General features: G+C 41.8%; 5 protein-coding genes across 23 annotated transcripts; 3 read left to right on the forward strand and 2 right to left on the reverse strand.

Annotated features, from left to right (window-relative positions):
* Positions 1–13,594: 13,594 nt before the first annotated feature.
* Positions 13,595–32,958, forward strand: LOC308548738 (dimethylaniline monooxygenase [N-oxide-forming] 2). The gene is made up of 9 exons (XM_081120775.1): positions 13,595–13,618; positions 13,949–14,115; positions 18,692–18,880; positions 23,363–23,525; positions 24,110–24,252; positions 25,770–25,969; positions 27,216–27,571; positions 29,857–29,929; positions 31,042–32,958. The coding sequence occupies exons 1-9, from the start codon at positions 13,597–13,599 to the stop codon at positions 31,391–31,393; spliced, it is 1,665 nt and encodes a 554-aa protein (XP_080976901.1). The 5' UTR covers positions 13,595–13,596; the 3' UTR covers positions 31,394–32,958.
* Positions 32,959–70,475: 37,517 nt separating this feature from the next.
* PRRC2C (proline rich coiled-coil 2C) lies at positions 70,476–139,589 on the forward strand. Of its 15 annotated transcripts, XM_081120774.1 has the most exons (36): positions 70,482–70,688; positions 89,306–89,471; positions 90,239–90,416; positions 91,992–92,101; positions 93,151–93,276; positions 95,253–95,476; positions 98,719–98,801; positions 99,408–99,541; positions 99,622–99,709; positions 100,880–101,024; positions 101,704–101,757; positions 104,218–104,839; positions 106,156–106,325; positions 106,747–106,999; positions 107,993–108,203; positions 109,408–111,645; positions 113,663–113,871; positions 115,147–115,301; positions 116,326–117,133; positions 117,507–117,592; positions 118,423–118,611; positions 118,747–118,998; positions 120,140–120,232; positions 123,356–123,457; positions 126,347–126,548; positions 128,247–128,450; positions 130,351–130,463; positions 130,841–130,977; positions 131,727–131,958; positions 132,189–132,311; positions 133,395–133,613; positions 133,993–134,096; positions 134,480–134,606; positions 135,484–135,720; positions 137,196–137,248; positions 137,682–137,847. In XM_081120774.1, the coding sequence occupies exons 2-36, from the start codon at positions 89,360–89,362 to the stop codon at positions 137,752–137,754; spliced, it is 8,466 nt and encodes a 2,821-aa protein (XP_080976900.1). In that variant the 5' UTR covers positions 70,482–70,688; positions 89,306–89,359; the 3' UTR covers positions 137,755–137,847. The 15 variants fall into 15 exon arrangements, with proteins under 15 accessions (XP_080976894.1, XP_080976897.1, XP_080976888.1 ...); XM_081120768.1 differs by lacking the exon at positions 137,196–137,248 and having other exon boundaries at positions 70,476–70,688; positions 90,245–90,416; positions 137,682–139,589; XM_081120771.1 differs by lacking the exon at positions 137,196–137,248 and having other exon boundaries at positions 70,476–70,688; positions 90,245–90,416; positions 132,189–132,296; positions 137,682–139,589.
* A 6,949-nt stretch (positions 139,590–146,538) lies between these two features.
* MYOC (myocilin) lies at positions 146,539–156,321 on the reverse strand. The gene is made up of 4 exons (XM_081121248.1): positions 156,005–156,321; positions 154,106–154,905; positions 148,863–148,988; positions 146,539–147,670 (listed from the first exon to the last, which is right to left on the reverse strand). Exons 2-4 carry the CDS (start codon positions 154,665–154,667, stop codon positions 146,886–146,888), a joined length of 1,473 nt encoding a protein of 490 aa, XP_080977374.1. The 5' UTR covers positions 154,668–154,905; positions 156,005–156,321; the 3' UTR covers positions 146,539–146,885.
* A 17,308-nt stretch (positions 156,322–173,629) lies between these two features.
* Positions 173,630–191,991, reverse strand: VAMP4 (vesicle associated membrane protein 4). 3 transcript variants are annotated; one of them, XM_081121344.1, is made up of 8 exons: positions 191,819–191,991; positions 188,901–189,023; positions 186,424–186,470; positions 183,515–183,565; positions 181,453–181,553; positions 180,465–180,600; positions 177,531–177,582; positions 173,630–174,301 (listed from the first exon to the last, which is right to left on the reverse strand). In XM_081121344.1, exons 2-7 carry the CDS (start codon positions 188,964–188,966, stop codon positions 177,537–177,539), a joined length of 447 nt encoding a protein of 148 aa, XP_080977470.1. In that variant the 5' UTR covers positions 188,967–189,023; positions 191,819–191,991; the 3' UTR covers positions 173,630–174,301; positions 177,531–177,536. The 3 variants fall into 3 exon arrangements, with proteins under 3 accessions (XP_080977470.1, XP_080977471.1, XP_080977472.1); XM_081121345.1 differs by having other exon boundaries at positions 180,465–180,544; positions 191,819–191,981; XM_081121346.1 differs by having other exon boundaries at positions 180,465–180,544; positions 181,499–181,553; positions 191,819–191,957.
* A 1,543-nt stretch (positions 191,992–193,534) lies between these two features.
* On the forward strand, positions 193,535–206,363 carry METTL13 (methyltransferase 13, eEF1A N-terminus and K55). Of its 3 annotated transcripts, none has more exons than XM_081121543.1 (8): positions 193,535–193,985; positions 195,219–195,518; positions 197,278–197,469; positions 198,848–199,043; positions 199,913–200,080; positions 201,947–202,162; positions 204,273–204,404; positions 205,900–206,363. In XM_081121543.1, the coding sequence occupies exons 1-8, from the start codon at positions 193,833–193,835 to the stop codon at positions 206,172–206,174; spliced, it is 1,632 nt and encodes a 543-aa protein (XP_080977669.1). In that variant the 5' UTR covers positions 193,535–193,832; the 3' UTR covers positions 206,175–206,363. The 3 variants fall into 3 exon arrangements, with proteins under 3 accessions (XP_080977669.1, XP_080977668.1, XP_080977670.1); XM_081121542.1 differs by having other exon boundaries at positions 193,541–193,985; positions 195,219–195,978; positions 197,270–197,469; XM_081121544.1 differs by having other exon boundaries at positions 193,566–193,985; positions 197,270–197,469.
* The last annotated feature ends 13,834 nt before the right edge of the window (positions 206,364–220,197 follow it).

Raw genomic sequence — 220,197 nt, forward strand, 5'->3', positions numbered from 1 at the left:
ATTGCACCAGGATCCAGTGTAACATGCTGTTCTGGTTTGTAAGAAAGCTGATATATAAATGTTCATCAGTGACCTTGCTTGCCTGAAGCACCCAGACTCATTTTACCCTCCTGCACTCCTATATTCCCACCCAGCATAAACCACTTCAGCCACAGGAAACTACTCTGTGAGATGAAAGCCCCCTTTCCTCTGTCAGTTTTGGTGTTGTGGCTTTGTAATGTGGCAACTTAGAGTTCATGCACGTTCTCATTTCTCTGTGGGATCCCTCACTGGTGTGGGGCAGCTATGCCCCACCCTCCCTTGGATCCTCCATCAGCTTCTCTGACTTTGGGGCCAGGTGGGTTAGCTCTGCTGACAAGGGACACAGGTGTCTCCTGCTTAACGCCCACATCATCAACGTCATAGATGCTGGAGGCAGTGAGAGACTGACACAGTACCAAGCTTGTGGGTTCCACCTTGCCTTTGTTCTCCCACTTGATACCACCCTCCTTTCCCATCCCATCCCAACTACCTGCCCTGTGGACTTCAAGCTCCAGCACCAGGTGTGAAGACAGCAGCTTTGCAGAGACCACTTAACTCACTCCCACAATTGCTTATGATAAAAATCCCTGGTTCTACTCTAATTGAACCCCGACAGGGAGGTCGAAGATGCATTTTCCAGGCCCCTTTGGTCAAGTAGGTGGGTGTGGCTCCTGTGGTTTTTTTCCCCTTTAACACTTGTAACTGTGTTCCAAACTAATTGTATGCTTTACAGTTTGCTCCCTGAATAAGCCAATCTCCATGTCTATATTTATTGTTATCTTCCTGCTTGGAATCCAAGCACCTTTGAAATCCACCTTAAATCTTAAACTCTTTCCTCCTTTGTCAGATTTTGTACTTGTTTCCCTGGAGCAGGCTGAGATCTGTCTGGTTATGAGTCTAATGGCCACAAAGGGTAGGTTGGGATAGATCTTGAGAAGAACAGCCATCCTTTTGCAAAGCAAGAGCCCCCAGGTGAGGTCATTACAGAATCTTAGCACCCTCAGACATGGAAGGTGGGCTGCCTTCACTGTAAGAGGGCCTCAGAGTGGCTCAGGGATTCAAGATTTTCAGCTTCATTGAAAGGCTTGATGAGGCTGGGGGTGCAGCTTCTGTTATAATTCTAAAACCTGCAAAAGTAAAATTTGTTCTGATTTTTAGCAAGGTTAGCTCTGAAGCTACAGGAAATAAGAGGTTCTTTTAGTTCCACTGCAGGAGCTCTCTGGCTCTCTGACCATGAATTGTGCTGAGAGTCTAAAGACCTGAGCTGGTCCTTTTCATTCTTAAGGGCTTCAGAGTGCTCAGAAGCTGCCATCCCTCCCATTGTCATGCATTGCAGTCATTATTGTTGTCACACAGGTAAGTGCCCCAGCACTGGGTCCCCTAAGGCCCTTGCTTCAGTAGGTACCTCCTCACAATAAAACATAGGTTATAATGTGGTTAATATGTCATGGTTTGCATCCTGATTCACTACTGTCACTATGTTCAGCACTATGTTCAAGTCCAAGGACATGACCAAGCCTCAAATCTCATTTTTTAGTGTCATTTCCGTGGACTGTTTCTGGAGCCAACTTCTATATCAGTCAGTGTCCACTCAGGAACTAGAAACCTCCCTAGTTATTTTAACATAGAAAATATAACATTAAAAATTGTTGGCGAGATATCAAAGACTCTAAAAGGCAAGAAGAGAACGCAGAATATCAGAACTAGTAACTGCAGAAGGAGCTACCACCTTGAGAGCTGAAGAGGCAAAGGAAAGAAACTGGGGTTATTGAACCTGAGAAGCTTAGAGAGACTGAGCAGAGCTGGGACCTCACCTAGGATGTTGGAACCACTGTAAACTAGAACCAGCTATGGCACCAGCATGGCTGCAGGGGTGAAGACATTTGTTACAGCAATGCTGGCAGGAACAGGAAGTAAACAGGAAGGAGTAGCACCTTCTTTTCTGGGCAAAGGAGAAGACGGTCTGCAGACTCCCAGTCCCAGCATCAGAAAGTAGAGCATAAAAGAACAGGTTTGAGGTGGAGAAGAAGTAATAATCAGCAGGCATTCTTAAAACTCATCTAAATGCCACTCCCTCCATAAAGGCTTTCTTAATTTTACCCCAGGATAAACATGTGCGCTGTTTCCTTTGACTCAGTATAGGAACTTGGTTTCCTTTTGGTGTCACTTATATTTTGCCCTGTACTAGAGTTATGTCTGTACCTTCCTTAATCTCTCCCCTGCCCACTGTCACCCTCCTCCATACATGGTCACATACCTTATTTATTTCCACATCTCCTGCCACTTCTCAATACCCCGCTGTTGAATTTACTCACTGCTGAAACCCCAGTGTCTACAACTGTACCTGGCATGTAGTAGGTATATATATTTTTTAATAAATTGCTAAATGAGCTAGTGAAGGAATTTAACTGAATTGATTATCAGTCTTGGGACATCAGGCTTGGGTAACAACAGGGGTTTTTGAATATGGGAATGCCTCGGTTAAAGGGCATGCCATTTGAGGAAACAGAAGAAAATGTCTTCTTTATGGAGTGACTGACCTAATTTCAAACTCCCGAAGCTTCTCACTATCTTCCCCCCTCCTCCTCCTGACCATGCCAGAAGCAAGATGTGTGGCAAAATCCCAGACTTAATTGGATCTGAACTCTGAAACTAGTTTTGCATAACACAAACAACACAGAGAATGTGTTTCGCAACCTGTACTAATGCCATGCCAAAAAAAATGTATTTGGCCTAGACTTGCCTGAAGAGATCAACAAAGTATGTTATATTCAAAACAAAGGAAGAATGATCTCAAGCATTTCTGTAGAAAGAGATGAAGTCCCAAATCCCCAGGTATAGAAGAGCCTACAATCCCCTGGCAGATGAATTAATCACTGTTCTGTGATTATAAGAAGACACTTAGAAAGGGGACATCGAGTTCCGTCAACATTTACTCTCGGAGCTCCTGCTGAACACCCAACTCTCCACTGAGTATTGCAGAAAATTAAAAGTATGCATGATGGTCTCTGATAGGAAATGTGAAATCTAACCATGGAGAGAATGAACATTCCTGAGACAATGAACTAACCACCCCTGCAAGTCTACAATGTACTTGATATGTTGGGACTAAGCAGCAATATGTGCAGGTGTGAGGAAGCCTTCTTGAGAAGAGTGATGTGTGTTAAGGGTCTCAAAGCATGCACAGGACTTGTACAGAAATAACAGAAGTGGAAGAGTCCCCCACCCGATTTCAGAGGCCTGTGCCAGAAGGGAGCATGATCCCAGGCAAAGATGAGAAGAAATATGGTATGTGCGGTGGGCATTAAGGTACCAGACATCCTGCAGACAGGGCACATGCAGAGAAATGGTGAGATAAGTAAAATGAGGCAGAGTTGAAGGCCAGTGGGAAGCCAGGTCAGCCCCTTAAGGAGGAGCACAACTTAGTGGGTGGTTTAAGAAGAATTTCTGGAAACATCTGAAGCCCCAGCTCCAGAAACAAGGCCCCCGAGAAAGAGAAAAGGAAGAAAGTTACTGCTACAAGCAGAAGAGCTCCTTAAAACGAATCTAGTTGAGCCTAAGTTCACTGGACAGGGCGGGGGTAAAGAGGGGCAGTACCAAGATGAGGTGGTCACTAGAGAAAGGAAGGTAACCCATTCTGACCCTTCTGCCTTCTGAAATGAACAGCTTGCCCTCCTCTTGCCTACTGGGATAAGTCATTACAAGGTGATGTGCTATAATATCTTAGGGCAGGAAAGGGAAGGCTAAGTCTTCTTTGTCTCCCTTCCCCTCTCCCTGGGATACGACAGAACCAGGTAGGCAGGGGCTCAGGCAAGGGAGTGATGAAACATCTCTGATGAAAGCAGGCCTGGAGAGTAATGGAATGAAGCCTGGGGGTCTAGAAATCACAATAAATCTATAGACGTTTAAAACAAATTGTGTGACCATCTCATGTTGTTATCTGGAAAAAGGGAACAAGGCACTGCTATTGGCACTTACTGGAATTGTGGAAGAAATCCATTTTAAGATAGTTGGGTTCAAGAAACAGAGACCAAATAAAAGACGGTCAACTCGTTGCCCTTACACTTTTTATTTTTTGTTTTACAAAATTAAATGATACATGCTTGGGGGGAAAAAAACCTAATTCTTACTATATAGGTGCTTTAACATAAACTTCAGAAGCCCCCAAACAATGGTAGCCTCTCCCCAATAGTTCCCTTGACCCAGAAGAATGGGCCCTATTCTGACAGACACTTCCTCAGCAGCTGCTCCTCACATTGGGGAACTCTCATGCCTCCAGGCAGCCCTATTGGACAGGAGCTAATATGAACCCATGTTAGCTCTCTTGGGTGGTTCACATCTGGCCTTCAGGAAACCCTTACACAGGCTTGGGCTCAACAGACTGGGAGTGCAGGCCAAAGCCAACACAGAGCAGCTCTCCTTCACAGCTAGCCAGCCAAATCTCGTCAGGTTTCCCAGGCAGCCATCAGGTAGATGAAGGTCCCCCAAACCACTAACTTCTCTTCAAGTGGTCTAATTGAACCCCTCTTTCTATACTATCAGCCATAAGCAGGTCTTCTGATCCCATTTCTTTGATGGGAAAGGGACACACAGCACACCAGCAGCTCTTTCGAAAAAGATCCCCGTCACTCTCCAGCTACACATTCTTGACTCTCTCATACTCTCAGATGCATCAGCTCAAATGTCCAATTTAACAAGAGGCTCTCAGCAGCCACATTAAATCAACTTTTTGATGGCAGGGGCACACAGGACAAGGAAGGTCCTCCTAAGCAGTTTAAATATATGTGTGCTGCCTTTGGCTTACATTTCCTATCTTTGAAAAGGTTTACTCAGTAAAGTCAGAGATCCACAGAATGTTGAAAAGACTTTAGTAATTATCTACTTCTCTTTGTTCATTTTACAGAGCAGAGCTCACGTCCGGCAAGAGTTATCACAAAATATACAACCTAGGGAATACATCAACCCTGAGTGTTTACTGCATTACAGTTGGAGAAAAATATGAGTGTGTTTAGGTATTCTGAGGATGCAGGACTGGCTTCCACTTAATGCCACATGACCCTGAATACTGGGCACTGTCTCGTGACATGCCTCCCATGGACGCCCTCCTGCATCGCAAGGACTGGAAGGCTAAAAACTACATTCCTAAGACCCACTTGCAGTTAGGGCCTGGCTGCAATTTAAGCACTTCCAGTAAGAGAGACATCTGGTCTTGGAAAGCAAAGGAAAGCAGATGCCAAATTTCTGTGGCTATTGGTTGGCAAACACATTTGAACAGATATGTTGACATCAGCCAAACTCCATGGCCCCATCCTTTGGAAGTGTCTCTGGTAATGTGACCCTACAAGGCCGGTGGCAGTGCCCTGGTTTCTGCTCTCCAGCCCTTCTATTATGTAGGCAACTAATTCCCTGTACCATATCACTTTCTTTGTGAAATAGGATGGTTTCTGCCTCCTACACTAAATCATGAGTGGTATGCATATCAATAATAACAGAGACTCTTAAAGATAGAAGGATCTTCTTTGAGGCATCAAGTCCATAATCAGTCAGCAAGTCCCCAAACATCTACCTCTTAAATATTTCTTATGTCCAGTCTCCATCCTCTGTCCCCTGGACTACTCATCTTAAATCCTTGGTATCTCTGGCCTAAGCTATTGAGATAAGCTCCTGGGTTTGGGGATCCCCGATTCTGGTAACTGTTCACTCTAGCTTTCATCTGAATCTGATCTTTTCTGAACTTGTCACTTTCTTGTTCAAAATTCTTGACGGGATCACCACAACCTAGAGGACAGTGTCCGTGCCCTTGAGGGTGGCACTTCAGTATCCTTTGTCATCTGGGTTTTGCATGTTTAATTCTGCTGCTCCCATCTGTGGAAGAGAGACTGCCCCATGACATCACCATTGCTGGACCCTTGAACTAGACCTAGACCAGAACAGAGGTTGCTCCCCATAAACCCCCTCTGAGACTATCTGATCATAGTCAATACTTTCCTTCTGACATGCACTATGTCCTCTCCCCTGTATCTCACGGTGTGCTGGTTCCTAGAATGGTCATTGTCATGACCAGGACAAGCATGTAGGCATTTCCCATACCTGGGACTGGTCATGTCCTCCCTACCCACCTGCTCTGTTCTACATAATTCCTTGGTCCCTACCCAACAGCATGGAGGATATACACCTCATATGGCAGCTGCTCAGGATGTGCCTCCTATGGAAATGTCCCTTAATAAGCTCTATTCATTGCCAGGGTGGGGTGGACTGCTACCATCTTCGGTCTTTTTCTGCCCACTGCTCACAGAGGTAGATTCTCAGTCTCGGGGCTTTTCCCTGGGTCTAAGTGCACAAACACCTTATGGTTCAGCAACACTGAACTAATTGCAGCTCGCTCTATCATGTTCTTACTTCTCTGTACACTGGCACATATTTTTCTTTTTGGCTGTTCTGTTTTCCTTGCCCATTGTCTACCTGGCAAGTGTCTATTCTTCCTTCAAGACTCAGCTCTTTTATCACTTCTTCTGGAAGCCTCTTTTATTCCCAGATATTTCTTCCTGACTGCCGGTCCTGCACTGATTCATACTTCCACTGTGACACGAAGCATCTCTCCCTCCATTAGGCTATATGTTTCTAGATGAAAAACACTGTCTGTTCATCACTGAATCTCTAAGATACTACTATAGTGCATGGTAGGCCCTTAGGGAAGTGGAAGGGAGGGAAGCAAGTCACTTTTCTTTCTGGACCTCAAATATTCATTTGTCAAATGCAGAGGTTGGAAATTAAATTACCTCCAGTGTGTCTTCCAATTCTAACAGCCCTGTGGGGCTGTAAACACATACAAATATTGTAAACTTTAGCCCCTTCAGCACACCGCAATCCTTCCCTTTTTTTGAAGAAAAGTGGCTTGGTACAATGTATGTATGATCAGAGAGGGATTTTTGGAAAATGTATTACATAAATTTTCATCTTGCAAATCCTGTTAGGCAGAGGTGTTCTGGAAGAGAGAAACCTGATCATTCTGAACTTTTCACTGTGTAGTTTTCCTGTAAAATGAAAACCAAATCGGGTTTACACACTAGCAGGTTGAGTATGGGCATGTTTTAAGTTTCATATACTCTAACAGGGCCTCCTGGCCTCAAACAATTTTAACCTGCTGTAATAAAAGCTTCCTCAACAACCTGTGAACAATAGGTCAGGATATTTTGGCTGCAAAGGGGGAAAACAGATCTATCTGGGCTTTTGTTCTACTTATTCATTCATTTATTCATTCAACAAATACATATTTGTATACATTATGTATAGGGCACTGAGTTAAGCATAGCTGCACATAAGAGGTACAGCAGGCAGCCAGTAATTTAAAAGCAGAGAGAAAACGAGTATTAGGATAGCTATAATACAGGTGAACATGTGATGAGGGCCAACAGAGTGTGGCAGAGGGAGATGATTTCCAGTTGGTGAGGGAGAAGGCAAGGAAAGGCACAAGGAAGGAGGCAACTTCTGAGTTGGACCTCGAGGGTATATGAGACTGATAAGCAGAGAGATGGGAAATGAAAGGAGATGAAGGCAGACTACTAAAATGGATGCACAGCATTCTTGAGTTTGCCTCTGACCTTGCCCTCAAGTTGCTTATGTTCTAGCCACAAAGATGAGACATGGATGCAATGATAACCCTAGACAGACTATGAGAAATTGCCTGCAGCTGCTTGGATCTCTGGGTCCAGGGCAAGCTCTCTCAGCCAGAGGCAGAATTTGAGCTCAGTTTCCTCCTTACTGGCTCAAACCACCTGACATGTTGAAATAACAATAATTTGAGAGCTCTCAGGAGCAACTGTCTGTTGTTATACAATGCATCTATTTTCTTTTGTTTGGAGAACAGCCTCTTAGGGGAAAAAATACAAGGAGCTGTGGGACACATACTCTTCTCCCCACATGTTCTGATTGGCTGGGGTCCAGGGACCAACAGGCAGAGATTCATTAACATGGAAATAATTCAAGAGCAGGATCTTACGTGTTTTTTTAAATATGTTTTTATTTATTTCAGAAAGAGGACAGGAGAGGGAGAAAGAGAGATAAAAACATCAATGATGAGAGAGAGTCATTGATTGGTTGCCTCCTGCACACCCCCTACTGGGGACAAGCCCAAAACCCCGGGCATGTGTCCTGACCGGGGATTGAACTGTGACCTTCACAGGTTATACTCAACCAGTGAGCCATGCCAGCTGGGCAGAATCTTACATTTTTTTAACCAGCCCCAGTCTGCAGCCCAGCCCTCCCTGCCTTCAATGGGCAGCTGAGAAATGTCCTTCACCCTTTCTTCTCTCAATCGTCAATGAAAGGCACCATCTGCCAAGAACAGGGAAGACAGACCTGAGAACCTCCCAGGCATGAGCCTTCGCCTTCTTTCTGACCTTAGCAGAAACTTCCAGCCGAGGTTTAAAAAGTTAAAAGTTGAGCTGAGCTATTCTGAGAAATACAGCAACCATAAGGAAGTATTATTTCCAACGTCAAGCAAAACACTGAGGCCTTAGGCAGGCCCAAGAGACACAATCCTCCCAATTCTTTTCAGTAGTTTTTGTCTCAATCTTCCAGAGGTCAGATGGGGCTGGCAGGAAACAGACATCTTGAGTCCAGCAGCAACATGACATTCCCTCCTTTTCCACCATTCCATGGGAGTTCCCTCAATGTGGGGAAGCAGAGGCTGCCAGCTTTTAAAGGTACTTCTAAGGCAGCACATTGTGTGAACTTTGTCCTATCCTTGCAACAGGGAGGAAATGCTGATTTTCAGTTAAGCCTTCCACCACTTCTCAAAGGAAGCTGCTTTTCAATCACACAGTGACTTTAAAATGAAGTGCCAATGGAACACAAGTTCTACAGCTTCTGGTTCCATGTTTCCCGATGAAATCATATGGTATTTCTCTTTCTCTGAGTTATTGTACTTAGCATAATACACTCTAGGTCCAGCCACGTCACAAATACCAACACCTTATTTATCCGTTCGTCTATTCATGGGCACTTGGGTTACTTTCATATCTCGGCTATTGTAAATCATGCTGCAATAAGCATAGGAAATCATGTATATTTTTGAATTAGTGTTTTCATTTTCTTCAGATAGAAATTGTTCATATGGTAGTTCCTTTTTACAGTTTTTTCAGGAACCTCTCTAGTGTCTTCTATAGTGGCTGCACCAATCTGCAATCTCACCTACAATGCAAAAGTGTTCGCTTTTCACGACATCCTTTCCAATGCTTATTAGTTTTTGCTGTTTTGATCACCTCACACCAATATGACAGGTGTGAGGTGTAATCTCACTGTGGTTTTGATTTGAATTTCCATGATGACCGTGATGTCTTTTCATGTGTCTACTGGCCACCCTTATGTCTTCTTTAGAAAAAGGTCTATTCAGGTCCTCTGCTCATTTTTTAATCAAATTGTTTGGGGTTTTTATATTGAATTGTATGAGTTATTTATATATTTTGGATATTAGCCCCTTATCAGATATATCATTTGCAATTATATTTTTCTAATTCAGTGGGTTGCCTTTTTGTTTTGTTGATGGTTTCATTCACTATCAAAGCTTTTTAGCTAGGCGTGGCTCAGCGGTTGAGCATTGACCTGGGATCCAGGAGATTGAGATTCGATTCCTGGTCAGGGCACATGCCCAGGTTACGGGCAGGTTGCAGGCACGTTGCAGGCTCGATCCCCAGTTGGGGGCATGCAGGAGGCAGCTAATCAATGACAACTGTCTCATCACTGGTGTTTCTATCTCTCTCTCTCTCCTTTCTCCCTTCCTCTCTCTGAAATTAATAAAGATATATTTTTTAAAAAAAGCTTTTCAGTTTTATGTAATCCAATTTGTTTATTTTTGCTTTTGTTGCCCTTGCCTGGGGAATCTAGTCCAAAAATATATTTCTAAGACCAATGTCAAGAGTTTACTGCCTGATAAAGATGCTACACAGAAAGAAAATTACAGGCCAATATCCCTGATGAACATAGATGCTAAAATCCTCACTAAAATACTAGCAAACCGGATCCAGCAATACATTAAAAAGATCATACATCATGACCAAGTGGGATTTATTCCGGGGATGCAAGGCTGGTACAACATCCACAAATCAATAAATGTGATACATCACATAAACAAAATGAAGGACAAAAATCATATGATCATATCAATAGACGCAGAAAAAGCATTCGACAAAATCCAGCACCCATTTCTGATAAAAACTCTCAGCAAAGTGGGAATAGAGGGATCATACCTCAACATAATAAAGGCCATATACGACAGACCTACAGCCAACATAATACTCAATGGTCAAAAACTAAAACCATTTCCATTAAAAACCAGAACAAGACAGGGATGTCCACTTTCACCACTCTTATTCAACATAGTACTGGAAGTCCTCGCCATAGCCATCAGACAGGAGGAAAACATAAAAGGTATCCAAACTGGAAAGGAGGAAGTAAAACTGTCATTATTTGCAGATGACATGATACTGTACATAGATAACCCTAAAGACTCCATCAAAGTACTACTAGATTTGATAAACGAATTTGGCAAGGTAGCTGAATACAAAATCAACATCCAGAAATCAATGGCATTCTTATACACCAACAATGAACTTTGAGAGAGAAACTAAAAAAGCAATACCATTTACCATTGCAACTAAAAAAATAAGATACCTAGGAATAAACTTAACCAAGGATGTAAAAGACCTGTACTCAGAAAACTACGTGACACTGAAAAAAGAAATAGAGGAAGATTTAAACAAGTGGAAGAAGATACCATGCTCATGGATTGGAAGAATTAATATCATTAAAATGTCTATACTACCCAAAGCAATTTATAAATTTAATGCAATTCCTATGAAAATACCAACAGCATATTTCACAGACCTAGAACAAACATTTCGAAAATTTATATGGAACCAAAAAAGACCCTGAATAGCTGCAGCCATCTTGAGAAAAAAAAAACGGAGTGGGAGGGATCACATTACCAGACTTCAAACTATATTACAAAGCCACTGTAATCAAAACAGCCTAGTATTGGTATAACAACAGGCATATAGATCAATGGAACAGAACAGAGACCCCAGAAATAGACTCACACCATTATGGTCAGTTAATATATGACAAAGGAAGCAAGAGTATCCAATGGAGTAAGGACAGTCTCTTCAATAAGTGGTGCTGGGAAAATTGGACAGATACATGCAAAAGAATGAAACTAGACCACCAACTTTCACCATACACAAAAATAAACTCAAAATGGATAAAAGACTTAAATGTAAGTCACGAAACCATAAAAATCCTGGAAGAAGAAAACATAGGCAGTAAAGTCACAGACATCCCACGTAGTGGACTTTTCACTGATACATCTCCTAGGGCAAGAGAAACAAAGGAAAAAATAAACATATGGGACTACATCAAACTAAAAAGCTTCTGCACAGCAAAAGAAAACAGCCTCAAAATACAAAGGAACCCCACAGTCTGGGAAAACATATTTGCCAAGGATGAATCTGATAAGGGGTTAATTTCCAAAGTGTACAAAGAACTCATAGCACTCAGCAAGAGGAAGACAAACAACCCAATTAAGAAATGGGCAAAGGACTTAAATAGACACTTCTCCAAAGAGGACATACGGATGGCCAAGAGACACATGAGGAAATGCTCGACATTGCTAAGCATCAGAGAGATGCAAATTAAAACCACAATGGGGTATCACTTCACACCTGTCAGAATGGCTGCCATCAACAAATCAACAAACAACATGTGCTGGCGAGGGTGTGGAAGTACACTGCTGGTGGGAATGCAGACTGGTGCAGCCACTATGGAAAACAGTATGGAGGTTCCTCAAAAAATTAAAAGTGGAGCTGCCTTTTGACCCAGTGATTCCACTTCTTGGAATGTATCCTAAGAATCCTGAAACATTCATCGGAAAGGATATATGTACCCCAATGTTCATAGCAGCACAGTTTACAATAGCTAAGATCTGGAAACAGCCCAAGTGCCCATCAGTAGATGAGTGGATAAAAAAGCTGTGGGACATTTACACCATGGAATACTACGCAGCTGTAAAGAAGAAGGATCTCGTACCCTTTGGGATAGTATGGATGGATGGACCTGGAGAATATTATGCTAAGTGAAATAAGCCAGGCAGCGAAAGACAAATACCACATGATCTCGCTTATACATGGAATCTAAAGAACGTAATAAACTGATGAACAGAATACATTCAATGACATGGAAGCATAGATGAGACTGATGAATGTCAGAGGGATGGAGGAGGGTGGGTGAGTGGAGGGGGAGAGAGCAACCAAAGAATTTATGTGCATATATACACAACCCAAGGACATGGACAATGGTGGGGAGAGGGACTGGGGAGGGGGGAGGAACGGGGTGGAACGGGTCATTGGGGAGAAAAAGGGACATCTGTAATATTTTAAACAATAATAAAATTAAAAAATAAAAATAAAAAATTTTAAAAAATTTTTAAAAGTTTACTGCCTACGTTTTCTTCTAGGAATTTTAGGGTTTCTGATTTTACTTTTAAGTCTTTAATCCTTTTTGAGGTAGGTTTTTTTTAATATGGTCTAAGAAAGTAGTCCAGTTTCACTTTTTTGCATGTAGCTATGTAGTTTTCCAACACCATGTATTGAAAGACTGTCTTTTCCCCATCTTATATTCTTGCATCATTTGTTGTGGATTAGTTGATTGTCTTCTTAATTAATGATAATGCTAATAACAGATTGTAAACAAAGGTAAATTATCCAGTTCTATATAAATCCAAAAGGAGGGCAATGGACAGGAAGATCTCAGGAGGACCACTAGGTTCATCTAAACCAGTGTACCTACAAGCAAGCAGATCAAGATGAGATATGGGTCTGGTCAGGGTAAGCAATCTAGGAAGAGATTAAGCACATTATGCTAAGATCCAGAAGTTGTCACGTATCAGAAAGCCAGGCCAGAAAAAGTATGTCACTTCCATGAGATCCAGGGACACAATCTGTTTTATTCACTCAGGCACAGTGATATGCAGAAAGAGTGCCTAACACAGAGAAATGAATATTTGTTAGATGGATAACTAATCCATCAACTAAATGGAATTCATGCAGCCATTAAAAATGCCCCTATGGATATAAAGGTACTGAGACACTGGAAAGTGAAAAGTCAAGTTGGAAATTACACTTAGTGTGTGATTTCATGTTTGCTTGTGTGTACATACATGTATGTATATAAATATCTGGAAAGATATACCAAATTGTCAGCAGTGGTTCTATTTATCTCTGTATGATGGTGTTAAGGGCAATTTCAACTTCTTTTCATTTATCCATATTTGCTAATTTGCAAATGAACACTGGCTACATCCACTACAAAAATGGTTTTTAAACTATCTGTATGATATTTAAGGATATATATAATGTTGTTACTGTAAAGATATTTTACCACTACCCTGGACCTCAGAATATGGCCTCCTTGCTTGATTTCATAACTAACCAAGTCCTTAAGTTTCACTTGGCAGAATGCTGGCATAAGAAGCTCCTCCCATTTCTTATCACCTCCTCCAACCCTCCCAGCCCGCAGCCAACAATGCCAAAAGGCAACAACAAAGGTAAGGATAACAGCTGGGGGAAGACTATGGCAAGGAAAAGCTCAGCTCTCAACCCTAACGCTCTTAATTGTACTGAACGTAACTGGGGATCTGGCTCATCTCCCCAGTACTTAGTCACTGAAACCTTGGCTTTGTTAAATGGGTTGCCTGTAAATGTTGAACCAAGACCTTGTAATCAAGGCTTGGAGTAAAGCCCATGAGACTTTGGAATTTGACTACTGAAGCCCTTTATTCCATTCCAGCTGATTATTAAATTACAACCACTCTAGCGTTTAAAGCCCATTGTCCGACCATACCGTAAGGACTCTCTCATCTTTTGCCCCACTGAAGCAACCACTGGCAGATCAACTCCGCGACAGGAGACCATGGCAAAGAAGGTGGCAGTGATTGGAGCTGGCGTCAGTGGACTGATCTCTCTGAAGTGCTGTGTGGATGAGGGACTCACACCGACCTGCTTTGAGAGGACCGAAGATATCGGAGGACTGTGGAGGTTCAAAGTACGTGAGGTTTTCTTGTTTCTTGCACAGGCTGTACTGCTATTGCAGGGTGAATCACAGCTACTGATGAGCCTTATTGAGGAATTCCCTAAGCAATTTTGATCAGATATACTTCATACAGATATATAGGGGGCTGAAGAACTAGGCTGGAACCTCTCCCAGGTGATTACTATTCTAACTCAGGTGGCAAAGGCAGACATGTGAAGGATCTCTTCTTATGCTTCTGTCTTGCAGCCCAAAGCAATATGCTAATATTAGAGAACATTTTACAAAATAGAAGTGACAGGGATTCTTTTCAAGACACCACTTTCTATTCCAATCACTGAGTGAATGCTTTTTTAGAGAGTGTGCTCTTATTACTACTGACTTTCACTTTTCTCTGACAAACAAATTTTGTTTACTTAGCTTTACTGATGACACTCTAGTGTAACCACTGGGAAACTCTTTAACTATATTATTGAAAATATTCTGTTCACTAAATTCATGCTATGAGCCAAACACAAATACTGGTAATGTTAGCTGTCCTTCAGAATTTGTATAAAAATTAAAAAGATACATAGAGAACTGTAAGGATTTATAACGATTCCTCCCATAATCTTTTGAGTGAGTACTGGCTTATCACCTTCTAGGTGTGAGATCTTGGGCAAGTTATTTATATCCCTGTGTCTTAGTTTTCTTAGCTGTGTAATGAAGATATTAACAGGAAAAAAAAATGTAATAATCTCAGTGCTATTTTGAAGATTAAGGGAGATAATTCATATCAAAAACTTATAATAGAGTACAATAAATGTTAGCTACCATAACTATATTTACATTTTATAGACTAGCAAACAGAAACAAGAGGTTAAGTCACAGTCACATAGCTGGGAGAACTGGCATTCAAACCTGGGTCTTTATGAGTCCTAAGCAACTAAATCCCTATTCATAAACATGTCCTAATTTGCATTCTTGTTTAATAAGATTAAATAAAACCTTAGCTCAGAACTGGAGTGACAAGTTCAGAATTATCTATCAGGTACATCAAAGTGAGGGATTCAACAGGTTAGAACACCCCCAGGCAGGAGCAAAAGGGTTGAGAGCGTGAAAAGCAGACTCTCACATCAGCAGAGACCGTCCAAAGTGCTCTTCCTACAAGCGGACCGATTAGAGGGATGACAAGGACATCCAGCACATCTACTCTGCCAGCTCAAACTCCATTTCATGCCAAAGGGGATTTTTTTCACATTGGGTTTCTCAAATTTATCGGACTATAAGACACACCTGGTGGTTTCTTAAAATACTGGATTTTGAACACCAGCCCAGACTTCCTGAATCAAAACCTTCTGAAAAGGGGAATCTATTCTTAACAAGAGTCCCCAATGAATCCCATGATGAGACAAGTTTAGCAAAAATTGCACAAATACTAAATTTTAAAAATCTATTCAATTCAGTGATCCAAGCACAGTCAGAGCTAACAATGGAGAGCTTGATGCTTATTACGGAACAGGTAACTTTGCAGAAAGAGGAAACTGCAAAAACTGCTGAATTGCATTCATTTCTTATGAACAACTCGACTGCTCATGAAAACCACTGTAGCTTTCCTTGAGCAGGTAGTCATTCCGGTATTAACCAAAGATGTGCTATTTTTGTCCACTCTCAGTTCACATAGAGATTCCATTGGAGACTCTATCTCCTAGGTGGATGTTTTACCCTAAGAAATAATGTGAAATTATAACAAATTTCTATTAAATAATAAATTTGTCATTGTTTTGTTTTATTACCTTATTTGGGATTTAATATCAAAGAGCCAATGTCCCTTACTTAATTATCATTAATTTGGAAGCAGAAGAATGAGAGTTTTGGGGGGTTTTTTTAGTGATCTGTCAAAAATATTTCTTGGTGAATTCCAGGAAGATACTTTCTGCCGCAAAATATTTCTCCTGCTATCCTATTCTGATATCTAAAATTTTTAAATTAAAGATAGCTTCCTATTGACTAAAAAAGTTAGATTAAAATTTAAACTAATAAGCCTTATTAGGTATAATATATTTAAGTATATAAATCCATGGAAGCTGTAACAATATCACATTTCTAACCTGACTTACAGCTATATAAAATACAGAAATGCAAACTATTTTTTCTACCCAAAGAAGACAATGAATCTCCCTGCAGAGTGAAACATACAATCCTCAAAATTTCAGAGGCCAGTGAGACCAGTGTGGGTCTTGATTACCAGGAGACTGGACTGCCAAAGGGAGGAGGTGCTGAAAAGGAGGCTGGATCCTTCACACCCACTCCCCAGGGCATCTTTGCCTTTTCACCACTCCTCTATTCAGAATCAATTTGGAAACTAGGTTATTCTTTCTTTCCATTTTTACACACAATCCTTCTACGACTATATAACACATTTAGTGGTGACAAGTTAAAACAAAATTTAAGAATCCTTGTCCCACTCCCTGCTCAGAGGGTACTAATTCTCCCCAAAGGTTCTCCAGCACCCCTAGTGGCAGCTTTGGAACATGGGGAGGGTGGGTAATTAACATATTTCTGGCACATTTTCCAGCCACGGGAAGCACTCATCCCATGCATGAATCATCTCATTTATCTTCACAGTACTTGTAGGAAGTAGGTATTATGATTAATCTCACTTACATATGAAGAGGAAACTGAGGTTTAGGATAAACAACTTGCCCGGTGGAACATTGGTGGTTGGAAAACAACAAAAATGAAAGTCTGTAAGATTCCCGAGCCCTTACACTTAGTAACCTTACTGAGGTATTGAAAGATGAAAGCATAATCTTCCGTCAGCCACTAACCTGCTCTGCCTCCTTTATTGTTCCTGATACCTGTGCTCACAGGGAAGTTAGCAATATACATTGCTTTTGTGTTTTTAAACATTTGGATACAAATATATCTATTCCCAGCTATATATACAGCATGAAGATTAGGGGTGCCCATCCCCATGTAGTCAAATATCTATATATAACTTTTTACTCCCCCAAAACTTACTACTAATAGCCTACTGTTGACCAGAAGCCTTACCAATAACACAATCGATTACCACATATTTTCTATGTTTTATACATTACATACTGTATTCTTACAATAATAATACAATAAAGTAAGCTAGAGAAAAGAAAATATTGAGAAAATCATAACGAAGAGAAAATACATTTACAGTCCTGTATGTCTTTATTGGAAAACATCGGCTTGTAAATGGACCCACACAGTTCAAACCCATGTATTCAGTTATTTTAATTAATCTTCATAAGATAGTCTTTATCTTGTCATCTTGGTTTCCTTTGACTAGATGCAGGCTGAAGCAGAAAATTCAGGTATGATAGTGAGTGTGCCTATGTCAGAACTTAGGTGTCAAAACAGCTACCCTAGGTGTCTTTCATATTCTGCAGTGAGCAGTGAGCTGTAACCAATAGCTTTGCTGAGTTACAGCTGCCTCAATAACAACAGACACAGTCACTGAGCAGCTAGTACCCTCTTTTCTGCAGCTGAGGGAGCTGATCTGGTCCAGGCTCACACAGTCTGAAAGAAGTGGATTTAAACCTGTGTCTAACTCCGAAGACCAGGCTCCTTCTGCTAGTCCAGGCTGCTTCTTTCAGTGCTGCCTGATCTAAAGATTGGCAGGAAAGTAATGACTTCCTATGAATAAGGATGAGAAAGGAATGTGCACAATTGGTTTATAGTAATCATGAAATTACAGTTATTTCCTTTTCTTTATTTACTAAGATTAGATAGTTTATTTAAATGAACTAATAAGTTTACATTTCTTTATACCCCACCCTAAAGCTGAGCCATAATAGCAACTATTTGCCTGGATTATGCCTTACTTTCTACATAGGCAGAAGCATCTATTAAGGAGTTCTTAGGAGGCATAATTTAAATTTTCTTATAAAAGCCTCTTTAATAACATGCTGATTTCAGGGACATTGAATCATTCATCCTTGGCTCTTGTCATGATTTGATGTAAAAGACATTATCATTAAGCAGAGCAGTTCTTGTAGAGGAAATAAATTCAGCCATAGCATGTGCAGCCTCTGGTTTTACTAAAGCATACTCACTACCATCTAAAATCACGTTTAAGGTTCAGTTGGTATCAATGTTGTTCGCCTTTATGGCTTAAGAAAGGTTGATTTGCATAAACCAAAAAGTGAAGGCATTGAATTCAAGTTGTGAAAACTCCCTGGCTCCCCAAAGTAGTCATTTTAATTGGAATTCTCTATTATGTTCTCTGGCCAATGTCCCAGAGTTTGTTGGTTCTTAAAGAGGTGGGTATAGCTTCCCGAGGGGGAATTTCAGAAGGGGCTGGTTGTCACAATGACTGACATTAAAAAGGTAGAGACATGGGGTGCTAAATATGGACAAAGTAGAATAGTTGCTACTCCCAAACCCACCAAAGGCAATAGCCCCTCTAGTGAGCCACACTGAAAGGCCCCACCTAGACCCTACTGCACAGGATGACGGAACATGTATGTTACACCCAAGAGGATCACATCACCCAGGGGATAGATTTAAAAGAAGAGTAGGAAACCAACGGATTTGTTTTTTAATGCATGATTATCACTTTTGTTTGGTCCTTTAGGAAAATGTTGAAGATAGCCAAGCGAGTATCTATCAATCTGTCATCACCAACACCAGCAAAGAAATGTCCTGTTTCAGTGACTTCCCAATGCCTAATGATTTCCCAAACTTTCTGCACAATTCTAAGCTCCTGGAATACTTCAGGATCTTTGCCAAGAAGTTTGATCTTCTAAAATATATTCAGTTCCAGGTATTGTATTTTAGGGGGACCTGTTTTCTCTACATTAATTCAGATCACATTTAAATAGAGATGTTACTTTGATAATGAAGGAAATTGTGGATAAAACAAAGTATTGCAATCCAATTCTTTGCTGAAAGACAAGAGCATGATAAAAAACCCAAAAAGAATGTCATTACCCTGGTATTATAAATTGTACACATTAACAGAAGAGAGAAATCATCTGTTAAAAGTAAAGGTTTGAATGATGATTATGATGATGGTGAAACTGCATTTAAACTAATATTTATAACCACTGAGGAATTCTATACTCATTTCACTTAAAATATACATATATGAAAAATATCAAACTTCTATTTCATTTTTTTAAAATAAAGATGTGTCAACAATTTTATTTAACTCATTATTAACGAAGGACCAGTTTCTCACCTTCTCTACAGAAACAGAACTTCTTAGAAAAATGTGCTAAATAAACTCACAGTTTCCATTCGTCTGAGAAGCCTAAAGAAATTATTTTTGCTAATTATTTTTTCTGGATGCAATCTCTTGCAAGATAGGGATGGCCAGATCATTTTGAAATATAATTAGAACTATCTTTCCTGTGTTTCTTCAAAAACAAATAATCAACAACAAAAAAACAATATCTCACTTAACATGCTGAATTTTTATCAATAACCTACACTCCAAGAACTAGTAACTGTGCTTAGGAAATAAAATTTAAATTCCATCTCTGAATAAATAACTCTTAATGGAGCTTAGTTTTCTTTGTTAACATATCTCAGTTTCTCAGTAATTTTAGTTTTGTCCCAGGTTTGTATTAGATTAATTTATAATAGTTGATTTTGGTGAAAATCTGTATTTGTAAGTACCACTGAAATGTCCAGTTCCACCTAATGTAGTTTTTCCCCAATTCCTGGTAGATCCATCCTATAAATGACAGATTCTTTTTTTTTAATTTATCTTTATTGTTGAAAGTATTACAAATGTCCCCTTTTTTCCCCCACTGATGCCCTTCACCTTGTATCCCTCCCCCAGGCCTTCACCACACCATAGTCTGTGTCCATGGGTTATGCATATATGCATATAAATTCTTAGGTTAATCTCTCCCCCATCCACCCACCTCCACCGTCCCTCTGAGATTCATTACTCTGTTCCATGCTTCTATGTATTGGATCTATTTTGTTCATTGGTTTATTTTGTTCATTAGATTCCACATATGAGTAAGATCATGTGACATGTGTCCTTCTCTGACTGGTTTATTTCGCTTAGCCTAATGGTCTCCAGGTCCCACCATGCTGTCTCATAGGGTAAGGGATCCTTCTTTTTTACAGCTGCATAGTATTCAAAGGCGTAAATGTCTGAGAAGATGCTTGACATGATTTCAATCTTCTCGAACTTGTAGAAACTTGTTTTGTATCCTAACGTGGTCTATCTTTGAGAATGTCCCATGTGCCCTTCAGGAGAATGTATATTCTGCAGCTTTGAGGTGAAATGTTCTGTAAATGTCAATTACATCCATCTGATCATTTAGAGTCATTTAGAGTCACTGGTGTCATTTAGAGTCACTGTTTCCTTGTTGATTTTTTGTTTGGAAGATCTATCCAGTAAAGTCAGTGGGGTGTTAAAGTCCCCTACTATGACTGTATTGCTGTTGATCTCTCCTTTTAAGTCCTCCAGAAGCTTTGTTTTGTTTTTGCAGCCTGTGTGAGTCTTTTGTTCTGAGGTGAGTCTCTTGTAGACAGCATATATTTGGGTCTTGCTTTCTTATCCATTCAGCTACCCTATGGCTTTTGATTGGAACATTTAACCCATTTATATTTAAGGTTATTATTGATAGATACTTATCTATTGCCATTTTCTTTCTTTATGCCTATATTTCTCATTCTATTTCCATTTCTTATTATAACAGTCCCTTTAACATTTCTTGCAATGCTGTTTTGGTGGTGATAAACTCCTTTAGACATTTTTTGTCTGGAAATCTCTTTTGAATGACAGCCTTGCTAGGTAGAATATTTTTGATTTCAGATTCTTGTTTCAATGATATGAATACTTCATGCCATTCCCTTCTGGCCTGTAGAGTTTCTGATGAGAAATCAGCTGACAGCCTTATGGGAGCTCCTTTGTAGGTAACAGATCGCTTTTCTCTTGCTGCCTTTAAAATTCTCACTTTGTCTTCAATTTTTGGCATTTTAATTATGATGTGTCTGTCTGGGCATAGGCCTCTTTGGGTTCTTCTTACTTAGGACTCTCTATGTCTCCTGAACTTCTGTGACTTTTCCCTTGACCAAGTTAGGGAAGTTGTCTGCCATTATTTCTTCAAACAGTTACTCTAACCCATGTTTACTTCCTACATATTCTGGCACTCCTATGATGCGAATATTGTTATGTTTCACGTTGTCCCACAGCTCCTTTAAACTGTCCTGTTTTTTAATTTTTTTTTTTTGGTTCTCTGATTGAGCGATTTTTTTCTACCCTGTCTTCTCATTCACTGATCTGATCCTCAGCTTCCCCTAATCTGCTGATTATTCCTTCCAATGTTTTTTGTTGTGTGTTTTTTTAAAATATATCTTTATTGATTTCAGAGAGAGGAAGGCAGGGGGAGAGAGAGAGATAGAAGCATCAATGATGAAAGAATCGTCATCAATCAGCTGTCTCCTGCACGCCCATGACTGGGGATAGAGCCCGCAACCGGGCATGTGCCCTGACTGGGAATCAAACCGCAATCTCCTGGATCCTAGGTCAATGCTCAACCGCTGAGCCATGCCTGGCTGGACCCAATGGGTTTTTTTTACTTCTACTATGTCATTCTTCATTTCATTCATAGTTTCCATTTCTTTTCTTGTGCTGTTGAGTATCCTTATGATCAGTATTCTGAACTCTATATCTGACAGATTGCTTATCTCCATTTCATTTAGCTCTTCTTCTGGAAAATTCCTTTGCTTTTTTTCATTTGGGGCTTGTTTTTCTGTCTACCCATTCTGACTGCCTGTTTGGATTTGTTTCTATATATTATGTAGATCTACTAGGACTCCCAGTCTTTTGGATGGTCTTTGGTGCAGGCCAATGTCAGATACTGTTTGATACCAGCCGTTAGTACCCTGTTTGAAGTTTTCCACACTACACAGCTTGTGGTTCCCTCTGCTGGGGCTGGATGTGTTTAGACAGGACCAAGATGTGCACCAATGTCTGTTTTTCCAAGCCCTGGGTCCAGAAGCAAATCAGGCAAAAACTCAAAGCACCCAGATGCTGATTATTCAATAGATTCTTTATACCAGAAGCTTTTATAGGTCTTTGTCCACTTAGCTATCAATCTATTTAACAGATATAATAACCTCTTATGATATGTAATTTTATCCTCTATCCTTTTAAAAATCATGTTAGAGTTGCAAGGAAACTAGTTCTCTTGTTTACTATGTCACTTTTGTAATTGTTTTCTGGAGGCTGGAGAGGGGTTAGGAAAACCCATTTCTGTTTATTGGTCTCTGAGTTGGTATAAGCCCTAAGATGTTAGGGCTCAATTCAATATGTAAATGGCTCCGTTGCATTTCTAATCACCCACCGAGTGATCCTGACGGTGTTGGTTCTCAAACCACACTTTGAATAGCAAGAATCCATAATATTACCCTGGGCTACAAATCTGAAATCTTTACTCTCACTGAAAATACCAGATGTTTTATAGTACTTTCATAGCTTTATACAAATGTTCCATATACATTTTTAAATTTGAACAGCCTCAAAAATTACCAATGCTGCTGCATTCTGAAAAATATCTGAAAATATGAAAAGCATGCATAAGAGGCTCAAATACTTGCAAACAAGACAAGTTTGCCATTCCTCTAAAAGTGAGAAAAGATTTACTTCCATTGTTCTTTAGTTACAACATACATACAATCTTTATGTACACTTTTTAAAACTCAGAGACCTCCAGAGAGTGAGCTACATTTTAATAAATCAACGAACCAGTAAATTATTTTATCCAAATGAGATCATGAACAATTCTGCTATCATGATGTGCCCTGTTTTACAAATATGAAATATGAACAAATACCATTCACAGAGTACTGACAATATGGCAGACACTATGCAAATTGCTTCCCATGAAACATCTTCTCTAATACAGTGTCTGCACAGAGGTAGACACATGAAAGGTTCTTGATAAATACTGACTGTGTAAACACTTAAATGATAAACATGGAGTTTGCATCTTGCCCAGAGCTCACCTGCCACCCCTGCATCTTGCTCCGGTTCTCATTCAGTCTGCTGAGTGAGGCCTCTTGCACAAAGCGGCATATCCTCAGTAGGTAGCTCCCTGCCAAAGAAGAATGAGAAGGCTTTGCTTAGCAGTCTTTGCCTTAACTGGCTTGAAATGGATTCAGATGGAACCTAGATGGAATCATGCATTGCACTCTATGCACCCCCACTCCCAGGGCACTGGACAAGGCCTCTGTCGTTCCAGATTAATTCTCAATGATGCCTTCTCTGTGTTCCTTTAAGACCACTGTCCTCAGTGTGAAAAAACGCCCGGATTTCTCATCCTCTGGCCAATGGGAGGTTGTCACCAAGAACAAAGGCAAAGAGCAAAGTGCCGTCTTTGATGCAGTTATGGTCTGCAGTGGCCATCACATCCTTCCTCACATCCCACTGGAGTCATTTCCAGGTGAGGCCTAGGGGATTCCCAGCTTTTCACAGCAGGTGTCTAGGTACTTTATATACAGTTTGGATTGACAGGCAGAATTAGCTGCTGCAATTGGGCACAATGTTAAGGCAGGGAAAGAGTTAGAAAGACTCCGTACACCATCTTTGTTTCTCTTGACCTCTTTGGTCTTTGTTATACAGGAGTCCAGCTAACCTTCTCCAAAGTCAAGATTTCAGAGAATTCGTACCTACATCGCTTCTCTATTGGAGAGGCCTGTTTAACGAGGTGCCTACCTTGGCCTTTTCTATCTGCCAAATACCTGTAACTTTGTTCTGTCCCTGGAGCCTTTTCCACAGACCCATGCCCATGGACAGAATTAGTGAGGAAAGTTCCTAGAAACTCTTTCAGCCCTGGAACATATGCTTAACCTAACATTTCTTATATGCTTTATACTTTGAGTTTATAAATTGGCCTTGCTATTGTAACTCCCCTAAGAAACAAAGAAGCAAATAAATGATTGACCCCAGGAAGAAAAAGCTGACAATGCAGTTTTGTTGAAATCAATTTGACATGGTTGATAGGCTTCTCTCTTTTTCCTCTTGAAGGTATAGAGAGGTTCAAGGGCCAGTATTTTCATAGCCGCCAATACAAGAACCCAGAGGAATTTGAAGGGAAGCGCATCCTGGTGATTGGAATAGGAAATTCAGCATCAGATATTGCCGTTGAACTGAGCAAAAAGGCTGTTCAGGTGCTTACCCTGTACCGGGGAGGGGAGGGGAGGGGAGGGGAGGGGAGGGGAGGGGAGGGGAGGGGAGGGGAGGGGAGGGGAGGGGAGGGGAGGGGAGGGGAGGGGAGGGGAGGGGAGGGGAGGGGAGGGGAGGGGAGGGGAGGGGAGGGGAGGGGCACACTAGAAAATCTGAGCCATGTAACCAAGGTTCCATTACTCATTAATTGGTTGGGTGGGTGGGTGGGTGTGAGGGTGGGTGGTTGCTCAGTTGCTCTGTGTGCTATCATAGAAAATCTGGGTGTCAAGAAGCCAGAGTTTACCTCCCAGCTCTACCACTATCAGCTGTGTCATTTCACTTCTCCAGGGTATGCTTCTTTCACTTTGTAAATGGGAAGCTTGGATCAGATGATTTTCAGACTAAGAGGCCTTGTTTCCACCCAGGGGCCTTAGTGAGAAGTTGACCTGTTCATATATGGGGGTTTCCACTTAGAAATTTAGTGCATATTTGAAATATAAATAATCCTCAGGACTCATAGAATGATAGGTAAAAATTTGAGAGAAATTCAAATATGCATTTGGGCAATGGAGGAGTAACAGTAAGCAAGGTAAACTACATATCTAAAATATATATATACACACATATATATATTTCAAAATAGATTTTGAAAATGAGAGAAATCTGAGTAAGCAAGGCAAAGACCATACCAGAAAGGAATAAGATATGCTTTTGAAGAGAATGGGAATCACAGTGTAAGTTCAGAGTTTGAACACTTAAAATGCATGACAAAGTTCTTTTAAGTGTGGGAGGAAGCTGATTCCCCTTGGTATTCCCACTCTTAAGGGAAATACAGATTCATGGATGTAGTCTATATGGTCACTGGGTTGTCATCGTACATTTTTCTAGGATTATAATTATCTACTTTCACTATAAAAGAAACATGGGCAGGTGGGAAGGTGAGAAGAGGGAAGGAGCACCAAACCACAACTGTAAACGTGGTAAAGACTTGTGGATTTTATGATTGGTATTAGCCCAAAGATTTTCTAATGTAAAGTCTTGGGTAAAGTTCCCAAGACTGTTGTAGTCTTCCTCTATCAGTGTGAATACCACTGGATACTTCTTTTTTTTTTTAAATATATATATATTTATTGATTTCGGAGAGAAGAAGGGAGAGGGAGAGAGAGAGAGAGAGAAACATCAATGATAAGAGAGTCATCATTGATTGGCTGCCTCCTGCACGCTCCCGACCAGGGATCAAGCCCACAGCCCGGGCATGTGCCCTGACCTGGAATCAAATCGTGATTTCCTGGATTCTAGGTTGATGCTCAACCACTGAGCCATGCCCAGCTGGGCTGGATACTTCCTTTATGATAAAGTTGCCACAGAGCATTGAGAACTTGAGGGTACTTCACTTGAAGGTCAATCACCTTTAAGACAAAACACTACAAGAAATTCTGGAATACATGTGATACATCACCTACACAGTAGATCCTCTCAAAAGGGATGATGCCCTAATGTAAACTTTCTTTTTGCTTATCAGGTGTTTATTAGCACCAGGCAAGGTTCCTGGGTCCTCAGCCGTATCTCTGAACATGGCTATCCCTGGGACATTGTGTTCCACACCCGGTTTTGCTCCATGCTCAGAAATGTCCTGCCACGAACAGTTCTAAAATGGATGATGGAACGACAGATGAATCAGTGGTTCGACCATGAAAATTATGGCCTTGAGCCTCAAAACAAGTACAGTTATTTTGCTTTTTTTATGGTATACTCATTGGTAAACAAGGTTGTCAGAGGTGCCTGTCTTCACAAAGGGCCAAATTGTAAACGTGGTAGCTCAAGCTACAACCTAACAGTATAGGTATCATATAGGTCCTGAAGTCTGAATTCCAGGTTTGTTCTGTATGCCTTTAGAAAACTAAATACTTAAGAAGATCAAGTAGAAATAGTATGAGCTGCTCCAAAAAGCAGAACTAGGTCATGGAAAGAACTTTCTAATACCCAGAGCTGTCCAACATTAGAAAGGTTGCTTAACAAGATCGTGACCTTCCTTTCAAAGAGTTGTAGTAGGAAACGTGTGTCAGATTCTCCACCTGATGACTCATGCTTTGCTAATTCTGTGTATCACAAGGGTTCTTCACACAGGCAGCTTTGAAAACATAATCACTGTCTCTTTGCCAAAAAGAAAAATCTTTGTTCGTCTCAAAGTTATACATCACCGACCTTATAAACTCAAGCAAATATTATAGATGTTTACTTTTCTTTAGTTGATAACAGGCTCCTTCCCTTAAAAAAAAAGAAGAGCTTTAGAATCTTTCAACAAATGTCATGTGATTGCTGTATGCTAAGATCTGATATATGTAGCATGTGTTGCCTTATATTTAAAAAAAAAAAAAAATGGTTCTTAAACCTATAAGAAAAAGAATTTAAGAAATATAAGCAGACTTTACTTCACTGCCCATGCCATCACATAGAGAGACTTCACGGGTATTTGGGATTAACAACTATCCCCAAACATACTTCTGTACTTCATTTTCACACAGATTCCTTACTAGTTTTTAAAACTAATGGGAATTTAATATATTTTCCCTTTCTCACTTATGATCAGATAGCGATTAAATGAAACAGCAAGATGATTAAAGGTAGGTAACATAAAAGGGAAACATCTATGGGCTAATAACCACTGGAATACTCAGGGACTGACCATAGGCATCCGAATTTTGTCTAAGCCCTCGGGGATGCTTCCTTTTTTGAAATATCTTTTACCCCCATCACCCATATGTTTTCCCTTTGTTGAGGGTAGAGATTTGTGATGTGAAAATAAAGTCAGATAGTAAATTGAGGGCAAGCCAACTAATCAAGTTAGAAAGTTTTATGGATATTTGAGAAACTTCTTTATTTTCAGAACCAAACCCATAAAATATCAAGACAGTTCAAGACTCCTCATTAAATGCTCCTTCTGAGTGTTTTCTTCTGTGTGTTTCAGATACCTTATGAAAGAACCTGTAGTGAATGACGATCTTCCAAGTCGTATACTCTATGGAGCCATCAAGATTAAATCAAGAGTGACAGAGCTCACAGAAACTTCTGCCATCTTTGAGGATGGGACGGTGGAAGACGACATCGATGTCATTGTCTTTGCAACAGGATATACATTCTCTTTTCCCTTCCTTGAAGACTCGCTTGTAAAAGTAGAGAATAATATGGTCTTGCTGTACAAATACATGTTCCCTCCTCACCTGGAGAAGTCAACCCTTGCCTGCATTGGTCTCATCCAGCCCCTAGGTTCCATTTTCCCAACTGTTGAACTTCAAGCTCGTTGGGTGACGAGAGTTTTCAAAGGTAAGTGAGTAGGCAAGTGAGTGGCGGAGGGCTTAACACCTGGTGGAGTTTGCTCAATAATGACTTTAGACAAGAAGGCTGCCAACTCTGGCTGCTCTCTTAAGACTTACATCCTAAAAAGTTAGTGGAAAAGTCAAAAAAATAACAAAAACAAAGATAGAATAATAATAAACATCTGCAATCATTCCTTTAAAATATCAGAAAGTTCTGTGAATTTTGATTGGCATTAAGTGCATGGTATCCTTTATTTGAATCATGATAGGACCAATAAGCAGGCAAACATCTATGACACCTGTTTTTACTTTTGTGATGTTTATAAATTCCTCAGGATATGTGCAAATCAAGAGACCTAGGGCCTACACCACACTTCACTCCAAATTAACTCTCAATACCTAAGTAGTTGAACCTCACAGATCCCTACAAAGTTCCAAAATTATCGAAAGGTTGCTATCTGAGCATCTGTGTAGCACTTTCTACTCCTCAGAAGGCTATTATCTCCCTGACTCCAGGGTCAATTCAGCTCAACAAAAACACTGAATACCTAGACCTGGGCTGGAACCTGGTGGGATAGAGAGAAATTTAAACAGATCATTTCAACATAGCGAGATACATGCTTTGATGGAGGGATGCATGGAGTGGGTAGAAAGAAGAGAAATGGAGGTTAGCAACAGCAGGATGGGATAAGGGGAGGTCATGTGGTCAAGGAAAACGTCCTAGAGGACTGAGGTTCTCAAGTGCATAAAAGGTAGTCTCTTGAGCCTGAACACAGAGGAATGCTGCATGTGGAGAATTACAAGCTGACATTACTAGAACACGACATGTGAGGCAGCAAGGGGTAAGAGATTATCTTAGAGAAGAGGCCAGGACACAGGAACCATGTAAGGCACGCTACGGAGCTTGACTATAAAACATAGATTGGCTGTTCCCCAATCTGGCTACACATAAAAATCATCTGGTGGATGCTTAGGGACCCTGCTGAAGTCTGGCCTGAGGTCCTAGAATCTCCCTTTTAGAAAGCTCTTCAGCCCGGTTGGTGTAGCTGAGCAGTTGAGCATCAATCTAGGATCCAAGAGACCCCTGTTCGATTCCCAGTCAGGGCACATGCCTGGGTTGTGGGCTCAATCCTCTGCTGGGGACGTGCAGGAGGCAGCCAATCAATGACTCTCTCATCATTGATGTTTCTAACTCTCTTTCTCTCCCACTCTCTTCCTCTCTCTGAAATCAATAAAAATATATTTTTTAAAAAGAAAAAAGAAAAAAGCTCTTCAGCCAGAGGACCCAAATGAAAGGTTATAAGGAACTGACATTATCAGATCGACATTTTTGATCCATTATTTCAGTGTTCATGGGGAAGATAGATGGGAAAAGAGAAAAGAATGGCATCTCAGAGGCCAGTGAGAAGGCAACTGCAATACACATGATGCAATCTGAGCGAGGCAGACAGACTAAGTGGAGAAGAGGATATGAATGTGAGAGATAGTTAAGGATAAAATCAGCAAGACATAATGATTGGCTCAGTGTGGGGAGATTGGAGAGGAATCAAGGATGACGACTTGCTGATCTCCGGCAACAGAAACTGGGTGCACAGCAGTGCCATGAATTGAGAGGGTATGTGTGGGGGAGGAGAATGGAAGTCTGAGCAGAAGGGCTTCTGTGAGGGTTGGACTCGTTGAATCTGAGATGTCAGATGACTAGCCACATCCAAGGGAAATGACCATTTTTCAATACATCTGAAGCTCAGGGGACACTCTGGCTGGGATGGAATCATAGCACACACTGATAACTCTAGTGTCCACCTACTTTCTCCATCCCCACTGCCCTACCTTAGTTTGCGCCCTTCTATTTCTCACCAGGTTTACTTCAGCAGCCTCTTAACTGGTCTTGCTGCCTTTAAACTCATCTCCCTGAAGTCCATTTTCCAATATTCAGCAGCAAAAAGGATCTTTTCAAAGGCAAATCTGATCTTGTCATTTCCTTCTGAAAACCCCCCATGGCTTCCCATCACCTTCAGAACAGAGCTCAAGCCACTGGCATAGTTCCAACTCCTGGGGCTCACCTTCTTTCTCCAGCCCCTTCCCCAGCTCAGAGTTCATGCTGTAGCTTGTGCCCCAAGGGCAGCTCCACAAAGAACCCAACAGGTATGGCATACCCTGGAGTTCAACAGCATCAGCCCTGGCTAGTATAACATAGGTGAACAGCCAGAGTTTAAATGTAGGAATCACCCACTAGAGAAAGTGGTGATACTGAATTAAACCCATGACTCACACCTGCCTTTTATATTCTAGGCTTATGTACCCTGTCCTCAGAGAGGACTATGATGGAAGACATCATCACGAGGAACAAAAAACGAATTAACCTGTAAGAATGTGTGTGCTTTTAATCTTTACCTAGAGCAGTGTTTCTCGAAGTACAGTGCTCTACCAACCTTTAAGAACTACCTAGCTGCTCATTAAAAATGCAAATTCCAAGGCCACAGCCCAGACCAACTGAATCGGAATCTCTGTATGAGACTGAGCATTTGTATTTTCTATGTTCTTTCTAGGTGATTTTTTTTTAATTTTATTTTTGTTTCAAATATTACAGATGTCCCTTTTTCTCCCCAATGACCCACTCCACCCCATCCCTTCCCCCTCCCCAGTCCCTCTTCCCACCATTGTCTAGGTGATTCTTAAACACAGTAGTTCAACAACCAACTACTTAAAGATAGGAATTTTACCAAATCAGAACATTTTCCCTTGACTGAATTTCATTTCAGTTTTGTATGATGCCCATGTTAAACTCCATGTCTTCTCAGGCCACCAACACTCCGTGGTCAGAGAGGGACAGAAGCAATGGTGGAAAATGGACAGTAGCCTGAATATCTCTGGAAAGTTAGGTGGGGGATCTCCTATCCAGCTAAATTAGAAAGGGGGGGTGTGTCACATGAAGGTTCAAGGATTTCTACTTTGTGATTGAAATGGAATTAGGTTCAATTGTGATCAAGTCCCCTTGGAAAGTTGACTTGGAGCCTTACAACACATGAAGGGGTTATCTTGTGCTCAAATTCTCATCCATCTAGCATTTATTGAGCACTATATGTCAGCCAGAGTGACAGGTACTCTAATAATTTAACAAGCAAATATTAAATGTCTCCTCTGTGCAAGACAACAGGCTAGGCTTTCATCTGTTACCGCATGAATCTTGGCAGCAATCCTGACTAGATAGTACTTTGCTTAGTAAATACCAAATAATGGTCATGGTTATAAATATTGTCACATTCCTTGAACTCTCATGTATTCATGGCTATTTATTTTACAGTCATCTGAAATACAGGCCTCCTGATGGGATAAGCCAACACTTTCCATAGGAGATTCACTAAAAACTTGTTTCTTCGTTCATTCCTTCATTCTTTCAATAGCTGTTGAATACCTACTGTTCTTATATAGCTTAGAACATCTTGTGAATCTGTCCTTCTTACTTTCTTCATTAAGGTTTGGAGAGAGCCAGAGCCAGATTTTGCAGAACAATTACATAGACTACTTGGACGAGCTCGCTGCGGAGATAGGTGCGAAACCAGACCTTCTGTCCCTCCTCTTTAAAGATCCTAACCTGGCTGTGAAACTCTACTTCGGACCCTGCAACTCCTATCAGTATCGCCTGGTGGGGCCTGGGCGATGGGAAGGAGCTAGGAGTGCCATCCTCTCCCAGAAACAGAGGCTGCTGAAGCCTCTAAAGACACGTGCTCTACAGCCAGTATCCAACTTCCCAGTTTCCCTCCTGTTGAAAACCCTGGGGCTTCTTGCTGTTGCTTTGGCCTTTTTTTTCCAACTTCAGTGGTACTAATCCAGCAGCTTTTGGCTTTATTATCAGTCAGTACCTCTTAAAGAAAAAAGAAAGACAGAAAGAAAAAAAAATACCAAATCTATATTCTAATGTTTAGAGTTGAGAGGGAAAGAGTAAGAGAGGTAAGTGCAGAGAATTAGCAGAATTAGGTCTATGTATGAAACCAAAATAGTGTCATGAAGTGTCTTTGCCATTTTACTCTTCCCTCAAGTTCACTAGACTCTCCAAAAAGGACTATCAAACACGGGCTAAACAGTGCCACCAGCCCTGATACAGGTAAGCTATGTGGAAAACAACAGAATTACATGGAAGGAAGAGAAGGCCCCACAGTTTAAATCACTGGAAAATTTAAATTCCAGGTAAATATTTAAACTTCTGCTCGATGTTCTCGATAGTCTTCCTATCTGGATTCTATCTGGTGACAAAGTTCTCAGACATTAGGTCATGCTCCATTTGCTTAGTGGTTAATCACTCAAAAATATTGGAGAGAGAAAAAAATAGAATTTAAAACCATGGCAATAGTCAGACATTTAGGGCCTCATATCGAAAGCCGAGCATTTCTTATATTTCTTATATTTTTCTTATATGTTGACAGAAACACTGCTATAAAAATAAACAGTCCATGATAGCTATATACTATATATTTAGTACTTATCATAGGCCACACATTGTGTTCTCTGCACACTATATGTATTATTTCATTTAATTCTCACAATTCCAGGAGATGAGTGCAGCTATTTTACCCATTTAGCAAAAATGAAACTGAGACTCAGAGCAATAGAGTTACATGCACGAGAGCATACAGCTGGTCTTACGTTGGAGCTGAAACTGGAACCCAGATTTGCTTGACTCTAGAACTAAAGATCATAACCCTGCCCTATAATATACTTCATTACAAAAATTCCTAGTATTGATAAAGTACTGAACAGTTTATTTTATTTACAATCATATATATGTTACTTTTGTAGGACAACACTCTTTGCGAATATGATCTGATTAATTGTATTTATAATATTTGGTTTACAATTCAGCTAAGATGCATCTGAAGGAATTTTACAGTGAAAGACACCTATATGACAACATTTAAGATCATCGTTGACATTTTGGAAAAACAAGCATCAAGGAGGAAAAGACTATTTCCCAAGTAAATGAAAAGCATTATGAAGGCAGAGCCTTGTATTTAGTTCTAACCTTAGAGATAACCAAGGCAAAAAGCTAAACCCTATGTAACATTTGTCATCTGATCAAAGGAAGCATACAAGTTTGTTAGGAGAACAAACATTTTCTTGAAATTGAAGCCTAAAAAAGACCTAAGCAATTCAACATCAATAGACGTTGAGCAACATAATAAACATCTGGTTATGAAACACACACTACAGAGCCACTGAGCTTTGGGAGATAACTCTGCCATACACCCAGACCAAGCTCTTCAACGAGGAAAAAGGTCAGAGGTTAAAAGATTTGGATAACTTCTGTCCTGACTCCCTCAAAGCCTCTGCTGACAGTGCTCTTCATTTTGCCTGCATTTCTCCCTCACAAGCCTAGAACAATTCCTTTAAAAAAAACTGCAGATAGTGTATATATATATATATATATATATATATATATACTTAGTTCTTGATTAAAAATGGATTACTGTACTAATTCTTAAAGATTTACAAGCCATTATGTTAATAATAATAATAATTTATCAAACCTTTATAACAAGAGTAGTAAATCCAGCCTACTCACTATTTCTGTAAATAAAGTTTTATTGGAGCACAGCCACAGCTATTCATTTATTGTCTGTGGCTGCTTTCAAGCTACCATGGCAGCGCTGAGTAGCTACAACAGAAAAAGTATGTCACATAAAGCCTAAAATATTTATTATCTGGCCCTTTGCAGAAAAAGTTTGCCAATCTCTGTTTTGTGATGTGCCAAGCGTCCTAATTGTCATAGCCTCATTCATCATTACCACTACCCAGTAACTATGGATACCATCCTGCTTCTAGTGGAAGAGATTGAGAAACAATTGTCAGACTAATGTTGAATCAGTGGGAGAAAACAGCTCCATTAGGGCAAAATTATTATTAAATTTATATCCCTGAAAATTTTAGAAAGAGGATGATCTCTCAAAATCTTTCCAAATATTCTGGTACCTTTTTAAAACCATAAATAGTTCATTTCCAGGGTCTGAGATTGACTAAGGAAGATTCATTCAAATCTATTTTTCTGCCTCCATACATCCTGAAATGTGAAACTATCCCAGATAAGCTGTCTGGGATAGTTTGTTCCGAACTATGATCCACAAACTACCTGCATCAGAACAGCTCAGAGAGCTGTCCAGGCGATCTCAGTCCATGCCAAGAACAATCAGAAGTCAAGAGTATGGATGTGGAGCCTTTTTTGTTCCCTGAGCAAAAGAAAGTAATATTCTCAAATCTCAGCAGGGCTGCAGTCTGGATTGGAGACGGGATTGAGGTGAGGAAGGAGGAAAGGGGACTATAAAGCTCACTGGTGACTGGCATGAGGTCCAGGGGGTCATAGAGGCCCTGCTGGAGGCCCCTGAAACCCTGTGAGCTCCACAGCTCAGCCTGGGAAATATTAGCATTAGATCCCCCCAAACCTCCAATTTTCCCTCCATTTCCCGAGCCTTAAATATGTTCTCAGAAATAGTGAGAAAGAGCAAGGTGTCAGGTATCCTGGCCTCAGAGCCCCTGAGGAGCTAGAGAAAGAGAACATCACTCTATTACAGAGGGTGGCGTTTGTAGCTGAAATAAAGTAATTGTTTTCTAACTCAGTGAGCAAAGCTCTAGACAGGCCAAGGCTGCATCGGCCAGCTTGGCTCACACAGAGAACTGTGTATTTTGAAATGTGTCCAACCACTGAATGTGACCATCAGTGCGTAGAGAACTCCCAAAGGGGACAGGTAAAATAGTACAGCTGTTCCCAAGATTAGAACTGCCCACGTTCCAATAGGATAGCAGAAACCCAACACCCATGCCATTGTAACTTTCCCTCCCATGTCCATTGAAGACATTGCTAATCAACCGTGATACCTCCCCCCGCCGATGAACTTCAGAATCCTTCCTAACACAGTTCTCCAGAGAAGCACTACTAATCCATCAGAGTGGGAACTGAAACTGCTCAATTAGAGGGGTAATTAGGTTAAAGCAATTTGGTTCTTTGGTTAAAGTAATCTCAGTCAAAGCAAAAAGTGAGCCCAGGGACCTTGGGATATCAGACAGAAATGGTCCTTATATAGGTCACAGGCTTATATAATTATAAATACACAGAATATCATAGTTGTCAGAATTAAGAGAGACGAGTTCTAGATCCAGCTGTGCCAAACTAGCTGTGTGACTTGGGAAGGTCAAATATCCATGCATGAAGCACTGTGGGGACACAAAATTGAGAAGGATTCACCTGCCCTCCAGGAGCTGTCAGCTAATAGTAAAAGAACAGGAACCTACAAGTCAGAAACAGTGCTATGGGTATTAAAATGAAGACAGGATTACATCCACTTGAGGGAAACCAGGGTAGGCTTCATGGAAGACATGGTACATGATGGACTTTGAAGAAGTTCAACAGGCAGATGAGACTGTGTGGGAGACGCCAGGGAGGGAACCAGTAAAGAAAAAGTCCTGGACATGCTTGGAAAATAAAAATAGCTTATTAGTGTGTGCAGCTCAGAATGTTTGTTCAAGAGATTCACAATTTAGAAAGCAGAGGAAAATGAGAAACAGAAATAAGGAGACTTGTTGTGTTTGTTTTGTGTGCATGATATGAAGACCCAAATATGTTTACAGGTAAAGAGAAGACATCTGGGTGGCAGGACATGATTGGAAATGACTGAATACATAAACTCAAGCTAGGACAAGATCCTGGCAGAGAAAGGAAGGGGTGGAGTCACAGGCCCAAGTGGAAAGGTTCGCCTTGCAGAGATGGACAGACAACCTCCTCAGAAACTGGAGGGAAGAGGAAAGGAAAACGTGAACACAGAGGAGAAACAGTCGAGTAAGGGAAAGAAGATCCAGGACGCCCCACCTCTTTCAGGAAAACCTGGCATCTGGGGAGTGTGAAGGAAAGGAGGTGGGGAGTGGGGTGGAGGGTGAAGAAAATGAGGGAAGGTCGTGGAAAAATGTTGCAAGGCACGTGACCGAACACCAGAAGGATGGGAAAGAGGGTGATCCAGCAGCAGCCAGGTTAACGAGTCACTCCAGTTTTATAAAACGAGAACAAGGAGCCAGTTTAAAAAATGGATAAAAGCTGAAATTACTAGGGGGCTGGAAAGCAGGGGGAACAACCCCTACCTTCAATCAGCAGCCCTCTCTTCACACAACAGCCTCTGTACCACCTTGAGATGCCTCTAGAGCCTGACTGAAAATCCCTAAACCAGGTGGCCTTGAAGGGGCATTCCAGCTCTAACATGCCAAGAGTCTCCTAGGTCTTTCTAGAGACACCCTATCCCTCTTCCTACCCCACCATCCACACTCCACAAAAGGTTGGTTATCAGTGTCCCTCAAAACCTGTTCTAACAAAGCCTGTGCTTACTAGAAAGTGTACAAGGGGGATCCTTCGTGCCTGTTCTGGGCAGAGGGCGCCTAATGCAAAATTAGACGGGCAAACTGCAGAAATCCAGTAAGACACATGTGGACACAGTTCCCATTTCCCCAAAGATTATAGAGATTATAAACTACTGTGCTTCACTCAACACTCAGAGGGGCATGAATCTGGTCTCTCCCAGCCACCATAGCCTTAAGTCGTTTGTTAAACTAGAAATTGACAGCATTAACAGAATATTATTCATTATGCAATGCCCTCATAATCTAAGCACCACTTCTCTGTAATCCTTTCAACAACAACCCATGAAACCAAAGAAAACGGAATTGCCTATCATCCAGATACGACCTCCTGGCTCTCATCCACTTCTATATCCTCCCATATTTTGCTGTGACACTGTGTGAATCTGGACAGGTGAGTTCATCCCGTTAGCATGTAATGAATGAAATTGTAATTCTGATCAGGAAATTCATAGTGGGGCCCAATGTTCATCTCTCAAGGGCAGGATACCAAATCTCGCTAGTGATAGGTGGTATGTATTGTCTGGATCACCTTAATACTGGTCAGTGTGTGATTGTCTAAGAATTAGCATCCATTTCATGGGTGTGTCTTCACTTGCACAAACACATCCACGCTCATGTGCATGCACTGTTTGTACAGGAACATGTTGAAGAAGGCAGAGCCAGCCTCTACAAGTCTGTGGTTTCCAACAGCTGCAAGGAAATGTCTTGCTACTCAGATTTTCCATTCCCAGAAGATTATCCAAACTATGTGCCCAATTCTCAATTCTTGGAATATCTCGAAATGTATGCAAACCAGTTCAATCTTCTGAAATGCATTCAATTCAAAGTAAGACACAACACCAATTAGTCCTTAGGAAGTACCTTTTAACATATTTCCTGTGCTCTCTCTGTAGCCTAGTCTTGGGCTTTGTAGATGAGAAAATGAACTGGCAAGACTGATGACATCTGGATGGATTCCTTTTCCCCTTGTACTTAACCTCGCCACAAGTGAATCTGAAGTTGGAGGTAGATACTTTGTGTAAAGACTCACATGCATTAATTTTTTTTTAATTTTTAATCTGTAATACTTATATCCAAGTATCCTAAGGGGTCTTAAATATATCAAACCATATTTTCACCTTGGGCCAATTGCCTGCACATAAGGAAATTGAGAACTATCAGCACCTAGGTACTCTTTTCTTGACTATCCTTTGATCAGACTGGGCATGTGCAATGACCCATACACAAAAGAACCTCACCATTTGAGGCAAAACTTTTCTCAATACCCTTGGGAATAGAAAAATCTTTTAATATTATCCTTCTCACTGTCTCAGCCACCTCCCTTCCCATTTCGGAGAACAGAGAGGAAGGAAGGTAAGATGTGAGTAAATGAATATATTCTCTTCCTCTTCTTTTCTCCTTTTCATTCCTCTCCAAAAGACAAATGAAAATCCATGTGTTTCCTTTCTCCTGTTTCCCTCCCTGTTGGAGATGGGTATGTTGAGGAATTTAAAAGAAAATACACAGAGAAAGCAACAGGAATGGAAAGATTGATGAAAACAAGTAGCAAATAAGTTTACATTCACAACCTTAAATGTACTCCTGATCAAAACAAACTCGAAGAGGTATCTCTGCCTCCATGTTCACTGCAGCATTATTTACAACCACCAAGACATGGAAACAACCTAAGAGTCCACTGATGGATAAATGGACAAAGAGAATGTGATACACACACACACACACACACACACACACACACACACGATGGAATGTTGTTCATCCATAAAAAAGAGAAAGAAGGAAATCCTGCCATTTGCAACAACATAGATACACCTTAAGGGTATTATGCTAAGTGAAATAAATCAGAGAAAAACAAATAATATATGATCTTACTTAAATATGGAATCTAAAATTCTGAACTCATAGAAAGAGAGAATGGATTGGTAGTTTCCAGAGGTAGCCCAATTCAATTTACAGGGTTATGTTTATTAATTATGTTTAGTCTGTGCTCTAGAAAGTTTGAAATATCAACTGGCACATCAGCCTTTACTGGAACTGTGACAACTATTCATCACGACATCTGATTCTTTTTTCAGACTTAAGTGTGCAGGGTAACTAAACGCCCAGATTTAACTGTCACTGGCCAGTGGGTCACCCTGCATGAAGGGAAGCAAGAATCCGCCGTCTTTGATGCTGTCATGGTCTGCACCAGTTTCCTCACTAACCCACATTTGCCACTGGACTGCTTTCCAGGTGCATTTTCTGCAGCTGACCTTAATTTGTCTCATGGAGCGATCTTGATACTTGATTGGCCTGGGAATGAATGCCTATAGTTCCTCCATTAAGTAGCTAAAGTTGCAAGTAACAGGCTTTTTGCTAAACTGCACTTCCTGGCCAGTTTTTGGCTTTCATATGTCCCAAACAACCTATGAACACCAAAAAGTCAAATGAACCACTAACAAGCAGTTTTATGCTCCACTGAGGTTCAGTGTCCCTCCATAAGACATGGGCTGCCTAGACAAGTTGGTAGCCTAAGCACACTGCCAGAGTTGAGCTTAGAGGCCACCAAAGTCAGCAAATAAAGGAAAAAGCAATCTGATATTTTTTTTTATTCTATGAGTCATAGCAATTAACTAGATCAGAGGTTTATGGCACTGGGTCACTCATCAATAGGGAGATGAGTCTTGGAGGCAAGTGAAGACAGTATTGGGTTGCAATTTCTTTTTCTGTCTTTTGCAACCAAGATTCATGTTCATCTCCATCAAATATCAATGGGGTAATAACTCAGAGGGCACAGAAAATGCCACGGTTTGGTTTATTTCATCTGCAGTAAAGTATTCAAAAAGTTAAAACTTTAGGAAAATTTTCTCTAAATATGACCTGTAGTGATCCCAAGGCTCATCTTCCAGTAAGTTCACATATTTCCACTGGTTCCCGGTCTGCCCCAAGAGGTTAGTCAAATCAGGTCAAGTTAAGATAAAGCATATCCTGAAAACTGCCTAGAGCAGAATCACGAAAGGAAAGCACCAAGTTAAGCCTCCCCAATGCAGGAAACCCCTCCATTATCCCTGAGGGAGGCTCACTAGCCTCTGCTTGAACACATTCAACAGTGAACTCTCACCACCCCACACGACAACTTAATTCTTCATCAGTTGTTGCCTGAAGAAAAAATTCCTGAGCACTCCAAGAACAGAGAAAGTTCCATCGCATTGAGAGTACACTGCACTTATTTAGCACCTACAGTATACTGCACAAGATGCTAAGAATATATATATGAATAAGACATAATGTAGCCTGTATGGAAGGAGTATATTTTTTTAGGAGTCCGGCAGAGAAATGACAATCTACGTATAACCTGGAGTGATACCAATACTCATTTTACAACAAACTCATATACCTCCAATGATCCTAGATCTGCCCCCCACATGTCACTCAAGTCAGATGAGATTAAGAGAAAGCATACTCTGAAAGCAACTGAGTCAATATACTCAGTTTGACCAGGATGAGCTTGGGGCCCAGGAGATATAGATTCTAGGCTATACAATTAACAAGCTAAATGATCTTGGGCCTTGGACTTAAGCTTTCTAACCTTTTGTCTTCTCCCCCATAAGTTGAAGGTTCTTGCTCCTTGTTTGTGAAAGCTCCACATAAATCAAATATCAGTATATAGGATGTTAGTCTCCCACTGATTTCTGTTGACCTTTAAATGGTTATGATGCCTTATACTTTTCTTAATAAATCTTTATGCATGATATTTCAATTTAGCAGTTAACCATCCAGTAAATAAAACTAGAGACCTATCTAGTGGAGTTAGTGCCTCCATTGAATAAATACTCACTAATTTCTGTAGTTTGTAAAGTCATGTATTCATATTTCAGCTTTTCTTAAAATTGAGTGTGTTGTTATAAACAACCTAAATCATGTGTCTAAAGGATGTCATTGATTGAACAATACTTATGTTTCACTCACTGACCCTGTAAAATCTCTATCTGATGTCTTATTTTTTTCTATAGGTATAAACGTATTTAAAGGCCAATACTTTCATAGCCGACAGTATAAACATCCAGATATATTTAAGGACAAGAGAGTTCTTGTGATTGGAGTGGGAAATTCTGGCATAGACATTGCTGTGGAGGCCAGCCACGTGGCAAAAAAGGTACCATTCTTTGTTTTGTTTTTAGTTTTAAATGGTTTTTTATTTCAATTATGGTTGCTTTTGAACCCATGAATAATTTTTTTATTTCTTTATTTTTCAATTAGAGTTGACATTCAATATTATATTACTTTCAGGTATACAGCACAGTTATTAGATTTTATATAACTTATGAAGTGCTCCTTCCAATAAGTCTAATGCCCATCTGACATCATACATAGTTGTTACAATATTATTGACTATATTCCCTATGCTGTACTTTACATTCCTGTGACTATTTTTATAACTGCCAGGAAGGTACCATTCTCAATGTTATTTAATGAAGAGCTTTATCTTAAGACATAGGCCTCAGGCAAACAGTGCTGGACATCATAATAAATGATTAAAGGAATAAAAATGCTTAAAACACACATACAACATGAATTTTTTAAAGTATTTTTTCTTAAATGTTTATAAATTTTACTGCAAATTCCAGGTGGCATCTTTCCTTCAAAACCCACTCCTCAGACTTCCTATTTTTGTTGTTTTCCCAGTCATCTCATGAGAGTTCCCAGAGGCATCTGTTTCTTACCGAAGTCCATAGGTCAGACAATCCTGGCATTCTCCTTGCAAAGATCTCCCATTTGCTTCCTCTTTTTTCTAGTAATTGTCATCAACACCATCAGACCCATACCACCTCACACAACAGCTGCTGTATTGTCCTCCTAATAATAATGGTAGAAATAGTTAATATTTATTGGGGCTTACTCTGTGCCAAGCACTTCACTAAGTGCTTCACCAACCAATCACTAAAGCCAGCCACTGAAGTAGATACTGTCAGTACCCTGACTACAGATGAAGAAACTGAGGCTTAGAGAGGTTAAAAAACCTGCCTAAGATCATACCCCTAGCAGGTGGTAGAACCAGTCTTCAAATCCAAGTCTCTTTAATTCAAAGCCCCTGTCCCTAATTCTACCCTGCACCCCACCTGTCTACCCTCCCACATGACAACATCCAGATGCTCAACCACCAACAAACAAATCCTCTGAAAAGCCTGCTCTTGTTATGACACTATGTTTAAAAAACAAAACAAAACAACTTCTAATAACTCCTCTATCTAGAATAATAGTAAAAAATTGTAGATGTATTAGCTCTGCATTATAGGGATCTCCATAATCTGGTCCAAATCTGCCATTTTAATTTTATACATACCACCCTCACACTACTTTCCTGCATAATCATCAACTATAGCCTGACAAGTATATTCTGAGCCCTTTCCAACCCCGTGCCTCTGTTTCCCCCTTTGCTCACACCACAAACCCCTTTTGCAGTACCCTTTTCTCTTTCATTACCATTTACATGGACTATTTCATTACCATTTACATGCTATCTCAACCCAACACAAAGGGATCTCTCCCTAGTAAGAACTGATGTAATATTTGTAATGTACACTCCTCAGCTGATATGTTTTAACTCTTACTGTTGCTAATTATGTTTACAGTATACATTTTCTTTCCAACTATGCTATAAATGGCTCCAAAGAGCCATTTGGCCAACAAATACATATTAGTTGTTGGTTTCTGATGTAACTGGGGATACACTGAAGAACGCAACAAAAAAAAGTTCCCATTATCATGGAGCACATAGTTGTGGGGAGAACAGATGCCAGTAAATAAGGATAAATATAACTAGATCAGTGATTGCGAGAGTGAAAATAGCCATAAAGAAAAAGAATTGGGAGTGTTTAACTTTGATATTCCCTTCTGGAACTTTCAAAAAAAAGGACTTGATGACTGATTTGTTGATTGACTGACTGATTTGGAAAGACTTAGCAATCTGGTGAAGTCATTCTGAAGAAAGAGAAAGGAGGCCCTAAAACGAAAATTAGTGTAATATCATCCACTATGACCACCACATGTGGGAAACAGATTATTATGTCTATACTTCTAATCATTTGGAAATTTCTTCAGTCAGAAAACATGCGTTGGCACACATCTTATCACTTCTGTATCAACCAAGAAACTCCTCTCTGTTTAGAACAAAATTCATATCTACCAACATGTCCTATCTGATTCTGCATCATGACAAAGAGGCAGGTTCAGTGCAACTATGTCCCATGTCAGAATCACTGATTTGCTCACAATTCTTGCCCCACGTTTTCTGTATTGCATATACTGCTCCATTATAAAGCCAAACAGCATATATAACAAAAACACTGACACTGTAGCTCTGGTCGCCACACCCCAGTTTGTTGGGGAGTGGGGGTGAGCCATCTGTTAAATAAGTTGTTTTGTATCTGCAAAGTAACAGATTGGTAGACTAAATTTTCTGAGTTTTAAACAGTTATATAGACAACTTCCTATTGTATAGGTACAAAAAAAAGGCCTGTTAGCTTAGTGAACTCAGTCAGCTGGTAAACCCAGTCAATCTATAAATAAAAATAAAAAGTCCACCAAAACTAACTGTATTACTGAATTTTACTGTCAGTTCAAACAATGGTTTCTGTTGAAATCTTTTCTAGACACCTTTCAATTGCTGCCACCCCGTTCTTATTTCTATGATTATTATGTCTTAAGGCATTTTAATACTCTAGATACTCAAACCATTATCTCAAAACAATTACTTTAAAATAGAAGCTGGGTGGGTGGGGTGGATGTGGGGTGGAGGGGATCAATGGGGGGAAAGGAGGGACATCTGTAATACTTTCAACAATAAAGGTAAATTTTAAAATAATAATAAAATGACAGTAGAGAAGGTAAAAAAACAAAACAAAAAAACACACCACCAAATCCAAAAATAAATAAAATAGGAGCTGGGGGAGACAAACTATCTTGTCTGGGATGTATTTTTAGGGTAGCAGACTTTTTGATGTCATTCAATTTGTAAAACTTGTTGAATCTCTGGCACAGCAGCCCTGTTCACTGTGTCAGACTGAGTGACCTCTCTGATTGCTTCCAAGTGTTCCTTAGCACCACTGGAGGGGCATGGGTGATCAGCTGAGTCTGTGACTCAGGGCTCCCATGGGACATGGTGTTCATGACTCGACTACAGAACATGCTCAGAAATTCTCTCCCAACTCCAATTGTGACTTGGTTGATGGCAAAAAAGATAAATAGCTGGTTCAATCGTGCAAATTATGGCTTAGCACCAGAAGGCAGGTAAATATGATGTATCTGCAGAGGGCTATTAGGAAGAAGGAGCCTCCATCCTTCTCATGGCATATCCAAACCAGGCAATAACATGACAACATGACTGAATATGAAGGAAAATTCCATACAAACTTCCTGGATCATAGTAGCTAACCGTTTCTGGGTTCTCAGTAAGTAAAATTATGAATTTCACCTTGTCGTCAACCTTTAAAGTGAGTATTATAATCTCCCTCTTCAACTTCCTACCTCCAAGCCTCCCAGGGGTTTTGACTTGTTTCATCAGAGATTTTTCTACCATAAGCTTTATCTAGCCTGGGTGGCAGCCCATGGGACTATAAAGCATCTCATTTAATCCTGTAAACTCCAGAAAATGTGAGAGGAGACTGAGGAATTATCATTCTTTAATTTCCAATGTTCTTAATATGTACTATCTCCTATGCTCTCCATCCCACCCAACGAACTAAGTAAGGCTGGCAACTGTTCAAATCCCTGTTTGACAGATAAGTAAAAGAAAGCACAGAGGGACCAGATGACATTCCCAAGCTCTGTCAAGTATAAACAATGCCCTTTGCATTTTTTTAAATAGCCATATAATCTCTGGGAACATTTTATTTTAATTTCAAAATCACCATAATCAGCTGTTGGATCTCTTTCTTTCTTTTTAATTTATTTTATTTTATTTTTTGCATCACCATTTATCCCCTCTATGCCCTCTTCCACCTCCCCCCATTCCTCTCACCCAAATCATCACACTGCTGTCCCTGCCCATGAGTTCTTTTTTGCTCAGTCGCTCCACCAGCCACCACCACACCACGGCTACCACCACCAGAGCTGCCTGCCTGATTTCCCTCAGTCTGTCTCTATTTTGCTTGGTGGTTCGGTTTGTTCATTATTATGATGCTGTCTCTTGCTGCGGATTCACCATAAGCCAAAAATGGCTCAGCCCACTGAAAACCACAGTGTCTGTTTAGTGATTCCAGAGGCATAGCCAGAAAAGGAGACTTCTACCCTTGTTCCTCGGACGCGCACGCACGGTCTCCTTGTACAGCTGCTCCTCGGACACAGCCTCCGGCCGCGGCCACGGTGGAGTCACCGATCCTCCCGCCGCCCCGCAGCCCCGCGGCCTTCAGCTGTCTCCCAAATGACAGCGACAGCCGAATGCTGAAATTCAGCAAGCTCTGCCCTCTTTCCCCTCAGGCTTCCCAACCCTAGTAAATGTAAGTCATTCTCCTGTCCTTCTGGGTCACTTGCGAACCCCCACGTGGTCACTTGTCCCACGACTGGCTCCTCTCAAGATGGTGGCGGGTGGGAGGACCTCGCCCTGGCCCTCGCCCCCTCCAGAGCCACGTCAAATACATGCGTGGGGCGGGGGCAGTGGCTCCTGAGAGACACCCGAGCGCTGAGTGAGCAGCTCTGACAACAAACAAAAGGAAGAGACCGAACAGAGCAGGCTGGGCAGCGGGAGCCCTTCGGAGGCTGCAGGCCTCGCCACCTGGAGGGGCAGGCGGCGCCATTGCGCCCCCTTCAGCAGGACAGGGCCGGCGGGAGCTCCACTGGGGACTTCACCTACCTGCGGAACCTCACAGCACGGCCCGGCTACGTCACCTGGAGCCTTTGGCCTTCGAACAAAGGCAACGGCGCGAAGAGCAGGGCACCGCGGCAGCCACCAGGCGCCACGCCGCCCCGCAGGCTGTTCCGGCCCGCAGTGCGCATGCTCGGCGCCCGGAGGCGCCGCCGGCGCTGCGCCCGGAGCTGCGTCGAGGGCGGCTCCCCACCCGCCAGCCTCAGAGCCGCAAACCTGAGGTAACCTCCGAGCCGGGGGCACCGTTCTTACTTCCTCCCCGCCGCCGAAGGGCGGGCAGGGGCTCATTTGGGCCTTTGACCTACCTCCAAGAGCACCTGAGCATGTTCCCAGCTACATCTCCCGGATTTGCCTCCAGCAATAGGGCGTCGCCGTGTGACCCGGAGGCTGGTGCTCCAGGTGCAACAGGAGCCTGCCCAGCTTCAACCTGCTTCCCAAAACTACCCGGCGCATCAAGCCCACACAGAGGTCTCTTCTTTTACGTGGGACCACTTTGTGAACAACAAACCAGCTGTATACGAAGGCCGGGGCGCTTTGGGAGATCTCTGCTGGAATTCTGCAGGTTGGATGGGCTGGTGAGGGCCATGGTTTAAGTCCCCCTCCACCTCCATAGGGTGGCCAGGGCTCTGTCCAGGTGCTCTGGCCTGGCTGCAAAGTCTCTGTAAGGTGTTCCTGGACACATCATCCAAGCCCATTTTGAATGGAACAAAGGGAGCTAACAGGATCAACAGAGCAACCAAATGCACCTGGCCTCCCCATCTGGAGCTGCTCTGGCATAATGGGCCAGCATCTCCTTGGCACCCACTCTGGCTCCTACCAGCCTGCCAAAAACACACCTCACACACAGCCTGCACAGAGGCTGCTTCCATATAAAACCACTTTTCCAAGATTGGAAGAGACAGATATTTTGTTTAATTCATATAAACAAGCATAGAAAGTCAAACAAAATGAAAAGATACAAGAATATCTTTCAAATAAAGGAACAAGAAAAGTCCCCAAATAAAAACCATAAGGAAGTGAAGATAAATAACTTGCCTGATTAAAAAAATTCAAAGAAACTGTCATAAGGATGCTCACCAAACTTAAGAGTAAAATAGAGGAATTTAGGGAGAATTTCAACAAAGAATTAGAATGTATAACAAAGAATCAAGCCAACTTGAAGTATACAATAACTAAAATGAAAAACACATTAGAAAGAATCAACAGCACATTAGCTAACACAAAATTACAGATAGCAACCTGGAACACAGACTAGTGGAAATCAACCAATCAGAACAGCAGAAAGGAGAATGAATTTTTTAAAACAAGGGTAGTTTAGGGACCTCTGGGATAATATCAAGTGCTCAGAAGAGTTCAACCAATGGCAAAGTTCAAGCAAACCAGATGTGAGGTTCTGTCATATCAAGTAAGTAGTGAAATGACCAGAGACTGATCTTTTCAGCTGGGGGCAGGATCACCAGGAACATACCACCAGGCCCCTTAGGCTGCGAGCATATTTGCCACAAGAGCCAACGAGTAGCTGGGTACTAGGAATAAAAGCTGAGCAGTGGGAAAGCATCTTTACCCACTAAGCAAGCGCATAAACCTAAAGTGAAGTTGCATTTTTATTTTACAGGTGCAAATAACTTACCACCTCGAAGTGTCATGATGGAAGAAGTTAATGTGAGGAAAGAGAACAGACCCAGCGGGTAAGTTAACAACTTATGCATCCTTTTGGAATTGTAACTGAAATTGGCAAAAACCAAAGCAAAGGGAGGTGAGGGTCACACTAGAGAGAGAAAAAACACCTGAGACTTAGAGGAAAAAACTAGGATAGTCTGTTCAAGGAGAGGGGAAGAAAGGGGAAATTGAGATGTTTTAATGTCCCAAAATCATCACTTCAGACCATGGTCATTCTGCACCACATGGAGTTTGGATTCTAAACTGAATATCATTAACCCTCCTCTACCAGATACATTATTCCATATCTTCTCCATAACCACAGGCAAACAGTTGTTTATCCACTCTGACACTAGAAGGGTCTGCTCATATATTCATTCAACAAATCTGTATTCAGCTGTCTTATTTTATTCAGATCCAATCCAGAGCAAGAGTTGGCAAACTATGTGGCCTGATAGCCAAATCTACCAACCACCTATAATTTTCTTTTACATTTTTAAATGGCTGGGGGGAAATGGAAAAGGCAAATATTTTGTGATATGTGAAAATTATATGAAATCCACTGGCCATAAAGTTTTATTAGAACATAGCCTCACTCATTAATTTACTTACTGCTTATGACTGCTTTTGAGTTATAACAGCAGAGTTGAGTTGAAATACAGACCACAATATGGCCCACGAAGCCTCAAGTACTGACCCTCCAGCTTTTTGCAGAATGAGTTTGTTGAAGCCTTCCCTAGAGGAGAGGTTTCTACTTTTCTACTCTTTGTCTATCATTCAAGGGCAAGGATAATGGAGGGGAAGTGGAGGTAAAGAAGGGAGTCTTGCCCCCCCCCCCCCCCCCCCCCGCTCCTAATCCAACCCAAACATCTCTGATTTTATCTCTTTTACTGTTTAGGGCTTTGATGTAAATTTTCACTTAAAAAGGAGGAGGGGGGTCACTAAGGACAAAAAAAGTTCTAAAATCAGTGCGCTTAAGAAACTTACCACTTCTCTCATTCATATGTACTTCCAAAATTCAAGTGTTGATCTATCTTTATGGTACATCCTGAACCTGGAATATGATTTGATCTCCATTACATAATTCTAGTATGACATAAACCATTAATTAAATCTACACAGTGTAAAAGCTTCTTTTCACATAGGTCAGTGAATGATTTTAGGGACTGATACCAGCATTACAAGGAATTCCATCCTGTTGATTGTTGTTGCTTTTTATATTATACAAATTTAGCAATAATTGAGTTTTAGAAAGATTTAGGAATAGTAAAATTATGTACAATGTTTTTCTAGCAACTGCTAATCATTTATCAAAAGAACTAAAGTAGTATTAGAGGCATTGTAAGCGCTTGGAGCACCACATGTTTATAGTATCTTTCCAAGGAAACCCTCATGAGACCATTAGACAGCTATGGACATGGAGGAAAGAATCCAGAAACCATTCCAGATTTTGCAGCTTCATTGTTAACTTTTGGCACTTCTACTTGTTTACTTATTTTATCTAGCAAAAGAGGAAACATATTAAACACTCTCTCTTTTTCATACATCCTTTAAATCAGGGCTTCTGAGACATTTCATCTCTAAGAGTAATTTGACATTTTCAGAAATTCTTTTTAGTGTACACAACTAGTACCCTTTGCTGGGCCAGTTTTACGTAAAGATGTCCATCTTTTTACATTTCGATGCTCTGGATCTTTCAACGTTTCCCACTGGGGGGGTTGTGGGGGACACTTAGAGAACTGAGCCCAGTGACAAAGGTCTGATACCTAATAGCTGTATGAGCCTGAGCAAGTCATTTACTTTTCCTAAGCTTCAGTTTTCCTTGCTATAGCCTAGGAGCTACAATACATCCTACGTGATAAGGGTGTTATAAGGATTAAATGGTGTGATCTACAAAAAATGCTTTACCTAAGTCCTGGTAAGTGTTACTGATAGCTATCATTTTTGTGTCAACCTAAGCGGGATGCATGTTTTATTGCTTGCTTTATTTTTTCTGAGCCATAGACCTAGCTCCTCATTGGACATTTCCAACAGTATATGTCATGGGCTTCTCAAATGCTTTATGTACAAAATTAATCTCATTATTGTCCCCAACAGTCCCCCTATTCACCCCCAACATCATCCTCTTTACCCTATGTAGGAAAAAATGTCTCTCTCAATAAATAATTATACAGAATTGCACAATTTAAAAATAACTGGCACTCTGATCACTTTTAAGTCACCAAAAAAATTTCAATTTTATAACTAAAATGTCCCATCTTCCTCAATAGTCAAACTTGCAACTACATATAATGGTGTCACTTCTCCCTCCCCCAGCTGGCACCTGCTCGGGGCAGCACCAGTTAGGTCAGAAAAGACAAATACTGAATGATCTTACTTCTCTGTGCAATCTAAAAAACAAAAATGAATAAATGAAACAAACACAGACCCTAGATACAGAGATGCCTGCCAAAGGCGAGGGAAGGGGGTATTGGGACCAACAGTGATGATCACAAAGTAAATGTGGGCAATTTAGGGAAGAGAGTACAACATTTGCATTAATTTTTGAGATAAATCAGAATTAGAAGAAACTGGGCCAGGTGGAGGCTTTGCTTCCATGTGCTACTTCTCTCTCAGCCCTCACTAAAGCGCTCAGTTCAGTGCTCAGGGCTGTCCAGACTTGACTAATACTAATGCATTACTAGTTCTGCATGCAGGAAGTTTGAGAGAGCCCATTGGGAACACAGAAACATTAACAAATGGCTCCCCCTGCTGGCCCAGTTTTTAAGAAGCTTTAAAAAATACCCTTAGTGACTTTGTATACAACATTGACTGGTCCAGCTCACAGAGGGTGTTAGTTAATCCTATGTAAATAGGCGGAAATTCCCCACCCCCACCATCACCCGCACACACACACAAACCCCATAGCTTTCTGAGGAGTCATTTACAAAATCTCCACTTCATTAAATGAGTTGTGTGGTTCTGTTTTTCAGTGAGGGGTACAAGGGTTCCAAATGGATGGATTGGACTAGATTAGTGACTTTTAACTCCCCTGCTACCTACTTCAGGGGACCAAAGATACATGAATGAGAGGGGGAAAAATTAAAGCATGTCTTCCCTGCAAACCCGCCCACACTCCAGCTTTTTTCTTTTTATTTTCCTTTTTCTCTTTCTTTCTTTTTTTTTTTTTTTTAATTTTAGAGAGAGAGGGAGAGAAAGAGAAAAAAAAATCAATTTGTTGTTCCACTTATTTATGATTCACTGGTTGATTCTTGTATGTGCCCTGACCTTGGACCGAACCTGCAACCTTGGCATATCAGGACAACGCTCTGACTAACTGAGCTACCTGGCCAGGGCCAGCTTTTTTTACCTGTTTTACATATTAGAGTATCCAGTTAATTTTATTAGGGAAAATGACACCCTGCTAAAAATTTGGAAGCCACTCATTCCTTCTCTTGATAGAAAAGGACTCTATGTATAAATGTTCAACTCCCTTATCTCACTAACTCTCGTCCCTGGTTCTGCCTACAAACGGAGATGCCCAATGGATATAGCTAGATATTCAAGTCTGAGCTTCTGAGAGACAGTGGGTTCTCATAGAGAACACTGAATTTCTGCAATAAATTCAGCAGGAGTACATTATTTCTCATAATGTTGTTCTATGTATTAACTGATGGCAGAAGTCACTAAAAGCAATTCTGGGAGGGATCAAAATAGGCCAGTACAAGCAAGCAGGTACCTGATGTTCTAAAAGGATCACATACCCTTTAGAAATCTTCCCTGAATGTTATTCCTTTCAAATGAGCTTTGAGCAAGAGTGCAGCTCCCTACAGATATGTGATCAATTAAGGGAGTGTCTGCACTTTGACAATCAATTCTGCCAATGTATATAGAAGCACTTGGACAACTGTGAGAGCCCAGACTTCTATACCATAGAGCTTGACTGCAATAACTTTAGCCTGAGAAATTCTTTGAGCTCATTGATAAATCATCCAACTGGTAAAACGAAGAAAAGAGAACCTCAATGAAGTGTCTCCATTTCATTTTAGCATGTACTTTGTGGTGAACCCCTCAAGATATTCTAACTGCAATATGTAATCCTGGGTGATTGAATGAACTGACCTGTTGAGATGAAATGTTGGAGGATACCTCCTGAAAATGAGTGTATAAGATAGGTGTGTTCCCTGCCCTCTTGGAGCTTACATTCCAGTGGAAAGGTGGAAATTGAACAAATCATCACAAAATAAATATGTAATTACAGATTGTTACAAATGCTTTGAAAGAACAGCCCCAGGAGAGAGAATGACAGAATGATCTGGTTTAAACTGAAGGGGTATGTTAAGGAAGCTCGCTCTCAGGAAGTAACATTTAAACTGCAATGTAAAGGATTGGTAATAACTCTCCCGCTAAAGAGAGAAGGATTAAGGGTATTTCAGACAGAAAAGACACCAGGTAGGAAGTTCCTGAGGCAAAAGAGAGTACAATGCATCGCTGGGCACAGGTCCTGTGTGCTGGCAATTGGTGAGCAAGGAGATTGGTAGGGGAGAATTCGGAAGAATCAAAGCCAAACAAGACAACTAGATCAAGACCCTATAGGCCATGGGAAAGATGTGTGCTTTTACCTACGGTGAGTGCTATAAACAAAAAGTACTGCAAAGGAATTTTTTAATAGCCTTATTGAGGTATAATTGGCCTACCACAGAATTTATTGTAAGCCTACAGTTTAATGAGTTTTAATAAATTTACACACACAGCCTGGCCTGTGTGGCTCAGTGGTTGAGCATCGACCCATGAACCAAGAGGTCACCGGATGGATTCCAGGTCAGGGCACATGTCTGTGTTGCAGACTCGATCCCCAGTAGGGGGTGTGCAGGAGGCAGGCAATCAATGACTCTCTCATCATTGATGTTTCTATCTCTCTTTCTCCCTCTTCCTTCCTCTCTCTGAAATCAATAAAGGTATATTTTAAAATTAAAATAAAAACATTTTAAAAAATTTGCACAGTCATTGGAATTAGCCCTACACGTTAAAATTGGGTGCAGAATTTTTATCAACTTTTTAAGTAAATGGGCTGTTTCTATTTCTTCCTTTGTGGTTTCACAATTCCTATTGTTTGGCTTTTTTATTATTAATGATTACAGGGGCTCTTTTTGTTTTAAGGATGTTAACCCTTTGTTATATCTTTTATTTTGTTTATGGTAACTTTCATCATGAAAACACTTTTAATTTTACATAAGCTCTCTGTATATCTGGGAGGGGAAAGGGCACTTCTAGGTTTGGTGTCTTGCTCGTGTCTCCCTCTCCCAAAAATTACTAAGATAATCTTTGTGTTATTTTAACACATCATGGTATAGTTTATTAGCTTAATCCTCTAAGCAATTTGAAATTTAGTTTATAGCCTGCTGAGAGATGAGAATGAACTCTTTTCTTTTTCTCAACAGTAACCAATTTTCTCAGTAGTATCTATTAAATACTGCATCATCCCCTTTGATTTGAAATGCCAGCTTTAATATACTAAATTTCCATAAGTACCTAGGCAAGTATTAATGGGCTCTCTAGAACCGACCTAATACATTCATTTTACAGTAAGAGATTACAGGAATTCCTGATAATAAAATCATGGTACCAGCGTATTGGTGTGCTTACCTCCTTAGCAAGGGGTCATGCACCCACCTCAGAGAGATACGCTGTCAAGCCATATGGAAAAGCTGCTTTGAAAAGAGGGTGTAGGCTACATCACATTAGATTTTACTTCCAACTGAATTAAATATCTATTGACCCAGATATTCATGAGGCCACTGAAGTACAGCTTCTACTTTAGTTTCAGTAGCTCTGGGGACCATATAAAGCGAAACAGCTACATTCAGAGTAGATTCCTGACCACAGAGGCAAAGACCAAGGAAATATCAGTAAAAGCTGCAAATAATTTTATGCTTAGACATGCGATGTCGTCACTAGGCAATGAGTAAGACGACGGTGAATAATGGAGGGGCAGTGCCTCACTCTCTCTTGCTCGTCCTGTCAACGAGTTCCCTGTGAGGCCCGGCCCGGAATTTGTTCAGGGGGACACTTACTGGCAAGCATTTCAGATTTAGCCACTAGTGAATTAAAGGTCTGTAATCTATGGGGAATAGAGAATTGACCTTTACAAAAAGGAATAGACCATACATTAAGTCCTGCCAGAGGGGACCATCCTAATGGGGTTGAAATGTGAGCAAATGCTACAAATTAGAAACCATCTTCCACAAGCCTTGAATATCCTAGAGGCAGGAGGTTTCCACCAGACACTCTTTTTGGGGTCATGCTATGTGAGAATGTTCTCAGCCGGAAAAAAGCTTAGGGTTGATTTCCTTATTTGGTTTTCCTCTATTGTTATATTCCTAAGAAAGTAAGAGCAAGGATTTTGAATCGAGTCAGTTCTTCTGATATTCTTATTAAAACCAAAGCAGTTTACTAAACACCTTCTTCTCAAAATCTATAATATCAAAATAGCTACTATAAGTATCACACACGCCCTTTTTACAGATGAGAAAACTGAGGCTCAAAGAATTTAAGTAACATCAAACTAGTGTATGGCATGGCCATGATTTAAATCTAGATCCTGCAGCCTCATAAACATCTGGGTCAATAGATATTTAATTCCAGAGCTCATGTACTTACCCAGTATACCATACCAGCTCAAAGTCAAGAACAGATGGAAGGGCTGGGGTGATGGGTGTGAGATAAGGAGGTTATTTTCCTTGTCTAGCAAAGAAACTATGAGAAAAGAGATTTTATCTGAATTTCTCTAGATAGAAATGAGAGGAAGCAAGGTTTATTTTCCTAAACCCAGGAACCCAAATGATCCTACAGCTGTGGGGCTTAATTTAAGAAGTTGATGCTTAGTAATTTAGATGCCCTGTGGAATTTGTTGTTGCTGTTTGTCTTGTTGAACAAAGGGCAGACTCACTAAACCATCCTAAATTGACAATGTTTGGTCAAAATGCTCATCCTCCCACAATCAAATGTCTCAATTTAATTTCTAACTATAACTTTAAAATGTCATTTTTTAATGTTTATCATTACACAGACTACATTAAGCTCATTTTAAGCATGTTTTCTTAATGTTATTAAAGATAGGTGACATCTATAGTGTGGTGTGTCTGTTGGTTTTGTGATTAGATAAGCAGCATCTGTGAGCAGTAGGCCTCAACCAAATCTGATGAACAGACCAGGTCAGATTATATGGGTCAGAATAGGGGACAGAAGAAATACTCAGTGTATCTGATAAAAACAAACTAGAAGTCACATTAGGTGGAAAAATGAAGACTTTACTGAGCAGAACAATTTTTAAAAGATAGCATGAAATCCAGGACTGTTAACTTTCAGATAAAAATGCTGAGAGAGTGGAGGAAATAAAGCAAAATGCCAAGGCATGTGAGCTCCCATAAAGTGGCTGGACCAGCTGCCCTGATTCCAGGTCAGATACCTGAGCTATCAAGGCTGTAGGTAAATCCCACTGTGCCGAGGTAAATTCCTCCACCACCAGGACAAAATAGCCCAAGCTTGTCCAAGAGGAAGAGGTTTGGATTCACACCCAGAAACTGAAACTACTTGCAAGTGTGTTCATTAGTACTTTGTTTTTCTAAACCAGCCAAGTATTTGATCCAGAATATCAAATCATACTCATCATTTGTTCTAACTGGAACTGTTTCTCATCTACAAAATGCTTTAGATGAAATGAGAGCTTGAACCCATCTTGCTCAAAAAGTATAGGATCCCACAAGAATAGAATTCGAGGAAGAATTTGGCACAATAGCAGTTTCTGAGGGGAGAAAAAAAGTCCCCAAATTATTCACCATTAACTGAGAAGCACAAACAGGTAGATGAATGTAAGAACAGCATTTAAATCACAGGAGGTGACGAACTAAGGGCACTCTGTTCTTCCCAGCCCACATTCAGAAAGTCATATTCTGTTCTAAGAAACATTCTAACTGACGCTGATACAATAGAATGTAACCAGCCGAGAGTGATCAGGCTGGTGAGGCTTCAGGACATTGTGTGTCATAAAGAACATCAGGAAGGTGGGTGGGAGGGTTAGGAAATATTGGTTTAGAGCTCTGTAAGATTGCTCTTCCCACACGCTTACCATCAGAAATGGCCTAGGGCCCAGTGGGGCCTATGAACCAGGAGGTCGCAGTTCAATTCTTGGTCAGGGCACGTGCCCTGTTTCGGGCTTGATCCTCAGCGGGGGCATGCGGGAGGCAGCCAATCAATGACCCTCTCTCATCATTGATGTTTCTATCTCTCCCTCTCCCTCTTTCTGAAATCAATAAAAAACATATTTAAAAAAAGAATTTGAATGAGAAATGGCCTACGAGTCCAAGCAAGAGAAAGAGGCTATAAATGAACAGATTACCCATCTTCTCCTAAGGGACCACCAGAACTAATGTCAGCATGTCACACTTCCCTGTTTACCTTAGTCACCCACCGAAGTCCAGGCTTCCAGGTCACCCATTATCAGTGGACTCTTCTCCATGTAGGACACTGTACACACCTGACTGGCCCAACCTTCTATCGTTCCTGAACCATCCAAACTTTTCTACCATGTCCTGTTGAACTCACAGATGTTGTCAGCAGAACCCCTCTACCCTCAAACTCTTCTGAGTGTTCCCGACTCTGCTTCTCCCAGCCACACCTGGGTCCTCAAGTGAATGATATTTTGTCTACACCCAACAGGTCACAATGCCCGGAGATGATACAAGTATCCTTGTTCCTCATTCTCACGTGAAAATCAATTCCCCTCCCTGATCCCACAAAGATTCAACTCTTTAAAGAACATGCCCTTGAACTCTAGTGTCCACTACCTCTTCATTTTACATCATCCATCACCCTCCCATCACTCGCCCTTATTCTTTGGGGATCTGAGGCTCCTGGTTTCCTGTGTTCCTCTTTAGCACAGCTGCTGTCATCAATCTTGGTGAATCTACAACCAAATATAACAGCCAACCAATGCCTTGGCCTCTCAGATCCTTGACCGCCCCATCGCCAAGGACCACTTCCTGTCTCTGAAATACTTGCTTCAGTCATTCCCTTCTCAGGTCACCACTTTCTAGCTCTTTCCCCTCATTCATTTTTCAGCTTCACCAGAAGTCCAACCCACTGACACCACGGCTTCACTGCCCAGCAGCAACCGTGTTTCTCTGCTTACCCAGTTTACACTCCATGGCCCAGTGTGACCATCACTCCTTGCAAACACCCACACCTGTCTTGGGCCCTTTTTTATTTTTCTTAATAGGAGCTAAAACTTGGATCTGATGAAAAACAAATCTCCATCCACCTAACACCTCCCCCCAGGCAGCTGAAATGGTTAGACTAACACACAATAGTGCTGACTGGGTTCAACTTTAAAATTATGGCCACAGGTCTCAACCACTTTCTTAGCACTTAGCACTGCTTAGCTCCTGGCTGGAGCCATTTGGCAGTTAAGGAAAATTTCTGAGTTATCTGAGTGACTCAGCTCAGGTGAGTGAGAGCGAAAGAGAAACAGAAAATAATTAAGAAAATAGGGGCCAGAGACACACCCTAGGTGATAAGACTGTGTCTGGAAATAAGCCAGTGTCTTTCCAGAACATTAATTTCTCCTAAAACTTCTACAGAGCTCCCAGGTTCATCCAGTATTGTAACACAACATGCAACTTCGGCATGGTTCATTCTTATTCTCTGACTAAAGACCCTCTGAGTCCTCTGTTTTGCATGTGCTGTTTTTCATAAAAGGAAATGGGGTGAGAAATTCTGAAATAACTCCACCCAGATGGTTAAAGCAATACAGACTTGTACAGAATTAAACACACCTTAAAATAACCTGCTGGAACAAATAGCCAGAAGTAGGATTGCCGGGTCATATGGTATTTCTATTCTTAATTTTTTGAGGAACCTCCATATTGCTTTCCACAGTGGCTGCACCATTTTGCATTCCTACCAATAATGCACAAGGGTTCCAGTTTCTCCATAGCCTCTCCAACACTTGTCTTTTGGATTTTTATTTTTTTTTAGTGGATCACTTTATTTATTTATATTGGTTTCAAAGAGAGGAGATGAGAGGGAGAGAGAGACAGAAACATCAATGATGAGAGAAAGTCATTGATCAGCTGCCTCCTGCATGCCCCCTACTGGGGATAGAGCCTGAAACCCAGGCATGCGCCCTGATCAGGAATCGAACAGGGACCTACTGGTTCATAGGTCAACACTCAACCACTGAGCAACACTGGCCAGGCTCTGTTGGATTTTTTTGTTTCTGTTTTTGTTTGATGATAGCCACCCTGAGAGGTGTGAGGTAATATTTCACTGTGGTTTTGATTTCCATTTCTGTGATGATTAGTGATGTTGAGCATCTTTTCATATGTCTGTTGGCCAAATCAGGATCTTGCAGAGATATTAGCACTCTTATGTTTACTGCAGCACCATTTACAATAACCACCCCTGGAAACAAATGTCCATCAACAGATGAATGAATTAAAATGTGATACATACATGCAATGGAATGTTATTCAGCCTTAAAAAGGAAGGAAATCCTGCAATATGCAACAACATGGGTTAGCCCTGATGCCATTATGCTAATATCACAGGAGTACAAATCCTACATGAATCCACTATATGAGGCAGCTAAAATAGTCAAACTCCTGGACGCAGAAAATAGAATTGTGGTTGCCAGGGGCTGAAGAAGGTGGGGGGAAATGGGGAGTTGCTAGTCAATGGGTATAAAATTTCAGTTATGCAAGATGAATAAATTCTAAAGATCTGCTGTACAACATTGTCCCTTAAGATAACAATATGTACTGTGCAGTAAAAATCTGTTAAGAGATCACGTGTTAACTATTCTTACCATCACCAATATATTTCCATATATTTTTAAACTTGCTTGACATTGACATATTCTTTGTATGACATAGTGGTCAAGGTTATAATCTGTGGACCTTGGGCAAGTTATTTAACCTCTCTGGGCCTCCATTTCTTTCTCTGTAAAATGGGGCAATAATAGCACCTACTTCAGAAGGAGACAATGGGAATTAAATTACTCAAGTGCTTGAAATGGTGAAGGGCCTGAGGAAAGGAATACATGTGTGCATTAACTTTGTTACTGCCGTGTTTATGCTGAGGAGTCATAAAGAAAAACTTCTCTGAACAACAGCCTATGGGTAAACCACCCACCCTTGTTTCCACTGAGGAGCTATGCACCACAAGGCTTCGGGTGCACAAAGGCCCTTATTAGAACGGATACAGGATATTCCCCAGTGACACATCACCACAAATGCATGGCTTACCTTTGTACTGATCCCTCTGTCAAGGTCCTAAGGGGACTTAATGGGGGCAGAGTAAAGGAAAAGTTGGCTGGGATTCCAGAATGAGTCAGATCAGCTGCTGATGCGAGCAGGGAGAGCAGCATTCTGGGAAACCTGGGCACCCTGACAAAGGGTCGGTGGACGGGAGGGGGTGTGGAACTCTTTCTTTCTCTCTCTCCCCTCACCCCTGAGTCACAGAGGATGGGAAAGGAGTTGGTTATCAGAAATCCTGGGCTGCCTTCCTCCCAGCCTGCCGGAGGGATCGTGTTGAAATGGAAACATTTTAACTCTGCTGCGTGAAACCCTCCCTCTCCCTCGCATCCCACACGATGCTCTGGGTCAGTATTTTGGCTTGAGCCTGTCGGGGGAGGGAGCCCAACCGGGAAGACAGGGAGTCCCTAGAGATGGGTGGGTTTGCGGGAACCCCACTCCCAGGGAGAGCCAACCCCTTCTCACAAGTTAAAACCTGGGATTTTCTCATTATTTCCTCGTAAAGCCCTCACGTTTTCTCCTCCCTGCCCATTTCTCGTCCCCAGAGGAAGTTGATCCCCTCAGGACCAAGCCAGAGCCTCTCTTCAGCCAGGCGGGGCCCCTCCAGCCCCACCCCAAGGAGCCTGGCTCTAGTCAGAGTTCAGGAGTCACAACTGCCCGGGCGCAGCAGGGGGCAGCAGTGATCCCTTCCTCGCCAGCACTGGGGACGCAATACTGCTCCGTGGTTAGGAGCAAGGTCTTCTGAGACCCATGGGCAGGGTTGGAGTCTTTTTTTTTTTTTAAATCTTTGTTGAAAGAATTACAGATGTCCCCTTTTTTACCCATTGATCCCTTCTACCCCGCCCTAGCCCCCCCCCTTCACCACACTATTGTCTGTTGTGTCCATGGGTTATGCATTTATGCATGTTAATTCTTTGGTTAATCTCTCCCCCCACCAACCCACCCACCCCACCTTCCCTTTCAAGCTGTCAATGAATGTATCTGAACCTCGGTATCTTGTCTATAGAAGGATGACAGGAGTACCTGCTTGAGAGATGTTGCAATAATTAAATGTGATGTCTGGCACATAGCAGCTGCTCAATAAATGTTGGTTGTTATTAGCCTTAAAACCTTAATTCTAGAAGCTAGAAGTGTAACCTCCTTTCTCCCTCTCCCATACAGGAGAGTGAGCACAAACCTCACATAATTCTATTAGCTATGATAAAAGCAAAAAATGTCTAAGGTGACTGGAGCATAGAAGAATTGAGACTTGGCACAGAGGGTGGGCCTGAAAATCAGGCAAATCCTTGATCTGTATATGCCATGCTGAGTCCTTGCAGGGCTGAGGCTATTTGGCTCATCCCTTTATCTTTAATGGCTCTAATAGCGTGCTTTGCATAGTGACAGATTAAATATTAAATATTTGTGACATGAAAAATCGAACATGTGAAAGTACATTTACTCATGCTTAGCTGACTCAGGTGGCCTAAAAATTGTCAGGAGTCCCAGCAGATGGAACAGGCAGCATCTAGCTAGGAAATTTACATCTGAATTATTGTTTCTTGCTTGATGAGCTCATCTGCTGAGTCAGAAACTGGTTTCCCAATGTTCCTGTACACTCAGATGGAAATGCTTAACTTATTTGCTTCCAACAAATTCTTAAAAGAAAAAAAGACAGTTATAAAAATAAAACATGTTCATTTTAGATAATTTGGAACATACCCAGTTTAATCCCTGTAATCTCCCAGCTAATTATGTAATAGTATAACAAGATTTTCTGTCATTGTAGGTTCTCAAAAAGTATAATTTTTATTGATATAAATTTCTATTAATGCATACATCAAACTATTTTCAATTTATTTAATCATTCCTGGTATTGGACATGTGGATGGTTTCCAAATATTCACTATACTCTTGTAAATGTATCTTTAAATACATCTCTAATGATTTTCATACTTGAGAGTCCTAAAAGTAGCCTTACAAATCCTGAAGACATAAAGGCAGGCCAGAAAAGACAATAGCATGTTGACGTGGAATAACTTACCAGTAGAAATCTGTAGATTCTTCTAAAAATAGCATAGCCCTGGCCAGGGTGGCTCAGTTGGTTGGAGTGTTGTCCTGTGCACCAAAAGGTAGAGGGTTCAATTCCTGGTCAGGGCACATACCCAGGTTGCGGGTTTGATCCCTAGTCTGGGGACAAGCAGGAGGCAACCAATCAATGTTTCTCTCTTATATCAGTGTTTCTCGCTCTCTCTTTCCCTTTCCCTTCCTCTCTCTCTAAAATCAATTTTTAAAAATATTCTTGGATGAGAATGATAAATAAATAAATAAATAAATAAATAAATAAATAAATAAATAAAATAACATATATGTCACACATTTTCTGTCAAAATTCCAGCACAACTTGGAGAGAAATGTGACTAATTAATTCTAAAAAGTATAAAAAATAGCTGAGACACAAGTAAGATGGAGGATTTTTCTTACCAGATATGAAGACATACCACAAAGCCAAGCAAAGAAAATAATCTAATACCTGCACAGGAACTGAAAAATAGATCAAAGGAATAAAACAAGGATCCAGAAGCAGACCCGCGTGCATATAAAAACTTCTGTACGATAGCAGTGGTATCTCTAACCAATGAAGAAAAGATAGATTATTGAGAAAGTGACCTGGGAGAGTTGGTCACAACATGGAGAAAAACACGCTTGGATCCCTACCTCACGCTACTTATAAATGTTAACTAATAGATTAGATACTTTAATCTGAAATGGAAACCAGAAAAGAAAAGTATAGAATATCTTTGTTACCTAAAAAATGAGAGTTAGGAAGGAAAGCCTGAAAACCACAAAAGATCTGGGGGAAATTCTGTGGGTTTTGGTATATCAAAATAGGATTTCTTTTCAAGAAGGATATCATAGGCAAAGTGAACAGGCAAGGAATAGTCTAGAAGAATATATTTGCCACCTCTAAAACTCAAGGAATTAGTATGTTGTAAATACAGAGGACTTCTGTATATCAACAAGAGGCAGGAAATCCAACAGAAAATTGGACAAAAAATTACAACAGGCAAGTCACAGGAGGAACCTGAATATCTAACAAATTTATGAAAAGATGTTCACACTCTCCAGTAATCAAAAAATGCAAGTTAAAAATACCAATGAGATACTAAACTTTTAAATTTTTATTCAAAGGATTTCTAGGACATCTACATTAATTAAGAATACTATTAATATTATGATACTTTCAGACCCATTATACTCTTGCTAGTATACCACACATATTTTCTCATGTATTTCTCAATGATATAGACTTACTCCCAATAATAACAACTCATTTTAAGATAATCCCCATTCTTAAAAGCCTTTTCAACTCTTTCAGAAGAAGAATCTCCTAAATAATATATGAGAGACCTCAGAGATCTGTTTTATAGATTTATCAACTTTTAGTAAGCCTCATGGCAATATATCTCTTAGGTAAATATAATTTACTCTTTACCTCAATACATCTCTAATTTGGTTAAGAGTCTCTTGGTTTTATAAGACAAGAAGTGTAAAACGAAAAATGGTCACATATGCCAGCAATGTGCTGAGGAAAGAAGAGAAGGTGTGAATACATTATCCTTAAAATTTTAATTGTATCAACTGAAAAAGCTAGTCATTTTGATTGGTTCAGTGTCCATCAACACTTATAAGGAAAATGGTGTGAACCATTTTGTTTTAAGAGCAAAGTTGAAAGTAAAACAAGTTTAAGTTTGATTTTTGACTATCAACATAATACTTAGATTTTAACCTCATATATAAAGAAGAGATTTTCGCTTTCAAATTTTTTTTAAGTTTTACTGACTTAAATCAGCTCTACTGTTAATAGCATTTTCCCAGCTCCCTACAATTAAAAAAACAAAACCAAAAACCCTATGAACCAGTCTGTGAGGTGGCAACTGTTTGAAAGCCAAGCCTTAAAAAAAAAAAAAAAAAAAAACTTTCCAAGCTAATTGCTTTGGTCCAGTAGGAATAGAACACTTTTGCATGTGCGCTTGGGAGTTTATTATATAAACAGATAATGACACACTCACCAGACCATACTTGACTGAATGGTATGTTTTTCTTATTTGTAAATTCTTTCATAAAGAAAATGCAACTCTTTTTGTCTGACATCAATTTGAACACCACAGAAATCAGTTTGCTAATTGTGTAAAATTTGTATGTAGGTTTCTATTTTCTAAATGTTTCTTCATGCCTTTTCAAATAAATTAACATTTGACTGGTAAGCTTTTGCAGGTGACACACATGCAAACACAATTAAAAATTTCAAAAATGTATGGTGTGGACTTGATTAACAGAGGACTATCATCTGTATATGAACAGTTTACACTCAATGCTGGTGACATCTCACCAAAAGGAATGATTTTACTTCCATCAAGTCCTCTTTGATAAACATAAGTTAATCTCCTATGCTTCTACTCTGAAGAGCGGAGTCCCTTTCTAACATTTTAGGCAGCATTCCTTTTTCTATAATTGGTCATTCTTTCAAACTTACATATTTTAGGAAAGTTATTTGTACGAAACCACCAAAAGAGAGTGAGTTATATTCTGGTCCTTACCCTGCTCTAATTGAGCCAGAGTGACAACTGTTTCACTCCTGAAGGGGATTTTCATCTCCCAGTGGAGTATCATGGTTTCCACTAAATGGTTTGGACAATCAAGACACTCTAATATCTGGGGATCTTCCTTTCTATATTTTCCAAAACAAAACAAAATACCCAACCACTGCCATCCCACTTAAACACAACAAGCACCATTCTAACAATTTCAGCGTGCCATTTTTATATATAAGCAGCCCACAGGGAACAGCACGGAATAACATCACCCTCCTCCTCTTACCTCCTACTCCCTTCTAAGGCATGAGACACCAAGGAAAGTGAACAAGTGGATAAGCCAATTTAAGAAATTGTGGGTTGTGTTTGAAACCTGTCTGAGGATGCTTCTAAACTGTCAGCCACCCACCCTCCCCAACCATGGAAAACATAGGTTTTATCCGAAAGGTGATGGTTGTTACAATCTGTACTAGCCAGTTTGCACTTAACCACATTGTTAGCTAATACTGTTAGTTCTTTTTACAAATAAATCTTCACATTTTCCCAGTCTTCAAGAAAGAGGAAGCCCATCCTAGCCGGTTTGGATCAGTGGTTAGAGCGTAGGCCTGTGGACTGAAGGTTCCCTTGTTCGATTCCAGCCAATGGTACATTGTGCCTGGGTTGCAGGCTCAATCCCCAGGCCAGTCAGGGTGCGTGCGGGAGGCAACCAATTGATGTGTTTCTCTCACATCAATGTTTCTCTCTCTCTCTCCCTTCTACTCTCTCTGAAAAGCAATGGAAAAAATATCCTTGGGGAAGGATTAAAAAAATAAAAAAGAAAAAGAAAAGAAAGAGGAAGACCTCACTTTGCAAAGTCAGGTTTGTTTGTAAATTATATTTTATAGATAAATCATAATTAAAATAAACCATTGGACCTATCAATCTAAAAGAACCTTGCAATAAATTTAATCGATCACTATTAAAGATTTAATTAGGACTACTTGGTGCTTTGTCCTCTGCTGTCTGAAAATACCTTTATACTTGTTTTATTATCTGTCTCCCACACCAGAATAAAAGCTCAGTAACTTCAGGGACTTTTTTATTTTATCTTTTATCTTTTCTTCTGCTTTATCTACTGCACCTAGAACATAATAATAGGAGCTCAATAAATATTTGTTGAATGAATACAAATGTGCCAGCAGCTAGCCAAATGTTTTTTGTTCCCTCTAGAAAGCCTCCTGAGAGTCTCTCTGGTGGCCATAACATCCCAAACTGCTTTTACCCGAGTCACTATAGCATTGCCTTATGTCGCTGGGGCAGCAGTTCACTAACAAACTGCCTCCAAGATGTTCCCATGACTACAGTTTGCTTATGTCATCAAGGTTATCCCTCCAGGTACTCACATTATTCCCTTGGTGCAAATCTAAGACATGTACACGAGGTAAAATTTAGACCAGCTGGTAACTCCTGGAAACCTTTACAAGCTTTTAAATTATGATGTTAAAACCAAGAACCAACAGTTATTCTGACACAGATTGAATTACTCCGCCGTCCAAAATATGAGCATCAGCAGGTGCACATGGGAAACGCTGAGCACAGCTGGGCATTCTTGAAAGCAGAGCCAAATGGGACTTTTTCCGTAGGTACAGTCAGCCTGGAAGTGAAATTAGCAATTTTAACCCATCTATCTCTCGCTCGCTGCCTGTACAGATACTCACAGTTGCAAGAGTGAGATGAGAGTGTCAGCTGGGTTCGAAGTTAGACCTTGGCTCAAAACACCAGCTCAATCACCAATTAGCATTGTGAGCTCAAAGCAAGTTACTTGTCCTCTTTGAGCCTCAGTTTTAGAATCTGTATTGCAGTTTGCCGTGTAAAATGATATGTGCAGAGCCCTGGCCTGTTTTGCTCAGTGGTTAGAGCGCCCGTCCTCGGACTGAAGAGTCTCTGGTTTGATTCCAGGCAAGGGTTATGTACCTCAGTTGCAGGCTACACCCCTGGCCCCGGTCAGGGAGCATGGGGGAGGCAACCAATCAACGTGTCTCTCTCACATCGATGTTTCTCTTTCTCTCTCTCTCCCTTCCACTCTCTGAAAAGCAACGGAAAAAATATCCTCGGGTGAGGGTTAAAAAAAAATGATATGTGCAGTGGACCTAGCACAGTGCTGGCCCCAGTAGGCATTTGCTAACTTGCAGCTATAATGGGGTGAAAGGAGTTAATGCAGCAATAACAGCCAGGTGGGAACCACAACAACATGTCCAACTGCTGCCAGGGGCTCCTCAGGCCCAGATTCTCAGTTTTCTGCTGCTTGGCTTGCCCCTCACAATTAGAAGGTCCTTTTCTGTTATCAGACAAAGCACTCTTCCTGTTAGTGGTCTCATCAAGGGCATCCTGTCTGGCAGATAGTAGAGATCAAAAGGAATTTTTAATGTGGAAGAAGCTTGAAACTAAGATCCATGTCTCCACATCGTTGTGGCCTGCACAGGGTGACCAACTATCCAGTTTTGCTCTGACTGAGAACTTTCCTGAGTCATAGGAAGCATCAAAGCCATGACAGTCCTGTGCAAACTGGGATGATCCATTTCCCTACCAGCATTTTCTCAAGGCTGAGCAGGTCGCCTGGTCTCATGTAGCCTAATCATTACAGTGATTAAGTCTTGGCAATTACAAGTTTCCTATAGGTAATACTGAATATTGTCATGAAGAGAGTTTCACTTCACTGCACTTTACCCAGGCTGTTAAATACTTTGAGAAGCTTTTCTCAATTCTCTTTCAGTCACTATTCCTCTTCTCTCTTCTTCCAATCCAGACTGTGCCCTACAAAGTTACCAATGGTCCCATTCTTAGAGCATTGTAATACTAATTCCCATTTGAAGCAATTATCTCACTGAGACTCAAAGAAATATTTCTGAAATGACTCTTAATTAACCCCAGCAGAAATAAAAATGTAGACAACAAAATCGGAACAAGACATGGACTACTGATTCTCTGTAACACATGAACCTTTCTTTACCATCGGAAGCCTAAAAGTTATTCAAAACACCCTGTCCCACTGCCATTGAAGAAATGGACTATCAACCTTATTTCTCTTAATTACTATGAAGCAATAACATATTTAAAACTGGGTGGTTTCATTTATACATGGCATATACAATTGGTTGGGCAGCAAAAAAATTAAAAGTGCCTTAAACTTTAATGCTACAGGCAGCAGCCAGATTTACAGTTTTAGAGATAATTATTGAACACTGTATTTATATCCATTAGCAATATCTCCAGTTTCTATTTTCTGGCCTAAAAAGTTAAGAAATCACCCGGCCGGAATGGCTCAGCAGATGAGTGTCAACCTAGGATCCAGGAGATTACTGTTCGATTCCCAGTCAGGGCACATGCCTGGGTTGCAGGCTCGATCCCCAGTAGGGGGCGTGCAGGAGGCAGCCATCAGATCAATGACTCTCTCATCATTGATGTTTCTCTCTCTCTCTCTCTCTCTCTCTTCCTCTCTCTGAAATCAATAAAGATATTTTTTTTAAAAATTAAAAATTAAAAAATAAAAAGTTAAGAAATCACCTATTTTGTATCTTCAGTTACAGCCTGGCGAATTTCCTTTGTCACCTTTTCTGCTCTGCATTTCCTAGACCCACCCCTTACCCTTTGGACTTTAGACCTTTTTCATTACTCACTTCCTGTCTCAGGGAAACTGCCAGCCTCAGGCAGAGCTGTGAGCCGGAAAGTCTCTTTTCTCCATCTCCTCCCTCTTCCCCGCCCTTCTTCCCAGGGCTCCCAGAAATTGCTTATTAACAACACTACACCCTCTTGACTTCGGGCCACTGCTCCAAGACCTTGGTTACTCCTCTCAGCTAAGAAAATTGGGGTGGGGGGGAATTCTGGGGAAATTTTGGGTGGACAATAAACCTCATTAACATGTGACTTGTGATAATAACATTTTGCCCCAGATGTACCTTTTATTCCATTATAAAAAAAGGGTTTACTGAGTTAATTAATAATAGACTGATAAATAACAGAAATAGTTATCCTACTTTACATATAATGTAATATTTTATACATAACACATATAATATATAGTTTATCTAATATATAACCTTCTACAAGTTGACCAAGGTAATTTTTTAAAACACTGGCAATATTTTTCTTATCTTATTAGCAAAGTTGTAATATCTGTTGACATTCATAAATCAGATTATACTTTCATACAGTATTTGGGTATTACAGTATTCATTACATCAGGCTTATAATGTTTCAGTTTTACTAAATATGATTTGCTGGACCATTGGTGAAAAGAAACCAAAATTGTCATGTGTGCATAAACCTTTAAGAAGCATTGGTACTAATAAAGCATGATGCCTTCATTCTTCTTTTTCACCTAATACAGGTCTAGCCTGTTGTTGTTTTTTTGATTTATGTTTTATTGATTTCAGAGAGAGGAAGGGAGAGGGAGAGAGAGAAACGAGAGAGAGGCTCATTAATCAGCTGCCTCTTGCACGCCCCCTGCTGAGGATCGAGCCAGCAACCCTGACAGGGAAAGGAACCCAATCTCCTGGATCACAGTGGGTTGATGCTCATCTGCTGAGCCACGCCAGCCGGCCAGGTCTCCCCTGCTTTTTGAAAATTCACATTACGCCACTTTGCTTTCATGAAAGACCTTCATTAGTACCTCTTTTCACTCACCAAAAGAAATCTGAAGAGGATTTTCACTTTTATGTAAAGGGGCAAAGTGAAAATAATGTTCTGCCAAATGTTTGGCAGCCAGGCTTATAGAGGCAGCACACACCTGAGCAGTGAGAGTGGCTCTGCTGAGAGCTCCTGCCCCGGAACCACATTCAGCATCTCAGTTCAAAGCTGCCAGAGCTCTAACCATGTCTGTGAGCATCCATGCTTTATCTCTGTTGATTTTGTGCCTCCGTTAGCAAGGTAAGTCCTAAGGTATCAGAAAAGCCCAAGAGAGCTAGTAAGGGTGTTAGCTTAGTGTCAAAACTGGACATAATTAAGTATATTTGATTTAGCAGGTTATTGTTTGGGCCTAGGAACACTCAAAAATTTTTCCATGTGAATTAATGGTAATTGCTTCTTCGCTTTACACAATTTTGGCTTACAAAAAGTCTCACAGGAACACTCTAATTTTGGATATTGGGGAACCTATATCCCATAAATCTTCAGTGCCTACAGGTTTATAGAATCAATCTCAATGAGGAGAAGGGTAGAAATTCAATAAAACCATTAGCTTAATAAGGCTGGGCAATCACAAAGGAAATAGGCCATACTATTTGGAGACTCCATTTGTTTTCAATGAGAAACTAGTTTGCCTAATTTTATATCCACAATTGGCAATTACTATTGTTTAAAAAGCAGAAGCAGAGCCCAGCCTGGTGTGGCTCAGCAGTTGAACGTTGACCTAGGATCCAGGAGATCGGGGTTTGATTTCTGGTCAGGGCACATGCTCGGGTTGGGGCCTATAGCCGATCAATGACTCTCTCATCACTGATATTTCTATCTCTCTCTCTTCCTCTCTCTGCAATCAATAAAGATATATTTAAAAAATAAAAATCAGAACTGAAAATTAAATGACAAGTTTTCATTCACTCTGTCATGAAAATATTTTGTATGACAAATTTATTTACACTGAAGGAGTATTAGGAGAGGTGTAAATAAGCCAAAACAAAGTAAATTCAAAAAGAATATTATTTGGCTTTGGAAATTGTACCAATACCTAGAGATTTTCCCCAAAGTATTGGAAATAAGGGAAATAAGACTGCTCTCTGAGAGCTAAACTTTAAGATCACAAATAATGGGTAAAAGCACAAGCAAGCAAAGTCATCTTTCAAACACAAACTGGCCTGGCTTGACTATAACTTGATTTTTATTGAAAGAATATTGCTAAGAGGGTTGAGTAGCCATGGAAACAGAAAAGGAAGCACAAAGGGGCACGTTAGGACCAGTACCCATCCAAGTGCTATCAAGGAGAGGAGGAGCCCAAGTCCACAGTACAGCACGATGTCCCTACTGTATTGGAGATCAATGTGGAATGTTGCAACCACTGGAAGATGAGTATTTCTATCTTTGGGACAAAATCATCCTGTCATAGAGATAGATGAATCAGGAACAGGCTATACACTTATCTCCACTCCTCCTGAATCTGTGTTCATCAAGCAACTTTCTGGTAATGCCTTCAGTTTCCTGGATGTCTATGTAGAAAATGCACTGGCTTTGCAGTCTTTAGTATTCAGGTATATAAATGATAGCTCTTGGAAATTAATCAGTGAATATTCTGGTTGTGTTAACGTGTATTGTTTCATGACCTTGGTTGATGTAAGCTCATCTGAATGCTGGAGCTGCTCAGCATTGCTCAGCATTACTATCTGTCTTCTCCGTAGCTGTACCAAAGAGCTGACCACTGCTGAAGAAATCATATAAATAAACGGAATGGCATAGCTTACATCCGTGATCACAAACTCCCAAAGTGTTCTCTGCAGAGCATGCCAGTCCTACAGGGCTCCTCACACTAGGTTTACTTTTTCACTCATTGAGATAACCTTTGGATCTTCTTCTCCTCAAACTCCTACACACCCAGCCCTTCCAGCAGAATGCCTTGTCCCCTACTTCACTGAGAAAAGAGAAGCCATCAGTGGGACTTCCCTTATGTCCTCACCATCAAATCATCAAATGTCCCTAGAGCTGTACCTATTTCTCCTTCAAAGGTGAATCCTGGATCAGCTCTGTCCCCACCCTTCACACCTTCCCATGGATTTGCCTCCTTTAGGTTCCCTTTCTGCTACATAATTGCTGCCCACATCATTCTTCTGGATTATTCCCATCATCATACAAACATGATCTGCTCTCTCCAATACTTTAGAATGTCCTTCTTTAGTCCACATTCCCTCCAGGTACTACCTTGTTTCTCTGTCACAGCAGAATTAAAATCTGGAAAGACTTGTTTATCTAGTCTCCAGTTTCTCAACATCTATTTTGCTCACTACCATATGGCTTTCTGACCTCACAGCTCCACCAAAACTTCTTGCAAAAGACACCAGTGACCTACCTCCACATTGCCAAATACAATGGACACTTCTGGTTCCTTCTTCATAGGACTTGACCTCTCAGCAGCATTTAACATAGTTGATTGCTCACACCTTCTTGTAAAACTCTCCTCTCCTGGCTTCTGTGACATCATCCTCTTTGGGGTTTCTAGTTCTCTGGCTTCACCCCCATGTCCGTTGCTAAGCGCTCCACCTCCACCTAACCTCTAAACGTTGTAGTTCCTTAGGTCTGGCCCTTTTTTCTTTTTTCTCTACTCTGTCTCTGAGTAATTTTGTCATTTCCCACCATTTTTAAACACATGTCTATGGAGCAGGAGTCTCTATCTCCAATACCTGATAGTCTGAGCGCTAGACATGCATGTCACTGGCATATTTAATCTACAGTTGGACATTGCATGAACATCTCATATTTAACATGTCCAAAATTTAATTCCTCCCAATTTTTAATATTTATTTTTTATTGCTCAACCAACCAAACTGTTTTCCTTTCCTCTCCCATCTCCATAGTCCCTATAAAAGTCAGTCATCCGCCCAGTCGTTCTAGCCATAAATCTACACGTTTGTCATTGACTCTAATTCACACTCCAGGCCACCCATTTAGAAGCGATCAACTGGTACAAGAAAGTATATTCTAGCTCCAAAATATATACCAAACCTGTCTACTACTGTCCATCTCCACTGCCTCTATACCGCTCAGGCATATTATGGCATGAGTATTTTCCTGGTTATCAAATATTATTCTGAATTTCATGACTTCAAAATATTACTTAATATGGATGTTTGATGATGCATTTATCTATGTCTCTACCAAGAGCAGGTTTTGGAATGTTAAATACGTACCTTTCTGAAAAATACCAAGATATTGTCAAATGTCAAGATTAAAGATGATTCATTAATTTTGACACATACCGCCAAGCTGTTGTGAAGCAATTCACAAACCCATCCACCACATGCCAGAGTGCTCTCTTCCCTGAGGCAGAGCAACCTGGAATCGTCCCTCCGTCCAGCAGGTGGCGACGTCGCCTTCCGCCGGGGTTGCGCGGCCACGGAGGCTTCACGTGATCCGGCCGTCTGTGCGCCGGCGGGCGGTCTTGCGGAGATTGCCTTACGTACGCCGCGGTATGACGTCATACGTAGGGGCTGGCTAGCCGCCATCTTGCTTCTTTTTCTCGCTCGCTCTCTCCCTCTCAGGCGGCAGCGAAAGTGCCTTGGCGGTTTTTCCATCCGCAGTTGCGGCTCTGCCAGTCCGGTGGTCCTTCAGCCACCCCCCTTCCCTGGACCAGAGCTCGTGGGGACCTCGAAGTGCGCGCACACACTCGGCTCGACACCCTGGCGGGTAAGGAAAGCGCGGGCGGAGGAGCCACGATCAACGCGGGCCCCATCGGGACGGGCGGGCGTGGGAGCGCCCTGACACCGGGGAGCCGCGTGGAGAGGGCCTGGGTTCCGGACATCCTCTCCCTTTTCTGCGGCGACCACCCTTTCCGTGCCTCGGGAAGTCTCGGCCGCCTGCTCGGGGAGCGGGAAACCGGGGTCAGACCCGCCCCATGTGGTCTGCAGCGGGAGTTCCGGACCGGTCGGCCTCTCCCACCCGCCCCGGCTCGGCCTGGCGGGGGAACGGCGCACGCGGCCCGGAGGCGAAGGGGGTTTCCATCCCGCGGGATGGGCGGGAATCGCGATCTCTCCAGCGTGGGGCGTGCATCCCCCCCAACAGCTCCAGGGCTCCTGTAGGGCCTTTCCTGCCTGCCTCTTTCGCTTGTGCAGTGCGGGTGGAATTGCAGCGCGGGGGGTCGGGGAGAGCGGGTTACAGACCTGACTCGGGGAGAGGCTCGCTGGAGAATCGGCACCAGCCCTATTTCTGCTAGGAACGATCTGCCCCAACTCCAGCGGAGGGTTCGCGTAGGCTTTCGCACTCTAGGCCTCTGCATCCTCTGACCTGCGTGGTCAGTCCCACTCTGCAGCTCCCCCACTTTGAGATGCCGTCAGTGTTATCGGTGTTCGATCGAGGCCCCACCATAGGACTCGAAGAAAGGGGCGGGAGGGCCTGTAGGAACACTGATAAATTCTTCCTCTGCCCCAGAGGAATGCGTCAGATTCCTGTAAAGGGATGTGTATTTGTTTTGACTTGATCTGAGGTATTTTTTGGAGATGTCCGACAAGCCTGATGTGTGCTGGCTTCTGAAGCTACCCGGATTTCCGCATTGGCTGATCTTCAGCGTAGGCTCTTAGATTCTTACCCCACTAGGGTACTTGAAAATTGTACCGTAGGCGGCCGTGCTGTAAGATTTCATTTGGAATGCACTAGAAGCATCAGGATCCTTGATTAAGTGCTCGATAGCTGATTTCTGCAAGTAGAAAGGATAGTGTGAGACTTAGGCGCCCACCAAGCCTGCCTCTGGCTTTGGTTAAAAGTAGATTTAACCTCCTCTATTGGTAATTAAAATACTGCTCCGACTGGAGCCATTTTTAGGTGTGTGTCTTAGATGCATTGCAGCATCTTTTTCTGATCCACCTCACATGCATTGATCCCCTAAAACAATTAGGAATATGTTGAATTTGAGTTTTATCTTTAGCATACCGTAAATAGTAAGCCTCTCCTTTTCTATACTGGGATTTTCAGAACACAGGCTTTTTACTTTTATTTATATATTTTCGTCTGGTGAGCTAATATATGTGGCTGTTCTCCCCTCCACCGTTAGTTGACCTTTTACTGTGTACTGAGCACAGTAATCAGCCCTTTACACACATTACCTTTTTAATCTTACAGCAAGCCTTTGAGGGAGGTGCTGTTGTCATCATCCCCGTTTTATAGATGAGAAAATAAAATCTAAGAGATGAAAGCAGTTTGACCAAGGTCACACAGCAGTTATTGGTGGTGCTGTATAGATTCAAATCCATACTGTCTGAACCCAAAGGGATGCTGTAAACCATCAAACTGCCTCCCTGTTCCTTGTAATTTTATGAACTATGGAAACTAAATAAGATACAGCATTATTAACCTAGTTTCCTCTGCTTGACTTCAGTATAGAAACATTGCATGTGAAGGTGTAAAAAATATGGATTATGGCTACTTTAGGGATGTGGTAGAAGCTAATTTTTGTACCCTTTTCCACTTAAAGGCCAGTGGAGTAAAACTAACTCTACAGCATGGCAGATAGAATTTTTAGATTTTGAGATCTGGCCTCTATTATTGATACAATATTTCCTCATATGTAAAATGAAGATGATGATAGTAATAGTACCTCCCTGGAAAGGCTTGCTGTAGGATTAACAAAGATAATATATGTAGAGGGTTTATTACGGTGCTCAGTACCTAGTAAAAGGTCAGTAGTAGTGGAGGGAGAGTGGCAGAATATTGGTAGAAGATACTTTTCCCCCAGCAATAAGTAATCTGTATATTTTTAGAACAGAGTAAATATTCTTTGGAAATTTAAGAAATAGATTTTATGTCCTCTTTTTCTTTTTTAAGACTTTTTTTTCACACTTCTGTACTGGATTTTGTTTCTTAAAGATTTCTTCTTCATGCTATACAGTCGGTAACCCTGGAATCAGTACATTACAGATAGCTGAAATACATTTCTGTCCTTGTCTCCGCCTACCCCTACTCCATCTCACCTTTCTTACTGGTAAAATGTCTTTGAAGATTATTATGTCCCTCTTTCCCTCTGAGTGGTTTCCTCCTAGCCCCCAAACACTATTTAAATTTGTAAGTCAGTTGAGTAACTTGTACAATTATTTATACCATATTTGTGTAAGACAAGGACTGATCATTGATAAAATGTTACACAAATTGGTACAGAACCCTATTCTCCCAGTGAACAAGATCCAAAAATTGTCTGACTTGATTATGACTAATGTACTTCCAGTAAATTGAAACGTGTCACCTTATAAATAGGGTAACACAATGAAAGCTTATCTCAGTCTGTTAACTGTTGTGTAGAAGTCATGACATTTTAAATTTCTCAGTAGTACAACTGATGCATCAGCCAAGACATCTTTATGGGTAAAAGTATTCTCTAGAGAGGGTAACTTCAGTAAATTTTCTATTGTATGTTTTTTACTAGTCTCCAGAAAGGCTACATATATACTGATCTTTTGCTAGTTGTATTTCTAGTTGTTATTTTGCTCTAGATTAACAGAATGCCAGTCATGTTTTGGGATTTGTGGGTGCACACATTTGCTAACAAGTCAGATTAAAGAATGGCAATTACTGAGTTTCAACACTTGTCTAGTTGGGAGACAGAAACTTCGATATGGTTAGCAGGTACCTAGAATCTGAACACGAAATAGCAATAAAACTACTATCAGTGTAATGTAATGTACTTGCCCCTGTGATACTGCAGATGCTCTGCATTAAAGGAGGGTGGGATACAATCAGTGTTTGTGGAGCATAGTTAGTATTGAAAACACCATTGGGTATTATTTGCATAGCATATTTGGTAATTTTCTGCTTGCTTGCCTGTATTCCAGTAGTGGTCTTTTTTCCTTTTCTAGATTGTTTCCATGTTTCCATCACCTTGTATGATGGTTGGCGTATACCTAGAGTTTATTACAGGTCATTGAATGAATGAGATTAGGGAACAGAACAGTAGACCCACAACTACAACTAAGGTTTAGCTGATGAATATCTTAGTGGAGCAAAAGAATACCCTGTCATTTTTTCCCCTTTATGTACCCATGAGAATAGCATAAGAGCTTTCAAACAGTTTATGTCTATGGATCGTGAGATTTTTTTTTCCATCAAAAATTTTATAAGTCTCAGTAAATCAGAGGAAAATGGCTTTTACGTCCCGTTGCCAAGATGTTCACAGTCTTAAGGACTAATAATAAAAGTTATTGTGTGATTTTTTTTTTTTAATTTTATTTATACCAGAAGATAAAAATAAAGATATACAAATAGGTAAAGGAAATTTGGGGCAGAAAATCCATATATGGAAAATTGCCTGTGGTATAGATTGAATGCCTGGTTGATTATAAGTGAAGGCATGATGGCCAGTAGAGATAAAAAATAATTGTAATTATTAATATTTGTTGAGCACTTACCGTGCTGGGCACTGAGCTAAGAACATTTTGTACATTATCTCTTACAATCCATACAGTAAGCCTAGGAGGTGATTATTTTATCCCCAGTATATAACCAGACAAGTGGGATTTAAAGAGATTTAAATAATTTGTTCAAAATTACTTAGCTAGTACATGGTATTCAAATTATTGAGCCTGAGCGCTTAACTTCTGTGCTACATGGATTTCCCAGTGACTAGTATTTCTCAACAAGATTTCACAACTTTTGCTTTATCTTCAAATCACCTATCTGTTAATATCTTTCTTTAATTCAACCGACTGTCTTTTAATTAAAGGAAAATTTTACATGATTATTTGGTTTTACAGTTTTTCCCAAACATGTTTTAAAATAAACATATAATTTTAAATATTCCTCTGTGGACCACTTAAAATCGTTGCAGTATGCCATCAGTAGTCTTGTATTCCACCCTTTGGGACCTAAACTGCAAGAAGTGAATGCTGGATAGGCTTAGGCAACAGTTGGAATTGATGAAGACCAGAAGTAATTAAGTCTAGAATGGAGTAGATTCATCAAACAGGAAATGGCAACATTACAAGAATACAGATATAAATTTGAGCCTTAACTACATAACTGGGACAAACATTTCCATGATGAACTGCAAAGTGGAGTGGTGTGATTTAGACAGAAATGTAACAGGATGCTTAAGACAAGGAGAACAAGAAGGAGGTCACTGGAGAGAGAAGGGTGGAAGGATAATCTGAATAATGGGATTATTAGAGCCAGATGTAGCAGAGGTGAGAATAATGTATGAGAAGTGCCTTTGGATTTGGCTGAGAGGTCCTTGGTTACCCAAGAAGAATTTAGGGCACGTAATGAGGATGAAAGGTTAAGCAGGAAGGACTAAGTAGTGACGCCTCTTGATTTTTAGGTGTATTGAATACTCAAAATGAGCTCTGGATTAGGAGTTGAAAAATGTAAATTTAGTCAGCTGTTAACTTTGGGGGCAAGTTACTTGACTTTCTCAGGTTTTAAATATATTCATCTGTGAAGTAAGAATAATACCTCTTTCCCCTATCAGAGCATTGTTACAGAGATTAAATGTATTACCTTATAGTTTTTGAATTTAATATTCTTTGATATATCGGTATCGTGTGAGTCTTGACCATACTAAAAAAAAAAGAACCATGAAAAATAGGAAGTTAAAGGTAAAGAGAGAATAGGTTCTCTATGAAGTTGGAAGATTCCCTCCAAATAAATGTTGAGTCTGCAAGATAAGAGATGGGTGCATATGTGGTTGGAGAGTGGGTGTCTAGAGAAGTTAATAATTGATATTCCTCTTTCCTAACGAATAATCTGAAAGTGCAGGGCTGCTCTTTAGGGTTGTGTGGTTTGTGGATGCGGGGCTGAAGGGAGCAACAGACTGAAATGCAGTCTGCAGAGTCCTGTGCCCTGGCTAGGCCTCCCAGGGGAAATCGTGCCTCTACTTCTCTCTTTCAAGGCATCAGCCCCTCTTCAAAAGGAGTGCCTGGAACTTCCCAGAAGGATGTGTTTTTCTATTTGCACTAAAGCCCTGTGGAGGCTAGTGGGCGCTCTGAAAGGCTCCTTGAGGAGACATATTATGGATACATTTAGAAATACATCAGAAACAATTGGGAGATTGAAGAAATTGTCACAAAGGAACAAAAAGCTAATTTTTCAGTTTCTATTAAAATTTAGATTTGGGGCAGTATAACTAGTGTAGGTTGGCCTGTATTTTCAGTAACTGCTTTTAATGTTAGGTTTAAATTTTGTAGATCTTAATTGAAGCACAATATGGGAGGTATAGAATTGCTTCTGAAAGTTAGGAAAATGGAACAGATAGAGGAATTATATTTTAAAAGCAGAATAAAAGGTGATTGAAATGAGGCTTTGGACAGAGGTGGAGATTGGTCATAGTGCTGTATGACTGTTTGGATTGTTTGATGTACAGTTCTATGAGTTGTAATATGTATAGACTCATGTGGCCCACACCACAATTAGGACAGAATGTAGAAAGATGAAATATCACCCAGTTGTAGACCCAGTCTTCTGACATTTTGGAGGCAGAGAAAGTATCTCTTCTGCTGAAGAAAGAACTACTGAGTAAGGACTAAAAAGTCAAGAGCAGCCTACAAGTGTCGATTGCATGGTTTCCTCATCAAAAAAAAAAAATTTGTTTAGTTATATTATGACATACGGAAGTAGAAAGTGGGAGAAAGAAAGAGATAGGTTTACATGTCTCAAGACAGACGTTTTACTAATAGAGGAATGAGCCAGTGCTTTTAGGGAGGGATGCTAAGCAATTCTCTACACTTAGAAATTTTAACTTACAATTCCAACCCTTACAGGCAGCCCTTGAGTTACATGAAAGGTTTGGAGTCATTCATGGTGTCTATTGAGCATCTTGAAGAGAATGCTTTTCTTTTTCTCCCATAATATCTGATGTACTTGCCTAGCAAAAAGTAAAGTTGACTAAAACTATTTATGCTTTGGTTTTTTATTTTTAATGTATAAGTTTTGAAAACATTACCATTTATTAAGTTCTTATTAAATGCCAGACAATATTGTAAAAGCTTTATACACACTTTGTTAATTAAATCTCACGGTAGACTAGAAGATAAAGCCCACATGAGGAAATATATATGTGTGTGTGTATTTTTTGACCAGAGAAATGCTTATGCCATAATATGCATATGTCACAATTAGGTGCTATGAAAACACCTAGCTGCTAAATATGAGAACTGGGATTTAAACTAAGTCAGTTTTAAGAGAAGTGTAATATGAACACTTTTTAAATCCTATAAGCTGTCAGAAAGTGCTCTGGCAATCACCTCAAGGAAATGGTAGACATGCAGCTTTACTTTGCTAGAACAGTATTTTGTAGTACAGAATATTTGATAGCTACATTTCTTTTCTGATTGTTAGGCTTTCTTCTGTGCCCCAGGAACTCAATTCACGTGTTTCAGTTTCTAAGAGCCTAAACCCTTCCTTCTACCATTCTGATTAGAACACCAACAGATTGTTTATTTTACACTTTCTTTAAATGATAATTTTTAATGCTTTTGCTGTAGTGTTGTTTATTGTAGAAGTTGACCAGTTCAACCTCCTTTTTTTTTTTTTTTTTTGTCTTAATGAAGCCTAGATTTGAGCACAGTACTTCAAGCAGTGTGAATAAAACCCCACAAAATTCGTGGAACTTGGATAATTCCAGATCTGTGCATTAGCTTTCTACTCAACTAGCAAGTTTTATGAAGCACTGCTACCACAATTCTATCACTGGCTGTACTGTGTCATATTAGCAGGCTGAGTCTGTATTCTGTATTTATGAAATTTAGTTTTTGAACTATGGCTGTTTAACTGTTCTTCTACCCAATTTAATTTTCCCTAGCATTCCAAGACCTTTCTAGCTCCTAAAGTCATTGAATGCATGTTACTCTTGCAGATGTATATGTCATATGTGTTGTCTGGTTTCCAAGCCTTTATGCAACTTTTTGACAAAACACTTTGAAAAGGACAAAGTCCAATATGTTAGCTACTCAGGCCACATTACTTTTAAGTATAAAATAATGTTCAATGTCAAGTATTCTATAATTCTTGTTCATGATATATTTAAGGAGTGTGTAAAGACTAGTATTTTGATTAATGAATGTGTTTACAATCAAGTGGGGGAGTGTTCATAGATAAGTAAACTTTTTAGAAGGTTTATATTTTGTGAACACTGACGGGCCTGGAATTCAAAGGAGTGTGGTAAGTGTCTTTACTTTTTAGTTTAAGTGGAAAATTTAGTTAAAATTTGAGTGATAAACAACATGCTGTTTTCTGAAGTTCATATATCAGTCCTCCCTGTTTGTCAGCTCTGGCTGCCATGGGTAAATACCATAGACTAGGTGATGTAGACAATAGAAGTTTATCACAGAGGCTGGAAGTCCAAGATCAGGGTGCCAGCAGTTAGGTTCTGACTTGCTTCTTACATTGCAGAGAGTTCTGGTGTCTTCCTCTTAATAAGAGCACTAATCCTTTATGAGACTCCACCCTCATTGTATCACTTAAACCTAATTATCTCCCAACATCCTATCTCCAAATACCATTTATCACATTGGAAGATAGGGCTTCAACAAGTGGATTGGGGGCATAATTTAGTACATAGCACCCCCATTTTACAATCTGTACTGCATTGATTCTTATACTTTTTAATTATTATACTTCAAAATGACATTTCTACATTAGATGAAATATTTTTGTTAATAGAGATATTACTGTTTTGTTACAATTTTTTTATCCTTGATATTTTACTCTATTGTAGTGCAAATTTTGATAAAAACTTGAATCTTTTAGAGTCTCTTAACCTCATGATATATTATTTGTTTTAAATTTTTAATTGATTTCAGAGAGAGAGGAAGGGAGAGATAGAAACACCAATGATGAGAGTCATTGATTGGCTGCCTCCTGCACGCCCCTGCTGGGGATCAAGCCCCCGACCCAGGCATGTTCCCTGACCGGGAATAGAACTGGAATCTCTTGAGTCATAGTTCAGTGCTCAACCACTGACCCACACCAGGGCATGTTATTACGTATTTTTAAAGGTTTGATGTTTGTCCTGGCGAGGTGGTTCAGTTGCTTGGAGCATCGTCCTGTACACCAAAAGGTTGTGTTTTTGATCCCCAGTCTGGGAGCACATGGGAAGCAACCGATGGATGTTTCTCACATCAATGTTTCTCTCTTTAAAAATCAATAAAAACATATCCACTGGTGAGGATTAAAGTAAATAAATAAAAATAAAGGTTTGATGTTTATCCTTTCTGTAATGAAAATTGATATCTGATTTTCATAAGGTTTTTATCTTGGGCCCTGGCTTTGGTGTCCAGCCTGGATTTAACCTTGCCCCATCACTTAGCTGTGAGAGTTTGAGGCACGTTGCTGTACTTCTCTAAGATGGTTTCTTCACTGGCAGGTTTTAGTGATCTGGGCCTTGAGCTCTTATTCCCAGTCCAGTGTTTCTACATCATACTCCATCTCTAGGGCTTAGTTCTAATAGGCTTCAAAAGGCATTACTAAACTAGAGCGTATAAAACTTGGATTCCTCTTTATTTTAGAAGTGGGAAGAAGAAATATCAACGATTACTCAGGATTAGGGGAAATGGTTCTGTGAAGTTGGGAAGAGGAACATGTTTGGGAGAGCAGATGAACGAACCTTTTTTTCTTTCTTTAACTTTTTCCTTTGGAATAATTTTAATCTTACAGAAAAGTTAGAAAATTAGTATAAAGAATTTCCGTAGTCCTTCATCCATATTCCCTGATCCTTGATAGTTTACCATATTCTCTGTGTAAATGCACATATGCCATGTGCACATGTACTTAGTCACACACAGTATGTGTAAATTCTGTCATCACCTGGAACCTTAAATTCAGATCACAAGCCTCCAGTTTTCTCACTCACATAGTACATTCTCTCCTATTGTACTCAGAAAGTGAATGAAGCAATCTGTAGAAGCTTGACTCAATCAACATTCAGTAATTACTATTGTTAGAACTTTTATCCACCTCATTGAAATTGCCAGGCCCTTCTGCTCTCCTCCTTAGTCTCTTCCAGCTTCTCTTCACTGCCTGGCAGTGTTCCTCTGACCAACCTCCTACCAGTATCCCCATTGCCCTTGCTCTTCTTCATACCTGCCTGGTGCAGCTCTCCTCATTAGCCCAGCCGCTCTGTGCTTCCACCACTCCCCGCGCTGGACAGCAAGGCGTTTTCCAACCACACGGACTGCGCAGTACTGAGTGCCCTGCCTTCTGGCTTCTTCTGGAGTTTCACCACTGCCTTTTTCTATGCCTGGCTTTCCTAGTGGGCAGTCTTTCCTCCCAGTTCTTTGCAAACCTTTTCTAGGCTTCTCAAATTCCCAAACTGTTATCTCCACTCCTTTGATGAGGACAGCACGTCTCTTTTTTTCATTTGTTTCTAGTACCGCCTGATAATAGAGTAGGCACTGGGTGATGTTTCTTTGAGTGAATGGGGAATTCAGCATTTTGAGTTTGTGGTTCTGTCAGAAATTTTAAGTCAAGATGTTTTATTCTGTTCTTATAGACAATTGAAAATGTATGTCTAAAGATTGTAGCTTGAGGGAAAGTTTTGGGGATTATTCTTACTGAAGCAGTGAACAGTAGATGAGATGGCCAAAGGGAAAAGCGCAGAGAGAAGAAAGAGGTGGCAACAGCATGTTAACATTTGTATGGAAGGGATAGAAAAGAGACTGAAAGCTCTCAGAGTCACAGAAACCAAAGAAGATGGTTTACAAAGGAGCTATTTACTTTTTATATTTGTACGTCATGCCTGACTATTACTACTTAGTAGACATACTTCCTTTATCTGTTCAATAAGACATTTGTGGAGTGTGTACGGTATTCTCATCTGGAAATGGTTGCAGTTTCTTTTTAATGTTAAAATTTTAAACCAGGGAAACATTGTGCTGTATTTTCCAGAGGACCTGAGCTCTCAGCATGAGAATAATGAGGAAAAGGATATAAGCAACAGCCTGGCTGGATATTTAGAAGTCCATCAGGGCCAGAAATGTAATTGTCATTTAATTGAATTTAGCAAATGGGCAATTCATGAGTTTTTTGTCAAATATACGTCAACGTAAAAAAAAACATTCAAACCTATGAAGAGTTGTTGTGAGTTTATATGAGCTAAACTGTCGACAGTTTCAGGGAAGCAAAATCTCAACGGATTGAGGAAATGCTCCAGAGAATGACAGTTTTATACCTTATTTTATATGTTATAATCAAAAGAAGAGGGTATGTGGGTTACATGAAATCCATTGGTAGATTAGGGACGCGGGAGAAAGCAAAGTGGGGAAATCTCTGGGATTGGATAAAAAGTAAAATGATAGACACATACTTGTTTTACATAGGTTAGTTTACAGTCAGCAGTTAGCTCAGTGACAATGAGGGGATTTGTGGCCTCTGCACAGCGGTGCCGGTGTTTTGAGGAGTCCAGAAAAAGGAAAGCAACTTTGACATTCCAATGATATGTTATCACAGATGCAAAAAGACAATAGGCAGGCTCAGTTAAGGTAAAGATTTACCTTTGTCAGGGAAGATACCTGCCTAGGACATGACTACCCACCACAAACTGCTTCTTGTTTAAAAAGTTTTAATTTCAAACCATCCTTTGTGGTTACTTTAGGTCTCTGAGTTTGCAAGGCCCACCATGCAGGCCTTCCCTGAGCTGGTCAAGTTAGCATGTGGCCCCTTTTCATCCACACATACTAGATTTTAAATATCACTTAAAATATTTTCAGTATTGAATACTTTTAAATCCTTTTTGATTGGTAAAGAGTGACCTTTAATTGTTACAATTTTTAGCACTGAAGGAATTTTAGAGATCATAGCTTAATCAGCAACCTGTTTACTTTAAAAACACTGGCTTCTTTTTTTTCCTTTTGTTGCCAGAAAGGGGACCTGGCCCCAGCGGGTCTGCCTAGGGCTGGCTGGTGTGTGTGGGTTCTTGACTTTGTGCAAGAAAGATTTCACAACATGAGTCCAGGTGATTTTTAGAGGACATTTATTAAAGCTGGGGACGGTGAAACAGGGAAGGGCCTAAGATGGAAGGAGGAATAGAAGAGGGACTAGGTGGGGAAATGAGCCTCGGCAGGGCTGCTTTGGCTCGCTAAGTCAGAGAAAAGGGGGCTTTGGGGACAGGGTCAGAGGATTAGCCTGGGACATGTTGCCGCTGCTCATTGCTCCCTGGTTGCAAGCCTTAAGAGTTTAGACCGTGCATGCCTGTGGAGGAAGAAGAGGAGGGAGGGACAGGCGGAGGGTCGCTCCTGGGGAGGGGTCGGAGAGCAAGCCAGCATTGGGACTTGTTTTGAGGGTTTTTAAGGGCTGGGAGTTTAGGGGGAGGTCTTAGGGGGGAGGATCTCCACAGAATATTCCTCAGTTTTATACTGATGCGCCAAAATGAGATTTATTCCCTTAACTTCATCTGTCTTTGGGTGTGGTTGACAAATGGCACTAATTAGACTTCTCCTATCTCTCTGAGTAGGGCGATTTAAGCTGTTTACCTTCTGGTTGGAGGGAATTGTAAACCATTTACTCTTAAGTGTCCTTTGTTACAAAAGGTAGAGGATTTTTCAGTTTGCTTGATGGCTGTAAGAGTCTTATTTTCCCTGTTCAGCTTGTCCTGGTTTATTAGCCTTTCTTACTTTCATCTTAACATTTTTTGCCCGAAAATATCTGTTTACAAGATAATTAATTCTTCAAAATCTGGAAGATGCTCATGTTTTGGTACACCTAATTTCAATGAAAAAATGTTAGGTTTTTTCCCAGAATTGCTCATTTAGGGTCATAGAACCATGAATTTAGAAACATGATTACTTTCTCTTGCCTTAAACAAAGAAAGGAGGTGTGTTATCCAAAAGGCTTTAGTTTTGCAGACTGACCCTAGAACCCTTGATTTAGTTTTTTAGGGACATTACAAGCAGGACTGTAACATTAAAAATATTCTTAACTGCATACAAATAACAAAAAACTTTTCAAAATTAAAAGTGGTACAAGTAGAGGATATAATTCCTTTAGTCTCATAACTGCTGATCCCTGTTCTGAAATCGGAAGCTAACAGGTTGAAATGTTCCTATTGAGCTTACTGTGTCAAGGGTTTTTGAATTACTAATTATGTAAATTGTACCATTTTGTCACTTAAGTGTGGGTCTGCTGAATGTAGCCATGCATTTATTCAGCAATTGAGATTTTTGGTTAGTTATTTAGAATAAACTCAGGCAGTACTCCTTATCCTAGACTAACTATTAGGCTCTGCAAAATCTGACTCCTGCCTACTGCAGCTTCCCCCTCTGACTTCCCTCTGCCTCTCCCTGGCAGGCATGACCTTTACTGTGGAACCTCCTTCTCCCAGACCAAAATTGGTTTGTCTTTTCAGTGGTTCTCAACTATGGCTGTACTGTAGAGACACTTGAGTACCATTGCCAGCCCCAACCCAGAAATTCTGATTTAATTGGTCTGGCATGAGGCCTGGACTGTATTATCCTGTATTATCTTTTCAGGTTTTCCTAGATAACTGCAGCCTGGGTTGAGAATCACTGATTGATTGTCTTAGCTCATGTCACTTTTCCAGGGAGGTGTTCTGGACCTTTCCCATCCTATCCAAATTCTCTTTCGCCTCTCTGCTATGGCTTTACCCAGTTGAGTTTTTTCATTCCCATATTTTTGTTTACTCAATTATTGTTTGTTAAAAGTTCCATGAAGGCAGGGTCATCACCTATCTTTTCGTGATATATCCAGACATCTAAAATAACATATGACAGTTTAGTAGTTCTCATCACAATCTGTCAACTAAATGTTGTTCAGTGAATATTGTCCCTGCAGCAGTAGGGGAGGTACTTTGTTGTTTCTGTGTAACTTGTAAAGGATTGCTTTGCTAAATTGTATTTCAGAGAATGTACAAGTTACTCCAGCAGGCTTTAAGAGGGCATTGTTTTCAATAAAGCTTTAGTATCCTAGGACAAGAGCACTCAAGAGAGCACCGTTGCCCTGGAAATGGTGGTATAGATGTGGGTTAGGTTCCCATGCCAAGGCTCAAAAGGAAGAGGCATCACCATACTTGCAGGCAACTTTGAAGGTGTGAGGAAGACTCATGACAATCCTGTACCTAGTCTCCATTTTTCAGCCACAGCCACATTATCTTTTGCCTAGGCTGTTGCAGTCTGTGATGTCTCTACATTCCACTCTTGACCCTATAAGATCTTTCTAAAACAACAGACATACCTCTGCTCAGAATCTAATGGTTTCCCATTGCTTCAAAGGTGAAATTTAAAATTCTAATAGGCCTACCTTCTCTATTTCAACTCTCCCTTTCTTCCTTACTAGCTTTCATTTTGAACATGATTGCCATATCAGGGCTTTAGGGCCTTTGTATTGCTCTTTCCTCAGCCTCAAAGCTGGCTTCTTCCCCGTTAGATCCTTATCAGAAGCCTTTTCCTCCTAGAGGCCCCACCCTCCTCTTCTCCAAGGAGGGGAGAGGAACTGAAGGTCAAATTCATAACCAATGGCCAGTGTTTTAATCACTCGTGCCATAAAAATCCCTGAACTGCATTGATTGGGGGAACTTTCTAGCGGTGGAGCACCACAAACTCCTGGGCTCGGGACCTTCTGGGCCTCCCCTTCTGTATCTCTTCATCTGGCTATAGCCTTTACTATTTTTGCCACAAACTAGTAATCTAGTAAATAAGTTGTTCCCCTGAATTCTGTGAAGTGCTTTACTAAATTAAACCTCTGGTTTTATAGCCAGTTGGTCAGAAGCCCAGGTAACAATCTGGACTTTTCAAATGGCATCTGAAGTTGTGGTAGTGGTGGGAATACTCTTGAGGGGCTGAGCCCTTGTAAATCTGTGAGATTTGATGCCATCTCCAGGTAGATAGGGTCAGAATTGAGTTCATTTGTAGGACACCCAGCTTGTTGGCTGGAGAATCTCTAAGAATTGCTGGGCGTTGGGGAACCCCCTTCCCACTCCCCCACCACCCAACACACATGGTGACCAGCAATGTCAGAAGTGAAGTAGCATATTGACTATGGTGACACATGGGAGTGGGCTTTTTTCTTTATACAAGGGGTGGGGGTACCCAGGTTGATAAGATTGGATGCAGAAATCAGCAGCCCTGATAAAGAATAATGAAAAGCAATGTAATAATAGAGCTAATGTTGAAGCAGAAAATGTCAGAATAAGGTAGGAATCAACCAACAGTGTTTTTGTTCTGGGGTTGTTGACAAGAAATCACTTTAAGATTCTTGTGGCTACAAAGTTAACCAATAGACAAAACTAGAAATGTAGAAGTAAGTCAGTTGGAAATCAAAAACAAGCCTATCTTAGAAAAAGGAGAAACTCAAAATTAAAATTACAAAACTAACACAGAAAATACCTCTTATGTTTCCTAAGAATGCTCTTAAGAACTTTCATTACCAGACAAAACAGTGTTTAAAAAAGCAGGAAAGAAAATTCAAATTGAAATAAAAACAAGAATAAAAATCGATAAATCTAAGAGCTCTTTTGGACAAAATATGTTAGCTGAATCACTCTAACTTTAAGTTAAAACTAAAAATGAGAGAGTAAAAAAGACACATGAAGGCTTGAGAGGTAAGGGTTTTCTAGGAGAATGGGAATTACCAAATTTGATTCAAAACAAAAAAACAAGTTACACAAAAGTTGCCCACCCCAAACAAGTGTCTGGCTTAGGCAGTTTCACAGGGAAATTCTAGTGTCATTTTAAGAGACATTTCTCATACTGTTCTATTTTTTTAATATATCTTTATTGACTTCAGAGAGAGGAAAGGAGAGGGAGAGAGAGAGAAACATCAATGATGAGAGAATCATTGACCGGCTGCCTCCTGCACGCCCCCGACTGGGGATCGAGTCCACAACCCGGGCATGTGCCCTGACCCAGAATCAAACCCTGATCGCCTGGATCCTAGGTTGATGCTCAACCGCTGAGCCACGCCCGGGCAGGCGCCTGTGTGTATTTATACTTCTAGACTCCATTCTGTTCCATTGACTTGTCTGTTTTTACACCAATACCACACTGTTTTCATTGCTGTTTTACATGTCTTGAAATCAGGTGACATTGGCCCTCTACCATTTTTCTTCTTTTCAAAGTTCTTTTGGTTATTCTAGATTCTGTCCATTTCATTACTGTTTTTAGAATCAGCTTGATAAATTCAACCCTCACACTTTTTTCTAAGATTTTGTTTGGGATTGCTTTGAATCTATACCTCAATTTGGTAAGAATTGACATCTTAATTTTGGATCCTTTAAACCATAAATACAGAATATCTCCATTTATTGAGGTCTTTAATGTTTTATAGTTTTCAGTATACAGATCTTGCATATTTTTTGTCAGCAGCTATATCCCTAAGTATTTCATATTTTTAATTACTATTATAAGTTGTACTTCAGTTTTAGTTTCTCATTTGTTCATTGCTACTTTTGAATGTATAGACTGCAGTTATAATAAAGTAGCTTTTAATATTCTTGTACAGTAATTCTAACATCTGGGTCAACTGAGTTGGTTTCAGCTGATTTATTCTTCTCTTTAATTGATTAACATTTTCCTGCTTCGTTGCCTACATAATTTTTAATTGGATGCCACAGTGTGGATTTCACCTTCTTAGATTCTTGATACTTTCATTTTTTATAAATATTCTTTAAATTTGTTTGGAACTCAGTTACCTGGAAACAGTTTGATCATTTTGAGTGTTGCTTAAAGATTTGTTAGACAAGACCAGAGCATTATTTACTTTAAGGTACTTTTTTTTTTTTTTTTTAACCACTACTGAGATAAGGCATTTCTGAATACTCTGCCCAATGCCCAGTGTTTTTCTAGGTTTTTTAAAAGCCTAGCTGGTGAGAATAGTCACTATTCCCAGCCCTTTGTGAGCAACAGGCACTGTTCCTTTCTAATTATTATAAATGGTTCTTTCCTAGCTTTGGGTAGTTTCCTCACACATGTGCACATTAGTATTCTGCTGAATACTCAAGGGGGTCCTCTGCAGATCTACAGCATTTTTCTCTCTGGATAGCTCTCTTCTTTCCAATATTATATCCTAACTACTTTGCTCACCCTGCAGTCTCAGGCTTATTTTTTCCAACCTAGAGACTCTACCAGCCTCCACTTGAGAAGTCTCCAGGAAATAAGTTCAGGAAACCATAGGGCCCACTTCATTTGTTTTCTGTTAGTTATCACTGTCCTTCCTTGCTCTGGATCCATGATCCTTTGGTTCATTTTAGGCACCCAAAACAGGACTTACATTTTTTAAAAAATTTTTTAAATTATACAATGTGAAGCTAAGTCTTGATGGTGCTTATTCTTGATTGGTTGGATTGTTTTCACTTTGTACAAAAAGGAATCCTTTAAAATATATATGCATTATTGCCCAGCTGGAGTGGCTCCTGAACATCATACAGGAGATCTCTCAGTTTGATTCCTGGTTAAGGTACAAGCCCGGGTTGCAGGCTCTCCATCCCCAGTGCGGGGGGGGGGGGGGGGGGGGGGGTGTTGCAGGAGGCAGCCAATCAATCACTCTCTTACCATTGATGTTTCTCTCCCCTCCCCTCTCTGAAATCAATATAAATATAAATATATATATATATACATTATTTAATGTAGTTTTACATTCCTAAAAGTAATTTTAATTTTTGAACTAGTCACTGGCTTTTCTCTCAAGTGTATGTTGAATGAAGTTTCAACCTAATTGAGAGTTTCAGGGTGTCTCCCAAGCTTTTCAGAAGCAAAACACCAAAAAAGGTGGTAGAATAAATTACACTTTGGCTTTAAACTAAAGTGCCCAGATTTAGCTGACCATTATAATGGAATTGGACTTTCTGATTTATTCAGTTTTATAGTTTATGGCTACAAATACTTAGCCTTTAGAAATACGTATTCTTTTATAGCGATGGGTATGTTCAGTGATAGCTTGTCTTTATCTTTTGATTATCTTTTGATTTCATGTACACTAACTTCAATCATATGTACTTATGATTTACTTTTTCTGGTATAGTAAGTACTATAAAATATAAAACAAAAATCAGAGGAACTCATAAGCATATGAAAATGCTGAAGGACATATTATTTTAAATTTTATTTTGTATTGGTTTCAGGTATATAGCATAGTGGTTAGATAATCATACTTTTTAAAATATATATATATCTTTATTGATTTTAGAGAGAGGAAAGGAGAGGGAGAGAGAGAGAGATAGAAACATCAATGATGAGAGTCATTGATCAGCTCCTCCTGCACGCCCCAGACTGGGGATGGAGCCCGCAACCCGGGCATGTGCTCTGACCAGGAATCGAACCCGGATTGCCTGGGTCCTAGGTCAACGCTCAACTGCTGAGCCACGCCTGGCCGGGCTGAAGGGCATATTATTGATAGTAGTTTAATAGGATGAGGAGAAACTTTATAGAATTTGAACCTTAAAAAGGAACTCAAATATTAATTTAATAATGTATTTGCAGGAAATTTTACTTTGACCTAATGTAGAACCTGTATTGTGACTTTTGGAGTCAGTTGCTTGCTTGTTGTATTTGGAAATTTCTCTTTTTTTCCTCCCCCGTTGATTTTATTTTTTTTAGAGAGAGAAACATTGATGTGAGAGAGACACACATTGATTGGTTGGCTCATGCCTGGGGATTGAACCTGTGACCCAGTTAGTTATGTGCCCTTCATCAGGAATCCAACTCAAGACCCAACACGCTGACCATTGAGCAACACTGGCCAGGGCTTGATAATTTATAGGAAAACTTTGGGTTTGGATTTGCTTTTAAATAGGGAAATTAAGGTTCATTTTATGATTCTTTCCAAACCCTAATGTTTTGTGATGGCAAGAATTGAAGCAGATATTCTGTCACCCTGTGGTTCAGTTGTGCAGTATCGTATTGTTTTCCTTATGTAAGCTCTCTCTCTCAAAATCAATTAAAAAAGAAAACACAGCTCTGTCTGTGATGCTGCAGTTGACAAATGTGAAATGATTTTTATTTTGTTAGGGCCTAAACAGGCATTCCTTGACCATGAATGCTTTTTGCACGGTGTACCTATTCTGCACCATTTTTAACTCCCATGCTTCAGCTGTTGATGGCTTCTTGGTAGACTTCACCACCTTCTGCCCTGCTCCACCTCTAACCCCTCCAAATAAACAGTCCTAAGGCTGATGTATGTGCACCTTGTTAAATTGAAGGGAAATGGTATGAGAGTAAATTTGTGAATTATTATTGATGTGAGTTATTGAAGATTGATTTCATTTCTCAGTGTTTTTCTTTTTTCAGAATTTCTGTGAACATTTGAATTTTAGGAGTTTTTAGTAAGCTATATAATAAATTCTAAAGTTTTCTTATTTTTCTTTTTTTATGTGCATCTCAAAGACTGGTTTTAAGGGGTGTGGCAGGAGGTTTTGGACTCGATGAGTTTCCACCGAAATGTCGGAGAAGTCAGGCCAGAGCACAAAAGCAAAGGATGGGAAAAAGTATGCGACACTCAGTTTATTTAATACTTACAAGGGTAAATCATTAGAAACTCAGAAAACCACAGGTGAGTAAACATCAAATGTCATTTACATTTTTATAGCTTTTATGCTTTTGTTACTGTAAGTGGTATACTGGAGCTGTTGCTGTTAGGAACTGGGACAAACCCATATTCACACAGTATTTACAGTGGACTTTTTATGTACACAACACTTTTTAGGGGATGTGAGTTAAATACCTTACAATTAAAAATCTATAAACATGTTTATTTTTTATTGTTGTCAGCAGAAAAAGTAGAATTGTGTGGTTCCAAAGGGGAAACTCAGGCATTGAGATTGGTAGACATAGAGCTGCATGTTAGTGGGGATTTATTTCCACTTCATGTTGTGGACTAGAGTCCTGTGGTATTTTGTTTTTTGATACCTTGAGCCCAGTGTTTCCAGTGAAAAGTGAAAGCTGGACCACATATGTTACATTAGCAGTGTTCATTATGCACATAAAATAAGCATATTTATTTAACATACTAAGTTTTGAGTTTGAAATAGATTCTGTGAAAATTACAAAACTGGCATTGTTGGTGTTTACCTTTTCATAGTATATAGGCTTTATTGTTAGATTTTTACAGCATCTGGTCAGTGCCTTGATAATTTATTTTAAATATAGTCTCTTCATTGGGTTTTGTTGCAGGCGTGTGGCTTAATTTCAAAATTCTTACCTTAAAATATTAGAAAATAATAGCTCCAGATTTCATTAATTCCTGTTTTTATATTGTCTTAAGAAGAAAGTGGGTAATAAAATAGATGTTCTAAGAAAGTTGATGTTATTGATCTTTAGTTGCAGCTCGACATGGATTACAGAGTCTTGGAAAAGTTGGTATTTCACGGCGCATGCCTCCACCCGCTAATCTCCCAAGTCTTAAAGCAGAAAACAAAGGCAATGATCCTAATGTGAACATTGTACCTAAAGATGGCACAGGATGGGCATCAAAACAAGAGCAGCATGAAGAAGAAAAGTAAGTCAATGTCTACTAAAGAATGAAATTGGTCCCCTTTCTTTGTAGGGAATTTGTTTGAGGTCCTTCTGTGTGCTACGGGTTGTGCTGCATGTATTACATATCTCGTGCCCTTTAAAGTCTTTCACAGGGTCAGCTTTTGATTCATTTTCCCTGTGAGTGGGGTTTAGTAGCAGTACTTGCATGCATCAAGGCAGAACAACGACAGTTGCTAATCACAACTTTTCTTACATGCTCTACCAGGTTCTTCCCTTCTCCCCTACTCCCACCAAATTAGACTTTCTCTTTCTAATATGATTAGAAGTGGATTCTGTTGAATATTTCTATGACACAAAGAATCTCTGTCTGCCTGGTTTCCTGAAACTATGCCTGATGCATATTGTAGGTACTGAAGTAATATTATTTCAATGAATAAAGAATTAGCAAGAAAGCTGGGGTAAAATTAATACTGTCCCTATCAATCATCATTCGTTCAACAAATATTTAACATTCTGTATGGCGGGGATTATGTGGGGCTCTTAATTTATTGAACGACCAAGTCAAGTGGTAATTTTATTTTTTATTTTTTGGCATGAATTTTAAACTTTATTTGCTGTACTTAAGTGAGCATTAAAAAATGCCAGGCTCTGGAACGCAGGAGCTGCAACGTGAGGGCGAGATTATGCATTAATTACACTCATAGGGGCCCAAGGAAACCGGGGGCTGAAAACCTAATTGCAGTTATTTAGGGCAGCGCAGGTGGCAGGCGTTTCCCTCTTTAAACCCTTTTTCCAAACAGCCTCCTCGGTGCTTTCCTGAAACAGGGAAGTAGTGGTAATTTTAAAATAAGGCAAGTATTTTTTGATGCTTTTTGCCTATATCAAATTTCTGTGCTCTTGTTTGGGTTGCTCTGTGTAGTAAAGTTGACTACTGGAATAAAGCTTGTCAAAGACAGCCTGCCCTCTGCTTCTTAGTTGTAGAATTATTTTGTATAGTAAGTCAGAGGTCTGCATGTATGAGAAATGAATTGTATTTCTAAAGTCTCTTAACTACCGTTTTAAGCATTAATTCATTACAAGGATTGAATAATAAAAACTGTAGAGCCTTTTTTAAACACCTTATACTCGGGATGCATCAGGCAGGTTGTTGCTGTTACCTCTGAATACAGTAATAAGTACAGTGGTGAACCTGTTGACTTCCAGTTGGAGAACTTGCTTAGCCTTATCCCCCAGCTAATTCCATCAGCTCAGACCGTATGTATGCCTAAACTGTTACCTCTAATTATAAATGTTCACTTTTTCAAAACAGGGTTTTAGAGGCTATGTTCAGTAATGAGTGTTTCTTTTTTTTACAAAATGAAAGTAAGCAGAACTGTCTTCTCCTTGGGGTATTTATTCAAAGGTGGAAAAGAAGGGATTAAAACAGCTGTGCCTCATTTAAAGGGATGTTGCAAAGGGATATCTTTTGTGGAGGCTGTATCTATGAGTCACTATGTAGCCAGAATAATTTGTACAGAAATTCACCTTAAACACACTGTTCAGTTTATTTTATTTAAGCATATAATATCTGAAATAATGGAATCATGTTTTTTTTAAGAGCACCAGAAGTTCCACCAGCACAGCCAAAACCTGGGGTTGCAGCTCCCCCAGAAGTAGCACCTGCTCCAAAATCATGGGCCAGTAACAAGCAAGGTGGGCAAGGAGATGGTAAGTGGACATTAGCTGGGGCACCTGGTCAGGCTTGATAGTTACTGAACAGCCATGTGGGAGATATGGGGTGGAATAGTGTGTTGGCAGGGTGGAGAACCTTGTCAAAGGGCATACTCAGGCCCTATAAGGTCTTTTAAAAATCTCTTGGGCTAGTTAAATTTCTGGGTCAAGAACCATCTTTGCTCTAATGATTAGGATTTAAGAAGGAGTCTTTAGGATTCACTCTGTCCCACATTATTTTATCTTTACCCTACACGACCAGGTAAAACCTTGTACTTTCATCTCTTGAGACACAGGGCATTGTGTAGATGGCTAGAAACCATATTCATCTTCATCTGTGTCCCTAACCTTTCGGTCTCAAACATGCTGCTCATGATTTCCATGGTAGAGAAGAGTTGTCTCTAGCCCTAAAGCATAGTAGCTGGAATACTTCTACCCCACAAGGAATGGTGGACTCCCCACAAAAAATTTTTCCACTTGAAAACAGGAAATGTCTATAATACATTGTGTGGAAAAACCCATTTGGGCCCTGAAGCTGATAAAAAGCAGCTCTTTTAATTTACAGAAGCATAAAATGAAATATGCAGGCAGGATAGAGGTGGGTGAATAGTGAGGCTCGACTAGTATCTCAGTAGTAAGTTAAATGGAATCAGGCAGTGAAGTGAATTTTAGCCTTGCCATGGTGCTTGCGGTGTTTACTCCTAAAGTCTGTTTCAGTCATAGAATTTGAACTGATAATCTTAGAGGTATGAATGAAGGAATTTGACTTCTCCTGAAATAAATGAGAGAAGTGAAACTCAGTTGCTTCATCTTAATGAGTCCTCTGGGACAGTATCTGGCAGGTTCCTTTCTTAGATTTTTATCTCCTCATGGCTGTTCATTAACTTTCCAAGGGATTCTAAATCTAAATAATTAAAAAGTTTTATGGATGCGAATAGTCATCATTGAAATGTGGAATAATCAGAAAAAGGCAGCTCTATCCTGGGAGGGTTTTGAATTATCTTTGGTATGAAAGTTACATTTAATTTTTTTTTTTAAATCTATAGGAATCCAGGTGAATAGTCATTTCCAGCAAGAATTTCCCAGTCTGCAGGCAGCTGGGGATCAGGAAAAAAAAGAGAAAGAAGCAAATGATGACAGCTATGGACCTGGACCCAGTTTACGCCCACCTAGTAAGAGTACTTTCAGTTTAATAAAAACACAGAATGAGATTATATTTGTGTTTTGTTTGTTTTTAAAAATATATCTTTATTGATTTCAGAGAGAGGAAGGGAGGGGGAGAGAGAGAGATAGAAACATCAATGATGAGAGAGTCATTGATCGGCTGCCTCCTGCACACCCCCGACTGGGGATCGAGCCCGCAACCCAGGCATGTGCCCTGACCGAGAATCCAACCCCGATTGCCTGAATCCTAGGTCAATGCTCAACCGCTGAGCCACGCCCGGCCGGGCTATATTTGTGTTTTGTCTTGTGATGTGACTTCCTGCCTGCCTCTGTTGTATGTATGACTTGCCTCTTTTTAAAAGGCAGACAGTAACTAGTTGCTTACCACTTGAGTGTGGTTTCTACATGAACAATATCAGCCTAACTTTGAGAACTCGTTGGAAGTGTACATATTAATGATGCCTAGGTTACTGAAATGTACATTAATATTTGGTTATTTTTACAATAGTAAAATATTTAGGGCATACCTCTCCAATATGCATATACTTATTTATAAATATATTTATTTGCTACTCCATTAATATTTAGGGATCCCTAGCTTTCTGAACTCAAACCTAGGAAGCAAATAAATTTAGATAGTGAAAGATACTTGTAGTATATACAAAACAAAGCAAAAATTAAAGATAGAAATATAAAGTCTTTGAGATTTCTTTAAGGCTTATCAATTGTATTAGCTTCATATTGTCATGACCAAATACCTCAAAGGACCTGTATACATGGGGAAGTTCCTCTTTACAGTAACGGTTACAAATTCATGTTTCTGATAACCTGATACATTTCTTTTTGCTGTTGTTTTTGGCTCATTTCTTGTCAAGTCTGGCTAGATCATATTTATTTATTTAATCCTCACCTGAGGATGTGTTTTTTTTAGAGAGAGAAACATCTATTGATTGCCTCCCGTACACTCCCCAACTGGGGATCAAACTTGCAACGTACGTATGTGCCCTGATTGGGAATTGAACCCACCACCCTTTGGTGTATCAGACGATGCTCCAACCAATTGAACCACCTGGCTAGGGCTTTTTTTTTTTTAATTGCTTTAATGTTCATGAGTGTGTATTAATAGATGTGTCAGCTCTAATGTTTCCCCTTGATTTTCATCACTTATCTATTGCTGCCAAACAAATTTGGCAGCTTCAAACGTGAAACTGAGTGGACTTGTTTCACACAGTACCTGAGGGTCAGGAATGTGGGAATAGCTTTGCTGGGGGTTCTGGCTCAGGAACTCCCCACACAGTTGCAGTAAAGCTGTCATCTGACAGTGACTTGACTGAGGCTGCTGTTCCGAGCTCACTCATGGTGGCTCTTGTATGTGGCTGCTCACAACATGGCTTCCCTAGAAAAAGTAAGGACAGACAGACATTTCCCACCTCAGGTGGAAGCCATAGTCTCTCGTCATCTGATCTCAGACGTGCCATCACTCCTGTTCTATTCTGCAGGCTATATAGACCAGTCGGGTACACTGTGAGAGGGTGGTACAAAGGGTGTGAATACTTGGTGATAAGAGACCCTTTGAGCCATCTTGGAGGCTACCTACCAAACCAGGTTTCCTTGTAAAACCATTTACCAGTCTTATTTGGTTTAAGTGCAGTTGACCCAGATAATATAGTCATTAAACCTGCTCACTGGGGACGTGAACCCCCTATCAGATATTGGTAAAACTTAATAGAGAACTAATGTTTTTCCCCCAAACCCCATATTTGGTTTTGGTGACATCTTTCTGAGGTACATCTCTGCTTTGAAAGCCACTACTTTTGACTACCTAAACACCAAAAGCATTAGTAGGGCCTAGATTAGACTTCCGCTGCTCCTTCACTGTGCTGCTTGTTATTTGCTTGAATTTCTTGAACCGCGGCTAGTTTGGTTTCTCTCTGTTACATTTTCAGATTTTTCCTTATTCCTTTCTTATATCTCTCTGTACCAGATGTTGCTTGTTGGAGAGATGGTGGTAAGTCTGGCGGCTCACCCTCAACATCTGACCAAGATGAAAAACTCCCTGGCCAGGAAGAAAGCACAGCTGGGCCATCAGAGCAAAATGACATCCTCAAAGTGGTGGAAAAGAGGATAGCTTGTGGTCCTCCACAGGCTAAACTGAATGGACAACAGCCTGCCCTGGCTTCCCAGTACCGAGCTATGATGCCTCCTTATGTAAGTATTGCTAAACAAATAGCAAGTGCTTAAGTAAGAGGTGTTTGAGCTGGGTTCTAAGAAGAGAATTAGAATGGAAAAAATTTAGATCTTTATTAACATCTAATAAAAATTAGCATTTTCTTTGATAACAAGTATAGGAAACAAATCACAGTACCTGCTTATCATTAATAGGGATCATAGACATTTTCATGTTACATAGTTTAAGATATTTCAAAGTATTGTTTATACTCAACATTATTTGATGATAGTTATTAGGGTAAACTCACTTGTTTTTTAACAACCTAATATAGAAGCATATGTACTACTATGTCACAAATTTGTTTTTTAAATACTGTAGTAACAGAACTATATATAATTGTTTTCTTTTGTTATACCTTGCATTTACAGATTATGCATTTTAAAAACATTTCTATAAGAAAAGGTTTATAGCCCTAGCCAGTTTTGCTCAGTGGTTAGAGCGTAGGCCTGCAGACTGGAGAGTCCTGGGTTTGATTCCAGCCAAGGGCATACATACCTCGGTTGCAGGCTGTATCACCCGCCCTGGTTGGGGCACTCACAGGAGCCAACCAGTTGATGTCTCTCTCTCATCAATGTGTGTGTTCCTGTCCCTTTCCCTTTTCTGCTTTTTCTGAAAAGCAATGGAAAAAATGCCCTCAGGTGAGGATTTAAAAAAAAAAAAAGTCCATAGAATTTATGACTGCCAAAGGGCTCGTTTATACCTGCTTATTTCTAAAGTTTTTATTGGTATATCTTTAATTTTTTAACTTTTCATTGTGGAATATTTTAAACACATGTAAATAGAGATAATAGTACAGTGAACCTTTCTCTTCCCATATCTACCTTCTATCTTTAACCATTAATCAATTTGTGGGCAGTCTTGTCTCTTGTTTCCCACCACTTTGGATTATTAAAGCAAATCATAGATGTCTCATTTTCATCCATATATACTTTAAGTTATATATATATATACACACACACACATATATATATATGTATGTATGTATATTTTTTAAATTTTTATTTATTGATTTTTAGAGAGAGAGAGACATCCATTTTTGTTCCACTTATTTATGCATTCATTGGTTGATTCTTGTATGTACCCTGACCAGGGGTCAAACCCAAAACCTTGGTGTGTCAGGATGACACTCTAACCAACTGAGCTACCAAGCCAGGGCCTTAAAGACTGGCAGGGGGCGGGGAGGAGTGGGTTTCACAATGCTATTATCATAACTGAAAAGAACATTCTTTTTAAAATAAAAAGAATAGTAAGTATTCCAGTTTCCCTTATTGTCTCATAATTAGGATCCAGATAATGTCTATTCCTTGAGATTGGTTCATATTTCTCTTAGAAATCTTGTTATCTGTGCTTACCTCTTTCCCTCTACCTCTTAGTTCTGGACAATTTACTTTTATCCTGTGGAGTTTCTCAGTCTCTGAATTTTGCCGATTCAATCTTTGTAGATTCATTTAATATATACTTCTGACCCTTATATTTTCTATAATTTTGTAGTTACATTTGGTGCCTTTACTCATTTGTTTGCTCTCAGCCTACTGTATAATCATATGGCAAGTTACATTACCCAAGTAAATAAATTTACATTTTTTAGGAGGACGTTAATCTCAAAGGGAGTAAGTATTTAGTTTCTGTATTTTTTTATGATTTCGAAGTATTCAAACTCGAAAGGTCCATATTCTTTTTTTATATTTTCTATTCTTTGTATTATTTTTTAGATATTATAGGGTAGTGGAGGGAAATAAATGATTAAAAACAATTACTTGTTAAATATTTTCTTTAAAAAATTGTGAGTGTGATAAAAATCAGTCTTATATACTAACCTCTCCTTGAAAAATAATTTACACCCAACTGCTTGTCTGCTTATTTTCAACTTGTGCTTCCAAAGACCCCTGAATTTCCAGGGATGGGTATGGGATAAGGGAAGGTAAGAGGGAAACTAGGTGGACTTTGTCCACAGTTTTGTCAATGATTTTACTTGAATAAAGTGTTCCACTAATTAACAGCAACAGAAACATTTTGAAAACCACTACCATGTATTGAGAATTTAAAGATTGTTTCTACAGTTAATGTTGTGGCAAATTCCTGATTTTTAAACATTTAATCCCATATGAAATTAATCTGAACAATCAGCAAAAGGAAATAATGCAGCTTTACCTGTGAACATTTGCCTCCAATAGTGTATTTGCTAACCTCAGTATAAAGTATGATGCAACCAAAACCATTCCAAAGTATTCTCCAGACAGAGGCTTTGTTGAATTTCAGCCGCTGCTGAACTCAATTCACTTTGCTCTGACCCTCCTTAGAGGTATTTTCTTCAGACAGCTTGATTTTATAAGTACAGCCTTCAAGCATGAAGTAATTTTCTTACCTAACAGCTATTATTATTTTTTTTATAAAATAATTATTTCAGGATATAAATTACATATTTAAAGTAATATAATTTCACATACACACATATATTTTTTTAACAAATGTTGACCTGGATATAAGCAGATGGTAAATAACTAAGCACTCCTTGACATTTCTTTGCTCTCGCATCATAGGTTGAATCCGTTGGTGTTTTCTCTTTATAATCTAACTTATAACTTCTCCTAAATGTAGCTTGTCAAAGCCAAGTTCCCATAGAGAGCATCCTCTTTGTGCCTCATTTTATAATTACTGTCTGCACAGTAACTTGACTCAGAATCCACCTGTGCCCTACCCATAGGAAATCTCCAGGTCAGTCCCTGCCCACCTCCTCCCTCACTCCCTTGGGTTTTGGACTCTCCCTTATTTTTACCTGAATTTAGTTTCTCTTTATCAGCAAATCTGCCTTCGATTAATCTATCCCTGCATTAGGATCTAGTCTCACATTATTTCCTTGCAAGTATTTGAACTTGAGTAGTAAGGCTTTGCTGTTTTCTGAGGTCCATACATGTTACCTTTTTTTAGTTTTTCGTGTCAGTGTACACTTTTATGTAATTTTGTTAATGGGATAACAGAAGTTCTTCCTAGGATGTGTGCTGATTATTACTATTTGTAAACTCTTGGTGGAGGCAGTAATCTTATAAGTGGCTTATTATTGAAGGTGAATGATGATCTGTACCAGCAGATAAATTAATTATTCGTACTACTGTTTATTTTAATCATTCTATAAATTATAATTTCATGTTTAGTCACAGTGATCTTTCTTTTTTAAAAAACTGGGTTGCTAAATTTATCAATGTTTGTTTTCCACATTCAGATGTTTCAACAGTATCCAAGGATGGCGTATCCTCCTCTTCATGGTCCCATGAGGTTTCCACCTTCTTTATCGGAAACAAACAAGTAAGACTATTAAATGATTAAAGTCCACAGGGCATATATATGCTTACTAAGATTTTTCTGGAGGTTGAATGGACTGTGATGATTGATTCATTTTTCTGTCCTCAAAGTACAGTTGTTACACTTGGCTAGCTTTTATATGACAACAAAATTATCTTACATAAAATTCTGAAAACTGAAAATTATGGCCCTAAAAATTAATGACACTTGTTTATCCCTTCTTTTATAATATTAAGGATTCCCCATTCTCTCTTTTTACTTCTTGCTTGAGCATCCTCCTGAATGGTGGTTTTTCTTAAAGTTCTGTATTTTGAGATTAATATTAGTCTTAGCCATATTCTCCTTTAACATATATTTGTTTTATTTTAAAGCTTTGACAATTAAAAAATCATGTCTGCTGTTAAATACTTGCATAAGAATTATACTGTGTGTTGTCCTAAATTTATGTATTAATATTATAATTTCTTCATACACGTCAGGTGCAAAATATTTTGTATATCATATAGAAAATATTGTTGAATTGAACTAAATTACAATCTTTTAATTTTTTTAAATTTAGTTTTATTAAAATTTTGTATTCTTTTCCCCTTATAACCTCTCATTCTTTAGAGGTCTTCGAGGAAGAGGCCCACCTCCATCATGGGCTCCTGAGCCGGAACGCCCCTCCATCCTTAGCGCATCAGAACTGAAAGAGCTTGATAAATTCGATAATCTAGATGCTGAAGCTGATGAAGGTTGGGCAGGTAAGAGGCAAAATTAATGAAGCATTTTAAATTTTTTGATGCTTTTAAACAGTCCTTCTGAGTTTTCCTTAATTTAATAGGTGCCCAGATGGAAGTAGATTACACAGAACAGCTGAATTTCAGTGACGATGATGAGCAAGGAAGTAGTAGTCCTAAAGAAAACAGTAGGTAAGTTGTTGTGGTATCTTTTACGAGTAATAGTATTCGTTTGTTGACATGATATTAGCCATTTAATCAAAGAGGCTTCATTAATAGGCATTTGTTCCTTATGTAGAGAATTTCTATATTCTAGTCCAAGGACTTTTATTGAGTGGGGATGTGGTTAATGAGACAAATTTTAAAAGTGCAGCTAATCAAGGAACTTTAGTTTGATGTTTCTAAAGAAAGTAATTATTTTAACAAAAATGTTTAGATAATTGCCATCTAATTAGAGATTTTTTTATTTTTTTTTAATACTCACTGGAGGATGTGTTTATTGATTGGTGAGAGAGAGGGAGAAACCTCAATCGGTTGCCTCCTGTATGTGCCCTGACTGGATATCGATTCTGCAGCCTTTTGGTGTGTAGGATGACACTCCAGCCGAGTGACCCGGCCAGGGCTAATTGGAGATGTTTTGAGAGACAGTATTAAGGATCATTTAAAACTTGTTACTTGCTTGACCTGATCCATATTTACAAAATTGTAGAAAAATTACTTGGGTTACTATAGCTACTTCAAGTCTTAGGTTTTTTAAGCTTAGCATGCGGCATCTTGGAAAATAGGAGCTTTTTCTTGTCTTATGGAATATAAGGGGCCTCAGAATCAGGAATATTAGGGTTATGCGACATAACAGTTGGGCCCTTAAAATACACAGGAGCTTGCTTGCATGTACATATTGGTGTAGTTTTTCATCCAATGCATTGTAATAGTCTGCTGTTTTCTGGTCAGTTGTGAAATGCCTGTGATTTTTTCTAAATACCATAATTTTATTTATCTTTTTCATTAAGTCAGAATCAATTACAATACAGTTATTGGGTGAGGGTGATAGAAAATGATAAGATTTTGTTCCTTTGCCAGGTTGTATTGGGTGCAAGCATCTATATTTGACAGAACTGAACTTTATATCTTGTGGTAATAACCTAGCCAAGCCCAGTCCCCACAACATTGTAGATATATAGTATATATTTATTGAATAAACACATTAGTGCCACTCCATCACAAAACCATCTCATTCCTTGATAAATTTTTTTCCTTGAAAGTATATGGAAATAACGTCTTTTTACATAGAGAAAATGCATTTACTTATGGTAAAGTCTGTCTGCTTCACTTTTTCATTTCACCTGATTTTTGATTCTTTAGTGAAGATCAAGGTTCAAAAGCCTCTGAAAACACTGAAACCCGAAAAGAAGCAGATGAGGTGTGCAACACTAAATCATCATCTCAGACACCTGCCCAGCCATCAGTAGCAAAAGGTCCTTATGGGAAAGGACCACCATTTAATCAGGTTTGTTGGACTCAAGGATATCTTCGTCACTGCAGACATTATGGATGAATTAACCTTACAATGAGAGTTGGACAAAGATGTAGGAAAAGGAAATTACTTTTTTTTCTTGAATAGCTCTAGATCTGAACAATTTTATTGCATGTAACAGGAACTATTAATTACAGTAACTAAAATTATCAAGTAGAAACTAAGCTTTTACTTTTTTTTCTTATCACAGCTTGGTCATATCAAAGTGGAGGGATAAATGATTTTGCCAGACTACCATTGCTAAAGGGCTTTATTTTAGGTAAAGGAGAGATTTTCTTTAGGTAAATCTGTTTTAGTTTGCCGTTAGAAAGAAAATCCAGAAAAAGTATTGGGCTTACATAAATAAAAATGTAAAACTAGAGGCATATTTCTAAGCAGCCAAATTACCTGGGTTAGAATTCCAGAATTTATACACTAAAATTCTACCTTTTGCTAAGTTCATTTGAGATTTTAACCTTATTGAAATCGCAGAGTAGTTCTATAGTAGAGTGTAAAGTTATCTTGCAGTGAGTGGTGTAATTTTATTGAAAACATTAAAAGGATAATGATGGTTTGCTTCTTTCCATCTTTTGGTCTCACTGGAAAAAAAAATCACACTCAGAAATATTTTTAGTAGATATCTTTTCTCTAATTATTTTGTAATAATCCATAGGAACGTGGACCATCATCTCACCTGCCACCACCTCCAAAGTTGCTTGCACAGCAGGTAAATTTTAACTACTACATGCTGGTTTGTGGTCTATATGTGTTTGACTTTGTTTTCATGGAAAGATTCTGTGTGTTTTATTATAACTTCTAGGAAACAATTACGGACTTTGTTTACCTTGTATCTCCTACGTGTCTTCCTCTTCACCCTTTCCCTTTGTTCTTAGCTGATGAGCAAACTCCTCATTTCATTAGGAAAACAGGAAGCACCCACTTTCCCCATTTTAGTGCCCTTCCTGTTCTGGCTTCCTTCCTGTTGTCCTTACCCCTTCTTGTTCCCTGGATCCCATTTTCTATCACTTGCTGGAAATACTATCTCCCAATTAAAACATCTTTTAAACTAGCCCTCCTTTAACTCCCACCATCCTCCATCCCCTTTCGATTTCTTTTCTATCTCTGCTCTCCATGGCAAAATCATTTCAGCAAGCTATTTACACTTACTGTCTTCAGGCTCTCTCTCATTAACATCTCCCACTATACCTTTGAAACTATTATTATCAAGGTCAATAACGACTTCCATCTTGCCAAATCCAGTTCTCTTGTCTTTATTTTACTTAATCTCAGCAGCAGTTGACATAATCTCTCCATCCTTCATAAAACTCTGTTTACTTGCTTTTGAGGCATTATATCATTTTTTCTCTTTCTTCAATTTGTATTCCTCTGGGCCTCCTGTACTGAACTTTGGGTGTTGGAGGGCTCAGAGCTGTGTTCTCATTCCCTTTTAGACATCTGTAATACAGTCAACATTTTTAAAAAAAGAAAAAAGCCTTACAGCTCAATAAGATTGCCCAAGAAAATGATTTAAACATTCACTTTACAAAGTAAAGTATACAAATGGCCAGTAAGCATCTAAAAAGATGCTCAGTGTCTTTAGTCACCGGGGAAATGCAAATTAAAACCACAACACGTCCCAAATTAAAAAGACTGATGACACCAAGATGTTGGCGAGGATTAGAGCAGCTGGCACCCTCGTACATTACTGGTGGGGCTGTGAAACTGTGACTTTTGGCAGTTTCTTATGAAATGAAGCATATACTTACCATATGACTCAGCAGTCCATCCGTAGCTATTTCTCCAAGAGAAATGGAAGCATACATTTACACAAGACTTAGCTGTTTCATTCATAGTTTAAAACCAGAAGCAATCCATGTTTCCATGCACAGGTGAAACCCAGCAATGAAATGGAGCAAACTATTGATGCACACAGTGACCTCAGCCTGTTACCCTGAGCACAAGAAGCCAGGCACAAAAGAGAATATGACTTGAAATCCTAGGATAAGCAAAACTACCATCTCCTGCCAGCGGGGAACAGCAGCTGGTTGGGGGCAGGGTGCTGGGAGAGGAGTGACAAGGATGCTCCATGTATTGATTAGGGCAGTAGTGTTCAATGTGTGCAATCACATTTTATGTAAATTATACTTCAGTGAAGTTGCTTTTTTTAAAAACTTACTTTGAGTTTACTCTGTAAATTAAGTACTTTTATATAATTGCTTTGTTTTTGCAGCTTGTCTTTGAGCTATAGATGAAGTAAACTGAGCACCAGGGGAGAGTAAGTGGTTTGCCTCAAAGCACTTTTAGTAAATTATAGTCTATCTTCCTGTTGTTTTTCATATTCAGCCCAGTGTTTTCACCATACCGTTATTTTCTAGGATCCTGACGAGGTATATGGCTTTTAAGGTTTCTTCACCCTAGTAGCTATTAAATCCAGTATTTTTAAAACAAATTTTTTTTTTTAGTTCCTTTTTATTTTGCTTGTCTTTACATAGTTGCTGGCAGTGATCTTAGAGTACTTGTTTTAGAACACATTAAATCATTAAAACTTAGCCTCCCAGGTGAGCCTCCCTCGTTCCACTTTGGGCTCTAGATGGGCCTTTCTGGATCTCAGTTTAGAACTGACACTCTCCTCGCAGGCCAATTTCTAGGGACTCCTCCTATGGAATGGTAGTGGCAGTGTCTCCTTCTTCTCACTTAGTGTCTTCAGCTGTCTATTCTTCCGCTGTAGGCACTTCTGTCTTCTCAGGGCTCATGTGGTGCCATCGTGTGTGTGTCTGGACTTTTTCTCCCTCTTTAGGCATTCCATCTTTGGCAGTTACTGCTAAAACACGGACGTGCTAAATTTCCTCTGTCTCTAAATTTCCTTTGTCTCTAAATTTAGATTTTGAAAGTCATGTTTTGACAGCTTCAAATATTATTCTACAAATACTGAGTGAGCCTCATGTCCAGCACAGTACATAGATACATGCTCAGTAAAATTACATGGTTGGATTAATTATCCCAGTCTTAGCTTGGGGAATGAATCTAGATTTAATGTTTTTCCCATGTTGTTACTCGTTTGCATTTTAATGTGTGTGTTTATCAGGAAAATTCTGGAGCTTTTCTTGCCCTCTCCATGCCTATGATAATCCACTGTTGCGGGAAGCAGATTTGCCATACCTTGTCTGATAATCTCTGACTGTTTCAGCATCCCCCTGCGGACCGGCAGGCAGCGCCGGGGAGGCCAGGCCCCTTCCCTCCCAAGCAGCCAGTGCCCGATGAGGATGAAATATGGAAGCAGAGGAGGAGGCAGCAGTCGGAGCTCTCGGCCGCGGTGGAGCGCGCTCGGAAGCGGCGGGAGGAGGAAGAGCGGAGGATGGAGGAGCAGAGGAAGGCAGCTTGCGCCGAGAAACTGAAACGGTTAAATGAGAAGCTGGGCATCGTGGACAAGCAGCCCTCTCCAGAGGAAATCAGAGAAAGGGAGAGAGAAAAAGAACGGGAGCGGGAGAAGGAGCTCGAAAAAGAACAGGAACGGGAGCGAGAGAAGGAGCGGGAAAAGGAGAGGCAGCAGGAGAAGGAGCGAGAACTGGAGAGAGAGCAGGAGAAACAGAAAGAGATGGAGAAGGAGAGAAAGCAAGAAAAAGAGAAGGAACCAGAAGCGCAGCAGGAAAAAGAGAAGGAGCTAGAGCCGCAGAAGACGAAAGAGCAGGAAAAGGAATGGGAGCTGGAGAAGAAAGAAAGGGAGAAAGGGGAGGAAAAACCCGAACACAAAGAACCTGCTTTAGAGCCTGTGGTAGAAAAACCAGAAAGTGAGAACAGCTGCAGTAAAGGTATAATAGTATTGTTTGTTCTTGTAAGTGCTCTATAAGTGGTTCACATTACTCGTAGTGTTTATGTTTGTGTATTGTAGTATGTGTAACCTGAATTTAAAAATCTAAAAAATAATTTCATGTATAATTTAAAAATAACAAATTGTGGGTTTTCTCTTTTATTGGATACTTTAATGTTTTTTTCCCTGATTTTTTTTCTTGTGGTAAAATACATATGACATAAAATGTAGTGTCTTAACCATTTTTAGATGCACAGTTTAGTGGTATTAATGCATTCATAATGCTGTGCAGCGTCTCCACCATCCCTCTCCTGAACTCTCTTCATCTTTCTCTTCATCTTGCAAAACCAAAACTCTGTACCCTCTCTTCCCAGCCCCTGGCAACCATTCTACTTTCTGTCTCTATGATATTGACTATTCCAAGTGCCTCATATAAGTGGAATCATGCAACATTTGTCTTTTTGTGACTGACTTTTTTCACTTAGCATACCGTCCTCAAGGTTAATCCATATTGTAGCATATTACAAGTTTGTTTTTTAAGAGTAGTAATCCATTGTAAACCACGTGTTGCTGGTGAGCGCTTGGATTGTTTCTGTTCTATGCACCTATTTTGAATAATGCTGCTGTGAATGAAATCTCTTTGAGACTCTGCTTTTACTTGAGTTTATACTCATTCTCTAGAACAAATATGACTGGTTTTCTCTAGGATGAAAACTTTTATTTTAGGTATGTGTATGGTTCTCCTTTTGTGTAATCATTCTTGACACCCTTTGCATAGAATAATGATTTATATGTTTGAAGATAGCCGATGATCACTAGATCGCTAGTCTGTTGTCATCAGACTTAGACTCATTAGTTTTCTTTATAGATAATAATCCCTTGATTTAAAAAAATCAAATCAATGTGTTCTTTTTAAGTATTTATAGGCTGTTTGTGTTTTCACATAAGTCCTTGTGAACCACAAGTAAATATTGATAGTAACATTAATACTTACGAAACCATGGAAGGTAGGTAGTATTTGAAATGTTTTACTATCACAAAAAATTATACAGATTTTTGTATGGTGAAGCATTTGGACCTGTGATCTCAGTATTAATAAGAACCCACCTTTGAAGAAATCAAAGGTTTTGTTAATCTAATGTTATCTCATTAATGGCTACCAATATTAGAATTCAAAACAGTGTTTTGGAGTATTGAGGATGATTTCTTGTTTCTTACCTTTTTTTTTATATATGTAATAATTTTACTTCACAAATATCATGTATTTGATAAGTGTTATAGATAAAATACCGTATCTTTTATCTTTTCTTTGGGCAGAGGATGATCTGGTTTTCAGTAGACAAGACAGCAATCGCAGTGAAAAAGAGACCACACAAGTGACGCATGAAACAGAACCCGAATCAGGGTCTCAACCCCGGCCTGCTGTTTTATCTGGTTATTTTAAACAGTTTCAGAAGTCTTTACCACCACGATTCCAGCGGCAGCAGGTAATAATAAAAAACTTTTTATCATACACAATTGAGGACGTTTATTGTTCAGTAGTCTGAGAAATCATTTGACATAAAACCTAATACAAAAGCACACTGGTTTTTGCTAAAATTCTTACTTTAAGAAAAGTTTGTTGATAGGGGTTTTATCTTGAACCTCTGTCATTCCGTTTTCCTCTGCCTCCTTTATAGACGTCACCTCCCTTTCTAGGGAATGGTTTCTGCAGTATAATTAAGGAGTGATTAGTTGCTTAAGTCGAGATTCCATACTTATCTTTTGTCTTACCACCTTTTACTGTTAAATGTCTTTTAATTCTTTTCCCGGAAGAATTCAAAGGGGCCTATTATTTCTGATGTGATTGGTCATATTAATGTATTATGTGGAACTAGAATCTCAAGCTGTGGGACTCTTCCTTTTCAGGAACAGATGAAACAGCAGCAGTGGCAGCAGCAGCAGCAGCAGCAAGGTGTCCTTCCCCAGGCAGTCCCTTCACAGCCATCTGGGGCTGCTGTCCCTCCTCCGCCACACCGACCTCTGTACCAGCCCATGCAGCCCCACCCTCAGCACTTGGCTTCCATGGGCTTTGATCCAAGGTGGCTCATGATGCAGTCGTACATGGATCCTCGAATGATGTCGGGTAGACCTGCTATGGATATTCCTCCCATTCATCCTGGTGAGTTGAAATCCCCATTGTTGCGTGGCTCCCTTGCAGTAATGCAATATCAAAGCTTTTCATTTGTTCTTCCATATTTAGTCTTCAATTCCTTTTGAGAGAAGACATCAAGAATCCCATTGCAATTATAGTCTAGCTTAACTAGAACTTAAAAGGACCCCTAGATTTTTAGTTATAAAATTTTGTGACTTTCTTTTAGCACAGAGTAGCTAAATGGTCAGACCAAATTACTAGTTATTTTCTGCTTTGTAAGTATTATTTTAAAATTTTAAGATGGAAAATTACTCTCTTATTAAGAATGTCTGTTTGCTACATTGTTTCATTCTTTTGTTGTAGCATTTGAATTTTCCATATATTATATAGTCCAGCTTATCAGTTTTCTCCAACATTAACCAGCCTAACACTTGTTTCCTCAGTTAAAAACAAGTGAATTAGCAGTCTTTTATGGAATCTGTTGAAATAAATTTAGACAGCCCATTATCAAAATGATACTGGAAAGTTTACAAATGATAAAAAACATCAAGAATCCCATTGTGATTTTGAAATTTTAAAATTTAAAAGACATAATTTATAACATTGATTAATTAAACTAGATTAATAGCATTTTCTATAGGAAATATTTTGAATGTTTCACAGTTGGTGTGATTCTCATTATGTTTGTATTAACATGCACAGAGTTACAATGCTTCTTATCTGATTATTAATTTCTTTCCTATATAGGCAGCTATTGTGGTTTTGCTTGCTTTGCTTCCTCAGTTCTTAAATCTGTTTATTTAACAGCAGCAATAAAAATCTCATGGAAAAACTTACAATTGTCAATGATCATTTGTTGAGTTCATAAGTTTTACGTGGCAAAAGTATTTGTTTAGCTTGAGTATGTAAAGAATACCAAATAGCTATTAATAACCTAGATTCTGTATCTCTAATAATTTTGCTTCTTTTGTTTCCCCCTTCTTCCCTGCACTATCCCATCTTTTTCTTACCTTTGTACAGGAATGATTCCTCCTAAGCCTTTGATGAGAAGAGACCAGATGGAAGGGTCAGCCAACAGTTCTGAGTCATTTGAGCATATAGCTCGATCTGCAAGAGATCACGCAGTTTCCCTCTCTGAGCCTCGTATGATGTGGGGGTCAGAGCCCTATCCTCATACGGAGCCTCAACAGGCCACTGCTCCCAAGGCAGCAGAAGAACCTGAGGGTGTAAGGTAATTATTAAAACTGTTCATAAAGCCAATAGAATATTGTGAAATGAATACTGTTTAGCTTCCCTGAAGGTCATTCTGATTCAGGACTGAGCCACAAACCTGATATCCTCCCATTTCATGTGTGTCATTTCACTTTTGGACGTATTTTCTTTTTTCTGGCATTTCTGTATTGATTAGGGCTCTTTGTACACTAGTTCTGTACACTGAATTAAGTGCTGAAATTCAGTGTTACATATTAAATTTGGCATGTTTCTACCACTGATAAGGTACTTGACATGTATTTTGGCTAAAGTGTTGATGTAATTCTTCCACTAATGAGAAATGGCAGGCATTTAATTACCAGTACCTTGTGGACATTTTCTATGGCAAACATAAAACATAATGTAATTCAAAGAAACTGTGAAGTAGCACACAATTGGTGGTCAGTATAAATTTATACCCATAAAGTTTGAGTTTCTGCCCTTTGTATGTTACTGATGTTTTATAATTCTGATTCTTTGGGAAAGATAGACCTACTCAAGTTAGTCTTGGATTATAGGTGGAAATTATTAGTCTTGATGGGTTAAAAAGTCACAGCATGGTCTAAGTAGAACTTTAAGTTTTTAATTGTTGGGGGAAACACATCATCTCTTAACAAAATTTTAGGTGTAGAGTACAATGTTGCTAACTCTAAGCATAGTGTTGTACAGCAGAACAGAACTGTAGAACTTACTCATCTCGCACAACTGAAACGTTGCACCCTTTTAGTAGCAACTCCTCATTCCCCCTCCCTCCCAGTCCCTGGCAGTTACCATTCTGCTTTCTGCTTGGATGAGTGTGATTACCTTACATACCTCATGTAAGTGGGGTCATGTAGTATTTGTCCTCATGTGAATGATACCTTTCATTTAGCATAATGTCCTCATCCATGTGGTGGCTTATAACAGGATTTCCTTGTTCTTTTTCTTTTTTAGTGACTAAATAACATTCCATTACACATATATAGTGTATTTTCTTAATGCATTCACCCATCAGGGACATTTAAGTTGTTTCTGCCTCAACTATCTTGAATAATGTTGCACTAAACTTTATAGAGACATGAAGATGCTCTTTATGATCAGGATTCATTGTTTGTTTTTAAATTAGAGGGATTATTTTGCTGTGTACTTAAATGTGAGAAAGATTTTGCTGTGATAATTAAGCCTTTGAATTCTCTTTATGCTAGGCCTGAAGCCACGCTGGATCAGGAACCGATCACAGCTACTTACCCTGTAGAACAGAGTCAGTTAGAGGCGCATCCAAAGGCGGACTTTGTTAGAGAATCAGGTGAGGCTGAAGTACAGAAGTTTTTAAGCAGGTCTGTGGAAGATATTAGACCTCACCACTCTGACACAAACAGTCATTCTGCTTGCTTTGATATACCTGATCAAAAGACAATATCCACTCCTCAAGAAGAGCGGATTTCAGCCGGAGAAAATCAGCCTGTCCGGAAAAGAAGTGTTTCCCATGGATCTAACCATACTCAAAAATCAGAGGAGCAAAGAAACGAGCCACCTGCAAGCATTCCTAAAGTAACCAGCAGGTGTGTTGATCCAAAGGAACCAGCAGAAAGGTCAGAGGACAAACCAAAAAAGGATAGCTTTCTACGATCTTCTGAAGGACCAAAATCAGAAAAAGTGTATAAATCTAAATCGGAAACTCGTTGGGGCCCAAGGCCAAGCTCCAGCAGGAGAGAAGACGGTAATGACAGGCCTGTGAGAAGGTCAGGTCCCATTAAAAAACCTATCCTTAGAGATATGAAAGAGGAACGTGAGCAGAGGAAGGAGAAAGAGGGAGAAAAGGTCACTGAGAAAGTTATAAAACCAGAAAAAACGGAAAAGAAAGAGCCTCTTCCTCCACCGCCGCCACCTGCAGCATGTGTTCAGCCACAGTCCGTTCCACCACCACCTCAACCAGAACCAGAGAAATTTCCTTCAACAGAAACTCCAACTTTGGTGCAGAAGCCACCTCCAGACACTGAGAAGCCCGTGGAACCTGTAAATAGTGCTGCTGAGGTAGAGCCTGTGGCTAAAACTGTAAATCAAACTGTCACTGCATCAACAGTCAAAGAAGAAAAACAACCTGAGAAAGTTGTCAGCAAAGACCTTGTTACAGAGAGGCCTCGACCAGATTCAAGACCAGTTAAAAAAGAATCAACTCTACCTCCTAGGACCTATTGGAAAGAAGCGAGAGAGAGAGATTGGTTTCCAGATCAAGGATACAGAGGTCGAGGCCGAGGAGAATATTACTCCAGGGGCCGAAGCTATAGAGGCTCTTATGGAGGGCGGGGCCGTGGTGGCAGAGGCCACGCTCGAGAGTATCCTCAGTACAGAGACACTAAGCCTCGGACACAGCATGTGCCCTCAGGGCCTCTCAGACAGCGAGAGGAAAGTGAGACTCGGAGTGAGAGCTCCGATTTTGAAGTTGTTCCCAAAAGACGACGACAGCGAGGTTCCGAGACTGACACAGACAGTGAAATTCATGAAAGTGCTAGTGACAAGGATAGTTTAAGCAAAGGTAAATTTCCCAAAAGGGAGGAGCGGTCTGAAAACAGAAAACCTATAAAGCCACAGTCTTCTTTCAAGTCTGAAAATCATGTCCGAATAGATAATAGACCTCTAGACAAACCGTATATGAGGGATGATGATAAATCTAAACCAGGGTTCCTCCCTAAAGGAGAGCCCACCAGGCGAGGCAGAGGGGGGACGTTCCGACGTGGTGGGAGGGACCCTGGAGGCCGCCCCTCACGCCCTTCCACCTTACGAAGACCTGCCTATCGGGACAATCAGTGGAACCCAAGGCAGGCAGAAGTTCCTAAACCAGATGATGGAGAGCCACCAAGAAGACACGAGCAGTTTATTCCTATACCAGCTGATAAACGACCTCCAAAGTTTGAGCGAAAATTTGACCCAACTAGAGAGAGGCCCCGGAGGCAGCGCCCTACCCGACCACCCAGGCAAGATAAGCCGCCTCGATTTAGACGGCTCAGAGAGAGGGAGGCAGCCTCAAAAACCAATGAGGTGGCAGTGCCCACAAGCGGCACAGTGAGTAATGTGGTTCAAGAACCAGTTAGCACTGCTGGGGATGTTCCTGGGAATAAGACGCCAGACTTGTCCAACCAGAACTCTTCAGATCAGGCAAACGAAGAATGGGAAACAGCTTCGGAAAGCAGTGATTTCAACGAGAGGCGAGAGAGGGATGAAAAAAAAAATGCTGATTTGAATGCACAAGCTACTGTGAAGGCTGGAGAGAATGTTTCAGCTCCAAAAAGAGAAATAGCAAAGAGAAGTTTTTCCAGTCAGAGACCTGGCATTGACCGCCAAAATCGGCGCGGCAATGGTGGTCCACCCAAAGCCGGGAGGAATTTCTCAGGTCCTAGGAACGAGAGGAGAAGTGGTCCACCATCCAAAAGTGGGAAGCGAGGGTAAGTAGTTTCACGTCTCGTTACTTTTGGCTCTTTAAAGAGTGGCTCAACATAGACTTCTTGTTCGAACTGTGCAGGGGAGCCAGTCCTGGCAGAGGACCGCAGATTGTTCCCCCCACATCCTCTTCTCTGTTCTCCAAGCGTAAGATGCTTGAAGGAGAGAGGTTAGTGTGTTTCAGGAATCTCCGCCTGCCTCTTTATCCAGAAGGGGCCTCTCGGGAATTTAGGAATTTGTAGCTTTGGGAAAATCTGCACACTAGGGCGCACCTGTACAGTGTCCTCCATTTGGTAAGTCCTCTTACTGATGATGACTAGCCCACCTTTTTCTTTGTTTCTCATTCACTGGTGTTCATGGGTGTCCTCTGGGACTTAAATTAATATGTTATAGTAACCATAAACTATCACTCTATATTGGTTTGTAAATAGTGAATATTGAGCTTAAGGATAAATTATATTCCCCCTCTAGCTGCAAACCTACAGTAAATGATCCAGCTAGAGAGAGAGAAATCCAGAAAGCCCTGCCTAACCACCAAGGCCACCACTAACATAAATTCCAGGTCATTTGATTTTTTTTAAAAAGAATTTTTCCGAACTGTGGTAAACTTAGTCTATTCTTTTAAATATTAAAATGTTGGTTATAGTGAATTATTGATTTCCTTAGTATTAGGAAAAATTATAAAATGGCAGTATGCCTAGTTTTAAATCTAGGCTCTGGTACCTACTAGTCATAAACGCTGTGCTTTCTCATTAGTAAAATGGGGAGAAAGCAGTAGGATTTCTAAAAATGTGTAAAGATACTGACATGGTATTTGTGAAGCATTCAACATAATACCTGGTTTGTATGGTAAGCAACTATTATTACGGTGTGCCTTTTTTTTTTTTTTTTTTTAAACCATATTCCCAGATATGCAGCCTGAGCTGATAAGAACTTTATTTAGACAATATTAATCTGTATTGGTTAGTTGCATATACTTAGCATTTCATCCATCAGTAGACATTTTTGCTTTCTGATAATTTAGAAAATTTTCCAGAGAGAATGCTGATTGTGTTTCTTGAGAATCTGCTTAACACAGAATTTGAACATTCTTTTTAAAGTCCAAAGGAAAAGGATAGGATACAGTTACAGTAACAGTACAGTTATTGACTATTCCTGAGCTATTAGAATTTTGAGTGATACTTAAGGTGGTCTTGAGCTGAATTTTGAGCAGTCTTGAGTATATTTCCACGACTTAGCAAGATTTTTGTGCCATGTAAATGCTAACAATGTTGAACTTGCAGAAATAGTAGTTACTCCTTATAGCTTAAACAAATGTTGTGTAAGAGTCCCATTTACAAGAGAAGAGTTCGTTCTTCAGATATTGGAGGTCATGCTTGTGTCAGGTACTTGGTAAGCTTTTATCTTGAGTGGTACTATAGGCTAAAATGAAAATGAAATTATAAGCCAATTTTCCATGGTCTATTTTCATAAAGCTTTTATTAAATGAGCCCAAGAATAAAATTTATGTTAGGAAACAAAAACTGTAAAAATACATTTGTTTGTGAAGTGAATTGTTTCCATATGAAAGTGTTTTTATATGTTTACATTAATGTATAAATCTGATTGAACTTTTTTAAAAACATGGTATAAACATAGAAAGCTTTTCTAATTTTTTTCATATGCTGCCCTCTTGTGGAGAAGATCCAGTAGTGAATACTTTGGACTAGGTTGGATTACAAATTTTCTGCTATAAACCCTGTTGCTTAGCTCATTTATTTATAACATGATAGACAAATAGACACAATAAGAACCTTCAGGATTATAGAATTTAATTGCTAGAAAGAACTACCCTAAGGAGCCAGCCCATCTCCTTCATTGGGAAGCTCAGTTTTAGTGACATACTCAACGAAAGTCACTAAGGCTTGTTGGTTTTGAGCTAGGGTCTTCTACCCCACTGCTATTTCTTCTTAGATTAAACTTTAAAAACTGTCAGTTCCCTCCGCCCCTCGCCCACGGTAGTAATGTCTCATTATTTTGTAGGCCATTTGATGACCAGTCTGCAGGCACAACTGGTGTTGATCCTGTTAATGGCAGCTCTGCACACCACCAGGAAGGAGCACCTAATGGAACAGGACAAAAAAACTCCAAAGATTCTACAGGGAAAAAAAGAGAGGACCCCAAACCAGGCCCTAAGAAACCCAAAGAGAAAGTAGATGCACTGTCACAGTTTGATCTCAACAATTATGCAAGTATGTCTTAGGATCCATTTATTTATCTGTTTGCTGCATTGAGTTGGATGCTATAAATAAAGAAGTTAAAGAAAGAGTTGAGCCTATATGATGGAAGCTATCTTGAATCACTAAATGATTTAACTTGAATTAAAATAACATCTGTGTTCATATCCTGTGCTTTAAATGAAAAAAATGTTAAACCTAATTGAGTTATGACCTTGATGAAATTGGTATCTAAGATACGGTAAATAGAGAATGAGTTGATAGGAGGGGAGGCAGTGTTGCTATGGATACTTTCAGAAAGGTATCAATTAATAAGACATCAGATGCAAAGGATGACACAAGCAGTAAGAACATTTTGATGAAGGTAAGGAATGTCTAGGAATTAGACAGTTAGGTGAAAATGAGCTATTTGTCATTCATTCAGATGAAACTTAAACTGGAAGTACTCAGTAAAATGGAGAGATTTAGTAGGCTAAGACCTGAACTATTTAAAAATGTTTTTTTAATATATCGTTATTGATTTCAGAGAGAGGAAGGGAGAGAGAGTGTTGAAATATTAATGATGAGAGAGTCATTGATTGGCTGCCTCCTGCACGCCCCTGACTCGGAATTGAGCCCACAACTCGGGCATGTGCCCTGACCAAGAATCACACCGCAATCTCCTGGATCCTAGGTCGATGCTCAACTGCTGAGCTACACCCTGCTGGGCTAATTTTTTTTAATGTTTAATGTATCTAGATTTTTTATACTCACTGGGATATATGATAATTTTAATAAGATAGAATAATTGTTGTAGGACAGTGAGTGGAGTCATTCATGTGATGGGTTATGATGTATGTACATCCATGCCACTTGTTTTTAACAACTACAGATTGTGGACAATGGTCTACGTAAAATAGAGGCATTAAGAGTCATAAGATCAGGTTGGCTAGTCACAACCTCACCTAGCAAATGGGCCTCTCAGAGCTTACTGTATCTTTTGAAAAAGAGAAACAGTAGCACAATACCCACCTCTTAGAATGGCTAGGTGCAAATGAGGTAAAGTGCTACATAGGTCTTTACAGCACAGTACAGATTTTAGGCCGAGAGAGGTAGAGGTTAAAGTGGTTTGACTGGATAATAGGTTAATTTTGATTTTTAAAAAATATTTTACCACTGTATTGTTTAAAGAAAAAGGAGATGTCATTCAGAGCAAATAATTTTAGGACTTTTAATCACTACTGGACGAAACATTTCTATTACTCTTTCCTATTAAAAGAAAGTATTTTAAATATTTTTCCTTACCTGCAGGTGTTGTTATAATTGATGATCACCCTGAAGTAACGGTAGTTGAAGACCCACAGTCAAATTTGAATGATGATGGTTTTACTGAAGTGGTATCCAAAAAACAACAAAAACGTTTACAGGATGAGGAACGCCGGAAGAAGGAAGAACAGATCATACAGGTTTAGCATTTCAGCTTGTTGCTGGTTACTTAAATTGTTGCCCAAAAGATGTTAGCAGACTATCAAGGTTTCTGTCTACCTGAAAAGTTAAGGCTGGATTTATTATTTAAGTATTGAGAGTGACTTGATTTTCACAACTTTAAACTGGTTTTAACCAGAATTGAGATAAATTATGAATAGAATATAACCACTGTTTGGCTTAGCCTAGACCTTCTTTACTTCAACAACATGTTTTCTGCTCTAGCCTACTTGTCTTATTTGCCCCATCGTATTCTGTGTCAGGGTTAGAGTTAACTTTAGGTTATCTTGGAAACCTAGTGAACACAACTGTTAAAAACTAACGAATTGAAGATTCTTGACTTAGAAAGTTTGTATTGTAATCAAAATTAGTTCACTTAAGCACAGTATGAGTAAGTTATTCCATTTAAATCAACCCAAACACCCTTTTTGCTAAATGCTGACACAAGATAAAAATAAGTAGAACACATGAATCGTAGTGATAAAGAACTCTAGTAGATGAGAGGGCTTAAAAACAGGAGACACTGTACAAATCCTGTGTGAATGCTAAAGTGAGTTAAATTGAATATAACCTTTGGTACGAGATAATTTCAGGAGTCATTTGTTAATTATTATCTTTAGAAAGGTGGAAATAGTAGTGCATGTATTCTATGTAGCATAGCACCCCAACAGCACTCCATAATGAATGCTTCTGTGGCAAATGCAAGTTAGGTCAATAAGTAGCTTTGTGTCAGATCAGATTTTGCTGCCAGATGAATTTACTGCAAACATTTTTTTAAATTTCAGAATTGTGGAAAAGAGATTGTGGCCCTGTGTATTAAGAATGTATAATGCATATTTGTCTTTTTTCTTCATGAGGAGCCTTGACATTTTTGCTCTGTGAAGTACCTATTTTGAAAAGTAAAGGAGATAAATTAGTAGTAGGTAGCTTTGTTAGAAATCATATTTATGAACTATTACTTTTAGCTGTATTATTGACAAAAATGATTTCTACGGATTTTTTAAGGTCTGGAACAAAAAGAATGCCAATGAAAAAGGAAGAAGTCAGACTTCTAAGCTTCCGCCAAGATTTGCCAAAAAACAGGCTACAGGTACCCAGCAAGCACAGTCTCCAGCTCCAGCCCCAGTTCCAGCTTCAACCTCGGCTTCAGGTCCAGTTCTGGCCTCACCCTCAGTTCCAGTTCTAGCCTCAGCCACAGCCTCAACCACAGCTCCAGTCCTAACTTCAACCTCCACCCCACTCCCAACTCCTGCCTCAGCTCCTGCTCCTGCTTCAGCCTCCACCTCAGCTCCAGCCTCTTCTTCAGTTCCAGCTCCAACCCCGATCCTTGCCTCAGCTTCAACCCCAGCCCCTGTCCCCATCCTTGCCTCAGCCTCAATTCCCATTCTTGCTTCAGCTCTACCACCAACTTCGGCTCCACCTCCAGCCAGCTCAGCCCCAACAGCACCAGCCAGTTCAACCCCAACTGCCCCAGCCAGCTCAGCCCCGGTCCCAACCCCAGTCTCACTCCCAGCCCCAATCCCAGCCCCAGCCCTTGTGACAGTCACAATTTCAGGCCCAGGCCCCACTGCCCCAGGCCAGACTCAGGGACAGACTCACAAACCAGTCCAGAGTCCCCTGCAGACTATAACACAGTCTTCAAAACAGCCACCACCTTCAATTAGACTGCCTTCGGCTCAGACACCTAACGGCACAGATTATGTAGCTGCAGGAAAATCCATCCAGACCTCGCAGTCACATGGCACTCTTACAACTGAGTTATGGGATAACAAGGTGGCCCCACCAGCTGTGCTGAATGACATCTCTAAGAAATGTGAGTGTGTCACAAAAGTGAGGGCTGGGGAATGGTGAGGGAACATTAGGGCTTGTTTTTAGTCTTGTTACTCAGTATGGTTTTTTCTAGCCATTCCTCCTTAGTAGGAAGCGGTTGTAATCTTAACTTCCTTTCTTAAAAACCTTTGGTTCTAAAACAAGTCTTATACTTTTAATAGCCATATTATTATGTGGTAATGAAAGCAATACGCAATGTTTGGGGATTTATATTTGTTTTGGTATGCAAGAATCTCTTCAAGTGTGGTGTGAAAAGTTATTGTTAAATTGACTACCGTTAAAGAAAGGGTTGTATAGATTGGATTATTAGCCTCTTAATTTTAGTATTCATATTTCCTGTGGCTTTTTCTCTTCAGTAGGGCCCATTAGTCCACCACAGCCACCTTCAGTCAGTGCCTGGAATAAGCCTCTGACGTCATTTGGATCAGCTACTTCATCAGAGGTAGGAATAGACTGCTAATGGTCTTGGTGGGGTTTCTGGGGCAGTTTCCTTAAAACAGTTTCTCAAACTTCAGCATGCATCAGAATCCCTTGTGTCGTCTAGCTAGCTCTCTGCTTGTTTATCTTTTATCTCTGTTCATCTTCTATCACTGCGTTCAGCTGTACTAGCCTTTTTTATTCTTCACCTACTAGGTGTTTGCTCTGCCAGAAACACTTTCAGTGTAACCTCCTTGGGTCTTTCTCTACCTACCAATCTAAAGTGGCTTAACCATATTTTAATTTTTTTGTATCACTTATCTGATGTTTCAGTTGTCTATTTTCTCCATCCATTATAATGCAAGTTCTGTGAGTTAGATTGCTCATGTCTCTCTGGATCAGTGCCTAGCACGCAGTAGGTGCTACATAAATGACTATATTATTTATTTTCAAAGCAGTTACAAGTAGGCAACATTTGGTATTACTGCCTTTTCCCCATTCATTCATTAATTCGTTTCTTGCTGGTGTATCTTTCTGTGTTTGTTGCTTTTATATTTGTTTTAAGGGGTGAAATAACTTCAGGCTGTGATTGGCACATGGTCACACTCATGATAGGTAAAGGCAGGACTTTAAAAACTTAAGTCTTGTCTTGGTTTTCATTTTATCAGTTGTTTTCTAATACATACAGATCATTGTGGTTAAGGGAAAATTTTCTTAAAACATAATCAAGTCAGTTAATGTGTAGGTTACTTCAAACCTCCTCCTATTATACTTTAAAATATGTACTGCTGCATAAATCATCCTGTCAAATCTGAACTCTGTTTCATAGTAACTTTTTAAATATTCTTTTACTAGGGAACAAAAAATGGTCAAGAAAGTGGAGTTGAAATTGGAATTGACACAATTCAGTTTGGTGCTCCAGCTTCAAATGGGAACGAAAATGAAATTGTTCCTGTGCTTTCAGAAAAAACTACTGACAAAGTACCTGAACCTAAAGAGCAACGGCAGAAGCAGCCACGGGCAGGCCCCATAAAAGCCCAGAAGGTAAACACAATTCATGCTCCAGGTGTAATTGTATAAAAGCCACTAACACTTATGAAAGCAAGTAACGGTTTTGAGTTTTGTTTTCAATGAATGCCTTTGATCATGATGCCTTTTTGTTATAAACTTTGACTTTAGCTTCCAGATTTGAGTCCAGTAGAAAACAAAGAACATAAACCTGGTCCTATTGGAAAGGAACGGTCATTAAAAAATAGAAAAGTAAAAGATGCCCAACAGGTGGAGCCAGAGGGACAAGAGAAACCAAGCCCTGCTGCAGTCAGAAGTGTAGACCCTGCGACAACAAAGGAAACCAAAGCAGCTTCAGAAATGTCTACTGAAATCGGAACAATGATCTCTGTGTCATCCGCAGAATATGCCACTAATGTGAAGGTAAGCAGCATGCAGAGATCCCCAGGTCAGCTTTTGCAAATTATGTCTAAAACAACAACCATATACTTTTTTTTGCTTGAGCTATATAATTCTATAGGCTATATGGATTACTATTTCTAGAGAGATTTTATTTCATGGTGTGAATATGTGATCTAAAGAAATTACAGTAAGTTATTATATTTTTTTTGGGAAATTTACTCTTAATTCTGGGCCATTCAGTAGTTTAAAGTGAAAATGTCTACACAAGATTAACATGTTTTTCATTTGTGTTTGTCGACTTTAAAAGAGTTCTACATTACTTTTTCTTTTGTTAATGGAATTACAGCAGAGCCTTATTTTGCCCACTAGTGAGATTTTGCAGTTAGGAAATAAGGCAAACTTTAGTAACTCCAGTACAGCCAGTTTTCTTCCAGGGTTGGAACAGATCACTGTTTTCATGGTTAAGCACCTGAGGACGTGGTTGACTTGTGCTTAGGGACCACATTGAATGAAAGATGCATATATTGAAAACGCATTAAGGCAAGGTCCATTGAACAACTTAAAGGATTTAGCACTTGTGGGGATAGCAAATTTATATCCGCCATTCCAGGACATATATTTATTGAGAAGAAAGGTAGATGGAATCTTTCATGTTATTTGAGTATTTTTCTCTTACAAGCTCATGTGTTTCAGTTCTACCATATTTAAAGAAGAGTTTCATGATGATAAACAAGGGTTTATCCTAAAACCTAATGAATTGCGACAACTAAGATCTTGACTTTTATTTATGTTGTTTTGAAGAAAATAGAAAAAATCAGTAGTTGAAAGTAAGCTATTGATTTTGAGAACCACACAAAGAATTCTTTTAGTAATCCACAGAAATTAAATCTTTAATACTGTTGACAACTTCCTGGTACTCTGCAATGCATTTTTTTAAATGTGCAGGATCCCAGCAATAGTGGAAATGTTAATCATTTCAGCAGTGGTTCCATGTTTGTTTTATCCCACTGATGGTCTTAAAGTTAAGATTTGAGGGAGTTGAGTCTTAAGGTCTGTTCTCTCCTGCTTTCTTCTGAAACAACTTTACAACTGTTAGGCTGTCATTAGAAAGTGGCTCAATAATTCTGTTTAAAACTTAATTTTCTCTATTACTGCTCCACAGGAGTCTGTAACAGACTACACTACACCTTCTTCTTCTCTGCCTAATGCTGTGGCTGCTAATAGTGCAAAGATGGAGGATACTTTGGTTAATAATGTAAGTAATCAGCCCGAGGTTTGGCAAGTTTGGATAGGAATCTGGCTGTTATCTAATACATACTGTGTGACCAATATTTAACGCTTCTCAGGAAAAGAGTTAATATCAAATTTGTATTTAGGAGCACTGTAATACAATTAGCAAAAATGGTCAAAGCTGAGGTTTTGTTTTTCCCCTAAAAGTTGTCTACTTTCCATTTAATAAAGATCCAGGCTTGTGCTTAGGCTTGGTTTCATCAGTACTAATCCGGTTAACCTGATTTTGGTAACAGGTTTTGTTCTTAGCTATCACACACTACAGATTCAACATTTTATTTTGTTGGTAATTTTGTTCTTTAATGAATCCTATTTATAATGCAGTGAAAGCACACTCAATTAAAACAATGTTACCAAAGATTCGGGTATTTCCTTTTTTAATTTAAAAAAAAAAGTTATGCTGGACCTTAATAACAACATTCCTGTTGTGAAGACTGAGTTATAATGTATATGTAAGTGCTTACCAGCTCTTAAGTACTTCATTAGAAGGTGATAACAAATCATGTAAATTTGGCTCTAGTTTCCCAGAGCAACCATGTCATAATTCAAAATTGTGTGAAAAGTCATCAGAGTCCATCCTTTTACCTAGTTTACTGACTGAAAAATTGAATGGCCAGCAAAGCTAGGTAACCTGCTGTAATAGAAGAGCATTTTAGGAGTTGCATGTGCGGCCCTTGTTTTGGAGGGCATGGATGGTGGAAATTTGGCCAGCTGCTCTCTTTTTAAAATGTTGCCCCCTATAAATAAGCAAAGGCATATTCTTTTCAAAAAATACCCTTTTAAAGATATATTTAAACGTCTCTCACATAGGGCTTTAACTCTCTCATTTTGAGAATAAAAATCTTGATTATGTTTTGGTACAAAGTTTTTCCTATGCTTTCTGTTGTTCCCTCTAGCATCAAGTTCGTAGAATTTTAGAGAGGTGACATATGCATTAGGGACCATTTAATCCAGCTTTGTGGTCCAGCTGAAGGGCTCTTACTCTAAGTAGCCGAGTGAGTCACACATTTTCTCTTTGTGATAGTAGCACACTTTAGAAGCTGATTAATGTAATTTGTCCAACTTTTACATGCTATAAAACTTAATTTCATGTGCCAAACCTTTCCCCTAACCTTTTGGAGAAAGGTTGAAATTTATTTAACTTCCTATAGGAAGTAATGGAAAACTTGGGAAGGACAAAAAGACTTCTTGGCAGATTACATGCTGATGTCACTATGTAGACTATCAAATATTGAATCAGTAATATCTCAGTAAAGTTAATTGTACGAGTCACTGAAAGTATTCATCTGAGCATTTTAATGGTTTCTGTGTGGTTTGCAAGCCTAATGAACATGTTGACTTGTGCACAGAGATGACTGAGGGGAAGAGACCCCTCAGTCTTATGTATCAGTGAATAGTCTGTGTTTGATTTTTAGCAGTGTGTCCAAAGTATGTTTGGAAACAGGAAAATTAGGTTGGGTCAGGGAGCATTATAAGTGGTCATCAGTTTGGAACGATTTCACAGCATTGCTTATTTGTGCCAAATATGGTGGTGGTTTTGAGCTTAGTTAATATACTGTTAAAAACAATGTTCGTTCCTGCCGGGTGTGGCTCAGCGGTTGAGCGTCGACCTAGGATCCAGGCGATCAGGGTTTGATTCCCGGTCAGGGCCAGTCGGGGGCGTGCAGGAGGCAGCCAATCAATGACTCTCTCATCATTGATGTTTCTGTCTCTCTCACTCTCCTTTCCTCTCTCTGAAATCAATAAAGATATATTTAAAAAAAAAAAAAAAACAACATCTAGTCCAGCCTGTGTGGGTCAGTGATTGAATGCTTACCGGTGAACCAAGACGTCACCTATTTCGATTCCTGGTCAGGGCACGTGCCTGGGTTGCCGGCTCGATCCCCAGTAGGGGGCGTGCAGGAGGCAGCCGATCAATGATGTTTTTATTTCATTGATGTTTCTATCGCCTCTTCCTCTCTCTCTAAAAATCATTTTAGAAAACCATATTTAAACAATGTCCACAACTTTAGGACCTTTTGAGATGTTCTTGTTTCCCTCAGTCTGTTTGGGCGATCTCTTTTATCGGAGAACTTCCGTCTTTTTAAAAAATTATACTTAACAGAGGCTTATGTCTCTTATTTTGAAGTTTAATATACTTTTTTAGGCTCTTAGTTGGTATTTATTGGTTAGGGTTACCTAATATTACAGTTGTTTTGAATGTCTTGAAGATATAAATGCCGGAGGTGTGTTTGATTATTATAGCACAGTTAATCTCCATTAAGTAGCCGGTGGTATTAGAATCTCCATTAGATAGTCCATGGTGTCACAAAGTGATTATCTGACACTCCTAGCATCTCAGGCATTGTACCTGACAGCTAAGTGAACCATCAAAATCAGTTGTACAGTAAGTAGTGAGTTTCTGATATTTTCAGGCATCTAACAATATTTGCCATAATCATGTTATTACTAATACTATAGCAAAGCAATTTGTTTAGCGTAATGGGAAGGCAATATTCCATACTTTCCTCCCAATATTACTTTTGTTCTAGTTGTCAGAGAGTTGACTATTTCAGGAAAGAGGTTAATTTCTTAATGTGTTGTATTTATTCTGTCATGTTAAATGCTTCTGAAAGAACCTGTGGATCCCCTAAATGGAGGAAATTGTATTCCTTAAAGCTTTGCTGCAGAGTATATGGTTCAGGGACCTGCAGCCGAGGCATCACCTGGGAACTTATTTGAAATGCAGAATTTCAGGCCTTACAGAAATGCAGCTGAATCAGAATCTGCATTTTAACAGCACCCTCAGGTGACTTGTATCCACATTAAAATATGAGAAGCACTGCCTTCAAGTGTATGCCTTAAATTTGGGACAGGCTCTTTCCATTCGTGCATGAAAAGGCATGGAATATTTCTCTTCAAAAGTTTTATCTAAGATGTCCAAAATTATCAATTACTATACACACAGTCTAACTCTAAGTAATCAAATATTCATGTTGGCTCTGATGAAAAATAAAGCACCCTTAGAGTATGGTCGCATTATCTTTAGTGGGGCTTTGGTAGCAGACCCAGTTAGTTAGATTGTGATGTGTGTTGCCTACCTTTTCAGGTGCCCCTGCCCAACACCCTTCCCCTCCCTAAGAGGGAGACTATACAACAGAGCTCCAGCCTAACTTCAGTTCCTCCCACTACTTTCAGCCTCACCTTCAAGGTATGTACCACATCCATCTCTAAAGGTCCATGATTGTTGCATGCAAGGGGACGTAAGCTAACACTATTCTCTTGGGGTTTTTACTGGTTTTGTGTGGTAAACAACAGTACTAAGCTAAAGAAATGATGTGATGTCAAATTACACTTTAAACTTTTATTAGCTTTTAATACCACTTAGCAGTGACTTGCTGTCCTCCTCTCTAAAGTAAGTCCTATTATGCTTGTGAGTTTGGTCTTAAAATTACAGGAGAGCCTTTATATTCCATGTTTGTACTAAGTTCCTCTTAGAGATCTTAATAATTTTTGGATATATTAGTTGTGTACAAAAAGCAACTAGCTTGGTGTTGCTTGTTTTTATATCCTAAGTACAAATAATGAGATAAGAATGCTAATTTTCTCTCTTTCCTATAAGTCTTGTGTGAATTGAATGAAAGCAATGTAGTAGTTAGAATATTTTATGAAGAGGTAATTATGCAAGTGACTTTGAATTGATTGTTGGATAATTTTTAAATAAGGGGGCAAAAGAGATTTTGGACATGTACTTTTTGATGTCAAGAAGTTTAAGCTTTTTTAAATCTCCTTGTCTTTATAATTTTGAGCTATGTTACTAATGCTTTGTTATAGTTGAGTTGTTTGAGAGTATTTTCAATGAGTTCACCTTAAGATTAGTCAGTGGTTAAAAAAGTGCAGACATAGAATTGAGGGTTTTTTAAAAGGCAAGTATTAACCTGTGTTGCTATAGCTGGACCTCCTAACATGGCTCTGGTTGCCAGTGAATCTTTCTGATGGTCTTCAGGAGGGGAAACTAAGTCGTTTCACGATGTGGCCAATGATCACTTTTAGACTCCCTGTTTGAGTCTCCAGCCTCTTGACCCCTTGCCCCCCAACTTCTTTGTAAGAGGCTTAGTAAATGTAAGCTGAGACTATAAAATTTTATGACACCTGCCTGTGTTTTGTGTCATCCCCATCTTTACTCAGTTCTTACTGCAGACTGCCAATTTCTACTCAGCTTGTTGTTGCTTTTCTATCTGAATATCAGTCTGTTTCATCCTGTGTATTATATTACTCAAGGCAGTAGTCTAATGTCACATCGGTAAGTATAACACCATTAATTATTAGGCCAGTTGTTAATTCTTCAGAAAAACCCTTCAGCATTGCCTTTCACTCAATGTTTTTAACCCTCCAAGAAGAAATAATATACATTTAGAATTAAAATGACTTTAAATTAAATTTCATTAACTTAAAACTTTCTCTAGTATCTTTATTTTTACTTCTTCTGACATCTCTTTATTTGGGTAACATAAGGTATAGAAAAGTTCTGTTACATGGATATTATTGACTCTATATTTATCGAGGGGGGGAATGAATATATTTGTACTTTTTAGTTTCCTTGAATTTTCAGAATTAAAATCTAAATTTTCTTGCTGCCTAAGAAATGAAGTAAACCCAAATGTATGTGACCTATATATTATGCAAGTTTGATTAGCCATGATTTATGTGTTTTCAATACAACAAAACTGGTATAAAAGACATCATCCTGTATAAAATAGCTCTGAGCCATAAAAATCTCAGATTGCAAGTTGCATTATGTCTAACTTTCTAAGTTTTTTTTCTTAATCACCACCACCAAAAGTTTTTGTTTTAAAATAAAACACATGTGAAACCAGCAAGGTGATTTTGAGGAGAACACTCGAGCAAACATTAAAGTGTCTGGTATTTTGAATTTATGGAGATGACATTAGTCATTAAAAACCAGTTAATTATATATAGTGTGTGTTTTAAGGGGAAAGCAGGGAGGTATGTAGTATTTCTCTAATTCTCACAATTAAAATAAGATTAAAGTTTTAAAAGTTGGTACTTGAAGGACCTACAAACTTCATAACAGTGGTATAAAAATCTTGTAAAAAGTCCCCTCATGTAAGTCATTGTAACTGAATTTTATATGTTACCTTGGGTTTCCCTCTTGGCCCACCCATATTTTGACTACTAGAACTAAAAACTTCAAACTCTCTGTGTGTCTTTCCTTCCTGTTCAAGTAGCCTTAGGATAGTGAGGATCTGCATCTGACATGTTAATATTTTTTAAAGCATTAAAACATCTCTACTTTTATGCTAATTATATTGTGTTGAATACAGTGTTATCAAAATTGGTATTACCTCTATATTTTTTTAAATGCAACTACTAAATTTTAAATTATATATGCGGCTTGTTGAACAGCAGTGCTCAAGAGAGATTGAAAATAGATTGAAATAAGACCTGTTTCTACCTTTTAAGAAACTAGGAGATTACAACTAAAATCAGTACCTCCAAATTCAAATGGTGGCAGTCGGTACCTGACATGCCCAGTGAGGCTTTGATGTGAAACAAGTGTCTCTGCTGCACTCAAGCCCCAAACCTATCTACTTACATTACCTTTTAAAACGCTGCGAGCATAAAACAGCCCAACATAAGGTGCCTGTCATCTGCCATTTGAGAACTCTTGGCTTAAAAACAAAGAATGGAGGGAATGGGTATTGATGGAGGGCTTTAGTGCCTTTCCTACTAGAGTCAGAGCCTTAAAGCAGTCCGGGAGCGGCCTTTTATTTCCCTTTTCTTAGTTGCTGGTCGGGGTAGGGTCTCAGTTCTAGACGGTACAGAAGCTGTGACTTTAATATTTCTCTGGCCTGTTTGCCGGAGCTGTCAACAGCTCTCTGTGGAGACATCACTAAAGCCCACTGCCTCCCAATTTAAGTAAAAGAGCAAAGATAAAGGGGGAAATAAAAGATTTGAAAACTCTTAAGGGTCTTCATCTTTTATTTTTGTAGTTTCTGAAAGATTATATTTGGAATTTATATATATGTACATATATATATTCTGTTAGCATAGTGACTTTTTTCCTATTTCATTGCAGATGGAGTCTGCACGGAAAGCTTGGGAGAATTCTCCAAATGTGCGGGAAAAGGGATCTCCAGTAACTTCCACAGCCCCTCCAATTGCAAGTGGAGTCAGCAGTAGTGCCAGTGGGCCAAGCAGTGGGAATTACAACTCCTTCTCTAGTGCATCCATGCCTCAGATCCCTGTTGCCTCTGTCACCCCCACAACATCACTGTCAGGTAGAAGTCTTTGTGCCTTTCTGTTCAGTATCTTCAATTATTTCAAATCTCTTAGGATCACTTCCTGTTGGCTATCCCCCCAAAAAGTATTGTTTATAAAAGACATCAGATTGTGCATGAAGAGGTAACTCCTTGCCATTCTTACCCCTCCCCCCTCTGCCATCTCCCAGTTTTAGTTTAGCAAATGCTTGTTGATGGCTTACTAAAACACTTTGCTGGACCTTCCCCCCCCTCTCCCCCACTCCCTCCATCCCGTATTACAGACACTAATAAATAGTTGGTGAAAAAGTTTTTATCTTCTCAAAATGTTTCTACAGAATTTACCTTTTTACTTTTATTTTTGAACTTATACTCAGCTAAAAAAAAACCAACAACTCAGAAATAACAGAATCACACAGCTTTTACTGTTTTTGCAGTCTGTGTCTATTGAAGGAGGTATTGGCCTGAATCTATTGGGGTGATATTTTCTGGTGAAGAGTTAGGGGTAGAGAATTTCCAGTCTTCTTTTGAGTAGATGACATCCATTGCTATTTTGGTTTTTGTTTTGTTTGTTTTCAAGGAGAGTCCATCAGCACCCCAATTAGAAGGTGATTTTCTTCCTTCAGTTTTTTACTGGTGTGCAATCCTGTCGTCGGGGCCTTTACAGTTCTCAGAGCCACAGGGAAATGCACTCTCTCACCATGTGTATAACTGTTACTGAGAGCAGATTTCATTTCAAGCTTCCCAGTATTCTCTCATGTTTCCAAAGCATCAAGAAACTCCTTTCTAATAGTTATAAAATATATCCAGCAAAGAATTTACCTTCTTTGGTTCTTATTTACTGATGGCAGTACTGCATTTCTATATTCTCACATTCTCCGTTAGTTTTAAGTACTAAAACAACTGATCTTTGGGTTATGCTACAGTTATTTTGATACTCTCTAGAATCAGAAGTTTATATTGTTATTTATTAAGACAAACCCAGAGGTTCAAATCAAAGGAAATGTTCCAACTGTATCTCTTCCACTGTGCAAACATTTCTCACCACCCATTTGCAAGGCATCTGTATTCTGCTTACTGGCTCTTGCTTGGAAGCCCCAGTCTCCTAGAGGAAAAGCTGTAGGAAGATTAGGAAATAGAGGACTGCAAAGCTTCCTAGTTCTTTCTTTAAAACCCAACTACTTCCTGTTTTCCGAGTGTATAGTTTCTCCACAGTCCCCCAACTAGGATAAATTTTTTCATGAGGGCCTTCCCGTCATACTACAGGTAGAGACTCAAGTGGAAGAACAGAGGTACCTTGATCTGGTCCTCTCAGAACATCATTAGACGTCTGAAAATTATTGTACCTCTCACTTTTTAATCAAATTCCAGTATTGTCATTTGCTTCAGTATTGCAGTCATTAGATGAGAGCTCACTGATCAACAGAAATAATTGACCTTTCAAGTTGTGTAATGCCACTTATTTATTAAGAGTTTCTCTTTTTTTAGAGGTATTTGTTGGGGGGAGGTGTTGGAGAGGGAGGGGGAGCTACAGATAGAGATAATTAGAATTATGATACACCTCATCCCCTCTCTTGGCCTAGAGTGTATTCAGTATCTGAGTCCATGTTGGGCATAGACAGGAGTTCCCTGTGCCCGGTTGGCACTGAGTTACTGTACTGCAAACGACAGAGACACTGAAATACGCTACATTGTTTCCTCTCTCACCCCCGAATGCAGGAGCTGGCACGCACACCACCTCTTCTCTGAGTACCAAGTCTGCAACCACATCAGACCCTCCTAACATTTGTAAAGTGAAGCCCCAGCAGTTACAGACGACCAGCCTGCCTTCCGCAAGTCATTTCTCACAGTTGAGCTGTATGCCTTCCCTTATTGCCCAGCAGCAACAGAGCCCACAGGTCTATGTGTCTCAGTCCGCAGCAGGTAAGGGTTTTAGACTTGACTGTAAGGACTTGAGAAAATTAAGACTTTGAATACTTTTTCTCTTCTTAGTTACCCTTTCAAGTTGAAATGTTTTGCTCTGCTTTGCAAATTTATTTCCGGATAGAATTGACTGTGTCTCTCCTTAGTAAGCATTCTGGGGCTCTTGGCAATTACTCCTTACACATACATTAGACAAGTTAGTGCCTAATAATCTGAGAAATAATTTAGGCACTTGATATTACTCCAATCATACTATAAACGTTTGTTACCTGAAACTTTACAGATTGATAATTAAGTTCATGGGGAAGAATAAACCTAAGAATAGCAAAGAAGAAAAAATTATGTATTGGGGTGGGGTGTCACAATGGTAATCTGAATTAAATAGTAAATAAACATTTAAGTAATACTTAAATTCACTAATGGTTTAAATTCAAAATAAATAAATAGGCCATTTCTTGCCTTTCTGTGTAGGGAATAGAAAGATTGATAACAGCATCTGTAATACCCAGTATCTATAAGGATCCATGGGTGTTATATTGGGCTCTTAAAGTACCTTGCCTGGTGAGCATGTAAATTGGCCTAATTCTTTTAGAAAAGTATCTCAGAATATTTCATGTGTACATACTGTAGTAACAGTTTCATACTTAATAAGTTTATCTGTCTTAAGATACACATAAGCTTACTTATTAATCAGAGATATGTGTATGAGGGTATACAGTCATTGCAGTATTGTTTATAATGGTGGCAAATTAAAAACAATATGTTAAGTTCTTCAAAACATAAAAACAGCAAATCACAAAATAGTGTTTATAATACATAGAAAATAAATCTGTTAAATATCTGTACCAGTCCTGGCTGGTTTGGCTTAGTTGGTTGGATATTGTCCCATGCACTGAAAGGTTGCTGGTTTGATTCCCAGTCACGGCACATGCCCAGGTTGTGGGCTTGATTTCTGGTAGGAGGCATGTAGGAGGCATCCAATCGATGTTTCACTCTCACATCAATGTTTCGCTCGTGTGCTCTCTCTCTCCCCCCCTTCCTCTCTCTAAAAATCAATTAAATATATATTTTTTAAAATTCATGCCAAATTCTTTCAATTATTAAATGTCAATTCTTTGAATACTTTGCTAAATTCTAGTTGGTAGATTTAAAATTGGAGTAGACTTGCTGATAAATAGGTGGGTTCAGTTATAGTAGAATATGTAAATTTTTACTTTTTTAAAAAAAAAATTTTGTTTAAAACATTACAGATGTCCCTTTTTCTCCCCAATGACCCATTCCACCCCTTCCATCCCCCTCTCCCCACCATTGTCTGTGTCCTTGGGTTGTATGTGCATATAAATTCTTTGGTTACTCTCTCCCCCTCCACCCACCCACCATCCTCCATCCCTCTGACATTCGTAAGTCTGATCTGTGCTTCCATGTCATTGAATCTATTCTGTTCATGAGTTTATTAAGTTCTTTAGATTCCGCATATAAGCGAGATCATGTGATGTTTGTTTTTGTCTGCCTGGCTTATTTCACTTAGCATAATTTTCTCCAGGTCAATCCATACTATCCCAAAGGATACGAGATCCTTCTTTACAGCTGCATAGTATTCCATGTGTAAATGTCCCACAGCTTTTTTATCCACTCATCTACTGATAGGCACTTGGGCTGTTTCCAGATCTTAGCTATTGTAAACTGCACTGCTATGAACATAGGGGTGCATATATTCTTTCTGATTAGTGAGTGTTTCAGGATAATTTTTACTATTTTATACCCCATTGGCAGTGTATGAGTGTTTATTTTTCTATATCTTCACAAGTACTAGAGTTTTCTTATTTTAATTTGCATATACCTGTCTGCTAAATTCTGAAATTTTAGACACTTAAGACTTTTTTTTCCTGATTGTCTATAGCTCAAATCCCAGCTTTCTATATGGACACCAGTCATTTATTCAATACCCAGCATGCCCGATTGGCTCCACCATCGTTGGCTCAGCAGCAAGGCTTCCAACCAGGTCTTTCGCAGGTAAACATCCCAGACTTCTTCCATCTTGCAGTTGTTTCTTGACGTTTTTATGGTGTAATGTTTATCTTGGGCTACAAATAATAGACTCTATGAAGTTATAATCTTCTTTTAACAATATGGGAAAAAAACCATGATCACCTAGGTATGTATAAGCAAATCATTAAAACTCCCAAATTTGCCAAAGCTTAACGATTAACAGTGTAGAATTAAGTCATGGATTAAATGGAAAATTGAGATGTTTACGTTTGGTTTTGTTTTAAAGGAAACTGGTACATAGCATTAATCGTTTATTTTTTTTCATTTTGCTCAGTTTATTTTCCCACATATCATAAGTTGTGTACATGGCGTTCACATACCCTTTTCTCCTTGCATGGCAGCCTGCTTCGGTTCAGCAGATCCCGATTCCTATTTACGCACCGCTGCAGGGGCAGCACCAAGCCCAGCTGAGTTTGGGCGCTGGACCTGCTGTTTCCCAGGCCCAGGAATTATTCAGTTCTTCCCTTCAACCATATAGGTAAACTCTTTAAAATATGTTTGTTGTTAGGAAACATCATAATTGCTGAGCTTTCTTGCCGTATCTCTACCGCTTCTTCCTTCCCTCTACAAGCTAGGATTACCCTCTTATAAACCATTAAAGTATTAATCATGTTGATTATGAACCTCAGCCTCTGGTCATTTACCAGACAAAGTCAAGCCTCAAAATTTTTTTAAATTTTCAAATAGTTGCCATGGAGTGCATTACAGCCTCTTGACTTATTTTATAACTGGAAGTTTGCACCCTTAGATCATAATATTGTGTTGCGTATTAATCCTGGTGTGAACTAGTACTCTGCTTCATTCTGTAGAAATCTTGATGCCTCTTATAAGAAATATGTGAGGGGAAGTAATGAAATACAGATGGTACAAGTCAGAGCTTTTGGTGATACAAATTAAATGGAATGTCAGTACCAAATAGAAAGTGGTAGGTTTGGTTCTGAGCTTGCTAGTAAACACATGAAAAGGGACTCGTTCTCATTGTTCAAGAGGAAAAAAATCTTGCTGGTTTCTGGAAAGAGGAAGCTTTTTCCAGAACTTTTACTTTTGGGGCTTCGTTGTATAGTGAGCTCAAAGTTTTGAAATAGGTACCTTAGACAAGGCCTGCAGTCTCTGCCTCTTTATGCTAATTAGAGTACTTGGACATTGACGCTACTAAGTCTTAAGGTTGCCAGATTCCAGATAGAATTAACATCTAACACAACCTTTTTCTCTTCAATACTGATGTAGATCTCAGCCAGCCTTTATGCAGAGCAGCCTGTCCCAGCCATCTGTGGTCCTTTCTGGTACTGCCATCCACAATTTCCCAGCTGTCCAGCACCAGGAACTTGCCAAGGCACAGTCGGGTCTTGCCTTTCAACAAACTTCCAATACTCAACCTATTCCTATATTATATGAACATCAACTGGGTCAGGCATCAGGGCTGGGAGGCTCCCAGCTTATCGATACACATCTTCTCCAGGTAATTATACCAGGGGCGAGAGCATGCACTGTCGTCATATTCTTATGCAACAGGTGATTTAAGGACAGTTTTTAAAGAAAAATGTTTAAAGACACAATGAAAAAACAAAGATCTCCCTTTTTATCTAATACTGAAATTTTCAGAGAGTGCTTTGAAGCCATAGTAACCTTGGTATCTGATTTGGAAATTTTAAAAATCTTACTGTTGTTTTCTTACTAAATTTTTTCTAGGCTAGAGCAAATCTTACCCAGGCTTCAAATCTTTATTCTGGACAAGTACAACAGCCTGGTCAGACAAATTTTTATAACACTGCCCAGTCACCGAGTACTCTCCAGCAGGTAAACTATGGCATGGTAAATTTCCTCAATTTTCTTTATTATTATTGTTGTTGTTGTTGTTGTTGTTACTGTTACTGCTTCTGTTGTTGGGAATTTAGATAGAACCAAGATGGGGAGATGTGTGGTAGTTTCAGACTTTTCTCTGTGGTGTCCTAGGAATTCCGTGGGTCCACTGATAGGTTCCACAATATGTCTTCCCACCCTCACTTCAGTCAGTTCTGCTTTTTATCTTTTTTTAAAAATGGGTTTCCATGAAAGCTGTCATTAGGGATATGCAGTTACTTGTAAGTGATAGTTGCTTTATCCATTCATGCCAGAGACGAAGGAAGACTCAAGACCACCACAGTGGTCAGTGTAACACACGGGGCAGTAAGGCAGAGGGCACATGACAAAACACATTCCTTATGTGTATGACTGTGATAATAATTTTCAGTGAAAAAATGTATATGCTTTTGAAACCATCTCCTAGCAATGTTGTTAATCCGCTTACTCCTTAAAAGTTGGCGGAGGTCTGGGTGAGAGACTAAAGCCTAAGCCTTTAGTCATTTTCTCATAACTACTTTTGGTGGCTATTTTAGGGGTGACAACTCATAAATATATTACCTATTGGTGTTCAAAATAAGTTGGTATTTGGGAAGTTGTGACTACTTTCTTACATTGTATCCTTATGATTTTATTGTATTTTGTGGTTACTTGACTACATGTACTGTAGATTAATTCAAAGATAGTTATTTCAGTAAAATAGTTTCTCCACTGCTAATTTGTTATACTGTTACACCTTTTTTTTTTTTTTTTTTAATCCTCACCAAGGATATGTTTATTGATTTTTAGAGAGAGAAAAACATCAGCTGGTTGCCTCGCGTATACACCAACCATTTGAGCCACTCAGCTAGGGCATACTGTTGGCGTCTTTAATAAAAGAATGGAGATAGTTACTAAGCAGAAGATTTATATGTGAAATATATTTAATATATTGATGTCTTCTGTTTAAAATATTACTCATAAGAATTTTAAGAGTTGTGTTAGAGTTATAGGGATATGCGTACAGCGGGCTCTGTATAAGCAAATTGCTACAGTTTCTGTTTGCTTATGTCCTAGGTTACAGTACCTTTACCAGCATCCCAGCTTTCCTTGCCTAACTTTGGATCCACAGGGCAGCCTTTAATTGCTCTGCCTCAGACCCTTCAGCCTCCGTTACAGCACACTGCCCCCCAAGCACAGGCCCAGAGCCTGAGTCGCCCTGCACAAGTTAGCCAGCCTTTCAGGGGACTAATCCCTGCTGGAACCCAGCACAGCATGATCGCAACCACGGGGAAAGTAAGTGAAGAGAAATGGATGGTTTCTTTGAGACTCTAAGGTTGTGTGTAGATATGTGCATTGTGTGATCTGTAAAAATAAAATACATTTTACCACCCTTTATCTACTTACTTTCAATGTGTTTGGCCCCCTTTGTGTTTTACTTCATAGCAATAAATTCACAAATTTTGTGGGAGAATTGGATTTACACCTCCTCTTAGATTTTTCGGCCACAAATTTGCTTTGTTAATTCCATGGTACTTCAAAACTAATTACAGGATTTTGATACTGAGGTTCTTTGCCCTTTACTGGATTAAGTCTTCATATATAGAGTATTAAACATAGCACATTAACTTATGGGATTGCAGAAATGTTAGGTTTATTTTATGTTCTTTCTCAGATGTCTGAAATGGAACTAAAGGCCTTTGGGAGCGGCATTGATATAAAACCAGGCACACCTCCAATCAGCGGAAGAAGCACCACCCCCACCTCTAGTCCCTTCCGGTAAAGCGGGCATTTGCATTTGCTATAGAATTCCCAATAACTGAGCACCGTTTGTTTGTTAGATGCATACTGTGTCGCCAGTCCTGTGGTAAGCACAGACATTCTGACAGTTCTACCTGAAATGTTAAGCTGTTGAATTATTAAGAATGTATTTGTTATTCTGTATTTTAAGAAAAACTTTTAATACAGGGAAAATGTAGCCAGTATCCTTTTTCACCTCTGCCCCTCCAATGTGTCTCCACTGCTGTGATGTTTGGTAACTCACCTTGGTAAATTCTCATCAACTACAAAGTATGATGAGTCTACCAAGCGCACTGTCTACAAATCTAACAGCATCATTCACCCGGCACTGCCGTACTGACCAGTGACGACTTCTTTCCAAGGGCCACTTCCACAAGTCCGAACAGCCAGTCCAGCAAAATGAGCAGCATTGTCTATCAGAAGCAGTTCCCGTCAGCCCCCGCCACTGTGAGAATGACACAGCCATTTCCTACACAGTTTGCACCCCAGGTGGGCAGATACAAGTGAGAAATGAGTATGATTTACTTGCAAATGCTTGCTAACCTGGCGAATTCTCTGATTTTATAGTCTTGCCCTATTATAACCAGTTCAGAAGCAGTTTTTAATGAGAAACAGTTTCTTATTTAACAGTAAACTTAAATATTCAAATATAGTCTCTGCCATCTTTATGTAGACACAGGTAGCTATGTAATTCTAAGGCAGACAATAGAAATAGTCAAAAGATTCCCCACACAGCTCCGTTCCTTTAAATTTCAGTCCTATTCCTTTTATCTTTTTGAAGAAGTTGACTTTTCAGAGAAGGGTCCCAGTGCTTAAAGTTTTCTAGGGTTTTTTGTTTATTTGTTTTGGGGATTTTGGTGTTTTTTTGTTTTTTTGCAATAACTGTAGGTGAGGTAAATTTTCCAGAAGGTATTCTAATATATGTATAAAAATGATGGCTTCTCTTACCTTTGCTCATCAGATGGAAAGATTAACTAAAATTGATAAGCATGCTCACAAACTAGAATTGGTACCTGAAATATTTGCCAAATTAGCATTGTTTATTATTTAGATTATGTTTGGAATAGGTGTTGTATGTTTTTCTGCAATTGTATTTTTTTAAGAAGGTATCCTGAGTAGTAGCCTCCCTGTCTCCTGTTCAGAATCTGTAGCTGGAGGGCCCTAGCATGCTGTGCTGGTTTTCCCAGTAGACTCTCCAAGCATGGCCTGTGTTTCTTGTCCCAGTGCTAGAGCGGCACAGATCCGTGCACTTCCTTTCATGGAGGAATTGGTTCAGATTGACTCTGAGATAAGCCAACCTGGTCTAGTTGGCAAAAAAAAATTTTTTTAACAGTTTAATGTTGTATGTTTTGTTTTTTTCACTCAGATCCTCTCTCAGCCTAACCTGGTCCCTCCATTGGTAAGAGCCCCACATACTAACACCTTCCCAGCGCCCGTACAGAGGCCGCCAATGGCACTGGCCAGTCAGATGCCTCCTCCGCTGACCACAGGCCTCATGAGCCATGCTCGTTTGCCACATGTAGCCAGGGGTCCTTGTGGATCACTGTCTGGAGTCAGAGGCAATCAGGCCCAGGCTGCGCTGAAGGCTGAACAAGACATGAAGGTTAGTACAGTGTTGGCAGCCGCCAGAGCAACCGTCTGTCTCTGAACCATGTCTTACGATGCTCTGGACCCATAACGCATATCCAGGCATTCATTGTCTCAGCAGACTTCACCAAGCTAATTGCTTTTATTCATTCCTTTTTCAAATTATTGTTTTATTTTTCTCCCTATTCCCCCCACCTTTTTTTTCCCCCCCCTTTTTTTCTTTTGCAGCTGTTGTCAACAAACAAGTTAATATTTTTAACTCTGTGGCCAAATGAGTTGCTTATAAAAATAAATATTTGAGGGAGATCTGAGTTTAGCTGCTACATTTTTTTTAGAAGAGCAAAAAAAAGTAATAGGGACTATTGTAGGCTTCCCCATTTTCTTTGTTTTTCTCCCCCACCCCCACTCCCCTTCCAAAGTTAAGGTAGAAATCATGCTCTGAGAAAACTCTGGAATGGCTAAGACATGGTGCCTGCTTCGTTTTTCTCCCCTCCCAAGTCATCCGAATTCAGTTTTCTTCTCGAACTGTTTTTGTACCCCTTTTTGCCTACCACCTTAGGTGGCTTATTCCACAGCAGTTTGTGTAGTTGTGTAGTTGTAGATGAAGAACTCACAAAAGCACTTTGGGATCCTTCGCTATACAAGGCACTGGTGGCCGTGAGGTGTGCTGATGCAGGAGTGCCTTGAGGAGTCTGTGTGCGGACAGTTGTATAGTTGTAAACCTTACCTGTCTGCCTGTACAGCCAGCTGTGTCGTTTATGTCTGTGTTTACTTAGACTTGACTTTAGAGGTCTTTGTAATTTTGCCTGTTATGTCACTAATCTGTATCAGGTCAGACTAGAACATAGAAAAGCTTACTGCTTCCAGACAGGGAAATGGCCGTGGTCGGGCTTTACTCTAAGTTAGAAACATGTTTATGATGATTCTATAGAGAATTTGGTTGACTGGCTAAAGTTTCTTTCTGGGTTGATGCCCCTGGTTTCTGATCTTCAGTAATCACATTTAAAGACTACCCTGCAGTGAAACTCTTATTAAACATTCCCTGCTTTTATTAAAGCCATGTGCCTGGGATTTCCATCTGTTCATAACTGTTACAAATACTAGTATGTGTAGAAATCTCTGGATACTGTTTGACCTTGGTTTCCAGTTCTGTTCCGAGCTCCTTGGAACTTGATTTTTCATAAATTCCTGTGTTGGAAATGGCCTCGGAGCTTAATAATAGGGTGAAGAGGGCGCAAATTTCTTGAAAATTGCTTCAGATTTTTGGATAGTGCAAATGACTTGCAGAATGTGTAGGGCTTTTTATATGCAAGAGGTGTAGAAACTTATGTTACATGTAGTGGTATAATTTACAGATCGACGTAAGTATATACTGGGGATGCGAAGTCATTAAAATGAGGCGGTGGTTTTACCAGCTCAGAGAGGTGGGAGCTATCAGAACTTAGTGATGCAGCGACGTCGTTACTAATTTCTGATGCTCTTCCCCTGCAGAAGAGAGCTGTGGGAAGAGGACTCAGCCACAAGACCTTTGGTCCTAGGTGTTGGTAATGCCACGTATAAGTGCTTCCTTTTTGTTCTCTTGTAGACACGTATTGATAACTAGACGTTTTAATAGTTGCGTATGTTTTCAAGTTCGCAAGCAGGCTCCCTAGATAAAATTTGATATCGATAAGGTTTGTTCCAGAAACAATACAAACCAACAGCAATTTCTATATTATTATTTTATGAGAGGGCAAACTTGGAAAAGGTGGTGGGAGGTGGTCTTGTCTTTTCAAATATTAAAAGAAAAGTCACATGAATGTTTTCGAGATAGGAAGAAATCTAGTAAAAGCTGAAAGATGGATGAGGTACTTTTGGTTTGGGCCAAATCAGCGTGGGGAAAGCCATTGGTGATTGGTGGAAGAGTTGGAACTGAGAGTGATTGACAGGCTTTGGTGGCGCTGCAGCGTCTTCAGTTGTTGTTTCTCATTCTTTAAGGCAAAGCAGAGAGCAGAGGTTCTTCAGTCCACGCAGCGCTTCTTCTCTGAACAGCAGCAGAGCAAACAGATAGGCGGCAAGGCCCCAAAGGTGGACGGCGACGCAAGCAAACCTTCCGAAACACTGACCGACGCTCCTGGTGTCTGTCAGGAAAAAGTAGAAGAAAAGCCCCCCCCTGCACCCACCATGGCCACCAAACCTGTTCGGACTGGACCCATCAAACCTCAGGCCATCAAAACCGAAGAAACAAAATCTTAAAAGGCTGTGGTTCATTGCAGGGGCCTGGGGGAGGGAGAGGGAAAGGAGGAAGGATGCATTTGGGTCATGCCAGCAGCCAAAGGGGTAAAATGGTCTGTGACATTATCCTGTCCCAAGTTCGGAGGTGCATGGGGACATAGGAGCCATTCACACTGACATAGGCCGCCCAACGAGGCTTTGCCAGCTCACACCCACTTCACAACACGCACCCTGTTGATGGCTGTGCATCTCAGTCTGGATTTACATACAAACATGTACACGTTTCTGGAGTGCGTATCATTTAGAACTCAGTCCTTATGGTTAGATGAGACAACAGAAATAAGAGGAAAGTAATACCGCAGAGGAGTAGCCCGGCCCGAACAGCACGGTGGTCCCAGCTGGTAGCACAGCAGGGACTGCTCCCTTCTGGCCTGTGGATGCGGTGATGGCATTGGTGGGCTCGATGGTGAGGAACTGGCAAGAACTAGGGCTGCACAGAGGAGCCTATGTCTGGCCCTGGCAGCTTGCTGTTTTTATAACATGGTAATTGAGCTGAACACAAAGTATAGTAACTGATCTTCCTTCTTCCTGGATAAGTGAGCCATGGTGAAATAATGATGTCAGCATCCTGAATGTACCCCAGTGGGCGGTGTCTGGCTACTGCTTCTGTTTGAAATGCTGTGTTTTGGTTGTGGCCCGAAGCTTTGAAGTGTTACTGGGCTGCTTTTCTGTGGAGCCCTGACCACTCAAACACAGCAGATTTGGTGAATACTGGTTAGGGCGAGTCTTGCCCACCTCCACTCGGTCATCTTTGTATGAGTCCAGTGGAATGTGGTGGGGGGTTTTTGTTGTTGTTTTTGTTTGTTTGTTTTGGTCTTTCTTAAACGGTTTTTAGGTGATATTCATGAAGAGCAGTCAGTACCTAGAACTGTGCCACTAATGAAAGGAAAGCCTGTCTGAGAAGGTGCATTTCTTCCCAGAGCTGTCGTTCCACCCTGGGGGCCTCTGCTGGGAAAACAGAATCAAGTCTCAAACAATGCCTTTTTAATTGTATCTCTAGTATTATAGATGTAGGGCAGTACTGTATCATACCTCTGTGAATGTAAAATATCTTGTTCCTGCTTTATGATACGTAGTAGTGACTGTGCTTTATCAGAGCTGTTTTTAATGACGTTATTCTAGAATGTTTTCTTTCCAGATGATGATGGAGAAGCTAATAAAAAAAATGGTGCCAGGTACCACAACAGTAACAGAACTTTGCTGTTTTCTGGGGATTTGTTTTTTACCTTTTTTTTTTTTTTTTTTTTAATGGAGTGTGCTGGATGTCTATAACTTTGTTCAAATGACTGCAGAACCTGGAAGAGCTGTTGCTGCTATCGATGCATAACATACTGCTATTGGTCTTTTTATATAAATAAATATATATATATACATATATATATATAATTTGAATTTTTGGAAACTTTAGCTGTGCTGTCAACTTTGGAAAAACTATCCCAGTTGTACCGTGTTGGGTTGGCATTGTACAGAAATTAACAGCCATATTGGTCTAGAAACGTTCAACATAATTTTTTCCATTTGTACAGGGGTAACGCACTGTATTAAATATGTAAGGTCTTAATCTACATGGGTTTGATTACAGAAACTAATAAAGTATTCTCTAAATAATGAGTCTTGGAGCTTCTAATCCATTCATAAAATCCGAAGCAAGGTCTGTCGTTCCACCAAAGATAGTGAACAACATTGAGCAGAGACTTGGTTCTGACTGAGGAGCTGTAAAGCTCATTCAGGGTGAATGGGGTCCTGAAGGGTGAGACTCCTGCCCCTGTACCTGGATCAGATATTCTCATGTTGACAGTCTGTCCAGAAGTGGGGAGGAGTCTTTCTTGATGCAAAGTGCTGAGTGTAGAAAAAAAATTCACCCTTCTTGGCAGAAACTGAAGGACCCAAAATAGATCTCGGTACTTACATTTGTATTTTTTATATCTGCTCACACAGTCACAGCCATTATCACCTACACAAGGGATTTGAGTTACCATTTACTCGACTTGCAGAAGTGCTGAGGGATTTTAGTTGCCTAATTTCATATCCAGAACACATGGCTTCCAGCCCCAGCTTCAGGAAAACTGGTAATTCAGTCACTAATGATCTCGTGCCTTCTGTACTTGTGGACCGACCCTGTGATTTGGAAGGAGGGGGGAAGAGAAAAATCAATGTGAGAGAGACATCAATTGGTTACCTCCCACACACCCAGGCTAGGGGCCGGGTATCGAACCTGCAACCTAAGTGCGTGCCCTTGGCTGGGAATTGAACCCAAGACATGTAATTTGCCTTCTCCCGTTGACAACTGGTTTTTATATTCTAGTCCTTAAGTTTGATGCTCCTAGATTTTCGGAGCTTGCATTATCTCATTTGCAAGCCAGCAGGTTTGTGCTGCTCAGTTGATCTTACTAACGAAGCACCGCTAATATCTTAGGCCCTTTGCCAGCTCGCATCTACACTGGGGGAGAATGACAAAGACCTGTCCAGCGAAAGAAGATCCTTGCATAAGTGCTTCTCCACCACTGGGTCGTACAATTCTCATCTCTGGCTTCTCTGACATGTGACAGGATAACTCCAAGGACGTTGCATTTAGTCGTCAACAGCGGGCTTGGTGACGCTTCTGAACACTGCCCCTTGAACTGTTCCGGTGAGGAGGAGGAGGGGGGCATGCTTTTGTCCTTGGGCTTCATGATGGAAGAGAAGATTGGGGAAGTAGGGTTGGAGAGTGGGGCAGAGGGTAGTTGGAAAAGGCATTTTATTGACTTGTTTTCATAATACAAATTACAGAAAGTAAAGCTCAACACCCTCTTGGCCAGAAGCAAGATGTAGAAGGTAGAATCAGAAGGTATCATGGATTTAAAAAGGTAAAGAGTAAAAATGTATACTTTTAGGTATACATTTATTTTTCATCCAGTCCTCTGATGAAGCCCAGGCCACAAAATTTCCGTTTGTGAAATTAAATGAAAAAGGGCAGGACAATGACACCTGAACGTTACACTGGTCATCTTAGCATTTGCTTGTTCCCAAAGAGGAATGATTCCTTGGCCCTTCCTGCGTCTGCTGTTTGTTCTCAAAGCTGGAGCTCTGTGTGGTTTTCCGAAGTACCCAGAAGATGCATCTGTTCTCAAGCAAGGATGCTGCTGAGTTTCAGCCTGTCTGGGGGTCTGTCAGGTGGATGTTCATTTCTGTTGTGGGGTGAACGTGGGTTCTTAAGTAAAAGCCCTCAACTTTTTCTGGGCTGATAGCCAGTCAGGTAAATAAAAAATGGTGGACGCCTCAATTATTTTTATTTCTGTTAATCCCCACCCAAGGATAATTTTTCCATTGATTTTTAGAATGGGGGGGGGGGAAGAGAGAGAAATATAAGTGAGAGAGACATCGATTGGTTGCGCCCCAGGATGAACCTGCAACCCAGGTATGTGCCCTTGACCCAGAATAGAATCCGTGACCTTTGGTGTGCAGGCCAACACTAACCACTGAGCACTGCTGGCCCGTGCTCAATTGCTTGGTTTTAGGTATACATTTTCCATCCAGTCTTTTGATGAAGCATGTGCACTTATTTGAGGTACCTGCTAAACTAGAATTTTACATATAATCACGTCAGATGTGTCTGGACTACAGAGACCCCCAGGGCTCCCATCTAAAGCCCAGACTTCCTTCTCCAAAGCCATTGCACCAACACAGTAACAGGCACAAAAGAGACCATTTTAAAAAATCAGTACGGTCACCACATCCCTTCTGAAGTTGACATCCAATAATTGCTTCTGACGCATTAAGACATCACACAGACATGTGCTTATTACACTTTGACAACCCTCCACAGTTGAGAGACTTCTGTAATACTCTGCCTGAGGAAGCAGATGGGAACAGCTCCTGCAGGTCCTGATTCAGCTTTAAGTGATTGTTGGGCTCCCACCAGGGGCTCAACACTGCGGAGCCCTGGGGGAGGGGGGAGGAGGGAGGGAAAAATTGGGCGCCTGCTTTCAAAAAGTACAGAATTGGGTTTGTGAGGAAAAGGCTTGCATTCAAAGTGTTATGTGAGGGGCAGTATTTGCATACACATTCATACTCATCCCTGGGGCTAAATGCACATACAAAAAAATTAAAAATGAAAAAAAAAGTATAATTACGGGGTTTTGCAAATACTTTCTCAGTCCTCACAACAGCCCCAGGAGGAAGTATTACTTCTCTTTACAGGTAAGAAGACAGGTTCATCAACGTTAAATGACTTGCCCAAGGTCACTCAGCTCCAAAGTGGGAGCCTGGCCATCAATCAACTCCTTTCAAAGCCAAAGCACCTGCCACCTCAGCAGGAGTGCTGTCAATCACCAGGAAGGGGTGGGAGTGAAGATTCTGATGGTGCTGGGAGGAGGGGTGTACATGAGTTAGTTTCAAAGTGTCATCAGTAGATACTATGTCCACCAGCATCTGACGGTGCTTCCCCCTCGCCCAAGTGGCAGAATGCCCTTCCCTGGCTCTGCACTCCACACCCACCTTCTCCTGCCCTGTCTTTGGGGGTTTCTCGTCAAGGTCACTGCTGCAGGGATAATTTGTATCAGCTGCTGCCTCCTAAGGGCACAAATGAATGCCATTAATTGAAGTTCCTGGGGGAGAGAGCCTCCAGGAGGCTAAAAGGAGAGGCAGTGGCTGGTAGGGGTTCAGTCTTTTCCTTCGCTGAGGAGGTGGACTGACTGAAATGTGGGCACAGAGTCTGGCGTGAGGGCATTTCTTTACAAGACCATGAGCTGAGGCATGGAAAGGGTACCAGGCAGCTGATCTGGCATCAAAAGGTAAGTCCGCTGGGCTTCCTCTTAAGAACAAACTTCTAGCCAGAAGACCGGACCAGTGAGCTCAGGCCATTGCAGTGCACGTTCTAAGAGTGGCACTGTCACCACACGAGTGTGACCGGGTGGCCAGGAATGGGTATGCATCTCCGGTTCCTTGGGCGATGGCTTGGCACCAAGGCAGACGAGGGTTGCTCAGCCCTATAGTGGAGCGAGCACAGTCTGAATCCAGGCAGACCTAGGTTCAGATTCCAGCTCTGGCCCTGAGGGAGCTACTGAATGTGTCTGCTCATGCACCCTTCATTTGATGGGGACCTTCTTTTAAAATATATCGTTATTGATTTCATAGAGAGGAAAGGAGAGGGGGGGAGAGAGAAACATCAATGATGAGTCATTGATCGACCGCCTCCTGCACGCCCCCAACTGGGGATCAAGCCCACAACCTGGGCATGTGCCCTGACCTGACCAGGAATCGAACCCTGATCACCTGGATCCTAGGCCAGTGCTCAACGGCTGAGCCACACCTGGCCCAGCTCAATGGGGACCTTAATACTTACCTGGCAGACTTCCTCTGGTTATCAAATAAGGTCCTGTGAAAGGACACCCCTCAGTGGCTGGCACTAAAAGGGGGCTACTATGATTTCTGTTAGCAATATCGAGCCTTGGGTGTCCAACAAGCGCACATCTGAGCAAGTAGCCTGGCCCCGAGCCTTAGCTCTGTCCCTGTCCCCTTCCCATTCTTTAGAAGGTAAGTGCTCTGGGAGGGAAGCTCGCAGGTGTCAATCCTGCCCAACAGGCCTGTGAGAGACAGGCTTCATGGCAGTGGCCCCCATTTGAGGGGAAGCAGCACCCAACAGGGCCCAGCTGTGCATCCCGGGGAGAGTCACCTCTGGGCCTCCATTGCCACATTGCAAGATTGGGGAAGAATTCCTGTCCTAGCTCAGTGGCAGAAGGCCCTCATTCCCCCTCCATGGCAGGTATTTGAGGAAGTACTTGCCTCACGACAGGGCCAGGGTTGGGGACGGGCTGCAGAAAGGACCCTGACGCAGAGAAACCCTCTGCAAACCTTGCCGGGCTCGACCAGGTGGCTTTCCTCTGACCCCTGATGTGCGTGTTGCTGGTGCTTGTTAGACTCACAGGGGGACTGAATCTAAATTCCTGGAGTCTTCCAAGCGGAAAGCCATGGCTCAGAAGAGCCCCACAGACAATGACCTGAGCCGCCTCTGCAAGGACCTGGCGTCCGAGGTGACCAGACGGAGGTTCACCATGACCATCAGGTACTCAGAGCTCAGAGGGTCGGGTGGGTGCCCGAGGCTGCGGGAGACACTGGTGTGTGTAAATGTATTCAAATTGTTCGCCCATGGCGGCGAGGAGGCAGATTTTGTGAATAAGAAACTACTTGGTCACCCACTGCGGGAAACAGACCTTTCCCACGTGGTCCTTCAAGAGGTGATGGTAAGGTGCTGGAATGAAGTTCAGATCTGTGGCTCTTACTTTGGGTGATCACTTTGATAATCAGGTGGAAGTTGTGATGTTTCCTCTTAGTATAAAAATGCAGGGCTTTGCAAAGTTTGGGGACAGCAGACCCCTGAAGCCCATACATGATCCCTCTCCATCACCCCACCTCCGCTGAGCAACACTGGGGTTCAGCTCTGACTAAGAGATGAACTTGGGGTCAGGAGGTCTGAGTCTGCGTCTTGGGGTCAGGAGGTCTGAGTCTGCACCTTGGGGTCAGGAGGTCTGAGTCTGCGTCTTGGGGTCAGGAGGTCCGAGTCTGCACCTTGGGGTCAGGAGGTCTGAGTCTGCGTCTTGGGGTCAGGAGGTCTGAGTCTGCACTTTGGGGTCAGGAGGTCTGAGTCTGCGTCTTGGGGTCAGGAGGTCTGAGTCTGCATTCTAGTCCTGCTTTTTACTGGCCACAGGAATGGCTCAGCTTCCTGGGCTGAAAAACTTCCTGTGAGATGTGGCTGAGAATCTGCATGTCATTCGTTTCTCCTTCATTTCCAATCCCTGGAGCGTAGCAAGTGGTCAGGGGACAGTTAAATATGGGTCTTTAAGCACTTGACAGGTGGGGTGTAGTTCCTTGAAGGCAGGGTTTGCCCAGCCCTGGTAGGCGGGGGGTGAGGGTACATTAGACAGAAAGGAGAGGTGAAGTGAGCCCAGGGCTGAGCTGGCCGAGAAAAGCTGGGATGCCAATGAAACCTTGAGGGCGAGCCTGCCCTGGGCTGAAATTGGAGAGCCGGCTGCTAGGGGTGGACCCAGGGCCATCGGTTCCATGGGACCAGTGCAGACAGGTGTGTTCCCTCTGAGAAGAGCCGACTCACAAAGTCCAATAGCGTGTAGCTCGTTTTTGCCAGGTGACAGCTCTATCAGCATTGTAGACAGGTCAGGAAGTGGTTCTTTTTCAGGGCTGGGGGCTGGGGGTTCTATTTTTCTTGTTTTGAAAAATCCTGTCTTTGTTTAAATAGCATTCATTGTGCCTTTCCTCCCAGAGAAGACATGCTTACCAAGAAATGTGAGGAAGCCCCAGAGATGCTCTCCAATTTGGATCAAGTCCTTTCCCCTGGCACGCCCGACCCCCCAGCCCCCCCAGCCCCACCTCCCTCTCCAGCTGAGGACCCCAAAGTCTCCTAGGCACAAAATGTCAGTCATTTTGAAATGGACTTTGACATATAACTGCAGAGAAGAGTTTACGGGAGGCCTTGCGTTGCCTTTGAAAACCGTCTTGGAAGATCTTTGTTTTTCTTTCCTGTTTATTTTCTCCTGCACTGTTGCCCATTGATATCCTCACAAATGCACCTGGAGTCATCTCTTTGGTTCTTCCGGCCAAGACTCTGATATGTGTGTATATTGATCTTTAATTTCTGTCATGATGTAGAACACTTATGGTAGTCAGTTGTGTTTGAATTAAAAACAAAACAATCAGACCTCAATGTTTGTTACTAAATCGAAATGATGAGAAGCCCAGGCCTCCCTCTGTGACATTAAACATCTGAGCTCCAGAGAACCCTGAGGTATTTGGGTTTTTCAAGACTCAGCCTGAGACAACAGATGCCACCTTGAGGAGAATGGGCGAGAGGAAAACCCTGACTGGACTGACGGGACAGAGTCCAAGCTGAACAGGCAAGAGAAGGTGTCCAACCCATTAGGTACAATGGCACCTCAAGATGGAGGTTAAGTTCAGTCGTTAGAAAATAATGTTATAGAATTTGCTCACCTGAGGTTGTGGTTTATGAAATTCATGCCCATGACAGCAAATAAGAACAAAAGTGGAGTTAGGGTGAAGAGAAGGTGAGTTGGGGAAAGATGAAAAGAGTTCTGGAGGGGCCAAGAGGATCAGGAGATGGGGCTGGGCAGGTGTGCATTCCAGTGCTTGCCAGGAGTCATCCTGGGCAGCACCTCTGTTACACACACACACACACACACACACACCCCCCACCATGAGCATCCTGCCATCTCAGCTCCCCACCCAAAGGGATTATCTGATTGGTTGGAATCTGTACTCTCCCCTTAGGCAAACTAGTCCACAGTATCCAAGGAGGATGCTGTGTGTGATCAGTTCATTGCAAGGGAAAAGGCTGTGTAATACCCACCTGGACTCCACCTGAAGCATGCGGAGCCAACTGTGGTCAGTGCATCTCACATGAGTTCAGTGCTGGCCGCATAGCTTCCCTCTCCCCGCAGAAGGGCTGCTGTCCATCCATCGTGGCTTACGCGAACCACACAGCACGCAAGAGCAGGGGGTGGCCCTGGCTTCCACCTGGACTCCAGCCCATTTCCCCAAACTCTTCTGCAAACACGCTCTTTAGCCAGAAAAGGCCATTTATTAAAAGCCTTGTGGTTTTCATGAAAAATGACTACACATTATAGCATTTGCCCCACATCACAACACTTAAACTGTTTGGGCCAAGCATCCCTTTACAAGCTGACAAAAGAAAAGCATATCTGTTGTGAAACTGTCTAAGTGCCCAGATGGCTATTCCCACAATGTCAGGCACAGTGACAGTGACAGGGCACATTCTCCCGGATTAACGAAAGCTCGGGAAGCAGAGGAAAGCTGTGTGGGCTTTGGCTGGCTGGCTGGCCCCTCGGGAGCCCTGACTGTCGCCTCCTCCTGCTGTTTCTGACGCAGCATGGCCGCCTTTCACATCTTGGAGAGCCTGGTGTCATAGGTGACCATGTTGAAGTTGTCCCAGGCGAAGAGCTTCCTCTCCAGGGGGTTGTAGTCGATCATGCTGCTGTACCTGTAGCGGTTCTTGAACGGGATGGCCAGGGCCTTGCTGCTCCCCGTGCCCGTGTCATACGCAAAGTTGACAGTGGCATCAGGTGACGAGTAGCTGCTGACGGTGTACAAGGTGCCACAGATGACGAAGGCGTTGGCCACTGACTGCTTCCGGATGTTCGTCTCCCAGGTTTGTTCACGTTCCAGACTCTCGGGGTTCAGCTTGGAGAGGACGATGGCACCTTTGGCCTCCTCGGTGCTGTAGATGACCCACAAGCCCGACTCGTCCACGGCCAGGTCAATGTCCGTGTAGCCGCCCCAGGAATATGGGAACTGTCCGTGGTAGCCGGCGCCGGGGACGTCCTTCTCAGCCTTCACTGTCTCGGTGCTCAGCTCGTACCTGATCAGCGTTCTGGACTCAGCCCCCTGGAAGTAGAGGCTCCCCCCGTAGACCACGGCGCCTGTGCTCTCCAGCGGCCTGGGCAGCACGTGCACCTTGGAGGGGTAGCCCTGCGCGAACTGGCTGGGGAGGCTGTACTCAAACACCTGGCGGATGCCGGTGCCCACCGTGTCGATCCTCCACGTGGTCTCCTGGGTATAGGGGTAGGCAGGCTTGGGGTCTCTCATCCACACACCGTACTTGCCCGTGATGGTTTCAGCTGTTCTCAGAGTCACAGGCTCTCCCACCCAAACAAGTTCTCCGCATCCTGGTGAATTAAAAACAAACAAAACATAAGATCACTGACTCACCTGTCGGTCTGTAACCTGGAGCTGGCACAAGCCAGGGACCCGGAGACAGACCATCTGGGTTTACATCCCAGCTTTGCCACCCGCTGGCTATGTGACCTTCAATAGGCTACTTTGCTCTCCAAGCCTCAGTTTTCTCATGTGTAAAGGGGATAATAATAGTGTTTTGGGTGGCAGGGCTGTTGTAAGTTTCCAGTGTAATTAGACATGTTAAGTGCTTGGTTAGAGTAAATGGTCAGTAAGTGTTATGTGATCGTGTGATCAGAACTGAACCTTAACACTAGGCTGCCCCGGAGGCTTCAGTCTGTATTTATAATAGTTGACTTACCCTGGCCAGGGTCTCATGTGTGTTCATTATATTACTATTTATGACTTTCATGTCTGATTTATCTTTTTTTTTTAAATGAGACAAAAATCAGGTCATTATAATAATCTCTATAAAACAGAGTTTTACAAAGCCCTGACTGATGAACCATATATCTCGGGCATTGTTTTAATATGATAAAATCTGAATGTAATTTTAAACACCCAATGAAGAGGTGGTTAAAAACTTGGATTTAGTGGAATCACAACACATTTCTGGGCTTTAACAGAAACCTTCAATTTCCTTAGAGAAGGCGGAAACTTCCTAGAGAAGGGGCTCATATCTCTGGGAATCATATTTTGAATATTTCCGAATGCCCCATCCCCATGCATGCCATTTAGTCCTAGCAATCATTGTCAATAACACAGAGTCGCAGTTTCTGAAAACCACAGTCTTTGTCTCAGCATCAGGCTCTCAGGGAACACCTTAGAGGGGGTACCTGTACTTTTCCTAAGTACCCGGAGTTTAGAAAAGCTGCCTTTCGTGACAGCCTGTGTGCTCAGATGGTGTGGTGTCCATCAAGCCCTGAGATAAAGATATGAAGGATCTACTGGAAAATGTCATTGTAATCAAGCTGATGTGACAGTCACGTGGGTGAAACAGGCACACCTCTCATCTTACCCCCTGCACCCAGCCCAGTCTACTCTCCCAAGTGGGGGTGACAAGACACAGAGTTTTGGGGGGGGAGTCTGACTTCCTGCTGGCTTGCCCTGGAGAGGGAGCAGACACAGGACTAGATACAGATTAAGACTACGTAGGGGCAACAGAAAATACATTTAACTTCATACCAGTGCCCCCCTCTTCACTCCCAGGATGGCCAGGTGGGCTCTCCTTCAAGATCCGGGAAGCAGGAACCTCTGTTAACTCTGACTTCAGTTCCTGGAAGTCCACGTTCTCCAAATTCCATCTAGAAACTGTATTCAAAGGAAAGAGACAATATGGTACCAAGAAGAACAATGGCCCGTGAGGCTGGGGATGGCATTTCAATAGGCTTCCAAAGATGTGATGATGATTGAGATGTGTTTGAAGACAGTAGATGCGGGGAGGGAGAGAGAACAAAACTGGACTTGGCTGACAACTGTCGGAGCTGGGAGATCGGTCCACTGGGGTTCCTATCGTTATCTCCACTTTTGTGAATGTTGGAAAAATTCCATAATAAAAAGCTCACAAGTAATAAATTGCATAGCACTGTGCCGAACACAGAGTAGGGTACTCAAAATAACAACAGCTTGTACACCATTAAAATAACTCCCACTAGAAGGTCTGGTTTCTGAATAGGTACGGCGTCTGACTCAGGGATGTTGGGAAGGTCCTCAGCTGCTCCTGGGGTCCCTGGAACAGTCCCCTGCATCATTTCGGGCTTTTTTTTCTTTGCCATAAGTCAGATGTTCCTGTAAGAAGTAGCGGATTAAGCTCTACAGGCTCAGTTGAAATATCCTGTCAGATCTCTTCCTGAGACCGGCTTTGGGCAAGGAAGAGAGGGCAGAAATCCCGCAGGAACTTAGGGAGGGTCAGAACCACCGAGGAGGGGAGAGGTGTGAGGACACTGGCTAGACAGTCACCCCGCTGTCACACATCGCTGCTTTGGCATAGGGTTAAGGTCACCTGGGGGTCCTGAATACAAGGGAAAAGCAGCCCCCCCCAAGGAACAGGCTTAGCTTCTTTGAAATTCAGGTTTGTGATTCGGGTATCGTGAGGCCAGCAGGTCAGGAGAAGACACTGTTGTAATTCTCACTGATCCTGAGAGGAGGGGGCCCCACAGAGAAGTACCAGGAGAGATGTACCGGGGGTGGCATCTTGTCGTCCGGCAGCCAGGTCACCTCATCACTACCCTCTCCATCTGCAGCCCCCACCCCGGCCTTTGGCTGTGGCAGCTATACAACTGGTCTGCGCGAGAGTCTGACTGCCCTGGAGGGGCAGGTGGGTCCCACCACCTGGGGATGTCCCTCAGTCTGGAGTGGGCTGGTGAGCAGTGAAGACCCTTCAGCCAAAAGGTGTAGCCCACTGAGGCAGCCTTGATATGCGAATGTAGTTAGGATGGTCATATCATTTGGTGACTTACTGAGAAAAAGATGTATATTGAGAAAAGTAGGGACATACACCCACAAGCCAGTGAAAAGAAAATTGAGAAGAGAAGTGGCCTCTTTAGACACAGAGGAAATAAAGCTGGGAAAAAGCCCCAGAAACAGGCATTTTCACAGGTGACTTCCTTGAAGATAGCTAAAATGTTGGCGCCGAAATACTGAAATATAGCTTCTTTATAAAAAGAGATGAACAGGTATTTGTTAATCATGCCACATTTCAAAGCAGTTTCATATAAATGATGTGATCTGGTGTCTTTACAAGTTTTAGGAAAATACAGAGCTAGAATAAGGCTTTCAGATTGTAGTCTGCGCCTAATTTAATGATTTCCACCTCTTCCTGAGTGCCTCCTGGGAGCCAGGCTCTGGGCCAGGTGCTTGCTGTCATTACGTCTATTCCACATAACAATCCTGAGAGTGAGCTTTATTATCTTCATTTTGCAAATGAGGAAGCTGAGGCTCAGATAGGTTAAGTAACTTGCTCGAGGTCACAGAGCTGGTAAGTGGTGGGCCTAGGACTTGCACGTGTGTCTGCCAAGGCCATGGCAGTTGTGAACCCTTCCACACTGTTGTGGTGTGTCTCTTGTAAATGTATTGCCTCTCCGGGCTGAATGCTCTCTGAAAAACAAGGCATTTCTCCTTCGAAGTGAGCGCGGTGTGAAGCTTTCTCAGTAGAGGGTGCTACAGGGACATGGTGGGAGGCAGAAAATTTGCAGTCTCCTGCAGAAGCTGGGTTGCTAGCTTGAGTGTGAGCACATTGGGTGGAGCCCCAGAAACCTTGGCCTAGCCATGACCTTTCCACAGCCCTCTCATCCTGGAACCCAGAGTCCCTGCACGGGGACCCTTCCTGGCTCTGCAGGGCTCTTGTAGCCTGTCCCTGATACCACTGGGCCCCCAGCCACAGGTTGTGGGTTGCTGGATCTGCACTCAGGAGATAGTCTTTGCAGCTCTGGACCAACCCTGGCCACCTTCCCTACTATCTGATGAGCTGAACCCCACCTTCCTACTGAGGCCCCAACCCCTTCAAGTTTGTCCTTCTGCAGCCCGAGTGTGCCATGTAGAATTGACTTACATCTCATGGTTACTCCTTTATCGTCGATAATAATTCTTACAGAACTCTTCCTCCCGGGAGCACGCCTGCGCCTTTCCCTTCCCCCTATTCTCCCTCCAAAGGCGTGCATCTCCTAAACTCTAAGGATCCCCATGAGACTTGCAACCGACTTGCAGCCGGGGGAGCAATGGATGGCGCCAGCTCATCTGGGCTAACCCCCTGAACCTGTCCCCAAGGCCCCCTTTTCTCTGACTTCCCAGTGAGCTGACAGCAGTCCCGCCTTGGCTCACTTCTTTCCTATAACATTTCCAGAGATCCAAAGCAGCCCTGTCTAGGCTCTCCTGTTGCTCCTTCTATCCTAACCCCTTTCTTGTTTCACTGCCCCCAGCTTTAATAAACATACTCTCAAAAAAAAATTCTTTATATTAAATGTCCCTGACTTAATCTGCTCTGTGGACCCAGATTGTTACCAGAAACTTTACAAGAGCCTCAGAGATGTTTCTCTCTCTCCCTCTCTCCCCCTCTTTCCCTCCCTCCCTCCTCCCTTCCCCTTTTCCACCACACTTTGAAGGAACCACACCTCATGTGCTTTTGAAGTAAACAGGAATCACAATAAAACAAAATGTCAGGGGATGGCTTTCAGGGTGACTGCAAGGCCAGCTCTCAGTTGGCAGGTGGGTTGGCTGGATGAGAAGCCTGCTGGCTTCTTCATGGTTGTGTCAGCCAGAGCATCTGGCAACGGGCAGACTCCCAGAGTAGAGCTGTGTGGCATGTGGACCGAAGCCTGTGGGAGCGGATGCAAGGCCCGAAGGTCCAAAGGCCCGAGGGCAGGGAAGCGGTGGTGCGAAGGGGCCTGGACTGGGCTGGAGTTCCTAGCTTCCTAGCTCAGTTCAGCCATGTGCCTGCTATGTGACTTTGGGCAAATTACTCAACCTCTCTGAGCCTCAGTATTCTTAGCTCAAAGTTCAAATAACACGGTACTCAATAAGGATGTGTCAAAATTTCTTGGGAATGTTTCAAAATCATATCATTCTGAATGCGGGGGGCAGAGAATAAAAAGGTTATAGAAATATTAAGGACTACATTGTATCAGACAGTTCATGTTTAGGGCTCAGTTTCTATTAAAATTCAGTCCTGCTAGGGTGAAAGGTTCATGTTTATTACAAAATTCTGAAAAATCTGCATATTCTTCCCTTTCTCCCTCACCTCTGCTTTATAGACACCTTCTAGAGACCTTAACCCAGAAACAGTTTATCAACTTGCTTGTATATCAATAAACATAGGCAAGTGACATTGTAATGGTTTTTATAGTTGTTTCCTATCACTGCCTGACAAGTGAAAGCAGTATTGTATAAATGGGGTGAAGAGAAATTGGGGTGCCCCCATAATTGCAGGTTGTCAGTAGTACTGGGGGAAAGAGAAGACTAAGACCACTGTCCTGGGTGCTGTTCTAACACATGTTGACATTTTGATCATTAAATGACATTTTAAAACAACAGTGCAGCTCAAGCAGCAGAAGCCCTTTGTAGCTATAATCCATTTCCCAGGAGGCTGCTCCTTGCTGGAGACCCACCCCTATGACTCCCAGCCTGCGTGGTCACTAACCCCTCCCTCGAGGGACTGTTACCCCCATCCTGTAGGGGAGGGGGTGAAATCCAAATCCAAAGCACCTGTGTGAGCACCTGCGTTGTCCCTGCCGCCTCAGCCTATCCTGCCCACCTTTTTCCAGCCATTGCTATGGCAACCTTCCTGGCGCAGGTGTCACCAGCTGGGACCTGGTCTCAGCTGCCCTGCTGATTCACCAGTTGTTACTATTTTGCCATAAATGTTTTACCTTTCATTTTCTCACTCTATTTACAGTCTTTGCGGATTCACCTGGAAGTAAATGATAGCCCTCCCCACAGCTCCTGACCATGATGCCATAACGCACCCAAGAAACCTCACATGAATCCAATAACCACCTACTCAGCAGTCTGCATGCAGCTTTCCTCACTAATCCCAAACCTGCCCCCTGTAGCTCTTTCCCCCAGATGCAGGAGTGAGTCTAGGGTCACCACTGCATTGGGCCACCGCGTCTCTCCAGGCCCCTTCAATCTTGACATTAGCATCTTCAGAGTCCAGACTAACTGTCCCACAACTGGATCGATCGACTCACTTGTTTTATGATTGGATGACGTATTCAACAGTGAATACCTGGGGACACAGTTTCACAAAAAGTGACACAAATACTGTCTTCTGCACTACTGGGGAGAGTGTGCCCCGGCTCCTCCCTGGTGCACACTCACAGACTAACCCCCTGCAGGGGCCCCGAGGGGAGTTGCACGGCAGAAGGACACAACTTCTCCAGGAGCTGTCTGGTGGCTTCAACACAGGTTCTCAGATGGAACAAAGTGGAGGAAAACGTCCCAAACAACATACTGAGGGAGCTGACCAAGGGTTACTGCCTCTTTATGTTGCCAAGGGAGGACATTTAAAAATTAAACAAACTAACTAAATTACCACCTATCATCATTTCATAAATCTCTTGCCCTTTCATAAATGGAGGTCATGTTAACCCCCAAAGATAGGAATCGGCCGCTCTGAACAAAGGTTCACAGCAGGAGAGTTTTCTGAAAAGGGCGGCTGGCACTTCCTACCACTGATCATGTGCAGGTGCATCTCGCCTGGTCCTTTGGTTGCGGGCTGTGAAAACTTTGTCATGGGCAGGCACAAAATCCGGCCCCAGGAACCTAAACAGAACCATCGGGAGTTAAATTACTAGCAACGGGAAAGAGATCGCTTCGCCCCCCTCTGTCCACCTGCCTGGTGCTGATGTGCTGCCTCTGGGAGGAGGAGAGGGCGGGAAGGGCAGACCTGGACCACCTGTGACAGGTCACCCTGAACGATGTCACCTCCTTACCTTCCCTGGAGTCTGGTGGTGCCACCTGAGAGGTGCTGTGGGCCGGGGGACACTGGCCCCTCCTGAGCCTCTCTATCTCCTGGCTGCTGCTTTCCAGCCTCCTGGCCAGATCCTGGTTCTCTGCGCCCAGCCGCCTCTTCTCCTCCTCCAGCACCGACTTGTCCCGGAGGAGGTTGCTGTAGGCTGTCTCCAGCTCCCTGCTTTGACTTTCCAGCTGTTCTCGCTCCCTCATCAGGGTGTCCAGCTCTCTCTGCGGCCCCTCCAGGGTCTCCGAGGGCCCAGCCGCCTGGGCCAAGGTCAGCCGGTGGAGGAGGCCCTCCAGGGAGCTGAGCCGGGCCTTGGTGCTCTCCAGGTCTGCGCGCTGGGTGCTGCTGTCTCTCTGCAGGTCCTGGATGGCTGTCATCGCCTGGCCCTGCTCGGGGCAGCTGGACTCACCCGGGCTGGCCACAGTGAAGGTGTACTGGCATCGCCCACTCCCGTCGTTGGCCTTGCGGAGCTGGGCTGTCCTGGCCCCCCCACCCCACAGCAGACAGGCCATCAGCAGCAGCTGGACAGCTGGCATCTTGGGCCCGTGGCTGCAGTGCTGTGCAGAGTCCTCGGGACAGAGGCTGGCCGAGGCTCCTTCTGGAAGGCTCTCCTGCTCGGAGAGGTGCTGGCTGGGTGGCCCTGCGGTTCATATATACTGGGAGCCAGCCCCGCAGGGGGCAGAGAGGTGGCCACGTGAGGCCGGGTGGGGCTACGCACAGGAGGGTTGTTTTCACATTGCCGGCAAGACTCTTAGAAAATGACCTTCCAGAAGTCTGTTTTGAATTTAAAAAAAAAAAAAAAAAAGTAGAAGTCCCATTTATGCATCACACGTCCCCGTAATATCCCTCTACCCCCCCGCCCTGACCCGCACACACACCCTCACACGTGCCCACGTCCTCCGGCACGACTACTCGAGTGCCGAGTTCAGCAGGGTTTATTTCCAGCTCGTATTTCCATTTATTCTACACACTTTGTTGAGAACTTGCCCTGTGTCAGGCACTGTGCTCGGAACCGGGGATACAGACGTGCCTAAGACGCAGTCCCTCTGTCCCCGTAGCAGTGGCAGAGACAACAGCCGGACAGAACACACGGGCCGAGGGCCCCAGGCTTCGGGGAGCAGCAGAAGCGGAATTCTTCCCTTGTCCCCGGCTGTTTAAAATTTATTGATGTGTGAGAGAGGGAGGGAGAGAGAGAGCAACATGGCTTTGTTGTGCCTCTTATTTCTGCACCCATCGGTTGATCCTTGCGTATGTCCTGACCCGGGATCGAACCCGCAGCCTGGGTGAGACGGGATGGTGCTCTAACTACCTGGCCAGGGCTCTGGAAGAGCGTTCTAATGTGAGCCTTGTGCTGCAGGCACATTGCCCATGTTAGTTTCTACCATGTCTCCTCTCTCTGTGCACGTGTGTGCGTGTGCGTGTGCGTGTTCATGCAGGTGTGCAAGGGCCACGAACCTCACTAGGGAAATCTCTGGAACCCTTCTCAGGAAGATGTTTTAAAACGTATAAAATCAAAACATTTTAAAAATTTGAAACATACCCGTCCTTTATTAGCACAGGTCTAAAATCCAGGCCTGGCAGGGCTGGGGGGTCTAATTTCAAGGCAGCTTTGAGTGTAAGTGCTGTCACCGCATTGCCGGTGACTGTCGCAGGCACTGCCGATACGCCAGATTTATGGCTGTCTCCACACGCAACGAAATGCTAAGCCTAAATTTTAGTTAGAAGGTGGTGACAATAAAGATGTGGGTTTTATTCCCCCCCGTCGAAATGTATGGGCTTTCTGAACGTGAGGTTAATAATCCCTGCTTACACGTTAATAAATGAAAAGGGGAAAAAAACAAAAACAAAAAGATAAAACAAAAAAAAAACTCACCCCGTATGCCAAGGGCAGATCAGAACGCAGGACGTAGCCTCATCGGTAACTTTTAAAATGATGTTTGCCTTGGAGCAATTTAGGCCGTCTAATACCAGTAACATCTTCAACATTTGTGAGGTAAAGATTTCATGGAACGTCTTCAACATTTGTGAGGTAAATATTTCTGATAACATCTTCAACATGTGTGAAGTAAACATGTCACCTAATGTCTTCATTTCGGGGAGGTAAATATTTCGGATGTGCCCGGCAGGCCTGCTTCGCGACTGGGAAAGTGCATCTTGCTCTAAAGACCCTGTTCTTATCCGCTTGGTTCTAAAGTTAGACTTGAACTTGGGACACGTGCCAGTGGGTGTGTGCCTACTGCTGACGGAAGGGCACTATTCTCAGTTCCTGAGTCAGAGAAAAACAGGACGGAAATGGTTGTTTGAAAAAGATACGTTATCGTCAGAAGAACTGGTCCGGGTCCGCCTGGCCTCGCTGGTAAAGGGCGGCTCCCGGGCCCCGGGCCCCGGGCCCACGGAGGAAAGCGCTCCAGGTAAAGTGGCGGTTTGGCTGCTGCCGTTGGCTCGGTACCGCTCGCAGGGTCGCTGATGTCCTTTGCACGGCACAGCAATGACTCGGGTGATCCAGGAGCACAGTATCCGCAGTCCCCGCGGGTTCCCAGTTCGTTCCCGCAGCCCCTCAGCGAGTGCGCGGTCTCCTTGCCCGGACTCTCCTCGCTTTCTTTATCTCCCCCAACCTGCAGGCGGTTGGTGACGTGAGCGGTCGCTGTGGCGCCGTGTGGGTGCTGGTCAGGGCAGTCGCGTGGAACAACCCTTGGCGTTTTGACTTGATCCAACCCAGTTTTCGAAGCCAGTCTTTCTCCATGTTGCTTGTGGTTCCTGGCAAAAGCCCGGGGGACATGCTTATGGGAAGAAAATGTGGCTTTGGGCTTCATCGGGCTTCCCTCAATTGCAGCGCTTCCCCATCTGTTCTTGCCCTGGGGCCTGATGCGGTGAGGGTCGCTCGAGCCCCCCATCTGCCTTCCCGCGCTGGCCCCCCATCACCACCCCCTCTGCGGGCCCTCAGCACCTCCCTGGCAAAGCCTGCACGGAATGCTAGAGCACAAGGGCTCCCCAGACGAGAAAGCGAAGGCCCAGAGAAGGAGAGGGACTTGCCCAGGGTCACACAGCCAATGAGTGGCAGAGCCAGAGGAAAACTGAGGTCCCCTGATTCCGAGGATTTCCACCTTTGCACCTAAGCCAAGTCCACCCAATGCCCAGGGGTTGCCCAGTATAGACAGGAGACTCCGGTTGCTTTTTCCCCAGGAACCGATGTTCTAGGAAACGAGCTAGCTTCCTCTGTTCCCATTAAGTAGAGGCCTTCAGTGGAGGAAACACACGTGCACGCCCCAGGGCCTTAGGGTGATTTTGTGAAACTGAGTCCTTTCATGAGAGAGAATTCCGTTGTCTCCCCAGAGCAAAGGGTTCACTGCAAGACACAGGAAACTCCCAGCCCCCTGAACAGCAGTGAGCATCTGGTCAGCTTCAGCCTGCCCTCCTCACCTTCCTGCCTTCCCCAGCCTCTGGGGCCAAGCCCCGCTCCCCCGCAGCCCCACCTCCTGGAATTCTCCTGGACAGGGAGACCTCCTTCCCGCTGAGGAAACACTGGCTCCCTCAGATTGGCTGGCAGACCTTGTTCCATCTCCATTTCCTTTCTGGAGCCTGGAGCCAGGGAGGGTCCCACTCAGATGCGGGTGGCAGCCAGGAAGATGCTCCTGGGAGTGTGTTCGGCCGACTGCAGGGGGGGGCGTGGTGCTGGAGCAGGAGCGGGAGGCGCTGCCGTGCAGGATGGAGGCAGCAGGGGGCGCTAGGGAGCGGCTTCATTAAGGCGCATTCCGTTATATTCCATCCAGGCTGAGCTTATTTTCGCCGGGGTTTAAGCTGTCTGGCTGCTGTTTTCTCCTGCAGTTAATTAAGTTCTTCCGAGAGAAAATGTCACCCGCATGAAGGTAGGGCTGTGACTGCTCTGCTCACCCTTTTGTCCCCAGCGTCTGGCAGATATAAATGCTCCAAAAATTTTCAGTGGGTGCATGGATAGATACATAATTCAAGCAGAAATAGAAAACAAAGGTCTGTAAGGAATGGGAACAAAGCCTCCAGGGACACGGCCTGCTTGGCTGCTCGGACTCTTCTGGACGACTTGGGCTTCCCGTATCAGCCATGCACTGGCTGCAGAGCAACAGCACAGGCAAAACGGGCGTTTATGGGTTTTTCTGGCACTCTACTTATTATTTGCATTTTTCTATGGGAAGGTGCTTCTTATGGCGTGTATCTAAGAAGAAAATCAGCCCTGGCCGGGTTGGCCAGTGGTTAGAGCGTTGGCCCACAGACCAAAGGGTTGAGGGTAACCAGTCGATGTGCTCACACGTCGAAGTTTCTCTCTCTCTCTCCTCCTCTTGCCTCCCTTCCACTCTCTCTCTCTAAAAAAAAGTCAATGGAAAAAATATCCTTGGGTGAGGATTTAAAAAAAGAGAGAAGAAGAAAAACATACTTTTAAAACTACACACAAAGACCATATTCATGACAATGGGAGAAATAAAGATGGACATTTGGGTAGGAATCTGGGTAGGAATCAGAGCCTGAACCTTTGTTGTCCAGGAATCCATGTGTCCATGTGGACTTTCTCGGTCAATGTGTGTTACAAGCCCAACAGCTATTCCCATGGGGATCTGCGAAATGTCTGAATGTTTACAAGAGCTTCGCATATGCTAAGAGTTTATAAATTACTGGTGGGGCACAATCCACTTGGGATCTTCGATGTGGAGTCATTTATTTAATTAACTTATTGTCAATTAAATAAATGCTTAGAGGGGCGGTAGGAGCCTCAGAGAGCCCCATGCCACGGGAGCAACATGCCAGAAAATACGCCTAAACCAGAGCAAAGTGTGGATTAAGCTTGGTGTGCAAAAACACATAGCCAAAACTTTTGGCTTTTGAGAAAGTTCACAAATAGATAAAATGTTACTTTCTCTCTTTCCATAGTCCCTTGTACCTAAACATATTTTTTACGTTTATCAACTCATCTTTATTTTGAATCTTATGACCATCTGAGAGATAAGTACCATTAACCCCATTTTACAAGTGGGAATTAAGGGACTTGCCAATCCATGAATGGGTGGTTAAAACAGAGTATAGCACCCCCTGGTGGCATCTCCCACACCTTCCCATGACACAGCCCCTCCTTGCTCCACTCATCAAAATGATGTAAAAATTTAAAAATTTAAGCCCTGATCTATGTTAGGGTCATCATGATTTTTTCCTGGCATGTAATTAGCATAAACTTTACTTTCCAAATGACAGCCTATGACGAATTAATTCACAGAAAAGCAGAATATTTTCCATAGAAAGTGACAAAAGATTATTAAAATATTCCCATCTTACTGCTTATTCCTTACATTTCTGTTTTCTTAGGAGTCAGAATATTATAGCAGAAAATTGCTGGGATCTGGATCTCTCCATGCAGTCTATTCGCTCCTGTGTCATTGGGCGTTACTGGTCAACAATGCCTACCTTCTCCGGATTTTAAATGCCTCTGAACGTTCTTGTGATGACCGGGTGGCAAAATGACCATGAAAGCCCTTAGAGCATCCTAATGCTCATTACCACTCATCCTACCTCCAGTGGAGCAATGGGAGCCCATAAAGATGAAAGCTCCTCCTGAATTAATTTTACAAGACACTGCTGGATGATAACAGGGCTAAGAATCATTTCCCTATAAAACAGCCACCACTTATTGTGCCTGGATTGTACACTAGGAGTTTTACGTATGGAGTCATGATCCTTTCAACAAATCTACTAGATGGTAAACATTCTCCCACATCACTTGGAAATTTCTGAGTCTCGAGGAGAGGGCGCATTGGTAATTATGGGAGCTGGGATGCAAATCCAGCTTTTTGTCTCCCCAGGGCTCCCTAAGTGACTGGTTGGTTCTTCCTTATTGGACCGGAGTTAAGTATTACAAGTAGATAATACCTCAGTGTGACATGTATTATTAAGAGAGGGAATTCATCACTGGAACATTTTCATCTATTCATTTCCTTTCTGAATTCTTTTTTTCCACAGGGAACAGAAAATGTCTCCCCTGATGATCAGTTAAATCCAAGCAACAGATTTCAGCACGCATGACTCAAAGGGTTTTAAATGAACAATGCATTACAGTATATTTTTAAAGATGGAACTGTGATCTCCCACCTGCAAGATTAAGTCATGAGAGAATGGCAAGGAGGTAGGCACACACAAAGGCACTTTGGCGTTAAGTGAGAGAACAGTTTGTTCTTTAAAACCCCAGTTATGGTAGGTTATATCCAACACTCGAGGTTGGGGAATTGTCTCAAGAGAAAGAGCTATTTTCTTTGCCCCATGGTAAAAGGAGAAAAACATCGGATGTGGAAAGTCAGGAATTGACCCTATGTCAGTGACCCCTGAGCATCTAATGGGAATGACATGCATTGCAGATTATCTGTGGATATATTTTAGATCCAGCGAGTTTCTTAACAAGCTCCGAGTATCCCAGGCTGATTTTCCACAAAATCTAGCCAGCCTGTGGTCAGGGAAGTCCAAATGATTTTACTATAAGCACCAGTAAGACTGAATCAAAAAGATTAATCTGCTAAAAACAAGAACAGACAAATAAAACCCAGGAACGTAGTGCAGCCCAAGTTAAATATAACTTTGCATTTTTAGACAGTCACGTCTTTTTCTATCATTGCAGCATTTTATATAGATTCTGCACTCTTTCTGGGATCTTGCTTCACTCTTTTGGCAGCAACATCGACACCCCCTGGTCTTCTACGCCCCTCTGATTGTCTGCAGGTCTTAGCTGGGTTCTTTTCTTCCTTCTGCCCAAATCTATGGGTTTTCCAGTGCTCTTTCTACTGATCTGTACAGTGATATTGTGATTGAGAATACACACATTTGGTCTTGGTCTACAGTTCCTAGCTCGTAATTCCCTAAACCCTTGGAATTTCCTAAGTGATTAGAGCATAAAGGTGTCTTTTGTTATGTTAGTGAGGTGACTTTTGGACTCCACCTGAGGATGGGGCTGGTTGCCATGGCAGCCAACCACGTGATTAGAGAATTGGACAGTTCATTGCCCTCCACCCCATCACCTCCAGGGAGCGGAGAAGACCTGGAGGTTGAATCAATTGCTAATGGCCAATGATGTAATCAATTGCAACTGTGTAATGAAGCCTCCATAAAAACTCAAGAGGATGTGGTTCAGAGAGCTGGTGAACCCGTGGAAATTTGGGGACAGTGACACACTTGGAGAGAGCACGAAAGCTCTGTGTCCCTTCCCATACCTTGCCCTGTGCATCTCTTCCATCTGGCCATTCCTGAGTCATATCTTCTTAAAATAAGTGGGTAATACAGTCAGTAAAATGTCACTCTGACTTCTGTGAGCTGCTCTAGCAAATTAATCAAACCTTGAGGAGGGGGTCTTGGGAACCTCCAATCTGTAGCCAGTCTGACAGAAACACAGGTGACAGTCTGGGCCTGTGACTGGCATCTGAAGGGGGGGCCAGTCTTGTAGGACCGAATCCTTAGCCTGTGGAATCTGTTGGTCTCTCTGGGTAGAGTGTCAGAATTGAGTTGAATTCTTGGACACCCTTGCTGGTGTCTGAAATGGTTTGTTGGTGTGGAGAACCCCTCCCCCAATGTTTGAAATTGGGCCTCAGAATATCCAAAAGACCTACCTCTCACAATCGACACAGCTGCTTGGCGAGGCCGTGTGTGGTAGCCAGCCTCCAAGTGGCCTCCAAGATCCTGCTTCCTGGCATTCAGCTCGATTGCAAGTTAAAATGCACCTTGTGTTTTAGGTAATATTTATTTCTCACCATACGTTGAGTGTCTTCTATGGCCCAGACATCGTGTTGTGTACTTACTGCATCCTCTGTCCTAACGTCACTGCAGTCCTGCAAGGCAGGTTCCTCACCCCCAGCTTATTGGTGAGGAAGCTGAGGTTCAGAGATGTGCCCAGGGTCACATACCTAGAAAGTCGTAGAGCCAGGAATCAGACAGACGACCCCCTGGCTCCTAACGGCACGCTCTTCTTCTATGCCTGGTGCTTGCCCTTCCCTGGTACTTGACCCTGGGCTGTGGTCTGTTAGTTTTTATAGGATGGAAAAACTGAATTTAGTGTTTATACACTAAAGGGGGAGAGCCAACAGGGCAGGAGAAGTGTCAGTCTTAACGACAACAACAGCTGACGTTTATTGGGCATAGCCAGGTGCCAGCAGCTGTGCTCAGCTCCGCAGCAGGATGACATCCCGAGTCTTCCATAACATACTTATGAAGTAGGTGCTGATCGCTTACAGATGAGAAAAGTGGTGCCTTGTCCACGATCACCCAGTGAGGGCGATTTAGATACAGGGGGCTGAGCTGCTCTGCTTGGAAATGCAGAGCTCGCTGACTTTCCCGGGATGGAAACCCCGCTTCTGTTTTGTGAGCACGTGGTTGATGTCAAGTGCTCGGTTTACATGAGCTATGATGCTTATGGCCTCCCTCAGGGCAGGCATGTGTATGTCTTCATTTTAAAAGTCAGAAAAGCGAGCCTGCGTGGCTGGTGACTCGCTCCAAGGCTTCCTCTGTTCTCCTTAAATGCCCTGCCATGAATTAGGATGCACGTGGGGTCTGCGTCCTCAGATCATTCCCAGCGTTGCTTCCAGTACTTTCTGTGCAGTAAACCGAGCGAGGATTCCTAGCTCAGAAAGTGATGCTCTCGAGAGCAGGGAGTTAGGACCGTGTGGCTGTACCACCCTCCTGACAAGCCCCAACTCCACTGTTGTGATGGAGACAATGCTGGCAATCAGACCTCTGCCTTTAAAAAAAATGTTTTTATTGATGTTTTAGAGAGGGTGAGAGAAACATTGATGGGCTGCCTCCGGCAAGCCCCCGACTGGGGATCAAGCCCCAAACCCGGGCATGTGCCCTCACCAGGAATCAAAACAGCAGCCTTTCAGTGCAGGGGACAACGCTCGGCTGAGCCACACCAGCCAGGGCTAGTCCTGCTGAAAGAGGACAGGAAATGTAATATAAATTCTTGATGAATGAGAAGCTTGGAGAGGGGGGGAAAAAAGGTCACAAGGAGAGCGAGACAGTAAGCATGTTATGACTTTTATATTTAATTGCCCAGCGACTGGTCTCTGAAATGTTTACGTTGGTTTCCCATTTTCCACAGCTCCGTCCCCTGCGCCTCACCTGCCCTTCCCAGCGACTGGTGTATCGGTTAGGGATGCTTGCAGCCGCAAGCCACAGGAAGCCTGGCTTGAAGAGCTGGAGGTTGTTTTTCTCATTTAACGGGAGTCTGGAACAGGCGTGGTGGCCCAGCAGTGTCATCAGGGCCCAGGCTCCTTCGACCTCGCGCGTTACCATTTGGATAAGAATGTTGGCTTCCCACCCTCAAGTCACCAAGGACGGCTGCGCCCAGCATCGCATCTGCGTTGAAGGCAGGCGGGACACAGGGGAAGGAGCACCAGGGACATCTTCGCTTTCATTAGAAAAGCCAGAGCTTCCCTAACAGACCTTTCGTTGGCCAGGATGATGTCACTCGGCCATCGGAGCTGCAGAGGGGAGTGGGGACGCAATTATGTAACGTCCCCAGCCTGTCTGTGGGGAGTCGGCGAGAGCGGAGTTCGGGCGCGGAAACCTGGGCCCGTTGCGCTGGTTTCACCTTCAGCTTACAGAGGAGAAAGCTGGTGTGTGGCGTGATCAGTCAGGAGCAAAGAGGCAGAGCTGGGCACAAGCTTAGGTCCCCTTAATTCAGCACCCGTGTTATCTCCACTGTAGTTCTCAGCTACAGAAAGGGGTGACAGCTCTCAGAACGTTTCCAATGGGGGCATATTCTGATCCATCAGTTTTTAACCAGGAGTTTTATAGCAATATATTTATTACATGGTATCTTTATCATTGTTATGTAATAAACATCATTATTCTTCCATTTTTATGAATGTGTTTATAACAACTAAGCTTTAGAAATAAGGATGTGCCTGGCTGGCATGGCTCAGGGGTTGGACATCGACCTATGAACCAGGAGGTCACGGTTTGGTTCCCAGTCAGGGCACGTGCCCGGGTTGCGGGCTCGATCCCTGGTAGGGAGTGTGCAGGAGGCAGCTAATCAATGACTCTCTCATCATTGAAGTTTCTCTCTCTCTCTCTCCCTCTCCCTTCCTCTCTCTGAAATCAACAACATTTAAAAAAACAAAAGAAAAAAATGGATGCGAGCATTGTTTATCATGGCAGAACACTGCAGGGAACCCTTAATTTTTCACATTAGGGGACTGGTTGAAAAGGCATTTACCACAAAACATATTAGTCAGAAACAGTTTCAGAAGAATATTGATATTTACAATATTTTATTTTATTCAATTAAATAAGTAAGTTATAAAACTGTACATACAATGTGACCCTAGGTTTGTAAATATACATTCTGTATATAAAAGCTAGATATAAATATAGCAAAATACTCATGGTGATTATATTTAGGTGATAAGAACACACGATGTTTTGGTTTTCACCTTTGCATTTTTTGCAATATGATTTAATTTTTAAAAGTCAGGTTCACTGAAGTATAATTTACAGTAAAATTCACCTTTTTTATGTGTGTGATATACAGTTATGTGTCCACCATTACAATCAAAACACAGAATATTTCCTTTGCCCCCCAAAAGCTCTTCCTTTTCACTGGCCCTGGGTAACCACTGATCTGATTTCTGTCTCTATAGTTTTCCCTTGTTAAGAATGTCCTATAAATAAAAATACATAATATGCAGGCTTCCACCATAAAGCATTAATGCTTTTGAGATCATCCACGTTGGTGCATGGCCAGGAGTTCATTCCTTCTCCCTACTGAGCAGTATTTCATTGTTGGATGTACCATAACACATTCATCCTTTCAGCAGCTGGTAGACGCTTGTGGTTTTTAATTTTGGACTAATATTGATGTCTTAGTTTCCTGGGGCTGCCATAACAAAGTACCACAAACTGGGTGGCTTAAACAACAGAAATGTATTGTCAAACAGCGTAAAAAAATGAGAGAGGAAAAAAATCACCAAGTGGAGAAAATAAAGGGGAAGCTTAAACTTGTCTCCTGGAAAGTCTCCTGAGAAACTGAAACTGTCTTGACCTTGCACAGATGTGCAGGTTGAATGGTTACTCAGTGGCCCAGAAACCCCCAAGGTGAGAAAAAATTTAAAAACGGACCCCTGGTAATACTCTTGCAATGCGTGGTAGAAATGATGTAAAACTGGAAAGCAACTTCTATAGGGTTCCCACAGGTCAAAAGACCCCTACTAACTGGAGGAACCACCTGCCATCGGCGATAACCAGCAGGCACTGCAACAGGGAACATACTATTATCTTCACAATAATATGAAAGATGACATAAGACAGTTATTGTAGAAATAATTGAAGACTTGAAATCCTAAGACAATAACAAGATACCCTAAAAAAAGAACAGGCAGATTTGAAAAGTAAAGATAGCTTCTAACAATGACAAATATAGTCACACTAATATCAAATATATAGGTTAAACAGCAAATCTATAGGCGAATCAGATGTCGATGAAGAGGAAGCCGATGAGCTGGAGGAGAAATGGAAAGATATTCCAAGATTGCACCCCAGAGAGATAAAGAGAAAGAAAATAGGGCAGAAATGAAGGGGCTTGGAGAGGTTTCCCATGTTCTTTTAAGATGTGGCTCCTTAGCAGTTTTTTTCTTGATAGAAAAGAGACTATTACAAGGCAGTAAGTTCTTTCGTTTTCTCCATTTTAGGAACAACAACAACAAAAAGACACAAAGAAAAGTTTTAAGAAAAGATCTGGTCTTTAGGAATATTGGAATGCCGCCCTGTGAAAGGGTCTCTTATTAGGGAATTAGAATTAATAGCAAGGGGATTCAATACAGGGAATAGCTGCTGTGAGGGTAGATGCAGCTGGGACAGACACTAGCTCTGTTCGGACGTTTGATGTCCAAATTCTAGATGCAAGAAGTTTCAAAAAGAAAAAACACCTCTCTGGGTGAATGAGGGAAATAACAGTTCAATGTTGATACTTAATGCTTGAGTTCAGTGTGAGAAGACAGCTGAACTTTCACCTTGGCGAATATGTTTCTTTAAGTCTTATTCCAAATATTTATTTCTGTGAAGCCAAAGAGTTGCGGGCAAAGTGGGAGAGTTATGTTCATAGTTAAAGTGTTTCTTGCTAAATCATCCTGATTATCTCAGTCACATCTGGATCAAGTTTACTACTGGGGGGGCCACGGCCAAATCCCAAGGACCCAATATTTACTTGGAAATAGCAGCTACAGTCACGAGCAGAATGCCAAGGAGGAAATGACCAGTCTCCTTAGAGCTGACTCGTATTTCCAGTTAATACAGTACAACAAGCACCTAATTACAATTGCCTTTTGGAAATAACACAAACTACTGGTGAACGGAGGGACGGAGGAAGAGCTGGAGGCTCAGGCAGCCTGTTTACAAACACGGCTGGGCTGCATTTGGAAGTTCTCAGATGACAACGACCTTCAACTGGTCTTCCTTTGTAATAACATAAGGAAGAAATCATTCCACATTTTCAAAGTAGGTTGGTAAGAAATTTTAGCTGCATGGTTCCGGGAAAGCTATTTTTTCCCCCTCTCCCCCTAACCCCTTCTCCTGCCCCACTTAAATAGGGCAAACTGTTCAGAATTCGAAACCTGCTGGCCAAGTTTCTAGGATAAACATCACTTTGTGGCCCCAGAGTGGGCCTTGTGTTGAAAGCCTACTGAGTTTGGAAATAGCGGTGAAGGGAGAGGAAGAGGAGCTCTTAACTAAAAGGAATATGGACTCAGAAAATAACTAAGGAGTTTGAGATGCTTGGCTTTTGTTCCTGGCGCCGTGTTTCTCCAGGCAATTCTAGGCACGGACGATGGACGCGAAGCCAACTTGGCTCAGCCCAGGGCTGGCTGCAGACCTGGAGGAAACTCAAGCGTGAGAGCCATCAGGAAGCGGGAACTGGGCTGTGTATATAGAGACCAGTTTTAAAAGACAATAAACTTTTTGGGAAAGCAGGCGAATATAAACTTTTGGGGAAAACATAAGCTTTATAGGAAAAAATTGCCTCTACTTAAGATGCAGAATAGGAAAAATATTCCGTAGAATAACACTTGGAGGATAGGAGGGTAAGTACCAGGAATGAAAGAAAACGAAGGAAACGTTTGGCTTTGTTGTTGGTTGATGCTTGTTTGAAAGAGAGGGTTTAAAACTTTTCTTTTAAATCTGCTTTCACAGTGCTAAGGAAGCCCCTTGATTCAAGAAAAGTACCTTGAGGAGGAAGCGTTTCCCCTTAAAGGACAGTAAACAGGCTGGGTTCAGTGCTGGCCAGCACCATGGAAGGGGAGAGCGAAGGAGCTGCAAAACAATGGTATTTTTCCAGTTTTCTTCTGAAAGAAGCCATTGTTCACTGAGCTGGTGACAGGTTTTTTTTTCATTAAGAAAATTCTGTTTTTGCCCTGGTTGGTCGGCCTGTGGACTGAAGGGTCCCGGGTTCGATTCGGGCCAAGGGCATGTACCTCGGTTGAGGCTCACCCCCGGTCAGGGTCTATGCGGCAGGCGGCCAGTTGGTGTGTCTCTCTCACATCAGTGTTTCTCTCTCTTCCTTCCACGCTCTCTAAAAAAGCAAAGGAAAAAATATCCTCAGGTGAGGATTAAAAAAATAAGGATACTAAACCTTTAGGGGGAAAAAAAAAATTCTATTTTTTTAGAAAGCTAAAAAATCTACTTTTTCGCTCTTCATTTTATGATGATATAAAGTACTTGGACTTGTTTTAAATGCTTTGAAACATACTTCTGAAGACGGCAGCAGGGTGCAACAATGAATGATTTAGAAGTTGTATGATGTGGTGCAGAAGTGTCAAAGGCAGCCCAAGGTCTTCTTAAGGATGCTTTGTTTCCAAACCCTGTAACAGATGAGGTTATCTCAGGGTTTACCCACCTCGGCACTCTTCACATTGAGCCAGATAATCCTCTGAGGTGTGTGTGTGTGTTGGGGAGGGCGGGGGCTCTTTTGTATATTCTAGAACATGTAGCAGCATCCCTGACCTCCCCCAACTGGATACCACGAGATTGGTTTTCTTCGTTGCGATGACCCCTACGGCTCAATTCCTTTACACTTAGGGCATTTCCTGGTCCCAGTGACCCTTGAGCCAGTATTGTGGAAACATAAACACCCATCTGACAAGTGGGACTTATTTCCAGGACAGGGGTAGAGAAAGTAGATGTTCTGTGAGTCCTCAGACTGCATTTAGGTTTCTGGACATCCACACCCATTTTGATGGAGATTTAAAAAACATGTGCTAGATGTAAGGCACTCAATGAATGCTGATTGCATGCACTTGGATGAACTTGACTGCAGGGAGTATCAGTGAGGATCTTCAGAGGCAAATGTCTCCTGCGTTTCACGAGAGGATACAGGACGCAGAACACGTGAGCAAGTGCAGTGAGTTAAGCTGTCAGGTAAGCGCAGGTCTTCCTCCTGAGAGCTGGGGCTCATCCAGCCACCTCACAGCTGCTCTCCATGAACTTGAGAGCTTAAACCTCCACACAGGCGAGCATGCCGGTCCCGAGAGGTGGCTGCTTCTCGAGCTGTTCTGTCTTCTCTCTTGACCGCTGTCCCTCCTCTTCAGCGCCTTCTACCTGCCGGTGACCTCCTCCTGCTCACCTGTCCTGCCAAAGGGAGCCAGAGTTCAAGGGCTTGGTGTGGACCCCAGCTGGCATCGAGCCTCTGCGCTGAGGGACAACCGTCCACAAAGCTCTGCTGGGTTTTGCACCTGTCACAGAGAGCAAGAGGGACCCTCAGGGCTGGCACCAGGGCTTGGGTATTAGTGGGCAGATGTGAGGACAGCTGTGCTACTTTGAAATGATTGACATACTTCCTTCTCTCTGGAGAACTGCTGTGGCCCTGAGCCACCAAGGGTCCCTGCCCTGACCCTGGGCCCCGTCCTCCCAAATATTTAAAAATATTTCGAATATTACCTTGCTCAGGCTAGTGCTTTTAATGTTTTTATTTAATGACTGGGTTCTAGAGGGGAAAAAAATTCATTGAGCTTGCAGGTCACACCTGCAACGAATATTGAGGACAAATTTGCTGATCATTTGGGGCAGATGGCCAGTATGAAATGGGGAGAGGTTTCAGAGGAGTGGGGAGGAAATATGGTAGTGATTCCCTGCACCTCGACATTGACGATAATCATGATCACTTCTCATCCTTGGGCCAAAGAGAAAGCTGATGAAGTGAGACAGGAGACGACAGTGCCTGGCCTAGAGCAGGTAGGTGCTCAGTAAATACTTGTCGCCGAACCTATGATTGAATGCGTGGCTGAATGACAAGCAGGAGTACCACCTCGGGACATTTGTTTTTTTAAATGACGGTTAATAAGATAAATGATTAGTGCAACAAATGAGAAGCACTTGTTCTGTCAAGTTTGGTCTAAGATACAAAGATGAATCCAGCCCCAAACTATTCATCAATTTAGAAGGAAACGTAAGGCTGAGAAATGAAACTATGCAGCCAGGAATTGATGGGCCAGAGAAAGGTCTGGTATTTGAAAAAGGATATGAAATATAATGAGCAGAGAGTAAAATCAGCAACGGGCACAGGCATTAAAGACGGTTAACATGACACTGGTATTTGCTGCAAACAACGTGCTCTATGAGATAATTCTCCCGCTATACCCGACCTTTCTAAACCCGAGCTACTGAGCTCAGCGAGGCCCCACCTTGGAAGAGGGATGTTGAGGACGTGTGAGTGCTCCGAGGGAGTAGCCAACGGGCATGTGACAAGTGCAGTCACACAGACGCTCTCAGGACACTGCGCCTGGTTACAAGCTCTGTTGCCGTCTGGAAATTCTTAGTAATTTTACCTCTGAGCTTGTGTTTTGGGAGGTGAAGGGGACAGTGGGGCATGGGTGGGAGCAGAGGAGATGTGTGCATGCTAATTTTAAAAGCAAGATGAACATGCCTTTTTTTCATAGGGTTTGAACTGGACTTACCCATGTAAGTTTATGTATTTTAATATTCTGTGTAAAGGGAAAACCATGCATCCATCAAAGGCCCGTGTACTTAGCATAATTCTACCAACTATTCTTAATGATCTTCTTTTCACCATTTACGCTGATTCGAAGGTAATGGTCCTATTTTTTTCTTCTGAGACAAGATGTCTAGTCAGGTCCTCTGCCCATTTTATAAATGGATTGTTTTTTGATGTTGAGTTGTATACATTCTTTAACTTTTTTTTTCCAATTACAGTTGACATACAATGTTGTATTACTTTCAGGTGTACAACATGATTAGACAGTTATAGAACTTATGATCACCCCAACAGGGCTAGTGTTCACCTGACACCATACATAGTTATTACAATGTTATTGACTATATTCCCTATGCTGTACGTTGCAGCCCCGTGACTGTTTTTATAACTGGCAATTTGTACTTAATCCCTTCATCTTTTTCACCCATCTCCCCAACTCCCCTCCCATCTGGTGACCATCAGTTTGTTCTCTGTATCTCTGAGTGTGTTTCTGGTTTGTCTGGGATTCCACATGTAAGTGAAATCATGTCATTTGCCTTTCTCTGTCTTATTTTACTTAGCAAGATACCCTCTAGGCCCATCCATGTTGTTGCAAATGGCAAGATTTTGTTCTTTTTTATGGCTGAGTAATATTCCAGCATATATGTACCACTCTCCTTAATCCATTTGTCAATGGACACTTGGGTTGTTTCTGTATATTGACTACTGTAAATGATGCTGTAGTGAACATAAGAGGTGCATAGATCTTTTTGAATTAGTGTTTTAGATTTCTCTGGATAAATACCCAGAAGTGGAATTTCTGGGTTCTATGTGCTAGTTTTAATTTTATGAGGAGTCTCCATACTGTTTTCCATTGTGGCTGCACCAATTTACAATCCCACCAACAGTGCATGAGGGTTCCCTTTTCTCATCCTCGCCAACACCTGATTTATTGATTATAGCCATGGGTGTGAGGTGATACCTCATTGTGGTTTCAATTTCCGTTTCCCTGATGATTAGTGATGTTGAACATCTTTCACGTCTATTGGCCATTTGTATGTCTTTGGAGAAATGTCTGTTCAGGGCCTCTGACCACTTTTTAATTGGATTACTTTTTGGTGTTAAGTTTTATGAGTTCCTTATACATTTTGGATATTAACCCCTTATCAGGTGAAATCATTGGCAAATATCTTCTCCCATTCAGTAGGCTTTTTATGGTTTCTTTTGCTGTGCAAAACCTATTAATTTGATGTAGTCCCATTGGTTTACTTTTTCTTTTGTTCCCCTTGTCTGGAGAGACATATCTAAAAAAAAATATATTGCTAAGAGCAATGTCAGAGAGTTTACTGCCAGTTTTCTTCTAGGAACTTTATGATTTCAGGCCTTACATTTATGTCTTTAATCCATTTTGAGCTTATTCTTGTATATGGGATAAGAAAGTGATCCAGTTTTATTATCTGGCATGTATCTGTCCTTGTAACTTTTTTTTTTTATGTCACCTTTCTGAATTATGGAGGCCATGTCTTCTTGCACCTTATTGGGGATGTCGAGGTACTCTAAAAATTCACTGAGCTCTTGCAGCACATCATTTTCAAAATATGGTCTTTGCATCCGCAGGATAATTCATTCAACAACTACTTGAGCACTCAATAGGACACTCACTGCTGTGGTGAGTGGTTTGGGATGCATCAGAACAAAAGAGACAAAAATCTTCTCATTAAATTTATATTTGGATGAGAGGAGAAAGACAATAAAAAAAACTAGGTACTGCGAAATGTTAGAAGTGTTAAATGTTCTGGAGAAACAGAGCGGTAAGGTAATTAGATGTTGTGCTCAGGGGAGACCACTGAGAAGGTGAAATCTGATCAGACTGGAAGGACGCTTGGGAACTGTTCTCGCAGCTACCCTGAGAAGGAGCTCAGCAGACCGGCCCGGCAGGTGCAAGGTGCCCACGGCAGGAGCAGGCCTGTCGTGTTTGATGAGCGGCAAGAGGCCCAGAGAGGCTGCGGCGCAGTGCGTAAGGGACAGAAGACTGGCAAAGAGGTCACAGCACAACTAGCATCAATCTGAACACAGTCTTATGTTTTTGATTTTAAGAAGGTTCGTGTCTCCAAGGTTACCGCAATCAAGGTTACCACAACACCAACCATTTCACGGGTCTCAGGATTAATCAGCGCTGAGAAAGCTGGAACGACGAACTAATCCGGCAGCACTACTGCGAAGCTCTCACGGGGCACGTCCGCCACCAGGGTTCCCGGCAGGAATATATTTAAACGCAAAGAGAACTATTTATATACAATATTGTCATATAAACATTTCCTTTATTTTTTGTGGTTAAAATTTAAAAAAATAAGTTTATAATTTTATTTAATATTTCTTTAAAAGTTGCATACTTTATTAAAAGAAAACAGTGGAAATCTGGATTCTTCTTGAGAAATAATCTTCATCTTTACTGAAAAGTATGGAGAAACCAGAGTTCTGTACCAACTAATAGAAAATTAACCACCGATGAGTCTAGTTCCAAACCGAGAAAAATGACATACACACGTTAGGACTGATTCTGTCCATTCAGTTAAAATATTTCCAGTGCTGAACTATATCCACTACTGAAATTCTAAAAATGCTCATTTTCCTGGGTATCCTATTTTGTCAAAAGATTTAGTATTTACTATGTTATTTACATTAATTGACATTTACAAAGAGTGGAGAGATGGGGGACAACACTCTAAAGTATGTAAGGCCTTTCTCTCTTCTTAAATGTTCTTAGTGAACTGAAAATTTAGCCATTACATTTAGATTTTCATAACCTGCAGGTGTCTGAGTTTCCCTAAATCTGTTTACTCCCTTCAAAATTCTTTCTACTCGAAACAGAACATTTTTGCTTGTTAGTGCTAATCCTGCAGAATTTTTTTAAAAAAAAGATTCTATGTTTCATACATTTGAGTTAAAATGACCAAAAACCCCCTATATAGGATCATTCCCCCCTATAAATACTGGTGTTTTCTATGAACCTATTTCAAATTGAGGGTGATAGTTACATATATTTGTATGTGCAGTGCACAAGTTTCTGTAGAACCTCTGACTTCGTTATGAAGCTTCCTCAACACAACAGAGGATTTATTTTTACTCTGACCAGTCTAAACAACACAGGGAGGTTGGCAGATTGTAATAAAGTTAATGTATTTTATTGTTCTGAAAACAGACTGAGAGTGACGGTGACCCTAGCGTTTGATCACCCAGGCTCCTGACCTTACACTTATTACTGCAGCTGATTTGACTCTTGATTGTTCGACATGTGTCTTCCAGGGTATGATCAGGTGCAAAAACAGCAAATTCTCAGCAGCTGACTTTGCTTCCTTTAGCACTCCTGGTACAGGACTAGTGGGAGTTAAAGAGGAGAGCTACGAGCAAGAGTAAATCAGGGAGTGAGTTCCCTGTGGGTTGCTCTTACTCCCCTCAGGACTGGTCCCTCCTTCCTGGAGGCTGACTGAGGGGGACGGGACCATGGCCTGTGGAGATGGTGGACACTTCCAAAAACTACAATGACATTCTCTAATAATTTTATTATCTCGTTTCATGGTGCCATACTACTGTGCTTTTCACACCGTTTAAAAGTCCCATTTCCATAATTCAAATGCCAAGAAATTACTACACATTCCCTTATACAGTCAAAAATAGATTTACTGGAATGTTTTTAGTCACAGCTGAAGGCAGTAGTGTTCATGACACTTAGCTTGTGGGAACTGCAAAGCAACTGTAATGTGAGAAGCCTCTTGCGAATAGTGATGGAATGGCTGGCTACACAGGCTTCCTGACCCCCTACCTGAACGCAAGAGTGCATGTCCTTATGCCATTAAAGACACCGTAGGAAATCTCCTATCAAAGTTGAACTACAGACACAAATAGTGAACTGGCAAGCATCTCGGTTCAAATTAGATCCTTGGAATGTGGGAAAACAGACGCTGGCTGTCTTGGCCTTGAACATAATTATTAAAAGCACATTTTGCTAGAAAGAAAAATGATACTGGATATTCTCAATGCTCCAGTTTGAAGTGATACTTGCCTCTCAGTTTCTTGAAAAAGAAGTTTTGAAAGTTATATACATAAGTTTCATTTAAATTATACAGCAATCTTTTATTATTATTATTGTCCCAGACGTCGTTTAATGAAGATCTCCGTCATCAAATCAAGTGCGGTATTTCACAACTGTAAGAACTGCAAGAGAAACACGAAGAAGGACCATATAAAAATCTGACCCACATGCCATGCTAGAAACAACAGTCCTACGTGCAGTTGTGTCCACTCTGGAAGCAGGTAATGAGGACTGACCTCTGGGCTGAAGGGAAAGATAACGAGTGGGAATGGAGAAGCTAAACCATTACAAATGCACCTGAACGTCTAACGCTGGCATTTTGATCAAACGGATTATGGCAGAACCTTAGCATACAGCTGCTAAAATATTTAAAAAATATTCAGTAACATGAGAAAATATTTATAATATATTAATAAAAAATTATATGTATATCTTAGTTTTTGAAAAACATGTTTATATGTTAACAGCAAAAGACTTGACATATATATAAAAGTTATAGTAACAGTAGCTAGCTCTGTGTGGAAAGATCACAGCTGAACTCTATTTTCTTCTTAATGCTATTCCACATTTTCCAATTGTCCCTGACAAGGAGAAAGTCCTGAGGCATCCTATATTAAATCACAGCAGGGTGGAAGGGACAGAGGAGACAGGCTAATCAGTTGATAGTGGTGGGCAGTTTAGACTTCAAGACCCAGGACCTGGTTCTTTTCTGGCCAGCACTTGGCTCAACAAAGTCTTTCTCTGTGAAAAGCTTTCAGCCGTGAAAGTTTTTCATTTAACGTATCTTGTCAGTAGCAGAATTCGATCTTTCCAAGGAGCAGAAAGGACAGGACTCTCTGGAGATGAGTGTGGTGCCCACACCTTTACGGGGCCAGGAAGGGTAATCCCTCAACAAAAGTCCGTAAGAGGCTGTCTGAGACATGAACCATGTGGAGGGGGTTCCCTCATCTGACTGGTGAGTTATGAGGGACACTCTCGAGTCAGTTTTATTATTATTCTTCTGTTTTTCACCAGGATCTTTGTTTTTCATTTTTTCTAATAACTGAGCTTACAGTGACATCTCGTGGCCATCTGATGCAATTACAGCTCAGAAATTATGATGCTTATTTTCACTTCGAAGAGCTGCTCCTTCTGGCCTCTCAGGGGTGTTTCCAGGTGACAAGAAACCTTTGCAGAAGTGTCTACTCAATGTCTTCGATATGCAGCTCTCTCACAGGGTCCCCAACAAAAAACCATATCCCCTGTTTCAGGCTTAGAAGGAATATTTCTTGCTTGTCTGGTACACACAAAGGCTTGTTCACCTGAGTACTCGAGGCCCCCTGAACACTGTGTGGTGCCCAGGCTCCTCTGAGTCATGTAAGAGAGGAGCCACCAACCTAGGAGCTGCACTCACAAGTAGCACATTTCAGACCCCAAACAATTCCTTGGTCTTGGTTGATCAAGAACAAAATTTTTAAATCATGGGAAATCAAAACCCCCAAACATCCCTCAGCCCCTCTGCAGGAACCCAGGCCAGTGCTGATGTATAAGAAATATGGGCGGGGCTGAACCGTGCATGTTATCTAAAAGGGTCCCTGAAAGATTTCAAAGAAAATTTCTCTTTACAAAAGGAGAAATTAAGCTTATGAGGCCCATGTGCTACGTTAAAATTACACGGGAAGCAGGAAGCACTGTCAAATAAAAAATAACTTGTGTTTGCATGCATACATTATTGCCATTAAAACAAATGTTCTTTTTTAGAAACTATGTAACATTTCCAAGAATCTACCATGTCCTGAAATTTTCATTTGGAATTCTAGTTATTTTAAAATGTGTGTTGCAGAGAAAAGCACATTTCTTCGTCAGCTGTGTTGTATCAGACCTTTGACCATGTAATTTTGGTCTCTGTCATTTACACAGGGTACTTTTACTCTGATACCTTTTGCAGGTAAGCTTTATCTTCAGAGAAATTTCTGGAACAGATATCCTTGAAAGATTTCTTTACGACCCTGCTAGAAGGTCCTTTCCAGGTACTTCCTGTGAATCTCATGCAGCCAAGCTGGAGGGACCTGACTCCTGGACCCACATCCCCACTTTAATAGGGAGAATCCACCTGGATGACCTGCACACCTGTCTCCGACAGGGAAGAAAACTGCTTCCGCCCGAGTCTGGACCAGGCCAGTGCATACCTTCAACACTGAACTTGACTATGCAGAATTCTCACACTTAGCTTATAACCGCTATAGTCACCTTGTCCTTAGGAGCGCTGACCATTCTGATCCTGCTGCCCCAAGCTGGTCAACTCCCCTGTGTTTTAGACCACTGGTTTTAGTTACTATTGTCACTAGAAGGATACGGATCTAGATGTACATATTCACTGCAACAGTTACCCTTACTCAGTCATGGAAGGATAATTCCTTAATCAGAATTTCACAATCCCTCACAGTTGCTGGAAATCTGCCTGGAAAAGAGGATGGCAAATACACTCTTGGGCGAGCTCTTGTTTCCTGGCGGGATGCTGCCTCCCATGAGCACAGGACTAAGAATCTGTTACCTTAGGTAACATCACTAGTGATGCTGCTGTCTCCCTGAAGGACACTCGTTTACGAGAGCAAAACCAGAAGGCAGGGCATGGCCTCGTCAGACATCAGCTAGGAACGTGAGCTCAGGTACTCAGACTTTCACTGTTCTGAATACAATGACTGTGAATGCAACACAAGTACTGATGTGGGTTACAAATCACTGTTTGCTAGCAGGTGAATTCGCAAACCCGAATCCACCAATATGAGTGAGGATTGACTCAATTTCTTTGCAACAAAACTCTTCTCTCTTTAGATAGAATTATTACGATGGAATTTTTCAAATGATTATTTTGAGACACTTTCCAAATCTCCATAAAGTCCCTGAAAACATAGGGAAAGAGGCTTTGGAGAAAAGGAGATATAAAAAATTATCTTACTTTAAAAATAATATTAAGGATATTAATGACTGAAATCAACCTCAAATCGAAAACAGAAACAACAAAAAATTCATCTGGAGAACTTATCTAGATTTGTCCTTCAAACACGATACTAAGAAACGCAAGCTGCCATTTCTGAATGTTAGTAACAACCAGCAGGTGAGTGCCACAGCCCTGGTGCAACAGGAGCCGTATCTGTCCTCAAACAAAGCACTTAGCCCTGTGTTTGCATATGATTTAGGAGCATTTTCAGAGATCACAGAGTCTAGGCAAAGAGCTCTTGACTCCAGTCAGAAATCAGAACTCAATCCTGACAGTCATACCAGGTCAACTGAAAACAAATTAAAAAGGGAATTAAAATGAACCCCAGAACAAATGATACTCCCCCAAATTAATAACCCATAAATACTTACTGATGATCACCAACAAAAGGATGACTGCAACCAAGGCCATGATGGCTTTAATCTACAACACACAAAAGGCAGAAGGGTATTAGTATCAATGCTGACTTTATTCACACGATTCTCTGTTCTGTTAGTACCATAGGCTACTAACTCATCAGTGAGCAGGCTCATCCCTTTAGAGGCTTTCAACTATTTTTTCAAATGAACTTGCTGGCTATTTGTATCTTTTTGTTAATAGGGTTCCCCAAATTTGAGCATTTTGCTTGCCTGGATTTTTCTGTTCAAGGCTCACTGCCCAGTGGACAGTAATCAAAGTCTCCATGGACCTGGACTTCTGATTTCTTGCACTTATTTCTAATAGTAGACCAGGAAAAGTACGGGATTTTAGCAGCTCCTTAAAAAGCGTCAGGACAGGATAAACAGCCAACACAAATGATTTCACACACACACAGTACAAGGCAGCAAATAGCACTATTCTCAAAGGAGATGAGAATTCTGTGAGTTTGGGCTCCCCTTGCTTTCTTCCTGGCAGTTTTATCTGTTTTGAGGAAGGGAATTTAGATTCTCCATGAATAATCTTGTGTAATAAATAATGTGGCTGAAAGCATTCTCTGTGTCCATTTCACAGTTGCGGAGAATACGTAAGATTAGTTCTTAGTGAGCTAATATTTTAAGTTCACATTTCTCTCTCTAATGTCATATTCATTTAATCCTAGAACACATAAATTATAAATTGATTTGATTTTCCTGATGAGTTCAAATGAAAGTCTTATTTTCATCAAAGATTTTCACAGATGATCAATTAAAGATGGTTCAGTCGGAAAAAAAGATACCCAGTTATTGTAAACACATGAACATTCTGTGAGTATCACAAATGGCAACCAGGAGTAGCCAATGAAACAGAACTACTGGTGACACTGCAGTGGTCTCACATCCATGACAAGAACAAAGTGACCAAGAGAGCACAGGGAAGCTCTGCAATCCGGACACCAGGTACCTGTTATTATTATTATGATAACCAAAAACTGTAGAGGCAGACTCAGGTCAGATGGATACTAGAAGTACATTATCAGTACCTGTCTGGGTCCGCATTTCACTATAAACTAAAGTACTTTAGGGACAAAGTGATTCAGAGAATATATGGGTTCTTTGCTTTTTATTTAACCTAAAAACATTTCTAGAGTAATTTGGAATTTTATGGCCATTTTTCAACTTTACCCATACATACAACAACTTGCCCTGCTAATATGTGCTAGGCTTAGAGCATTTAAATGGAAACACCAATATCACTATAAAACATCTCAATAGATAGTTTCTTCCCTTAGGTCTCTAACACCGTCAGGAATGTGTACAACCAAAAATGGCAGTGATGTGTCATGTGTGTCTAAAGCACTTTTCTTCCAAGTGACATGGACAAAAATCTTTTTACCACCAGATGCATAAGAGCCTCCAGGATGCTTAAGACAGTGTCAGTGATTCTCCCTCCCCACCCACTGGAGAATTCTGTTCATTTATTTATTTTTAAAGTCAGGTGTACTGAGATACACTTCATAGAAATAAAATTCACCCTTTTAAAGTTCATATTGATGGGTTTTGACAAATATGTAGTTGTCAACCACCAGCACAATCAAATACAAGACATTTCTAGCATTCCACAAAGTTCCTTCATGCTCTGCTGTGGTCTATCTCCACCCTCTACCCTGACCCAATGGCGACCTCTGACCTGCTTTCTGTCTCTGTGTCCCTCCTCTAAGCCCTTCTAAATCATTCTGAACTCAATCCAGCAAATGGTAGTGACAGAGACTACTTTAAATATCATTTTAAAATTAATTCAACTTCCCCCTTAAAAGCTTACTATTCCTCTGATCTTAACCCCATAAAATACAAAATCTTTAGACAGCGCTGAGAAAAGCTAGGCAATGCACACTCTGATCACCTTTCCAGGGCTAGGTGAATGGGTGTGTGTGTGGGGAGAGATGGTGAGGGTTCTTCCAAATTAGTCTCTGAAATAGAAAACTTCTATAGAAATAGAAATTTAAAGAAAATAGAAAATTTAAATTCTAGATAAGGAGAGCAATGGGACATATTTCTTTCCTATGTTCTACTTCTGAAAGTAAGAGGCCTCGACAGGCAGGCAGACAAAAATAAGTAAATCCAATGCAAATCTTGGAAGAAATCCTTAGTGTATGTGAAAGTGAAATTTAGAAACTTATTGCCAAACTTGAAAATGAGAGACTAAAAACAATGGGTTTATGTCTAAGATTTCACCACCACCAAAAATGATACACAGAATCAGGAGGAAAGGGAAAAGATTTGCTCATAGTTATAAACTCTCAAAAAAAAATCTCCTGTTTAATGACTAGCAGCCATACTTGATTTAAGAAGTAAATTCATTTCTACAAAGTGTTTTGCAGGAATATATTAGTACATAATAATCCTCATTTTTTCTTTGTTAAAATTTTCTTTTCTTTCTTATTTCTCTAGAATGAGTGAAATTTTTTTCTTAGCCACATCTGCCATATCCTGACACATAAAATGCTTTTTTCTCCCTTTCAAAAAAATTATTTTTAGTTTTCATTTTTAAAAATATCTGTATATAATGCTATAGGCGGCTCCAAAAGGTACTAATAATAAATTCTAAGAAAAATTAATATTTGTTTTAAGCTTAGAGGTAGCTAAATTATTAATAAATGTGGTAACTGTCTATGAAGAAATCCATGAAAACCACCTTTTAGGCATTGCTCGAATCCATTAATTATTTCTGTCCCCAAGCCATTAACCATTCAACAAACATTTACTGAGTTTCCACCCGGCCCAGGTTCAGAAGACACCACGGAAAGCGAGTGTCTGTCCTCACGGAGCTTGTAGTTGAGGGGCCCTGCCCCTCCTGACTCTGGACAGCATGCGAGCGCTGCCACCCTTTCCACGGCTTCATTTACTCACCTTGCACCCACGCCACCACATCTGCCGCCGGAGCTGTTTGGATCTATTGCTGAAAGCGGTTGCGTTATCCGATAAGCTTTCTGTATCACACAGAGGATGGAGACAAGGATTAGACGACATAACGGGATTCTTTTATCTAGTCACACAAAGACAAGGAAGTATTAATTTCTACTTCTATAAATTTATTCCCTTTACGCATGAAAACAACACCCTCCCTTTCCTCCACCCACAAACTGTGACATTCTGCATTGTAAAAAAAAAAAAAATCACTGCAGGTCAGTTTGCTTAATCCATTTTCACAATAAGATTAAGAGAGGTCTTTCCAGCGCCTCAAGCTTTCGAACAAATAGGAATTCTGGTAAGAAAATATTCTTTAAAAATTCACATACTTGGCACATCTATAGAAAAAAATCAACAGGTGGAGGTTCTATTCTTACAAGACTCCAAAAGTGACTGGTTTAGAAGCAAAACTATGAATTTTAAAAGTGGTTAAATAAGCTTTCTGCTTACACAAGTCTATCAAGGACTAGTCAGATACTGAGCCACTCATCGTTGAAACAATATCTGAATACTTAGTATGTGCCAGGAACTATTACAGGCACAGAGACAGACATCTGCAAGTAAAGAAAGGTTACTAAGTTACCAAAGAAGAAATAAAACGATCAGGCACATTTGAAGTAAATGTGATTAGACCCCTCCTCCTGGAGCTCATGAAAAATACAAAGCACATCAAGAAAAAAGAAAAAACTGCACTATGACCCCTCAACAATGAATTTTTAAATTTTCCATTCTCAACTGATCACCTGAAGAAATAATACAACAACAAGATGATTCAAAGTAAAGGGAGCTAAAGTGAAAATGTTAAAGTCGTCAGGTAAGAACCAAATACTGTTTTCCTAAGTCAAAGCTCCTAAACTTCGGCTAGAAAAATGGGAGAAGTACACTATTGAAACAGGTTAATATGGAGAAATATGTGAAATGTTTGTACCTGATTTGTCCTGAAGTTCATCTAGTCTCTCCCCTCTTTCAATTACCTTTGTGATATTTTCTTGCATGACATCAATAACTTCATCCACCTGGTTCTGAACACTAGTTTTAAAAAAAGATTAAAAACGTTTATTTTCCTTTTGAGAATTTTATAATTTTTAAAACTATGAAATGTTAAAGTTTAAGGTATTATAGCAATTAATGCCTCCGGTAATGAAAGACGACATGATAGAAATAAAAGTAACATTGAACTTATGCGTTAGTTTCAGCCCTGTTTCTGCAAATGAAAGGGGCTGTCAGAATGCTCAGGAACTGCAGCATTTAGTCAAACAGCTTGACTCCGGCCAATCAGCTTCATTTTCTTTTCAGCAGGGAGCTGAGGCATCACACGGACACAGCTGTAACCTCAGTGTGCTGTACAGTTCACACACTAGGACTACCAAAGGAGTTGGCCCAGGTATGTTAGAAGCTCATGAAAATACTTGGTTTCCCAAATGGAAATGTAAGGTTTGCTCTAGGCCACTGATGCTCAATGGGCAAAACTCTTCCTGGTTCATCAGTTTTCTCTTAAACAGAGTTTAAGGCAACTGGCAACACCTGGGAAGGTTTGAAGCCCCCCCTCCAATGGAGCAACGAGGAAAAACTTTGTTGTTCTTCAAAATAAAAATAGGATTTCCTTTTATGTCAGCCGATGAGGGCCTGTTCTATCCAAATTTCAGGCTGTCCAATGAAGGTTTACTATAAATTCAAAAATTTAATAACTGGTTTCCAGCTGCCTTCTCTCACTCCGGAGACCACTAACACAGACTTCCATGTTTAATATTTTAACTGTCTAGTTTTCCTGTTGCTCTACTCATTAGGCAAAAAAACCTTATATTAATTTGTGAAATAAGGCATGGTGATGCCTTGATTCTAGGCTTTTGAGACCCTGTGCAGAGGCCCAGCTATGCAGTGACTGAGCTCCTGCCCCATGGGAAACGTGAGATGACAGATGTGTCTTGCTTTAGACTACTAAATTCAGGGCAATCTGTTACACAGCAACAGAAAATGAAAACATCCTATACTCCAATTTGTTGGTACCCTGGTTCTATATTTCAGAATCCATGAGCTAGGATTAGACTAAATGTGGACATTTTTTCTTCACAGCAATAGCTACCTGACTATACTCCAAGTATCTCACCAAAAATGAGATTCCCCATTACAGTACCCTTCCCATGAGGGGCCATCTATGCTCAGAATCAGGGCAGCCTATCCCTCCTCAGCTCGAACCTGAGCCATTCAGTTTTTCCTCCAGTTAGTCTGTGAGGCCTGGTCAGTTTCCATGGCTACTTCATGGCTCCATCCATTCCTTCTCCCTTCTGTCGGGACTCGTACTTTCTAACATTAGCTACAGTCACTACAGCATTATCCATCATCTGCCACCAACAATACACAGAACAAAGGCTTTAAACTGAAATTGGCCATAAAACTTAGATCAGTATATGGGTTAGAATAAGTAACAAATATGAAAAAAATTCTGGAAGTATACAAAAAGACAACTGTACTTCAAAAAACTAAACCTATTACATTGCTTTTCGTTATTCTGAAAATGAGGCTCAAGCTATAGATTTAAAACCAAAATAGATCCTGAGATTGTGCTAAATAAGTGGATTTGATATAAGGTAATCAAGTTAAGAAAAACCATGAACCAGGAATTGCATTTCCTTAGCTATGATTCAGAGGTAGCTTTGTGAAAATAAAAATTACTGGGTTTTTTAAACCCAGCAGTTATATTTTGTCTATATCAGGACTCAGCAAATTTTTTCTATAAAGGGCCAGGTAGATAATAGCTATTTTAGATTTTGTGGGCATAAGGTCTCTGTCACAACTACTCAGATCTGCCATTGTGGTTTGAAAGCAGCCCTAGATAATAAGAAAGCAAATAGGCAGACTGTATTCCAATAAAACTTTATTTACAAGCACAGGTGGCTGCCAGATATGGCTCACAGGCTATAGTTTGCCCACCTATGGTCCACGGAGAATAATGATAATAATTTAAACAAATGAGTGTCTCAAAAACTTACTGCTTAATTTTATCATTTCTAGGTCCAAATCTTGGTCCAGATGGTCCCCTTCTGAAAACAAAATACCCAGTACACATGAATAATGAGAGCATTAAAAAAACAAAGACAAAAACAGAAAATACACTCAATCAAGGTGAATTCTAAACAGTCATTTACCATAAAGAACCACATTTTACTGGTATTGCTGGAACTGAATGGTATGTAATCATGTCTCAATTAACCTAATTCTTCTGAATATAACTTTCAGAGAAATTAGGATTTATGTTGTCCTTAGTTACACACAGGATGTTCTAATGATTAATCTTTGAAATACCATAACAATGAAAGTGCCAGTGAGTATGAATAGCTTTATGATCAATTATAGAAAACTAAAAGTACAATTCACCTTGAATTTGGGCTATAATGAAATGCTGATTATCAGGGATGGATGCCGAGAAAAATCCATTCAAAACACTAAAAATTTACCTATGCTTTTTGATTACTCATCTTAAACTTAACAATATGGCTAAAGAGAAATGCGGGAGTATATGAAAATATCAACATATTATTATTTCTCTCTTATAGTCAAATGTTGTATCACTTTAACAAATCCATTTTAAAATTCTGGAAATAAAAACACTTTTAGATATTTTAAGTATTCTTCTGATGATAGAGAATAAGGTATAAACTATAAAACTCAAAAGAAAATGGGTTTTGTACTAATTAAACACTAATTCCCCAGTCCCCATTCCTCCCAGCCCCTGGCAGCGTCTATTTTATGTCTCTATGAATTTAACTACTCTAGGGACCTCATTTAAGTGGATCATGTAAAATGTATCCTTTTGTGACCAGCTTCTTTCACTCAGCATAATGTCATTCATCCATGTTGTAGCCCTGTCAGAATGTCCTTCCTTTTTAAGACTAATAGTCCACTGTACGTATATATCACATTTTGTTTCTCTCCATCAACTGATGGACACTTTGGTTGCTTCTAACTTTTGGCTATTGTGAATATTGCTGCTATAAACATGGGTGTTGATTAATTTTTAAAAATTATTTCAAGAACTTTACTTGATGTATCTCCCTTTCAACACGCAGACAAAACTGCAGGGTGTAGCAGTTGCATTGTGGACAAGTGTGCTGGTGTTGCCAGGCCCTTTGGAAGATGCACAGCATGATTTGGGAGCGAACCTCCAGTGACAACTATTGCCTGAAGAGTTAGTGATTCTCACAGGGTGTCTAAACTACATTCAGGTAATCACTCATTTAACCAAAGCATCTGGCCTGCTATCCAACACTGAGTTCCTTTTGACAGGTAGTTATTGCTGTAGACTAAGGCTTCTTACCGTAATCAGTAATGTCAGCAATTAGCTTTGTGACTCTATGGAAATCTTGTCACTTGTAGGAAATTATCTTCCCACTTCATCTGACCTTCCTGCAAAAAATGATACTATTTCCTGTAATTGGATTCATTTTGTTTATTGCTTCATGGTTGTTAATTACTTTTTAGAAATGTTTTTATTTAGGGGGAAAAAGCCTCTACAAAAAACTTCACAACATCATAACAAAGGGGGAAGTAGATGTTTTCTCTCAGGCATGTCTCTACATTAATCTTGAGTAAACTGCAACAGCACGTCATCCTTCCTGACTCTGTAAATACAAACCCAGGCTTGTATGAGATCCCTTTCTAAACATAAATGTGAAGGATTGATCAGGTCAATTAATTCTGACAAAGTATTAAGGCAATTCAATGGGGAAAGAATAATTTTTTCATCAAATGGTGGCAGCACAATTGGATAGCAATATGCAAAAAATAAAAAACAAAAAATTCCTTGACTTAACCATATATGACAATTAATTTAAAATATATAATAGACCTAAATGTAAAAGCCAAAACTATAAAGCTCCTAGAAAAAAAAGAAAATCTTAGTGACACTAGATTTGGAAAAGGATTCTTAAATAAGCAAAAAATAACTTTTAAAAAATTAATAAATTTATTTCATCAGAACTTTGATTCTTCGAAAGATACTGCTGCGAAATGAAAGATTTAGCTGCAAATTGGGAGGAAATATTTGTAAAACATCTCTGACAAAGAACTTGTTTCTTAAAAAGATCTTATATAAATAGCTCTTAATAAGACAAATTTAAAATTGGGCAAAAGATTTTAACGTATAACTCATCAAAAAAGACATGAAGATGAAAAATATGCACATAAAAGATGTTCGACCTAATTTATGATTAGAGAAATGCAAATTAAAACCTAATGGGATACCACTATACACCCACAAGAATGGCTAACATGAAAGAGTGCTGGTGGGGATCAGGAGCAACTGGAACTCGCATGTGATACTGGTGGAATATAAAATGGGACATCACTTTGGAAAATAACTGTATACACACCAACCAGTCTATACCTAGATATTTACCCAAAGAAAAAGAAAGCAGATGTCCACACAAAAAACTTGTACAGAAATGTTTATAGCAGCCTTTTTTATAATAGCTGAAAACTAGAACTACCCCCCAAACAGCCATCAATAAGTGAATGAATGAATTGCAGGATATTAATACAATGGAACACTAATCAGAAATAAAAAGAAACAAACTTGATACATGTGACAGCATGGATGAATCTCAAAATAATTATGCAGAGTGAATGAAGCCAGTAAAAAAAAAGAGGCATAATGTATGGTTTCACTTATAAAAAAATTCTACAAAATACAAACTATAGTGGTAGAAAGCAGGTCGGTGGTTGCCTGGGGATTGGGAGAGTGAGAGACTACCCCGGGGCACGAGGAAACTTCTGACGTGATGGTGCTGTTTAGTATCTGATTTTGGTGATGACTTCACAGGTATAGAGTACATAGGTCATAACCCATATTGCATACTTTATATATCAATTACATCCCAATAAAGCTGTTCAAAAAACTTACAGAAAAAAGTCCTCTTCTTCATCTGAATCATCTTCCAAAAGGTTTCTCTGTCGACAAAAAAAAAAAAAAAAGAGAGAGAGAGAAAATGACTGAAGTTTTCAGATTCCTGGTCAGGAGAGTAATAAGACAAGTTCTGTCCTGGGGAAATTTCTGAACTCCAGGCTTCCAGGGGGAAGAGTAATTACATGTGCCTCACTGGAAGCTGAAAGGTCTAGCACCACAATGGCAGACTTTCTAAAGAAAATGCTTCTAACAGCAGAATCCTGTAACTGACCACAGGGCAGAAAGGTCTCTGAAGCGGGAGTGGAGTAAGGACAGCGGGCAGTCGGGAGGAGCAAGTGCCTTCTCTTCCTTCTGCCTTCCAGCTGCTCTCTATCCAGCTTTCATTGAACAGAGATGCTTGGGCATCTCCCATGTGCTGGGCACTGTTCTAAGGACCAAGCACCAGCTCTGAACAGCACAGACAAGGTCTGAGGTCTCACAGAAAAATATCTGATGATAAATGCTATGCAGAGAATTAAAACAGTGATGGGATAGAAAGGGACAGGGTGACTAAGTGAGATTAGGCTGTCAAGGAAAATCACTCTCAAGGGTGAAATTGAAGCTGAGATCCAATGGGTAACAAAGAGCCAACCAAAGATCAGGGTGAAGAGCATTCACGGCCAGCAGAGGGACCAGCTAGTGCAGAAAAAGTCCCAACAGATAGTGACCATGATAACTGTGAACAGCTTAATTTCTCCTTTTAAAGACAAAAACTATACATTCAACATTTTCCAGCCAACATCTGTTTACAAGAAATTCCCCTAAAACACATGTCAAGTAAGAGATGAAAAAAAGAGGTGGGAGACAGACGTCAGCAAATTCTAACAAAAAGGATGTTAGAGTTAGCAATGTTAATAAAAGAGGAATTTTAGGACAAAGGCATTACACAATAAATAAAAAGATTTTATAATGATAAGATGCACAGTTCACCAAGAAGATTTAACAACAATGAATGTAACAATATAGCTTCAGAATATATTAAGCAAAAGCTACTTAAATTACATTCAAAATTGTAGGGCAGAGTTAGCATACTGTTCAGAGATGGAGAAACTAAGACAAAAAAGAAATAATACAGAACCTTGTACTCAGCAAATTTTATTTTCAAACATCCAAGGAAAGGATAAGCCTCAAAAGAATTTTAATAAATTCCAAAACCTACAGAGGTCGCATTCTCTGGGCAGAATGCAATGGAAATGAGAACAAATAACAAAAGGAAATTTTAAAACGCTTTTCTTCTAATTAACACATTAAAATGTAAATGGAAGTTTAACAGACTAGTTACAAATGAATGATTCTGGGACATTACAGAACAAAACCGCAGGGTATGTCGCAGTACTTAAAGGAAAATGTGATCTTAAATGCACTTATTTATGAAATCACAAAGACTGACAGTATATCAAATAGTATTTAACTCTTAAGATGGGTAAGTTACTCCTAAGCAACATACAACCCCAGGAGTCTTAAAGATAAAGATTAATGGATTTGATTACATAAACATTTAAAATATGAAGAACATAAGACATCATAAACAAGGTTAAATGGTAAGTAACAGATTGGACAGAAATAAAATCTGCAACATACTTTTGGACCAAAGGTCTAATATCTATATTATATAAAAAGCTCTGACAAACCAGTAAGAAAAAGACACATTACAGAAAATCATCAAAGGAGAGGAATTGACAATTCCCAATAAAAGAATAGCCAATGACCACATGAAAAGATGTTCGAAGTCAATAATATTCAGGGAGATGCTTTAATTCCTCAACAAATATTTCTGGAATGCTAGTCTGGCTAATAACTAACAGATAATCATTACCTTTATGATAGTTTATTTGCCTTAGAGGGTGATGATACTAAAGATGAAGTGTTTGTATTATAGCTGTACAATGAGAAACACATATGAAAACCAGTATTTTTATACCCATTCATTGAACAAACACTAGTGCTAGAAATACAATATCAAAAAAAGATAATGGAATACAATGAGGTACCACTAGATAAATGAACAAGTGTTGGTGAGAAGAAATTGGCGGTGAGATGTGTGGAGAAACGGGAACATACATATATTGCTGGTGGGAAGGTAAAAGCTGTGCAGCCACTTTGGGAAACAGTTTGGCAGTTCTTCAAAACACTGAACACGGGCAATTCTATTAGAGGAATTCAGAAATTCCACTCCTGGTGTTTACCAAGATAAATGAAAACGTGTGTTCACACAAAAACTTGTACATGAATGTTCATAGCAGTGGTATTACTCGTAATAGCCAAAAAGTGGTAATAACCCCAAATGTTTGTCAACCGATGAATGGATAAACAAAATGTGGTATGTCCATATAACAGAGTATTATTCAGCAAAGAAAGGAATGAAGTTTTTACAAAGGGAATGAAAACGTATTTTTAGTCTTTTTTTTTTTTAAAGCCTAAGATTCTGAACTTACCCTTTCACTTTTCACAGAACCAGTGACATCGTCATCATTTAGGTGGCGCTTGAACTTGGGAGGCATGTTTTTTTTCACTCTAGAAGTACTCTTCTACTTCCCGGCAGAATAAGTACTTACCACCTTAAAGAGAAAATAGGTTTCATCAGATCTGAAACTCTGGGGTATAAGGTAAAGTACTTACAATAGAGTACAAGGCCCTATGTGAAGGGGCCTCCTTCACTTCTCTGACTTCAAGTACTCTCTTCTCACTTGCTCCTTTCCAGGGACCTCCACAGTAGGCTCAATATACAAGGAATAGTAAAAATCGTAAGACACTAGATGTAACTTTCTTAGGAGAACATGTGGAGGAAATAAGTGCGTGAAAAAGCAGACTGTACAGGGGGAAAATGCAGGAGGTGCTTCCCTGAAAGTGAGACATTGAATATCTTAGGATTTTAACTTGGAGTCAGAAAACAGCAGAACACTTCTAGTGCTCACTTTAGGTTAGTTGCTTGAACAATGATTCAGTTCCCTTACCTGTAAAATAGTGCTTTCCAGCCCTGGCTGGTACGGCTCAGTTGGTTGGGCATTGTCCCATGCACGGGAAGGCTGACAGTTCAATTCCCGGTCAGGGCACATGCCTGGGTTTCAGGCTCAATCCCTTGTAGGGGTGTGCAGGAGGCAGCCGACCAAAGCTTAGCTCTCACAGTAATGTTTTTCTCTCTCCCTTCCTCTCTCTCTAAAAATCAATAAAAATATTTTTAAAAAATAGTGCTTTCTAGGCTTCTGCATGGAGTTGGGACGGCCTAATCAGATAATACATGCAAAAAAGTTCTATAAACTCTAACATCCTGTTCTGAAGCTAATAGCACTGGGTGTGCCAAGAAAAGGGATGTTTGGTAAGAACTGTTCAACAAATCCAGTTTTGTTTTTCTTACAGTAAGTCTTACTTCCTTTTATGTGCTAATATGCATTGTGATTTTTTTCCCAGAAAAATGCTTGAGTCTGCAACATACATTTTTCTTGAGTAAAAGCTGACACATGCAGATATGAGTTTTCAGTATCTTGGACTAGAGGACAGATGAATAATGAGACTAGTTAAGGAGTACCCAAAGTTTTACTGTGTGCTGGGCACTGTGCTCAGGGATTTATGTGTGTTTCCTGTTATTCCTCTGAAATAGGCATTAAAAACTAAAAGAAAGCTAAGGCTTAGTAAAGATAAGAAATTAATAGTGTTAGTCACTCTGCTCACTGAAATAGCAGAAACATAGGCCTCAATCAATGGCTGTGAATGATCAGTTATATTTATTCAGTTAGTGGCCCATCAGGTTACACAGCTGTGTTCTAGAAAGACCACCTCCCTATAACAACCCTTTGGTTTCTTCCACATGAGGAAACCAAAGATGATTTTCAAATTAGGTATAGCTGGACATTGGTTTGTTGGTTAATGGTATGCAGTAAAAAAATAAACAAGTCCAGAGTCCAGTTTCATAAATCAAGTAAAAGTAATATTTTAAGTTGGCTTCCTGTCAAAACTAATTGATAGACACTTTCTTTTGATAAGAAATGCTTCTGAACCAGACACTTAACCACGTGTAAGAAAAAACAAACTCTTGCAACCTGAGTAAACAACTCTAGAGTCAACAATATTTCTGTCCCACACATCTGGCACATTTTATTTCTCTAGCCTTGATTTCAGAATAATTTGCTCATGCAGAAATGTCACAGAACCCCTGGGGGGGGGGAACCCACAAAATGACAAAAGAAGCAACTAAAGAACTGAGCTTTTCATTATTCCTGTATTTTGTTTGCATGTTAAACCCCACAAAGGGGCTACCTGAACCTCCCAAAGCAAGTAACAGGCAGACTTACATAACATCTTTATGAGACAGACAGTGAAGCTACAAGCTTAATGGTGAGCAAGACCCACGTTCAGGATCAGCCTCAGGAAGGCAAGAAACCAGCATCTGACCAACAGAAAAGCCATCAGCAAAGCAGCAGGCAGATTCATGAACTACGCATCATGAACCACAGGGCAACTGGTATCTGTACCAAACGACTCGTAGAAAAAAAACATGCTTAGAAATTAGACTTATATATATTCTACCTAAGATGATCTCTGCAAAACCGTGTATGCATTCAGGTATCTGTGTCTAGGTATACATGTAAATAAGAGAATTCATGATGTATTTCATCATGGAGGGCAGAACAGCGATGTACAATTCACCTAAAAAAAAGTCATTACCGTCTGCTTCTTATGCCATCCTCCTACGTTTACAATGTCATGTATGTATTTTTGCAAGAGGCAGTACTTTCTCTGTTTAGGGCCTTTACATATAACACACTTCTAGCCTGTCGTTTAATAAACGTTGGCAAAAAGTAACGAGAAACCCTGTTTCATTTCGCGCAAGGCTGGCACCCCGGCGGAGGCTTCCCTGTCCCGGCCTCCCGTCCCTTTCGGACGCCTCTTCCCCTTCTCCCGTCCGCAGGCGAGGCTGGTGCGGCTTCCGGGAAACCGGTGACTTGAACTGGACACCGCCAGGAGATGCTGCTATTCACATAACCTCCCAGACTTTAGGCATCGAGCCTTTGAAATCCCGACCCAAGCCCGGCCCTCCAGCCGGCGGCTCCCCGTCCTCCCCCAGCTGTCGCACCAGGTCCGCTCCTAACTCTGGTCCTTCCCGCCCCGCGACACCCGCTGCCTCCGCGCTCCTCCCGCCCGCACACCCGTCCCCGTCGCCCTTCCTCAGAGCGCCCCGGTCCGACCCCGGCCTCCTCCCGCTCGGGGCTCCCTCCCGGGCCCCCAGGCCGGGCCCGCAGCCCGGCGCGGACGTTGCGGAGCCCGGGCGTCGTCTCCATTTCTTTCCTCCTCACCACCCACCACCGCCCTCCCCCGCTCCTCCCTCCCCCGCCCGAGACCAGGCGGGCTGCGGTACCTGGGTCTCCCGGGGAGGTCTCGGGCGGCGACGGGAAGGAGCAGGGAGCGGAGCAAGAGGACGGAGAGCGGAGGCGGTGGGCGTCCAGCCGGCGTCGGCCGCTCCGCCGCAGCTGCGCCCCGGCTCATCGAGCCCATCTGCGCTCCGCAGCCTGGCTCCCGGCGGGGGGCGGGGCCAGGGAGGGGGCGGGGCCAGGCCACATTGATCGTCGAAGGAGTCGATTCCCCGCTCTGCTTGTTATCGGGCATTTCCCTGCTTTGGTAGCCAATTAGTGTTTTCGCCAGTTACAACCTCAGCCCTTCTTACACAACAACTTAAGGCAATATGATTATTGAGCTCTGCTGGCATGCCATTGAATAGTTTCTATGAATAAAGCAATTTTTAAACCATAATTCTTTAGTTCTGCCAACCATTTTGGTATAATTGCATAGAGGAAGAGTGATGGAAGCCCCACCCTTTAATCACCTGAACAAAGCTCCTTTACCATGCCCAACATTTCTGAAAGCTTAGAAAGAGTCATTTTACAGTTAGTATAAATCAGATAATACCAATAAGCCTGAAAGAATATAAACAACACTGGACTTAGAGTCAGAACGGTGTTCCAGTCTCACCAACTTGAATTATTTGTTCTTGGAGGACAGCAAACACTGTTTACCATATTTGTATTCCCAGATTTTAACAGAATACCTGTCACATATCTGATGGATGCATTTATTCACTTCGATATATTACTATCTTTAGCAAGAAATTGAAGTTGTATCTTGGGTGGAGCACCTAAATGATTTTTATTTATTAAATGCTGTTTTAAACTTCTTTTTGGTGGCAGAAAAATATTTTGCTATGGGCCTAGGATAGAGAACATACAATCAAATGGGATGCATGAGATGTTCGTGGTAGATGTGTCCCGTGCTAGAATTTAGGAGAAAAACAACTTGCTTTGCAGGTTCCCCGCCCTCCCTTTTCCTGCAAAGGAACTGAAGCTTATAATTAAATGATGGAGAAAACATTGTAATCTTCCCCAGTACCCAGGGTGCAGAAAACAAAGTCATGATCAAAAAGGGACCTTGTAGACGACCTCGTGTAGAAGTCCAATGCAACAGGCACAGGCCATTGCCCTTGGCAACATTCCCTCATCTTCCCTGGCTTTTTAATTTCAAACTGTTATTGCCCACTGGCTCCGTTGACTAAAGGCAAACAACTTGCCATTTGTGCTATGCCCTTAGCTTTCCCCATAAAAGTGGGTGTAACTGCCTAGCAGTCTATGTGTGTCAGGAAACTGGTGTGCCTGCAGATGTCCACATGACATAGCAGGAAACTACTGAGTTAAGACAATCCTGGGAACCAAATCTCATACTCAGAGGAGGCCTGGCTGGATTCACTCAGTCACATAACTTTTTATTTCTTTTTGATGAACTGGAGTTTTGCCTCAATTATGAGTGCTCAGACCCTGTGTGGCTCATGATCAAAACTGGCAACGAAGGGTACACAGAACCCCGGAAGCCCACTGTCACCCGGGGACCCCAGCCTGGGGTTTCCGGCAGCGGCCACTTCCGCTCCGACCCTCGGGCCCGCCTTCTCCCGCCTCACGTAAATAAACGCTAGGCTCCTGCTTGAGGCGAGCCTGTCTCAGCCAATGAGGTGCAAGGAATGAAAATCAGTGACCAATGAGATGCCTTGATGGTCTGCGCGGCCGACCAATCGCGAAGCCTAGCACCCGGATATGATGCCGGTTCTGAACTCAAGCTCTGAGAAAGTGAGGCGCTCCGCATGTAGGCAAGAGATGTCGGCGCGGGGTGGAGGTTGAGCGTGTGTTAGGTTCAGTGCCTCTCGCGTGCGGTTTGCATGTAAGGGCCCTTCCTTTGGGTTTTGCGTGGAGAAAAATCAATGTGGCTGCTTGTCCGTGGAAAGAAATCCCACTGAAGTGTCCCGTAGGCAGCGTGGGGTAAGCCCCGCCGTGGATACCTCCCTTACCGGGGGTGGGACAGTCTTGAAGACGCAGCTCCGGTGTGGGAATATGAATCTCTTACCGAAGAGCTCCAAGGAGTTTGGCTCCGTTGACTATTGGGAGAAGTTCTTCCAGCAGCGCGGAAAGAAAGCTTTTGAGTGGTATGGAACTTACCTGGAGCTGTGTGGGGTGCTGCACAAGTACATCAAGCCCCGGGAAAAGGTAAGCGCGGCCTGGCAGCCGTGTGTGTGTGTTCGGGAAGGTGGGAACTGACTGAAAGGCAATTACAAATATTCTTTTAAAGGTTTTGAGATAAAAGACTTCCCACCCGCAGCTCATCCTCCAATGAATAACCCCACTGGAAGAATCACTTATTTTAGTAGCCCAACCTAGATATGGTCTCCTAGAGGAGAGAGTGTGCACCTCTGTCTCTGTGCATCTTTGTGGAGAAGGCACCAGCGTGGCTCTACTGCTACACGAATCTGTTATCAAACAGTTGTTGCTGGGCCCACTGCATTTCTGGCAGTGTGCTCAGCCCTTCAGCTACAAGAGCATTAAGATATAAACCCTGGGCACAATCCAGAAGTCAAAAGTGGTTAATAGGAGGTTTGACAGAGGTGGCTTTGTACTGGAGGTAGGGAGGGAAGGAGGAGAGAAAGCTTTAAGGATGCTTTAAGTGGCAAGCTTTGTGCAGGGTAGTGTGTGTGTGTTCATTTGGTAGTTGAATTCTTATAATAAACTCTGTGAGGTGAGTGGTGGTGCACACATTCTACAGATGGGGAGTCTGAGGCTCTGAGAGCCATTTTCTTGCCTAAGATCATACACGTAGTAAGTGGTCACATGGGAATTTGAACTGTGGCCCATCTAGCTCCACAGCTGATGCACTTCTCATTGTGTGTATCATGTTTTTCCAGAGATGGTGACATCAGGGCACAGTTTTGAAAGATCAATGGGAAGTTGCTCCACAGAGCGGGAGGCAACAACCTGTTTTTAAGTTTGGCTTCAGAAAATACCAGAATATCATGACGAGGAACCAAAGGTATGAGTGGAATAGGATTATGCCAGAACTAGGTTTTCAACAGTAAAACGATTAGGAGATTTCAACTGTAACTACTTACTGCATTTGGCTTATCTGACTTCCTATCAATTCTTGAGTAATAAATGCTGGGTTCAGAGAAAAGAACAACCATGATTAGTTTGTTTCTGCAATATGGAAAGCCTATTTTCACATAACTTGAAGTTTTGTCACTGAATGTGGTTTTCATTAGTGAGTTCTCTAACCAGCAGTGTTTCAGATGGAGCCTAGAATCAACTCTGTAATGATGTTCTCTCCTGTGACAATAGCATCTCCCCCTTCTGAAAACATGCAACAACAAGGCAAAACCTGATTCCTCCACGCATGTGAAGCTCGTTCCTTTGCCTTGGTCACCTCCATCATGTCGGTTTTCCCCCCAGGTGCTGGTGATTGGGTGCGGTAACTCAGAGCTCAGTGAGCAGCTGTATGATGTGGGCTATCAGGATATCGTGAACATTGACATTAGTGAGGTCGTCATCAAGCAAATGAAGGAACGCAATGCCAGCCGACGGCCCCAGATGAGCTTCTTGAAGATGGACATGACACAGATGGAGTTTCCTGATGCCTCGTTCCAGGTGGTGTTGGACAAGGGCACCCTGGATGCTGTCCTGACAGATGAGGAGGAGAAGACCCTGCAACAGGTGGACAGGATGCTGGCTGAGGTTGGCCGTGTCCTGCAGGTGGGCGGTCGCTACCTCTGCATCTCCCTGGCTCAGGCTCACGTCCTGAAGAAAGCAGTGGGTCACTTCTCCCGGGAGGGGTGGATGGTCAGGGTGCATCAGGTGGCCAGCAGCCAGGACCAGGTGTTGGAAGCAGAGCCTCGATTCCCCCTGCCTGTCTTTGCCTTCATCATGACCAAGTTCAGGCCAATCCCTGGCTCTGCCCTTCAGATCCTTGAGCTGTGTGCTCAGGAGCAGGGCAAGCCTGTGCGGCTGGAGAATGCCGAGCGGCTGGCTGAGGCGGTGCGGGAGCGTCAGCAGTATGCCTGGCTGTGCAGCCAGCTGTACCGCAAGGCCGGGCTGGGGAGTGTGTCCCTGGACTTGTGCAATGGGGACACGGGGGAACCACGCTACACACTCCACGTGGTGGACAGCCCCACTGTGAAACCATCGCGGGACAATCATTTTGCCATTTTCATCAGTGAGTTGGGATTGGTCCCTCTCTTCCCTGGAGGGGCTGGGCTGGGGCATTGGTGGATGGGCATGCCTTGGCTGGTTTCATCTTGCAGGGGTGGTACTTTCAGAGGTTATACTAACCAAGGCACCAGGAAGGGACAGTAGCAGCTCTCCAGCTACCTGCTTAGATTTGAAGCTTATTTCTTCTCATCTTCCATTGCAGAGGCTTGGTGAAGCAGGAGAATGGAGTTGGTAGGGAGGAGAGAAGTAATACAGATACATTTAGGCAAGTCACACACTTAGAGATGGTAGTTACTGTGTAACGTGGAGTAGTGGGAGCAGTCGAGTCTCAGCTCTTTAGCCTACGAGCTGTGGGACCTGGGGTAGTTTCTCTGCTGAATTTAGACAGTACAGAGCAGTGGCTAAAAAAGTCAGCTCTGGAACCAGATTATTTGGGTTCCAGTTCTGTCCCAGTCACATCTTGGTGATGTCACATTGGACATGATATTTGCTTTCTGTGCCTCAGCTTCCTCATCCGTAAAGTGAGGCCGTAACTACCTCATGTAGTTGTGAGAAGTGTAAAAGCTCTTAGCAGGGTGCCTGGCATGTGATAATTGCTTTGTGAGCATTAGCCTCATTATTGAAAGGGGTAAATGATACCAGATTTACATTAATAACAATCAAAGGAGAGAATGTGAGGAAATGCTTTCAAAAGTAGAAAATTTTAGAAAGTCGATATGGTCATGCTGGTCACTTGTTTCCTGACAACCAAGCCATTTTTCCAAGTAGTCCATAGTCCTCCTGTACCTGGGAACAAACAGTGTCCTGGACGTGAGCGTGGAGTCTGGGGCTGGACTGCCTGGGTTTGAGTCTCAGTTTTGCTGTATTAGCTATGTGAACTTGGGCAAATAATGTAAATTCTGTGTCTTAATTTCCTTATTTATACAATGGGAATAATAATACTGCCTGCATTCTGGGCTGTTGTGAGGATTTGATTTATTTCTGTTTGTAAACTGCGTTGAATAATACCTGGCATGTAATAAGCGTTAGTATTATTACTATTTTTTTTCTTGCACCGGGTACCTGCCTCCCCTTGCATGTGTGCTCACACTTCTTATTCCCCCTTGGTCTGCCCCGTATCTGATGGTGGCTGTGCTCTGGGCCTTGTGCTCCATGGAATCATAACCCCTTAGTGGGTCACATTTGGAAGGGATGCTGGGCCTGGGCAGGGCCTGGCTCTCTGCCATGTGGTCATATTGGTAGTGGGCTTGAACACTCATCCCCGGGACTCCTTGTCACCAGGTGCCTGTTTCCAGTCCCCCAGGGTCGGGAGACTGAGTGGCTCTTTGGCATGGAGGAGGGCCGGAAGCAGCTGGCGGCCAGCGCCGGCTTCAAGAGGCTGATCACAGTGGCCCTTCACCGAGGTCAGCAGTATGAAGGCATGGACAGCATCCAGGCCGAGCTGTCCCCCAGAGTCATGGAGTTGGCCCCAGCCGGGATGCCTGCCCAACAGAAGGTAACAAAGCCCTGGCAACAGTTTTCACAGGTCTCTGAAGTCATTTTAACCAGAAAGTCAGAGGTGTCCTGGAAGGAGCTAGGGCAGGGTCTGTGACCCTAGCCAGCTCCTGGAAGGCATGTCAGCAGCTAAGAGCTAAGTGGGCATAAATCACGTTCCCTTGCCCCAGGCAGTGCGAGGAGGGCAAGCAGTTGCCCTTACTGAGATCCACCGGAGCTTCTGGGTCTGGGGGGTTGGGGGGTCTTCTCAGACTCCGCAGAGACGGCCTGAAGGAGATGCTGTCCGCCTTCCAGGCTCCAGCTCTTTATTCTGCTAATGGCTCGGACTGTGTGTCTATTTCCCCACTTTTTCACAGGACTTTTTTGGCCCCTTTGCTTGTTGGAGCCGTCATTATCTGAGGGTAGAATGGATATTTTCAGGATACTAGCGTTGCTGGTCTGGTGTTTTACTGGGAAGGAAACTGAAGGTTTTTTGCCATAGTGGTGATACAGAATTATCAGTTGGCATGGTCTGTCTTTTGCCATCCTGGTCACAAGGCAGAGTAATTGATAGGTGCCTGTATTGCAAAGACTTTATAGTAAGGAGGGGGAAGCCAAGGTACCTGGAGGCTGGGTGCTGTAGTAACAGATCTGAAAAGAAGAACAGGCTCTGGGTTCTGCCCACTAGGGTGACTTGTGCTTATGGATGAATGTTTGAGTCTTTCTGGCAGATTGGGTCTCATCAGAGAGACCCAGCTCCTGTGGGAGGTGATTTGTGGTCTTCTTGCACCTATGCCTATGTCTCTGCAAAGTCAGGAATCCTGGGTGATTATTAAATACTCATATAGGTCTTCAAAAAGAAATAGATGTAAAAACTGGGAAGGGAAAGGGAAAAGTTTAGGGGAGAAACACGTTTTTCTCATAGTTTTTCTCTCCTGTTTAGCATAATGGTTGAAAAGGATGAGAGGAGCTGAGGGAAGGGAAGGATTTCTCCACATTTGGAGCGGGTGCTTTCCCTTGGATTTCATTATCCATCCCCATTCAGATTCCTTTTCTTGTAATTAAAGTCCCTTCCTGAGGGTTCTCTCTGACTTTGATTGCCCTGGACTGTTGAAAGTGCTTTTGAGGATTACTCTTGAGAAACTCATTTTTCTTGGGGAGAACCAACTGCATTTCACTAACGGTTTGGGGGATCAGTTAGTTTCAGAAAGGTGAATTAAACCTTTTAAAATCAAGCCAAAGGCCCCAGAGAGGAACTTCAATAGAATGGCACATCTTGAGAGTTCTACTGCCCAGGTCCTTGACATGGATTCCTCAGATACAAACAGGGGAAGGGATTTTGCTTTCTCATATTTCTTAATTGAGCTGGTGGTTTGACCACATCTCTGCTGTACCTTCAGGTGCCCTTCCTGTCTGTGGGTGGGGACATTGGGGTGCGGACCGTTCAGCACCAAGACTGCAGCCCCTTGAGTGGCGACTACGTCATCGAGGATGTGCAGGGGGATGACAAGCGCTACTTCCGACGGCTCATCTTCCTCAGCAACAGGAACGTGGTGCAATCAGAAGCCAGGTTGCTGAAGGATGTGTCTCACAGAGGTGAGATGTCAGAGGCATGGTGGAGTACCCACATGGACACAGCATGGACTCTTGATTTGAGGTGGTCAGAAGGACCTGGGAGTGTGACCGAGACATAGGCCAGACCTGGGTACCTGTGACCAGAGGCACATGGCTCTGTGGGTTATCCTCTTACCATCTGGGCTCATGGAGTATGAGTGGCCATAAATGGAACAGAGTTGTGTGTTCTGTTCTTGAGCCAGCTTGGCTGTGAAATGATAAGGAGCAGGGATGATGGTTTACCAGGTAAATATGATCATCGCTTCTGTGTCTTCAGTTTAAAGGCCACCTGCTTTACAAATTGCTCCATATACGTCTGTGTACTAATTCAACAGGGCTCTGTAAAGTGTGCCATTTCTACTGTCTGTGTGGTACAGTGGAAAGGTGATAGGCATTGGAGACAGGTAGTCCCAGGTTCAAATCCAGACTGCACCACCTACTGATTCTGGCCCTAATTATTAATCTTCAGATTCTCAGGTGTTCTATCTGCCAGTAGTTGGAATTAGAGGGTTGTTCTAGGAGCTAAAAGAGTAAAAACCCTAGGATAGTAATTGGCATAGAGGAGGTAATTAGTAATGTAAGTCCATCCCTACAAGAATTTATGAAGATCCTGTTAGTGGCCTTGTATTTCTCAGCAGAGAGGTACCAGGACTACTAAGTTGAGTTTTCCCAGGCTTTGGGATGTGTCTTTGCCACTTTCCTTCTCTGACATGTAATCAGTTAAAATTCTCGCATATTTAATGCTTGGGTTTGTGAGTGAGATTGAGTCAGCTGCAGCTCACTGCCCCTGGTGTCTTGCTCTCTGAGGACTAGTGTGCTAAGCATAGGACTTCATTGTCTTTCTCATTTAGCCCAGAAGAAGCGGAAAAAGGACAGGAAGAAGCAGCGGCCAGCTGGTTCTCCAGAGGAGCCCCCTGCAACCCCAGGGCAGTCCATCGATAAGAGCTACCTGTGCTGTGAACACCACAAAGCCATGATCGCCGGCCTGGCCTTGCTGAGAAACCCCGAGCTGCTCCTAGGTAAGGGGGTGTCACTACTTCCCACAGTGAGGAGCATATGAGAGGATAGAACTAACCAAAGTAGTTGCTTGTAGTTTAAGAGGCATGATTACAAACTGGCAAAAGCATAGACATTCCTATCTTTCTTATTCCCAACCGGCTTCTAAGTTAATGAACACCCAAGTAACTTTTTCCTCAAACTGAGGTTGTAATGTTGAAATGACTATGTGTCAGCGTCTAAACATTTTTCTTCCACTCATTTATTTTAAAAATTAAGGTGTGCAGTACATTCAGTGAGATAGGTAAAGTACATACATAGATCTTCAGCTGTTCAGCTTGATGAATTCTCACGTATATATCCACGTAACCAGGCGGAGCCTTTAGAAACCATGTTTCTGGCCCAGCTGGGCGTGGCTCAGTGGTTGAGCATCGACCTAGGATCCAGGAGATTGTGGTTCAGTTTCTGGTCAGGGCACATACCTGGGTTGTGGGCTTGGTCCCCAGTGGGGGGTGTGCAAGAGGCAGCTGATCAATGACACTCTCATTGCTGTTTCTATCTCTCTCTCTCCCTCTCCCTGAAATCAATAAAGATATATTTAAAAAAACAAAAAATAAACAAAAAAACCGTGTGTTTCTGGGCCCTGGCCCATGTGCCTCAGTTGGTTGGGCATTGTCCTGTGCACCAAAAGGTTGCCGGTTCTGTTTCCAGTCAGGACACATGCCTGGGTTGTGGGCTTGATCCCCAGTGGGGTTCATGCAGGAGACAGCCAATCAACAAGTCTCTCACACATCAATGTTTCTCTCTCTTTCCCTCTCCTTTCCTCTCTCTAAAATCAGTAAAAACATTATAAAATAAAATAAAAACCATGTCTCCAGAGAAATGCCTTTGCACTTAAGGAGCATTTTTGACTTTTCAGTAAAGCATTATTTGACTCTATCTTGAATTTCTAATTAAAAAAAATAACCCACTTGGCCGAGCATGGCTCAGCAGTTGAACATCGACCTAGGATCCAGGAGATCGTAGTTGGATTTCCTGTCAGGGCACATGCCCGGGTTGCGGGCTCGATCCCCAGTTGGGGGGTGTGCAGGGGTCAGCTGATCAATCACAATTCTTTCATCATTGATGTTTCTATCTCTCTCTCTCTCTCCCCTCCCTTCCTCTCTCTGAAATCAATAAAGATATATTTAAACAACAACAACAACAAAATCCTTATCACTGGTAGTGTAGTCATAGCCTTCTCACTAATGACAGGCTGGGATCTGACCACAGTAGTGCAAGCGTTCTGGTTCCCGTCTGCATTTGAACCGTCTTTACCCAAAGTCCCTGTGTGTCTGGTGGCAACACCTTGTACTTTGGCCCATCTTGGCATCGATCTATGTCCCTAGAGGCTCATTTCTTACATTTAAGCCTTAGGGCCTGTCTCCTCTTGCTGATTCTTGTTTCTTGTCTTCCTTCCATCCCCCCACGGTTACCTTGGTGTCTCTGTGCTTAGGTCCAGGATTTGAATCTTTGTTTCCCTGTGATTTCTGGGACTTGGGTGGATTGCCCTCGCCTGGTTGATGTGTCTGAGAGGGCAGCATGGCCTGTGAGAGGAAAGCTGGGCAGAGGGCATCAAATCCAATGCCTTGTGATCATGAATCATGTAGGCCATTGACCCCCCCATTTTGAAGAGTGGATCTGGTAAGGGAAGGATTGTGAGCCAGAGTTGAGTTTTCAGATGTCAAGTTAACTCCTAAATTTCTGGGATGAGACAGGGAGGCCAGTCCCTAAATCTTATATCCCCTGGGCAGAGCCAACAATCTGACTCCCTCTTTTGCCCTTTTGAGGCTGGTACCAAACTTTGCAGTGAGCAAATGGTAAAACGATGCTTTCTTCCTGTATTACAGAGACCCCACTGGCACTGTTAGTGGTAGGCCTGGGTGGAGGCAGCCTCCCCCTCTTTGTCCACGATCATTTCCCAAAGTCCCACATCGAGGCTGTGGAGATCGACCCGTCTATGTTGGAAGTGGCCACCCAGTGGTTCGGCTTCTCCCAGAGCGACCGGATGAAGGTCCACATTGCAGATGGCCTGGACTATATTACCAGCCTGGCCAGAAGAGAAGGTATGACTATCAGAGAATTTGAGGAGTGTCAAGGGAAGATTGATCCAAGGTTGTCAGGCCTGAGAGGGCCTCTAGAATCCATCTCTAAGAAAGCGGCATCAGCACCATCCTGGTCTTTCACCTGTTTATTTGTTGACATATCTTTTCAGTAGCTACAGATGCCAACCATATGCTCAGCTCTGTGCTAGGGACGGGTCTAGCAAGTAATATGGACTGTTTCCTGCTCTGATGGTGCTAACAGACAGTGGGGCTTCTCTTTTGACCCTGCAACCTTGCTGCCACCTCACCATCCTAAGAAACTTCAAGTCTGTAGTGGGGTGAGGAAAGAGCAAGAACAGTTGAGGTATGTGTCAGGAGGTGTTTTTTTCTAAATCAGCTGGAGGTGAAGCCAGAAATGGAGCAAAACAGCATTCATGCCTACTACTGGTTCCAGATCTTGGACATTTGGCAATGTCTGCAGACGTTGTTGGTTGTCATAAGCATTGGGTAGTGGTGCTTCTGGCATCTAGTTGGAGAGACCAAGGATGCTGCTAAATCTCCTGCAGTGCACAGGACAGCCACTGGTGACAGTGAATTATCTGACTCCAAATGCCACCAAGTCTGGGAAGACCTGAGGCAGATGCTTCTCAGTGGGAATCTGACAGCCCTGTAGCTGCTGGATTTAAGGTTCCATTTTGCTCTAACAATTCATATCCCAGACTTAGAATAAAAGTCCTATTCATGTTCTGCAGGAGTTCCCTTGATCCTTCTGCAGCTTTATAGATAGGCTGCTGGTGACTGATGCTTTCTGGAGCCTGAGTCCCTCAGGGAGAAGTCACGTTGGTTCAGTCCTAAGTGAACCTGGGGAGCACAGGCCCCCTTCTTGGTCTGCTCGTTCTGTAACAGATACTCTGGTTCTCACTGGACCAGAATCTCTTCCATAAGGGTGTCGCGAACCAGAATGACATTTTGGTGCTAGGATGAGTATTTTTGGTGCTGGGATGGACAGATGCTGCCTTATTTTAATTGCAAACTAAACTTAACCATCTTAGAGTTTCACAGGTTCCCTCTCTGAGGCTGGAGCCATTCTAGGGGCTCAGGCCCAAGATAGCTAATACATGTGAAGCACTTAAAACAGTGCCAGGCACATTGTAGGTATTCAGGCCACAATATGAACAGACCTGGCCATGATCTCTAACCACCACAGCCTTTCAAATTATTGGAGGGGCTCCAGGCTGCAACTGTGGGCCATGGTTATCCTTGGACTTTGATGAGCCAACATAGTCTGTGCTCTAAGAAACCACAATCAGATATATGCTGTGAAGAGTGATGGGCATGCTGTAGCCAAGTAAATATTAATTATTGAACTATTATTATAGTCTCAAAGTTTGCTAAAAACAAGCCAGTAGCATGGCAGGCCTTCTCCTTGTAAAACGATTGTTAACATTATAGTAATTATATGTTTGTCATCAGTCCTTTTCCACCCATTTAGCAAAATTATTTATTTCTTGAGCCAGTTATTGTTCAAGTAGCTAGAAAAGATACACTCACTTTAATTTAGAACATGTTCTCTTAGGAGGCAGCATATGTTGTTTCCAGACATAAGTGAACATTACCATTTGCTGGGTCAGTCCTTAAAGGTGTAGACAGCTGCTTGTCCAGATCCATGGCTCCCAACTCTGACTGCATTGAGAATTACCTGAGGAGCTGAAGAAAAGTGCCAGGCTTCCCATCTCCCCTCCCATCTATTCCCTGCCTCCGCGGGGTTTTTAAGTCAGTCGGTCAAGAAAGCCTGGGTTTAGAAGCTTCTCATGGTGACTTGAGTGTTCTGCCAGGGTTGACAGCCGCTGGGATAGACAGACTCTTACCCAAGTAATTACCCTGCAGGATGGACTCCAGAAGATGAGACCAACGAACGCCCTGTCTTTAATGTAGGGTCCTCACAGCAGAACCCTGGTGATGACTCCCCTGGATGGTGATGTCAGTGCCCTTAACAGGCACATCCTCCCTGTCATCCTTCAGGCTGAGCCACCTGCACCCACCCCAGGTCACAGGAGAGACTGGAAGTAGGAATGTAAATGGCATTATTTTATCCAGCAAAGACAAAAACTTGTTTGCTTTTCGTTCCCAGCACGGCCTCATTACGATGTTATAATGTTCGATGTGGACAGTAAGGACCCAACAGTGGGAATGAGCTGTCCACCCCCAGCGTTTGTGGACCAGCCCTTCCTGCAGAAGGTCAAGAGCATCTTGACTCCTGAAGGTATGAGAACGAAAGGTTGGGAAGGGAAGGTGGATGATTCCTTCAAGATTTTTTTCTTTTTCTTTTTTTAATGTTTTTATTGATTTCAGAGAGAGGAAGGAGAGGGAGAGGGAGAAATAGAAACATTAATGATGAGAGAGAGTCATTGATCGACTGCGTCCTGAATGCCCCCGACTGGGGATCGAGCTGAAACCCCAGGCATATGCCCTCACCGAGAATCGAACTGTGACCTCCTGGTTCATAAGTTGACACTCAACCACTGAGTCACAGAGGCCAGACCAACATTTTTTTCTTTATAATGAAAAATGCACATATCATAAATGTATAGCTTGATTGATTTCCTTCCTTTGAAGATGCCCACTTAGCACCAAACACACAGCATTCCCAGCACCCCAGAAGTCCACCTCTTATGGATAACCACTGTCCCAACTTCTACCAGCACACCTTGGTCTTGCCCATTTTTGTTCTTTATATAAATGGAATCATATAGAATGTAGTCTTTAAGTGTCTGTTTTCTTTCACTCAGGGCGATGCTTGTGGGACTCAGTATTGCATTTCTGTTGCTCCTTCCATTGCTGTGTAGTGTCATGGTTTGACTGTAGCTCTCAGTCTCCCCCTCTGCTCTTGGTATGTGGGCTGTTTCCTGCTGGGCACTTTTATAGTATCGCTGCCATTAACATTCTAGCGATGCCTTTTAGTGAAATGTTGGCAAGTCTGTTGGGTGTATACGTAGAGTTGTAATCGCTGGATCAGAGGTGAAACGTGCGCTCAGCTGCTGCGTGGTTTTACAAAGTGCTTATAGTCATTCACACCCCCACCAGCAGGGCAATGCTAGCTCCCAGTCACATTCTTCCCATGTGCCCCAGACGAGGCTGCATGTTACCTCGCCTTGATAGCAGCCCATTTCATATGAGGAGGAAACTGAGGTAAAGAGACTTGCCACAGTGACACAAGATAACAGCTGGGGCTCCAGCCCAGGTCCTTGAGAAGGCTGGGGCTCTGAGTCATGTGTCCGCAGGTCCCATGTTTTGATTTGGTATAAGGTGTGGTGGTGAACAGAGTTGATTTAGAACCTTAACTGCCACAAGATGAGCTTGGCCATCCCTGGCTAGTAAATAAGGTGTGGTGTATGTCAAGAACATAACATCCCTGTGGTGTTGGTACATTATTTCTTGGGGTTATTAGTAAGTTCTTTCTCAAAGTGATTCTTTGGGAAACTGAGGCATGGAGAATGATAAAATCATTGGTTAGCAACACAGGAGAGCAAGAAATTGGGCTGACATTCTCTCTAATTCACACATTTCCCATGCTTTTCCTGCTCTGCCTTTGTCTGCTGTGTGTTCTCCGCAAACTTGCTGCCGCCGCCGCCGCCATTGGTGCTTTCTCAGTCCCCAAGCCTCCCTGGGGCAGGAATTGGTGTTTTCCTCAGAGCTGAACCTTGTCTCCACATGTCACCTGAGGTGCGTGATTCTGACTCTCCTTCCCCGCCCTACAGGTGTCTTTATCCTCAACCTTGTGTGCCGAGACTTGGGGCTCAAGGACTCAGTGCTGGATGGGCTCAAGGCGGTGTTCCCCCTCCTGTATGTCCGGCGCATTGAGGGAGAAGTGAACGAGATTCTGTTCTGTCAGCTGCACCCCGAGCTGAAACTTGCCACGTCAGAGCTCTTGGAAATGGCCCAGGCCTTGGAGCAGACCCTGCGGAAGCCAGGGAGGGGTTGGGATGTCACGTATGTCCTGTCCGATATGCTCAAGACTGTGAAGATTGTGTGATCGCTGGTCTTGTAGCCTCCTGCCAGACTGACGTTGGGCTCCCGACCTGCCAGAGATCGACAAAATAGAACACACAGTACCTTTTAGGCCTCATATTTTTCTTGGTTTCATACTCAACTGCATGCGACCTTCAGCCTGGTGAGGTTGTCTGAAGAGCTGGGAAAATAAAAGTGTTTTTCCCGTCCTGTCCTCTTCAGTACCACTGGGTTGATTGCCTTTGCTTCCTATACCGTGTCCTTGAGTAGAATTCCGTGCTGGAGCCCCCAACAGATGCCTTAGTGAGTGAGCACCAAGCTCCTTAGGACTGGAGACAGTCTGCTATGATTCTGGTTTGCCTTTGCTTACCCTTCTGTCAGTTCAATGGGAATGATCTCAATTCTAGCCAACACACTGAACAGAGTGGGCTCTCCATAGACGGGGGACAGATTTGAGAGAATGGTCCTTTGTCTTCCTGCACATGGATGTGCCCCTGGCATGCTCCCAAGGTTTAAGAACCTGCTAATCCACTCCACTGTGTAACAGCTTTTCTCAGCTACCCAAACTTTGCAGCCTAGGGCATTGCCCCCTTCTCAGAGGAGCGAGTAGATGTAACTGGCCCCATGACTGTGTGTCAGACTTAGGGGACTCACATTTATTGAATGACAGCTATATGCCAGACCCAGCACAAAGACCTGTGGAGGATGTAAAGATGTTCAAGAATGGCCAGGAAACATGGATTAGTAATCAAAGTTAACATGGTCCAGGGATTTTTCTAAGTGATGCTTCAGCTGTGTCTTAGGAGGAGTAGTCCAAGGCATTAGGCATGTCTGCTGGGGAGAAGGCTTTGGAGGTGGGAAGAGGCAGTCAGGGGTGAGGATATTCGTCTTAAAAATGTTGAAATACTGGGGGTCTGGAAGGAGGCAGGTTGGCTGTGTGTGTCTCCAAAGACTGGGGAGAGACCAATGGGCAGATACTACAGTTGGGGCAGCTTTCAGCTTAATTTTCTACAAAGATTTGTACCGATGGAGACCAGTATGTTCACCAGGACACTGGCGACTCGGTATTGACTAGAACCATAGTCTGCCTCCCATCTGTGCTTGCCGAGCTGGGGAGAAAGGGTTTTGAGTATATAGGTAATGCCATTGACCTGTATCCCATCTTTCCCTGGAGAGCTATTCACACCATATGATTTTTATTATTACTTATTTTTAAAAATTTAACTTTAAAAATTGAGGTAACATTGGTTAATAACATAAGTTTCAAGTGTACAATGTTAGAATTTGATATTTGTATTCACTGTAGCATGCTCACCCCTAGAAGTCTAGTTTCCATCTGTCGCCATTCATTTGACCCCCATTACCCATTCCAGCCTCTCACCCCCTTTCTCCTTCGGTAAGTACTAGTCTGTTGTCTGTAAGTTTTTTGTTTTGTTTGTTTCATTTTTGTATTCTACATATAAGTGAAATCATACGGTTTTTGCCCTTTTCTGTATGACTTCTCTTAGCACAGTACCCTCAAGGTCCATTCATGTTGCAAGTGGCAGTACTTCATCTTTTCTTATTGCTATATAAGACACCTTTATTCAGTTATCGGTCGACAGACACGTTTCCATATCTTCGCTATTGTAAATAATTCTGCAGTGAACATGGGGGTGCAGATATCCTTTTGAGTTAGTGTTTTCATTTTCTTCAGATAAGTACCCAGAAGTGGAATTGCTGGATCACTTGGGAACTCTATTTTTAATTTTTTGGGGAACCTCCATACCGTTTTCCATAGTGGCTGCACCAATTTACATCTCACCAACAATGCACAACCAGGGAAACTTAAAAATACTTAGGCCTGGCCTCCACCTCCAGAGATTCTGATGTAGTTGGTCTGGGAGCAGTCTGTGCCTCAATTTTGAAAAGCTCTGTGGGTGACAATGTGCAGCCAAGTTGAGGCCCACAAAGAGGCAGAGGGTCCGTGAATGGCTGTGTTATGGGGACGGGGAAGAAGATGCTGTTCCCACCAGTGAATGTCCTTGGGTTAGCTTTGAGCTGCAGGCCGCAGCAGTCATGGGCTAATGGGAGTACGCTCTCCCCCACCCTGTCTGGGAAAAGCACACTGTGTTTGTCTTTACTCAGGCTCAACGCTGACAGACACGTGGATCCCCCCACCACAAGAATTCTCCAACTTCAACACCAACTAGGTGTCATATAATTTAATTAAAATCTGACACTGCCTGGGGTTAGTGCAGACTCCACAAGACAGCCCTCCCCTCACTTGGATGCTTGGATGCCCACCTTTCAAAGCTGCAAGTCCAGGTTGTCACTGTGCTTCAGACCAACTGGCAGTGATTTGGGTTCCTCTGACCCCTTTCTCGGGTTTTCTGATTTGCTAGAGCAGCTCATAGAACTCAGGAAAAACAGTTGACCCAGATCACCAGTTAATTATAAAAGGACACAACTCAGGAACGGCCAGATGGAAGAGATGCCCAGGGGTGGGGAAGCTTCCTGCCCTCTGTGGGCGTGACACCTAGCACCTCCTTGTGTCTACCCACCCGAAAGCTCTCAGAACCCTGTACTCTTAAAATGTTTATGGAGGCTTCATCATGTAGGTATGATGGATTAATAACTCAATTTCCAGCCCTTTCCTTCCCCAGAGGATGGAGCATGGAGCTGAAAGCTCCAAGCTTGTAACCATGACTTGGCCTCTCTGGTGACTCGCTTCCACCCAGGAGACCACCAAGGGTCACCTCCTTAGAGCAAAAGATGCTACTCTCACCCAGGAAATTAGAAGTTTTAGGAGCTCTGGGTCAGAAACTGTGGTCAGAGAACAACATATACTTTTTATTTCTTCACACACCTATCCACTCATGGGCACCCCAGCTCCTTGCCCTCTGAGTGGAGGATGGTAGGGTCTGGGGTCAGCTTGCTGCACAGGTGACCTCCTCCATGGAGCACACAGCCCTGCTCTCCACTGGACCAGCCTGAGAGTACCTCTGAGGACTGTAGTCCAGTAACCCGTAGGTCATCCAGTTTCCCTCTCCGGGCTTGTCTTGCCGTTGGTTGCCAACAGGTAACCATTGATAAGAAGTAGAATTCGTATGTTGGGTTTTTCTTCATTATATTCAATAGGATTTTTTTTTTTTTTTTTTGAGAGAGACTGTTCTGTGCCAGGCTCCATGCTAGTGCTGAGAATAGAAAGAGGAAAGGGCCAGTGCCCTTGATCCTGATGAGCTTGGGAGGCGAATTGGAACACGGGGGAGAGTCCTGGAACCACGTGTGCAGAGGGTGTGAGAAAGCCCTGGGCAGGCGTTTGCTAAGTCATCTCGCTCCTCAGCAGACAGGAGGCAGGCCTGTCTCAGTGAAACCTGCCTCCTTGGAGTGATCGAAGGTGGGGCGCACTTGTTTTTCTAGCTCAGGTCTGAGCTGGTTCCCATGCTCCCCAGTAGATGGCGCTAGAAATCACCTTTAAGTTGTGGGCTCTAGAAAATTCCCAACGGGGGAGATGGGGATTCTTTCAAGGAGTTGTTTCACCCGAACCATGTTTCCTGCTGCTTTCTCTCGGCTTTGAGGAGACTCCTACTTTGCTTATTTTCTCTCCCTTCACCCAACCCCCTACCTAGTCCCCTGTTTCCCCACCACCCTTTTGTCCTTCCCATGGATGTGGGGAGAGTGCGGATTTTCTCCAGGAAGGAGGCCCCGATGGTGGAGCACAGTGTGGAGGCACAGGTCCTTTTCCCCACGTCCCTCATTTTAGAAACAATGGCAGGAAGTAAAGCAATGGGATAATGCTAATAGGATCTGAAGGAGCTTAAATCTGGGACGCATATAAGAAATAAAAATGTAACATGTCTGCCTCTGGGTCAGGGTTGGCAGGTCAAGCTTTCTATAAAGCTCTAAGTCATTTCCATCATAGTAAACAGTAGATAGAAGAAAGGTTGGCAAAAATGAAACTTAATTGAAATAATGGATACACACACATACACACATTAATGCAAGCCTGCGTGTAGTAGGTTGAATAGTACCACCTCCACACCCCCAAAATATCTATGTCTTATCCCTTGGAATCTGTAAATGTGGTCTTATTTGGAAAAAAGGATTTTTGCAGGTGTAATTAATTAAGGAGCTCAAGATAAAATCATCCTGGATCAGGGGAGCCCTAAACCCAAATGAGACCTTCGAATAGGAGGGGAAACAGACCCAGGGGAGACACACAGGGGAAGCCACCTGAAGAAAGGCAGGTGGAGAGATGGGTCCACGAGCCACCGGATGGAACCAACCCTAACAATTCCTTGACTGGGGTTTCCTGGCCTCCATCATTGTGAGAGAAGAAATTTCTGTTGTTTTAAGCCACCTCATTTATGGTAATTTGTTTCAGTAACCCCAGGAAATGCACACACTGCCTTAAAGGGTTTTGTCTGTGCTGCTCAGTCCACAGAACCAGAGATTGGATGGCCTCTGGGCCACATGCCACCTCCAGATGTCTTTAGCTCAGCCAGAAACACTGAGCAGTGCTCAGTGGAAGGTTAACTTTGCCCCACTACCTAGGAAGAATTCTCCTGACTACTCTACCTAGTGCCCCATGAACTGTGCGGTTGTCCTCTCAGAATGAGAGAGCTGTCCTGACTGTGTGGGAGCTCTTGGGATAATGTCCCCTAATTTCTACAGTCTTCCCCTGAGTACTGGGGGGGACCTTGGCCTTGCAAACGCAGGTGACTTAATCTCTCTGGCCTCCTACCTGTGTGTCTTCAGCTTATTGTTTACTAGACTTCAGGTTTGTTCCATGGCTTGGAAGCTCCCTTAGGGCAGCGAGCTGGCTCAGTCACAGGCCTCTCCTCTTTGGTCTCGGTCACAGGGCTCTGTCCTTTATTGCCCGAGGTCCAATGTCTTAAAAACCATAGTCTCACCCACTTTGTCTTGGATTTCAGTTGTTCCAAGTGAGAGAGAAAATCTGGTCCCTGTTACTCCATTTTGTTGAAAATGGAAATCAGGGCACATATTTTAATCTTAATAACCTCATTTTCCAGTGAGTGTCTTTTAGTCCTATTTTTTCACATGAGAAAATTTGGGTTTAGTCCTAAGCTAAGTAAAGGTAAACCCAGGGTTTAACTCCAGGTGTGTTTCCTTCCCAAGCCTGAGTTCTCTTCACTGTGCTGGGCTCATGGTGTTGTTGGGAAGGTGTTCAGGGCTGGGTCTTAGGCCAGTCTCTGCCCTCGGTGATGCGTATGAGCTTTGTTAGCTATGTAATCATTCTCTGCCAGGAAACTCAAGAGAACCTGCCGTTTGCTCTGTCCAGGACTACTCTTTATAAAGGCTGTGACTGACTTCCTGTCTGCCACATACCTTCAGACTGGCTTCCTGTCCCCTTTAAAGTGATAACTGTCCTGTTACGTTATTTTCCTTCAGAGCTCCCTTCTTTCCCAAGTGCTCAGTGCAGTACCTGGTACACAAAAGGCCCTTGATACATGATTATTGAATGAATGAGTGAATGAATGAATGAGTATGTGCATGGTGGACACAATTCCCAACACTAACAGCAGGAGGCTCTGCAGTCTTTGGACACCCTTGAAATCACGTGAACCTCAGCAATCCAGTGACTGGCCCCACTGGGTCAAGGAGGACCCTAGATCTCTTGAAACCCCTTTCCCCTTCCCATGACAGTATTTCTGAATTTTTAAGATTTCATGAAGCAGTAACTACCAATTACTTGGAATTGTTAGAAAAAGCACCGATGAGAGTTACATAAATAGAAGGTGGTAATTTTTTTGTTCCTTCAAGTCATAAGCCGAAGTCTGAAGTTCTGATTGTACTGGTTTGGGGCTATAAATGTCACCTGTTCATACGAAAGCCATGACATTCATAAAAGGACACTTTTCTTCCTAAGATACCTCTGGCTTCAATAGCTCCTGCTTACCTGCTGATGTGATGGCTCAAGGCCCCCTTCCTGGCACGCTCAGCCATTTCCAGGGGACTGAGCACTCTCCTATGGGGTCCTCTTGCTGCCCAGTGGGCTGTGGAACAAAGAGGGGCCAGAATACAAAGTACCTCCTGCTTCCCATGTATCTGTGTCCTTCAGGCATGGTGAACATCCCATCCATCGCTCAATTCCACAGGATGGTTCATCTTAGAGGTGGCTTTTAGGGCCCTTGGGAATTCAGTTAAATTTAGGGGCTGTTGCCCAGCTGGTGGTGTTCAGTGGTTGAGCATTCCCCCGTGCACCAAGAGGTCACTGGTTCGATTCCAGGTCAGGGCACATGCTCAGGCTGTGGGCTCAGTCCCTGGTTGGGGGCATGCAGGGGGCTGCTGATCGATGTTTCTATCTCTCTCTTCTTCTCCCTTCCTCTCTCTGAAATCAGTAAAAACATTAAAAAAAATTTAGCCGCTGTTTATGGAGCATATGCTGGGGGCCAGCTTGGTGCTCTCATAGAAGTGGCCTTTGGCTTTCTGTTTTGGGGAGCTCTTGCTCCTTAACTCCTCAGTCTGAGGAGAGGACACCGAGAGGTAACATCTTGGGGCCTGGGAGAGACCAATAGCTCTCATAGCTCAGGGCTCTGATAGTTTTCGGAGTGCCAGAAGGCTTGAAGATGCCATATTGTTTGGAAATGAGTTCAGATAAATCCAAATGAAATATGTAGTATGATACAGGTGCTTTAATTTGTATTTTTAATGACTTAACAAAATTCACACTTGAAAGTGGATGTTTAACATGTTAGTCATACCCACCTTTATTCATTTCGCCCTTATAATTGTTATTTGAGACAGGCGCTAGTATTTTCTCCATTGTCCTGAGATGAAGAGACTTTACCAAACAAGGTAGAAACAGAAATGTAATTAAATGTTGGTCTGTGAATTCTAGTTCTAATGCTCTTCTCACTATGCCCCTTTGTCTCCACGAGACCTCTTCATGACCAGTACTCTTGGATTGACCTATAGGGAGAAGAAGCAGCACTAACTTTGGAATTAGCTAAACCTCATTTTAAATCCTGGAGCCACCCCTTCAAAGCTTTGTGACTCTGGGTGAACTACTTAACGTCTCTCTCAGTTTCTTCACCTATAAAGTAAAGGTAAAAGTGCCTGCCTTCCAGGGTTGCTGTTTTGAATAGCCTGAGAGATTATGTAGATTAATGCCTGGCACGCTAAGTACGTGTGTGTGTGTGTGTGTGTGTGACTGTGTGAACACACCAGGGAGTGCAGTTCTTGTGGTCTGGGTTGGGAAGTTGTTGCCCTGGAGAAAAGGAAGTGGAGGAAAGACCACAATCTCTCCCACAAGCACACACGTCATCATCGTTGATTCTCTGCTCATCCTGGTAGCAAAAATTGACCGACGGCAGTGATGGGGGGTTGGGGGCTGCCCTGCAGGAGCCCCATTTCTTTTCCGAGGAGTGGGTCATTCGCCTCTTCCCGGATCAGTGCTTATTGCCAGAGCTCTGCAGGGCCTCTCCTACATCCTGACTCTTTTCCTGGGATGTGACCCTAATATTTCACCCTTCATCCTGCTTGTTCACTGAACACGACAGCGTGGTTGAATAGGATGGGCCTGGGAGAGAAAATATATATTTTTAATGTCTATCATTTTATCTCAATATGAAAAAGTGATTTCTCAATGTACTCCTCACGTCACCTCTTTATGGCCATCAACTATACAAGATACAGAAATGAGTAAGAAGCAGCCCCTAGTCCTAAGAAGCTGATGTAAACATCTAAGTGTGATTCATTTTGATTTCGACTAAAAGGTCCATCAATTAAAGGCTTCCTCAGTTAGACCAGGTGACAAAGTAGTCATAGGCTCTCCTGTCTCTGGATGTGTCAGGCAGATGCTGGATAGATGCAGTGAGGGAGACTCAGATTTCTAGCTCGTGTAGTTAGGTGAATGTTAGGGCCACTTCTCCAAAACAGGATGCTGGAGGCAGGGGCATCCTCCTGGTTCTGCCACTCACTTGCCATCTGAACGCGACAAGTTACTTGTCCTGTCCTCTTCATCTATAAAATGAAATTGTGACCGCTGAATGGAATGGTATGTTGAAGGCACTCCATGCATGAAGACTAAAAATAATAGCAATCCAAGAAAATCATTCTTTCAGATGTTAGAATGTGTAATGTTTTACTTTCCCCAGGTAATAGTGTTTAGGCTTAGTAAAAACTGCACGCGTCTTCAGGAAGCCTGGAGTCCTGTGGATGTGTAGCGGTGCTGGCTTGTGTTTGCGTGAAGCAGCAGAGGAAGGATGGACAACACCCTGTTATAAACAGTTCCCTGAGAATGGAGATGGGAGTATGGGACAGGGAAAGGGGGGCATAGGCATGGGGACACCATTTTTAAATGGGTACCCTTTTATTGTTTTAATTTTGAACCATGACTGTATTACCTATTTTAAAACATTAAATTAAAAAATAGAAAGTCTGGGGTGACTTTAATGATGTGAATTTCAGACACATGTCCAATAGGTTCCATCAAAAGTCCTGGGGTTCTTTTACCTCCTTGCCTTTGTATAATCCACCTCTTCTGTAATTTTCCTCCTAACCTGATCCCTGGAAGACTCCCCTTCAGCTCTGTTCCCCACCCCTACCCCACCCCCTTGGCTGACTCTCTCTCTCTCCCCCCGCCCTTAAAATATACACATAGGCGATTGATCACCTGTTCCAATCTCTTGTTGAGCAAGAAGCAGAAATCCTTCACTTATGAGGCTGACATCAACAAAGGCAGAATTTCACTTTTACATAATACCAGGGCCAAAGGGCAACCAGAAGCCTTAAAAGAAATTCCGAAGCTGTTCCTCTGATTAGAATGTGAGCTCTTAAAAGGTGGACACTGTGTCTTTTCCCCTTTTGGGTCAGTACCTTGCACAGTGCCTGGTGCACAGTAGATGCTCACTGAACGAGTGCTAAACTTAATGGAAAAAAGTAACAGGGCATATCTTGATTTCTGAGAGTATTGAAAATTAAATGCTTAAATATATACAGAAACAGGAAAACAGTTAAGAATATGGAATTGAAAGATGGGTAGACTGGACCTCAAATTCCCTTTTTCCTTTTTTCCATTAACTGTGGGACCTTGGCTAAATCAGTCCTCTGAGCCTGTCTTCATTTGTAAAGCGCGCGTGCGCGCGCGCACGCGCGCGCGCACACACACACACACACACACACACACACACACACACACACACACGAGTCTCAGATGGTTAGTAAGACAGTTGAATGGTTTAACCGAAGACCTTAGCACAATGCTTAACACCCAGTAACTACTCAGTGTTATTTATGAAACATGTTATAGCTTAGCATGCTATCCAGCTATTAGATATCAAAAAGTTTTGCGAGGCCCAGTCAATGGTGCAGTCTTAAACTCGCAAAATCCGAAGGAGCCTCAACCAAGAGAGAAACTGGGAGGAGAGACCGGATTAGCAGCCTGTCAGCAGAGGGTATTTGCCTCTCAAGTTGAGCTCCTTGCTGAAGCTGAAATTGGAAAGCAAGAGAGATGAGGTTTTGGAGTTGTGGGCACCGTGAATCACAAAGTTATTAAAGCAAAGTGCAGTGTTGGCTGGTGGCCATGTGCTTGTTACCTCAGGAGCATAGCACTGTGTACCTCTATCTGATTTGTTTTCAGCAAGAGACTTTTTTTGGTGGGTGGGGTGGGGAGAGGAGGCATGACAGAGGGACATTGGAGGCTGACCAGAGATTATTTGAGGACAGGACCAAATAGACGCATATTCCCAGTGCTTTTTAACTCACTGAGTGCCAGGAACCTGGGTGAGGTGGAGCACTGGTTTATTAGCTTTTATTCAGCGCCTTGTTGAAAACAAAATGTCTGAGTCACAGGGGGTCAAGCTACTGCGGCTCCTCTGATGAGTCATTGTCTTGCTTCCATTAAGTCTCAGCAGCTGTTGCCCAGCTGCCTGCAGGTACGGGCTCCTGTGCTCAGACTAGGAAGGTCCTGATATATCCCAGGCGGTAGGGGCTGCCTCGTGTGATGTGAAGATGCTCTTTCCTCCGATTTAGTATTGCAGTGAGCAAGAGTTTAGGTTGGGAGCCCAAAGGATGGAGCAAGAGAACAGGACTGATGCCACTAATATCACTCCGGTCTCAGTAAGACCCACGGCACAGTCACACCGGGCTACGGAAGAGTGCTTAATACAAAGACTATTGACAAAGGTGTGAGTGGGGCTCAGAAGAACAAGGAGTGGCTCAGGCCCCTGGAAAAGCGAGAACGGGGAGCCATTAAGAGGCTGAAGAAGCAAGAGGGGACAGAGGGCTAACAGGGTCATCAGAGAGGACCTGTGGCATCAGTTAAGGGTCACAGTCCATTCAGAGTCAACTATCAAGAAGGGCGCTAGAGACGTGAATACCCATCTTCACTCTCCTTCCTGCTCCCTTCCTAGGTCCTTCCACTGGCCAAGTCTAAGCAGAGGCCGGAGAGCAGGGGAGCTGTTGATGCCGGCCATGGAGGTCACCCCCTGAGGAAGAGGGCAGGCTGGAGAAGTGGGCCCGAGGACCTGGGACGAGCAGAAAACATCTAGCACAGCTTGCCAGCGAGACAAGTTACTTCCCTCTCCGGCTCTCGGTTTTGTTTGTCAGTAAAACGGGAAACATCACTCATCCGACCTCATTGTGGGAGTGGAATGAGGCGATGTCGGTGGAAGGTTTGGAAAGCCTTGGAGGGCCTTGTGAATGCTGAGCATGGAGCTGTTGAACTTTTCAAGAGTGAGGAGACAGCAGCGTCGCAGCGACCAAGGTAAATGCCTCCCTTCCCAGTTGGCTCCCCAGCCCTTCTTGAGACTCTATTGTGTGTGTGGTTCATACGTGACGCTGGGGGTGAGCATGGGACCAGCGACGGCCGGGCTGTGGAAAAGGTGGCGGTAGACACAAGGCGGCACTGCTCCTTCAAAGGCTGGCAGTGGAGTTAGAAGGAAGGATACAAAAGTGTGTGTGGTGTGATCCTATCTCCATGTATACAATGTGTAGAAAGATACGGGGACATCCACGTGAACACACACACAGTCACGCAGGCCCATATGCAAAATGAAACAATTCGGAGAGGAACGATAAGAGTTGCAGTGAGAGACGATCAGAAAAGATGTTCAGATGAATGGTGTTGGAGCTGGAAACTGAGCCTAGAGGTGTCAGCCTCCACCTGTAGGGGCAGCTTTGCTATTGGTTCACATTTAGAAATAGGCCTTTTCAAAAAGAGGTTGAAATATTGTGAGTTCTTTCTACTTATATCTTTGTTTCTTCTTATCTCCAGCGCTAGGCATGGTATTCTAAAGGTCCTCAAGAAGTGATTGTTAAATAAATTGGTCAAAAAAAAGCTATGGTGTTCACGCCCCCTTATTAAGTGAGAGAAGAGAACACATATGATAGCAGTGCCTGCCTTCTGCAGCGGTCTCTACGGGAAGTCTTCCCAGGGTGTTGGAGATACCACTGCATGCAAAAGGGGGACCTTCATGAATGAGCTCAGCATATGCTTTTGATAAGTGATTTGCATGAGATTAGGGTGTGCATAGACTGCCGCCTTAGAAATTTCCAGACAGAAAATGACTTCTCTCTGGAAGATGTTTAGTTCTTTAAGAGCATATGACACGCCAGACACGCCTCTCTTATCCTTTGCTTCGGGGGCTCAGTAGAAAGAGATGAGTATGGATGGTGATAGTCTCCCCAAATAGTTCTCAGCTGATTGCAAAGCTTAAAAACAGTGTTTAGCACTCAAGTACTTGTTGCATAAACGTGAATAGTAAAGGACTCAGGACGTGGCTATGAAAGGGAACGTTAAAGTAACATCATCCAAACTTCTTTGCGTTTATATCAGTGGAAATGATACTGGTGTGGAACTGCTCAGGAACACTGTTGTGAATGCAGAAATCACTGGCTCTGAGCCTAGGGGGCACAGCCTAGAGAACAGAGCCTGGAGCACAGCCAGGGCTTCTTGGGCTTTGAGATGGGAAGGAGCTCTTAAAGCAGGCTGAAGGTTGTGGAGGAAAAGCACAGCCTAAACCTACCATCAGATGCCTGCAAAAGAAAGAGAACATCGCCCACTCAGAAGCACGGGGGCCACAGGGAACGTGAGTTTCAACCCTGCTGGCCCCCAGGCTCACGGCTTTCGATAACCAAAGAACAACTGTGCCACACACACACCTCAGCCTAAAGCACCAGACGGCCAAGCCCGGGCCAAGGGCTGCAGGTGATCGAGTGTCTATGCCCAGGTGGGCCCTTCCTGTCGAATTTTCCTTCCATGTTTTTTAATTGATGTAAAATTCACACAATGTAGAATTAACTATTTTAAAGTGCACCATTCATTTGGCATTTCGTGCATTCATTCACAATGTTGTGTAATCATCACCATCTAATTGGTGTAATCACCACCAATCACCCCAGACCCATGAAGCAGCCACTCACCATTCCCCCTCTGCCCAGTCCCTGGTAAATGCCATTTTGGGTTTTGTCCCTATGGATTTGCCTATTCTGTATATTTCATATAAATGGAATCATACAATATGTGGTCTTTTATTTCTGGCTTCTTTAACTTAGAATAATGTTTTTGAGGTTCATCCATGTTGTGGCATGTATCAGTACTTCATTCTTTTTATGGCCGAATAATATTCCATTGTGTGATATACTACATTTTGTTTTTCTATTCATCAGTTGATGGAAATTTGGGTTGTTTCCATCTTTTGGCTGTTGTGAATAATGCTGCTATGAAATTCGTGTACAAGGTTTTTTTTTTGAATGCCTAGTTTCAACTTGGGGGATATACATGTAAGGGTAGAATTGCTTGCTGGGTCACCTGGTAAATCTATGTTTAACTTATTGAGGAACCACAAACTGTCTTCCACAGAAGCAACACCATTTTATATTTCCATCAACAAAGTATAAGTGTTCCAATTTCTCCACATCTTCGTCAACATTTATTTTCCATTTAAAAATTTTTAGCCATCCTGGTGTGTGTACGGTGGTACCTCATTGTGGTTTCAATTTGGGTTTCCCTGGGGTGATACTGAGCATCTTTCCATTCTCTGTTGCATTTTAACTCAACAGAAACAGTCTAAAGCTACATATTTTCACCCTCAAATGGATCTATAGATGATTTAAATTGTGAATTTTTACATGTAGATTTGTTTAGCTCTCTTTGAGTCACACGGAGTAGCGTACTGTTTGCAAATAGAGCCTAATAAACACTCCTTGGTGATGGTGTGGATATGGAAATAGATGAAGAGTTTTTCAGAAGCCATAGTTATTAAAACTATATTAATGGAACATTAATTATTTTTCTGCATTGAAGTTTTATTTTAAAGTCTGCCCTAGAAAAACAAATGAGACAAATAGCAAATCCTCCACTTCATGGGCTTGAGTCTCTCCTAGAGCGGGGCAACCAACCAAAACTCGTGAGTTTCAACCCTGCCTCTGTTGCTGAGTGAGTCTGGACCTTGGACAAGACTTTGCACTGTCTGTGTGAAGACATCCTTCTGTGCTTCATTTCCCATTGGCTGTAGGGTAGGAGGGGATGAGGTCCTATGAGTGTTGTCAGGCCCCTTGGGAAACTCCAAGAAGAAACCTACAAATGGACTCATGATGAGGTTGTGAGGGTCTCCGATATAAACCATCCATTTGCAATACCTGGCTTGGCCATTACCTCTTTTTATGTCAACTTCTTGACGCCAATGGACAGGGTAATGTGTGTCCAATTAGAGAAAGAGAAAATTGAGCAGCCCCAGAATAGTTTCATATCACAGTTGGCTTTGTTAGCTACAAAAATAGATCTACATTAAAACAGAAATATGGGAAATGATATGAAAATAGAAACCATATTGTGTGCTGCCTTTTCTGATAAGTAGGTTAGCTCTCTAGAATTCTTAAGTTTAGAAGAGATAAGAAACTAAATAATGTAGCATCATAGTCTTCAACTGACCTGGTATTGGCCCAGGTATGGAAGGGATCATGTCAGCGATCAGACCTTGATTAGGTTTTTCTTGCTATTAATTCTGTTTGGATGGAGACATATGGGTAGGAGAGAAAAATCTTTGAAGAGCCTGTGTCAATTTCCTGAAAGACTTGGCACTGGGAACCTTTCCCATCCT

The sequence above is a fragment of the Miniopterus schreibersii genome, assembly GCF_964146895.1.
Source record: "Miniopterus schreibersii genome assembly, chromosome: 19".
Lineage (NCBI taxonomy): Eukaryota > Metazoa > Chordata > Mammalia > Chiroptera > Miniopteridae > Miniopterus > Miniopterus schreibersii.

Bases quoted from the DNA above. Each gene is read 5' to 3' on its own strand.
- LOC308548738 (XM_081120775.1), top strand. From the start codon at position 13,597: ATGCCAAAAGGCAACAACAAAG. The intron at 23,526-24,109 runs GTGAGGCCTAGG...TTCCTCTTGAAG, and splicing joins CCCACTGGAGTCATTTCCAG to GTATAGAGAGGTTCAAGGGC. The intron at 27,572-29,856 runs GTAAGTGAGTAG...TTTATATTCTAG, and splicing joins GGTGACGAGAGTTTTCAAAG to GCTTATGTACCCTGTCCTCA.
- PRRC2C (XM_081120760.1), top strand. From the start codon at position 89,360: ATGTCGGAGAAGTCAGGCCAGAGCACAAAAGCAAAGGATGGGAAAAAG. The intron at 126,549-128,246 runs GTAGAAGTCTTT...CCCCGAATGCAG, and splicing joins CCCCACAACATCACTGTCAG to GAGCTGGCACGCACACCACC. The intron at 132,312-133,394 runs GTAAATTTCCTC...CTTATGTCCTAG, and splicing joins AGCAGGTAAACTATGGCATG to GTTACAGTACCTTTACCAGC.
- MYOC (XM_081121248.1), bottom strand. From the start codon at position 154,667: ATGCCAGCTGTCCAGCTGCTGCTGATGGCCTGTCTGCTGTGGGGTGGG. The intron at 148,989-154,105 runs GTAAGGAGGTGA...CTTTGAATACAG, and splicing joins ACCACCAGACTCCAGGGAAG to TTTCTAGATGGAATTTGGAG. The intron at 147,671-148,862 runs GTATGAAGTTAA...TTAATTCACCAG, and splicing joins GAGTGAAGAGGGGGGCACTG to GATGCGGAGAACTTGTTTGG.
- VAMP4 (XM_081121344.1), bottom strand. From the start codon at position 188,966: ATGCCTCCCAAGTTCAAGCGCCACCTAAATGATGACGATGTCACTGGT. The intron at 183,566-186,423 runs GTAAGTTTTTTG...TTTTGTTTTCAG, and splicing joins GAAGAAGAGGACTTTTTTCT to AAGGGGACCATCTGGACCAA. The intron at 177,583-180,464 runs GTGAGTAAATGA...TGTGTGTTGTAG, and splicing joins TGTGGTGGCGTGGGTGCAAG to ATTAAAGCCATCATGGCCTT.
- METTL13 (XM_081121542.1), top strand. From the start codon at position 193,833: ATGAATCTCTTACCGAAGAGCTCCAAGGAGTTTGGCTCCGTTGACTAT. The intron at 195,979-197,269 runs GTGAGTTGGGAT...GCCTGTTTCCAG, and splicing joins TCATTTTGCCATTTTCATCA to TCCCCCAGGGTCGGGAGACT. The intron at 202,163-204,272 runs GTATGACTATCA...TTTCGTTCCCAG, and splicing joins CAGCCTGGCCAGAAGAGAAG to CACGGCCTCATTACGATGTT.